At 44.6% G+C, this 243,793-nt stretch overlaps 1 protein-coding gene and 2 long non-coding RNA genes across 5 annotated transcripts; all 3 read left to right on the top strand.

The window, feature by feature from the left end:
- The first annotated feature begins 1,396 nt into the window (after window positions 1-1,396).
- LOC307189416 (uncharacterized protein) lies at window positions 1,397-53,319 on the top strand. Of its 3 annotated transcripts, none has more exons than XR_013829183.1 (8): window positions 1,397-1,858; window positions 23,675-23,837; window positions 24,610-24,719; window positions 31,768-31,956; window positions 36,767-36,941; window positions 38,080-38,239; window positions 43,689-43,787; window positions 53,138-53,319. XR_013829183.1 is itself a non-coding variant. In XM_079927465.1 (6 exons), exons 3-6 carry the CDS (start codon window positions 24,704-24,706, stop codon window positions 53,191-53,193), a joined length of 360 nt encoding a protein of 119 aa, XP_079783591.1. In that variant the 5' UTR covers window positions 1,397-1,858; window positions 23,675-23,837; window positions 24,610-24,703; the 3' UTR covers window positions 53,194-53,319. The 3 variants fall into 3 exon arrangements, 1 of the variants encoding a protein (XP_079783591.1); XR_013829184.1 differs by lacking the exon at window positions 1,397-1,858 and adding an exon at window positions 10,604-10,890; XM_079927465.1 differs by lacking the exons at window positions 36,767-36,941; window positions 38,080-38,239.
- A 1,180-nt stretch (window positions 53,320-54,499) lies between these two features.
- Window positions 54,500-173,899, top strand: LOC307189332. The gene is made up of 10 exons (XR_013829150.1): window positions 54,500-54,593; window positions 82,068-82,735; window positions 105,691-106,710; window positions 107,584-107,721; window positions 113,710-113,800; window positions 122,661-122,860; window positions 132,151-132,357; window positions 133,410-133,479; window positions 134,586-134,654; window positions 173,744-173,899. It is a non-coding gene; the product is annotated as an uncharacterized lncRNA (long non-coding RNA).
- Window positions 173,900-231,798: 57,899 nt separating this feature from the next.
- Window positions 231,799-233,040, top strand: LOC307189414. The gene is made up of 3 exons (XR_013829181.1): window positions 231,799-231,897; window positions 231,983-232,091; window positions 232,899-233,040. It is a non-coding gene; the product is annotated as an uncharacterized lncRNA (long non-coding RNA).
- The last annotated feature ends 10,753 nt before the right edge of the window (window positions 233,041-243,793 follow it).

Genomic DNA, 243,793 nt, shown 5'->3' with positions numbered 1-243,793 from the left:
AGAAATAATTAGCAGTTTTAAAAGAGGACAAATTAAAAAAAAATTTTCCTGACTAGTTAGGGATAATTTTTTTTTTTTTTTTGCGGTACGCGGGCCTCTCACTGTTATGGCCTCTCCCGTTGCGGAGCACAGGCTCCGGACGCGCAGGCTCATGCGGCCATGGTTCACGGGCCCAGCCACTCCGCGGCATGTGGGATCTTCCTGGACCGGGGCACGAACCTGTGTCCCCTGCATTGGCAGGCGGACTCTCAGCCACTGCGCCACCAGGGAAGCCCAGGGATAATTTTTTTTTTTCAGTATTACAGGTGATTTTTATTTTCTTCATTTTTTGCAATCTATAGCTTTCACATTTTCTTCAACGGACACATATTTTAATAATGAAAGAAAATAAACTTTTAAAACCTTACATCTTTGCAGCACCGATTCGTGTTAAGCTAATCCTCCCAGGTAACACATAAGGTTTTTTTTTTTTTTTAATAGATCTTTATTGGAGTATCATTGCTTCACAATACTGTGTTAGTTTCTGTTGCACAACAAAGTGAGTCAGCCATATGCATACATATGTCCCCATATCCCCTCCCTCTTGAGCCTCCCACCCTCCCTCCCTATCCCACCCCTCTAGGTCGTCGCAAAGCACCGAGCTGATCTCCCTGTGCTACGCAGCTGCTTCCCACTAGCTATTTTACATTTGGCAGTGAATATATGTCGATGCTACTCTCACTTCGCTCCAGCTTCCACCTCCCCACCCCCTGTGTCCTCAAGTCTCTCTATATCTATGTCTTTATTCCTGCCCTGCCACTAGGTTCATCAGTACCTTTTTTTTTTTTTTAGATTCCATATATATGCATTAGCGTATGGTATTTGTTTTTCTCTTTCTGACTTACTTCACTCTGTATGACAGACTCTAGGTCCATCCACCTCACTACAAATAACACCATACACAAAAATAAAGTCCAGATGGATTAAAGACCTAAATGTAAGGCCAGACACTATAAAACTCTTAGAGGAAAAACACTCTTTGACATAAACCACAGCAAGATCTTTTTTGACCCACCTCCTAGAGTAATGAAAATAAAAATAAAGATAAATGGGACATAATTAAACTTAAAAGCTGTTGGACAGCAAAGGAATAATTTTCAGAAGTGTGTTTTAGTTTGAAATCTAGATCACTTATCCAGTGATTAGACAAAAAAAAATAAAACACATCCGTCTATCTGTATGACTAGTAATGGGAAGAATCGTGATGTATGTCCCTACCTTTCAAAGGAACCAGCCCCCTTTATTATGTTGCCCAGTGTCTCTAGCTTGGGCTGAGAGACCAAATGGATGCTCTTAGGACAGACCCTCAGTTGCAAGATATTGATGGTAAGCCAGCCTGACCAAGCTGTAACTTCCCAATGGAAAATAATGACATATGCTAAGTAAAGCTGATCTAGAAAGCATTAACTTGTATAACTCCCAGGATGGAGATTGGGATTTTAAAATATATTTTTTGGACTGTTGTGGCAGACTGAATAATGAACCCAAAGATATCCCCATCCGAATCCCTGGAACCTGTGTCTGTTACCTTAAATGGCAACAGGGACTTTACGAGTGTGATTAAGTTCAGGATCTTGAGATGGGGAGATTATCCTGGATAATCTGGGTGGGCCCTAAATGCAGTCACAGTTGTCCTATTAGGGGTGGGAGGCAGAGGCTGACTTGACTATGGAGAGGGAAAGGCAATGTGATAATGGAAGCAGAGATTCGGGCAATGCGCTTTGAAGATGGAGGACGGGGCCATGAGCTGAGGATACAGGCGCTGCTAGAAGCCTAACAAAGACCAAGAAACAGGTTCTCCTCTCAAGGGTCCGGAAAGGTAAGAGAACAAAGTTGTGTTGTTTTAAGTCACAGTTTGTAGTAATTTTTTGCAGCAGCCATGGGAAACTAATTCAACCAGTAAACTTTTAGTGTTCTTTGGAAAGATCAATACATTGATCTTTTAATATTTTCTAACAGAAAAATCATTTCTTCTTTTAAATTATCCTGATCAGTTGCTTTCATAACTTGAAATTCTCATTTTTGTAGGTTTCCCTTTTATATTCCTAGCTTCTGAATATAATAAACAGTGATTGTCTAATTAGGACATTTAGTTACATTCTATTGCCATCATTTTTGATGATTTTTAAATTAACTTGTGATTTCAGTATGCATTTTAATGTCTACAACTTTAAAAAGGTATCATGCTTTAAATGTGTAAATTTATCTTAAAGGTCTATTGTTTTAATTTAGTTCCCCTTTTATTGGCATATTTTTATAGCTTTCTTACAAAAGAAATTCAAACTTGAAAGAATTTATGTTAATCATAGCTTAAAATAATGATTCAGAATTTATAAATCATATCTTAAGTGTGCCAGAGCATTTTTCTTTGCTATTTACCCGTGAGTTCAACATATGTCATTTATCCATGCTTTTTGTTACCATTGAAGTGAAAGAATTTTAATAATTTTCGCAAACAGTGAAATCTTCAAAAAATTTTGTTATATAGTATTTGAATATATTTTATCTTCACTTTGGTGAAATCATATAGTTTTTTTTGTTTGTTTGTTTTTTTCTGTACGCGGGCCTCTCACTGCTGTGGCCTCTCCCATTGCGGAGCACAGGCTCCGGACGCGCAGGCTCAGCGGCCATGGCTCACGGGCCCAGCCGCTCCGCGGCATGTGGGATCTTGCCGGACCGGCGCACGAACCCGTGTCCCCTGCATCGGCAGGCAAACTCTCAACCACTGCGCCACCAGAGAAGCCCCATATAGTTTTTTTAAAATGGTGCAGTTCAATGAGAGCAACTTGAACTGAAATGATTGTGTTCAATATAATGAAACCTAAAATATTGAAGGCTTAAACCTAAGGTGTTAAATATTTCAAGTACAACAAAAAGAAAATGAAGAAAAAAACCTCTGGGTCTGTAAGGAACACATCCATCCCTCCTGGTTACGTGAGATATAAGCATGTACATTTACATATCATAGAAGAGTGCCATCTTTTCTCTTGAACCTTGGCGATTGTAGTATGTCTCTTTTCTGGCTATGGAATGTGTCGATTGGCATACCCAGGTATCAGATGTCCTGTGAGTTCATACCTGGGTGCTTTCATATTTCCTCTGAACCACTCCCTGCATAAGCCTTTTTTGTTTGTTTGTTTTAAATCCAGCTGACTCCCAAACATGTCTCCCAAACTGTATCTTCTGTGCAAATTAAATTTCCATTGACATCTCAAATGGAAAATTTGTTCTAAATCTTTGCAGCAGTGAGATCTAATTGATATTGTATGCTATAAATTGTAAAATATCTGGATACAGTATGAGAAGGAGATAAATCAAAACAGAGTTTTGCTCTTTCCTCTAAATCCTCTTGTGTTCGGGTTTGTTAGATGCTTGGGCACAGGTTTTCAAAGTACTGACCTTAATGCTAGTCATGCAGCAGAAACCCCACATAGGTTTTGAAAACTACTGGGTTAATGTTATCTGAAGACAGACTTTTTTTTTTTTTTTTTTTGCTGTTTAATTGAGTCATGCTTCATTGTCTTTTACTGCATGTTAATGCCAGTGAAATGCTGATTGTTGACAGAGTCCTCCCAGTGAAGCGGCTCCAGAAATGTTGTGCTGCTGTAGGAAACTATGTAAAATAAAAAAGTCTTATTTAGATCTGTAGAAGGCTCAGCTGACAGGTTAAGAGCTATCAGATATTCATAAATATTCACTAATGACAAGAATATAAGGGGAGCTACCTCTTCTCAATAGATCCCTTCTATGTTTTGGTGTATTTATATAAGGGAAAAATCTTAAATGCAGTCCAGAGTGAATGGAATCATATTGAATGCCTCGTAGAGAGCACCAAACAAGAAATAAATCTAGAATATAGAATAGGATATCTAATTTTGCCTTTTTTCTTCCAGCAATAAGCAAAATATATTTTTCTTTACTTTTTCTAAGCTCACTTCTGGTCTGAGAGTAAGAGGCTGTCACAGTAAAACTGTGCATGGAAAGCTATGGCACTTGAACACTCCATGAGAATCATTTAGGACCTGAGGCATAAAGGCAGCAGTTCATTCTAGTGACCTTGATGTACAGCTGACTACTGAACTCACTGTGAGTCCTTTTATGCTTCCAGAAGCATCACCTGTGATTACACTTAAGTTTTCCTCTGGGCTGCGGAGAAATCATTCTAAATATAAACTGTGAAGACTAGAGAGAGATTCCTATGAAGCAGAGTTCATATTCAGAGTGAGAATTAAAATTATGCTTTCAGGTAATTAATGGTGGTGATGTTCTTACTGAAGTGTGCCTGGGTCCAAGACTCCTTGAAGGACACAGCAGGGCTGCCAGCACAGCTTCAGAGGGCACCAACTACAACATCATCTGTATGACTAGTGCACAACCCATAGGGCTGCACATAGCAGTCCTGGCACGTGGGTGCCACTTTCAACTTCAAAGTCACTTAATAATCTGTAGGGCTTCTTACTCTCTTCAATCTGTAGGGAGGCAGAATCCTGTTCTCCGTAAGAGAAAGTCCCGAGGAAGTCTGACACAGTCTTCCCTGAATATCAAGTTAATCAGAGTAGAAACCCTGTGTCCCTTTATCACTAAACAACTTTGCAATTTACAGTCACACATTGACTAAGTTTATCTACTTCATAACAATTCAAATAAGAGTTCACACACTTACAGCACATGCTTATCTTTAAAAAGGTAAACAGCTCTATCGTGATATAATTCACATATCATGTAATTCATTCCATAGTTTTTAGTATATTTCAAGGATGTGCAACAATTACCACTTTCTAATTACAGAACATTTTCATTACCCCAGAGAAAAGCTCTGTACCCATTGGCAGTCACTCTCTATTCCTCATTACTCCCAGCCCCTGACAACTATAATCTACTTCCTGTCTCTATGGATTTGCCCATTCTGGACCTTTCATGTAAATAGAATCATATGTATTGACTTTTTTACCTGTCTTCTTTCATTTAACATGATGTTTTCAAGTTTTATTTATATTGGAGCAATGTATCAGTATTTCATTCCTTTAAAGTGGAATAATATTCCATTGTATGGATATACCACATTTTCTTCTTTTTTTTTTTTTGACATCTTTATTGGGGTATAATTGCTTTACAATGGTGTATTGGTTTCTGCTTTATAACAAAGTGAATCAGTTATACATATACATATGTTCCCATATCTCTTCCCTCTTGCGTCTCCCTCCCTCCCACCCTCCCTATCCCACCCCTCTAGGTGGTCACAAAGCACCGAGCTGATCTCCCTGTGCTATGTGGCTGCTTCCCACTAGCTATCTACCTTACGTTTGGTAGTGTATATATGTCCATGCCTCTCTCTCGCTTTGTCATAGCTCACCCTTCCCCCTCCCCATATCCTCAAGTCCTTTCCCTAGTAGGTCTGTGTCTTTATTCCTGTCTTACCCCTAGGTTCTTCATGACATTTTTTTTTCTTAGCATACGGTTAGCATACGGTATTTGTCTTGCTCTTTCTGACTTACTTCACTCTGTATGACAGACTCTAGGTCTATCCACCTCATTACAAATAGCTCAATTTTGTTTCTTTTTATGGTTGAGTAATATTCCATTGTATATATGTGCCACATCTTCTTTATCCATTCATCTGATTATGGGCACTTAGGTTGTTTCCATCTTCGGGCTATTGTAAATAGAGCTGCAATGAACATTTTGGTACATGACTATTTTTGAATTATGGTTTTCTCAGGGTATATGCCCAGTAGTGGGATTGCTGGGTCATATGGTAGTTCTATTTGTAGTTTTTTAAGGAACCTCCATACTGTTCTCCATAGTGGCTGTACCAATTCACATTCCCACCAGCAGTGCAAGAGGGTTCCCTTTTCTCCACACCCTCTCCAGCATTTATTGTTTGTAGATTTTTTGATGATGGCCATTCTGACTGGTGTGACATGATATCTCATTGTAGTTTTGATTTGCATTTCTCTAATGATTAATGATGTTGAGCATTCTTTCATGTGTTTGTGGGCAGTCTGTATATCTTCTTTGGAGAAATGTCTATTTAGGTCTTCTGACCATTTTTGGATTGGGTTGTTTGTTTTTTTTTATTGAGCTGCATGAGCTGCTTGTAAATTTTGGAGATTAATCCTTTGTCAGTTGCTTCATTTGCAAATATTTTCTCCCATTCTGAGGGTTGTCTTTTGGTCTTGTTTATGGTTTCCTTTGCTGTGCAAGAGCTTTGAAGTTTCTTTAGGTCCCATTTTTTTTTTTTATTTTTATTTCCATTTCTCTAGGAGGTGGGTCCAAAAGGATCTTGCTGTGATTTATGTCATAGAGTGTTCTGCCTATGTTTTCCTCTAAGAGTTTGATAGTTTCTGGCCTTACATTTAGGTCTTTAATCCATTTTGAGTTTATTTTTGTGTATGGTGTTAGGGAGTGATCTAATCTCATACTTTTACATGTACCTGTCCAGTTTTCCCAGCACCACTTATTGAAGAGGCTGTCCTTTCTCCACTGTACATTCCTGCCTCCTTTATCAAAGATAAGGTGACCATATGTGCGTGGGTTTATCTCTGGGCTTTCTATCCTGTTCCATTGATCTATCTTTCTGTTTTTGTGCCAGTACCATACTGTCTTGATTACTGTAGCTTTGTAGTATAGTCTGAAGTCAGGGAGCCTGATTCCTCCAGCTCCGTTTTTCGTTCTCAAGATTGCTTTGGCTATTCGGGGTCTTTTGTGTTTCCATACAAATTGTGAGATTTTTTGTTCTAGTTCTGTGAAAAATGCCAGTGGTAGTTTGATAGGAATTGCATTGAATCTGTAGATTGCTTTGGGTAGTAGAGTTATTTTCACAATGTTGGTTCTTCCAATCCAAGAACATGGTATATCTCTCCATCTATTTGTATCATCTTTAATTTCTTTCATCAGTGTCTTATAGTTTTCTGCATACAGGTCTTTTGTCTCCTTAGGTAGGTTTATTCCTAGATATTTTATTCTTTTTGTTGCAGTGGTAAATGGGAGTGTTTTCTTGATTTCAGTTTCAGATTTTTCATCATTAGTGTATAGGAATGCCAGAGATTTCTGTGCATTAATTTTGTATCCTGCAACTTTACCAAATTCATTGATTAGCTCTAGTAGTTTTCTGGTAGCATCTTTAGGATTCTCTATGTATAGTATCATGTCATCTGCAAACAGTGACAGCTTTACTTCTTCTTTTCCGATTTGGATTACTTTTATTTCCTTTTCTTCTCTGATTGCTGTGGCTAAAACTTCCAAAACTATGTTGAATAAGAGCAGTGAGAGTGGGCAACCTTGTCTTGTTCCTGATCTTAGTGGAAATGCTTTCAGTTTTTCACCATTGAGGACAATGTTGGCTGTGGATTTGTCATATATGGCCTTTATTATGTTGAGGAAAGTTCCCTCTATGCCTACTTTCTGCAGGGTTTTTATCATAAATGGGTGTTGAATTTTGTCAGAAGCTTTCTCTGCTTCTATTGAGATGATCATATGGTTTTTCTCCTTCAGTTTGTTAATATGGTGTTCACATTGATTGATTTGCGTATATTGAAGAATCCTTGCATTCCTGGAATAAACCCCACTTGATCATGGTGTATGATCCTTTTAATGTGCTGTTGGATTCTGTTTGCTAGTATTTTGTTGAGGATTTTTGCATCTATGTTCATCAGTGATATTGGCCTGTAGTTTTCTTTCTTTGTGACATCCTTGTCTGGTTTTCGTATCAAGGTGATGGTGGCCTCGTAGAATGAATTTGGGAGTGTTCCTCCCTCTGCTGTATTTTAGAAGAGTTTGAGAAGGATAGGTGATAACTCTTCTCTAAATGTTTGATAGAATTTGCCTGTGAAGCCATCTGGTCCTGGGCTTTTGTTTGTTGGAAGATTTTTAATCACAGTTTCAATTTCAGTGTTTGTAATTGGTCTCTTCATATTTTCTATTTCTTCCTGATTCAGTCTCCGCGGCATGTGGGATCCTTCCGGACCAGGGCACGAACCCATGTCCCCTGCACCGGCAGGTGGACTCTCAACCACTGTGCCACCAGGGAAGCCCTAAGTAGTGTATTGTTTAGCCTCCATTTGTTTGTATGTTTTACAGATCTTTTCATGTAATTGATATCTAGTCTCATAGCGTTGTGGTCGGAAAAGATACTTGATACAATTTCAATTTTCTTAAATTTACCAAGACTTGATTTGTGACCCAAGATATGATCTATCCTGGAGAATGTTCCATGAGCACTTGAGAAAAATGTGTATTCTGTTGTTTTTGGATGGAGTGTCCTATAAATATCAATTAAGTCCATCTTGTTTAATGTATCATTTAAAGCTTGTGTTTCCTTATTTATTTTCATTTTGGATGATCTGTCCATTGGTGAAAGTGGGATGTTAAAGTCCCCTAGTATGAATGTGTTACTGTCGATTTCCCCTTTTATGGCTGTTAGTATTTGCCTTATGTATTGAGGTGCTCCTATGTTGGGTGCATAAATATTTACAATTGTTACATCTTCTTCTTGGATCGATCCCTTGATCATTATGTAGTGTCCTTCTTTGTCTCTTGTAATCGTCTTTATTTTAAAGTCTATTTTGTCTGATACGAGAATTGCTACTCCAGCTTTCTTTTGGTTTCCATTTGCATGAAATATCTTTTTCCATCCCCTTACTTTCAGTCTGTATGTGTCTCTAGGTCTGAAGTGGGTCTCTTGTAGACAGCATATATATGGGTCTTGTTTTTGTATCCATTCAGCCAATCTGTGTCTTTTGGTGGGAGCATTTAGTCCATTTACATTTAAGGTAGTTATTGATATGTATGTTCCTATTCCCATTTTCTTAATTGTTTTGGGTTCGTTATTGTAGGTCTTTTCCTTCTCTTGTGTTTCTTGCCTAGAGAAGTTCCTTTAGCATTTGTTGTAAAGCTGGTTTGGTGGTGCTGAACTCTCTCAACTTTTGCTTGTCTGTAAAGGTTTTAATTTCTCCATCAAATCTGAATGAGATCCTTGCTGGATAGAGTAATCTTGGTTGTAAGTTTTTCTCCTTCATCACTTTAAATATGTCCTGCCACTCACTTCTGGCTTGCAGAGTTTCTGCTGAAAGATCAGCTGTTAACCTTATGGGGATTCCCTTGTGTGTTATTTGTTGTTTTTCCCTTGCTGCTTTTAATATGCTTTCTTTGTATTTAATTTTTGACAGTTTGATTATTATGTGTCTTGGCGTATTTCTCCTTGGATTTATCGTGTGTGGGACTCTCTGTGCTTCCTGGACTTGATTTACTATATCCTTTCCCATATTAGGGAAGTTTTCAACTCTAATCTCTTCAAATATTTTCTCAGTCCCTTTCTTTTTCTTTTCTTCTTCTGGAACCCCTATAATTCGAATGTTGGTGCGTTTAATGTTGTCCCAGAGGTCTCTGAGACTGTCCTCAGTTCTTTTCATTCTTTTTTCTTTATTCTGCTCTGCAGTAGTTATTTCCACTATTTTATCTTTCAGGTCATTTATCCGTTCTTCTATCTCAGTTATTCTGCTATTGATCCCATCTAGAGTATTTTTCATTTCATTAATTGTGTTGTTCATCGTTGTTTGTTTCATCTTTAGTTCTTCTAGGTCCTTGTTAAATGTTTCTTGCATTTTGTCTATTCTATTTCCAAGATTTTGGATCATCTTTACTATCATTATTCTGGATTCTTTTTCAGGTAGACTGCCTATTTCCTCTTCATTTGTTAGGTCTGGTGGGTTTTTATCTTGCTTCTTCATCTGCGGTGTGTTTTTCTCTCTTCTCATTTTGCTTATCTTACTGTGTTTGGGGACTCCTTTTTGCAGGCTGCAGGTTCATAGTTCCCATTGTTTTTGGTGTCTGTCCCCCGTGGCTAAGGTTGGTTCAGTGGGTTGTGTAGGCTTCCTGGTGGAGGGGACTACAGCCTGGGTTCTGGTGGATGAGGCTGGATCTTGTCTCTCTGGTGGGCAGGTCCACATCTGGTGGTGTGTTTTGGGGTGTCTGTGAACTTATTATGATTTTAGGCAGCCTCTCTGCTAATGCGTGGGGTTGTGTTCCTGTTTTGCTAGTTGTTTGGCATAGGGTGTCCAGCACTGTAGCTTGCTGGTCGTTTAGTGAAGTTGGGTGCTGGCATTGAGATGGAGATCTCTGAGAGATTTTCGCCATTTGATATTATGTGGAGCTGGGAGGTGTCTTGTTGACCAGTGTCCTGAAGTTGACTCTCCCACCTCAGAGGCACAGCACTGACTCCTGGCTGCAGCACCAAGAGCCTTTCATCCACAGGGCTCCTCAATTTGGGATGACTCGTCTATTCATGTATTCCACAGATGCAGGGTACATCAAGTTGATTGTGGAGCTTTAATCCGCTGCTTCTAAGGCTGCTGGGAGAGATTTCCCTTTCCCTTCTTTTTTCTCACAGCTCCCAGGGGCTCAGCTTTGGATTTGGCCCCGCCTCTGCGTGTAGGTCGGCGGAGGGCGTCTGTTTTTCCGCTCAGACAGGACGGGGTTAAAGGAGCCGCTCATTCGGGGGCTCCGCCTAACTGAGGCCACGGGGGAGGGAGGGGCACGGAGTGCGGGGCGGGCCTGCGGCAGCAGAGGCCAGCATGACGTTGCACCAGGCTGAGGCGCGCCGTGCGTTCTCCTGGGGAAGTTGTCCCTGGATCCCGGGAACCCGGCAGTGGCGGGCTGCACAGGCTCCCCGGAAAGGAGGTGTGGATAGCGACCTGTGCTCGCACACAGGCCCCTTGGTGGCGGCAGCAGCAGCCTTAGCGTCTCCTGCCTGTCTCTGGGGTCCGCACTTTTAGCCGCGGCTCGCGGCCGTCTCTGGAGCTCCTTTAAGCAGCGCTCTTAATCCCCTCTCCTCGCGCACCGGGAAACAAAGAGGTAAGAAAAAGTCTCCTGCCTCTTCGGCAGGTCCAGACCTTTCCCGGACTCCCGGCCCGCCGTGGTGCACTAACCCCTTCAGGCTGTGTTCACGCCGCCAACCCCAGTCCTCTCCCTGCGCTCCGACCAAAGCCCGAGGCTCAGCTCGCAGCCCCGCCCGCCCCGGCGGGTGAGTAGACAAACCTCTCGGGCTGGTGAGTGCCGGTCGGCACCAAGCCTCTGTGCGGGGAAATGTCCCCGCTTTGCCCTCCGCACCCCTGTTGCTGTGCTCTCCTCTGCGGCTGCGAAGCTCCCTCCCTCCACCACCCACAGTCTCCGCCCGCGAAGGGGCTTCCTAGTGTGTGGAAACTTTTCCTCCTTCACAGCTCCCTCCCACTGGTGCAGGTCCTGTCCCTGTTCTTTTGTCTCTGTTTTTTCTTTTTTTCTTTTGCCCTACCCAGGTACGTGGGGGGTTTCTTGCCTTTTGGGAGGTCTGAGGCCTTCTGCCAGCGTTCAGTAGGTGTTCTGTAGGAGTTGTTCCACGTGTAGATGTATTTCTGGTGTATCTGTGGGGAGGAAGGTGATCTCCGCGTCTTACTCTTCCGCCATCTTCCCCTCGTCCCCCACCACATTTTCTTTATCCACTCATCAGTTAATTGCCATTTGGTTTGTTTCTACTTTGGGATGATTATGAAGACTACTGCTGTGAACATTCATGTAGAAGTTTTTGTGTGGGCATATGTTTTCATTTTCTTGTGTAAATACCTAGGAGTGGGATGGCTGGGTTATATGATAACTCCAAGCTTAAGCTTTTGAGGAATTTTCAGCCTGTTTTACAAGGTGACTACACTGTCTTACATTTCTACCAGCAATGTATGAGCTTTCCAATTTCTCCACATCTTTGCCAGAACTTGTTATTGTCCATCTTTTTGATAATAGACATACTGGTGGATATGAAGTGGTATCTCACTGTGGTTTTTATTTGCATTTTGCTAATGACTAATGGTTTTGAGCATCTTTGCATGTGTTTATTGGCCATTTGTATATCTTTTTTGGAGAAATGCCTGTTCAAGTCCTTTGCCTGTTTTTCAATTGGTCTGTTCATCTTCTTTTCTTTAATTAAAGTACAATTGACATACAGTATTGTAACAGTTTCAAGTGTACCTCATAGTGACTCAACATTTATACACATTTTTTAAATGACCACCAAGGTAAGTCTAGTTATCATCTGTCACCATACGAAGTTATTGCAATATTACTGACTATATTTCCTATACTGTAAACTACACCCCCGTGACTTATTTATTTTATAACTGGAATTTTGTACCTCTTAATCCTCTTCATCTATTTCACCCCCAACTCCTTTCCCTTCTGGCAACTACGTTTGTTTTCTGTATCTCTGAGTCTGTTTCTGTTTTGCTTTGTTTGTTTTGTCTTTTAGACTCAACATGTAAGTGAAGTCATAAGGTAACTGTCTTTCTCTGTCTGACTTATTTCACTTAGCATAATACCCTGTAGGTCCATCCATGTTGTTGCAAATGGTAAGATTTCATTCTCTGTTATGTCTGAATAATATTTTGTTGTATATATATGTATATAATCACATCCTTTTTATTCATTCATCTATCAATGGACACTTAAATTGTTTCCATATCTTGACTACTGTAAATAATGGTGCAATGAACATAAGTGTGCATATATCTTCCAGAAGTGAAATTATTGGATCATACAGTAGTTCTATTTTTAATTTTTTGAGGAACCTCCAGACTGTTTTCCATAGTGGCTGCACCAACTTATATTCCCACGAACAGTGCATAAGGGTTCCTTTTTCTCTACATCCTTGCCAACACTTATTATTTTTCATCTTTTTGATAATCACAGACATATATAAATCAATGGAATAAAATAGAGAGCCCAATAAACCCATATAAGGGTTAAGTAATCTATGACAAGGGAGGCAAGAAGAGACAATTGAGAATAGTCTCTTCAACAAATGGTGTTGAGAAAACTGGACCACCGTCTTCCACCATATACAAAAATAAATTCAAAATGGATTAGACTGGAATGTAAGACATGAAACCATGAAACTCCTAGAAGAAAACAGACACAGTACACTCTTTGACATCGGTCTTAGCAATGTTTTTTGGACCTGTCTCCTCATGCAAGCGCAACAAAAGCAAAAATAAACAAATGGAACTACAGCAAACTAAAAAAACTTTTTGCACAGTGAAGAAAACTATCAACAAATGAAAAGCCAATGTACTGAATGGGAGAAGATATTTGCAAATTATACATCTGATAAAGGTTAATATTCAAGATGTAAAAAGAACCTATACAACTTAATATCAAAAAGCCAAACAACCCAATTAAAAAAAAATGGGCAGAGGAGCTGAACAGACATTTTCCAGAGGAGGACCTACAGACACATGAAAAGATTCTCAACATCGCTAATCATCAGGGAAATGCAGATTGTCTTTTTATTCTTGAGTTGTAACAGTTCATTATATAATCTGGATACAAGTTCCTTGTATATGGTTTGCAAATATTTTCTCCTATTCTGTGGGTTGTCTTTTCACTTATTTAATAGTCCTTTGAAGCACAAACGTTTTTGATTTGCGTTAAGTCCAATTTACCTATTTTTTTCTTTTGTCACATGCTTTTGATGTTATAGCTAAGAAATCATTGCCTAACCCAAGTTCACAAAGATTTACTTCATGTTTTCCTCTAAGTGTTTTATAGTTTGGGCTCTTACATTTAGGTGAGTGATCCATTTTGAGTTAATTTCTGTATATAGTGTGAGGTCGGGGTCCAACTTTATTATTTTTCATATGAAATTCAGTTGTCCCAGCACCATTTGTTAAAAGACTGTTCTTTCTCCATTAAGTTGTCTTGGCACTCTTTTCAAAAATTATGTGACTAAGTATAAGGGCTTATTTCTGGACTCTCTATTCTGTTCCATTGATCTATATATATCTATTCTTAGCCAGAATCACACTGTCTTGATAACCATAGCTTTGAAATTAACTTTTGAAACATGTGAGTCCTCCAACTTTAATTTTCTTTTAACGAATGTTTTGGCTATTCTCTATCCCTTGCATTTCCATCTGAATTTTAGGATCAGCTTTTTGTCAAATGATTTGTCTTCATCTTTTGAGATGATCATGTGGTTTTGGCCCTTATTCTATTAGTGTGATGTGTTCCATTGATTAAATTTCACATATTAAACCAACCTTGTGTACCTGGGATAAAGCTCAGCTGGTAATGCTGCTGGATTCCATGTGCCAGGATTTGTTGAAGATCTTGCATCTCTGTTTATAAAGGATATTGGTCTGAAGGGGTTTTTTTTTTTTTGGTTTGGTATTAGGTTAATACTGGACTCACAGGAAATGAATTGGGAAATTCTCCCTCCTCTTCTGTTTTTTGGAAGAGCTTGGGAAGGATTGATGTTAATTTTTCTTTATACATTCAGTAGAATTCACTAGTGAACCTATCTGGGCCTGGGCTTTTCTTTGTGGGATAAAACTGTGGCAATATCTACATAACATAAAATTTACTATTTTAATAATTTTTTTACTATTAATTTAATCTCTTTACTAAGACCAAGCTATAATATTTAGCAAAACTTTAATGAAGGTGTGAGAATAATTGAAGGGAATTTTATCAGAGAAGAGAAAAATCTTAAAATGGTAATAAATATGAAGACTCCCAATGTTCTTAGGAAAAGCCCTGCCACAGAGTGACTCTCCTGGTCTGTTGCCGTGTCCCAGAAGCCACCTTACTTCTTGACAATGGGTGTGCTCTGCTGTGTGTCTCCTTTACTTGGAGTCCACATACTCTACCCGTACAGTGAGTCCTAGAAAGGGTGAGGAAAGTAATCTCAGCTTTCCTTCCAGCCTACTTCTTAGCCACAGTCTGCTGACAGACAACTGCACACATAATAAAGAGAGTTTTAGATAGAATTATACAAAGCAATTAATGTTTTCTGGAAATTTTTTATTTCAAATTAGGATCTTGGCTTTACTTTTGTAGAACCAAAAGGTCTAATGGAAGAGGTTTTCCAAAAACAACAACAATTATCCCCCCAAACTGAATTCAAGCCACAACTGAATTTCTGAAATTACATGTTGTATTCAGGATTTCAAAGGTTACAGGATCGATTTTTAAACTGGTTTCAAGTCAGAGTTTTTGAACTTCCCTCAGTCCCAGGGGTCTCCTTAGCACATGGCCCAGAGAGAGGATGTAGCAGCTGACCTTCCTCCTCTCAGCATCCTCAGCATCTGGATTCTGTTCCTGGGACTGTGGCCTACATGTAAGGCCTCTGCTCCCCCCGCTCATGCCCATGTTTTCCAATTTGATCTTCTCTCAATGAAGATCTACTAAAACTCTTTGCTTAAACATCATTTCTCATGGTTTAAGATGCCTAAAACCATCTTCAAAGATCTTTTCTCCAAACTTCCTAAAATATAGAAGTTCCTTGGTGTTTGTTTAAAGGTTCTCATTCTACTTGGGTAGATATTTGTATCCTGTTGTAATATCATGGCTGATATTCTGGGGTGTTGCTCACATATTTTTTTTCTTTTAATAGTTGAGTAGTTTCTTTTAATAGTTCAAAGTTTTGCTACAGACTGAATTGTATCCCCTCAAAATTCATATGTTGAAACCATAGACCCCAGTGTGATCTTTTGGAGATGGGCCTTTGGGAAGTAATTAGGGTTAGATGAGTTCATGAGGGTAGGGCCCCCATGATTGGATTAGTGGCTTTATAAGAAAAAGAAGAGAGAGAGAGATCACTTTTTTTCCGTCATGTAAGGACACAATGTTCTCTCTCAAGTCAGGAAGAGGGTCCTCACTAAGAACTGAATTGGCTGGTACCTTGATCTTGGTCTTCTCAGCCTCCAGAACTGTGATACATAAATGTTGTTTAAGCCACCCAATCTATAGTGTTTTGTTATAGCAGCCTGAGCTAAGACAGCATCCTAACTTTCAGTGAAAGTGTCTAGTTAATGTAAGTGGTCCTGATTTATGTGTGATGGGGATGACAGATAGGTGGAGAGATCTGTCTGGAGTGGACAACTTCTTGTTTCAGTTGTAGCTACCTAAACAATGTTAGGTGTTCTCTGTGGATAGAAATAGCCAGCTCATTTTAAAGTAGGCCAGAACAACTGGGAGATTCTTACTACTTCGGAAACAATGTCTTACCTTTTCTTCTTCCTTCTTTCTCCTTCCCCACCCCCCTTTTTTGACTCTGTCTGTCTCTTTTCCATATACTCTCAGCATGACTTCCTAAAGGTACATTTTAAATGGTTGGGGTTATTTGAAAAAGTGTCTGAAGTTGTCCTCCCAGCTAAAGGAATTGTACTATAAAGTAGAATAATTTGAAAGGGAGGAGTTTGTCTTTTTCATGCACCATAAAAAGCTTTCAATCCTTTTAATAACTGAAAAGGCTTATACTTCTGTTAAGAGTCTCTAAGAACTTCTGATAAATTTCATATTGTAGTTGTAGTGTATTTCATGAACCAGGAGAATACCGACTTCTTTTTCCGAGCCTCCGTCTCTCTCCGACACACTTCCTCTCTCATACAGCATACTGAATGCTAATGCATAAGTAATGCAAATTAAGGTGTTCTGTTTATAACTCAATATAAAGGAAGAGATTAGAGCACAGACATAGCCTTTCTGCACTTCTGAGGACTCCTTCTCAATCAGCAGTAATTGAGCTTGTGTCATGTTTATGGTCCAGCGTGGTAGTATGAGAATTTAGAACCAAAGTCACTCAGCAGCTGTGTGACCTTAGGCGCATCATTTAACCTCATGGACTTCAGATTCCTCTCAGGGAAAAGGGAGATACTGACACCTATTTTTCTGGGCTCTTGTGAGCATTCTGTGAGAGAATACTTAGCACACAGCTCAATGGCACAGAGTAGTCACTGTCTCCATTACGGGTAATTTGATTATGAGGCACCAAATCCCACTTAAAATCATTGGAAGGAAAGGGGGGTAATTCATGGAACTCCAGGGCAAGGAGTGCAGCCCAGCCTCCAGAGGAAGCAGAGTCTTTCTCTCTCATCTGTTGCTGAGGCTCCCTGTTCTCTCATCACTGTTGCTCTCTGCACATCTGCTTCTTCTCCTCTCCCTTGGTGACTGGCTATCTCAGCTGTTTCCATGTGGCCCAGGCCTGACCACCTTGGCTTCGCGTCACATAATTTTCCAGTTTAGGAACCAAAATGATCTTAGCTTGAGACTCTTGATTCTTGTGGTCCACTTCCCTATAGTCATTGGTGTCCAGAGAGGGGCCCCTCTGGGCTGTTAACCTGCTCAGCAGAGGCAACGGGAAGAGATGGAGATGGAAGGGAACACGGTAGATTCTATGAGAAAGTGGTGTGGGGTGAAGAGGAAATCATGGGCATCTCCAGAAAAGTCACTCAAGAAACATGAACTTTCATCCTCCCTTGAAGGTCACCTCCTACCCATATATCCCACCTAATTCTGTCAGGTTTTGTCCTTGACTTCTTATGCAGTGCTTAACTATGGACTTGTTCCTGCTTGCTTGCTTGCTTTTTTTTTTTTCTTTTTAATGTCTTTATTGGAGTATAATTGCTTTACAATGGTGTGTTAGTTTCTGCTGTATAACAAAGTGAATCAGCTATACATATACATACATCCCCATGCTAACACATATATATGTTCCTGCTTTCTTGAAGCTCCTTTTTCAACTTCCACGTAAATATGCGATCTTGGTTACCCTCCTACTTTTTCTTGATAGATTCTTTTTCTTGTCTGGCTCCTCTTCCTCTTTTCCCATAAACAATGAATACTTTGTGAGATTGTGTCATCATGTCTGCTCTCTTTTCCCCAGTCGTCTGTCCCTTGGTGAACTCAACCACAGAGTACTTGGAACACATTACTTGCCAGGCAAATGGGAGTCCTCTTCCTTTCTTTTTTTCTTATGTCTTTAATTTCTAAGTTCTTTCTTAAGAGCTGAAATTTTTACTGTTTTCTTATTTTCGACACTCTCTTATTAATGCTTGAAACCTGGTAATATGCAATATTTTTTATATTTTATGCAGTTTGTATTATGGATTTTGTAATGTGTGCGTGTGTGTGTGTATCTCTGAAGTATGTAGAGAATATCTAGGAAAGCAGCAATTAGGAATTTAGCACCTTTTAAGGCATCCTCAGTTCTTGTTCCCAAAGTCCCACAGGCAGTTGTTCCTGGATAAACCGTCATGTTGAATACTGTTTGGGAAATCTCTTTGACTGGTGCTGGATAATTGTGTAAGGAGTTATAATAATCAGCTCATTGAGATGGATGTGATTGCCTGTGATCAGAGCAGTCTATAGTAATCACTTCACTTCACACACATCACTTCACTTATGTTTATTCACCCCTAGGTAGGAAGACACGAACTGAAATTGTGTGTGTGTGTGTGTGTGTGTGTGTGTGTGTGTGTGTTGGACTTTGGAAACTAAGCACTACTGTGACAACTTCACCTCTGCTGCAACATAAGGAGGGAATTTGAAGTAGGGAAACCAGAAACTCAGCTCAGAAACAATCCTCCCATCCAGAACCATTGAGGAAACATAAGTAGCCCTTTCCAGTCTGTGGCAGAGTAGAAACGAGGCGAATTTGTAGTCCTTGGTGTCAGAAGAAACAGCTGTGTAGTCTCACATCAAGCAAAACTGGTCAGTACGGCTTTGGAATGGTCGAGCCCAGGTGGGCAACAAGACAAGAAAGAAGGTAATGCCAGTGGAGCCATGGCCCTGACACAAATGTGAGCTACTACAGATCATTTGGAGTCCTACGACCTATAATGGTTAGAGAAAGAGTAGACATCCAGGGCTCCGAAAGCATACCACAATGGAAGGAAGGGAATACATCGTCATGCCTGTCTAACCAGAGAGGATTTTTAAAACGATGATAACTTTGTGCCAGTAATAGTGCCACTGTGAGTAGTGTGTAGAAAAGTACAATCATGCTGGAAAGCATTTGGCCTTATATATCATAATTCTTAAATGATTTCTTTATCCTTGCTCCAACTTCTAGGACTCTTTCCTAAGGAAATGACCCGTGATATACACTAAGGTTTCTCTGTGTGATGTGTGTCACATGGTTATTTATAAAAGCAAAATAAGGGATTGTCGAATAAATTTTGTATTCATAGAACAATGTATTCTGCAATATTGAGAATCACAGTTTCATAGAATACTTATTGCATTGTTCTCATGCAAATTTCACATGCAAAATTCTCATGATTTGGTATTTGATCAAAAAGATAGGACGTAAAACTGTATATAGAAGCTGCTCTTTTTATAGACTTTCCACTCACAGTCTTTTATAGATGTGAACTAAGCCACACAACAGAACAAAATGGGCTGATTTTACCCAACAACAACACATGTTGTGATAAGTTTAAAGTCACTATGGACTTTTGCACAAATGGATTTACATTTGAGAACCAAGCCTATTTTTAAGTAGAATTACTTCTGTATGCAAAATGATTTTGATTTGTTTCTACACATATACATAATCTATATAGCTGCATTGGTATATAATTGAGAGAAAATACACCAAAATACTACCAGAGGTGGAATTATGAATAATTTTGATTTTCTTTATAAGTGTTGTTTTCTTTATCATACTTTTCTGTATTTCTATATTTTCTACAATGAACATGTATAATTTTATGTTTAGAATAAAATAAACTATAAAAATAGCAAAGGAATTTGTATACAAAGAGCAGTATAAGAAGGGAGGTTCTATAATGTGGCAAATGGAAATATTCTTGCTTGAAATAATGCAGTACACCAGCTAAAAAGACTATTTGATGCATTACGTAAATTCATTTTCTTCCTTAGTCGAGTGAGAGATGCATTCGCAGCTGGGAATGCAGCTGACCATTTAGTAAGAGTACTCCTACATTCAGTTAGTACCCTTTATTTAGTCGACAAGACGCCAGTGATAACAATACTTTTAACAGGGACAATTCCTTATTAGGATATGTCCTGGCAGCTAGGCTCTGTGAAAAATACTCTATTCATATTATCTCATAATATCCAAAATTTTGCTATTGTGATTCCCTTTTACATATGAGGATGTTTAGATCCACAGAGCTTGTGACTTGCCCGAATTAGGCAGTGAGGGCATGGCAGATTCTCCTGCTGTCCCAACCTTTGATATACTGGAAAATACTGACAGTTTGGGAAGAAAGAAGTTATATTGTGATATGTAGAATAATTGGCCGCCAAAAGGTGATAATTCAGTAATTAGTTAAAAGAGAGATAACGAAATGAGTCCTGTTGGGCAGACCCACCTGGAGCCTTGGAAGTACTTGATAACATCCATCTAGAAGTGGCCAGACTACTTTTTCAGTTTTGTGTGCAGCTGTTGAGATAGACTGTTTAATCAATGGAGAATTTCAGGCCATTCTTTTTCTTCCCATTATTGGCTAGTTGTAAACTCTGTACTTGGTTGAAAGACACCACAGAACCAAGTGATGAACAAGAAGGGATAACTCAGTAGAGGAATGAAAGCAGAATTTTAAGAAACTGCTGATGTTTAGGAAATGAAAGGGGCTGATAATAGCAATTAATGATTGTGAAATCTGGGCCTCTGCCGTGAGCCTTAAAACCAGTTCTAAAACAGAAGAAGATTAAAATACGTATTGATCTGCTGATGGGCCAAAGGTAAAGTTTAAAAGCAAAGCATTGACCAATAAGTATTACATTAATTAAACCCTTCTCTGCGAAGTGAATAAACACAGGCTGATAACTAGTATCTGTGAGTTCCTGAATTGATTCTGCATTGAGCATACTTCAAAGATGCAGGGCCATGTCCATCTGCAATCACCTTCAGAAAGGCTGTCTTGCGGCAGAGGGAGGCCATAAGACACTCAAAGTTCTCGTGTGCAACTGATCCCCCTACTTACTATACTAATGCAGCGGCTGTAATAGCAACATGCTTTGAAGTGAAAGCTTTGCTGGGGTTATGCACTCATTAAAAACTACCACGCTTTAATACAATCCAAGAACTCTAATGGGAAGGATTTCACATTAAGAGAGCAACAAGAACCCAGATTGCCCCTGTCTGTGCCCTCTTGCTTGCTTGCTCGGCACCCACTGAAGATGTGGACCATCTCTTTCAACTTTAGACAGAACACTCTGTAAAAGTGTTGAGGACCTCAGAGAACTTGCCTATTGACTTACATTTAGGTCAATGTTTCCATTCTGCTGTTTATCTCATTTGTTTTTTTCACATATGACCGATTAACACAGGTTCTGCAAGGATCCTGAGGGGCTGGGGAGCATAGTAATTAAGAAATACTATGGGAATTTAGAGTGTGGTAAAGGTGGTATTTCGAATCACTGGAGAAAGATAGATCGTTTAATACATGGCATTAGAATTACTAGCAGCCACTTGGGAAAAAATAAAACTAGATCACTTATGTGGAAATAAATGCCAGAAAAAAATTTTAATACTTAAAACTATGAATGTACTAGAAAAATACATAGATGATTTGTCTTTCATAATATTGGCATGGAAAAGGTCATTCTTAAAAAAAAAAAAGGAGAAAAGAAAAGGTCATTCTAGGCACAACTCCAAACCTAAAATCTATAACAGAAAATACTCATAAATTTGACTATGTACACATTTTAAATTTTATAGAGAAAAACATACCACAAGCAATGTCAAAAGATAAACAACAGGGCTTCCCTGGTGGCACAGTGGTTGAGAGTCTGCCTGCCGATGCAGGGGACACGGGTTCGTGCCCCGGTCCAGGAAGATCCCACATCCCGCGGAGTGGCTGGGCCCATGAGCCATGGCCGCTGAGCCTGCGCGTCCGGAGCCTGTGCTCCGCAATGGGAGAGGCCACAGCAGTGACAGGCCTGCGTACCGCAAAAAAAAAAAAAAAAGATAAACAACAAACCTGAGAAAAATGTTTGTAACACATATCAGAAAATGAGCTAATTTCTTTAACATTTAAAGAACTCTTAGAAATCAGTATGAAGAAGATAAACACTCCAATAAAATATGGGTAGACATGGAACATCAATTCCCAGAAACTAAATACAAGGAGATTCACTGCAGCCTTGTTTATAATAGCCAAATCCTAGAAATAAAAGTTCTTCAATGACATGACTTATTAACTAAATATGATAACAGCTGTTAAAAAGAATGAAGTAGAGATACATATATTGATATGGAAAGATGTTCACATGTCCAAAATAATAGTTTTAAGTTAAAGATACCCAGCAGGTTGCATAACAGTGTTTACTATAATCCCATTTGTATATATATATCAATCTGGAAGGATATACAAGTTAATGGTTAACTCTGGGGATTAGGACTGGAATTTAAAAGGATAATTTTAGTTCTGTGTTGTTTGAATTTACATTATATTATTTTTAAAATAATCTTAAACATGACTTAAATAAATAAATATGAAGGCAAATTTTGGTAAAGCCTCAAACTGTGTAATGAAAATGGAACAGAAGAACAGATACATCACGCATTGAGAAAGAATAATCCACAAGGCTTAGTCCTGAATTGGTATAGGGTGACGGAATTGTATCCTTGCGTCCTGGGTCTCATATTCTTTAACCATCTGTGTCAATCTGGGAAGCAAGCACTGAGCCAGAGTTGGGTGTGCAAGAAGTGTATTGAGGAGTAAGGCCTGTGAAAGGTCGATGGGGAGGGAGCCTTCAGACTGTGGTGCTATTCTGACACCTAGAGAAGGCAAAGAAGTGAAAAAGGACTAGGCAGGGAGAGACTCCAAACTCATGCAGGTCAGACAGAGCCAATCCAACGTGAGCTCTAGAGCAGATACGCCTATTACAGGAGACTTGTTTTAGGCAGAGGTGGCCAGACCCTCTGACCCCAACCATGCTCAGCAGTTGGCTGGGGGCTGCCAGAGGAGCATGGCCTCGCCTTCTGCACTGTTGAAGATCTCAAAGGTCCAGCAGCTGGGGGCTCTTAGTTCCAGGACTCCTTGCATCAGAACAGCAAGTTCTTTCTTAAAGGGAGAGCAGGTCAACACTTCCTTAGCTGCCAGAGTCCAGATCCACTTCATATATGTTCAAAGAGTATCTCTTCCGGGTTGCCAGTGGGCCTCTCTTTGGGAGAGGAAATTTAGAAGAATGAGGTTAGAAGGACACACTACAGCCCCTGTTGCTGCATTTGGTCTCAGGGCTGCAGGTGATACTCACACTCTCCCTCCTCTCCTATCTGTCCCAAATTCCCCTTGCCCTCAGCTCTCACCTCTACTGGTCTCAATGACTTATCTGGTGACGTTACCCAAATCCTCATTCCTGAGGTATCTGAGCCTCTGATAACCATCCCTTTCTCAGGCCCTTGTCTGTTCACTATCAAAACTGGGCAGGGAAGTACCAGAATGGGGATGCTATTGGCCGCAGGGGTAGGATAATTTCTCATTGTGCGGGAGTCACATAGCACACACCCCGCCTCCCTCTCACCCCGCAACCGCCACCATTGTGAAATCCAAAACATGCACACACGTTTCCATATGTCTCTGGCCAAGATCTGTAAAACTCAAAAAGTTTGTAAACTTACAAGCCCAAAGCCTTTTCTCTCCAGATCGTTGTCTATAAAATACCTTTGAAAAACAAAAAATCAACTTTACTGCCTGCAGCCACCCTCCTTCAGGCAATGTGCATCTCCCAAATTGCCTAAATGAGATGTGTATCTGTGACAAGGAGATGTGGGTGAAAAACAAACTGTTTAATACTTGAAAAGGTTTGAAGTGAAAAAAATTTTTTTAAATCATCTTTAATGCTCTCCATTTTCCAGTAAAGCTGAGGTCAGGCCATCCGCCAACTGAAGGTGGGGAAGGAACTGTGGAGACTGGAGGAGAGGAAAGAAGATGTGAAATACTCACCTCAGAGTGGGGAAGAACGCTTCTTAGGTGGAGCCCGTCAGCTCAGCTGTGTGATTTTCTCCAGCGGTTGTTCAGGTGAAGGCATGAAGATTGTCGGGTTCATTCTGGAATGGGGTTTGCTCCAGACACAAGGGGAGACAGGAAAGGAAGTGGAGGGCACTTGTGAGGAGGTGCTTATAGTGAGGAGCCGTAGCGCCTGGTCGGGACAAGGATTGACACTCCTTCCCACCTTTATGTATTTAACATCTCCTTGTCATCTGGCTCCTCTTAAGACTGGTTCAAGTCCCCGCAATCTTAGAAATGTCCTTTCTTGGCCCCATTCACGTCCCTGTCCAGCCTCCACTCTGTCTTTGGCTTCTCCTTCACAGCCAGATTTCTCAAAAGGTTTGTCTATACCGTGATCTCCATTTCCTTGCCTGTCATCACTCAACCCACTCCAATGGGTTTCCGTCTCAGTCACGAACCTGTACAGTCTCATAAAAGTCACCCATGACTTCTAGGCCACTAAGTCCAATGGATATTTAGGAACATATTTTAGTGTTACCTTATTTGCTCTCTCAGGAGGATTTGGCACTTTTGAGCATTCACTGCTTCTTGGAATACTTTTGTCCCCCTAGCTTCTGTGACATTCTCTTTGTTTTCTCTCCTTCCTCAATGACTGCTCCTTCATTTTCTTTATTCTTGACTCATCCAGTTCTGCCTTACTTTTCCAGTCAGGATCGAGTTTGGACGTACCTAACAGAAAAAAAAATAGTAGCTTAAATAAGATAGAAGAGTCATTCTTTTACAAACAAGGAAGCCCAAAGATAGACCGTACAGGAATTCAATATCTATCTTTCTGTTTCAGCATCCTAGCATCCTCAAGGTCACCCCATGGTCCAGGATGGCCGCCATCACGTCCATGTGCCAGGAGGCATCTGAAGGCAGGGAGAAAAGGCAAAATGTTGTACCTTCTAGGTGAGTCATTAGAGAGGCTTCTTGTAAGCCACACACCCCCCTTGGTCCACATTCTGTTAACCTCCCAGCTATAACAGATGCTGGGAAATAGTGTCTTTTAACTGAATAATGAGGGCCCTGTTACTAAGGAAGAAGGGGAGGATGGATACTGGGAAGCTGATCAGCAGTTAGATTTGGATATTCCTGGGGGCCTTATCCTGAAACCCTGTCTTTCTCATCCTATACTGTTTTTAGACACACTCACCACGTCCATGGCTTTCAATACCATGTTACACCATTGATTACAAGCCCATCTTTTTTCAGTGCTTCACGCTCCCTTGAGCAGAGCTTTTTTGGTAGACCGTTGGCCTTAAGATCCTGCATGAACACTATATTGTGAGCTTGCACTTGCACCCAGGTATACCCACAACCTAGTACAGAGCCAAGGTTCAGGAAACATCACTTGAATGCAAATAATGTCAGGACTGGGGAAACCAAAGGAGCCCAGAAAGGAAAGGGCCATGGGAGCCATCTCTCTATGATGCAGCTGTCATGTTGGGGATCTCTGGGGTCACTAAGGAGGAGTGAGAGGGGAAACTGCCCCGCTTCCATCTCTGCTGATTCCAGGGAGAGACCCTTTGCTGCCTGCACAGACTTTGCTTCCTGCTTGTTCATTCCTCAGTGACACATCTGCACGGATATCCCTGCAAAAGCCTAGCTAGCCTGGAGTATCTTGTAAGCAATCTGGCTATTAAAACTATTCAGCCCAAGAAGGTTTTATTTTATCAAACATTATAGAATTATTATATAAAGTTTGGGTAATGAGGACCATTCACATCAAATTCACCCACAGGAAGTAGGTGAAGGCCTAATTTGTAGAGGAGCTGGGCTGCCTCACCTCCACCAAGCACACACACAGAGGCATACTTGAGAACATTCCCATTTCCACTCTATTTAAATCAACAATTTCTTGTTTAGGTTTCTACCCTATGCTAGATACTCTCTTAAAGGCATTTGGGATGTAAGGATATAAATTACTCAGAATAGGAAGTGTTCTATTTTTTTCTGAATTTTAATAATGAAGAATTGAGGTGGATCAATCCTTGTTTTGGAGCAAAAAGAACATTATTTATTTTTAACAGAGTTGCCAGCATTCAATTTGCCTGTAAAGCAGTTTTTAGATCTAGGAGATAATTGCTGTTAACTGTCTACTTTCAAGATTTTTTTTTTCCTCATTTATTTTTATAGCAGCCCAAGTAAAATATATTTTGTTAAAAATTAGTTCCAAAAAAAAAAAATTAGTTCCACTTCCCTTCCAAATAATATTGGACTAAATAACTCAGAAGTTTATCTGGATTAAAAAACACAGACACAGGGCTTCCCTGGTGGCGCAGTGGTTGAGAGTCCGCCTGCCGATGCAGGGGACACGGGTTCGTGCCCCGGTCTGGGAAGATCCCACATCCCGCGGAGCGGCTGGGCCCGTGAGCCATGGCCACTCAGCCTGCGCGTCCGGAGCCTGTGCTCCACAACGGGAGAGGCCACAACAGTGAGAGGCCCACATACCGCAAAAAAAAAAAGACATTTCTGCATTCATGAAATGTAGGAACTTTGGCTATACTAAATGGTATTAAAGGGAGGGATGACTTCTGAAGGTTAAGAATGTGGGGACATCTATGTCACAGACTTAGATCTTAAAAGAAACTTAGTAAGGGTGACAAGACCATTCAATGGGGAAAGAATAGTCTTTTCAACAGATGATGCGGGGACAACTGGATAGCCACATGCAGAAGAGTGAAGTTGGACCCTTATATACTCTTAAAAATTAACTCGAAGTAGATCAGAAACCTATATTTCAGAGCTATAAACTATAAAACTCTTAGAAACCATGGAGTAAATCTTTGTGCCCTCAGATTTGGCAATGGAACATCAAATATGACACCAAAACATGAGCAACAAAAGAAAAAATAGATAAATTGGATGTCTTCAAAATTAAAAACTTTGTGTATCAAAGGATACGACCAAGGATGTGAAAAGATAATCCCAGAATGGAAAAAATACTTGCAAATTATACTTGCAATAAGGAGCTTGGATCCAAAATATATAAGAACTCTTACAACTCAATAATAAGAAGCAAATAACTCATTAAAAAATGAACACAGGATCGGCAGGGACATTTCTCCAAAGAAAATATCCAAAGAGCCAATAAACGCATGAAAAGATGCTCAACCTCTTGCAAATCAGAGCCTCAACGAGACCACTTCAAACCCAGTTGTATGGGTATAATAAAAATAGTCTGATAATAACAAGTGTTGGTGAGGATGAGGGGCAATCGGAATTGCTGGTGGGAATGTAAAATGGTGCAACCACTTTTGAAAGCAGTCTAGCAGTTTCTCAAATGGTTAAACACAGAGTTGTCATGTGACCCAGCAACTCCACTCCTCAATACATACTTAAATGACAACATAGGTCCACATAAAATCTTATACAGGAGTGTTTATAGTAGCATTATTCATAATAGTAAAAAATGGAAACAACCCAAATGTCCACTAACTGATGAATGGGTAAATAAAATCCAGCATATTCACAAAATGGGATATTATCTGGCCATAAAAAGAATGAAGTTCTGACTCATGCTATGACATCGAAGAACTTTGAAAACAGTACGCTAAGTGAAAGAAGCCAGCCACAAAACATCACATGTTACGTGATTCTATTTATATGAAATGTCCAGAATAGGCCAATCTACAGAGACAGAGTGTACATTAATTATTGCCTGGGGTGGGCAGAGGGAGAGTGAGCGCTAGAACATACAGGGTGTCTTTTTTAGTTGATGAGAAAGGTCTAAAATTGACTATGATAATGGTTGCACATATCTGTAAATATACTAAAAACCATTGAATTGTAGGCCCTAAATAAGTAAATTGTGTGATTTCTGAATTGTATCTCAGTAAAACTATATATATCGTATATATATAAAAGAATACATCTAGTTTGGCTTCCACTTTAGATGCAGTTGGACAACTCATCCTTCCAAGGCCAAACTCTTCCATAATGTGAAGGGCTCCCAGGGAAAGGACATCTACCACCTCCTGCAAACAGCCCTCAAGGGCAGAACACTGTCATTCTCTAGTCCATAGACTCTTTCCTACCTTTACTGAGAAATCTTGATGTTCTACATCTTGGTGTCAAATTTAGACAATGTAGACACCTGTAGGGACAAGCCAGGTAGCAGAAATGTCGCTGAGGGTCAGGGGGCCCTGGGGCATTTGGTGAATGGGGGGAGCAGTTGGGAACTGCCACACTGTGACGGGCACAAACGTGCAGCCCTGAACTGACCAGAGACTTTCGAAATTGGAACAGAATGAAACACAACACAGAGCCAGTACTATGTCAAGCAAGGAAAGCACAGCACTGGGCAAGATCTCTCCCGTGGGTCATGGGTTCTTGATTTTTGATCTACGAAAGATGAGCAGTAACTGTAAGTAATGTCACTTTTTCCTTTTCCTGGCTGAATTTTTTTCAGTGTTCTCAAGGCCAGGTAGTCTTAGAAAATCATCTTTCTTTCCCTTATTTGCCATCTCTGGTGCTGGTTATGCCCAGTGCTGATGAATTAGTTAATACCTCCATTTCAACCAGGAAAGCAGCCTGTATCTAAACCTCTGCTTTAGGCCTTCACTACTGGCTTGTATTACCCATCTTAGAGTTGGCAGTGTCCAAAGGTGAGGTGGACAGACACAGTGGTCACCATTTCTTGTGCTTCTGTCGTGTCTGCAGTGAGCCTAGCTACCTGCAAAGCCCCACTGACTCCTCTCTGTTCCCAGCTGCAGCCCTCATTAGTGCTGAATTGATCTCTGGGGCTGCAGCACCTGGTCAATGGCAGACACCCCCCCCCCCCCAGCCTTCCTCCCCCTGGTGAGAGGTAAAAGGCTGCAGTCCCAGTGGGATGCTTGCGCTTACTGTAAACCCATCCAGACTCCCCACCGCGTGTTTGCACACAGCCCTCGCCTCTTCAGCTCCCTTCTATAAGAGCCCCACTCCACAGTAAACATTTTAGCAAAGTGCATTTTATATGGGGGTGTGAACTGTGAGCTCCAAAGGGACACTTTGTAGTTAAGCGGAAAGAGGACACACTGATTCTCATTCATGTAACACTTACTAATGGTCAAGGGTGAGTACTTGGATTTTATCTGAGCATGGAATTCTATTTCTAAATTCCCCTGTTATCTAGAGATCAGCAGAATTAGTTTCACTGGCAAATAATGAGACAGAAAAGGCCCAATTAGAGTATTTAGTCCTTATATAGTACCTTTCATCCAATTGTTTCGAAGCCTTTTTTGTTAGTTATAAAAAAGTCCTCGACCCCCAACAGCTTGTCATGTAGGTAATACTTGTCAGCTTGGAACCTGAGACAGACCTTCAGTCGAGCCCAGGATCTTGTCCTCTCAGAAGGTTCTTGACACTTATGCATCATCTCATTGCTCTTTTTCTAATTTCTGCAATCAATTTCAGTGCAAATTTTCATTTGCTGTGTACCCAGGACCTATGAGGGAGCCATTGTGTTATGTAATCATCTGATTTTTAAAGAGAGGGACACTGATCTCAGGCATAAAATTCTTGAATTATAGAGCTGGAAGGGACCTTAGAAATCACTTGGTCCCCTCTCTCTCGGTAGATATTATACAGGAGACACAGAGAGGGTGTGCAACTTGCTCAAGGTCACACAGCAAGGCAATGGCTGAGACAGGACTAGAACTCTGGATGTGGAAATTGGGAGGTTGTTTTTTGTTTTTCACAACCACTGACAGAGATGCAGAGATTATGTCAGTGGTTCTAAATATGGCGAATATGCAGTATGAACATTATAGTGGTGAAATACAAAGATACCAGCCAACCTTTGAATTTAGGTGATTGAATGGAAGACCACCCTCAATCCCTCCACCTCCCACCACATATATATAAAAGAGAAAAACAGGGCTTCCCTGGTGGTTCAGTGGTTAAGAATCCACCTGCCAGTGCAGGGCACACAGGTTCGAACCCTGGTCTGGGAAGATCCCACATGCCGTGGAGCAACTAAGCCCATGCACCACAACTACTGAGCCTGCGTTCTAGAACCCACGTGCCACAACTACTGAAGCCCACACGCTTAGAGCCCGTGCTCCACAACAAGAGAAGCCACCGCAATGAGAAGCCTGCGCGCCACAGCAAAGAGTAGCCCTCACCTGCCGCAACTAGAGAAAGCCCGCATGCAGCAACGAAGACCCAACACAGCCAAAAATAAATAAAATAAAATGAATAAAATCTATCTTTAAAGAAAAAAAAAAAGGAAAACATCCGTCTAAGAATTCATTTGGTAAGTTAATCACAATGGTGCTAAGATAGGCAGAGTGTGCAGAAAACTGAGCTGGGCAGCCCGAGTTGAGGGTGCAGTCTAGTTTTCTTCAAGGGAGAAAGGCTCTGTGTTTAGTGGACTCGCGTCATCTGGCCATTGATCAGATAAACTTTTTTTAGAAGAGCAGGGCTAATACATCAGGCCTTTCAGAAACTGAACGAAATATTGCATAAGACTGTACCACTGCTTTCACCCTGATCACGTACTCTTCTATCAACTATCTGACTCCTACCTTGGTACCCTAGGCAACAGGGTCCTGGAAAGGTGGGTCCCTCAAGAGTAGATACGACCTTCGATAGGCAGATAGAAAGTTCTATCTGCCATTATAAATTAACGCACTGGCTTTCTGATTTATACATCAATCTCTTATAAGTTTGATTACTGTGAACCATCCAGTCATTTCTGGATGAGCCAGTCATCTTCGGACTGTGCAGAACTAAGGACCAGAGATAGGACTGTGATGATGCTCCTTCTCCATTTCCTCCCCACCTCCCTCACCAAACGCTGTAACTCTGACACCCAGCTGGAGACAGCCTCCTTGTCTCATTATATATTGCTAAATCATACCTAAGAATAGGTGGATTTTAACAAGGAAGAGCAACAGGAGAATATAACATGTAGTGTAACAGAGACTGTGCTTGTGACAAGTTCATGCACGTAGTAGATGAAGCAAAGAGAGAGTCCCTTCTTACTACTGACGAGGGGACCTTAAGCAGCACCCCAGGGAGCATGGGCATTGGGGGTGCACGTGAGGAACAGCAGCTGTGGTCTGAAATACCTCAATCTGGATCCACGTGTAAGGAAAGGGGAGGTGAAAAGAGGAGACTTGAGCTCCTGCCAGAGGCCAGTAATGTGTGTGAATCAGGAGAGAGAAATATTTGCCTGTGGGTTGAAGGGCACTGGACTTCTATGTATAGGATGTCCTTTAGGGGAAGGTTCAGAGACAGCATTTAGGCTTTAAATGAGGATGATGAGTGGGATTGTGGGATCCTTGGGAAACAATGGTGGAAATGAGTTAGTCAGAGGAGTCCCTACATGGGGCTTCAAAGGGATACAGATTGGGCATCTGAGCAGAAACCCTTCGCAGTGAGTGTCAGTGTATTTTTTTTTTTTTTTTTTTTTTTTGGCTGTGTTGGGTCTTCGTTGCTGCGCGTGGGCTTTCTCTAGTTGCGGCGAGAGGGAGCTACTCTTCTTTGCGGTGCGCGGGCTTCTCACTGTGGTGGCTTCTCTTGTTGCGGAGCACGGGCTCTAGGTGCGTGGGCTTCAGTAGTTGTGGCTCACGGGCTCTAGAATGCAGGCTTAGTAATTGTGGCACACGGCCTTAGTTGCTCCACGGCATGTGGGATCTTCCCAGACCAGGGCTCGAACCCATGTCCCCCTGCATTGGCAGGCGTCTTCTTAACCACTGCATCATCAGGGAAGCCCCAGTGTCAGTGTATTTTAAAGCCACAGGCAAAAAAGACAATGTCAACAAAGACGCTGAGGAACAGCCACAGAAAGACAGTCCTGGAAGCAGGAATGAAAGACGCCATTTGAGGGAGAGAGCGGTATGGAAAATGCTGTGTGTTAAATATTTTGCAGTGTAATTCTCTTAGAGGTGAAGTTTTAATAATCTATATGAACTTATTATTCACAATTTTTCTGAATAATGACAGGCAAAATGGTCTTCTCTGTTGTTAGGAGTGACAACGGAGCCCAATTATGCAGAGTTTCTTTTAATAATGGAGCAGAATGTGACTACTTCCTTCAGAGGCACAGCCAGCCAGCAGCCACTGTCACCTTTTCTGTCCAACAAAAGGAGAAATTCATCCACTCCTGCATCTGTCCAGACAGCCGCTCAGCATCTACTGAACTATGTACCAGGACTTGGTAAGTGCAGGATAAAAAATGCTAAATAAGACACAGGCCTTGCTCTCCCAAAGCTTATGGTGAATGGAGAAGACAGAAGAACTGGAAATTAGAGTAGTGTGAGAAGCTCAGCTGAAACACAGGTGTTTCCCTTCTCAGAGGGGGTTCTCACCTCCCCACGCCTCAGTCAGAAGTTTGTCTTGGTTCCTTCTCAAGGGTTGCTGGCTTTGTCACAGACGCTGAGACACCCTAGTGACTCAGAGCCTCGTCCCCACTGAGCCCGTGTCCGTCCCTTCTCTGTTGAGCCTGGGGAAATGATGAGAGGAGAGACTCTCCTTTCATTCCCTGATCACTCCGACCTGCTGATAGCATCAGACCCTCATGGACTGCTCTGCAAATAGGAAGTTCTCTCCTGGAAGTTAGGGCAAACACGGGAGGGAATTGAATTCTGGCTCACTGGGACTGTCTGTGCTGCCCAAGGCAGGCCTTCTAAACGGAAGCCTTCACAGGGACAGTGTCTCACGTGTGGCCTCCACTGTCTTCTTTGCTCCCGTGCCCACGGCATCCGTGAAGGTGGCCTATCTTTTGAACTCTGGAAGACTTCAGGATCTCTGTTGTTGGTGTGGAGGTTTTACAAGGGCGTATCTAGGTGTGGTTCTTTTCATTCCTCATGCTGGGAACTCAATGGACTGCTTTGACACGTAGACTCATGAGCTTTTGTGTCTTTGATTGCTCAGAAGTTGGTCCTTCTGGACTGGTAATCTGGGTCTCTCTTCTTACTGAGTCTTAGGTCTTGTTAACTACTTGGTCAGCTTTCTGGGCTATTTCCCCGACTCCAAATTTTCTGTGGAAATATTGTTACTATGACACTGGTCGTTTCTATTTCAAAGAATTCTTTATGGATTGCTGGTTTCTCTTCTATCGTAGCAGCATGATCTCATTTCATGGATGCAGTCTTGTCTCAAATCTCTTGCAGAATACCAGTGAAAGTGATTTTGGTTCACTGAATTATCTCCAGTTTCTCCGGGGTCATTTGTATTTGTTCATCTCGGTCTTTCTTACTCGTGTTTGTGATTTCCTCGTGTCTGATATTCCTTGGTTATCACTTAATGGGTGATTGATGGGGCTGGTGTGCGGGGGGCGGGGGTGTGAGCGGGCAGGGAGCCAGCCAGCATCTTGAGAACTCCCAAATGCTTGAATCCAGGGGAAGTTTCAGCTGTGTGGTCCCAGCCTTCACACCAGCTGCCATGGTTTTCCTGCCTGAGTGCTTGAGCTTCTGAAACTAACATCAGACACCTTCATTTTCTAACAGTCTGAGGAACATCTCCACCAATCAGATCTCCTAGCATTTTCAACTCCTCACGCCCCCAGTATGCTCTCTTCCTTCCCAGTCCTGTTTTCTTCCCTGGGCTTCCTATTTTTGATAGCTACACTATCTTCCCAGTGTTAAAAACCACAGAATAATATCAGACTGATCTTATCCTCCACACTTAGTCTGTTCCCAAGCCCTTGAAGATATCTCCTGTCTCTGTCCATCCTCTTCTTCCCATCTTAGCCTCTCCAGTCAGATTGTCATTATTTATTCATTGGAAAAATTCCAAGTTTCCCTTTAGCCTCCTATCTCTCACTGCCAGATTGATATTCCCTGAATGAAGTTCTCTTTACATAATTCTGCTGTTCAGAATTCTTTCCTGTATCCCTTCTGTTTACTCATGATGGCCCAACTCCTTAATCTGGTGTTCAAGGGTCCAACCCACTTCTCCCACATTGCTGGCAGGAGGCAACAACATGCAGGGTGGGTTCTGGGGAGAGATAGGCACAGTCAGGTCTTGGCTCTGATGCTTACGGGGCAAATTATTTGCCCTCTCTTAGCCACAGGTTTCTCAGCTCTAACTCTGGGATAATGAAAGTACCTACTTTATGGATCATTGAGAAGACTTAATGAGATAATACTAGCAAAAGAAGTAGTACAGGGCCCAGGGCATGATAATAAACAGTATTTGAAAGTTATACTTATGGCTACCACTATTGTTACTGTTGTTGTTGAATCTAATATCTTTCAGGCAAATTGCCCTCCTCCCTGTTTCCTGAGTGAAGCCCATCCCTCCCACTCCTGTGCTCTGGCTCAAGTGCCCTTCCTCTTCTCAACACTTTAAAAAATTGTGGTAAAATAGATGTAACATTAAATCGACCATTTGAACCGTTTTTAAGTGTACAGTTTAGTGACACTAAGTACATTTTCATCATTGTGCAACCTTCACCACCATCCATGCCCAGAACTTTTTCATCTTGCCTGACTGAAACGAGAATTCTGCACTTCCTCTCCCCGCCCAGCTCTTGCCAGCCACCATTCTACTTTCTGTCTCTATGAATTGTACTCTTCCAGATACCCCAAATAAATGGAACCATCCAATATTTTATCCTTTTGTATCTGACTCATTTCAGTTAGTGTAATGTCTTTAAGGTTCATGCATGTTGTAGCATGTATCAGAATTTCACTTCTTTTTAAAGCTGAATAATATTCTGTCATATGGATCTATCACATTCTTTATCCATTCATCCATCATTGGGCACTTGGGTTGTTTCCACCTTTTGGTTATTGTGAATAATCTTCTGTGAACATGGTTGTGCAAATATCTGTTTGTGTCCCCACTTTCCCTTCTTTTGGGGATGTACCCAGAAGTGGGATTGCTGGATCATATAGTAATTCTATGGTTAACTTGTCGATGAACTGCCATGCAGTTTTCCAGAGCAGCTACATACACTGTCAATTTTAATCATCCTTTAAGGTCCAGTTCCGTTGCTACCTCCTCCCTGAAGCTCTTCAGTTCCCTTTCTAGACAGAACTCAGGTAGCGTTGGAATTGGGCCACGATTGTGCCCCTTGGGAGGCAGTCTACCACCTTGGGTTATGGTGTTTACTTGTAGATCGCCTTCCCTCAGCCCCCTTCAGGAGCAGCTTGTTTCCCACACCGCCTCACTCAGAGCAGGTGCTTGATACGGATTTTGTGAATGAAAGAGTTAATGAATGAATGAAGTAATCAACAGCCTTGCTCTGAATTACCAGGAGATGCTGACACCTCTCAGGGGAGAACGCAGGGGATTAGTGGAAACTCTCCATCCCAGAAGAAGTCAGCTCCCCAAATGCTTTTGTACCTGAATGGTGGTGAGCTGCTCGCGCTGCATCCTCGCAAAGCCAGCATCACGCTCTAAGTGTTGCTTCCTTGGCTCAGTCTGCTCTGTCACATTAAGAAGCAGCATGTGTTGCCAGTGTCTGTCGGATTTGCCTAATAAGGAAAGCAGGTTGCCACCTGGGTCTGTGGAGACATTATTGGATGCATTGTATTTAAATTTTGTTTTCATGGAAAATTTATAGCCACCCCCTTCTACTCTAATGTATGAATAATTAGAAGCAATTACAAGGAAATTTAGCAAATTACTAAGCCATCTAGGAGTAAAAATTAGTGTTTATGGTGTTTTTCCTTTGCTGTCTGGCAATCCAAAGTGATATATGATGTGCATGCAGACACCAGGCACAGATATCATTCTATGCACCTAGCAGTTTTCCAGTAAGATCATAAAAATCAATGCATGGCAGCAGAGTCTTGTGACATTAAAGGGCCTGCGTAATAAATATTGGATGATGGGGGAGGGGAATGATGAATTTGAGCAGTAGAAAGTTAACTACAAAAGGTTTTATGCTGGTGTATTAGAGATAACTTTTTTAAAGGTTTTTTTTTTTTCTATTTAAAAATGTACATTTTAATTAAAGAAGTTAAGGGGAAAAAAACAGAAAAGTGAAAGAAATTTCAAAAAAGCTGCCTGGACTCTCCACCCTGAGAAGATTATTTTTCCATTTTGGCATATTGACTTTATATTTTCTATGCATGTTTGCATGTTTTATTGTGATAGTTTTTTATCATACTGCACAAAAAATTTACTGTTTTGATTTTAAAATTTAATAGAGTCAATTAAACATACCCTCATGTTGCTATGGGCAAGCCACATGGATAACACATGATTATTTTACCTTCCCTATGATTGATCGTAGTTTTAGTTTGTTTCCTTTTTTTTTTTTTTGACTGCATTGGGAGTTCATTGCTGCGTGTGGGCTTTCTCTAGTTGTGGCGAGCGGGGGCTAATATTCATTGCGGTGCGCAGGCTTCTCATTGCGGTGGCTTCTCTTGTTGCAGAGCACAGGCTTTAGGCGCATGGACTTCAGTAGTTGTGGCACGCGGTCTCTAGGGCACACAGGCTTCAGTAGTTGCAGCACGCGGGCTCAGTAGTTGTGGCTCGTGGGCTCTAGAGCACAGACTCAGTAGTTGTGGCGCACGGGCTTATTGCTCCATGGCATGTGGGATCTTCCTGGATCAGGGATTGAACCTGTGTCCCCTGCGTTGGCAGGTGGATTCTTAACTACTGGACCACCAGGAAAGTCCCTTGTTCCCACTTTTAAAGCATTATAAATAATACTGCAGTGGACCTCATAGTACATACAACTTTTTTCTATATTTTAAAATTAGGATTCTAAGAAGAAGGATTCCTGGGATATAGACTTTTAGAAGTTCTCAATTCTTATTACCTAATTGCTTTCCTAAGGGCTTATACTTATTTGCTCCTTAACCTACGATGTTGAGAATACCTGTCTTGGGGCACCAACACAAGCATTAAGTAGCACTGTGAAAGTATTTTGCTACTTTAAGAGGCAGTTTTTATTTCTTTGGTTGTAACTGAGGTTGGGTGAACTTGGAATCAGTCAGGTTCCATAGCTGGGAATAGAATTCACCTGATTGGGTTTATGGAGAAGACTTATTTCATTACATGCTTTGCAGAAGAAACAGGCCTGCATTGGGCTCTGAGATATGACTTCGAGAGCTGCATCGCGGAGATCACAGAAAGAACTGCTTCTGCCCTGTGAAGCCACCGCAGCTGGCGGTGGAGAGGGGTGCGGGGGAGTAGTCTCTACAGGAAAACCACAGCCCACCACAGTGTTTGCCAGCGGAAATGGTAGGAGGAGCACAAAACACAGCCTTGACTCAGTTTTGCCTTCCAATTTAAATCACACCTGGAACTCTAGGTGCAAGGGAGTCCTGTAAGTGTAGATATGAGATTTCCAGCTTCAGGAAAGACCCATGAGGAGGAGGGCAGGACGGATGTTAGGAGCTGATCTCCGTATCCCCACAACATTGTTTAGTATGTCTGGGATGTTTGTTAACCCGTTTTATTGCCTCTTAAATGAATTGTCATTTTCTAACCCTTTGTAGGCTATCTTGTAAAAGAAGCTGCTAGCAGCCAGAAAGACATGATGTCATTATTTCTAAGAAGCTTATAGTCTTGCCCTTAGTAAAACTGAAGGCCAGGAGAAAGTGAGAAAGGGCAGGAGATGGTTCCGTTGGCTCCCAAACTATAGGGGTGTCCAAAGGTTGAAAGTGGATTTCTTTGCACATGTATCAATACTTAAGCAAATTAAGTAATATTTAGCCAAAGAGATAAATTTTTATCTGTATTAACAACAGCATCGTCATTTAAATATTATTATGTTCTCTTCCTGATAATACTTGGACCTTATACATTCATTAGCTTCTTAAGCAACTTGTTTCCTCATTGAATAAACTATGACCATTTAGGCTTAATCAGTAATAAATCAGACTCCATCATACCTTCAGCTTACTTCCTAGGGCTGCAGAGCCCCAGAGATCACTATTCACACAGAAAGTAATTTGAATGACACCCTGTAGAGTTGTACTTCGATGGCGATGCCGGGACCCTGTCAACTGCTCAATTCATTAGAGGGTTGGTTCTACTTTTTCTCCTTACTATGCTTTTCAGAAAGATGCTGATACCCTGGGCAGCTACAGAGGGTTATGGGGAACTGGGCCCTTAGAAGCCTAAAATAGCCTTTTTTTTAGAGATAGTGTGAACTCAGGAGACATCACCTAGGGCCACCAATGTTACTCTCCAGAGAAATCCCTTTCTAGTCAGGCCTTTTTGTCATTTGAATTAACAGCCAAGATTGAACAATTTTGCCCATGGATAATAGGCCTTTATTTTTAGGGCTGTTCGGAAGACTGACTAAATCTAAAGAAGTAGTGGATTAATTTAAGAAAGTGGGAACAAATCTGTTGCTTTCAAAATCCTTCTCCAGAGCCTTTGATTTGGGAATTAACTCCTCACCCGTGACTTTTTCGAGTTGCACCATATTGCCCTGCATACCTAGAGGGAGAATTCTGAGCTCTGACCTCTTCTCTCCAGCGGTTCCTGAGAACCAGAATCAAGTCCCTAGAATGAACATCTTTCATATGTTGGTGAGTTGATTTCCATCCAATGCCTGCTAAAAATAAATTGGGTGACCTCTATGGATGGACGGATGAAGGGCCGTCCCTAATAAAGCCTAATTCCTTATGGAAGGGACTTCAGATTCTGTTGTAAGGAGACAGAAGGCTACCAGGTTTTTCAGTCATTATTTCCAGTTTTCCCATAGGCAAGAGTTAAGCTGTAAGGACAATCTGGGTTTAGGTAAGGGTTGGTAGTGGTAAGAGAAAGAGAGAGAGAGGGAAGTGGCGGGGGGGAAGACAAGACATGGTTAGAGAAATTTCCCTTGTGGGAAGAGGAATAACCCTCTACCTGGGCAATGCTAAGTCAGTTGATTAGTTGATTTATACCAAGAAGATATAAATACCAGGAGGAGAAAATTCCTTTTTTTTTTTTCCTAGCACTGTTGGTGGTTTTGGAATGGCTACAATCTGTAATTACCATATATTCTCTGTTTTCCAAAACAGTCTGGATTTTAAATACTTGTCTTTTTTATCTCTATAAAACGTCAAAAATATTCTGGAAATGCAAATATTTTGACAAGTGGTTAACTGAATGAATCAAGTCACTAAGTATTACAAATATGTGAATTCATTCTGTTGGTTCTGAGCATGAATTCAAGGACCTCAAATGGAAGCGCAGTGTCACTGATTAAGAGCTTCTGGGCAGCAGAGAAGTCATCAATGGACTGTGGCACTGAAAAGTCTCTTAAAATGTAAATTAATTATTCAGAGACTTGTCAAGAGATATTTGGGGTCAGAAAAGGAAAATAGTTACTGAACAAATGAAGTTCTTCTTACAAGTGTGAGCGGGGAAACATGCTACTAACTCCACCAGCAGATGGATAGCAAAGATGAATGTAAATACTATACTAATTGTTATGTGCTTTTTGCTATATTATATATTTTTCACTTAAATTTTCCCCTTTCAATAAGACAATTTCTTTAATATATAACTGTGATTTAATTGTTATATTTTTGTAAGCTTTTTTCACATAAATAAGTAGTGAGAAATAAATGTAAGAAATAAATATAAGTAAATAAATAAGAAATCAGAGAAACTTCTCTAGTGAGGAAGGCAGGTCAGTTATAGCGGGAATTTGGGAGCGAGTTGGACTAGGGATCAAAGCCAGTTTCTGCCACTTCTAGATGTGCAGTAAATTACTTAATCTCTTTAAGATTTTAGTCTCTTACTTTTAAAATGGAGGAAATAAACATGTCCTAAGTTTATTGTGCTTGGGATTAAATGGTTTTAAAGTGTTTGACCCAGAGTAAGTGTTCAGTAAATGATAGCTGCTATGAAAAATACTAATAATGGAATGTGAGCAAAAGTCTCTGAGAGTCAGTACGTTTACCATTTCCCTCCCTCCCTCCCATTTGGCTAGCTGTGCTCTAGATCAGCAGTCCCCAACCTTTTTGGCACCAGGGACTGGTTTCGTGGAAGACAACTTTTCCACGGACGAGGGGATGGTTCAGGTGGTAATGCGAGTGATGGGGGGCGGCAGAGGAAGCTTCGCCCGCTCACTGGCCCACCACTCACCTCCTGCTGTGCGGCCTGGTTCCTAACAGGCTTTGGACGGGGGGTTGGGGACCCCTGCTCTAGATGGTGCAGGATCTGTTACCCTGAGCCCCTGAGTGAGGCCACTGTGGAGGGGACCCCCCATGCTGATGAGGGGTGAACGTGTGGGATGAGTGAGAAACACACTTTTGCTTTAAGCCACTGAAACATGGGGTTGTTTGTTACTGTAGCCTAAGCAACCTCTCCTGACTGATGCAGGAAGGAACCCAGAGGCTTCCACTGCTAGCCTGTCTAGAACGCAGGGAGAGACAGATGATGAGGACAGCACACTGGACCGGGGCAATAGGCAGAGTGGCTGTGACTGGAGCGAGGCCATGGGCATTTCAGCTGTGAGCAGTAGAGTACGTATGGAACCTCGTATCCTAAAGACATTGAAACAAGGAAAATACTACTCACTGGACATGATACTGAATTTACTGGCTTGGTTCCAGGAAAGTCTCAAGGGAGGTTAAAGGGGTCTAGAGACCTCCCACATGGTTTAATAGCCACCATCTCTTTTACCTGTCAAAACCAACAGGATGGAAAGGTCATGTTAATGTCTGCAGAGGGAGGATCACAAGTTGGGTGACTGTGGCTGTGAGGCCCCCTGCCCAGCAGTGGGATGCACCACCGTTGCCTGCTAGGTCTATGGAGAGGCGAGTGACCAGTGGAACCTGCCTCACCCCTTTACCATATCTGTCCGTCAGATTCACCCAGGGGTCCTCCAGAGGGAGTCTGATGTCTATGTCTGGGTTCCTGGAAAAATATTTTGTCTACCAGGATGTATTTTCAAACACGGAAAGTAATTGCTCTGTATTCCCACCAGGTGGGTAGACTTCATTGCTGAGCTTGAAATTGACATCATTTGCAAACAAAAAGGCATGAATTTATGGGAAAGCTTCTTCAGGCCCTGTTTTGTCTCTTTCTAGGCTCCTGCATTGTCTGTAAAGAAGAAAAATGCCAGCATCCCAAGGTGTTCTGCCTCTGATAGAATACAATGTCCTCCTTTGTCTCACCAGCTGAGTCAGTTGCCTCCTCCTGCAACATAGACCTTTGTAGCTGGAAACCCTGGGGTGCTGGCATTTCACCCACATCCAAGAAGTAGATGAATAATAAACAACCTTCCATACACTGAATTACCAGTCTCCTGGTCGAACCCTGGACAGAACACCATCATCTAAATAGTTAATATTCTGATCCATTATTTCCCCAGTTCTGTTCCATAGAACCCAAGTTCTAGAAGACATGAATAGGTACCCTGCTACTAAGGGGTTTCAAGGTCAAAGCCTTTTGGAGTATGTTATATTCATTCCCCTTTAGTGGGCTCAACTGCTTGTTAGCATATTAAAGGCTCTACCAGCTCCTCAAATAAAAAGAATCTCTTTGACTCAAACAGATGTAATTAGGTTGGAACGTTTTTTCTCAAATTTGTTTTAATTTGACCACGAACCCTATTTAGTACAACAAAATGATTAACATCCTGAGAAACAATGAACCTTGACACACTGACTTAAGAGTTACTGCGCTAATTTATTCCTCATGACTTGGGGCAACACAACCTCTGGTCTTATTCAAAGACATAAATTTGTGAGGCTAGAGATGAAATTCATGGACCATGTTCAGTCCAGCCGGGCTGTTTACATGAAGTCCCCCAAGGAGTCAGCCCTTTCCAGAATAGGCAAAGATGTTTGTGAATTTCCAGGGTTCATTGGGCATTACCAACTGCTGCTTCAACATCTAAAAAAATATTTCACTCTGTATGTTCCAGTAACTGATCATCTCAAGATCAGTAAGGAATTCACCTGATCAGTCCCAACCAAGTGTATTAGTCCCAGCAAGGCTTCCTGGTGTTCAAATACACTTGCGGTAGACAGAATAATGCTCTCCCTACCCCCCTCTGCCATGATGTCCACATTCTAATCCCTGGAACCTATGAATATGTTACCTTACATGGCAAAAGGGACTTTGCTGATGTGGTTAAGAATCTTGAGATGGGGGGCTTCCCTGGTGGTGCAGTGGTTAAGAATCCACCTACCAATGCAGGAGACAGGGGTTCGAGCCCTGGTCCGGGAAGGTCCTACATGGCGCGGAGCAACTAAGCCCGTGCACCACTACTACTGAAACCCACGCGCCACAACTACTGAAGGCTGCGCGCCTAGAGCCCATGCTCTGCAACAAGAGAAGCCACCGCAATGAGAAGCCGTCGCACCACAACAAAGAGTAGCCCCTGCTGGCAGCAACTAGAGAAAGCCTGCGCACAGCAACAAAGACCCAACACAGCCAAAAAAATCAATAAATAAAATAAATCTAAAAAAATTTAAAAAAAAAGAATCTTGAGATGGGGAGATGTCCTGGGTGTGCCCATTGTAATCATAAGCGTCCTTATAAGAGGGAGACAAGAGGGTCAAAGATAGAAAAAGGAGATGTAACAACGGAAGCAGAGGTTGGGGTGATACATTTTGAAGAAAGAGGAAGGGGCCATTAGCCAAGATGTGCAGACAGCCTCTAGAAATTTGAAAAGACAAGAAAAAAATCCTTCCCTAAAGCTTCCAGAAGGAATACAACCCTGCCTAAGCCTTGATTTTAGTTTGATAAGACTCATTTTGGACTTCTGACCCACAGAACTATAAATTTGTATTGTTTGAAGCTACTAAGTTTGTGGTAATTTGTTACAGCAACAATAGGAAACTAATACAACGCCTTGATCCTGTACTATCTCAAACTGGCCCAGACCCACATAATCAAACCTAGAGCACCCACTCTAAAAGGAGATTATTTTGAACTAAGAAGAGCCATGCCCTAACATCACACCCTTTCTGCCTAACTCCTGGAAGCTGGAGGCCCTACGAGAGGCATTATACCATAGGGGCGTAAGAGTTATCGGTTGCTGTCATGGCTGCCTCCAAGCATAGAGGGACTGCCTCAAAGGGCATGCTCAGACCCCCAGAAGCAAGGGCAGTTGGGAGACTAAGGAGCATAGGTCCAGAACAGGAACTGTGTGCAGAACAGGGACCATTGGACACCATCTTTTCATGAGTGTGATATTATCTTCTGCTGTACACCATGTAGCCAGTACCCTGAACAATTCCTGCATCCTGGAAAGTAGAGCACATGTCAAGAGGTTGTTCCATTTCTGGAAGTCACATGACCAAAGGAAGTTCTGGCCACGCATCTTGGACACAACAAACAGAAACAATAAGCAAGAGCATATACAGAGAAAGGCTATCTACACATATGGCACCTGAGATCTAGGACCACTCAGAGGTAGCCCTTGGAGGCCCAGCATGTTGGGATGCCTTGTCCTTTAGAATCTGGCACTCTATAGATAACCTCATGAAAATGATCATTTCCATGCCCTGCACAGGATCTCCATCTGCATCAGCTATACTCTTTTTAAAAAAAGATCTTCTACCTTCATGGATTCCCAAGTCACTTCTTGTGTTCTTCCTGTTTGTTTGTTTGGGGTGGGAGGAGTGGAACACATTGTTCACTTTTTCATTTCATCCCTTGGTGGGCATCCTGATTTTAGAAGATGCTTTCAAAGACTTTCATCATAATGCTTGCCCTAGCCACCCTCTTCTTCCCACAGATTATGGCCAGATGGAGATTATCAGCCAGGTCCCAGAGTCACAGCTTTCCTGCAGTGGCTCCTAAGACAGTGTGGTTCATTCACTCAGAAGAATGGGTGTGGTAACCCATCTCTCCCCTCACAGGGGAACCTATGGTTTTAGAGTCCTCTTCTAGGTAGATCTGAGGACGCCCAAACCCTGGCGCACCAGAACCCAGGTCTCAGCAGATGAATGTGGTATTGGATGCACAGAGAGAATCAACCAGTTGTTAGCAATTCCTTAAACATTTTTGCTCATTTGATCACATCTAATTCAGGTTCTCTGGCTGAGAATCCAGACTCTTCCTCCCTGAGGCCTCCAGGATTGCCAAGGAGAGATTCACAGGAGGCTGCTCCAGGCACCTGGATTCCAGCCGGTGAGTTCTCTAGCCCTTGCTCCTTCCCTGCCCTGGGTCTCCTTCCATTTGACCTCCTGGGCCTAAGTTTCACTTTCTGTTTAACCCACTCTTGGACCTTGATTCTCTCGAATACGCAGCTTTTGGTTTTTTGCTCATCAACTGACAAGGGGAGAAACACTTACTTTTCCCCATTCCTGGACTCCCACGAAACTGGGCAGAGATAGTCTCTGGCCCCAACTGCCAGGATACGGATATAAGACAGGGATGACAATTCAGGGATTCGTGGTATTAGGAAAATCATTGAAACTGGAGACCTAACTGGGTTCTATGGTCTGAATATGTGTCCCCCTGCCAAATTCATATGTTGAAATCCTAATCTCTAAGGTTGTGGTATTAGGAAGTGAGGCCTTCGGGAGGTGATCAGTTTATGAGGGCAGAACCTTCATGAATGGGATTAGTGCTCCCATGAAAGAGGCTCCAGAGACATCTCTTGCCCTCTTCCGCCATGTGAGGACACAGCAGGAAGTTGGCAGTCTGCAACCCAGAGGAGGACCCTCACGTGACCGTGCTGGCACCCTGATCTTGGATTTCCATTCTCCAGAACAGTAGATCTCTGTTGTTTATAAGCTACCCAGTCAGTGGTATTTTATCATAACAGCCCAAACAGACTAAGACACTGGGTGAGAAGGAGAAAAAAGCTAGAAATGTGGTTTCACTGCATAAAAGACAGTAACAATTGAAGCATTCGTGAAAATGTTTATCAACTATATTTAATAGCGTAAAATGATTATGTATATTGGTAAATATGTATTATATTAACATATTGTCACTTTTGATTTCCCCAGTTAACCCTCTAGGAGTTTACTCAGCCTTCATAATGTATTGCTCACGTAGTGTTGTCACATGTTTCCAACCTAGAAAATTAGCGAGTATATTCCTCAGCCTTTTGAGCTATCAGTCCTATGGCTTGACGTTGTGCCTGGAGATGCAGGGCAGAGGTAGTTTGGTGGTTTCTCAACCCAAGGCTGAGTAAACAGATGTCCCGGAGTTGATCTTCCCCAGAATAATTGCATACAATGAGCACAAATGTTTAATTAATCAGGAATCTTGTGCTTATTATCTTTTCACTGGGTTTCCAGTGATAATGACCCAGAGGAAAATTCTTTTCCTTTGTCTGAATGATATTTTATTTAAAGGTTTTCATTTCATCATCTGATTTCCTCCCCTTTTCTAGTGAGGGAGACAGAAAGACACTGAAGGAATGAATACGTGTGCCATGGACGAAAGGCCAGGCACACCCAAGCTCAGGCCTGCGAAGCGGCCGCGGAGCGGCCGCAGTGCGGCTAGGTGGAGGGTATTCTCACTGCTCGAGTCAATCTCAAAACTATGTTGAAGTCAGAATAATTTAATATTTTATATATTCAGTTGATATAAACTTCCTTCCCCCAAATCAAAGTTGGGAGGAAGAAAAGGGAGTTAAGGAAAGGTTTGACACACAAGAAAATGGAAAGATAGTTGTGTATGAAAGGAGGTTTGAGTTTTCAGGACTAAACGTTTGCAGTCTAGGCTGGCTCACTAATGAAGGACCTGCTCCCCTAACCTGGTGCACAGCACAAAACATTAATCAGGACATTGTTTGCATTAAAGGGCTGAGTTTTCCGGTGGGTAATCACCAGGGAAACCCAATCGAGGGCGAACAAGGACGGCGGCCCTGACTAATTAAACATCTGCACCGGGGCTAAAAGCGAAACTTACCCTGTTGGTTGTACAAGAGCTATTGCTATTAATGCCACCCGTGGAACTGGGAAATGTTGTTTGCTAAAATCCACTCCATACGGAAAGCTCGGTGTTCCGGACATATCAGGTTACGTTCCTTCTATGTTATTTTGGCTTCTTCCTGTGCCACTAGGTGGAAGGGATTCGGGGCAGGGCGATGGTGTACATAGCTTATCTCTTCAAGGAGAAAGCAGCACTTGAGCTAGCCCTGAAGCACAGGTCAAAGTTGGAAATGTGGAGATTTGGGGCAAGGTACCTCTGGGAAGGGCATTCCAGGGTGGGGGACTAACGTGAGCAAAGGCAGGATGTCTGGAATTATATAGAGTGTGTCTTGATAACTACAAGGTCTGGTCTGATTAGAGCCCAGGGGCCATCAGCGTTGGGAATCAGCGTTGCAAAATGAGGCCAAATGGCAGCCTGAGGAGTTTGAGGTTCATTCTGAAAGTCATGGGAGCTATTGGAAGTTCCTTGGGTGGGGGCTGGCATGACCAGAATAGTGTTTCCAGGAGATGATCTAGAGTAGTGGGGAGGGGAGGATGGATGACTGGGTAGGAGAGAGACCAACAGGGGAGGGAGCTGTTGGGATTGTACCAAATTACAGATGCAGTTCCGAAGATAAGGGGTGTCAGGGATACAGCCTAAGGCAAGCCAGATACCAGACACCCGTATTTGGCGCACTCTTAGACTAAAAATTATTTGTTATTTACCTGAAATCCACATCCAACCTGGTGTCCTGTATTTTTTTCCCAGCTTTATTGAGATATAATTGACACATAACCTTGTATAATTTTAAGGTGTATGACCGTTGATTTGACACATTTATAACAAAATGGTTTTACCACCATAGTATTAGCTTCCACCTCCATCTGGTCACATAGTTATCATTGCTTTTTTGTAATGAGAACACTTAAGGTCCACTCTCAGCACCATTCAAGTATATGATACAGTATATTTTATTATCTATAATCATCACGCTGTACATTAGATCCCCCAATTTGTTAATCTTATAACTGGAAGTTTATACCTTTGGACCAATATCTCCCTATTCCTCCCACTCCCCCGGCCCCTGGTGATCTGCATCCCATATATTTATTTGTTAAATCCAGTGGTCCCAGCCGCTGTCAGTGACGTGGTGTAGCAGCTCTGAGAATACACCTCTCAGATGTGCAATTGCAAGGAGTCACTAATTGGCTGAATGCTCGGCTACTGCACTCTGAAGCTGCTGCATTTGTGCCGAAGCCATGCTTCCCATGGTCTGCTCCCGACTAATGACTCAGCATGCCAGGGATGCCAAAACACCAGATTCCTCTGATGGGTGACTTTGGCTCCAGGACCTCCTAAAGGCCTTGCTGAACTCACGTTAGTACTTCACTGCAGTCCAAGATGTTTGCACCCAACCTTCCTTCCATCTCCCTCTCCTTTTCAAGGGGTCAGACCCCTCCCTGGTCAACTCTCCCAGCCCCTTCTGGCTCCTTCCACATTTTCTCTCATAGGTCTTTGCTCTAGTAAAGCTTTGCACATCTAATCCCATCCTGACATCTGCTCCTTGTAGGGTATACCTGTCTTGGTATTAGTCTTGGACTAATGTGCCTGGTGTCCACACAGAAGCTGTCAGGAGCTGGCTAGGAAAAGTTCAGGGTTCGTAGTTGCGGAACAGGAACCAGTGAAGGTTGTAAGGCAGTAGGTGGCAAAGGAGAGGAGAAAGAGGATTTGAAGGGGGCAAAACTTTCCGGTTTGGGTTAGTTTTACTTAGTCCTTAATGAAGACTGCACATCAGAAATCATGCAGGTTGCATTTTACAATGCCCGTATTCATGCCCACAGATTCTGTTTTCAATCTTAGGTCCTGTTCAGGCACCTGTGATGCTGATGCTCAGTCCTGGTTGAAGAATCTTGTTTTAAAGGACCTGGATCAGGGGTGGTAAATAGATTCTGTTTCCAAGAGAACTCTGGTGAATTGGTAGTGACCTTGGAGGGGTGTGCTATGAGGGGCTGTGCAGTCACGTCTGGGCTCAGAGGAAAGAGCACTGGGACTGATGAGTGTGGTCTGTTGTGGTTGAGGGAGTTGGGGTGGCAGGATGAGTGCTATGCCTTTGTCAGCCCTGCCCACACTGGTGGGCTCTTACAGGCGACATCCTGTGCTTGAAAGGAGGCTATTGGGGTTGTCTGGGAAAGAAGCAAGAGGGCCTGAAATAGATTTGAGGCAGCCTGGGTTGGAGAGGAAAATATAGGAAGGTTAGTACAAAATTTATGAAGCTAGAATGAGAAAGACTTGGGAAGCAAGTTGGTGCACAAGGTAAAGGAGAGGGAAGAATCAGGTAAGATTCTGAGTTTTTAGGGACTGGATAGTGTGTGTGTGTGTGTGTGTGTGTGTGTGTTTAATCAGGCAGTAAGCTCCTTGACAGCTGGGGCTGGTCATTTGAGTTACTCTCTGGAAGCCTCGCAGTGGTAGTGCTGGTAGTACCGTCATTGTCATCAGCATGACTTTGTAAAGCCATTGTACTGTGTGTGCTTTTATATGGATGGAATATTTGGATAAATAGACCCATTCAATCCAATTCAATTTATTCAATTGCATTCATCCAAATGCACAGATTCTTATTAAGGTATATAAATTTTTTAAAAACGTACATATATCTAGAGTAATTTCATCTGTTCTGAAGTCACTTCAGAAAAACCGAGTTTAGAGTCCACTGTAGACATGTATTATTCACGTTCTCCTTACTGGAAATGGCATGTATTTTGAAAGTGAGCCTAGATTAAGAATATGAAAAACACTTGATATTCAAGAGCAGCAGTTTGCATGGTTAAGGGCAAAAGAGCAACTGTCTGGCCCTGCCTCACGCTGGGAGACCCCACGCTTGGTCAGGCCTGCGCCCACAGGGAGGGGAGAGGGTGACAGAGGCTCTGGGTTCGTTACCACAGAATTCAGAAGACTGACTCACTTCCTTTCCTGAGATGCTGGCCGTGGTCTGTGGTGGTGGCTCACCGCACTGGCCAGGCCCTCGCCTTTCCTGTTCCATGTGATCTCGTCCCCAGGTGCCAACTCCTGGCTTTCCATCTTGGGGACGCATACATTTTTTTCAAGAGGGTGGAGGGAAAATCAACATGAAGATGAATGGCCTTCAATGCAGGGAAGGAATGAAAATGCTGGAAACTCCTGCCCATGATTCAACTTTCAGGGGCACAAGAGTGCACTGGAGACAAGGACAGAAGCAAGCTAGTTTTGAGGCCAGAACCTTGAGTTGAAGAGATCATTTAGAGAACTCGTCTAATGAAACACGGCCATGAAAGTAGTTGTTGAAATCTGCCCACCTTCTCCCTCTCTCTTTCTCTCTCTATTTTTTTTTATGGTGGTAGGGGCTTAGCTTTAAAATGAATTTTGAATTTAAGAGAATTCATTTAAAAACAGGTTCTTCAGCCTGCACTTACAGAAGTAATTTCTCCCAACTGGAACACACACATACACGTTCCACATATGTGGTCATTCCATTGTACAACATGCTCCTTCTGATTTCCACACAAAAGTAAATTACTAATCTGATTTTAAGTTGCATGGGAAGTTTCTAGTGAATAGCAAATTCAATAGTTCACACCAGAAAAACTTTTACAAAGGTCTAGGACGAATCTAATAATAGGTATCAGGTTGTACATACACGGACTGGCATACCCACACTTCACTGTATGTGTCGGCGAAAATCTAGCCTAGCTCCGGTCACGGTGTTTATTGTGATATGCTGAATTACTTGAATCTGTTATACTTTGATTTCTCTCTAAAAAACTCAAGTTGTTCATTGCCAGAGAGCTGCTCTCTCACCTGGATCTGTTCAGGGCTTTAGGGAAATGGGATGGCCAGTTAAGTTAATCACAGGTGTGAATTCCTTATGGGCCCCCGGAGGACACCCTGTAGAATGTATTTCCCAGCTGCAGGAGGTACCCTGAATTCTAATATGTAACGACTTCCTGAGGGGTGGGTACGATCCCCGGCTGCCAAACAGGGCCATTTTTGGAGAGGCTCGATTCGGTGAAACATGTTCAGGTGGAATAGGTACCACGACTGTGACCATGCCCTCAACCCCTGGGTTGGGGGAGGATGTGACAACTCACAGGGCTGGGTTGCAGAGGCAGCCCAGAGACCTGGGCGGGGACTGAGCATGCCCTTGGTCAGCTCCCACCGCTCGCCCTCCAGCCGGGGGAGCTTGGCCAAGGCCGCTCAGTTTGCAAGATGGCGCCAAATGGGCCCCCAGAGGAACATTACCAAAGGCTTTTTTGTCTCAGAATGCATCAGTGCCGAGGAAGGGAATGTTATGCGTGGCACGCATGGATGGGCTTTCAACCCACCCAAGTCCAAACCTCACTTTCTCTCTGGGAGAGAGGAAGGTGGCAGGAGAGGAAGCCAAAAGGCCAGGACATTGCCAACATTCAAATGGGAAGGGCCTTCCTCTGGAATGAGCACGTTGGCAGAGGAATGAACTTCAGAAATGTTGTGACAAATGAGATACCGAGATTTATTTTAAAATGAAATGTTTATGAAAATGGCCTGGTACCAGCAGAAAAAGAGCCTTGAGAGTTGAAAGAGATGCTGGTTTGTGAGCGGGGATGACGTGGAACACGAGAGAGTGATGTGGCAGCAGGGGGAAGGCAGGAGGCCCAGGAGGGCAGTCTCTGGAAGGAGGCTGGGAAGGGGACACAGGCTGCCAGTCTGGAGGCTGGCTTCTCATCCCCCTTCCACGTTAGTTCCTGGGACCTGGGGATTGCTTTCTTCATCTGTGCAGGGCAGGGAGTACTGAGACACTTTGTTGTAGGGTGTGGAAGTCCGCACTGCCTCCAAGAAGTGGACCGGGAATCTATTGTAAGGGTAGGGAGTAGCCCCCAGAGCCCGAGGGAGCAGTGAGGATCAGGGCAGTGGCGAAACAGGGACCGATGGACAGGCTCTTAAGGCCTGATCCCAGCTTTAAGTAGCTCTGAAAGTTTTCTGTCCAGATGCCATCCTGCCCCAGATCCACATTCCCAGAAGGGCCATTCCAGTTGGTCTGGTGTGGGTCACGTTCTCAGCCGTTGGCCAGAGGAGGGCACCCAAACCATGGGCAGTGGCACAGGGGTTCTCCAGGAGAAAACTGACATGCTGTTATCAGAGCAAGAGGGAACAGGAGCTGGGCAAGCGAGAACACAAGTGCCCACCCACTGCACAGGCTAGGGCAAATCCACCGCAAGGTGATGTCTCGGGTACCAGGGCATCATGGAATGGAAGGGGTTAGTACGCGTCTGATGTTGTTCCCTCATTTATTTCTCACAAGTACCCTGAGAGAGAGGAAACCAGGTGAGGACTCAGGAAGTGTCCTGGGACTCACAACACCCTGGGCTGGCATCCAGTCAGGGGTCCCACAGCAAGAGCGCTTTCTGGTTCTCTGTGGTGCCCACAGAGGGAGCTCCGGTGGGGAGGGGAGTGCAATGGTATTTTCCAGCCCGAAGCTGCCCAGAGTTCTGAATGCTCCGTCTACGCACAATAGAGTCTTTTCACCTGACCTTCTTAATATAAGTTTGAAGTCTGAGTGCTTATCCCGTATCATAAATCTTTGCAGGAATGCTGGAAGAGAGGGAACTGCCACCCAGCAGCGTTTTTGGAGAGAATTACCTGGGGAAAGGAAGGTGAAATGTGCAAGGCTCAGGCACCCCCTTGGGCCATGGCAGAGCACCTTGTTTCTGCAGTGAGATGCATGGTTCCAGCTGTTATGTTGCTGGGTTCCCACCGCCGGCCCGTCTGTGAGCCCCCGCGATGAAGAGATGTAAAGATTTAACGGTTTCAAGAGGGAGGCCACCTAATTTGACACACATTTGACACACACATTTGACCCATTCCACACATTCTGGCGCTTGAAAAACACCAACACCACCTGTAAACTGGTGAGATGGTGTTTTCCATGGATGGTAACCCAGGAAGCTGCCCTTTTCACTCCATTGTGGGAAAGGAGGTCTCACACATTTTTTCCACAGAAATTTGATTTCATCTGGGAACAACTGCAGGAGCTACTGTTGGGAATGCAACCCTAGGTTTAGTGTGGAGGTCATCATTAGTATTAGATGTTCCAAGTCTGTGACAGAGTTAAGTTCTATAAGTTCTATTGAATTCATCCAGGAAACTCCCCGTCGTGAGTTCTGTGCCTCAGAACAGGCAGGGGGCCAGCATGTCACCGTCAAGATGGAGGTTACCACCAGCCTGGGGGACAGGTGGTTTGAGTATTTTGAAAAGCCAACACTTTGCCTAACAAAGCTTCCCTGGGCCCTGGGTTGGCAATACAATCTTTTTCATGCTATGGGTTTTATTCTCCAGAGTTTTTACCTGTGGAGTCCTCCATTCGGTTTCAAGTTTCTGAGGGACCAAAGGTTAGCTTGGGGAATGAGGTCTAATCTCCCTCCCCCACAAGTCAACCTTAATAAACACACAATTTGAGTAGAAGCATAGCATACTTGGTATGCAAATACAGTTTCAGATTAAGTCTGCTAGCCCCATCTCTCAACCAGATGGCCACCCCTAAGACTTTGTAAAGAAACTTTGGACACTCCATTAGTAGACTGAATCTAATAAGTAGTACACTTAGAAAAAAGAAATCCTGGGTAAGGCGTTCTGTAAGGGGTACTGATTTCTTTGCTCCCCAACTTTGACCGCAGCTCTCAGCTAATCCCAATATCTAGTTATAATAGCGATTGGTGAGATCCTTTAACTTGGATATTAAAAATAAAAACCAAAAAGAACATACTAAGAAGGAACCCACAAGATGATTTGAACTACATATATTTTAACACATAATTAACATGGGTATTGTATATATAAAACTACTAACACAGTGTGTCCCTTTAAACATTTTTCAGTTCCTTCCCCCTAAATTCCTTATGCAGATGTGCCTAAGAGAACTGCCTTTGCTTTATCTTAATGTAATACCCAAGTTCACAGTGACCCCTGCTGGGAGGGTCTGTGTGGGATGTCACCACCTGTGATGGAGCCCTTATTTATGAACTGGAAAGCATTCTCCATCTTGGACTAGGGGCTAATTCAAAGTCCATTCCAAGTTCTGAGCCTTTAAAGAGGTTACTTTCCTCCAGCATTCTTTGCTAACTGCCTGCCTTGATTTACTTAATTCTCTGGGGAAGATTTATCTTTCTCTTGGCCATGGCCTTGTAGCTTTCTGTCTCTCTTTGAATGCTTTCTGCCTGCTGCCTCTGTGCATTGCATTATCTCCTTACTGAAGGGTGGAGGAAATGTTTGATATTTTACTCCAGCAAATACTGAATGTCTACTCTGTCAGGCATTGGGCTAGGTGCTGTGTGGAAGAGCAACTTCCAAATTTAGTCTGAGTTGAAAATAAATTCCACTCCACTGCAGAACATGCTCACCTTGCTCTTTACTGAGAGGCACTATCAACGCCCTCCCTGGTTACAACCGCTCAGACTCTCACACTTAACAATTTTATGCCCACAGTGGAGGCTACACAATCAATGACCGCAGAGCTTACACAAGAGGAGTTTTGGAGAAAAGTTATTGGTTATGGAGAGGCTAATTATTTCCTCCAATGATTATTTCCTTCTTTCCTCTAGGCCTTCTTACTAGAGAAGTTCTCTCTCCAAAAACAGTCCCAAAGGGAGTTCCTTAAGTGCTATGAGACCCTGTCCCTGTCTACAGCTGATTGCATTGGATGTGGATTCCTGACCCAAGATAAGCCAGCCACATTTAACCTAAAGACAGAGAGACCACATTAATTGTCTTGGGAAGTTGAACTGGAAAGGCAAGTAATTATGAATGCTGAGACCTACATTTTGCAGCCTCCATGATGGGTCAAATGCAGGCATTGACAAGGAAGCCATCAGCACAGGGAGACAAGGGAATTTGTCTGTCTTAACCAGAGATCTGGGTACAAAGAAGTGTGTCTAATTTGTGAATCAAGAATTCTGAACCAAGAACCTAATGCCTTACTTGGGTTTGAGGGTTGAATCTATGCTATCTATGTGGCCCATGAATATCTGAGATGAGATAGTAACACCAAAATGTGATTCTAGACCATGTTATTATACAATTGTGAACCAAACACAAAACTCTCCATTGAGTCATACCCTCAGTGGAGCCCACACAGGATTCCCATAAAGAAAGTGACCCAGAAGACAAGTTTCCCCTCCAAAATTACAAAACATATTAGGAAACAATACCCATGAAAGAGAATCAACAGGTAGAACATACTTCAGATCAGATTCCCAGTAACTTCAGATAGCAGATCTGTTGTATTGAGAGTATAAGTGTGTTTAAAATGATTAGGACATTAAAATAAGGAATTGAAAACATAATAAATATACAAGGTACAGTAACACATAAAAAGAAAATACAGATTTGAAAAAGAAACAGATATTTCAGAAAGAACAACTATAGTCATTAATTTTAATGGATTAGATATGGCTAAAGAGAAATTTAATATGCTGGAAGAGAGATCTGATTCCAATTCAGAATACATCACAAAGATGTAAGCATATTAAATAATAATTAAAGATATGGGTGATAGAATGAGAAATAATAAGAATTTCAAGGGAACAGAATAGAGAATGAGGAAAAGAAATATTCAAAGACAAAAAAGGCTGAGGATTTTCTATAATAGTTAAAAGATAAGGATCATAAGATTCAGAAAGCTACATCAAGCCATGAGATGAATAAATAAGAGTAAATCCAAACCTTAAGTCCACTATCATGAAAATGCAGAGCACCAAAGCCAAAAAGTTCTCAGAGCAACCACAGAGAAAACTCGGATTTCCTACAAAGGAAATATGATTACATAGGCAGCATACTTCTCAACCATAACAACAGAAACCAAAAGTCAATAAGATAATATACTCAAAATGCTAAGAGAAAATAACGGTCACTTCTTCATCCACTTAAATTATTATTCAACAACAATGATGGTTTTTTTTTTTTTTACTTACCAGAGACTCTCACGAAGAAGCTTCTAAAGGATTTATTTCAAGTAGAAGAAAATTAAACCAAAAGAGAATGAATGAGATCAAAGAAGAGGTACTAAATTTAAACAAGCATCATCTGTAGAAAATAACAATAATATTGACAAATTTTAAGAGTACCAAGTAATGTGTAACTGTAATATTGGACAATAATATGAAAGAAGGTGGGAAATGTTTGGATCTCTGAAGATTGGTAGGTAAGTAGAGATGCTGACTTATTTTATACTTTTTTTTTTTTTGCGGTACACGGGCCTCTCACTGTTGTGGCCTCTCCCGTTGCGGAGCACAGGCTCCGGACGCGCAGGCTCAGTGGCCATGGCTCACGGGCCTAGCCACTCCGTGGCATGTGGGATCTTCCTGGACCGGGGCACGAACCTGTATCCCTTGCATCAGCAGGCGGACTCTCAACCACTGCGCCACCAGGGAAGCCCTATTTTATACTTTTTAAAGTCAAGTCTATGTGATAAAAATGTAAGGATCGTATCTAAAAGGGTTGTATATATATACAAACATAAAAATGAGATGAATAAGTACTGAAGCAGTAGAATAGGCAAAGAAGGAACAAAGAAAACTTGATCAATCCATTAAAAGACAGGAAAAAAGAAAGCAAAGATCATATATAGCAAGGTAAATACAAAGCCCAAACTAAGATGGCAGAAATAAATCCTAAATAAATGTAAATGGACTAAATATGTCAGTTAAAACACAGAGATTGTTAACTTGGATGAAAAAGATCTATGTGGTTTATAAAAGACTCTAAAATATAAGGGCAGAAGAAAAAACAAAGGCAAAGAATGGAAAAGGAACCATCAGGTGAAAAAAAAGGCATTAGTAGAATTACATGTATACCAGACTTTAGGGCAAAATTCATGATTAGGAATAAAGATTGTTATAAAAATAGAACAATTCTAATATATACCTAATGAATAAAGATTACTATAAAAATAGAACAATTCTAATATATACCTAATAACCTCAAATAAAAGGCAAAGATTCAATTCCCAGTACTAGTTCTCAAACATGCAGTCATAATAGGAGGAGATGTTTTAACACATCTCTTGAGATAGGTAAAACAAATTTTTTAAATTTTTAAGGAAGATTTGAATAAGTCATTTTTGGAATGACAGTGACAATTGACTAAATATTCCTTCTGATTCCAGCTCAAAAATGTTTAGGACCCTTCTGTCTGAAATTCATTTAGGCAGGCAAACTTTCCTCAGGACACTCTTTTATGGGAAGGAGGGAACTGGATTCTCTGACCTTTACTCTAACCTGTGCAGGGCTCCCTGGTGTGGATGAGGCCCTTTCCAGCCTTGCCTCAGGGAGGGGTGATTTTGGCACATGAATACTGCTGACTTTTATGTAACTTGGCTATGATTTTTTTTTCCTTCTGCTTTTTAAATTAGCGCAAGCTGGTATGGCCTCAAGATTCTTTGCACGCAGCTGAGGCAGCAGAAAGTCACATGCATTAGTTAAGGTGCAGGCTAAACTGCTGTCACAAAGACACTGAAAAATACAGTGGCTCAGATGAGATTGTTTATTTCTCTCTCGCGGAACAGTCAAGATGCAGGCGAGCAGCACTGGGCGGATAGATGGCACTGCCCTGTAACGTCGTCCGCCCAGGGGCAGGGCCAGCAGCTCCTTTTTAAAGATGTGCCCCCAGAGTTTGCCCACATCACTTCCACTCCCCTTCCTCTCTCTGGAGCCTGGTCACATTGACCACTCGGAGCTGCATGGGAGCTGGGCACCGTCGTCCCCAGCTGGACAGCCATCTTCCTTGGTCCTCAGTAACTCTGTGTGTGTGTGTGTGTGTGTGTGTGTGGTGGGGGGGCGGGAGTCATTCTATTGCTGGAAGGAAGGAGATTAGACGCGAGAGCAGAAAATAACGAGCAGTGTCAGCCTCAGCATCAGACTTTATTTCTAATCGTAGCCCTGCTCTTTACCTGTGAGGGATGTTGGAACCATGCAGAACCTCAGTGTTACCTTCTAGAAAACCGTATCTCACAGAGTTGTTCTTAATAGCAGTCAAGATGAAGAGAGTGAAAGTGAGGGCTCTCAGGGCTCTCTGTGGGTCCCGGCTCTGTAATCCCTCCTCTGTCCAGAGCAGAGGCCCCGCAAGACCACGGGCGCTGTGTGGGGCGTGTGTCACAGGTGACCTGCTCCTGCCTCTGGCTGCTCTTCCTGGAGCCCCTCTTTCCTTTCCCTGGTCCCCTGTCTCCCTCCCCACCTCCCCAGTGAAGGATTCTGCAGATTGATGGACTGTCACCTGGAAGGCGGAGGCAGACCCCAGATCCCTGTGTTCTTGGAGGAAAGAAGGATTAATGAGCCCCTCAGAGTTGTCTTTGGGCTGGAGCTCATCTCAGTTCCTGCTCCACTGCTCCGGCTGGGACAGCCCACTGCAGAGAGAAAGGCAGGTGGCTACAAAGCTTTGGTCGTGCTGCCCCGTATGTATGACCCGTCAGGTTTTGTTTGCGATCCTTTGTGCCCAGTGGTGCAGGTCACACGCTGAGCTCCTCCCAGGAATCTGATGGTTTGCAGTTGTAAAGCGCAGGGGCTCGGATCTATCCGAACAGAGGGTTAAATCATAGAGTGTTTTACAAGGGCAGCTATAGGGAATGTCTTGTTTTCTCCTTATATGGCTATTTTTCTCAGTCCAGAATCCCAGGGTGTATTTTACGTGGCTGAAATACACAAATGGAGTCATAGTCTTAGCCAAACATGCTATGTGGCTTTAAAATTAACAAGCCCCGCTGTACTTCTGAACCCCAAACACACATCCACATGCGCGGTTTCCATTGGGACTGTGGAAAGATGCTCCTTCCTTTTTAGCCCAAAATATTTGATGGGGTGGATTTCTACAATTCCGTTACTTCATGCATGAGAAATATTTCTTTTGATCAGAGTAGTTTGCAAGCATATGGGTCAAATTTAAGCATCAGGTTTTTAATGAGTGGCTACTGTATGTGAAGTGCTACACGAGTTAGCTCTTGGGTAGACAGGCAGAACGGGGCACCAAACGTTAAAATGTGAAAGGGAAAGATGTTTAATGATAGCTCAGGATGACACTTAGGAGAAGCATCAGAAGGCAGCACATAGCAAGTAAGAGGATGAGCTTGCCACAGGTGCTCGGGAAGGAGAAGTCTGTTCAGGCTAACGTGGTGAGGGCAGGTTTCGTGGAAGAAGTCCAGGTTTGAACTAGATGGACTGGGTTAGGTCAAGGGGCATCAGGGAGATATTCTGGGTCGGGGGAGGCCTGAAGGAAAATGCAGAGGAAGGAAAATGAAGGAGCTTTTAAAAGAAGAGCAAATAATGCAGCAAATGGTTCACGTAGGAGAAAAGGAACTTCAGGTGGGAACGGCAGATTGACGCTGGAAGTGGATTGGGAAGTCAGGCTGAGGAGCTGGAATTTTTACTGCATGGTAAAGAGGCTGCATTGAAGGCTTTGGGATATTTATTTTGATCTGAACCAGTCTGGGCACCAGGATTCTCAACAATTTATACTTCCAAAACTTGTTTTTTTTTTTTATTTGGCTACCTCAGTGAAACTGACTTAATCTAGAGACTTAAGATTGGATTAATTAAATATGACTTGAGGGTATTAAAAATAAGACTCCTTATTGAAGTTTCCTTATCAGTGATTTCACAAATGAGAAATGCAGAGTTTATTACTGAGTAAAATTCTTGGCCACGCCTTCTGGAGCACAGACTATGAACTCACGTTTGGCAGGGAAAAGTGGACTGACCAACTGTCACTCTTTGGGGGCAGAGGGGCAAATTTTGGCTGGAAAAAACTGGCATTGGATTCAGATCCAGAAGCACCACATTTTGAGCAAATTTGCATGAAAATTTGCATTTCTGGTCCGTTTTGGAGACAAAATCTAGCATGGAAATTATGGCCCCCAAAAGGACTCTTTCTGAGTCTCGTTCGATCTTCAGTTGAGTTTTCTTCCAGAGATATAGCTGGGATTATGATGTCTATTATAAATGTGAGGAAACTGTCAAAAAGTTTTAATGACTTTCCCAGATTCACACAGCTAGTTCTTGGTGAAGCCAGACTCTTGGGAGCTTGGAGGGGTCCAAGCAGTATCCTTGGAATGGTGAGTTGTCAGTGCATGGGCTCCAGGGTATCAGAGGTGCAGATATATAGTCAGGAAGGCAACCCAATTAGCCAGATAGGCTGTCCCAGACAGGCAGGTGGGAGGTGATGACAAGATGACTGGGGATGAGGTAAGAAAATGACAACATGAGGATTCTGACCTGAGGGAAGAGTGACACCACCAACCCAAATGACAGTCCCCAGAGGCCAGGTGGCATCGCACTGGCAGGGAAGGTCTGCAGGGCAGAGCCAGCTTGAGCAAAGATGCTGAGGGGTTGACGGCAATTGGCTCCCAGGGACCTTGGGCAAGTTACTTGATTTTTCTGAGCCTCAACTTCTCCTGTGCAAAATGAACTGAATTATAATCCCCGATGGCAAGGGGTCAGGATGGTTAGATGAGAAGATGGGGGCAAAGCATCTGGCCCAGTCCCTGGAACATGGCTGTATTCAATACAGATTTTTTAAAATGTATGCAAGCTGGTGAGCTAGAAGCGATACGGAGACATGCAGTTTGTCTAGGCACGAGGATGGTGTTGGGGGTTACATCTAAGAACAATAAAGAGCCTCTAAGGGGAAGGAGCTCTCTTTTTGTTATTGTTTTTAATAGGTCATTGAAGATCAGGCAGAAGAAACATACACACACACACACACACACACACACACACACACATACACACATGCACGTACAAACACACACGCAAATTGGGTAAAACCGAGTGGCTGCCTCCTGCTGAGGACATGTTGTAGGTGAGCAAAGTGGACCGTGGCAAAGACTTGCACTGGTTCATGCCCATTTGGGGGTTTATCAAGCAACATTTGATAATATTGCCGTTTTCCAGTTTTGAAATCTCTTTCTAAAATATTTAGTGCTTGCAGGGAAGAATGCCAGGCTTCCAGGTTATTCGCACAGGTATTGGCTGGATGTTAAGTCAGGGAAGTGTGATAATCCCAAGTCATCTCTCACATAAGATCAGCGTTGAAATACACGAGGTCACAGGATGGTGAAGCCAGAGAAGTGAGGGAGAAAAATCAGGATATGTATGGGTTCTGTATAATTATTCCATTTGAGGAACCATTATTATATGTTGCCATGTTGTTATTAATGCCATCAATATACCCTTCTGTTTTTATATCTTCGATGATTCTGTTGTTTATTTGTTATGACTGTATGATCCATATTGGTAGGCTGCATTACCAACATTTATTTAGTGTATTGAAGAGCAATAGATGCATTGGTTTGCAAGACCACAGGATCATGGGGGCGAGTACTGAAGTGTGTAGAACCTGGCCATTTACAAAGATGCTAGCAGATCTAAAAAAATTGTTCTTGATTTCCCCCTTTGCCTGAGCTCTTCTAGAATCACATTCCTGCTAACTTTTTCCTCCATGTATTCTTTTTTTTTGGATTATGAATTTTTTAATTGATGTATAGTTGATTTATAATGTATTAATTTCTGCTGTACAGGAAAGTGATTCAGTTATACATACATACACATTCTTTTGTTTATATGTTCTTTCCTGTTACGGTTTATCATAGGATATTGAATATAGTTCTCTGTGCTGTACAGTAGGACCTTGTTGTTTATCCATTCTATATATAAAAGCTTACATCTGCTGACCCCAACCTCCCACTCCATCCCTTCCCCAACCCCCTCCCCCTTGGCAACAGCCTGTTCTCTATGTCCGTGATTCTGTTTCTGTTTCATAGATAAACTAATTTGAGTCATATTTTAGATTCCACATATAAGTGATATCATGGTATTTGTCTTTCTTTTTCTGACTTACTTCACTTAGTATGATAATCTCTAGTTGCATCCACGTTGCTACAAATGGCATTATTTCATTCTTTTTTATGCCTGAGTAGTATTCCATTGTATGTATTGCATATACCACATCTGAGGAACCTCTATACCGTTTTCTGCAGTGGCTGCACCAAGTTACATTCCTACCAACAGTGTAGGAGGGTTCCCTTTTCTCCATGAATTATTGAACTATGTTCCTAATAGGAAGGACCTGGTGTCAGAAAGTCCCAACGCATTATTTGTTTGGCATTGTTCTTTTAAATGAGTATCAAGTGAGCTTAGCACCAAGAGGAACACATTTACTTGGGCCACTTCAAAAGTGGAATCATTTTGAGGAGAGACTGGAAGATACAGTGGAAGAGGGGATCTTTGAAGGTTAGATGTGGCTCTGTTCCTTACTTCTCCTTTCTTGGATCTTTTTCTTCAATAGAACCTAAGCTATCTATCCATCTCTTGTGGTGCATTTGAGGGACATTTCAAGAAATCACAATACTGAATCTAAATACAAGGGTTGTTCTACAAGTTCCCCATTAGGAAGGGAACTTGGGTCTTGCTTAGCTCTTGCTTTCAAGGAACAGTGCGACGCCTTGGTATCACTCAGATATGTCCATCTTAGTTGTGCTTACCCTTGTTCCCGGAGCTGGGATGCAGGGCTAGCCTAGCCAAACCCAGCTTCGGGGAGAGCACTCCCTGCTCACCAGGGAAAACCGTGCCGTTTATTCTGAGAATGTGCAGAAACAGCATTTGATTGGGAAGAGGCCTTAGGTCATTTATCTCCCACTTTTAAATAGATGAGATCGATGTGTCTCCCCAGTGGGCTGTCCCCCTTCTATTCAGCAACAATACACTACTTCTTTTCAAAGAGAAATATGCTTCCAATAAGGGGGAAGGGAGGCAGGGGGTGGTAGCAAAGGGGATCAAGAAACTTTCATTGAAGGATTCATTTTTGATTTAAATATTTTGTTCTAATCTCCAACTTCCTTTTTAACTTGGCAGAATGACCAAAAGAAAAACAATGTCCCTCCCTAGCCCAGTTTACAGGCTGCCAGAGCAGAGGATCTGGTTACTTCTTCCAAATCGTATACGTTGGGTTGTTCGATATATTAGTTTTTTTTTCTTTCTTTCTAAATCTATTGCTCATACACATAGGGTTTTCTTTTAATGGCATGTCAAAGTGGACTTTGGTGAAAAACCACAAGAGGAAAAAAAAAAATGAATGAAAAATATAGATCAAATTTAGCCAGCCATTTAATACTTTTTTTTTGGTTTTTTGAGTATGTTGTGGAAGGAATTCTCTGCAAGTGATATATCCTGTAACTGTAGGCAGATGTAATCCCCTGGCCGTGACACCAGCAAAGATTTCCCTTCTTGCTGGAGACATTTGCAGCCGTCTTGTTCCCTCCCACAGAGAGGAAGTGCATGGAAAGGAGAGGTCCTGGGCCGTGTGCACTCCCTGTAATATTCCATGGTCGTGCTTCCAATTCCCCAGACACCCTATGAACCTGGCCTTGAAAGGGGGCTGCAACCTGGAGTTAGAGTCTGGGGAGCAGCACAGGCCACTTTGTCTCCTCAGAAAGCCCGTTCTCCTTCTTGCTCCCAGTTTGCCCTACTCATTGCTTTGAATTTCCCTTAAACTCACCTCCTAAGGACACACGCTGGGGTGGACTCTGCCCACATCCAGTCTCTGCTCTTTTTAGCTCTCTCTAGGGTGTGTCCTAAGAGGTCACCATTTGAGTTCTATTCATTTGGTCTTTTCCCTTTTCTCCATAAATATGCTAAAACATTTTTTCTTGGTGGTGGAAAGTGCTTTTTTCTAGCAGGGATTAGGAGATAGATTCCACCTGCTTAACCAGACTCGAAACAGTAGAGGCCTGGCCTGTTTGGGGACCCCCAGAAGCAGACCTGAGACAGTGATTTGAGTGCAAATGGCTCACTGGGAGAGGATCCCAGGAGATCCCAGTAAAGTAGTGGGGAAGGAGGTCATTGTAGGCACCTCATCAAGCTAGGGGCCACTACAGGCAGTGGGGTCTTGATCCTGCTGGGAGTTTCTCAACCTCCTGAGGATTGTAGGAGGTTTAGCAGCATCCCTGGCCTCTTCCCACTGGATGCCAGTAGCAACCCTCCAGCTGTCGGGTGTGACAATAAAACATGCCTCCAGGCAGTGCCAGATACCACCTGGGCGGGGGCTGAGGGCTTGTGGTTTAGAACTACAGAGGCACGGGGAACCCCGGGTAAGGTGAGGTGTGGCCATTGGAAGTTTGGCTGAGATGATAAAGCCCAGTGGTGGGCACTGGGGTGCCTGCTGCACATTTGGAGGCCGTGGAGTGAGGGGAGCGGTGGCCACTCAGAGCTGCTGGCTGAGTGCACGCAGCTCCGGGGAGGGGGCAGCCCTGAGATAAAACCACAGAACCACCGATCACCTGGATGTCCTTTCACCCTTCACCCCCATACACTCTTCTCTGACAAAAGATGAAATAAACCCAGGCTCTTCTTCCCCGGGCTGCCGACACTCCCAGGGCCTGGAGAGCCTTGAGCTGAAGGAAGACACTGTTTCTTGAGCCTGAGGAGTGAGGCACTTTCCCAGGGGCTATCACATTTCTTCCTCAAATCAGCCCTGCACCAAAGGTCTCATTAACCTGTGTTACGCAGTGGTGAGGTCACCACCCACTGACGCACGGCTATTGAGGGCAAAGGACACATTTGAACTCAGCTCTCTCTGTATCTAAAGTGCATGGATTTCCTATTTAACCAGTAGTTTGGGGCAGGTGGGTAGAGGCAGAATATGTTATAAAGAGGAACATTTTTCAGGAGACTCTAACACGTGGATGAATGCTGAAAAAACAAAGCGAGAAAAGAAATGGGGTCCTGAGTGTGGGGAGTTGAGGGTTTAAAGGAGTGTGGCCGCTTGCCCTCTACCAAGGCCTCTGCAGGGAGGCCACCTTCATGACCTCAGCTAATTCTAATTGCCTCCCAAAGTCCCCATCTCCTAATACCATCACACTGGGGGGTAAGGTTTTAACATACAAATTTTGGAAGGATACAAACATTCAATCCCTAGCAGGACGCATTTCTGTCTGCATATCCTATGGGTAACTTGAACTCAACAAGCCCCAAACAGAGCCCACTAATCCCCCTCCAATTACCCTTAAATCTGCCTGGTCCTGTAGTCTCCTTTCACCTGGTGACTACTTATCTTTGAAGCTTCTCGAGGCAGAAATCTGGGAGGGTCCTAAACTTCTCCCTTTCACCCTGTACCCTCCATCCATCTCCCACCCTGCGAGTCTCATTCTACTCCAGTATCTCCTAGACCTGTTTCCTCTTCACTACCTGCCACTGCTTTAATGCCGGAGCCTTTGTTATCCATCCCTGCGATGTCATGGCAGCCTCCACGCTGACCTCCCTGTCTCCACGAAAGGCAAATACGACCATCACCACGTTCTCTAATTCCCACCACTTTCCAAACGAACATCGAATATTGATAGTTTATGCAGGCATATCAAGTGTTTTGTTACCTGAGGAGGGAGAAGAATATCAGAGTGATTTAGAGTCACTACTCCGTGGATTCAGATCCTGCTGTCTCAGGTAAATTACCTGTCCTTTCTCAATCTCAGTTTCCTCAAATGTAAAACAGGGATCAACAGTACCTGTGTAAGTAATCCATAAAAAGCACTTTTATCAGAACCTGGCCCCTTTTAAGAGATCAGTAAATGTACTCTATCATCATTAACATGTAATGTAGCATCTTATTGCTGCATCCTGTTCCTCATCTGTGACGCAGAATCCTTGGCTCTGGGCTGGGTAGGCAGTGGGGATGAAGAAGGATTAACATGTCGCCAGCACCGGCACATCACTCAGGAGGCAAGGCCCCAGTGGAAAAGGGCACGTGGAGGGTGCCTGGGTGAGGAACAGAGTTTTGAGTCTGTGCTGTGTCCAGCGATGAGCTCTTATGATTCGGCCACGCACCAACTGGCTCATCAAATTTTGACACTGGCGGCCAAGCTTGAGCTGCCTCCTGTCCAAGAATTCATCACTCTGTCCCGTGAGCCTCCTGGGGAGCACAATTAAGGGGCCTAGAGTGTGCCCAGGACACACTGCCTGACCAGTTGAACTGGTGGAGACCGTGTGGAGCCCTTATTTTATACAGATGGCACTCTGCGTGGCAGCTAGGCTGGCCAGAGAAGGTACAGGCTGGCATGGGTCCTCATGTGTGCTTCAGGCCCCCCACCAGAAATCTCTAGGAGAGCTGGCTGGGGGAGAGAGAGGATGGGAGGGCCCTTAAGGGGCCCGCCTTGCAGAGTGAGTTGGAGGCACTGGGCACCCCATTCTAGCAATAAGTGGTGACCTCGAGTCCTGCTACCTCAGTACCAGTGACAGTCCTCTCGGTTTCTTCAAGGGTCCCCCTCTGACAGTTCTCTGTTAGAGGCTATCCATTAGATCACAGATCTGGGCGGAAGCTCTCAGGGTTCAAACCTCAGTTCTGCCACTGACTGGCCAGTGTGACCTTAGGTAAATGGCTTTACCTCTCTAAGCCTCAGTTTCCTCTGTAAAGTTGGGATAATAATAGAATCCACCTAATCGAGTTGCTGTCAGGATTTAAGTGAGTTATTACACGCAAGATACTTAGAACCGTGCCTGGCACGTGATAAGTGCTGTGGACGGGAGTATTAGCAACGATGGAGGCGTTTAGGCCACAACCCCAGACCGAGGGGTAGAAGTACTGGGTTCTGGTTTCATCTGTGTGTCTGACTATCCACATCACCTCTCCCCTCTGACCTCCGTTTCCTTTATCTACAGATGGTTTGGGGACAATGTATGTCCGCAGCCAGCAGGCCCCAGGAGGCCTCGGTTTGTACCCTGTCCCAGGAGGGTCCCAGGCTGTACTCTCTCCCTGCCGTCCACACTCATCCTCTGTTCTCGGTGGCCTGGGTGGGCTTGCTCTGTTTTCCCCATCTCTAGGGAGCTGTCTCTCAGGGTTCTACCGGACAGCTCCTCCTTGACTTTTGGGGCTCTTTTGGTAAGAGTTCTCTGCTATGTCCAGCTGTCAGGTACCACCTACCTCATCCTTTGTTGTTTTCCCTAAACCCAGCCCACACTACTGTTAAAAAAAAAAAAAAAAATCTCTTTATCAAACTCTCCTTGTTACCCATCTTGTGTGCGCTGCGACGGATCTGAAATCCACCCCCAGCAATCCAAACCCAGAGTTCTCGACCACTTACACTACTCTCCTCATCTCAGGGTACAAGTGATGTCACATCTCTTTCATCTTCTAACTGAACCTGACTTGAGCCGCCTCCGTCTTGGGGTAGCGGAAAGCCCTGTGTTCTCTTGGGGCCTCTCCATCCCTCTGAATTGCCTGTCTCCATCCAAAGGGGCCAACAAACAGAGGAAGAGACGCTCTGAGGAGACCACCCTTAGTCTCAGTCCCAGTTTCCTGCTGCAGTCTCTCCAGCATGTGGCCATAGGGCTGTCACTGGGGAAGCTGACCTTGCAGGATCTGGCCATCCTCATCTGCCGCTGCCATGAGGCTGTTGCTCCTTGAAGCTGTTTCTTTCACTGAATGAGCGACAGCACTTGCAGGTTAAAGGCACTGCTGGGTGACATGTGCGCCGCCTCATTTTACGTTCACAAAATCCTCATGAGGTACAAACTTTTCCTCCCGCCGGAAATAAGGAAACTGAGGCCCAAAGATGTTAACTAACTGACCTGCCTTATATACATTAGAGCTTTTCAATTTTTAAAATGAAATGTTTGCTTTTCAAACCTGGTGTTAAAATATTCTTGAGAGCCACCTGTATGCCTCCCTCCCCAGGGGCCAGCTCATTTGTAGAGCCTGCCCTCTGCTTGATGGGTTGAATTTGTTTTTATCACTTTCTCTTTCTTCCTCTCTGTTCACACCACAAACCCTTAATTCTCCTCCGCCCCCAGTCACACTCTGAGAGGTCCTTAAAATCCAGAGTGAGTGAGCACGTCCCATTAAAACCCTTTTTCTTTTCAAACAGACCATAAGCCTTTCCAGATTCCCTCCTCCCATCACCCCCCTCGCCATTCAGCCCATTTAAGCCCTCTGCTGACAGATGGACTTCCACTCTTCCCAAATATCCCTCCCCGGCCAAGATTATTCTATGCACACATTGTTACTGCAGCGGTAACATTTGCAAAGCCTTAACAATCCGAGTCTTGTATCTGCGGGAATAATTTTTCTCAGAGTTGTAGCTGGACAAATTCTCACCCATGGGTGTAAGTTCTGAAGATCATAGAATTTTAGAGTTGGGAGGCCTCTCGGGGATCTCCAGGTGGGTCCACTGGAGACAGATGAGGAATCTGAGACTGTAGAGCCCAGGGGGCCTGCCCAAAGTCACCCGCTAACTGAGCCTGAACCAGCGCCCGGGTGAGCTGAGCCTCGGGCAGCACCTGGCATCTTTCCGCCCATTTCGCACCTTCTTCCACCTCCTGCTTCATGAGATTGCTTTCGGTGAGGGAGAGTGTAACGGACAGACAGGGAGGGGTCTGGGGGAGTGGGGACAAGTAAGGACCCCCATCTCAGCTCTGCCAACGACACCATGCCCTTGGGCGAGTTACTACGCCCATCCAAGCCTTGGTCTCCTGTCCTTGGAGACTTGTTTTGAGGATGTGAGGATGTAAATAACTTAGCAGGATGCAAGGCGCAGATTCAGGTCAAAGAACGCCTGCCTCTCTTCTCTCCCCCTCACGCTCCTTTGCCTCTCCAGAAAGCAGTCTGCCGGTCAGCCTGCCTCCTGAGTATGGTCCCTCCCCATCAATGGTGACAGCAGCTGCTATTTGTCATGAAGGCTGAATCCCCAAATGCTGCACTGTTGGGCCAGGGAGCGCTCCTGACGTGAATCTGGCACCTGCTGCGGCCTTCAAGATGCTGGCTGCCTTACCGTGGCTGCACTTCTTCATTTTATGAGCTTTTTACAGTGTTGAGTTTTAAGGCACAGTTTCAAAGTTATTCCACCAGAAGATTTTTGAGTCCACAGATGAGTGTAAATCTGGACATCCTTCTCCCTGGGCGTGTTGCCTCTCGTGTAATTGATGCGTTCACTCCTTGCCCCTGTTAGTGCTCTCATTTTAGTTCCAGGGCTGAGCTGGCCTTTGTCAAGGGGGGAGGGGGCTGGCATTAGTTCCCAGCACCTGTAGCCTCGCCTGACGATGCCCTCTCTGGCCTGCTGCACGACATGCCTGTCTTTTTCTGCTGTTTTTCAAAGTGTGCTCATGAGGCCTTCGTGTCTTTGAGTGCAGGGAGGGACGTGGTCCTTCTCCAGATCCACGCTCTGAACCCTGGGTCCTGCCTGGATATTGGAGGTTGATCCTGATACGGCTTCATATACAACAGCCAGACCGTGGCCAGAAAGGGCAAAGGGCTCCTGGAACCACACCCAGGGAACCCATTGTGCTGCCTCCCTGAGAAAGAAAGCAAAGGGGATGGACACCAGGGGACTGCTGGGGCTGGGGTCTATTAGAGACATCAATGGCAGAAAGGCCTTCAAGGTGACATTTGAGCAGAAGCCTGAGTGCAGGAGGGAGGGGGCCAGGTGGAGGCCCCCAGGCAGCCAGAGCTGCCAGTGTGAAGGCCCAGATCAGTGAGCACCAGAGGCCACGTGGGGGAGGGGACTAGAGTCAGGGGAGTGGGAGGCTGAGAGGTGAGGGTGGATCGGGGAGTTGGGGAGGCCTCCTAGGTCATGGCAAGAAACTGGGTTTTATTCTGGATGGGATGGGGACCCACGGGAGGTTTTAAACAGGGCCAAACAGAATCTGACTTTGGTTTAAAAAGGATCACTGTAGTTCCCAGCTTCTCAGTGGTAGGTTCTTGGCATTTGGGGAGGGATAATACTTAGCTGTGAGGGACTGGTCTAACTAGGGATACTAGTCCCTAGGCACTAAAGTTGACAAGCATTATTGTGATAACCCCAGATGTTCCTGTGTTTTTACAAACACCCCAGAGAGGTGAGGGTAGGTGGAGAAGTCATGCCCTGAGGGGCAAGTGTGGAAGCAGAGACCAGTTAGGAGGACAGCCGCTAGGCCAGGGAGGTGGAGGTGGGAAGGTTGAACTAGTGGGATTTAATGATGAACAAGGCGGTAGAGAAAGGTGAGAGCAAGGAGGACCCTTTTGAAAATTTGTAACCTGTTCCCTAGGTTTATTCATTTGTTGGGGAGAATGGGGTAAAATTACATTTTACTTTTGAGATGCTTATAGGAGGTGTTCAGGGGGTCTATGAGACTGGAGCTCCAAAAGAGGTCAGGAGGCAGAGAGAAATTTGGGGGTCGTTATGGTTGTTAAAGCCACGAGGCTGGCTGAGATCACCCAAGAGAGAGTTTAAGTAGAGCGAAGTTCAGAGGCAGAACCCGGGGCCCTGGACACTCAGAGTTCAGGAAGCAGAGAGGATCCTGCCAAGGGGATGGAGAAGGAACAGCCAGTGCACGAGGAGAAGAGCCAGCAGAGGGAGGCTTCTGGAAGCTTGCTGCAGAGTGTGCCAGGGACTGTGGAGGGCCCTTTCAGGTACCTCACCTCTTAGCCCCGTGAGGCTCATGGGGTACTGCAGAGAGACTGCTCTGCTGGAGTGTAATCCTTCTGCCTTAGCTTTTGGCAAATGAAACGTATAATTTGGTGATCATTATCCTCATTCTGCAGCATGTTGCCCTTACTTAGCATCTGCTGAGCACGGCCTTCAAGTAGTGGGAGATGAGTGTTCTGAGGCACGACGGCCTGCATGCAGCCTCAACCGTTTTCAGGAGCTCAAGCAGGGAGAGGAAGCCCCCACTGGTTCAGGTGGATTATTCCTGGATATCAGTCAGCTGTTCCTGGATTGTGTGCATGTTTCTAGTAAAATACAATTGATGACAAACTACCGTAGAATGAAGCAATTTCTCTGCCCCCTTTAAGCTAGCAAATGGTATCGAGTTTTTAAAGTTTACTTTTATTTTAAAAAATTCAAACATGTGCCCTCTCTATGCCTAACAATAGGCTAATGGCACCGCTACTTGATGCAGTATTCTGCAGCCATTGACAATGTTTCTGAAAAGTAGACAATAACGCGGAAGAATATTTGTATTTTAATATTAAAAAGGCAAGCTATAACATTGTATATTCAATAGATCACAGCCATGCAATGTAAACAAAACAAAAGAAACAGATGTGCAGAAAAAGGAAAACATTGTAAAGAATCTAATAGTGGTTTTCATTGGGTGGTAAGAAAATAAGAAATATATTTATCTTTTTCATGATTTTAGGTATTTTCCAAATTTCTGTGATGAGTATACAGGCATACCTTGCTTTTTGCGCTTCGCAGATATTGTGGTTTTTACAAATTGAAGGTTTGTGGCAATCCTGCATTGTCAGATGATGGTTAGCTTTTTTTCACAGTAAAATGTTTTAATTAAAGAATGTACTTTTTTTAGACATTATACTATTGCAGACTTAATATACTGACTATAGTACAGTATAAACATAAATTTTACATGCACCAGGAAAACACAAAATTTGGGTAACTCGCCTTATTGTGATATTCTCTTTATTGTGGCGGTTTGGACCCTAACCCACAGTATCTCTGAGGTATGCCTGACATTATTTTAGAACAATGTTTCTAAACTAGAACTTTCTGCAGTGATGGAAACAGTGCATGTTTTTTACTGTCTAATCCATAGCCGCTAGCCTCATTTGGCTACTGAGCAATTGAAGGGTGATTAGTGTGACTGAGGAACTGGATTTTTAATTGTACCAAATTATTAAGTTAAATTTAAATTTTAGTAGCCATTTGAGGCCAGTGACTACTATATTTGACATTAAAGCTTTAAAGTGCAAAATAATACAGGTATCCTCTGCTATTCAAAAGTTCACTTTTCGCCACTTCACTTTTACGAAAGACCTGTGTTAGTACTCATTTCGCTAACCAAAAGAAATCCAAAGACGATTTCACTTCTACAGAAAAAGACAAAGTGAAAATAACGTTCAGAGATGGGTTTTGCAGCGACCTGTTTTCGGGGCTGGAAGAGTGGCCCTCCCAAGCTCCTTCCAGGGAACTACACTCAGCATCTCAGCATCAAGCCACCATAGCCTTGAACTGTGTCTGTGAGCATCTGTGTTTCATCTTGATTTATTTTATGCGTTAGTTAGAAAGATGCATCCTAAGGTAACTGCTTCTTCCCTTTACGCCGTTTTGGCTTATGGAAGGTTTCATGGGAACCTTGTCCTTTCGGATAGTGGAACCTGTATCATATCTCAATAAGCTATTATTTATTTATTTATTTATTTATTTACTTATTTATTTATTTTTGGCTGCATTGGGTCTTCGTTGCTGTGCGCAGGCTTTCTCCAGTTGTGGCGAGCGTGGGCTACTCTCTTCGTTGCTGTGCACGGGCTTCTCATTGTGGTGGCTTCTTTTGTTGCAGAGCATGGGCTCTAGGCGTGCAGGCTTCAGTAGTTGTGGCTCGTGGGCTCTAGAGTGCAGGCTCAGTAGTTGTGGTGCACGGGCTTAGTTGCTCCGCGGCATGTGGGATCTTCCTGGACCAGGGCTCCAACCTGTGTCCCCTGCATTGGCAGGTGGATTCTGAACCACTGTGCCACCAGGGAAGCCCTCAATAAGCTATTAAAAATAATATAAGTATTTCAAATATGCTCACTATACCAAGGTTTGAAATTTATTGCAATGTGGAGTGAGTTTGGATTTCATAATAGGGAATGTGGACAGAGCACAGGAAAACACTGGGGCTTTTATTTAAATAGTTTATTTTCTAGCTCAATAAAAAATGATCCAGCATTAAGGTTGGTCATGCCCAAGTTCAGTTTTAGACTAGGAAGAAACAAATGATAACCTGGATGTTATTTGATATTGTTCTGCAGAAAGTTCTGCTATTATGAATAATATTCTTCTGTGAACATGTCCAGATCTTTATGTAAATTCAAAACCTGTAATATCTTTTGAGGTGGGGACAAAGCTTGTTATCCCCATTTTATAGATGAGAAAAATGAGGCTTATGAAGGTTCAGTTCCCAGAGTCATAAAACAAGAAGCAAAAGCAATGCCTCTTAGCTCTTGAAGCCCAGAAGATTTATTATCTTTCACAATATGGACAAAACAATTTCTGATAAACTGTCTGGGGAAAGGGACTTCCCCAAGGAGCGGGAACGATTTGCTGTTTTTAAGTCCTTCAGATGAAGTTTTTTTTGTTCTTTGTTTTGGCTTTTAAAACTGTCCTGACTAGTTCGCAGAAGGCAGGGCGCTGTGCATCTATCAAAGGTTGCCCTTTGTTTGGTTGCATCTGTGTCTTAAGGCTTTCCATGGGAATGCCAGCAAAAAACCCTTATCCTTTCATGTGAGTGTACCCCCCTCACCCCCGCCCTGCACCTCCGTCCCTCTCCCCTCCCTCCACTACGCACTGCCCCTCTTGCCGGGTGGAAAGCTAGCCCATCGTAATTCCACATCCAGCAAATTAGAAAGATGCCGAGCTCTCCCGGGATCATGTTCCCTAGACAGGGAGACGCAGTGGACATAGTATTCGAGAGGTGACCTCAGTTGGATAGGCCACCCCCGTCCCCGTGCTCCCTTCCTCTGGGTGGCCCTGAGTGTTTGCTAAGAGCAGCAGGCAGCAGCGCAACTGAACACAAATGAATACACTGAACGTTTTCAAACTGAAAGTCTTAATCCTTTTTGGTTCAAGTTCTAGGGGAAGGTTGGAGCCAGTTGTGATTTAAAAAAATAATAATAATAAAAAATTCATTCACCCGTCTGTCAGTACCGCCAAGAAATATTCACATGAGTCGGACTATCCAAAAAAATGAAGAGTAGCTCTTTTCCAAGACAGATCTCTGGAACTCTCCCCCTCCCTTGCTCAGAACCACTTCCTCTCCTCAAATCTCACTTTAAAACCTTCCTGTTTGCTTTAGCCTATGACTGACTCAGGCCCCATTCATCTTTCTTTCCTCTCTCCCCATGACCACATCCTTCCCCTCTCCCCTCACCGGCCACCGTGAGAACACTCGCCTGCCTCTTCCTCCCTCCACTTCTCAGCCCCTTGCCTGTTACCCTGCAGTGGCAGCCTGGCATGTGGGAGTTCCTTGCTGGCCTGCACAAGTCACCCTCACCCGGTCCAGACGTGTTTGCAAGGGTGAGGGCCTCCTCCATGTGGATGCCTGCTCCCTGGTCCTCAGAGGAGGAGGAGGTCATGAATTTCAAGGGTGCTTCTGCCTAAAGAGGCACATTGCAAATTGTATTTCACAAGTTACAGACTCAGAAACTTGGGACGTTTATTACAAAAAGACGTTGTAATAGGCCCACAAAGATACGAACTCCCAGGCCTGTTTCCCTTAGGAGACTTCAGGTAAAGCCCGAAGGCAAGGTGTGGGTGAAACACAGGCCAGACCAGAATTGTCGTTTCACCTCCAGAATAGTCATAATTGTCTCAACTGCATTTCTTCTTTCCCTCAAGTAATGAGGAAAGTAAATTCCTCAGCAAAGTTCTAAGGCAGGATTAGCCCTGGGAAAACCATCTCAGAGTAAGCCCAAGGGTTGGAATCCTTTTTGTCAGGGAGTACACGCAATTCTTTCTAAACAGCATGGTTTCCAGAAACAGACTCAGACTTACAGAACGAACTTATGGTTTCCAGCGGGGAAGGGTGGGGAGAAGGGATAGATTGGGAGTTTGGGACTGACATGTACACACTGCTGTATTTAAAATAGATAACCAACAAGGACCTACTGTAGAGCACAGGGAACTCTGCTTAATACTCTGTAATGGCCTATATGGGAAAAGAATTTGAAAAAAAATAGATACATGTATATGTATAGCTGAATCACTTTGCTGTACACCTGAAACGAACACAACATCGTTAATCAACTATGCTCCAATATAATATAACAATTTAAAAGAAAGAAAGAAAGAATGTGGCTTCAGTTTGGCCGTCTGGGCAACGGGCAAGCTGTGGGCTTTCCCAGAATGCATGGGCTCTGCTCCATCCCGAGTTGGAGCCTCTCTCACAGACACCGCAGGTCAGGCTGTGCTGTCTCCATGGTGGCCTTGCCGCCAGCTCCAAAAGAAGTGCTTCCAGGACCCGGCGCCCCAGGTTTTATCTAATGAAACACATGCTCAGCTCACTTTTGATCTTATCACAATAACAACAGCTGCCATTTTTAAAAACCACATCATTGTTTACAGAGCACATTCATGTTTGCTATGTGAAGGACGTCAGGCAGCTATTAATATTCCCATTTTACACTTAAAGGACTAAGGTCGATGGGACTTGACTAAGGTCACAGAGGTGGTGAGTGGTAGAGCTGTAATCCACATCAATCTTTTGTGGGAACCATGGCCCAACTACAGACATTCCCAGCTGAACACGTCAGCGTCCAGAGAGGGACAATCAGAGAGGCCTTCCACACAGTGGATGTTGCAGACGGGCCCCTAGAGTTGGCTTTCCAGTGGATTGTGGGGGTTTTGTTTCATTTTTGGTAACAGATCTTTTTGATTGTGCTTGCCTCATTTAAAAACTCAAGAGTGAGTCAGTATTACACACGCTCACCCAGCAGGTGGCAGCATGATGGGGCTCCGAATTATGCTTGTGGTTGAGCCAACCTGGGATTAATTCTGGAGCAGTTAATTCTGCTGTGTGAAAAACGAACCATAAGAAACATATTTTTTAAAACGGTAAAAAATAATAATTAAAAAAACAAAGTGCCTGATCTCACTTTGAAAGAAATATATAATAGAATTTGTATTTAATTGTGTATTGGTGTTTCTCCTCCCAGGACCTTTTTCTTTTTTTTTTAACATCTTTATTGGAGTATAATTGCTTTACAATGGTGTGTTAGTTTCTGCTTTATAACAAAGTGAATCAGCTATATATATACATATATCCCCATATCTCCTCCCTCTTGCTTCTCCCTCCCATCCTCCCTATCCCACTCCTCTAGGTGGTCACAAAGCACTGAGGTGATCTCCCTATGCTATGTGGCTGCTTCCCACTAGCTATCTATTTTACGTTTGGTAGTGTATATATGTCCATGCCACTGTCTCACTTTGTCCCAGCTTACCATTCCCCCTCCCCGTATCCTCAAGTCCATTCTCTAGTAGGTCTGCATCTTTATTCCCATCATGCCCCTGAGTTCTTCTGACTTTTTTTTTTTTTAGATTCAATATATGTGTGTTACCATGCGATACTTTTTTTTTCTCTTTCTGACTTACTTCACTCTGTATGACAGTCTCTAGGTCCATCCACCTCACTACAAATAACTCAATTTCGTTCCCTTTTATGGCTGAGTAATATTCCATTGTATATATGTGCCACATCTTCTTTATCCATTTATCTGTTGATGGGCATTTAGGTTGCTTCCATGTCCCAGCTTTGTAAATAGAGCTGCAATGAACATTTTGGTACATGACTCTTTTTGAATTATGGTTTTCTCAGGGTATATGCCCAGTAGTGGGATTGCTGGGTCGTATGGTAGTTCTATTTTTAGTATTTTAAGGAACCACCATACTGTTCTCCATAGTGGCTGTATCAATTTACACTCCCACCAACAGTGCAAGAGGGTTCCCTTTTCTCCACACCCTCTCCAGCATTTATAGTTTGTAGATTTTTTTGATGATGGCCATTCTGACTGGTGTGAGGTGATACCTCATAGTGTTTTTGATTTGCATTTCTATAATGATTAGTAATTTTGAGCATTCTTTCATGTGTTTCTTGGCAATGTGTATATTTTCTTTGGAGAAATGTCTATTTAGGTGTTCTACCCATTTTTAGATTGGGTTTTTTTGTTTTTTGGATATTGAGTTGCATGAGCTGCTTGTAAATTTTGGAGATCAATCCTTTATCAGGTGTTTCATTTGCAAATATTTTCTCCCATTCTGAGGGTTGTCTTTTCGTCTTGTTTATGGTTTCCTTTGCTGTGCAAAAGCTTTGAAGTTTCATTAGGTCCCATTTGTTTATTTTTGTTTTTATTTCCATTTCTCTAGGAGGTGGGTCAAAAAGGATCTTGCTGTGATTTATGTCATAGAGTGTTCTGCCTATGTTTTCCTCTAAGAGTTTTGTAGTGTCTGGCCTTACATTTAGGTCTTTAATCCATTTTGAGTTTATTTTTGTGTATGGTGTTAGGGAGTGTTCTAATTTCATTCTTTTACATGTAGCTGTCCAGTTTTCCCAGCACCACTTATTGAAGAGGCTGTCTTTTCTCCACTGTATGTTCTTGCCTCCTTTATCAATAATAAGGTGACCATATATGCATGTGTTTATCTCTCGACTTTCTTTCCTGTTTCATTGATCTATATTTCTGTTTTTGTGCCAGTACCATACTGTCTTGATTACTGTAACTTTGTAGTGTAGTCTGAAGTTTGGGAGCCTGATTCCTTCAGCTCTGTTTTTCTTTCTCAAGACTGCTTTGGCTATTCAGGGTCTTTTGTGTTTCCATACAAATTGTGAAATTTTTTGTTCTACTTCTGTGAAAAATGCCATTGGTAGTTTGATAGGGATTGCATTGAATCTGTAGATAGCTTTCGGTAGTATAGTCATTTTTACAATGTTGATTCTTCCAATCCAAGGACACGGTATATCTCTCCATCTTTTTTTATCATCTTTAATTTCTTTCATCAGTGTCTTATAGTTTTCTGCATTCAGGTCTTTTGTCTCCTTAGGTAGGTTTATTCCCAGGTATTTTATTCTTTTTGTTGCAGTGGTGAATGGGAGTGTTTCCTTAATTTTTCTTTCAGATTTTTCATCATTAGTGTATAGGCATGCAAGAGATTTCTGTGCATTAATTTTGTATCCTGTTACTTTACCAAATTCATTGATTAGCTCTAGTAGTTTTCTGGTAGCATCTTTAGGATTCTCTATGTATAGTATCATGTCATCTGCAAACAGTGACAGCTTTACTTCTTTTCTGATTTGAATTCCTTTTATTTCATTTTCTTCGTTGATTGCTGTGGCTAAAACTCCAAAACTATATTGAATAATATTGGTGAGAGTGGGCAACCTTGTCTTGTTCCTGATCTTAGTGGAAATGCTTTCAGTTTTTCACCATTGAGAATGATGTTGGCTGTGGGTTTGTCATATATGGCCTTTATTACGTTGAGGTAAGTTCCCTCTATGCCTACTTTCTGCAGGGTTTTTATCATAAATGGGTGTTAAATTTTGTCAAAAGCTTTCTCTGCATCTATTGAGATGATCATATGGTTTTTCTCCTTCAATTTGTTAATGTGGTGTATCACATTGATTGATTTGCATATATTGAGGAATTCTTGCATTCCTGGGATAAACCCCACTTCATCATGGTGTATGATCCTTTTAATGTGCTGTTGGATTCTGTTTGCTCGTATTTTGTTGAAGAGTTTTGCATCTATGTTCATCAGAGATATTGGACTGTAGTTTTCTTTCTTTGTGACATCTTTGGTTTTGGTATCAGGGTGATGGTGGCCTCATAGAATGAGTTTGGGAGTGCTCCTCCCTCTGCTATATTTTGGAAGAGTTTGAGAAGGATAGGTGTTAGCTCGTCTCTAAATGTTTGATAGAATTACCCTGTGAAGCCATCTGGTCCTGGGCTTTTGGAAGGAAGATTTTAAATCACAGTTTCAATTTCAGTGCTTGCAATTGGTCTCTTCATATTTTCTATTTCTTCCTGGTTCAGTCTCGGAAGATTGTGCATTTCTAAGAATTTGTCCATTTCTTCCAGGTTTTCCACTTTATTGGCATAGAGTTGCTTGTAGTAATGTCTCATGATCCTTTGTATTTCTGCAGTGTCAGTTGTTACTTCCCCTTTTTCATTTATAATTCTATTGATCTGAGTCTTCTCCCTTTTTTTCTTGATGAGTCTGGCTAATGGTTTATCAATTTTGTTTATCTTCTCAAAGAACCAGCTTTTAGTTTTATTGATCTTTGCTATAGTTTCCTTCATTTATTTTTCATTTATTTCTGATCTGATCTTTATGATTTCTTTCCTTATGTTAACTTTGGGGTTTTCTTGTTCTTCTTTCTCTAATTGCTTTAGGTGTAAGGTTAGGTTGTTTATTTGAGATGTTTCTTGTTTCTTGAGGTAGGATTGTATTGCTATAAACTTCCCTCTTAGAACTGCTTTTGTTGCATCCCATAGGTTTTGGGTTGTCGTGTTTTCATTGTCATTTGTTTCTAGGTATTTTTTAATTTCCTCTTTGATTTCTTCAGTGATTTCTTGGTTATTAAGTAGTGTATTGTTTAGCCTCCATGTGTTTGTATTTTTTACAGATTTTTTCCTGTAATTGATATCTAGTTTCATTTCAATTTTCTTAAATTTACCAAGGCTTGATTTGTGACCCAAGATATGATCTATCCTGGAGAATGTTCCATGAGCACTTGAGAAGAGAGTGCCTTCTGTTGTTTTGGGATGGAATGTCCTATAAATATCAATTAAGTCCATCTTGTTTAATGTATCAGTTAAAGCTTGTGTTTCCTTATTTTCATTTTGGATGATCTGTCCATTGGTGAAAGTGGGGTGTTAATGTCCCCTACTATGATTGTGTTACTGTCAGTTTCTCCTTTTATGGCTGTTAGCATTTGCCTTATGTATTGAGGTGCTCCTATTTTGGGTGCATAAATATTTACAATTGTTATATCTTCTTCTTGGATTGATCCCTTGATCATTCTGTAGTGTCCTTCTTTGTCTCTTGTAATAGTCTTTATTTTAAAGTCTGTTTTGTCTGATGTGAGAATTGCTACTCCAGCTTTCTTTTGATTTCCATTTTCATGGAATATCTTTTTCCCTCCCCTCACTTTCAGTCTGTATGTGTCCCTAGGTCTGAAGTGGGTCTCTTGTAGACAGCATATATATGGGTCTTGTTTTTGTATCCATTCAGCCAATCTATGTCTTTTGGTTGGAGCATTTAAGCCATTTACATTTAAGGTAATTATCGATATGTATGTTCCTATTACCATTTTATTAATTGTTTTGGGTTTGTTATTGTAAGTCTTTTCCTTCTCTTGTTTTTCCTGCCTAGAGAAATTCCTTTAGCATTTGTTGTAAAGCTGGTTTGGTGGTGCTGAATCCTCTTAGCTTTTGCTTGTGTATTATGGTTTTAATTTCTCCGTCCAATCTGAATGAGATCCTTGCTGGGTAGAGTAATCTTGGTTGTAGGATTTTCCCTTTCATCACTTTAAATATGTCCTGCCACTCCCTTCTGGCTTGCAGAGTTTTTGCTGAAAGATCAGCTGTTAACCTTATGGGGATTCCCTTGTGTGTTATTTGTTGTTTTTCCCTTGCTGCTTTTAATATTTTTTCTTTGTATTTAATTTTTGATAGTTTGATTAATATGTATCTTGGCGTGTTTCTCCTTGGATTTATCCTGTATGGGACTCTCTGCGCTTCATGGACTTGATTGACTATTTCCTTTCCCATATTAGGGAAGTTTTCAACTATAATCTCTTCAAATATTTTCTCCGTCCCTTTTTCTCTTCGTCTTTTGGGACCCCTATCATTCAAATGTTGGTGTGTTTAATGTTGTCCCAGAGGTCTCTGAGACTGTCCTCAATTCTTTTCATTCTCTTTTCTTTATTCTGCTCTGTGGTAATTATTTCCACTATTTTATCTTTCAGGTCACTTATCCGTTCTTCTGCCTCAGTTATTCTGCTGCTGGGTCCTTCTAGAGAATTTTTTATTTTGTTTATTTTGTTGTTCATCATTGTTTGTTTGCTCTTTAGTTCTTCTAGGTCCTTGTTAAACGTTTCTTGTATTTTCTCCATTCTATTCCCAAGATTTTGAATCATCTTTACTATCATTACTCTGAATTCTTTTCCAGGTAGACTGCCTATTTCCTCTTCATTTGTTTGGTCTAGTGGGTTTTTACTTTGCTCCTTCATCTGCTGAGTATTTCTCTGTCTTCTCGTTTTGCTTAATTTACTGTGTTTGGGATCTCCTTTTCACAGGCTGCCGGTTCATAATTCCCGTTGTTTTTGGTGTCTGCCCCCAGTGACTAAGGTTGATTCAGTGGGTTCTGTAGGCTTCCTGGTGGAGGGGACTAGTGCCTGTGTTCTGGTTGATGAGGCTGGATCTTGTCTTTCTGGTAGGCAGGACTGCGTCTGGTGGTGTGTTTGTGGGTGTCTGTGACCTTATTATGATTTTAGGCAGCCTCTCTGCTAATGGGTGGGGTTGTGTTCCTGCCTTGCTAGTTGTTTGGCATAGGGTGTCCAGCACTGTAGCTTGCTGGTCGTTGAGTGGAGCTGGGTCTTAGCGTTGAGATGGTGATCTCTGGGAGAGCTTTCACTGATTTGATATTATGTGGAGCTGGGAGGTCTCTGGTGGACCAATGTCCTGAACTCAGCTCTCACACCTCAGAGGCTCAGGCCTGACATCCAGCCAGAGCAGCAAGACCTTGTCAGCCACACGGCTCAGAAGAAAAGGGAGAAAAAAAGAAAGGAGGAAATAAAGAAAAAAATAAAATAATTAAAATAACAAATAATTATTTAAAAAATTTAAAAGTAATTAAAAAAAGAAAAGAAAGTAAGAAAGAAGAGAGCAACCAAACCAGAAACCAAATCCACCAATGATAACAAGCACTAAAAACTATACTAAAAAAAAACCAGACAGAACTCTAGGACAAATGGTAAAAGCAAAGCTATACAGACAAAATCACACACAGAAGCATGCACATACACACTCACAAAAAGAGAAGAAGGGGAAAAAATATATATATATTTGCCTCCAAAGTCCACATTCTCAGTTTGGGATGATTCGTTGTCTATTCAGTTATTCCACAGATGCAGGGTATATCAAGTTGATTGTGGAGCTTTAATCCGCTGCTTCTGAGGCTGCTGGGAGAGATTTCCCTTTCTCTTCTTTGCTCGCACAGCTCCAGCGGTTCAGCTTTGGATTTGGCCCCGCCTCTGCATGTAGGTCGCCTGAGGGCGTCTGTTCTTTGCTCAGACAGGACGGTGTTAAAGGAGCAGCTGATTCGGGGGCTCTGGCGCACTCAGGCCGGCGGGGAGGGAGGGGCACGGAGTGTGGGGCGAGCCTGCGGCGGCAGAGGCCGGCATGACGTTGCACCAGCGTGAGGCGCGCCGTGCGTCCTCCCGGGGAAGTTGTACCTGGATCACGGGACCCTGGCAGTGGACGGCTGCACAGGCTCCTGGGAGGGGAGGTGTGGAGAGTGACCTGTGATGGCACACAGGCTTCTTGGTGGCGGCAGCAGCAGCCTTAGCGTCTCATGTCCATTCCTGGGGTCCGTGCTTTTAGCCGCGACTCGCGCCCGTCTCTGGAGCTCCTTTAAGCAGCGCTCTTAATCTCCTTTCCCCACGCACCAGGAAACAAAGAGGAAAGAAAAAGTCTCTTGCCTCTTCAGCAGCTCCAGACTTTTTCCAGGACTCCGTCCCGGCTAGCCGTGGCGCACTAGCCCCCTTCAGGCTGTGTTCACGCCGCCAACCCCAGTCCTCTCCCTGGGATCCGATCTCCGAAGCCCGAGCCTCAGCTCCCAGCCCCGGCCGCCCCGGTGGGTGAACAGAAAAGCCTCTCAGGCTGGTGAGTGCTGGTCGGCACCAATCCTCTGTGCGGGAATCTCTCCGCTTTGCCCTCCACACCCCTGTTGCTGTGCTCTCCTACGTGGCCCCGAAGCTCCCTGCCTCCGCCACCCGCAGTCTCCGCCCGCAGGGGGACTTCCTAGTGTGTGAAAGCTTTTCCTCCTTCACAGCTCCTTCCCGCTGTTGCAGGTCCCGTCCCTATTCTTTTGTCTCTGTTTTTCCTTTTTTCTTTTGCCCTACCCAGGTACATGGGGATTTTCCTGCCTTTTGGGAGGTCTGAGGTCTTCTGCCAGCGTTCAGTAGTGTTCTGTAGGAGTTGTTCCACATGTAGATGTGTTTCTGATGTATTTGCGGGGAGGAAGGTGATCTCCGCCTCTTACTCTTCCGCCATGTTGAAGGTCTCCAGGAACTTCTTTGATATCCAGAAGTTTCTCTAAAGGCAAGTGGCTTGCCCTGCACTCAGATGGCAATACATGTCCGGTTAGTGAGATCTGGGACAGATGTGACAGATGATTTGGGGAACAGGACAAGGAAAGAGAGGAAAAGGGATGTTAGCATGAACGCCAGAACTTCGAGAGCCATTTCTGAGTGGAGGCAGGGAGAAAGGGAGCGGCAGCCATCAGGGTCCTTGCACAGTGCCTCCATGCCACACCTGGGAACAGGGACTTGAGAAGTGGCTGACGTGTTTATTTGGTGTGAGGTCAGCTACAGCTCTGAGGGCAATAACACAATTCTCATAAAACAGAACTCTCGGGCTTCCCTGGTGGCGCAGTGGTTGAGAGTCCGCCTGCCGATGTAGGGGACGGGGGTTCGTTCCCCGGTCCGGGAAGATTCCTTATGCCGCGGAGCAGCTGGGCCCGTGAGCCATGGCCGCTGAGCCTGCGCGTCCGGCGCCTCTGCTCCGCAACGGGAGAGACCACAGCAGTGAGAGGCCCGCGTACCGCAAAACAACAACAACAACAAAAAACCCAGAACTCTCAGGCTGGGCCACCGGCCTGCTTGCTGCCAAAGAAGGGTGGTGGCCTAACAAATGAGACATTGCTGTCAACTCATTCACTTTGTGAATTATGCAGGCTCTTCCTTGCCCTCCCATGTCCATCCCATCTATTGCTTTAACCCCTTTCTTGTTTGGTGCTGCTTCTTTCAGATGAAGAAGAAGGGAAAAGAGATTTGATTTCTGTGCCTATTAACCACTCCAACAGAAGGTCGTGTGAAGAATGATGTTGAAGCTGTTAGTAGAAGTTAGAAAAAAAATCTAGTTATAAGATCAGCAGAAAAAGACCTGAACTTCAGAGGGGGCCACAAATGAATGAATTAAGAACACAGCTGTCTTTTCAAAAGCCAACACAAAATGAGGATGGGTTTTATACAAAAGCAGCTATTCCTGCCAATGGGCATATGCATGTCCTTCTTTCATATGTCACAAGCAGACCTCGGAAATTCCCTGGGAAGTCCCCTCCACCACAGTGCCTGCAGTTTCTCCATTTGACTATGATTCTGTTGGATCTTGAGAGACTTTTTGATCTTCAGGAAGCTCTTATCACAATACGGCTCTTCCTGGAGTGAGGAGACAACATGGTACCTGGAAAGATGAGGGGAGTGGACTGGGAAATGGGGATCTGTGTCCCATTTCAGTTCTACCACTACCGACCTAGTGGCTTTGGGAGGGGCCTGCAATTTCCCTGGCCTCAGTGGTTTCATCTGTAAAATGGAACGGCATGGAGATGATGAAAGTGAAAGTATCTGCCATCATGCCTGGAGGTGCTCAAGAAATGATTCCTTCCTGTCTGCCGACCTCAGTTTTCCATCTGTAAGGTAAGGAATTGAACAAGAAGATCTCTGAGGCCCTGTCAACTCTTAACACTTTGTGACTCTGTTGGTGACAACTTAAGAAATCTCCAGCTAACACTCTAGTGAGCCTTAGTCTGTTAGATTCCATCAAATGATAGCGTTGTGATTTTGACTTTGTAGAATGATTTTTATTTTCCCTTATTCTGATTTTTGAATTTGTATTTTCTACTTTATGGCTTTTGCTTTATTAAGTTGTCACAAATCCTTTGAGGTATGAGAAAGAAAAAGTATGACAAACTGGATGAAAGAATGCATTAACTGAAAGCCAGAGAATAATGCTAATACTAAAACTAATACATTATTGGCTACTTACTATGTATGAGGAACCGTGCTAAGCACTTTATAAACATTAGGACACTTAAGTCGCACAATAACCCTGTGAAGCCATAATGATCATCCCCATTTTATAGATGAAGCAACTTTGTCCTAGAGATACCAGGCAAGTTGTCCAAGGTCACGTAAGTAGTGAGGGGCAACGCTGAGCCACAAATCCAAGTCTGGCTAAATCAGAGCAGTGGTGTGCTGACAAACAGGCTCCCAAAACACAAAAGCAAAACAAAACCCTAAATGCCTGATACGGAGTATTTACTGATTTCCATCACATAAATATTTCCACCACAGCCAATTTCAAGTTTCTAACAGTTTAAATCAGCTCAAAAAAAATTCCCAAATATTTAACAGTCTGCTCATGCAAGCCAATAGGAACCAACCCCAAAACACTACAGAAAAAGCCAGAGTTGCCACCACTGAGATGCACTGCCTCCCTGGATCATAGGCTGGGGTTGGGGATAGTAAAGAAGAAAGGGAAGATGGTCATGAACAGGAAACTCAAGAGATAAATCCATCCATTCATTCATTCATTCCACAAAGGCTTACTGAGTACCCACTAAGGACCAAGCCTTGTGAAATGTGCTTTGGATTCAGGTATGAGTAAGATAAGCAGGGTGCCCAAGCCAAAAAGCCCAGAGTGTGTTTGGGAGAGAGAGACACACACACTTAAACAAATAATTGAACACGTTATATAATAGAAGTATGTGTGCCTTTAAGGGAGCCCAGGTAAGGGAGGAATGAATTCTGTCGGATGGGCCTGAAGGATGGAGTTAGCAACATATACATGGAGGCTCCTGGGTAACACAAATTTTGCTTCCTTTCCAATTTATTGAGAGGTTTGCCTCACTAGAGAGGTGTGCAAAGCTTAGAACTCTGCATTTCTGACTAAATAGAGAAACCAAAGATGGGGTTAAGAAAGGGACAGTGATTCAGAAAGTAAGCTCCTTGAGTTAGGGATGTTGTCTATATACCCTTATATTCCTGACACCTAGCCCCATGCAGGGCACATAGTAAGCACTCAATAAATAGTTGTTGCCTGGATGAACCATTGTTGAATAATGATTTATGAGCTTCAAAGAAGGTTGCTTGAGGAAAGAGGACTAATAATAGGTAAGAAGTAAGCAATGTATAAGTAGTGATCCCTAAGCACATAAAGGGTACTGTACAAGAATAAAGGGCAGAACATGGGCAGGGGCTCCAGGTGCCCAGGGTGAAGGTAAAGGACCCAGAAGGATGTGTATCATGCAATGCTGTCACCTGTCGTGCTAGCTGACTTCTCTGAGGATGATCTGAAGATGGGGCAAATCTCTGGCTTCCCCTTTGAGAAGCAAGATGTCCTAACACAGCCTTCAGATGTATTTGGTGAGCTTGGGAATGCCAGGAATGATACCATTCATTGTTTGGCTTCAAAGTTCAATGTGGGAGAAGCAAGCATGTAATTGGTACAGTGAAGTTTGGGGATTTCAGTGGATTTCCTTCACATTTGTTTGTTCTTCTCTTCCTCTGATTATCTGAGAGGAGGCTGCTGTTATTGAAAGCCAGGTAGTTTGAATATTCTTTCTTGGGACCTAGCACTGGTTTTGTAAGAAGTGGGTCTGCATGTGTATTTCGTAGATTATTTTCATAATAACAATGCCTTATATGTGTAGGTGGTTCCTAGTTTCAAAGACCTTTCCCGTAATTACTTTTGATGCTTCCTCAAGACAATCCAGTGAGGACATTAGAAAAGATGCAAATGTCTCCATTTTACTAAAGGAGAAAGTACGACTCAAGAAGTCAAGCAACTCACTCAAAGTCACACGGCTGAATTCTAGCAGAGCAAGGGCCCAAGGTCTGTCATTCCAGACACAGAGACATTCGTGTCCTCCCAGTTTCTCTTATGATAATGCCTGCCTCCTGAGCAAGCAAGTCCCGGCTGGAACCCACCAGCAGCTAGAAATGGTCCTTCTTGGTATTCGAGAACTTTTCTCTGCAGTGAAAAATGGCACCTGCCTGCCTCAGTTTCCCAGCCCCCTCTTGATTCGACAAGCAATTGCTTTAACTCTGACAAAATTAGGCCACCTCCAACCAAATGGAGCCCGTTTTCAGACTAAGACCCTGCGTGGAGACAGCTCTTTCCTGGAAGGATAACAAAAGCATGCTTTTGTGTGTATTTCAGTTGATGGAAAGGAATCCCCAGTGAGGCCATTTTTTCCCCCTGAATTCTCCCAAGTCCAGAATGTATCCAAGTTTCCAAGATAATCTCAGAAGAGCTATTCATCTATGAAGATGGCCAAATTGTCTTCCAGCTCAGTAGACAGGGTCTGTTTTAGAGAGAAGGTGAGGGGGTGAGAATAGGGGTGTGGGAAGAGGGTGAGGGAGACGGAGAGCAAAAGAGTAAGACATACGAGGAGAAAATGTGTGCCGACGAATGTTGACAGGAAAAGGAAAGAAACCAAAGGGCCAGCCCTGACTCTGGGGTCCTGTCTGCCAGGGACATTTTCAGCTGATTCTTTTTAGGACCTGTCACAGTCTGCCTGGCGAGCTGTCACTTCTCATCACTTGGCTCTCACTGCGGATCTTTGTGTCATCACTGTCACGAAGAGTCCTGGCAACTGGCGAAGAATTTCCTGGGGCGCTACCTGATACACCGTTATTACCTCTTATCATCTTAGCAGAGTAGTTATGCCACTGTCAGAGGTAATGGAGACCATGCCGCTAAGAAAATTGGCTGTAATTTATCAATTGTTCCTGCATACCACAAAAGCGGCCTTCTACTCTACGGCTGGGTGTAAGGTATTTGAGAGCCCCCGAAGTTCATGGTTTTCCGGTATTCTAAGTTCTACTTATGGCCTTTCCTGTATATGACACACAACACCACCCTTGTGGCTTGCAGGCCGTTTTCTTCTTTGCTTTCTTTAGTCACAAATCATCCTGAGGCATCCCTTAAGTGCATTTGTATTGTTAAGTGCACCGGCTTGATTTGGTGTTAATTCAATTTGAGTGCCCTTAATATCTTGTGGGGGTGATGCAATGCAGGCTGCCTGTACCTTGTAAAATCGGGTCCCAGGTCTGCCTGGGAGCAAAGCACCTTTCGCATAGCCATTTACCAAAGTTGCTGATAAAATTTTCATAAGGGAACCTTTTTAGTCTGACCCTATTGTGTTATTCTACCATTAAGTCTCGGAAAACTGAGCTGGCTTCTAGTGACAGCTTATCACATTCTCCATTATTGCTGGCTGCCCTAAGAGCTAACAGGCTGGGTGTAGTGCAAGCTCCCTCCTTCCTCCCACTTCTGGTCCATTCTGGGAAAAGCTTATGGCCCAGCACCGAGGGGCTAATGTGTGATTGTCTCTCTGTGGGTGCCAGAGAGCTGAGCTCTCTTTCTGATGAACCTGGGAAAGCTTGAGAGACCCTGAAGGACTTTGTGAAGCCTGCATGACAAGAAGGGGAGAAGGATGGGCTGAAATAGAGTGAGAGTTACAAAAGCTCTTTGCTTAAAAATCAATCCCCAAAGCAGTAAGGATAATGTTGACACCACTTTGACACATAGCTGGAGCTAGTGGATTGGGCCAGGGATTTGTGTTTGGAATGTTAGCATTAGAATTCTGACAATGTGATTAACTCAAAAAGAACTCCAAAATCTGGGGCTTGGTTGTACCTAGGTTTGCATCCAAGTTCATTGGCTTACCTGCTTTGTGACCTTGATCAAGTTATTTAGTCTTGGAGCTTCAGGGTTCCCATCTGTGAAATGGGAATATCAAGATCAACTCCCTGGGCTTTTTGTGGTGATGAAGTGAGATAGTACATGTAAAGAGCATGGAGAGTGGCTGGCGCTCACACGGCATCTCTTAGGGTTATCTTAGAATCCAGGAGGCCCTCAGAGGACACAAGGTGAGAAAGCTGGTTCAGATGGTAAAGAAATTAGCTGGCTACCACAAGTGAAAATAGAAAGAGAGAAGTCTAGAAACCTGGTCTCCAGACACCCATCCAGGTCTCTTTCCATCCTTCCCACTGTTTCCCTGATGCTGTCCACAGACATCAGAGCATGGGTGGATTTGGGGTGCAAGAAGCCACGTTCCACTTCCCTAATGATGGTATTTCTTGACAGCAGACTAAACTACTTCTTGATCATTCTGTCTTGGTGGCTGTATCTGAGGAATGGTTTGAGCCTGCCGAACCGTGTGAGCCTAGGCCCTCCTTGTCTCTGCTGCTCTGGCTGGAAAAACTCAGTGGTCTGAGAAACAGGAATGGGAGATGCTCTCTCAAAAGAACATTTAAAAATTATTCTTATAAAATCAATACATGTTCACTGTAGAAATGAGAAAATCTAGGTGAGATATAGAAGCTATAGTGAAAGGGAAAAAAATCATCTGTAATCCTACTGCCTGAAACTCTAGGGTACTGTACTGTGTTTTCTGCCAGGTTCCTTTCCACACCCACACCCATGCTCACTTGTTCAGGCCCTAGCTTGCTGCAGTATATTGTAGGCATTAAAAGTGCAGTCTAGGGCTTCCCTGGTGGCGCAGTGGTAGAGAGTCCGCCTGCCGATGCAGGGGACATGGGTTCATGCCCCGGTTCGGGAAGATCCCGCATGCCGCGGAGCGGCTGGGCCCGTGAGCCATGGCCGCTGAGCCTGCGCGTCCGGAGCCTGTGCTCCGCAACAGGAGAGGCCACAACAGTGAGAGGCCCGCATACCGCAAAAAAAGTGCAGTCTGTCTCCACCACTTGGGCAAATTATTTAACTTTTCCACTATTGTTTCCTCATCTATAAACTAGGGCTTCATGGTAGAACCTTCCTCAGAGGGTAGTTCAGAGAAGCAAATGAGCTAATCCACGTGACACACAGTGCAGGGCACGCAGGAAGCCCTGCAGAGGCTTTCTTTTAGGATTATTATTATGTTCAGTAGAAATCTGTGATGGCAGTATATTCTGCTGGAAATGCGGTTCCTAAGGGGGCTATTTCTCCTTTTTGCACCCAGCTGCTAGACTATGATGCTTTCTTTTTATTTTATTTTATTTTATTTTATTTATTTATTTATTTATTTGGCTGTGTTGGGTCTTCGTTGCAGTGCGTGGGCTTCTCATTGCGGTGGCTTCTCTTGTTGTGGAGCATGGGCTCTAGGCACACGGGCTTCAGTAGTTGTGGCATGTGGGCTCAGTAGTTGTGGCTCGTGGGCTCTAGAGCGCAGGCTCAGTAGTTGTGGCACACGGGCCTAGTTGCTCCGTGGCATGTGGGATCCTCCTGGACCAGGGCTCGAACCTGTGTCCCCTGCATTAGCAGGCAGATTCTCAACCACTGCGCCACCAGGGAAGCCCCCTGATGCTTTCTTAAACTGGTCACCCAGACAGAGTCTCAGGGTCAGAATGACCCCGCCCTCCGCCTGGCTGAATGGTGATAATCATGTGTTCATCTTCCAAAGGGTTAACACACGAATTCCCTCAGCCTGACTCCTAGTGGCGTTTGTTAGACCCACTTTGTAAGAGGGAGAGTTAAGACTGAGCAGGTATTGAAGTGGCGCTATGAGGGTCTCCAAGCTGATGAGGTGGACTTCCTGCTTGCCAAGAAATGGACAGGGCTGCCCATAGGCGTGGCCGGGCTACTGCTGGGCCTGGGATTTGCTTTCATTACCCTGGAGATCAGGCCTAGATGGAACAAGGAGTAATGCTGAACTCACAAGAAGACAAGTTCTCAGAAATGAATATCTTGTGGAAACACTCTGAGAGTCTCCTTGATGTGTGTTTGTGTACGTGTGTGTGTTCACTTTTTGGTGTTTTTAAGCATCATTTTGTGGCATTCAAACATTCTGAGAGTGAAAAATGATCATTTTAAGCCAGACTGGGCAAGGTAGGGTCATAAATCAGGAAGGATCATCAGGGTCTGGCTTTGTGTGTGTTTGTGTTTGTCCATGAACATGTGTGCTTGTGTGTGTGTGTGTGTGTGTGTGTAGCACATGCACCTGGAAGGCGCATGCGTGCGAGCCTCTTGGGGTGAGTGGGAAGAGCAGACACGGGCGTGCAGAAGGGAGCTGGTTTTGATGAAACGTTGGCTAACGCTCGAGGCACCGAAGGAGAAGAGGCTCTGGTCAGGGAACTGTGTTGCATTAGAATTTATAATAGATTATTAACTTATCTGCCCCTTGATCTTCAAGAGTATTTGGGGAACTGAGGATGAGGCATCTCTGCCTTGATTTTCACAGCAAGAGGAAACCTCTGGAGCGGTATTCCCAGCCTCTCCCTCTGCACAGCCCAAAGCGGTGAGAGCTCGCTATTCACACCCCCGCTCAGGTCACTTGGAGGAGGCTGATAGTCCCCAGGAATGCTGACATGCTTCAGAACATCACACCAGAAAGAACCCACTCAGATTCCTCAGGGGAAGCTGTTGGTCCATCCCAAGCTAGAGTGCAACCTTGGGTGGGATTGCCGCTCCCCATCCTGCTGCAGAAGCTTGAAATCCGTATTTATCCTTACCGTCCGCAGGACTCCTGTCTCCCTGTCCATCTGTCTGTCTGTCTGCCTGCCTCTCTGTTCCTCTTTCTCTGAGGTAAAGGGTGCCTGTTCTCATGAAAGAGGAGCATGCCAGGATGTTCCAGATGAGCTGCTGCCAGCCATGTTGCTTTAAACGCCAATGAGCTAAAGCGGCCAGGAAAGAAAGAGCGAGGGGTGAAGTGTGGTTTGACGTCTTGGTGCTCTGGAGAGATGATTCATACAACGTGAGCCCCTCGGAGTCCTTGGTTAGATCCCAGCCTAGCACCCCCGGCTGAACTGAAACGCTGAAGTCCAGCCAAGGAGCGTTGCTGGTCCTGCCTTGGCCAACAAGCGGTGGATCAGAGGCACAGGACAGGGGAGGGGTGATTCTTTCCCTGGAAAAATTACCTGCTGGGAAAGAAGGAATTGTATGATGTGTGTGGTGAGAAGTCCAGCCAGGAAGGACCTGGCTCTCACATTACGAGGCCGCTTTCTGAAGCCAGAGGGACTTTTTATTGCCTGAGAGGCCTGCAGGCTCCCGCCACAGTGGCCGTGGCGTGTCTCTGGAAGGGCATGGTGGTGAGGGGCTGCGTGCCAGGGCTCTGGATGCCAGGTTGGGAATGAGGGGGGAGGAAGGCTGAGGATGGGGCTTCACTGTCCTCACACTCACTCTCCTGAGGCAGGAAGGAGACGTAGAGGAAAGAGGAGCTGCCTGCTTCCTGTCTAGCCAGGTGCACTGCAGCCTCCATTGTCCCCCTTTAGTCTTTGTTTGACATTGCCCATGTTTGGCCACCCTCTCTCCACCCCCCTTACCCCCTCCCCTCTCTCACTGGACCCTCTCTCTCTTTCACTCTTTTTATGGAAGTTGCATAACCATCTTTCATTTAAGGCAGCCCCCTTCCCCAATAGGTTTGGGTGCAGAGATTTGGGGGCACCTGACCCCGGTCTGGCCAGGGTGTTTGGTCTTGTGAGCCAAGATGGTCCAATCAGAACCAAACCTGGAACTTCTACTGGAAACTTCTGTTGGAACTTTGGGGATGGAGAAGTTCTCTTTCACCTTGGTTGATGACATGAGAGGATAAGAGCCTGGTGCTTCCAGGGGCCATCAGGATATAAAAATCTGTCTGAAAGTGAAGCTACTGGAAAGGGGAGAGGAGTAAAGAGGTGGACAGAGATGGGTTTCTAATGGCATCATTTGAGCACTGGGACCTGATCATACCTGAGATCAGAGTCTACACCTGGACTCTTCAAGCTTACCATCCAATAAATTTCCCCCCTTTTTTCCTTCATTGTTTGAATTTTTTCCTGCTACTTGTGATTGAAAGTGTTACACCTGTATGTTAGGTGGATACACCTTTCTGTCTTTCCTGCCCCTTTCCACTCCTCGTCCATGCATATCACCCAAAGTTGGGTCCTCAGCTTGCTGTGCTTTCTTCTTTCTCCATACTCACTCGGGCTTTCCACTCACTCTTGTGGTGTCAACTGTTACCTTTGTGAGAATGATCCCCACTCCCACGTTTGTGTTTCTACCTTAGATCTTGTTGCCCGCGTCCAGCCACCTATAATACATTTCCACACGTGCAGCACGCACATGGGCACGCACAGCTGGCTGAAGTCAACGTGTTACTCCTGATCCTTGGGAAGGATGAGGGCCCCCCTTCTCAGCTTCCTCCTCTTTAGCCTTGGCATCTGGTCCCTCTAGTTCAAAGTCAGGATTATCTTTGATTACTTCTTCTCCTCCTTCCTGCCCTATATTGCATTATCAAGTCTTCAAACATTTCTCTTGTCTATGTCATTTTCCTTCATCTACCACCATCTTCTGGTCTAAGATCTCATCATGATTATCTCAAAAGCCTCTTACCTGGCTTTCTAACATCCATTTCAAACTGTCCCATCTGTGCAGCACCCTCCAGCGTATTTAACTTCCTCAAATACCTCTTTCACCTCACGGCTTACCTGAAGAAACTGGATTTCTCACCGTTGGGCATCTCCGTGCCTCTCAGATATTGGCATTCATGAGGCATGAGAAGTCACAGAAGCATCTTTCTGGAACACTAATTTCATCTGAAATCTTTCTTGGGGTGTGGGAAGTTAAGTGTTTTAATTAAAAAGTAATTAAAAACATTTTTATATTAAAACAGACCTCATGTAAAGAAGAATGCAAAACTCATATGAATTTTAAAGATTAAGCATAGATTTCAAAGAAGTTCTGAGATTGTAGAAGTCCACTTCTGGCCACCACTCAAGAGTTCTAGGATTCCCTTTCCTCTGCCACTGGGAAGGAAGTTTGGAGAAGCACCAACATGTTGAGTCATGTCTAACCTCCTCAGTTTGGTGTCTACCTCAACTGACCCTATATTTCCTACCCTCCTCCTTGTCTCTCATTATTTGCTGGAGGTAGAGGGCTTTTCTAGTTGTTCTTTGAACTCAGTGCTCTCATTCCCAACTTTGTTTCATGCCACTGTCTCCTTTTCCAAGTGATCTCCCCTCTCTTTTTCATCAGCCTAAATCTTCTGCCTCTTTCAGGCTTAATCACCAGCTCATAACAATCTCTAATCACCAGCTCATAACAGTCTCTTCCTTCTCATACCCTGGTAGCTTTTGGAATCCCGATCAATAAATGGATTATATACCGGGCAAGAGTCACCCGCCTGATCAAAACCCTTAAAAGTCTCCCTATTATCTGGCTGTTTGATGAAGTCCAGCCTCGTTGGCATGGCGCACTGGCTCATGGCTGATCTGGTCCCCTGCCCGATACATCAGTCTCCTCTCTCCTTGTGACTACTTTTGATCTTTGCCGTCCAGACTTCAGGAACCACTATAGTGCCCCCAAAGCACAGTGGTCACTCTCACCTCTGTCTTGGTCCTCTCCATCATCTTCTCCTTCTCTTGTCTTTATCCATTAGGACCCAGCTCAAGCATGATACCCTCCTCGGCCATCCTTCCTGAGCTATCATAGCCCACTTACCAGAGCTCCATCTTAGCATCACTGGGAACAGACTTGCTTACCTCTTTCTCTGCTCAGCAGATTGTGAGCTCCTTAATTGCAGGAACTAATTATCTTTGTTATCCCTGCTATAATGTTTCTTGAATGAATGAATTAATGAACAAATAGAAGGTATCAGGAAATTTAGGATTTAGTGTCTCTGTCCCTTATCTGTGTGATCTTGGGCAAGTCACTTTATCTCTTTAAGCCTGTGTATCATCTTCTAGTCTAGTCTGTCTTGTGCACACAAATCTTTTTTTTTTTTTTTTTACAGTATGCGGGCCTCTCACTGTTGTGGCCTCTCCCGTTGCGGAGTGCAGGCTCTGGGTGCGCAGGCTCAGCGGCCATGGCCCAGGGGCCCAGCCGCTCCGCGGCATGTGGGATCTTCCCGGACCGGGGCATGAACCCGTGTCCCCTGCATTGGCAGGTGGACTCTCAACCACTGCGCCACCAGGGAAGCCCCACACAAATCTTTTGATCTCTATTTTCCGGAGGGCCCCAGGGACGATCAGTGGTTACGCAGATTGGAGCTGAAGACTGGACCTGGGGCTAAGACCATAAATGAGGAACTGGGGGTTGATGGATGAGCTGGATCGAGGTTGTTTCCTCCTCGGGCACACCTTGCGTAGAAAAGCATCCACATACTCAGGTTTGGTTTAGGAGCTCTGGGTAAAGATCAGCAGAGAGATAATTTGGGCTGAGACACGGCATATTTTTACATATTTTTTTCTGTCCCAGCTCTCAGAAAAGCTGTCAATTGTATTTTTAAATTCCAAGAGCCCTTACTTATTGGCTAAAAATCCTGTTTTCAGGCATTCTGTTCTTGTTTCATGGATGTCGGATCTTCTCTTATCTCTCTTAGAATATTCATTATGTTGATTTAAAAATATGCATTTATTCTAGTGAAAGATAGAAGCCCTGTAAGGAAGGTATGCAAGTCAGAATGAACAAAATAGGGTTGGCAAGATAATAATAATAATAAAAATAATAATGATGATGATGGTTATTATTGCTAGGAAAGGAGATCTGGACATTAAAAAATATTATAGCAAGAAGATATTTAAATATATTTGTTCTGTTTCCTACTTGTCTCTATTTCCTGTGAATTCCTTTTTGGTCTCTACCTTTTAGGTTAGTAGTTTTCCTCTTTTCTTTTGCTTGGCTATAAGGTAGTTTCCTGGTATCACTGGGCTCGATGAGGGGATGGGGGGTGGGTGTCTACATTTTCCATAAAGACTTTCAATCAATCTCCTTATTTTCAGCCATATATTCTACCCCCCATCTTCTGAAACACCCAGTACATTAAGTTACTGAGCCTTTCCAGTTCTTTTCTCTTTGATCTGGCTTCTTGTTGGTTTCCATGTCCACCAACCCCACCCAGTTAGGCTTCATCTTAATTGATTTTCATAAGCTATCTGCAATAACTTTCTCTTTGTTCTGGAGGATTTATGCGTTTAAAAAATCATTTTACTGGCATTTTAATGAACTTTTATTGGGGGACAGAAGTAGAGATAAATGCACATGTTAATTCTGCCATGCTGAACCAGAAGTTGGGATGATTTCCTTTTTAAAAAATTTTTATTACTATGCAAATACTCTGTTCAGTTCCTTCCTGTGCCAGTCAGAGTCCTGGGCACTAGAACTACGTTGGTGATCAACACAGACACTGCCTTTTCCTCACAGCACTTACAGTCTAGTGGGGGAGATAGACAGTCAAACAGAAAATTTACAAGTGAGAGAAATACTGTGAAAGTACAAAAATATTTAAGGCTTGTGGAAGAAGTAATATCTAATCTAAGGTGATTTAGATAAGTAAGAGCTAGCCAGGTGAAAGAGGTGGGAAAGACCTTCCAGGTAGAAGAACCACAAATATTAAGGTTTGGAAATAAGGGAGAAAGGCACATATGAAGAAGAAAAATCAATTTTAAAAATATGGAATGTATTGAAGAGAGTGAGGTATGAAGAGTGGGGCTGGAGAGGTAAGAGGGACCACATTATGTGGAGCCTCACACGCCCTGATGTTGATTCTGAGGACGGTAGGAAGCCATCAGATGCTCTAAGTACGAATGTGACTATATGATTTATGCTTTTTGGGGGGGGGAGGGTGTTGCCTTGTTTTCGATTTCTCCCAGTTTTATCATTGTTACTTTATATATGTTGAATCTATATTGTGAGGTTCATATATCCCGATGATGGTTTTATGGTTCTTGCTTTACTGTTCTTCATATTATTTTTTGTCTTGAATTCCATTGTCAGATGTTGAAATTGATGCTCTTACCGTCTTTGATTCATATGTGCCCTGAATATTTTTTAATCCTTTCACCTTTCTGTTTTCTTTTAATTTTTTTCACAGACCACATATTGTTGATATATATGCAAAATAATTTTAGCTAATGTGAGAGGCTCTGTCTGTCCTATACTTAAATTTACTTATCCCTATAAGTATCTCATATCTATCTGTAGTCCATCCATCTATCATCTATCTATTATTTATCATCTATCATCCACCTATAATCTTATCCTGAACCAGTTGGATGTGTTAGCACATTCTCATATCTCTTTGCTGTCCATGCCTTTCTCCCATTCCTCTGTTAATATTGTTTGAAACTTTTGTTCTGGGTTATTATGGATACACTTATTTATTTTCCTTTGTTGCTAAATTTTTTAGACAACAAAAATTCTACTAATTATTTAAATCCCTTTATTTCCCGTATTTCTTCTAGTAATCTCCTGGATTTATTTCTTACCTGAGTTGTCTAAATAGTTCATTGTGTAGCAGGCCTGCTAAATAAAGCCTTGTATGCTTCAGAATATATCTATTGAGCTCCCAGATTTAAATCACAATTTGCCTGAATATAACATTCTATATAAAAATTGTTTTTTCCTATAGTAATGGACCTCCTAGAAGAGGGGCAGAGGTGAGCTCCAAGACAGAGTGCCCCAAGTCCCTGAGAACTATAGCCCATCACCCCAATTTTTTTGCCCCTTCATTAGGCCACAGCTTTGGTCAGGATCCTCTCTTAAATGTTCTGAGAGAGCAACCTGGGATGGAAATGATCGCAATGGATAAGTTTTTCAAACTCGTTAATGGGTCATGAACAATTTAGTGAGTCAGCCAGTATGGGTGTCAGGGAGGAGGAGAGGAAACAAGAAGAAGAAGAAAAGAAGAAGAGAGGGAAAGGGGAGGGGGAAGAGAATAGAATAGGTTGGAAAATGTAGAGGGCATCCTAACAGTAAGCCCGTTCTGTTTTGAAACTTTCATTTGTACAAGGCCAGCTGGCCAGTCTACATTTTTCCATCAGTTTGTCACCCCACAGGGTGTTGCACTGTCCTTGTCCCACCTACCACCGGGCTGATGGCACTGCCTTCTTTTCCACAGTGAGGCAGGCGATTATCCTCCAAAGGGAATGGCAAGAGCAGAACTTGGGAGCTTCCTCCATCCCTTCACTCACATCCGCTGCGTCAAGTTGGTCCTCACCCATATTCAGTCTACCAAGGGCTTCCCCACAGTTTTGTATTAGTTCCCCAAATCCAGTCTTGCTTCTTCTTTCTGTGGTTCTTCCAGGTTGGCTGTGTAGGAAGGAGCCAGGGTCTTAGGCTTGTGTCTGTGCTGTCAGGAAGCAGAAACCTTACTTGCAGTCTAACGCAGAGCCGCCATGGTCCCATGCCCTGCCCTTTGGCATCCTTTCTTCTGGCAGCCTTCACCCTCTATCCACGCTACCCCAGGCCCTCCCACTTCAGTAAATCCTCATGCCTCCCTTCACCCATGCACTGTCTATTTTGACTTCTGCCTTTGCCTGTGATTATTGGAAACCTCAGGCCCCAGCCGGCAGGGAAATTTATAGCTAAACAGTTACATTGTTGAAACCCTGACAAGTCCAGCCTGGTTAATGGCTCTGAAAATATGGGAGAGGTGTGAACAACTAAATCTATGAGGCTCCATGTTGTGGGCCCGCAAAGATAGACTTGTAGGACCTATTTACTTTAATGGGAATTTTTCATTTTCTTTTCCTCTTACATTATTGTTCCAAATGCTAGTCTCCCGCAATATGGATTCATTACCTGGAGAGTGGCTTGGATATTTGGATAATCATCTTTTAAATAGTTTCTATTTTCCCTTTCCTATTATGATTTTTGGAACTTGGCCAAAAACAATGCAACAGGCAAGCAACAGACTGAGGGAAAAAGCAAACAGTGCTGGGTTACATTAGTAAATTATTGTCTATTAGATGCAGGTGGGATTCCTCAGCTTCCCAGGCTGGCAGAAAGCTTTTAATAAAGCAGCATGAGAAATGAGGAGCTGCTTTTGAGGTGGTGTCATGGAATCTGGGGAGGAAAGGAGAAGGCAGGATAGGTCAAAGGTCAAAGACAAAACTCTGTGCTGCTGGAAGGGCAGGTACCTAGGGGGTGAGGCATTGTGGGCAACCTGAAGAACTGGGCCTTTGCCTTACCAGGGCAAGCAAATGACTGGTCTGATCCGCCATTCCCTTGGAGTAGTGTTACACCTGCCCATCTTTTACATTGCTTCGTGGTGGATGGGGGGTACTTCCCCACCCTTTGACTTTAGAGTTGGCCAAGTGATTTGCTTTGGCGAATGGTAGGTGTGTGGGTGTGATGTGGACATGGGTTTGAGATACACTTGTGGGATTGGACTTGCCCTCTTGTGCTCCTGCTTTTTGCCATGAAAAGGACATGCCTCAGGAAAGTGCTCTTCCAAGGAAGATGAGAGACATGTGGGGGAGCTTGAAACCCAACCACAGGTTGGACCCAAGCCCAGCCAAGCTCAGCCTCCATCACTAGCCAAACCTCTGTCAACTCATAGACGTGTGAGCAAAACATAAGAGACTTTTGCTGATCTCCGCTGAGATTTTTATGGTTGTTTGTTATGCAGTGCGCCTCACAGATGCACTTACTTAGCAGGGTTGCCCTTGGACACTGGAGGGAGGCACACTCTGCTCTTTGCTCAGTTGGTTTGAGAAGTTTAAGAAGTGGAGGTGGTTGTAGAGCCCTGGAAACTTCTAAGCCATTGCTTTCTGTGGCAAGATGACCAATCAAAATGGCAGTGCTATTTTCTCCAAGGCATGGGTCAGAGACACGGTCTCCAGAACTTCCTGAGGTGTGGGAAGAATTGAGAGAGCAGCTCTAGCAAGGAGCAGGAAAACAGTGTTTCAGAACATTGCCTGTAGTGGGAGGTTGAAATGAAGTCCTCCGGATGATCTGCAGGGCGTTGTGCCAAGACAAAAAAAAATGTCCCGAGAACTTTTGTGGTCATGGCTTAGTTAAGAGTGAGCAGGGATCCTCATTGCCTCCACTGATACGGCTTCTACTTCAGCACTAGAAGTTTCACAGCTTTGATTTGTCTGATAACCTGTCTCAATCTTCAATATTTATTACAGTACTAAACAAATAGGAAATGCTCAATAGATCGACTCGTAATTGATAGATTACCACAGCACTAATCACAGCAGTGCCATTCATTACTTACATGACCCCAGACTAAAAGCTTAACCTCTCAGTTCCCACATGTGGAAATGAGCATGAAGCTATTTGATGTCCATAGTCTCTGTCATCATTGGGTGGATGAAATGAGATGAAGATGGAAAAAGTCTGCAGTGCTCCAGAAGAGATAGAATATTATTTTCCCGTAGGCACCACTGTATTGGTTGCTTGTTACTTGTGGAGCAAAAAGAATGCTCAAGCAAGAATTCGGCCTTAAAGGGGTCATAAGGAGATATTTCCCCCTGCTGTCTCTACAGGAACACGAATAAAGGAAGTAACAGTAACATTGCCCGGTCTTTTTACTACTGTAATTTGTGAGGCCAGGGCAGGTCTCTGGGTTGAGAAATCAAGCTTTTTATTGCACCTTAAATTGCATACTGCAAGTCCTGATTTGACCTATAACTGTTTTGTAAAAACATGTCCTAAATCATCTGCACTGGAGAATTAAGCCAGCAACATCTCTGATTATAGGCCCTCTGGCCTCTTTTTAAAGCTCCCCAGCCACGTGGCTATGGCTTGAACTGTGTCCCTCCAAATTCATATGTTGAAGTCTTAACCCCCAGTACCTTATGATGTGACCATATTTGGATATAGGGTCTTTACAGAGATAAACAAGTTAAAAGGAGGTCATTACTGTGAGCCCTAGTCTAATATGACTGGTGTCCTGATGAAAAGAGAAAATACTGGAGTTAGACATTCACACAGGCAGAACTCCATGTGAAGGTGAAGGCAGAGATCAGGTCAATTCTTCTAAAAGCCAAGGAACACCAAAGATTGCCGGCAAACTACCGGAAGCTAGGAGAGAGGCATGGAACTGATTCTTACAGCCCTAAGAAGGAATCAACCTTGCCAACACCTTGATTTCAGACTTGTAGCCTCCAGAATTGTGAGGCAATGGATTTCTGTTGTTCAAGCCACCCAGTTTGCGGTATTTTGTTAGTGTAGCCTTAGCAAACCAATACACATGGAATCTCTGTTCGTGAAAAAGCCGGTTCTTTGTATTAATAGCAAAGATGTTTACAGTTTTTACAATTCACCAGACCCAGTTCCAAGCACTTTACTTATAATTCAGGTATTCCTCATCAGAATCCTCTGAGGCAGGGACTCCTAGTATCCTCATTTTGCTGTTGAGGAAACTGAGGTATGGGGGTTTCCATCAACCTGCTCAGGGTTACAGAGTCAATATGTGGCAGATCCAGGTTATGAACCCAGGCTGACTGGCTCCAGGGTCTGTCCTTTTGCTTTCCAGGCATGTGACATAGGACATTTAATGGTGTCCACTTGTTCGTGCAGAGAGCTCAAATCTGCTGGCTCGGTCTTTGCTCTCTAGAGTAACAGAACACCTTTATTTTCAACTCTGAATGATGCTGTTTCTGCTACATTTATGATATGGTTTCCTGAGGCTTTCCCCTTTGCCTTCTCCTCTGAATAAGCCCTACTTTGTCAACATCGTCATTAATTTACCAGTTATCCAGAACCTCAAATGCAGTCTGATCCAGTTGGAAAATGGTAGAGTTATCACTTGCCGTGATCTAAATATTATATTGATTTTTTAGAAGTTACATTACTCTAATGATCACATATTAAACTTGTGGTCAACTAACAGACCTAGTCAAAACTCATAGCTGTTAAACCAGTATCATCTTGTCTGGACCGTGGATTCTTTCAGCCAAAGTAATGAACTTTGCATTTGTCACTGATCATTTTTTTTCCCCAACATTTAGACTGTCAAAATTACCTGAATCTTGATTCTATAACTCATGGCCATTTATCACTGTATAGTGGATTTCTTCATTGGGGTATGTTACGGATAGCTAGTCTTCTGGGAAGTTCTGTCAGTTTTCTTCAATTCAAGATGACTTAGCCAAGCAGTTACTTTGGTCTTAATGATATGAAAATTTCAGGCAATTGTGTGTGTGTGTGTGTGTGTGTGTGTGTGTTTATGTTGGTATGTACTATATTTCTGTTTTTTAAAATTTAGTTTGCCCACAGTTATCTTTGATTTTTTTAAGTTCCTTAAGTGTTTCCTACCTTTTTTTCCCTAGCTTCAAAACAGAAATATTGAAGCACATTCAGATGAAAAGGACATGCCTTGTTCTAGGCTTGATCCATCCAAGATGAGCACTATTAAGTCTCTTTTTCTGTGACCTTCCTGTGGTAACACAGCAAGTCAGGAAATCCAGTCTACTCACCTTTGGGGAGTTCTTGAAAGATCCTCTTTTATGAGAAACAATTCTTTTCCAGCCTGGGAGAGAGAGAAGTGCTAAGCAAGTATTCTTAGCAGTTAACCAAGGACTCTGGAATTATCTTCACATTTTCAGCTTCGAACCCTGATCTAATAGAAATACTGATCCCCAAAGCCACCCCCATCTCCTTCTTCTCAATGGTGGGGTGACTTTTGTCTTCTTGAAGGCATTTGGGCTTTTCTGCTGCTACCTTGCTGTGCTTCTCCATTCTGCCGCTTGCTATCCTAAATCAGTAGCTGCTATTTCTATTCTTGCTGATATGGGGATGTCTTTGTTTCTACTGATTTTATGGCTCTTATAACAGGCTCTGATAAAGTTTCATCAGTCTATTTAAATATCTTTGCAGCCCTCTCTCTTAAGGAACCTGGAATCTATTTTCCTGAGGCTCCGTATAAGCATGTGGTTTTACAATTTGAAACACCCCTTCTTACTGCCAGAAGACCACTATTCCACATAAATTCCAGACACACCATCAGAGGCAAAATTCTCACCACTTCTGGTAAGCCCATTGGATTCTAAGATGGACATTGTCAGTTGTTTACTAGCATCCATTCTCCCTTTCTTCTTTCCGGACAAAACCCTGATTTTCTCCTTGGTGTTCGACCTCTGACCCAGTGCAGCCCAATAACTCAAGAGAGGTTCATTCAATCTCTCGTTTCAGGGATTGGTCTTGATTGGTCCAAGCCAGTCATTGCCACCCCATCTCCTTTGCTGGTCATTACCTCTGGAACCAGTGATTAGGACAGCTCATACTTGATGGTCCCCTGGCAACTACTGGTCCATTAGGTGGTCATGGGACTCAAGTTGGCCAAATAAGACTGAAGGGAAGGATTTTCATTCCACAATCAGGAGAGAGTTTTGGTCTCTTGCTCACTGAATATGAATAAAGAAAAAGGTAGCCCTAGATGCTGTTGAGAGCTAATTTGCAATCATGAAGGAAGACAGCTTGAAGACAAAGCCAACGAGTACAAAAGGGCCAAACTGAGGGCTTCCCTGGTGGCGCAGTGGTTGAGAGTCCGCCTGCCGATGCAGGGGACGCGGGTTTGTGCCCCGGTCCGGGAAGATCCCACATGCCGCGGAGTGGCTGGGCCCGTGAGCCATGGCCGCTGAGCCTGCGCGTCCAGAGCCTGTGCTCTGCAACGGGAGAGGCCACAACATTGAGAGGCCCGCATACCGCAAAAAAAAAAAAAAAAAAAAGGGGCCAAACTGAGAGAATTTCAGAGTATCAGAGTCTGGGCCATGATGTGCCCAGCCTTCCTGATATGTGAGGTAATACATTCCCTCATTGTTGATACCTGTTTTAGTCAAACACATTCAAATTGATGCAGCTTCTTAAGGAAATGGGGATCTTGTGTCCTTGCCAGGTATGGTAGAGGTCCTGAGGTGGGCTTGCATGGGCGGGGGAAACCCAGGTTTTTAATGATGAACTGTCAGCTTTGTTTGTATAGTGCAACTGAAATATTTGTTTCTTATTGATTGGCTTTTTTAACACAAGACAGAGATGCCACTGGGCCCTCAAATAAATTCTTCTTCACCAATCCAGTATTTTATCCCAATTACTCTGTTTATCTTAATTATAGAGTAGTAATGATCATGTCATATCTGGTCATGTCTTATAAATGATACCTAACTATAAGAGCCTTAAAAACCCTTAAAAATCTGATGTTGATTTTGTACAGCTGTCTAAATTATGTTGGAAAAGGGAGACGTTTAGTTCATGTATGACTAAAAAAAAAAATTCATTATGACCGTTCATTCCAAGATGGCTGCTCTTTGGAAAGGTACTTGGTATCTTCCTAACAAAAATGTAAATATTCTTCACAGTGTGTCATATCTCCGGTGGCTTGGAGAACTTGGAGAATGAAGGGTTTTATGCTATAAAATGATTATTTCCAGCATTTCTAATCAAATACCTTATAAGGAAGTGAATTATATATGGTCCAAACCAGTTTGAAGCAGAATAAATTCATTCACATCTTCATGCTAGGTGTGATGGGTTTTTAAGTTTTAGACATTCAGTCTCTTTTCTTTTGTGACAGCCTCACTTTAATGCCTCGAGTTTCCTGAATACCAAGCTCTCTTTGGCTGATGTAAACTTTCATCAGTGTTTCTGACCTGAAGGCGGGGTAATTTGCTTTTTTAGGGCAAAGGTGTACCTAGTTTCATTTCAAGTAACCGATGACTTCTAGTTTTTCTTTCAGTTGAACTTATATATCGGTGTGTGTATGTGTGTGTGTGTGTACTTGTGTGTGTGTGTGTGTTTATGTACACACATGCCTGAGCTTTTTATAAACCAGTAGCAAACAGCTTAAGAGATGTGGTCACATAGAATGGACTATGCATCCTTTTCTTGAGTGAGAGATAATAAATCATTCTTCTCAGGTGGAATCTTTTATTTATGCTTTGGGATTCCATTTTATCGAGAAAGCTTTGGTTTTCCTTTTTGGCTTTGTCTAAGCTCTACTTTAGTAAGTAATTCAAATCAAGCTGACATTTATTAGTGAGGACATGGTCCACTCCAGTCTCACACTCACAGTCCAGCTGTTGCCATAACAACTTTGCTATGGACTTTCCTATTTGTAAGTATGTCTGTGTAATGGCTATGCTGTGTGGTTGCAGATTTACTGTTTTGTAAGTCAGTGGAATAAAATCGCTATCCACTCCCATGCCATAGGAATCGGTTATCAAGGGTTTTTATTTTGTCATTAAAAGAGTGATAACTTAAAATTGAAGCAATTAGATTGTGTTATCATAATCAGGAATACAAGCTTTTAGTAGCTGAAGATATTACTGTTTTCTAAGACATTTCACACTTATCGTTTTATCCTCACAATAATCACGGGGGCTAGGAAGGTACATGCGTACATGCCATCATCACTGTTTTATAGTTGAAGAAAATCAAATCAAAGCAAAGTGATTTTTCCCGAGGCCACTCAGTTAAAAAGTGGCCAGTCGTGGGGTTCAAAATCAGAGCTGCTAAATTCCACTCTCTTTTGGCCAGAGGAAGAAACAAAGGTTGAAACAGTACTCTGAGATCATTCCAAATTATTGCCTGTGTTGTTCTTGACATTAATTTTTTGAGATATTTCAAGGGGATTTTAAGTAACTCCCTTTGTTGGAAAATGGAACTGTTTATTTGGGTACTCTGGCTGGCATGCCAGTTAAATCATTTCTGTGTTGTTACATACTTCTTAGGGCAAGGGTGGAGGTGGTTCTAGAAGGACATAACTTCACATTCCTTACTTTCTTAGAGACCCAGAAATTCAGATTCTCTGGGGATGGAACCTCTTTAGGTTTAGGTTTTGAAAGGATCTTTTGAGTTGTTAGCTCCCGCATGGAAGAGTTAGAAAGTTTCAGTGCTCTTTCTGCATCTTAAAGATACCATTTTGTCCTGATTGCCACATCTCTTGGAATTCTCTCTGTGCTTTCAAGAACTCATTCAGTGAATTTTTTGAGTGTCTGTATATGCTGGCAATGCTCAGCCCCTCCCTTTGGGGATCTCACCATGTTTTCTGGTTTACAGGGACTATGTTCAGAAGCAAGCAGTTGATTTTGCTGAGATTAGTGATAAACTAAAGAGACTGAAACACTGTTTTACTACTTGAGATACTGTGCTCAAGTAGTAGAATATTCCATTGAGTCAATGTTGGACACAGGTTGCTCCTTTTAAACCTGAGTCAATGTGTTCTAGAAGTTGTGCTATTAACATTTGAAATCTGTAAAGCCGGATGATTAAAATAAGGGCGGTTTCTTTAAAACGGGGAAGGAGTATCTTTGGGGCCTGGGCGCCATTTTTGTTTAGCGCTGAGGAGCATCAGAGGTGGTCCTGGATGCTGGAAATGAGCCCACTGAGCTGGAGGGCAGCCTGTCAGACAGTGCGAGGCAGGGGAAGGAAGGAAGTAGCTCATGTGCTTCCTTGTCCTCTACTCGATCTGCACTCCCTCCCAAAGTGATTTTGTCCCATCCCAACGGCTTGCTGCATTTTTCAGAGCTTGCTCAGGAAAATAGAAGCCACTCTAAGTATTATAAGCAGTCATGACTTCAGTTCAGAGAATTAGAGGCTTGCAAAACTGTTGGAAGGTCTGGGAGCTAAGGTCATCTCCTACTGCAGATCTCAGCTGCCTGCATCTCTGGAGCGGGTAGTGCTCAAAAGCTTGCCCGGAAGTCACGACGAATTTCAAGTCTCTAGGAAGCCGACACAGCTGGCCTACAGCTCCAGAGCAGGTGATTCTCTAGAGCTTGCCTGGAAACCCCCGTATCTGCTGACGTGTATGCCTGGAAATCTTGCCGGCGAACTCTGGCTTCCAAACTTTGTGCAAGGGCCTCTGAGAGGCAGAGTCTAACTCCCAACCGTACAGGGGAAGACTTCTGAGAAATGTGTTTCCAGGCTTCTCCCCTGTGATGCAGAGGAGAATGTAGCAGGAGGTGGTGTTGATGCTGAGTTAGCTGACGACCAAGGACATTGCCTGTATCCATTTTAAAGACCTTTTCTTCAGTCCTCACCACGTGCAAAACACTGTCACCACGTGAGAATGCGCGAGTCCAAGGCCTCATGACGATCACAAATATGAATGAGTTTAGTAGTCTTTATCCTCTTAAAAAATTGCTCTTTTAGCAAAAAAGTAGGGAAATAAAAAAGAAGTGAGCAGGAAACCAACGATAGCTTCACTTTGACCTACATTTCTGTCCCCAAAGCAAACAACTTCACTCGCCAGTGGAGGTAATTTAAAAAAAATTCATATGGGTCATTCCAGTTACTCCCTGAGTCTTTACCAAGTCTGAGTGAATTTCAGATATTGACTGAGAGTTGTCTATTCTATCCTAAGGAGAGAGACTCCTAAATCAGCAGTTCTCAAAATGTCTGATGCAATGAAGTACTTCTAGAGTCTTAATACAGTGAAGAAAAACACCTTTCCTTTTAAAAGTGAAAGGGGATGATCAGGGAAATAGAAATACTAATTCTTGTAAAGTAGGAAATCATCTTCTGGCTCTTCCCTCCAGCTGTTTCTTTTTCTTAATCCCCATTTCATCATGTACTTTTTCTCTAATCCCTCTTTCTCTCCTCACACCAATTGTGCCATTAACTCTTCCTTTTCTGTGTTTTTCCAAGGAGACTTGGCCGTAGCCAGTAATGGTCATCTCCCACCTCAGGAACACTGACTGTGTTAATATAAATCCTTTGTGGAGAGCACACGATAGCCGACCGCTCCGGCCAGTAGGTCTTGGAATGTGTTCTCCTGCCAAAGCCCCTCCTCCCTCCCACAGACATTTTCATCACTGGATTGCAAAGACAGATAATGCACACGAAGCAGGAAGAGCCATTTTTTTCCAGCCTACCTTCCTCCCACCAAAACTCACCCTGATACCCAATGGGAAAGAAATGAGATAATTAGGATTTTTGTTTTCCTTAGAAAATTTGCAAGACGAAGCCCAAGAGACAGAGCCTGCCAGATGTTGTGGAGAGCATGACCACTCGGTCCCTTTGGCCACACATGCTGAAGTCATGAAGTCAGGAAACCTGACTCAGGAGTCGCCATCCAGTGTGAGGGCTGACGAAGCACCACGTGGTCTGGGACAACTGGTAACCCCGCCCGTCCCTGGAGCCCAAGCCTGATCTGAGGGCTTTCTTGGGCAGGGGGTCAGTGGGACGGAGACTGGGGGCTTGGGACTACTTGAGGACGTTCTGGGAAACCCCAAAAGACTAGGATAAACTGGGGCCTTGGTGTCCCTGCAGTTGCAGGGGAAGTCCCATCCATGCCACTGATTGATGCCAAGCGCCTGGAGTCTACCCTGGGTCATAGTACAGGGTCTTGGGTGCATATGCCCACAGCGAACGAGATAGGATGTCCTATAGGTTTAAATGAGAGAAAGTGAGAAAGCACATACTTCCATGTCTTTCTATTACAGGTTTATGTTTATTAAAATTAAAAGGTGAGACAGTCCTACAAAAATGAACACAAACATAAGAGTGAACAAAGTCTTAAATACAGGCTCTACGCTCCACTTGCTCCTCCCTGAGCCCAGAGACAGTCAGTTCCCACTCCATCATATGCTGCTGTTCCTGGTCGAGGTGGCATATTTATACCAGGCTTTTATGGATTCAGAAGGCTTGAGTGCCAAGCTCCTTTTCTCCAGCCTTGACACAACCAGGCAAAGCAAACGGGATCCTCCTCTTTGACCCTGCTGATCAGCTCTGAGACCAGCCCCAGCTGCCTCTGACTCCCCGGGCACCAGAGCACCTTCTGGGCTCACTCGGAGAAACATTCCCCAGATATGGAGTCGTATAATCAATATGGCCCTGTGCTCTGGTTCTCAAATGAATTCGAAGAACGTTCACCAGGGAGACTTGTTACAAATGCCGATTCCAGGCTGTCAGCCCCAAAGGTCTAGGTGGGCTGCTGCAGACCAGGACCTCTTTCATAAGTTCCCAGGTGAGTCTGATGGAGTTGCTGAGCACTGCCGACCTGCCTGGGACCACTGCACTAGAAACTTCCTGCAGCGATGCCTCTGCGTGCCTCCTTTGTGCCCCTACCCTCCCCGCCCAGACAGGTGCAGACATTTGCTCTTTGCTGTACGTCAGAGCGTTTTACAACTAGCTTTCTGCAGAACAGTAAAAAACAAAAGAGTGCAACTTAAACATAGCCAAATGGCTTTTCACGGAGCAGTAAAGTGATTTTCTACCCGGCTCTGCTCTGAAGGGGATCTGAGAAGCTCTGTTCACTCTGGGTCTTTTTGCACGTTTACCCTGAGCCCACTTCAGATTCACCCCGCAACAGACCTGGACCGCTGGGTCCAGGGTCCATCACACTGGTTTATTTCAGGCCTGCGTCCCTAGGGGTGGGTGGGAGCTGGCTGAAGCCTCGGGCCAGCTGGGTAGCAGAGCCTCGTGCCCGCGCTGCCTGGTGGCCTTCTGAGCTCTGCAAGGTGGGTGGTCCAGGCGCTGGCAGAGCTCAAGGCTGCAGGAGTTCACAGCCCCCTCTGGGGGACATGACGAATGGCCGCGCTGACAAACCGTGGTCTGCTTTCCATCTCAGAGCCATGCACGGTTTCGCTTTCAAAGCAGGAAAACAAACCACGGGAACCAGACACAGCACATGCAGGCCACAAATGATACAGCCATTTTCTCCTCTCAAGCAACGGACCTGCAAAGGTGAAAGAAAAACAGCTCTGTTAGAATTCTTTGATGAATACAGAAAACTCCACTGGGGCTTGGCCTGAGAGTTCCCTTGTCTGCCCTTCTTCTGACCAGGTTGAGATTCAGTCGTCTCTGGTGGGCAGATCGACCTGATATTGGTCTTTTCTAGGGCCTTCCAGTCGTGCTCCAGCCCTACTGCTTCCCAGACCACTGTGGAGGGGCCACACAGCACACCAACCGGCTCCATGTCTATCGGATGCATCCGTGTAGTGCCGCTAAAATATCCTTTGAGGAAAAGCCTCTGCAGGTAAAGGACATTCAGAATATTCTAATCTGCTCTGATCTCACCTTCATTTTAATGGGTGGGTCCAGTGAAGAAAGGAGGAGAAAAGAACAGTTTCACAAGAAGTGCATTGATTTCTGTGACCCGCCTCTCTCTGATGTTGCCCCTCCCCCCCATTTCCCTCTTTCACCCTCTGTTCCTTCCTTTAGGGTTTGCGTGGTAATTTAAGGTTGAGTTATCAAGAGCCAGAAAGAACTAGTAAAGAATTATGTCTCTGTAGATTGTGAATGACAAGAAAAGCGTGTTAGCTAACCAGTATAATAAGTGGTTCCCCTGCCTCAGCCTCTCTTAGTTGACAAACAGGTCTCTGGGACGCCTTGGTCCTATCTGCCACACTAGTTCATGGACACCGAGCCTGTCCTCCTCTCTGTGTTCCTACGGCAACATAGGAAATATAATAGATAGCTTGGGGTGGCTGCCTGTTAATAATGGCTCACCCTGCCATGCCCACTCCCCACAAATGAGTGCCCCCCCAGCCACGTGTATAATAAGTGGCTTTGTTCCCCTAGCCATAGCTAACTGAGCCAGTCTGGCCAATGAATTCCTTCTCTTCATAGTGTAGTCGTTAAGAGCATGGATTCACGCTCATGCGAGAGGTCCCGTAAGAAGTAGGGCCATAAGTGTTGTAGGTAGACAGGACACTATGAGCAAAGCAGGGAGGATTAAATGAATAAAGAGTGCAGGGTAGGCCGGAGGGAGCACCAGGAAAGAAGGGTGGGGACCCTGTTGTATCAGGTTAAAGGATGTGGAATATTCTCTTAGGCAATTGGCAGACGTTAGGAGGTACCTTAAGCAAGTGAAATGATCAAATCTAAGTATTACCAAGTTAACTCTAGCGGCTCAGTGGAACATGGATCGGGAATGGAGAGGCGGTTAGGAGAATCTCTCTCTAATAGCCCTTTTGTTCAGTTATTTAGAAAAATCCTATAGGGAGTGCTCATTGGATGTCAAAAGAGAGTGGATAAGAGCTTCAACTGTGGAGGTCACTGTGAAAAAGAAGGAGAAAGGGCTTCATGACGCAGATCCAACAAGACTTGATGACTGATTTGCTGGGGTATGAGGGAGGGGCAGGACTCAAGGGTTACTGAGACCACAAAGGGACTGACAAGGGCCGCTATTCCGAAAGGGACATGCAGAAAGAGGAACTCTTTGGGGTAGGGGCAGGGGAGTGGGGAGCATGTATATGGAAATGAGTTTCCTCCTTAAGTAATGAGGCTATCCTGACATTAGAGACAGTCCACAGGTTTAGCATCAATCCACGCCATCTACAAAACTAATGTGAGGGGGCTTCCCTGGTGGTCCAATGGTTAAGGCTCTTTGCTTCCACCGTGGGGGGCACGGGTTCGATCCCTGGTTGGGGGACTGAGATCACACATACCATGTGGCCAAAAAACAAACAAACAAACAAAAACAAAAAACAACTAATGTGAAAGCAAAGAAGTATATTTTATGATGATATGAAATAATCAGAACATGCTAACAGAAAAGTCATGAAGGAAACCAGTTTTTGAAGAGTGTGACCCCAATACTGATTTGAAAGCCCTTTCAGGAGCAGTTGTGCCTCTTACAGATCCACAGCAAGGCCAGGACACAATCACCTTCAGTGAGGGTGGGCTTCTTTGGAGAACTGAGGTAAACATTTGGGCCCGTGGATGAACACTGCCCAAACTTCTTTTGGGAAAGGATGCTCAGGCAAATTAAGTAGAGCAGAAGATCCTATTTTCTGCCAGTTTTCTCCCCTTCTCCCAAGTTTCTGAACTTCACACTTGGCTTGCGCGCTCTCTCTCTCTCTCTCTCTCTCTCTCTCTCTCTCTCTATATATATATATATATCTCTCTCTCTCTCTCTCTCTCTCTCTGTCCCTCTCTCTCCCCCCTCTCCCCCCTTCCCCCTCCTCCCCCTCCCTCTCTTTCTCTCTCTCTCTCTCTTTATTTTTTTTTAACACGCACCACGTGTACCTGTGTGTTGAAATATGGACAACTCTGACTTACTAGGATATTTTTTCTGTATCACCTACTTCCCCACAGAAGTGTAAGGAAGATGGAGTTGGGGGGAATAGTAGAAAGAGCCAGGCTTTGGTGCCAGACGGGACTAATGTCGAATTCTACTCGATGTGGCCCTGGGCAAGACACTGAGCTTCTCTGGGCCTCAGTTTCTTTAAAACTTCATTGGCCTATTTCAGTGTTGGAGGTGATGTCTACAAAATATTGAGCGTTTAGTAAGCATTTTGATAACAGTGAGAATGAACTTGGGTCACTTTGTGACCCTTGGTACACTTTGTGACTACACTTTGTGACTTGGTTACTTTGTGACTTTGTATACTCTGAGATTTCCTTGTTGCATTGTTCATCGTAGTAAATAATCGTCCCAGCGTATGAGCCAACAGGTAAAAATTCTCTAGAAACAAAACTTTAGCAAATATCAATGTGGAATTTATTCATGTTTTATTTAATTACTTGGGGCATTTAATGAAAGCATGAATTATTAAGTGAGAACATTGATTGTTCCCTGTGTATGGCAAGAAGATCTCCTGTGTAGGCTTAAAATAGCTCCATAAAATGTGGAGCAGGCCGTAGTAAATTAAAGAAAGGAAGGGAAATGGCATGAGGATGGAAAACACGATTTAGCCTGTAAGTCTGCATAAAATGGCAGCCACACCCCAATTATCCCACAGCCCTCCCCTACCCAGGACTGTGGGCTCTCCGGAATGCTGGTGAGCACTGGATTCATGAGCCAGAGCAAGCCAAGCTCTCTTTGGTGTCTGTGTCCCTCCAGACCCTCTACCCTTCTTCACCCCGCTCTGGGCCCTGGAAGCCTTTCTCTCCAACTTCGTGTTGGGTTTGTCCAATGGGAAACCCTTGTAGGATATGGGAGGGAGGGAGGAGAGAAGGTTTGAGGTACTTATGCCCCTGATTCTCTCTACTGAGGTTCTTGTCTCTCTCCAATGGGTCTCTCTTCTCTGACACTCTCCTTCTAGGTTCTAGAAGTTACGTTCCAGGTTCCCTCCCGTGACCCCTTTGGGCCTAGAGGCGGTAACATCTCCCTTGTCTTTAGACGCGGGGTACTGTACCATCCCTCGTGTGGTACACTCTGCCCACACTGCAAATACGCCTTTAATTAAACCTTTTTAGAGTTCTTTGGATTTGAGTGTGCCATCTGTTTCCTGCTGGGCAGTTAGCAGTGATACCAGCCAAGTCTCACTGGTACTAAAGACTGAGAAAACTGGAGGAAAGGAGGCAAAAGGAGAAAATAGAAAATCAGAAAGGAGGGAGGGTATGGGGGTGATGGAGAGTATCACTGGAGGACAGAGGAGTAGAGAAGGTGAGAAATAAATTGTGGGTCATACCAACGGAGCAGAAAAGTGATGTGTGGGGCAAAGAGATGAAACACCAGCCTAGCAGTCTGGGACCACCTGTCACACTTGGACTCAGCAGCCCTTGAGAACCTCCCAGGTGTCAAGCCACACAAGGTGGTCCACCCAGGTGGGCTAGAGTGCATAGTGCAAGGGTAAATTGAGTTGTACTCAAGGCAGTAACCTCTGAGCGCTTCACTGTGTTAAGACACAGTCTAGGAGTTGATGGTTAAAATGTATATAATCTAGCATCTTGAGATGAACCTGCATTATATTCCATGTATTCCAAAAGGGAAAACGATATTTGTTGAGGGCCTACTCCTTGCCAGAACAGGTGTTTTTTAATCCTCATAGCAGCTGAAAGTAGAATAGCATTATCCCCATTTCATAGGTGAGGAAATACCTTCAGTGAAATTGAGTAACTGGCCTGAAGCTACACAGCTAGTGTGTTTCAGAGGTGGGAGCTGAACACAGATTTTCTGATTTAACTGAGCAACCACACTAACTCAAAAATGATGCGTCCTTATCCAGAGTGATCCATGAACACTTCCAGTAGTTGAGGCATGACTGTACACTTCTGTGCTCTGCTAGAGACTCATGGAAGTATATAAGTGGATTTCTCTTAAAGGCCCTGATCTATGTTATTAGTGAGAAGCCAGAAGTAGCACAATGTTGAGCCTCAAATGTAGCTGTTGAGACAGAGACAGAGACAGAGAGGCTTACATTTTGCCCTCCTTTGTACCCCGTGCCTTGTGCTCCAGACGGTCAGCCCTGGGTTGGTATCAGTGAGTTGCACACTAGGACGTATTCTCTGGGGCTGGCGGCTGGAATTGCCTACTGTGAGAAATGAGGAGAAAGAAAGTCTGAGCTTTAGAGGGAAATAGACATGAACATAATCACCCTGGGCTTTCTAAGCAAGCACTCTTCAGTGCAATCCAGCAGTTACTGAGAGCGCACAGAGAGCCCAGTCCAAATCGGAGCGTGCCTCTCTTTTAGCTGTGTGACTTTGGATTAGTTAATCAACATCTCTGAGCCATTTCTTTCCTAATTAATAAAATGGTGCTAATGTTATTATCATAACTTAGAGGGTCATTTTGAAGATTAAATTACATGTAAGTATAATACAGTGCTTGAAATGTGATGGATTAAAATAAATGATCACCATCGTCATCATCACCATCATCAAGGACTTCACAGCCTGGTTGGAAGGATATGCAACTAAGAGTTGCTGTTTAGAAAAAAAATGTGTTCATTCTGAATAGTGTTTTTCAAAAGGAGAACAAGAGAGCCAGCTTTGGTTCATACCCTTTCGTCTTGGGGCAAGCCACCTGGTTTCCCCGAACCTCAATTTTGGCATATGTAAAATGGGGCTAATAACGTGTCAGCTCCCCAGAATATTGAGTTAGTGATATACATAGATGAAATGGGACGTAGCACCTTAGAACAGGGGTCCCCAACACTGGGGCTGCGGACCAGTAGCCGTTGCGGCCCTGTTAGGAACGGGGCCGCACAGCAGGAGGTGAGTGGTGAGCGAGTGATGGAAACTTCATCTAGCGCTCCCCATCGCTCCCGTTATCGCCTGAACCGTCAACCCCTGCTTCCCCGCGGTCCACGAAAAAATTGTCTTCCACGAAACCAGTCCCTGGTGCCAGAAAGGTTGGGGACCGTTGCCACAGAACATGGAATTAAGGGAGTAAGAGCTCCTCACTTGTAACAGCACTTGTTGAGTTTTTGCCACCTTTGATTTCCATCTCAGTGGTGTGCGTTCCAGAACCAACATTTTAAAGGTCTCTTTCAGTTTCCAGAAGCAATTTCTTCTTTTTTTTTTTTTTTTTTTTTGCGGTAACAGGGCCTCTCACTGTTGTGGCCTCTCCCGTTGCGGAGCACAGGCTCCAGACGCGCAGGCTCAGCGGCCATGGCTCACGGGCCCAGCTGCTCCGCGGCATGTGGGATCTTCCTGAACTGGGGCATGAACCTGTGTCCCCTGCAAAGGCAGGCGGACTCTCAACCACTGCGCCACCAGGGAAGCCCCAGAAGCAATTTCTTGATTCATTTTCCTTTCTAATGTCCTCCCCTTAGAAGAAATAGACTTGGCATATGTTGGCCAGAGACGGTGTGTGAACTGGGATGGGGGATGATGGTGGTATAATGTGCTGTGCTCACATGTGCGCATGTTATGTTTCCAGGAAAACTGAGGCTGCTCTGCAGATTCCCAGCACCAAGTACTAGGGCAGGTGGCTCATTTTGTAGCTCTGACAGGGGATTGTCACTAAGGATATAATGAGAAGCCCTTATTTGGGAAAGCTTTCACTTGTGGAAGGTTTGTTTTGTTTTCTAATAATTTCTCTTAAAACAGAAAAACACTAATCAATATCAAATCTAGTTGATTCCGCAACTGTTTAGTGAGTGACTGTTATGTAAGACCCTGGGTTTGGAAGCCCCACCTCTTTAAGACTTATTTAAACATTAATTTCTGCTAGAGTTAATAAAGCAAAGCACGACCAGCCTTTTGGCCACCCAAACGCCTCTGAGGAGCACCTGCATGTGCCAGTGGGACTGCACCCTGTTCTCCTAAGTTTATTCTCCTGTTTCCTTTTCAGAGAAAAGAGGAAAAGAGGCACAGGAATCCCCAGGCAAGAAGTATAGATAGCAAAAGCCATTGCATGGAGCTCTGCAGAGGCTGACAAGCAGGTGGGTAATGATGTAAGGGTGAAGAAGTGGTGGGTGAACAAGAGGAAGGGCGAAGTGAGTGTGACTGCACTTGAAGCTGAGTCAGCTCTTTCTGATTTCCTGTTGCAGACTAATTTCTAAACATTTCTGACATTGTCCTTATCATAAGAAAAATACCTTAGGTTTCCCTAGTGACTTCTTCTGCAACAGACTTCTGAGAAGTAGGTAGTGGAGGGAACGTTTATATGAGGTGCATGAAGAGGTTAATTAAAGAGAGCATCTAAACCCTAATGATTATGCCCCAGATACCCATATTCCTGGGCTTCTGACAGGAGTCTCCAGCCTGCACTGGCTTGGCAAAGGGGATAGCATCGACAAGAAAGACAGATTGCACAACCAACATATTTTATAAGTGTGATGATGAAGGAAAAGACTCAAACAGATACTCTTCTGCCGGCAGTTAGGAAACTCAGAGCAGACATGAGACAAGTTAGTGTGTGCTGGCCAAATAGGAAGATGGAAAGAGAGAATGATTATAAAAACACCTACCCACCATTTCAGTGGCCATGACATGGCTATGGAAAAGGCAGCTTACAACAAACCAGAGACTTTAAGAAACCAGCACTGTAGGGAGATGGCTTTCAGGTCAGAAAAATTCTCACTAATCCCTGCTTTGCAAAACATCAACGAGTACATGTAATACGTACAAAACCTGAGCTTTCAGCAAATCAGAAAACAATGGAGGCATTGTCTGAACTCGCCCAATAGTCCTTTGCGTCCACCACGCAGAACACTCCGGTCTGTGTGCAGCCAAAACTCAGCCCAATCTTATCGAACTAAATTGATTTATGAGAGGAAAAACCTAAAAAGGGAAGCAGTGAAATAATGATATTAATTCTAATAATGCATCGACTAGTGCTCATATAAATCACTCTCCCCACTCAGATTGATTTCATGAGTAAGAACTCCATGCATAAACTCATCTCCAGCCTCCCAGGCAGCCACCCAGGGCCTGCTCCTGCAGATAGAGCTCAGGAAAAAGGGTGGGGGGTCTGCTGGAAGTTCATAGAAGTTTTGCCTGAGAAAAGCCTGTGGGATCAGCCCCAGAGGTACCGATGTAATTGGCCACACACACAAATGTTGCCGCATCCGAACATTTTTGGCAACTCATGAAAGCCTCGTTCCTAGAGGCCACTTGAGTGTCCAAATAAAAGGGGATTTTTGTTAGTGAAAACTGGAAAGAATAACCCATCCTAGGATCAGGCTAATAGGGCCTGGCCTGTTAAAATGTAACACTGGGCCGGCCAGAGTTTGAAGTGTTGCTGGCAAGGGTTTGGAGCAGCCGTGAGGAGAGCCAAGCGTCTCTCACAAGGAAAACTCTGCTGGTGAGGGGAGCTTTCCACTGCCCCAAGAGCCTGTAGGGCCCACTTCGAGGGGGAGAGCTTCTTCTGGGGCAGGAGTCTTCCATACAGGGCTGAAGGGAGAGAGCCTAGGGTTGCTTCTGCCTCCCCCTGCACCTCAGGCTCCCCTCCCCGATCCCCTACCCCACCCACCAGGCTGTGATTCTAGGCAAGTGAGACTCCGTGGCCGACCTCTGGGGTCGCTTCTGCACATGGCCTGGGAACAGCAATTTCTCTCCTTGTGTTTGCAGGGCGTTGACAGCCCTGGGCTGAGGGAGCTGGGGGAGGGAAGCAGAAACAGTGATGCTGTAGAAAGAAGGCCACAGAGGCCTTCTTTTATCACCAAAGGCCCCCAGCTGAAGAAAGTTCTACTGCTGCCTGCTTCACAAAGGAAATGCCTTCTTCTACTGCAGTCCAGTCTTGGCCTGCATGTGGAGCAGAGGCCCTGAGGCTCTGCATCTAGCGTTGCCAGATGAAATACAGGATGCCCAGTGAAATTTGAGTTTCAGATAAACAATGAATAATATTTCAGTATAAGTATGTCCCAAATGTTGTATGGGACATAATTTAACTAAAAAATTTTTCATTGTTTATCTGAAATTCACATTTAACTGGGTGTCCTGTATTTTTATTTGTTGTGTTAGGTATGATTCTTAGACACCACTGATGACCCTCACCTTTGAATAATCTCCTCCCCTGGAGTGTGGGTGACACTGGTGACTAAATGAGACATCACTTCTGTGATTGTCTCACATTATATGGCAGAAAGGATTTTTGCAAATGTAATTAAGGTTACTAATCAGTTGATTTTGAGTTAATCAAAAGGAGATTATCTGTATGGGCTGGACCTAACCATCTGAACCCTTTCAATGTGGATCTAGAAGCCAGAGACAGAAGAAGTCCAAGATTTTAAGCAGTAGAGAATTCTCTGTTGGCTTTGAAGGAGAACACTCTTGTGTTGCAGAGAAGGCCTCATGGCAGGGCACAGCAGTCAGCCTCTAGGAGCTGAGAACAGTCCCCATTTAACAGCCAACAAGAAAACAGGGACATCAGTCCTATACCACAATGAACTGGATTCTGACAACACCCTGAAAGAGCTTGGAGGAGGACTCAGCCTCAGGAGAGATGGCAGGCTGGCTGACCCTGATTTGAGCTGTGGGAGACCCTAAGCAGAGAACCCATCCACGATGTGCCAGACTCTGGACTCCTGCAAACTGTGAGAGAAAAATTTTGTTGTTTTCAGTTGCTAAGTTTGTGGTAGTGTGTTAGGCAGCAATAACAAATAAATACGTTTGCTAAATCTGGCAGCCCTATCTGTATCCTGTGGTCTCTAAGACACACTTGTAGGGCTTCCTGGTGTAGGTAGCAAGGATAGAAGATGGATGAAGGGGCAAGGGAGAGCTGGATATACTGGTCATCCTCTTGTTAGCAACCTCAATAGAAAAAGAGCAAAGGCAGGAAGGCAAACCACAGTATTGACTGATCTGGTGCTCGTGTCCTGGCAGACAGAGGTGGTCTGGCCTCCTGGACCCCACGGCCCCCAAGTCTTAGTTTAGACCTGTAGACAGACAGACACACACACACACACACACACACACACACCCCTATACACCTTCTTTCCCAGGGAGGAATGTGGAAGACAAGCTTGTCACTTGTCTCGGAGACAGATACAGTTACTAGTTCTGCGCTTAAACATGTGGTGTCAGCCAGAGCCCATTACTTATCCAAAGCTATAGAAACACATGTGTTTCATGTAAGGATAAAATCTGTGTGTGTGTGTATGTGTGTGTGTTGGAGCGTGGGTGCGAATATAAACAAAGAAGGGGAGGGCTGTGCCAGTCTAGACCTTCCTTGGGCATCAATTCAGCTTCCATTCAGATCATGTAAACAAGCCCTCAGAGTCTCAAAGAAACTTGGATATCATTTTTAAAAGGGTCAGAAGGCTTGGTTTTGTGTTTCAATTCTCCAAAAAAAGTTCTTTTGCTTATGGATTCCCCTAAGTTCTCTTTCCAACAGCTTCTTCTGTCCCTCTGGCCTCACACTACCCTTAAAAGTGGCCAGAGGAAACTTTTAGGTGTCAGCTAGTCAGCATGGAGAGATTCTCTTTCATCCCCTGAGTGTCTGGAGGTGTGAGTTTAATGAGAGGCATCGACCTTTGAATTATACAAATGGACCTCTTTAGCAATCACTTCCCTCCCCAGTCCATACCCACCCTCGGCTTTTAATCTTCTCAATTATATTTCCTTTTCATTGATTACTACTTTGCTAACTTTCAGATTGAACAGGCAGTAAAACCTTAGCCATACAGGTAACGCAATTGCTTTTTGAGCCTGACGCCTGCATCTCACCTCCTGAGGGGGCTTTCAGGCCCCCCTCCCACCCTGCTGGCTCTCGGCAAGTCCATGGGCCTTCATTTGATTTTGTAAGATGGCCCCTTCCATCCAAAGATCTGTGCAGTTCTGGTTAGGAAGATGGGGTTTCAGTTCTGAACTTTAGTAGCAAAGATGGGAAGGTGGCATGCTGCCACTGGGAGTGTGGGAAGGGCCCTCTTAGAGGCTGGCTGTTCCCATCTAGGCATGGGAGTGGCAGGTGATAGGCCTGGGAGCAGGGAGCTCTGAGTTCAGTTCCCACCTCTGCTCTGACTTTTCGAGTGACCTTCGTTGAACCACTTAACTCTCTGTGCTTTCCTCTCTGTGCCATCTGTAAGGGGGAGGCAATGACACTTGTCTGTGAAAATGCTTTGAGGGATACTGGCATAAAAGATGCAATGTAAAAGCAAGTGATGGGCAATGCTTCCCATAAAGAGCCCCTTGTGTGCATCTGCAAGAGGCCACATTGGAGGGCTAAGAAGAAAAATGGAGAAATTTCCTTGATATCGAGGCCAGGCGGAGGACGTGGCTCAGGACCAGTTAGAACTCCCTTCTGTGGCTGGGGGCTCCTGAGCTGCTGCCTGGATGTGAGCTCAGCAAGGGGCATGCTGGGACCTGGCCGGCAGAACAAACAGATCCGAGGTCTCTGCCCCAAGCAGGACCCAGTGCCATGTCAGGATTAGCCCGGGGACCTGACGAGCAGCAAGGGGGGCCTGCCTCCCGTGATTTATGGGCATTGACGCAGGGACCCGGCGGGGGAGGCGGGAGTCAGAGAACTTTGGGGACATTTTCAAAACTGGAGGTCGTTCAGAGGAAATTACTCAATAAAAACCAGGTTTCTCTAACTGAATAGATCAATTTACAGCTCATAAGGTGGAAAAAGTCTGAGACTTCGGGACTCTGGTTGGGCGGGTCTCCTAAGTTTTCCTCCCTTGGCAGGATGGCTGTGGCTTTGGCTGTCTCAGGCCGGGCACCCCTTCTGTAGCTTTCAGGGCCAGCATTTTTCTCTTGTCTTGTTTCTGTCTTTCTCTGCTACTTACATTTTTCTGGTTAAGATTCCTCTCCTCTCTTACAAGGCTCCCACTTTCACCTCCCTACAGTCCTATTAGAGAAGCCCCTGTTGTTTTTGTTTTCCTGATAATACAAATTATTTTTCCATGGCTCGCTCCTCTCAGCTGCATCTCTCTCCCCATGGCTAGTCTCAGTGCCTTTCTTCCCTCTGTTTTTCCTTCAGGTCCCTAAAGCTTCCGCCTTTCTCCTCCAGCTGCCCGTGGTCTGTTTTTCTGTGCACCTCTCAACTTATTTCCCCCTCTCTGCCTTTTATCTTCCCAGCCCTCCTCTTTGGTTGCTCTCTTGGCCTTTCTCAGTTGCTACTACAGTAATTCATCATGAGCGTCCAGTAACACTCTCACCTATTGACTGGATTTCTTTAAGCTTGCATGAAAGCAAGGGAGTTCTCAGGGAGACAGGATCATAGGAAGACGGACAGGACCCAGATGGAGCTGTACTGGAATTCCATCATCCATCAGTCATCATTCATCTATGCACCCATCCATGTATCCACTCATCCACCCATCTATGCATCCATCCCTCCATCCACACCTTCATTTAATCATTCGTGGATTTATTCATTCAACAAATATTTGTTGAAATGTGTTATATGCCAGGCACTGGGCTAGGCACTTGAGAGAGAATGGTGATCCAGCTAGACATGAGTCTTAACTTCAGTAAGGACTAAGGAGAGGTTTATGGTACCAAGAGACCATCTCATCAGGAAAAGACCTACTTAGGAATGGGGAATCAAGCTGAGATCTGAAGGCTGAGAGGGAAGAACACGTAGGCAGTGGGCACAGCTTTTGAGAAAGCCTGCCACTCCTCACCCTACCAAATCCTCTCCCAATTTGCAGATCAAGGACCCTAGTTCTTCTAGCAGAAGTCACAGCCGTTGGGCCATAGGCTTCAAGGGCAACATATCCTGTGACCTGGTAACAGTGACTTAAGTATAATCAGTCTAACTAGTAAATAGTGGTCATCAGTCCTTCCCTGGGATCAGACTTTATGAGGGGGTAGAAGGGGCATTTGACACCTGAAGGTAGGAGATTGTGGGGAAGAGTCATCTCTAGTCTGTGGATGTGCCCCTGGGATGATGTGCTCATCTACGCGGTGCTAGGGGTGGACTCTGAGGGTCTGAGGGGACAGCATATGCTTCCTCCCCAGCCTGCCCTTCCAGGTGTCAGTTGGCTGGCCTGGCAAGCAGCTCCTTCCTTCTTTGGGGCCTCAGTCCTTCCATAAACTTTGGGGCCTCTAGGCCTTCTAGAAGCCCAGCACCTCCCTCCTCCCTCTCACCGGGACTGGTCACAAATTCAAAGCGGCCCTTGAGTTTCATGGCTCGATTGCCTTGTAATTGTTATTGGAACTCGCCTTGGATGGATTTACGGTAATGAACTCACCTAATAGCTAAACCCATCACGGGCCTCTTTGCAGACAGGATCTTTCCTGAGTGAAGATATTAGAAAACCATTCTGCAAAGGAAAAGCAATACTGACTGGTGACTTCGAGTTTAGGAAAAACACCACTGTTTGGGTTTTTCTGTTGGCCTCTAACTTTAAACGCTTCATTGGCCAGTTGCTAACCAACACGGGTTTTGGCCAAGATCCTGTTTATGTTGGCACCAAATGTATGTATCACAAGCAGTTTGTGTGTTTCTGGGCATGTGTGTACGTGTGTATGAGTCTGTATATGTTACAAACTCCAAAACCTTTGAGCACAAGGTTTTGGGCTCTTTTTACAGATTGTTCTGGCCAAGAAAACAGGCAACTAGCAGGCAGGGCATCCATATGCATTAATGACTTGCTTTCAGGTCACCCTTCCCCATCACAGCCACCCTCCGGCTTGGCCTGACCTGGCATTGAGATCTCTGCCTCCCGGGTCTCCTGTCCTACTGAGTTATGAACGAGTGAGGTGGCCTCTGCCCAGTGAAAGGGGCTCTGGGGACAGTGGGTGCTTTCTTTGTCACCTCAGTCTGCAGCACCAGAAGGCGAATCATCAGGAATGCCTAGGACAAGGAATTTTCTCCTGGCTGGAGCCAGAAAGGCTCCGTGTTTTTGTGGCTTGGCATTAAGCAAACAGCTGCTTTTTTGTTCTCTCCTCAAATTATTTGTCCAAACAAAAGGCAACTGTCATGGGGAGAAAAGTACAACTTTTCCAGCATTTGCCCCTTTCTGTGCCTCTTCTCACAGCATGATTTCTGACTCTGTGCATTTCCACAGCTCAGTGTCAGATTTCCAGCTGACAGCAAGGCAGGGTTTGCTGCTCTGGAATGTAAAAGCCACCCTCTGCCTCTCTTAAGCCTCCTGACCCAATGCAACATCAGAGCTGAAGGCAAATTTCACAGGATGGTACATTCCCTGTCCAAAACCCCAAAGGGTTTCCTAAGTCCGTAAATTATGAATTGAGAAACATTCCCTCGGAGACTGAAAGTTTGGGAAAAGAGTGAATCCTAGAGGAAAGAAGGTTTTCCCTCAAACTCCCATTTCTTTAAAAAGTTTAGTAGTTGGAGCTTCTGCCTAACAAAGGATTGTTATTTAATTGTGAGTCATCCTTTAGAAAGGACTTGCCTTATCAATTTGTGTTTCATTAAAATATGGTAAAAGATGCTAAACAATACAACTAAATAATATAGAATTTAATCTTCCTCTGAGGTTTGTTGGGATTAGGCCCTGTCCTTATCTACCCAGCACACTCACGATTCTCCTTCAAGACTTGGGGCAAATGTCACCTTTCTGATGGGGACTTCCCTTGTCACCTGACCCAGAACTGCCCTCACCTGCCCTGCAGAATTGGGGCAGCCTCATCTGAGCTCTCATAACTCTCCCAGCACTGGCACGTGGCAATGTTTACACTTTTTGTTCTGAAATAATTTCAGACTTACAGAAAAATTGTAAAAAGTGGATAAAGATTTCCTGTATTCCAATGTTTCTCAACCCTTTTCTCATTATTGCCCCCCATCTCCCCAGCCCTTTCTAGATTTTTTTTCCTGATTGGCTTCTGCTGTGAAATTTTAATACCACAGATTTACTGTAAATATACTTGTGAACTCTGTATATATGAGCTTTACACGGAAAAAGAGTGAGTTTCTTTGCCCCCAAGAACAATTTCCATTTCACTGAGTACAGTATTGCCTCATGGAGAATGCATGCTATATATTTAATTTCATCAAAGTTCAAAGCTTCTACTCTTCAAGAAACTCTATTAAGAAAATGAGAAGGTAAGTCACAGATTAGGAGAAAGTATTCACAGTACATATATCTGACAAATGACTTGTTTACAGAACACAGAGAACTTCTACAACTCGACAATAAGAAAATCAATTCAAAAGGGGCAAATTTGAACAGGCACTTCACAAAAGATATAAAAATAGCTAATAAGCCCATCAAAAGATGCTTGACATCATTAGACACCAGGGAATGAAAATTCAAACCGTAATGAAATACTGCTATACCCCTATTAGAATACCTAAAATTTAAAACATTGACAATACCAAATATTGGTGAGGCTGTACAGCAACTGGCACTCTCCTGTATTTCTGATGAGATTGTAAGATGGTACAATCACTTTGAAAAACAGTTTGTTGGTAAGGTTAAATACGCACTAACCATATGCCCCCCAAATTCCACTCCTTAGGTATCTACCCAAGAGAAACAAGTATGTCCGCATGGACACTCTGTAAGAATATTTATAGCAGCTTTATTCATAAGAATCAAAACCTGGAAATAACTCAAATGTTTATTAATGGATAAAGAAATTGTGGTATGCGCATACAAATGTGTAACTTCTCATTAATAAAAAGAAACAAACGACTGATACTACTGACACGTGTGACAGAATGGAACAATCTCAAAAATATTACACTGAATGAAAAAAATTCTGATACAAAAGAGTTCATGCTGCCTGATTCCATTTATGTAAGACTCCGGAAAAGATAAATCAAATCTATAACGACAGAATTAGTGGTTGCCAGGAGTTGGGATGGGGATTGGTGTGAAGGGGCATAAGGAAGCATTCTGGTGATTCTATCAGGGCTTGAACTCTCCATTGTGAATCTTCTTTCAGGGATCGACATGGGTTCCAATGAGCATCCTGAACAGCCACCAACACTTCAAGCTCCATTAGATTCATTAGTCAGAAGACCTATTGGCAGAATAGCTTGTGTTGTGGCCTGAATCAGCTTCTCCTGCTTTGGACTCCACTCAAAGGAAGAGCAACCTTATGCATTCCTCAGCAACAGGGTCAGAGGAGGACATCCATATGTGGTATGTATTGGCCCCCAAAGAGAGCCAGTAAAGGTATTGCTCGTTCTTAGTGGTGATATATGCATGATGCAGCAATTTTTCTTTCACCTTGGAGGAAATATTGTAATATTATGGAGACATGAGCTTCTAGAAATATCTCTGAGATCCCTGAATTTCCAATGGTATCTCCCAGACTGTGACACACATGTGTTTTACTGGGATATATTCTTCTGCCTGCTTACCTGGTTGATTAACCTGATGTCATCTAGACTTTGATCCAACATAATGTTCTGTAGGGTAACAAGAGGATCAAAAATCACCTTGATCTAAATTATGGCACAAAGCAAAAGAATGAACATAGTCCCTAGGCCAGGGTGGTGAATATGTACTGTTATTCCTGTCAGGTAAAAGCAAACTTCTTCTAATAGAGAAAATGCATTCACCAGATCAATAGCCATATAGCAGACCCATAGGGAAAAGGAACAACATCTAGAACAGCAGCTTCAATTGTAGCCATAACCTAGTAACACTTAAAATAATACAGTATCATTTTCCAAGACCTGTTTGTCTTTTTCAGAGGCCAAATAGGCAAGTTGAATAGAGATGTGATAGAGATCATTACCTTTATAGCTTTAGAGTTTTTGTTGGTTTACAAACCTGTGCTAGTCCCCCAGGCCTGTGCTATTATGCTTAGTTCATTATCTTGGTAGAGAGGGGAATGCTGCCGGTGCTTCTGCTTTGGCTATCCTATTATAAAACCTCTCACTCTGTCAGTCAAGGAGCCAATGTGGTGATTCCACCCATTGCTGAGTATATATCTACTCAAACTACATTTTCAGGAACTATGGAAATAACAACAGAGTATGTTTGTGGGTGTAGTGGGCTCACTGAGAGATGGAAGTAGCCCCAAATTCCATTTATCAATGGAATCTGATAAACATCTATTTTTCTCTATGGGTGATGGTGGTTTTCTGGAACACTACTGATGAGTATTGGTTCTGAATCAATGTCCAGTAATTCCTGAAAGGTCCAGATATTTCTCTTTCTCTAGTGTGAAATTATCCATAACTTGCTTTCTAGTCTGCCACAGTGCTTACCACTGTTATTTGTTTCTCAGATCTGTTATGCTCCGTTTGGCTATCCCCTGGAGGCCTTCGAGTTCATGATCCTCTGCTCTAATCCCGTGCTCAATCCTTGTTAGGACCAAGGTAGCTTGTAGCTTGAGTAGATATACTCAGCAACTGGTAGAATCCCCACAATGACTTCCTGACTTATAGAGTGAGGGTTTTTATAATAGGGTAGGCAAAGCAGAAAGAAAATAGGACTAACAGACAGAAAGAGAACACATGCCTTTTACAGAAGATTTCGCCTCCATCCCCCAAACCAGCCAAATCTACCAGAAGTGATTCTACAAGCTTCCCTGCCAATAGGAAGAACAAGCCATTCAACAAGAAGAGAGAGCAAGACTAACTGCTCTGGGATAAAAACCTCCGGTCAGCCTTTAGCCAAGACCAGGGCAACTTCTCTCCCAGGGAATGTTCCACTGTCATGAATGTCTCCCCCTAACTACTTTGTGACCTGGTAGCCCAGAGCCATAAGAGTTACTGTGGCTTCCTGCTTGCTCTTTCTTTTGGACTGCTCACTCTGGGGGAAGCCAGGTACCATGTCTGAGGATATGCAGGTAGCTCATGCAGAAGCTCATATGAGGTGGTACTGAGGCCTCCTACCAACAGCCAGCAACATGTGAGTGAACTACCTTGAACGTTAATCCTTCAGCGCCAAATAAAGCCTTCAGATGACCTCAGCCCCAGCCAAAATCTGAACTGCACAAATCTCGAGAACCCTGGAGCAAAGCCGTTTCAAATTCCTGACCCACACAAACTATGTGAGGTGATACGTGTTTATTGTGGTTAAACCACCTAATTTGGGGCTAATTTCTTATGCAGCATTAGATAGCTAATATGGTAACTTGGCCACAACCTCTTTTGCTGTCCAAGCTATTATTCGTGCCAGTCATGGGAGTTATGAGTTAGATGAGAGGGAACAATTTATAATAGATCAATGGGGGAAATGTGGCTTTTCCTCTTACCCTACCTCTTCATAAACTGCGGCGGCCCCACTGTGTGATCCGGATGTTGATGTTACAACAGCTGAGATTTGCAGGAAACTTTAGATTTGTAGGGAACTTTAGAACTTACAAAGGAATAGCTTACAAATATATCTCTTCACATTCCTTCACAATAGCCCTATGGAACAGATAGGGCAGATATTATTTTCAAATTTCAAGTGACTAACATATGACAATGTCAGGATTTGCATGAAGGTCTCTCTGATTCCACAACTGAGTTACCTGAAAGCAATGCCATTCCTACTACGTGTGTTAGTTAAATTCAATTCAGCATACTTAATGGTGAGAAATGATATCTACATAGCACTTAGTACAAGGTAAAGGACTCACTAAGTGGTAGCTACTACTATGATTTACAGACATACATTTATGATATGCCATGGGGCGGGGAATACAAAGGTGAATATGACCAGGCCCTTCCCTTAAGGAGCTTGTTCTGGGAGGATAAAGCAGAACTTGCTGAGGCCTATGCTCCCAGCATTGCCTTGAAAAGCCAGCAGCCCTGATTTTAAAAAGAAAAAAAAAAAAAAAGATTCCTGTTTGAAGTACGTATAGGCCAGGCAGGTTAGGGCTGGGGGTGGAATGCCCAGGGCTCTTTGTGCATCGGGGTTCTGTCCCTTCTCAGATGTAGGGGTGGAGCCCTCCCACCCCAGCCGACATGCCCCAAAAGTGGCACCCACAGAGCAGGTTGCTTGGGGGAGAGGAACACAGTGATCATTGGTAACACCCCACTCTTCAATTTAGCCAATAATTATTACCTTGTTTTCTTGGATCGAATGTAGCTTATTGAGGTATAAGAATCAGCTGGGACATCCTAGGGCCAAACACCCTGGAATGAGCTTCCTACCTCTGTGGGGTCACCCAGGAAATGTCCACAGTAAAATCACTTCCCAGGGTTCACAGGACAGAGGAATAGGATCGGTTGGGGGTAGCAGAGGAGGCCTGTGGGAGAGGTGGAATGAAATCACTCATGTGGTCCATGGAGGGAAGATGAGGACCTGGGCATTAGAGGAAGGTTTCTGTGACACCAAATGCATCCAGAGGTTCCCTGGTGCCACCAAAGGCTTTTCCTGAGGGAGGACAAGAACTGTTCCAAGTGGCTTCTCAGGGTCTGTACAGCACTGAGAATGGCCTGGTTTTGCTTGATTTCTCTTATTTTTGTTTTTCTGTTTTTCAAAAATGATCACCAAATTCCCATCATTCTTTGTATGCAACACCCATTAAACCTAAGCGATTCTCCAAGACAAAGAAAACACCATGTCTGGGGACATGTGCCAAGAAGAAGTCCATGACCTTCTCGTGCTGGGGCACGGGTATTTTTAAAGCAACAAATGCATGATATTGAATATCCCATCAAGGCTCCCTTCTGAGCAGATCCAACAATTGTCCCGGGGAAGAAACAATCTGGGAAATGCCCCCAAACCATTACAGGGTGCCCACAAAAACAGCTCATCAAATTCCTCTCCCTAATCAGGAAGGCAGGGGGTAGGGGGTGTGTGTGTGTGCGTGAGAGAGAGAGAGAGAGAAGGCTGCTTGTCATGGCGCTTGGGACCCACCGTTGTCCCCTTATCAGCATAGCTGAGGACGTGAGACCTTTTGCTCACCCCTGTAAAAACACAAGACACAGCACAACTTCTCTCCAAGAACATTTTCCACCCAGAGGCCTCTGCCTCAAGGCAAAAAACGTCAACTCTTCTGGCCTCTGCACAGGCCTTTTGGAAGCCAAGTGCCCTCTTTTGGCTAAGTAAATAACTAAGTGCCTGGGCTTACGAGCAGGTGGAGATGAGCCTGGTCGGGCCAGAGCCCCAGCCATAGCCTTTCTGATCGTTTGTTTTTCAGCAGCAAGTGGAGGCAAAGGCAAAGGTGGAGGAAAGGGAAACGTGATCTCCAGCGAATTGCAGTATTTTGCTTTCTCTAATCCTATTCAGGTGGTGACTGTAGCAAAAAGGAAAAACAGGCCAATATGTAGGATGGATTAAAAAAACAAAACAAAACCCTGATTATTACCCCGATGAATGTGCATTGGCTGAATTGAATTCAAGTCCCAGTGATTCATTGTTAATGGGCCCCAAGTTCTGACCCGGGTTGGAGGTGGGGCTTATGTGACGGCGAGACGGCGGCTGTGGGAGAGTCTCCGCCCTGGAGAGAAGCTGGCCCCGGAGCAGGCAGCCTCTGCGCCTGGCCCAGGGCCGGCGCCTCCTCCAGGACTGCCTACTGCACACCTGCGACTCGGCTTCTCTTCTCTGAGCTGTGCTGCGGCGATTTATTCCCCCCTAGAGCCTCCCCGAGGCCAGGCTTGGGGAGACAGTGTGCAGAGGGGGTGCGGGAGGACCGCGCTGCAACTCCTCCCTCCCCCAGCGAGGGCTCCCCAATGAGGAGAGTGGAAAACACTGTCTTGCATGAATAATACGCTTTCTCCTTTGCCCTTTTGGAAGAGCTCAGAGCACTTAGCAGACAGGATGCTCTTCACCGTCAACCACTCCCTGAAGCTAAATCAGGTTTTGATTCCCCCCAACACCGACTTTTCTTTTTTTTTTTTTTTTTAATAGATGACGAAATGACAGCCCAGAGCAATTGTTTTCTGGGAGTGAGCTTGTTGGGGTAACAAGAAGCAGGCAGGGAAGAGCTGATTTGGTAAGAGTCCTTTATGGAGGCAGAAAATCTCTCGGCTAACCCCATGCTCAATCAGCATAGACATACGGAAGGGAGCACAGTCATTTAAAAAGTCCTGGTAGAGGGCTTCCCTGGTGGCGCAGTGGTTGAGAGTCCGCCTGCCAATGCAGGGAACACGGGTTCGTGCCCGGGTCCAGGAAGATCCCACGTGCCGCGGAGCGGCTGGGCCCGTGAGCCATGGCCGCTGAGCCTGTGCGTCCGGAGCAACGGGAGAGGCCATAACAGTGAGAGGCCCGCGTACCGCAAAAAAAAAAAAAAAAAAAAGTCCCGGTCTATATAATAACTTGCCCCAGACGCTGGTCAACGAACAGACTTTTTTTTTGTCTGTTTTAACTAGCAGGAGGGTTCTCCTCTAAGAGGATACTTCTAGGTCATGTAGAAATAGAATTGAAACTACACCTAAGTAATTGCAAAGGCCACAAGGAAGACTGTTTATTCAAACTTCAGTCTTGTTGAGCTCAGGAAATGAAGGCAGAAATTCCCTGTCTGCAGATGTTTCTGCCAAATGGATGGAACGAGAAGGGAGATCCAGGAGCTTCTGTGTGGTAGACTCACAGTTAGGTGGTAGTGACTAGTCTCTAATCATCTCTGGCCTTTATTATTGTGCAGATTCTTGCTAGCCATTCTAGCTGCCCCCAGTCTTTCCTTCACCATACTACAGCAAAAATGATCTTTTACAAAAGCAAACTTTGGTCATGCCATTCCTGTACTTAAAACATTCAGTGGCTTCCCATGGTCTTCAAAATAAAATTCAAACTCCTTAGCACAGCATGAAAGACCCCTACCTATCCCACCAGATGACTGAAACTGCCTTCTACATTTTACACTCTGAGTTCATTAATTCACTCATTTAAGACATCAGACTGTCATTGATTTTCCAGCAGGTTCCCCAAACACTAGAAATATACCACATCCGGTAGTGCCTAGAACATGATGTGACCAACACTCATGGAATCCACCTCTAGCCCCAGAACTTACTTCTCTCTCTGCCCATAACTCCCTCCTCTTCCACCAGGTAGCTTTACTGCTCTGTGAATTTTCTCCTTCTTCATCTCTCCCAAATGCCTCTCTTAAATTTTTCTGATAGCACATGGTCCTGTAATTCAGTTATTCATCTGTTTTCCCCCTTTGTGAATGAGATTTTTTTTTTTTTTTTGCGGTACGCGGGCTTCTCCCTGTTGTGGCCCCTCCCGTTGCGGAGCACAGGCTCTGGACGCGCAGGCTCAGCGGCTATGGCTCACGGGCCCAGCCGCTCCGCAGCACGTGGGATCTTCCTGGACCAGGGCACGAACCCCTGTCCCCTGCACCGGTAGGCGGACTCTCAACCACTGCGCCACCAGGGAAGCCCTGTGAATGAGATTTTTCAGGATAGAAACTTCATCTTGTTCATAGCACCTCACGCAGGGCCCGGCTCATGGTAGATGACTCTAGTGGCCATGGTTCCACAGCCACACTGGTTTTGGCCACTGCAGGGGAGCGTGGAGGCTCTGGAAGAAAAACCTCTAAACACACTGTCCCTTGTTTTCTCCTTGGTGTCATATCTGGAAGTGATGCCTGGAGTTGCTGCAGCCATCCTTTTGTCCACGTGGCACTAGCTTTAGGCAGAAGCCAGTAAGGAGGACACCTGGGTAGAGAGTTGAGAGTAACCTCAGCCTGGGATCCTCCTACATCTGGACTTGAAGTTATGTGAATAGCAAATTTCTCACGGTTTAAGCCATCTGATTCAAGGTCTTTCCTTCCCTTCTCTTTTTTCTTTTCTCTGCTTCTTCTTGTCTTCCTCTTTCTTGTTCTTTTCCTTGTATTTTTTACTTTTTGCTGCCAAAATCTTTCTAACTGATTTGTAACTCAGTACCAGTCTTTGATTGGACTGACAGTATAGGGCCCAGAAACTGAGTCCAATTGGTGGCGTCTGGAACTAATTGTATTATATTTATATGTCTTGTCTTGCCTATTAAACTATAGGTTCTTCTGGGGGAGGAAGTCATTTTGTCCCAAGTTGTCCTATTATTCTCATCTCCAAAGGGTCTACCTAATGCCTGTTACATAATAAGGAGTTCCCAAAATGTTGAATTGAAGTGAATTGAATTGAATTGACATCTTCAACTACTTTTTTAACCCTCAATTTATCACTTATCTTTGTACCACATAATTTAGTATTTTATGCTATACTGTGGTTCTTATATTGATTCCCATTAAAAGTCTTACACTCCGCAAGGAGGTGTTAAGGTTCTGAAGAACAGCATCTGAGTCTTATATTTCTTTGGTATCCCGTGTGATTCCCAGCATTTGTAGAGCTCTTAGAGGGCTCATAATAACTTCCTGATGAACTAATCCTCTGAAACCTTGCATAACATTACATCCTACCAAACTTCATCATTATGCACTCTTCCATGTTTGTCTCAGTTCCTTGATGGCAGAATTTCTCACCTTCTTCTTCTTTGCCCTACATCCTACAGATATAGAGTACCTTCTCTTCTCTCCTATAGGCATAGAGTTGGCATCAATAAAGCCTTTATGACTAATGGATAAGAATATTAAAGTATTGTCTCCCCACAGATCACAATTCCACAAGGCGATGTTGGTGAACTTAAATCTCTCAAGGACTAGTGTGGTGGAGGTAGAGCTAACATTTAAAAGTATCTTTTGGGGGGCTTCCCTAGTGGTGCAGTGGTTAAGAATCCGCCTGCCAATGCAGGGGACACAGGTTCGAGCCCTGGTCCAGGAAGATCCCACATGCCACGGAGCAACTAAGCCCATGCGCCACAACGACTGAGCCTGCGCTCTAGAGCCCCCGAGCCACAACAACTAAAGCTCTTGTGCCTAGAGCCCATGCTCTGCAACAAGAGAAGCCACCGCAATGAGAAGCCTGCACACCGCAACAAAGAGTAGCCCCCACTCGCCACAACTAGAGAAAGCCCGCGCCAGCAACCCAATACAAACGTGAAAACAAATAATTAATTAGAAAAAATAATAAATAAAAAAAAAGTATCTTTTGGGGGTGGGGCACTGATTTTGGAAGTGACACCACACACTGATATCCTCGTTTAGCCATTGAGACTACTTTGCTATTATCTGTGGGTAGTTACGGAGCCTAGTTTTCTTTCTCAATATACCAGATATTTTTGTTTTTGAAGGTCTACTTCTTAAGTATGTCCCTCTGGGTCTCTAAAGAAGCCTACAGTCACAACTACTGTTTGCTGAAAGGGTACTTGGCACCCTGTTTCCTGTCCCATAGAAGGTCCTCTGGCGAGATGCTCCGGCTGCCGGTGCTTCATACCTTTCCACATGACTGAGATTCAAAAACACAACTCAGCAGTTTAAATTATTTACACAAGCTCCCAACAAACAAACAACCAGGGAGAGGTAAATATAAGGACCTACACATTCTCATTTTTCAGTGCCACTTTGAACATAGTTTCCCCTATCTTGGTGTTAGATTTTGACTCTGGTTATAATTCGGTATTTCCCAGAGAAAACATTTTAAAACCTTAAAACCAAGAGAAAGCAGGGATTGAGTAAGAATCAATCAAATTTGTCCTCATTTTTCTCCCTCCTTGTTTTATATATCTGAGTGTTCCAGCTCTTCTCTCCAAATCTGATGAAAAGGTTTTCCCTTTGAAGGATGGTTATGCATTCTTTGCCTTATTTAGTTTCCACCCAGGTATGTAAAGGTGGTGGTGAATTATGTGTGTGTTTAGGTGTCAGGAGCATCCATGATACAATCGAGGGAATGCCAGAGAGCAGGGCTTTTAAATTTAATCTCCTGTGTCAAGTGTTGTACAACCAATGAAAATATCCCAACTTAAGGAAACTTGACATGTGAGACAGTGTGCTACATGCCATAGGGAATAAAAGATATGTAAGACATATTCAGACCCTCCAGGTACACTATGGGCTATAAGTAATTCAAAAAAGGAAAAAAAGAGAAACAAAAACCTTTTTTTCCAAAATGGAAAAAAATTTATTACAAAAGTAATTCACTGCCATAAAAATTCATTTAACCTAGAAATGTATTTAGTGGAGAGAGTGAAATTTCTAATTCTCCATCTCTCATCCCAGAGATAGACACTATTAAGAGTTTTGTTGAGTCTTTCAGAATTTTTATATATATAGAAACACGTATTTTTATGTAGGAGGAACATATTATACATTATTGTTCTTTAACCTCTATCAGTACCTAGAGTTATACCTTATTTTTGTCTTACTTTTCACTGGCTGTGTACTATTCCATTGTATGTGTGTATCACACTGTCTCCTATTGACACCAGGACTCAGTTCTCTGAGTTATTTTCTATTGAAATAGAGTTGATTTACAATATTATATTAGTTTTAGGTGTATAACATAGTGATTCAATATATTTATAGATTATACTAGATTTAAAGTTATTATAAAATAATGGCTGTATTCTGCTGTGCTGTACAATGTATCCTTGTTGCTTTCTCTGAGATTTTTTTACTCCACTGGAAACAATGTTGCAGTAAACATCCTTGTCCATGTATTTTTCTGCAGTTGTTAAACCAACTTCTTGGGAAGATCAGGGAAGATTTCAGAGAAATGGTGGAATTTTAATAGAGCCTGGAGGGTGGAATGGCATGAACAAGGATGGAAACTACGAGGTGTACTCGGGGGTCTGTGAATAGACATCTTTGGGTGAAGTGTAACTTTTGTGGTCTCCACCTTGAGCAGTTGGCTCACAATAAAAAGTTAAGATGAAGGGTGAGTTTGCAAGAGAACATTAAGTTCTGGCGGTTTAGACATTTGGGGTTTGCAGTGATGCCATGACACCTCAGAAGAAATATCCCACATCTTTCTGGGAATGGAGGGTGTTGGGTGGATGGGAACTACCAGAGAGGAGAAGGCATCAGAGTTTCCAGGAAGCACAGGGAAAGCTGTGATGCGCCAAAGAGCCGTCGTGAAGAATGATTCAGCAGGGCTGAGTGACTGACTGGTTGTGAAGCAAGTCAGGAGGCACTGTGTTCTTATCTAAAAATGGGGACAATTCCCATCCCTCAGGGTTAGTATGAGCACTAAGCGAAATAATGGGCAAACTTTTCTTAAGTAACAGTTACTCCTGTAATATCATTTCATTGGGTTATGAACTTTCTCTGTAGTCTCCCAAACAATGGTCATCCCAACAGGGCTCTAGCAGTTGTTCGTTTATGGAATGAAGAGGGTGGATTACAATGACCTTTTCAGAGAGAAACTGTGAAGTCACCGAAGGGGGTTAGCTCTGTTTTCTCAGTGATTCAGTGGAAATTTAAGAGTTACCTCCAAAGATGTGAATCCTGTCTAAATACTTCGGGGCACTTTCACATCTGTGGTTACTGAGTTAAATTTTGCCTTTTATCTATTTCAACACCCTGCCTCCCCACCCCCCACCAAATTACAGAGACTTGTTTTTGCTTTTAGAGCAGAAAGGAAGGATGGGAAGACACACTCCAAATATTTAGTTAGTTTCAAAAGTATGTGTTATTCAAAGCACCTTCAAGTACTAGGTTTCTTGAAATAAGAAACTCTATCATCTCGCTCTGCTGTGTTCCCTTTGGCAGGAACAATAACCATCTACTTCAAGTGCAAAACACTCAGCTCTTTAGGGGGAAAGAATAATAGCCTAAGAGTTGGGAGAGAAGGAAATTCCAGGCTCAGCTCTCCCCACCTAAGTGGGAAGACTTCTCTGAGCCTCATAATCCTGATCAGTAAAATGAGAGGGCTGAGCAGGGAGCCTTTATGTTCCTTATTGGTAAGATATCACAACCTCTTGTTCACAGATCCCTTGTGAGGTTGATGGGACAGCAGCACGAGGCTTGTTGTGCAGATTTGGAAATGGAAACCCAAGAGGTGAGTGACTTGGCTAAACAGAACGTGGTTTCCCCCCTCAGAGATGAGACCAGGGACAGTGTCTTCCAGCTGATTTCTAGCATGGAACACTGCCTTCTGAAAGACGCTGCATCCGGTTGGGGTGGAGACTTCCATAAGGTCAGGTGTCTGCTTCCTTCATGTGGAAACTGCCTGCCACCCCTTGGCAGCTCCCATTATTTCTTCCCTTCCCACTCCCACTTGACCCTCTTGTTGTAGCCACACTAAACTACTCTGAGTTCTTCATATGGCCCCACTCCCTCTCACCTCCTGCTCTTTGCATAAACTCGGTGTATTTTTTTTGGCTTGGAAAACTCTCTTCCCCATTAACCCTTTTCCCTAGTTAACTCCCCCTCCTCCCTCAGGCTTTCATTCAGTCCTTGCCTCTTTCAGAGGCCCTCCTCCAGGCTATGTCAGAGATACGTTCTCTGAACTTTCCTAATTGTTGTGATAGTATTTACCACCCTACATGGTAAGTGCCTGTTAACTCATGAGACACATGAAAAAATGTACTTGATGTTTGTCCCCAAACGGAATGGCTTAAACCAGATAAAAGCTTTTCTTTCATGTAACAAAAAGTATAGAGATATGCTCTCCAGAGTCAATGTGGTAGCTTTACGGTCAACAGGGACCCAGATCCTTAAAGCTTTGAGTTCTAGTATCCTGAATGTTGCCTCCTGATTCCAAGATGGCTGTTGGAATACAAGCCACCACATCTATGAAAGGGGCAGGAACCAAAGGAAATGTCTACCAGATGAGTCAGACCCCTTTATGAAACTTTCCTATAAGCTCTACCAAAAGACATCTACTTGCCTATCCTTAGCTGGTAAATGTAGTTTCTTAGCATCCTGAAAAACACTGGATGCCCTTGGTAAGGTAGGAGCAGAGAGGAACTGTTTGGTAGGCAGTCGGCATCTCTGTCATCTAAACTACTCAAGATGTGGTAGGCAGGCCATGTCCGTCTGTGAGCAGATAAGTATGGAAATGTAAGAGCTTACAGACTTTTGTAGCAACTTGACATTGACATGATGTGGTATCTATCCACAACGGGTAGTCAGTAAAACAGTAGCATTTGGTCTTTCCCACAGAGTCTGAGAAGCCCTGCCTGCCACAAGTCCTCTATGTTCCCCATGAGACTGCACGCATCATGAGGGCAGGTAAGCTTTGCTCTCTGTTGTATTCATGGGTCCTGCTACAAGGCCTAATGAAGACGTGCTTCGTGAACTTTTGAGTCATGATGAGGCTGGAAACTCAGCCTCTGCGCACCAGTGCTGAATCGAATCTTGGAAGCAGAGTTTGGGATGAAGTAGAAAAGAACAGGTCTATTGCTTTGCCAGGCAAAGGGGGACACAGCAGGCTCCTGCCCCAGAAACTCTGTGTCCCAACCGGGGAGGATACGATGAGGAGTTTTATAGCAGTGGTTCAAGGGTGGGGTTGCTGATAAGATTAGGGCCTGCACTGCTCTAATCTGGTCTCAAGTAATCTTGATGAGTTTCTCTGGTTCCTTTAATCTGGCCTCAGCTGGTCTTCTCTGGAAGGAAGAATGCTAACATCTTCCGTTTGTTGGGGGTTTTAGTTCTGTAAAGAGCTTAAGGGTACTGTTGTGTGTATCCCTTGAGGTGAAACCAGGACCTGCCCCAAGGCTGCACTATTGTTTCTTGGCTGCTCCTGCCTTGTCTCTGCAGCCCCTCCCTTCCTGGATTAGCAGCTGTTTGAATCTGCCCTTTGAAACTCAGGGAAGGTCATGGAGGCTGGAGTCTGTTCCCTACAAGAAACGGGGGACGCAGAAAGGCTTCCGTGCACAGGAGCCCCATAGGGTCCTGCTGGGTCTCAAGGATAAGCACTGAATGCATTTGTCATCATCTGGTTCTTACTCAGCTCACCTGCTCAGGTGTGTCTGAATTTTTCTCCTCTCCTGTGTCCCTTCATGATCTCCTTTTCTTGCTTCTCTCTGGCCCTGCTGTCAGCATCTCCAAGATCTGTCTTTCTCTCTCCCAACCCTTAAATATGGCAACTTCTGAAGCTTCAGCCCTGAGCCCTGTGCTTCTCTCTCTCCACACCCTGTCCCTCTGGGCTTCCCTACTTCGTAGCTTTCATGCTCCTGCGGAAGAAAGATTCCCAGGTCCTGGCCCCAGGCTGAACTCTCTCTTGGCCCCTGGTATCTTCCAGGTGCTAGCTGGAGTGGGTCCAAAACTGAAGTCTCTCTCCTCCTAAGTCGGGCTGACTTCCAGACTCTTTCCCCAGAAACCAGTGGGATTCAACATAGACCGAAGAGAGGCCAAGCCTTGAGCATGGATAAATCTGAACAGTTGGGGGAAATAGGATGTGCTTCTGTACGACATTCCTGTGAGGAAAGAGGTTCCCCACCCACAGACCGGGCCAAGAGGGCCCCATCCTGTAGCGCTCCGGGGTGGTGGAGGCAGGCCCTGTCTGCGAAACCAGAATGTTGTTTGCACTGGGGAGGGAGGTGTGATTGAAGATGCTTCCTCCCTCAAGGATGACCCTTCATCACTGTGAGCAATTGCTCTTCTCTGATTAAGTGCAAGGCCCACCCACTGTGAGCTCACTCCCCAGGTCTGTTCAGGACTGCCCAGGCCTTCTCAGCTCGCTTGGCAATCAGCGATCACAATCGATAGCTCCAGAAAAGGCAGCTTTATTCACTGAAATCACAGATCAATGGGACAAGATTTGCATGTGAGCTGAGTGTATAAATCCTGGGGCGAGGAAATAATTTTTTCCCTGCTATCTCCTGATTTTCCCTCCCTTTCTGTTTCCTCAGTTCATTCTCCCTTCTGCTCTTTCGTCCTTCTCTTCACTGACAATGTCCTTTCTTTAAAGACTCCTCCTTTCCCCACATCCTCAGCTCTGGGGCAGGGGATGCGCCCCTCCTCTGCACTCCCCCAGGCCCCGCGTGGTGATTATCTGTGAATTTGTCTCCCTCCAGCCGACCCAGGATCCTGCGAGCAACTTGAGGGTAGAGATGTGTTTCCCTCTGGGCCTCCAGAGTGAGCTGCGCGTGGGAGTGGGGGGAGGCCACCTCATGGCCTACACTCAGCACTGTTTACCGAACCCGTGAATTGTTGACAACCTCCCCTCCTCCTCTCTTTCTGCCTTCTTTCCTCCTCTCTCTCCCAGCCTCCTCTCCTTCCATTCACCTTTCTTAAGTGGAAGACGCCTACAGGTGCTAGTGTGTATCACCACGGTTGGGACTTCCCTGTCCCAGAGGCCAAGGGGCCACCTAGGGCAATTAGGAATCTTTTCCTTGCGTGGCAATATGACCTGCTATCATGTTCCCCAATAGTCTCCCTCACTCGCAGGGGACTTGAAAGACCTGAAAAATATTGGTGCCTTTCTCTTGATCGAAGGCTTTGAAAGCTTCTCTTGGAGGTCGAGGCACCACTTGAGTAAAATGGTGTGGAGGAAACCCCACGAACTTGGCTGCAGTGGGTCTCCCCTGGAGACAGCGCCCGGCTTCTTCGGTTTCTATTTGCTATCTTGACCAAGAAGTTGTAATGCGTGCACTGTTTCAAAACAGATACAGCTTTTGGTTTTATTTTTGGCAGCTCTGTCATGTTTCCCACTGTTATACCTTTCTTTTATTTCCTCTGGGATATTGAAAAGTAGCATTGGCACATTTGAGGGTCCTCTTCTCAATTTGACACTTATATTCAGAAATAAGTAATCTTTTGAATAAAAAGTGGCATGGGTAACTGCCAAGACAACTTCCTACAGCCTTAGAGATGGGTCGAGATTGGAAAGGAACCTCAGGTCCCATCTTGTATGCTGTCCGGTTGAGATCAGAGGCTCCGCAACTTTGTCCTTGTGACTTGCAAGAGTGGTAGCTGCTGACATTCCTCTACTTACAACGTACCTCCACGTAGAATCTTATTTGAATCTTGCGTCAGTGCTCCTGAGGTCAGTTGCTGTAATCACGTACATCGTGGGTGAGTGAGTTGAGGACCAGATGTTATGTAACTTGTCCACAGTTCCATAGCCAGGAAGCACCTCCTAAAGCTCAAACCCACTTTCTGTTGCTAAATTCCTTGTTCTTCCCGTTGAGCCACATGGTCCAGGTAGGAGCAGCTCTCCAGAGTGATGAGCATGGATGCTTCGCTGCCACTGACCTAGCTGACAATGCAGGGATCATCCCCTGATGAAGCCCACTTTTCCTGGGGCAGAAAGAAGGTGAAGGACATACAAATAGCTCAACTTCCCTGCTCCAGCTTCCAAAAAATGCTGCCAGGGCCCATGGATAGGACCACTTTAAAATCATCCCAGTCTCTCCTCTTCCTGTGCTTGCGTTCTCTTCTGTGGAGCCTCTCAGCACCACCCTCCTTCTCCCTCAGGCCATCCCAAAGCCCCTTAATACCCATTGTTGTGGTCAGAAATATTGTGCAGTTACTCTCCTGTCCCAAGCTTTGCTGAAAAAGAATCTGGTTAATTAACATTGATTACAATCCACCAACTGCAAGTAAAAATCGATTGCTAGGGTCCCTAATTTGAATGCGCTTCTCTCTCCTTATCTCTGGTGAGAAGGAAAGAGGCAGAGGGTAGAAAAGAGAAGGGGTGAGAGGACAGAGGGTATTTCTTAAGCAGTCCAATTTCCAGGGTCCCTGGTGAGGGACATTAGTGATGCTGCTGGTCTTTAGACCTCACCCACTCTCCTTCAGCGTGACCATTTCTCAGCGTGACGTCTAATTGCCACAGATAGTCACTGTGCCCATTTGGGCCTTGTTCATAGCTCCCTACTTTATTGAGAGAGGAGCTATGGTATTGATTCTGGATGGTCGGGGAAGAACGCCAGAGAATATTAGTAAGGAGCAGAGAGAACACAGTACATAAACTTTTATGACACGATGTCAAACTGGATTGTGAAGACGTAAATGAAAAGGACAGCATGGTCTGTAATTACCACAAGCGCACATCTTCCATCTGCTGGAGAAGGCGGCCTTGGGCTGGTCGGGGCAAACTGCAGAGGGGGATGAATTGTCCCATTCATAGGGATGGTGACCCGTAGTGGTTGCTCCTCATTGTTGAGAAAGGATATATGGGATGTAAAAAAAAAAAAAACAAAAAAAAACCTTGTTGCTGTTGTGTGTGGTAGTGTGGTCCTGAGGAAAGCGTGTGGATTCTAATGTCAGGTCTGTGTCACTTACTGTTAGCCATGTGACAATGGGCTAGTCACTTAACCTCTCTGAACCCCAATTCCCTCCCGGGTAAATAGAGGTAGTAATAACTACTTTGCAGGGATGGTGTAAGGATTAAATGAGATAATGCAAGCAAACTTTTCCCATGGTACCTGGAAAATAACGGGCTGCCAGCAGATAGTAGATATAATCATCGTTATTCATTTTTTTGATTCAATAAATATTTATAGAGTGTTTGCTCTGAGCAAGCACTGTGCTTGATGCCGGGGAAAGAGCGGAACCCCAGGCTCATGGATCTCACAGTTCTCTGGGTGAGACAGACGTTAATTAATTATCGACCCGTTATGTTAGAAGCTGGGAAGAAGGCCATGATGCTATATGAGGGGATGTCTCCTGTTCATGCCTTTTCAACAATCACATTATTTGTTTATTATCTGTCTCTCTCATTGAGAACTGGGACTTTGTCTGTTTCATTCACTGCTCATCTCTGTTGCCTACAAGTGAGTGATATAGTGGACACTCAGTAAATATCTACTAAATGAATGAATAGCTATATACCCAGGATATAGAGCAAGAATTAGTACCTGGCTTTTAAGAGCTTGTAGTCGAATGAGGTACAGAAGAAATGCATACCATTTAAGACTCAGTGGAATCATTGTCGAGTTTAGCTACAAAATCAAAAAAATTGAACATGTACCTTGAAAACTCTCTTTACCTGAACATGGGCATCACGTACCAGCACGGGCCCGGTGGCACACAGTCGGCACTTAGTGGCGAGTAAGGAAAGGTGATGGAAAGACGAGGTAAGCCATTGTCCCTCCTGGGTGTAGTGGCTGGGCTCCCACACTGTGAGTGGTTAGTTAGTGTAGGCTGACTTATCTAGCAAACAGTACCCAGTCTCAGCAGTGAGGTCAGCAGAGGGACTCTGCTCCACCAAGTGTTCCGGGCACAGGCTCTGCTTGTCAGGTCTTGGGTGCTTCACTGGCGCCTCCTCATCCAGCTGGCAGAATATCAGGAGGCATGCCCACTTCTCACTGCATCAGCTTGGAGGCTGCCATGGAGCTGTGGCTCACGTTGCATTGTCCAGAAGAGTCACATGGCCTCAGCTCCATGCAGGGGAATTGGGGAGTGCAGACAAGTGGTGTGTCCAGAGGAGGAGTTGGTGGGCAGCCTGTGTCTCCACCACAGTGAGTTCAGCAAACACTTAGGGAGATCCCACTGTGGGCGGAGCACCGGGGTCCAACATGGCCAGACCTCAGAGGCCTCCAAGAGGACGCCATCTAGTGGGCAAAGCATGGAAATAAATCATGAAAGGCAGATCTTAACAAGTGCTGTTGTAGAGGGACAGCAAGTACAACAGGAGTATAGAGAAGGGAAGGATTTATTCCACACAGATTATGGGACAGTTTCAATGGGCACAGTCAGACTAGAAAGGAGGGTAAGACTTTAACCCCTGGGGTAGTGGAGATGGCTAACCCTACATCGAAGACTGGCATTTCCCTCCCATGGTACAGACTCGTGGCAGGTGAGCAGCTGTCCAGCTGGGGTCTCCATTTCACAGCTCTCTTGGTGAGGGTGGAGACTAGCTCTCAACAGTGAAATGTCAACCAAAAGGATAACACTTACCTCTGGGCGGAGTCAGCAAAGAAAGGAGTGTTCTTTCTCCATCCTCTCATTCTCCATCCACTGGCCAAACACTGTTGCTCAGGGTTATCTCGTAAGCCTCATTTGGGGATGGCAGGGCTTCCAGTAGCCTGGCTTCTAAGTGACTGTGCAAGAACCTCCTCCCAGCGCCCTGCTACCACGGAACTACCTTGAACGCTATGTGAATAAGAAGGAGACATTATTGACTTTAAAACGTTCTATATTTGGGGTATAACCACTCCGGAAAACAGTGTGATAGTTCCTTTATTTTTTAAAAAATATTTATTTATTTATTTATTTGGTTGTGCTGGGTCTTAGTTGTGGCTTGCTTGCTCCTTAGTTGCAGCACATGGGCTCCTTATTGCAGCTGGTGGGCTCCTTACTTGTGGCTCAAGGACTCCTTAGTTGTGGCACGTGGGCTCCTTAGTTGTGGCACTCGGGCTCCTTAGTTGTGGCATGCGAACTCTTAATTGCGGGAACATGTGGGATCTAGTTCCCTGACCAGGGATCGAACCTGGGCCCCCTGCATTGGGAGCACAGAGTCTTAACCACCGTGCCACCAGGGAAGTCCCTGTGATAGTTTCTTACAAACTTAAAAATGCACCAATCCTATGTTCTGGCAATTCCACTCCTAGGGATTTATCTAAGAGAAATGAAAACATATGTCCACAGAAGACTTGTGCTGGAGTGTAATAGCCAAACACTGCAAACAGTCCAAGTATCTGCCAGCAAGTGAATGGATAAAAACATTGTGGCATATTCATATATGGAATACTATTTGGCAATAATTAGTAGGTAAAGAATGAATTATCAATACATGCAGCAAAGTGTATACATATCAAAACCATTACGTCATGTGAGAGGAGCGGGGCCCAAAAGAGTACATGCTGTGTGATTCCTCTGCATAAAGTTCAAAACAGGAAAACTAATCTATGGTGACATAAATCAGGATAGTGGTTGCCTCTGGGGGGAGAGAATTGACTAGAAGGGGACATGAGGGAACTTTCTGAGATATGGAAATATTGAGTGGTTACATGGTTGCGTACGTCTATCCAAAGTCATCAAATGGTACCCTGAAGATTTTCTCTGTATATAAATTTTACTTTAATGTTAACTAAGGAAAAAAAAAAAAAAGAACATGTTCTGGCAAAATGAATGGGTAATTTTGATTAAAGCCTGGGTTCTAGATGAGGGAATAGGGGTAGAATACAGTAGCATGTAAGGCTGGTATACAGTTTGGACATTTAATGCCAAAGGAGTTGGAGTTGGATTTTATTACCTAAACAATGGGGCAGCACCCAAGGCTTTTGAGTAGGGGAGAAACAATCTCACGTGCAAGTTTTTGGAACATAAATGGTGGCAGTGTGGAGGAGGGAAGGGTAAGATGAGTAAGATGATAGTCATGTTAGGGGCCAGGGCCCCTGTGATTACACGCAGACTGGAATTTCCCACTGCACGTAAGCAATGGCTAGCCCAGGGAGCCGGCCGGGGATCTAGTAGCTGTGTTGGCCAAAGGTCGAATTGTGAAACAAACAGTTTCTTTCATGCAGAGAATATTTTAATCCCTGTGACTCTTTAGTAAGATCAGGCCTTGTGTTTTGATTGGAAATGATTTCTATTATTAGTTACTATTACTACTCTTGGACCGTTGAATGCCAAGGCTTGCGAGGAGCTGGGCAGGACCCAGAGTCTGTGAAGTCTGCATTTTCCAGCGCTCAGCAGACGGGCCCTCAGCCTTGCAGCTAGTCATTTGACGCTCATTCACCCCTACCTCAATCTGTGTTCTTCAGTTTGCATCAGAGGCACCAAGAACCTGGAAGTGGTGATGGTAGAAACACAGGGCACAGGCTCAGAAGGTGAACGGCTACTTAGACCCATGCTCAGCAGCTCATGTGTTTCTCAAAACTCCTAGGAAAGACTATGGCAGAAATGCCCCTATGCCATCCTGAGTTAGCATCTAGGTGAACCTCACGGATCTCTTGAGGGCCCAGAAAAGATGAAAGAACTACCAAGACTGCTCAAAAAATCTCTTGTTTAATAAGCCAAACACTTCATAAGTATTTTCTGAGTGTTGACTCTACATTGGCGCTGGGACATAGAAGCAGATGAGACAGATGAGGCTCTTACCCTCTTCCGATCCCTTCCTATCACCCAACAGCATTTCCATGTCAACTATTTTCCAAGACAGTCCTGAATTTATGCATTTTGATCCTTTTCATCAGAGATGATTCATGATATGTCAAACCAAATGTGACCTTATTTTAGTACCATTGTCAGATTTTTCTCTTAAACATCTCCAGAAATCAGAACCACAAATCCTTCGTCAGTCTTTGAAGCAAGGTCTCAGAAGTAACCACTGTAGTTGTAATGGACACACCAGGTGCTCAATAAGTGCTTAAACTGTGTCTAACCTGAGTCGCATGGGACCCTCTGGAAGGTAAAGTCAAGCAGCTGCTTCCCAGGGTCCCTGTCATCCTGGCTGTGACGCCCTAGGAGCCCCCATCCAACGCTGACTGCGGGTGTCCAGCAATTTCGTGGTGTGAGTTCCTACTGAATTGTTGCAGTGTTTGCAATCCCATGGTGACGGGGGTCTCTCAGTGGTCGTGGGGGGCCCTCACGTAGTCCGCCAGCTGTCCTGAATGCACAATGCTCATCAGGTTAAGAGTTCTTCAGGGGGTCCTTGCCTTGCTCTGAACAGCAGAGGCTTGGACATGAGGAATCAATCTTCCTGGAAGCCACAGATGGTCAGACTTCCTTCCAGACTCCCCTGGAGGCAGGACTGATTACCAAAGAAAACTGGCTTTCTCTGGCAGGGAGACCTGTTTCCCACTCTGGGCAAATCTGTGGACCTCAGAACCTCTGCCACACATGGGCCTTTGTCATGAAGAGTCAGCAAAGCAGAAAAAAAAGCTTCGGAGGCAGACAGGCCTAGGTTTGAGTCCTGGCTCTGCCATTTACTGGTAATGAGACTTAGTCCATTATCTCCAGTCCTCAGTTTTCTCATCAATAAATGGAGATAATAATAGTGACGACTTGTATTAGAATAAGTAGTACTAGGTACCATAACCAACAACCTTAAATACCAATGTCGTTCCATGAGAAAGGTTTATTTCTCGCTCATGCAGAGTCTAACATTGATGGTTTGGATAGATGGCTCTCCTGGGTGGCTCCTCCCTGAGAATGGATTCAGAGGTCAGGACTCTTTCCATTGCCTATGTCTCATATTCTAGGGACATGAAGTCCCATGTTTCCAGCACTGGAGGAAGACAGAGAGAGAGAGAGAGAAAGAAAGAAAGGAAGCAAGAGAATACACACAAGAACAAAAGCTGTCAGTACCTCTGCTCACAAGATGTGCAGAAATACAAGAGACCAATGAATTGTCTCCCAAAAGTTGGTAGCTTGAAATTGGCCACAATGGTAGTATTTACATCTCAGAAATCAGTAATTGCTACAAATCAGGACTATTTCCCCCAGACAACCGGCTGTTAAACATTTCCAAGAACATCCCTGGTCCCCTTCAGCTCTGAGTTAGATGGGCATCCCTGGGGCTGAGCTCTCTCCTCAAGCACTTTGTGTCAAATGATGTTTGGGAAAGAAGTGACCCTATTCAGGAGTCTGTGCAGAAGAGCAGGCCCTGAGGAGCAAAGAGGAACAAAGAGCGGCCTTTGCCAGGAATCACATTCAGTTCACAGCCTCTGGGGGCTGCGTGCTTGTCACGAAGCCACACTTTGTCCCAGTGACAAAGTCCAGAGTTGTGCCCATGGTGCCCACAACATCTCACCTTCTCGACCTGGAAGCAACATTTGCTAAGGTCAGAGGCACTCTCCGCCTGCGCTAAGTTGCCTCACAGCATTCCCTGTCTTGACCGCTGCCCTAGCTGGTCTCCACGCCAGCAGAATTGAGAGCTTTTGAGCAGTTAGCAAGCTCGGCGAAAAGGCTCTCCTTTACAACGTGCCCCATATAGCAGAGCTGTCTCCTAAAAATGATTCTTAATCCTGCAGCGCATGCACCTACGCACATGCCCTGTTTCCTAACATTCACATTTCCTACTTTTGCCATTTTCTTTTCTGAGACCTCTGGGAACCATTAACAGGGTTTTCCTGCTGCCCAGGATTTGCAGGAGAATGCAGATGGGCCCAGTGCAGCCTGAGTGACATCTGGAAGGATGTGATAGAATTTGCTACTGGAACCCCTTTTCTTACCTGTGGCGAACATTTGTCATCACTCCCGAAAATAGCGCAGACAGAACAAAAGCTTCTGGGTCTCTGGGCTAGCCTTGGCCTGGGCCTGTTTGCCCTGGGGGAGTGTGCTGGGCAGAGGGGCTTGGAGTTCGTTTCACTCATGGTTCCAGTGGAGGAAAGGCAAGGTTCAGTGCATTTCTGTTTGTTTTTACAAACTCAGTGTGACCACCTTCATCCCCACCACCACCCAGTTTGCAGTCAGACCCTCCCCAGACCCTGGAACACAGCCCCACGCAGCCACAAGCTCCAAACAGCAGTGGATGAATGGCAAAGCCTGCAGTGATGTCAACGGCCTGTGCCGAGGCCAAGGAAAATATGCGGGGGCCCTGGATGGCTTCATCCCTGTGCTTGTTGTAACGCAGCTGCGAGTCGTAAGTTTTCCTTCTGAGCAAACAGAGTACAGTATATATGAATTAGATTCTGAACCTAGCATGCCCTTTCCAGGACCCTTGCAGCCCCCCTTACTCCTCACTCTCCTTGAAGAACCAAAGTTCTCCAAGCAAGTGAAGCTTGAAGGGGCAAGAGATGGAATGTAGGGTGGCTAGAACCAGTGGCAATTTGGAATTATTTTGGGGGGGAAGCTTGAAGTCCGCAAGTCGTGGCGGTAGGGGTCGGGGTGGGGGAGAATGAGCAGGCAGGGCCAGGGGGCAGGGGATGTAAGAAACGGAATTCCAGAATCCTGTAGCCAATGTGATGCTGAGAGTAGAGACAGCTGTTTTGGTCAGTCAAACTCGTATACCTACTTCCTCCTGATTTATACAAGTTTTTGCAAGTTTTGGTTCATGCTTTGAAGGGGCAGAGGCTTGAGTTGCCTAAAATCATTGTTCCAGTCTTCCACTTGCTGCTACCCATGAAGACACAGCCAGAGGGTCTCTGAGAACCCTGCTCATCCTTCAGGCTACTGATGGTGGAGCCATCTACACGGTCAGTAATTCTGCTTTTGAATCTGAATCACACAGATGCAGGCCCAGGGGACCATCTTAAGTACCCAAACAATGCATTTTATGGGTCAAATGACAAGCGGAAACTGGATTATTTTTGAGTCCAGCAAAGCCTTGGAGCCTGGGAGCGGTTTAGCATAACTCCCTGGCTGCCTCTTCCGCCTCTTCTCCCAGCTGCCTTCTCCTCCCCTAAGCCTCTCTAAAGTGCTCCAGCCAAGTGGAGTTTGAAGAGGGTAGGGTTTGTGCAGCCTGACAACATGATGGGATGCAGGACCTCTCCTCCCCCACTGGCCGGGGCTGGCTGGGTGCGGCTGGCCATCGCCGACACTTGGCTCTCCTTTTACGATTGTGTTTATACAGCAAACATACTTCGGAAAAAGAAGGACTCTCCAGTGGCTGCCGGCCATACCACCTTGTGGTTGCAGAAGCAAAGCAGGGCTGGGCCTGATCTCTGGGTGCTACAGAGGCCTCCCCAGGGGACCAGGGTGCTTTGAGACAAAGGGGCCTGTGACTCATGTCTTGGCATCCCCTCTTCTGAGTCACCTGCCGCCACGAGAAGATGATGGGGCTTCAAGTCTACTAGGGAAGTTAGAAAGCTGAGTCACAAAGTCACAGACCCAGTAAATGTTTGTACCTGTAACATCCATTTTCTTCCACCAAGAGGAATAACCTAATAGCTACCAGCCCCTGACAACATAATAAGTGCTCCCCAGACTTTAAGCATAATCATCATTATCAAGGTACTGTTGGGTATCATCTCGGTGCTTTGCATGTTTTTTCCAATCCTTTCACCAGCCTAGCAGGAAAGGCACCATTATCTCCATTTTAGAGATTCGGCACAGAGAAGCTAAGTAACTTGCCCAAGCAGAGCTAGGCGGTGTTAGAAGCAGTCTAAGTCTAAGCTTGTCCTAAGAAAACCCATAGCTTCCTAATACTTCTTCTCTGTCCTCTTTTTTCTCTGTCTCGATGGGCTGCACAGGGACTGACCACAAGCAGCTCTAAATCTTCAGGGTCCACGAGGCCCTCGGCCTCTCCTTGGGGAGAAGCTGACTCCTTGTTTCTGCTTCCCTTCAGCTTGTGCACTTGCTTCGGGAGCTTTTTAAAGAACCCCTACCAGGTTTCTGAGCAGCAGAGCTGTGAAGAGCAGTGGTCTGCTGGCCAAATGTCCTTTCCAATGCTCCTCATGGGACTGTTGAAAATACCACTCAGTCAGGGCGGGGTTGGCTTGGGCCTCAGAGTGTTGCCTCCGAGGAGAGGCCTTCCCACTGAGCTGACTGCATCTCCATGTCCTTCCCACCTACACTGGACAGCGAGACCCAGATGACTCAGGGAGACTTGGTAGGCCAAGCTCCAGTAGCTGTGGGAGCCAGTGAAAATGGCCAGGGATGGAGGGGGCAGAGGTCACACAATCGGGCCCTGAGGAGTGGGTCTGAGAAGTGAGGCAGCATGGAGGGCTAGGACCCACCCACATAGTCCAGCTAGGACCCCAGAAGCCACGGCCCCTACAGCCACTGGGGTTCCAGGTTAGTGGTCCTCTAAGAAGCAGAGAAAGAGAGCAGTCTGTGACTCCAGGATCAGTGGGAAGAAGGAGACGCCCCATACCCTTCAATACCAACATTGTCTCTTTCATGGGACGGGCTTCCGTTTGGCCAAAGCTGTGCGTGTCTGTGTCGGTGTCTTATATGTCTGTGTGTGTGTCTGTGCGAAGGCCATTATATGCCCAGAGCTCAAACCTTCTGTGCCTGGAGTATGGCTAGGAATTCTCCAAGGGAGAACCTGTGGCATTGTTTGGTGGGGGCTAGCCAGGGCACCCCGTAGATCCATAGTGGAATAAAAGCATGACTCTGTGAATGAATCAGGAATGACTCAGTGAACAGATGAGATGGGAGATCCGTGCTGGGCTGTTCTGCTCTTCCCTCTCCTTTATCTCTGTATACAAATTCCACAAGCTACACAGAAGTCCTCTCTCCTACTTCCTGAATGAGCAAAATTTGGATCAACCTATCAACAACCCTCAGATACAGCATCCAGGGTCATTACCAAGGTGAATACCATCTCCAGGGCCTATTCCAGGCAGTCTATAGTGAGCACTCTGCTGGAATCAGGAGATCCACTCTTTTTTTTTTTTTTAAACATCTTTATTGGAGTATAATTGCTTTACAATAGTGTGTTAGTTTCTGCTTTATAACAAAGTGAATCAGTTATCCATATACATATGTTCCCATATCTCTTCCCTCTTGCATCTCCCTCCCTCCCACCCTCCCTATCCCACCCTTCTAGGTGGTCACAAAGCACCGAGTTGATCTCCCTGTGCTGTGTGGCTGCTTCCCACTAGCTATCTATTTTACGTTTGGTAGTGTATATATGTCCATGCCACTCTCTCGCTTTGTCACAGCTTACCCTTCCCCCTCCCCATATCCTCAAGTCCATTCTCTAGTAGGAGGAGACCCACTCTTGAGCTCCAGTTTGGTTTCCAGTTAACTGTGTGGCCTTAAGTAGGACTCCTACTTTCTCCAGGCATTAGCTGCTGCCTCTGTCAAAGGAGGGTGTGGCCTAGGCGTTCTACTGGAGCCCATGAAAATATGGTTCTCTGCAAGTGGCCTTTGAAGGTCCACAGCCATCACACCCTTGGCCTTTGGTGCAGGAACCACAGTCACCGAAAGCCACAGACTCTTTTGAGGCTTCAGCTGAATTATCAAGTATCTGAAGCTTGAACCTTGTCTTCCAGCTCATGGAAAAGAGGCAATGAGGGAGCCCAGCAGAGTGGCTTCAAGCCAGCAGAGAGATCTGTCCTTGGAGCGGTAACCAGAGAGCAAGGGAAGAAGGTTGGAGATTTGAGATGGAGAGGGCCCAGGCTGGAGGGCAGTTACAGGGTAGGGCTCCTCTCAGAAAGGCAAGGAGAGCCCAAAGCAGGCGGGGCCACTGAGGAAGGGCAGGCAGGGGGGAAAATGTGGCTCTTCTGGGCTCGGGGACAGAGAACAACAGGCTTTTTAGTGCTGCAGTGTCTGCCCTCTCCTACTCTCCTCCTATAAATGCCACCCCGGGGAGGAAGGGCGGAGAAGGGTGAGCTGGGGGTCTCTGTCCTGTGTCAGTGGCTCCATACTGAGCTGATGATTCAGATGATTGAGTGATGATAAAAGAGTCAGAGAGACTCTGGAACAAAAGCACAGCTTACCAAAAAGCCTTGCCGGGAGTTTGGGTCAGTTAGGGAACAGCGTCTAAAAGTAGAAAGGCCACGAGAAACCATCTGCAGGCTGGGCTTCGGGGATGGGCAGCGAGAGGCCGGCATCCACGGGCGCAGCGGCCAAGGAGCCTGAATCACAAATCATCTCCCTGGTGAGGGCTGAGGAGCTGTGAGGGGGGCAGGAGAGGCAGGCCTAGAGGGACTGGGGGCTGAAGGGCCCAGCCTTTTGCCCCTCAGAACAGCAGGTGTCCAGCCGATGCCTCTCCCAGAGTGGGTGCTGCCTAAATGACATGCTTCAGGGCTGATGAGCAGATCTTCTGTTCTCCCTAATCCCCAGCCCCTTAGTAACCCTCCTACAGGCACCTGGAATTCTGTCCAGATGTGGAAAGCTTTATCGCTTAGGCAATTAGTCATAATAAGAGAAAACTCTTATTGAGCACATACTGTGCCAGGAACTGTGCTCAGTACTTTGTACATACTGTGTTAATCAGGGTTCTCCAGAGGAACAGAACCAGTAGGAGATCTATCCAGGCATGCAACCATGCATCCGCCCATCCACTCGTCCACCCATCCATCTAAAGATAAAGGGGGAGAGAGATTTATTTTAAGGAACAGGCTCACATGATTGCAGTGTCTGCAAGTCAGAAATCTGCAGGGCAGGTTGGCAGGCTGGAGACCCAAGGAAGAGTTGATGTCGCAGTCTCTAGCCCAGGGACACTCTGCAGGCACAATTCTTTCCTCTTCCGGGGACCTCAGTCTATTCTTGTAAGGCCTTCAGCTGATTGGATGAGACCCAATCACATTCTGGAGGGTAATCTGCTTGACTCAAGACCTACTAATTTAAATGTTAATCACATCTAAAAAATATCTTCAGAGCAACAGGTAGATTGGTGCTTGACCAAGCCACTGGGCGTTATAGCCTAGCCAAGTTGCCACATAAAATGAACCATCACCCGTACTTTACTTCTTTTATCCTCACAACTCTGGAAGCAGCCACTAGTGTGATCCTCATTTATAGGCCTAAATGATATTAAAGGAAGTTAAGAAGTTGCCAGAGGGCTTCCCTGGTGGCGCAGTGGTTGAGAATCTGCCTGCTAATGCAGGGGACACGGGTTCGAGCCCTGGTCTGGGAAGATCCCACATGCCACGGAGCAACTAGGCCCGTGAGCCATGGCCGCTGAGCCTGCGCGTCTGGAGCCTGTGCTCCGCAACAAGAGAGGTCGCGATAGTGAGAGGCCCGCGCACTGCGATGAAGAGTGGCCCCCGCTTGCCACAACTAGAGAAAGCCCTCGCACAGAAACGAAGACCCAACATAGCCAAAAAATAAAATTAATTAATTAATTAATTTTAAAAAAAAGAGAGAAAAAGTTGCCAGAAATAACACAACTAGCAGGTGACAGAGCCGGGCCTCTTAATCGGGATCGTTTGATTCTGGAGGCCACCCTCAGCCAGTGCACCGCACTGCCTCCCTGCTTTCGTTCCCAGAGACCCTGTTTAAAACCACATGTGCTTGGGAAGGGTATCTTGTTAAAGAATGATCAGTGACTCTCTTGCTCATTCCACCTTTCAAGTATTTGGGATTATCTGTGATGAGCCGGACACGCTAGTGAGTCAGTCTGGTTGACCATCTTTCACCCACAGGGTCAGCAGTTTTCAACCTTTCCCATCAGGAGCACCGACACCTGACTGGCATTAAGGGGGACGCCCAGCGCTGGGGGCAATGCCTGCACATTTGTGGTTTCTCTTCTCTTTTATATTACACTCCATAAGCACATTCATTCTCAGGTCGTTGCCTCTCTGAGACCCTTCCCAGAAGTTCACTTACTTGTGGATTCCCAAAAGGCTTCCGGTTAGATTGGGGGCTTCTACTTTCCTAAACCAATCACAGTGGTTGTCTGAGTGGCTGGTTCCCAGGGGTTGGAAACTGGGGTGCCCATCAACATCCAGAGGCCCAGGCCATCTACCTCCTGCCTTCCCTGCTGGGGGTCAAGGCCCCATTACTCTCCTGCCTGTGCTTGGAAAACCAGGCATCCTTCTTCTAACTCTTAGCCAAAGGTAAGGAGAGAAAAGAAGAAATTTAAAGTCCCATGAAGAGCTTGAGAAACGATGAGTTTGAATTGGGAAGCAAAATTTCTTTTCCAGCTCCAGGCCCTCTAGAGAAGGATGCAGAACCCAAGAAAATGAGGCAAGAAAGAACTCGTCCGCTCTGTGCTCCGTCTGCCAGCCACCCCCTTACGCGGCTCTTTCTCCCGTTGGTCTCTGGGCCTCTTCCCCCTCAGCCTCCACCTTCTGTGTTGAGCTGGACGAAGAGGGTCAGCAAAATGACCACCCTAACTCCTATCAGCCGATGTCCCCCAGCCCATACATAAGCACAAGACAAATGGCTCTAGCCGCTACAAATCATGATCCTGACAAGTTGCTCACCCCAAGTCAAGTAGGCAGCAACTGTTGAGACTCCCACACTCTCTTCGTTGTGGAGGAATTTGCCTAATAAATTTCCTTTCCATTGTGTGAGGGGGAAAGGAAAGAGAGAAGCCGGCCAGCTTGGACAGGAAGCCCCACATGCTGACGGTGCTGTGTTTACCGCTTTGTTGGGTCCCTCCTGGTCAGTACCAGCCACTGGCCCTTATTCAGCATCTACTCCCTGGTAGTGCCACGGACTGGTTGATGGAAGAGGAGAAAGGCAGACAGATGTTGCTTCTCAGGTTTCAGAGTTTTAGGAGCCACTGGCTCCCTGAGATTCTAATACCACAGGTGTTTCTCACCTTGAGCCAAGATGGCCAAGTTACAACGGGAGACAGAACCTCATTATGGGCAGAGATGTGAAATCCGAGGTGGTGGCGTGTGGGCCTCTCGAAGTTGCTACTTAGGTCTGAATAAGTCAATTGATTGGTCTCATCTTCTGCATAGAAACCTGAGTTTCCTTTCCATTTTCTTTATCAGAGAACTTATTAGATAGCATTTTATCCCAATAATGTTGTCTCCAGGAGGATCCCTCTCATCATGAGATCTGCTCTTCTGGGAGCACTAGTTGAGGGCAAGACAAACATCGAACCATTAGAGGGTTCTCCTGGTGGCCAGCTGTCTCTCTCTTTTTTTTTTTTAAGATTTATTTATTTTATTTTTTTGGCTGTGTTGGGTCTTCATTGCTGTGCGTGGGCTTTCTCTAGTTGCGGTGAGTGGGGGCTACTCTTCGTTGCGGTGCGTGGGCTTCTCATTGCAGTGGCTTCTCGTTGCAGAGCACGGGCTGTAGGCACGCAGGCTTCAGTAGTTGTGGCACGCAGGCTCAGAAGTTGTGGCTCATGGGCTCTAGAGCACAGGTTCAGTAGTTGTGGTGCACGGGCTTAGGTGCTCCGTGGCACGTGAGATCTTCCTGGACCAGGGATCGAACCTGTGTCCCCTGCACTGGCAGGTGGATTCTTAATCACTGGGCCACCAGGGAAGTCCCCAGCTGTCTCTTATTGCAGTGAGCTGGTTAGAGCACAAAAGAGTATCTTGCCCTGTGAAGACCTACCACAGAAGGTAGTCACATGTACTCTCTCCGCTTGGATCAGAGGAAAATGCAAAAGAAGAAGAAAATGTCTTTCAAAACAACTATTTGCTCAAGAAAATGGTGTGAGCAGGAAGGTTGACACATGAGCCAGTGCTACCAAATTTTCCAGCCCTGCAACACATGGGTTACACTGGAGGATAGCAGGAAGCTCATACTTCCACTGATATTTGGAAAAGAAGGCTATTCTCTATCTAGTGGATATCAATTGCATATTTTTTAGGTCTCTCCCTTCTCCCCTCCCTCCCTCTCTCCCTCCCTCCCTCCCTCCCTTTCTTACTTTCTTCCTTCCGTTTTCATTTCCTTGATGAAAATAGAACAGTATTGCAATGAAATAGAACAATAGAACAATGCAGAAAATAGAACAAATAGAAAATAGAACAATGCAATGAAATAAATAAGAGTAAGCAAAACCACTTAGAGTAGGTCTGGAATTTATGCTTGAATCATCGTATTATAGGAGTAGGTCACTGGTCTTGGAATATGTTGATTTGGATTATCTTTGTGTGTGCTTCTGAGAAACAGAATTTTAAAGCTAAATGCATCACATATAAACCATCTAGTCCAATTCCCTTTTCTTCTAACAAATGAGGAAACCAAGGCCAGAGAAGTTAAGATTCTTGAAAATTATCACACAGATGAGACAAGTCCTAAATTCTGAGTTTGGAGAAATAGAGCCAGTCGCAACTTCAGACTGAGGAAGAGGGCTTCTTCTTCCTCGTGGAACATGAAAACCTTTCAGGGGCCACTACCAGCTCCATGAACTCATCTCCTTTCATGGGCTGCTACCTTTTCTCTTCACCTTTCCATCTCTCTGACTCCAGTCTCGTTCTCTAAAAACAAAGGATCTGGAGGTCTTTTGTCTTTTGCAAATGTCTCCAAGGGCATGCCTACGTTAGGGAAACTATCTTGTGAGGTTCTTTTTTTTTTTTTTTGCTGTACGCGGGCACCTCACTGTTGTGGCCTCTCCCGTTGCGGAGCACAGGCTCCGGACACGCAGGCTCAGCGGCCATGGCTCACGGGCCCAGCGGCTCCACGGCAGGTGGGATCCTCCCGGACCGGGGCACGAACCCGTGTCCCCTGCATCGGCAGGTGGACTCTCAACCACTGCACCACCAGGGAAGCCCTCTTGTGAGGTTCTTAAGTGGCAGAAGAAAACTTGAACTTGGAGAACCTCTGACATACTTTATCCTTCCTTTGAAAATGTCTTGAAGCCAACTCAAACTGATAAGGAGCCAGACGTCAGAGAAGACTCACCCTTGGTTAGTACCCCAAACCAGAGATGCTCTAAATGTGGGTGTTATTCTGTGTCATCGTTTTTCAGAGCCGAGAATTATTAGATAGAGCATTTAGGGTAGATAGGCTAAAAGGGTGACATAGATTCTACTTTTATCCCTCCCCCTTCTCCTGGGAGTCCAGAAATTTCGCCTGTGCTCTCAAATCCATATGGAATGATCTTTGGTATCCTGGTTCTATGATCTTATTGCAATGTTCCCATAGTGAGATTCTGAGAGAAAAGGGTGGTCGCACAAAGGCAGGAATTCATTGAAAATCAAACAAGCAGGACTCTGGTGATCATCCTGCCTTGAAATGGAAGTCCAATTGTAATCTTAATCACAATAATGGGACTCAATATAACCAGATTTAAGCAGCTCTTGTAACCTGCATTCTCTTTTTGGCCCTGCAGTAGCAGAAATTTTTTCCAAAACTTAAATCCGATCATGTCATTCTCTTGCTCAAAATCTTCCAGTAGCTGCCCTTCATTTTCAGAATAAAATTCAAAGTTCTCAACATGGCATAAAAGGCCCTACATGATCTGGCCCTTGCAACCTCCATGGCTTCACTTCCTACCATTCTCTGTCCTTCACTCTGTTCTAACCACATGGGCACATTTGTTTCTCTAATACACAAAACAGGGCCTGCCTCAGGACCTTTGAACTTGTTTTATCATCCTAGAATGTTTCCTGGGCAAATCGCCGTATATCTAACTCATGATTCATTCATATTTCTATTCAGAGAACCTTGACCACCACCCTGTAATACCCCATCCATCATTTTCCATTATCTCATCTTTTCTGTATAAAACTAATATTTTTGATATTTATTTCCAGTCTCCTTCATAGTAGGTAGGTATTCAATAAATATTTGTAGAAGAATGGAATGAATGCCTTGTATTTAGTGTTCACATATCTTTATATCACTCTCTATATTTTTTTACAAGCACACACACGTACATCACACACCACATATCAAACATACACAAAGCACAAAACGCTTAGGCATGAGGTCATTTCAAATTCATTAAGCATTAATTGAACGCTGTCTTAGGGCAAAGTCCTCTACCAGGTGCAGGGATAAGAGGAACGTCCTAGAAAAAGGAACAAAAATGGTCTTCTCTCTCCAGCAAAACCCCTTTCCATTGACTCAACTAAATCTGTTTTACTTATTGCAATTATGACACAAAATTTACGTGAGAAATTTGTTTACACTCAAGTAATGTTCTGAAATTTCACTTGGTTCTTAAGCTTGTCACTCCTTTATATTTTTCCTTGTTATATCATCCTGTCTTTGGGATTATAATTACTCTTTTACACTGAGTTGCAATTTTAGAATTCTTTATGAGGAATAATCCCAGTGCTGAGGTCACACAATTAATTCTTCAAAATAAGATTAAGAAACTCTGCATTCTGGATGGAAGGCCCTGTCTGGTGATTAGTTTGCCTGGAAGAGCTTGTTACAAGCCAAATAGAAGGAGCTGTCATCCTGTTGATGGTTTCCAGGGACAGAGGCTCCAGGACCTGCAGTAATTTCATTTGTCATCATTGCAAAACCAGAGAGTCACGTGAACTGCCAAAGGCTGCAGCAGAGGAAGTTCACTTGCCAACTGTCCTTAGGAATTGGAACACAAGGTAGACAGGGCAACTGCTGGGAATGAATTATTTCTAGCAGTTATATTATCATTGTCATGAAAAATAGAGGCAGCAAGGTTGGATCTACTTGTAATAATTTCCCAACTCTAGGCAAAAACTTTTAGTGATGAAGATATCTCTAGAAAGCATGATATTAGCTCCTTTCCTTGTCATTGTGAAAACAGGCTCTGAAAAGCTTTGATCAGCAGCAACTCTGGACAGGAGGAAAGAGAGAAGAGTCCACCTACCAGCGTGCTGTGTGAAAGGGGGAAATGTCCCTGGTTGGAGAGTCATCAGTATCCCAAGGGTATAAAGGTACAGGTGATACTGAGTCAGGCAGCGGAGTTAGTGAACGGTAGAGAGAATCATGACCCCAGTGGCAAGCAGGGCTGCACTCTTATTCTGGTCAATCTATCTGTCGATTCATGGAAATGTCTCAGTTGATAGTTGGGGTTAAAAGGAAAGGACTCAGGTGCCCAGGAAAGGGATGAGCAAGAGCTGAAAACCCACAAAGACCTTTCATAGCCAGGACAAGCTGAGTTACGTCGTGGGAACAAATAATCCCTAAGCTCAGTGACTTAAGACCATGAAGGGTTGTTTCTTGCTCATACTGTTAGTGTTATTTCATATCAGTAAGAGGCTTAGCTGGTCGTAGTCATTCAGGGGCCACGGCTGGTGGAGCATTCACCATCTCAAATGTTGCCAGTCACCCTGACGGAGAGAAAAGAAGGCTCTGGGGGGTCTTGTGCTGGTAATGAAATGCTCTATCACAGAAGTGACCCACAGACATTCTGCTTACAGCTCACTGGCCAGAACTAGTTTCACAGCACCTACACAGGGGAAAGTACAATCCTGCTGATTGGGTAGGTTGAGGGCTGAAAACTGGAAACAATTGGTGAATAACATCAATGACTCATGCAACCTCTTGCAGGTCCTGTGGGGTGCTCAGGAAATAATGAGCAGAGGGTTGTCTCAGTCAGGGCTGGAGATCCAGGGGAGTTTGGGAGAATGAGGGTGACAATATGGAGAATGGGGAATGGAGAGGCCAAGGCAGAAGCCCAGGATTTGAGACTGAGCCTGAAAAGTGGAGGTGGGAAGCCCGAGGTTGCAGAGAGGCGTGCTGCGTCTCAGTAGCCTTGCCTACCCCAGGGCTGTCCCTGGGGATTGGGTCTGGATGATGGACAACTCAGTTCCAGATCCATCTTCTCCCACTGTGGGGGATTGAGGCTACAGCATATTCTTTCCTGCAATCCTGATTGGTTGCAGGTCCAACAGGACTTGCAGGAGGAGCCCACCAGAAGATGTACCTGGGAGGAAATAGGGATGGGAAGAGCTGGGGAAGGGAGGCAGGGGCTGACATCTGGCTCTTATCTCCCTCCGGCTTAGAGAAATGCCTTTATTTTATTTTCAAGGACTGTCATTCTGAGTCCTAACACCCATGGGAATAGGTACAAGGAAGACTTTTTTGAAGGTTTTGAAATTCCCAAATGAGTTCTGAAGGGAGGGAGAAGGCTTTTGTTTGCTTAAGATTCTACAGCAATGTTTTGCAGTATGTAGTTCAAGGCCACCTGCATCTGAATCACAGGGGAGCTTATCAAACACGCGGTTCCCTGGGCTTCTCCCCAGACTCAGTGAATCACAACTTCTGGGGTTGGAGCCCAGAAAGTTGTGTTTTTGAAAAGTTCCCCGATGCAAATTAAAGTTGGAAAACCATTGCTTTAAAAAAGAAATCAATTGCCATTGGAGTGGCACAGGTTGGTCCTCCCTAGAAACAGAAAAGGAAACCTCTCTAGTCCATTGGTAGTATATTCCAGGGCAGCGGTTTAAAGATTCCAATGGATTTCACTAATTAGTCCTGTCTTCTGGTTCATAACTATATTCTGGCTTCAACCTCTAAAACGATTTCAACTTTCCCCGGCGTTTGTTGGAGTCTGAGCTCCCAGTTGCTGCGATGGGAAAGACAGGTGGCTGGATCTATGGGGTAGGGGGTCTGCTCTCTGCAGGAGACAATTACATGCTCTGAATAGGAAAACCATGGCTTGTCCTAGGCAACAGAGGGGCACTCTTGTCAGCATTTTGAAAAGCTGGCGCCATGCTTGCAAGGGGCTGACGGGAGCCACTGATGGGTCTGGCTGCAAAACAATTGCTTATGAGGAGGATCAATGTCAACTTTGAAGTGAACCATGCTCGAATTAGCACCATCGTGGTAACAAGCAGAATGAGCGGGGCTGAAATGACATATTTAGTCAGGAAAGAGGCCTGTGTTTAAGGGAAGGGCTCTTTCGAAGGAAACAATGCACGAGACTTGGATGAGAAGCTTCTAGCTCCTTGTTTGTCTGGCTTTAAAAAGCCTCAGGAAAGTTCAGACTTAGTTGAGTGGCTCATTCCCTGAACTGAGTTACCTGTGTAGCTTTCATATTTCCATGGCGGATGGATCCTGCCCTTTCAGGATTGTGGTGTGTTTTCCATCATTCATGCCCTGCATGTCCTTTGGAGTCCTGGAGCTTCTGTTTGCTCCAGAGTTTCCAAAGGTGGGATTCCATGCCTTCCCCACTGACTGAGGTGTCTCTACACAACTCCATGGAGAAAACAAGCCATGGTTGCTGCACCTGAGGCACTTGGGTCCATTGTCCCCTCCTCCTTGGGGATTGTCTCCCTCAAATGTATTTGCAGAGAGTGATGGTGGTTTTCTTTTGGAGGTGATGGTGGAGGGAGAGGAATAAGGGGTGGTGTCACCCTCTTCCCAACAACCTCTGCTCTCCTTCCTGCCCCCGTGGCTTTTTGCTCTGCAATGAGCCCGCACTCACAAACGCCTCTAAACTCCTGGATTCTTTCATGGGAGGTCATGCCCTTCTCTTCAGAGTCTCCTATGCAAAGCTGGTCATGGCCAAACTAGGTTCTTGGACCAGGTCTTTTCCTCACTAGCTCCGGGTGGGAGGTGGGAAATGGAGCAGGAAGTAATAAGGTGTTCTGTCAACTACACCTTCATAAGCCTTTACTTTCTTAACTTCCCTACGTATAAAATTTGGGAATAATACCTCCCCTTAAGGATAAAATACAATCTCTAAAAAGCCTAGTCCAATATCTGGCAAAAAGTCAGCATGTGATATGTACTTCTTGCCTTTTATTGGACTATTTTGATTAATATTACAAATTATATTATTACGATAATGACTTCCTATTTGGGAGCAGCATTGATTCAGGCTCCTACATCAGTCACATTACAGATGTCACAAAAAGCAGGATTTTTTTTTTTTTAAGAAGATGTTGCAGGTAGGAGTTTATTAATTAATTTATTTTTGCTGTGTTGCGTCTTCGTTTCTGTGCGAGGGCTTTCTCTAGTTGTGGCAAGCGGAGGCCACTCTTCATCGCGGTGCGCGGGCCTCTCACTATGGCGGCCTCTCTTGTTGCGGAGCACAGGCTCCAGACGCGCAGGCTCAGTAGTTGTGGCTCACGGGCCCAGTTGCTCCACGCCATGTGGGATCCTCCCAGACCAGGGCTCGAACCCATGTCCCCTGCATTAGCAGGCAGACTCTCAACCACTGCACCACCAGGGAAGCCCAAAAAGCAGGATTTTTATTCTGTCTGTGACATAGAAAACAAACAGCTCTACTTGTCTTAATTTAGGGGTGAAGTCTTTTTGCCTCTTTTTGCTTAAAAGCATTCTTTAACAGAGCCCAAAGTGCAGCTGGAATACCTTGTTCAGTTTGTAATTGAAATCAAGAGTCCATTATTAGCTTTCTGGACTTGTAGAGACTAGTTCCTTAACACTTCTTCACTGGGTTTTCTCCATCTGGAAGTTGGGGACAGTGTTCATTTTCCTGATGGTCATTTGTCAGCTGCGTTGTAAAGATGAATAAAAAGAAAATCCTTCAAACACTTTCAATTCCTAAAAAAAAAAAAAAAAAGTTGCCATAGCAACCCAAAGCATTAGTCGAGGTTTCAGTTCATTGTTGGAAAATCTCTCAAAAACTAGTTTTTGTGTGTGGGAAAAAAAGAGAGACATCATATTAAAATCACTCATTCAGGTAGCACTTGGCCACTTATGTACAGATCAGGAAGCACTTCTGGAAGGTTATGGAGTGCGTGCGTTAAGAGTAACTTGCAGCAGAGAAAAAGCTTAGCACAGCTCCTCGCAGCTCAGCCATCTGGCCGCCCTACTCCCCACCACCCTTCTATCGCTCACCTGGTGGAGCGCCTGCCCAGGGATGGGGGGTGGGCAGGTTTACAGCTCCAAGGCCAGGCTGGTCAGCAGCAGCAAACACAGCAATCCAGCCACGAGACAGGAGAGCCCATTAATTGGCTAATTTTGCTTATAATGTTTGGTCATCGCTTGGCAGGCCTGCTGTCTCTTGGGTGGTATTGGGCTCATTCGGAGAACCGGCCTGGCTCGGAATAGTGTTTGGAATGGCTTGATGGCATCTTCTAATGGCGCCCATCTCAGAATGCCTGTCTTTCCCTTTGCCCCACTCCCTAGTCTAGATCAGGTCTTCTGGCCCTAGAACATCTGGCAAAGCCTGGTTTGAAGGTGAATCTCAGTCAGTCTGTCAGAGTTTCTGCTCCTTCCTAACCGAAGATTCTCTCGTTTGGGGTGAAGGAGAATGGCTGCGAGCTCTAAGCTGCCTTGCGAATCCCTTCAGGATAGACCCTTTAATCCAATATATCACTATCCCAGGGGAGTCTCAGGTTTCTAAAGTCATCCTAGATCTCCGGCAGCAAAGGAAATGAAGTCCCCAAATGTTTACTGCCATCAGGACTTCAGGATTTTTCTCCTGAGTTTTGTGTGTGTGTCTGTGTTCCTAATGCATTTTTGGTTCATCGTGAAATTTCCTAAGAAATGGCTGAACAAGGATGAGCCCATCACTCCTTTATTTGATGTTTTACTTCAATGCCGGTTAACCCTAGACATTTTTCTGTTTCTTTAGGATTTTGTCTTTCAAATTTCTTACAGGCATTGGAAACATGTTCTTCTCAACACAACTTCATCCCCAAACTCGACCCTTAGATTCTTCCTCCTTTAGTCTTAGAGAGAGACCAAGTCCCCTATTATCAACTTCAAAGTCCTTAAGGACTCCATAGCCCTATTCTCTTTCCTCTTCTTTTTCTCCTAAGAAAAGGGCACCACCACTTTCTCTTTCTGGTCCTGAGACGGAAATGCCGTTTTATTCCTTACTGTGTGCCCAGCTTCTGCTTTCACTTATCAAAGGTTTTCTGAAACCCCACTTCCTTCCCAGTGACCGTTCTGCCCATTGGAGGGATGCTGGTTATGTACCTCAACACACAGTGCACGCGCGTCTTTTCATCTTTTCATCCTTCCAGCTCCCTCAGCTTTTGCATAATGAAAATCCCTTAATTTTCCTGCTTGCCCAATGCCTGCCCCTCAGGGTGTGTGACTTCCCAGCGTCCTGGGGTTTTCGCTGTGCCCGAGTCCTCACTGTCAGATGTTGTCTTTACCTAATGTCGCTCCCTGGCTCCTGTGGCTCCAGGTACTTGGGGTAATTGAATTTTCTTGCACAGTGATGAGGAGATTTGGTTTACAAATGGCAAAATGAGATGCAGATAGATTCCTCAGAACAAATGAGTGACTTGATTAGACGTGCAGTTAATCTTCCAGTGCATGAGTCATTTGGCCCCATTCCCTAGAGCTCCGGGTTTCTTTTCGATCCCACTGTGTGTGCAGAAGAGAGGAGCCATTTTTTTAAGTCTCTGTTCTGCTCCATTTCCCCTACCAGTTGGTGGACATTTTATAAATGCTATCTGATGAAAATGAAAACCTCACATTTCAAAGAGCCTTTATCTAATTTTTAAACTTCTAATAAGCTCTCAGAATGTGACTTGTTTTTCTGAGGGACATAATTTAGTTAACAGTCTGTTACGGTTCTTCTCAAGGGTAAGATAGTTTCATTGAAACCCAATTCCTTTTGAAGTTATCCTTTTTAGTGAAATTGTAACTCTGGAGCTGGTGTGTGTGTGGGGTGGGGGGGCGTGATGTGTTTGTGCTTATAAGGTGTCTGTGTGTGTGATGTGTGTGTGTATTGCGATGTGTTTGTGCTGTGGAGGGTGTGTGTGTGATATTGTATATGTGTGATGTGTTTGTGCTGCATGTATATGTGTATGACGTGTGTATGTATGTATATATGCTGTGTTTGTGCTCTGTATGTAAATGTGATACGTGTGTACATGTGATGTGCTTGTGCTGTGTGTGTTTGTGTGTACGTGTGATATGTTTGTGCTGTAGGCATGTGTGTGTTGCAGGGTTCTGGTGAGAAGAGCACAGCTCCAAGCATCTTGGAGGGAATGTTTGTAACTGAATTTGAAGTTAAGAGCTCTTCCCGGAGCTCAAGTTTCACTGAAAACCCAAAGCATGGGCCAAATTCAGCAAAAGCCTGATTTGCGGTTGTGACCCTTGAGGACTGGGCAAATTTGATAGTTCATCAGGATTGGTTTCTGGGGGACCCCGGGTCAGTTTGTGGGAGAGAGTCTGTGTCCAATTATGACTTGATGGGCGAGGAGGGTTTACTTGTGATCTGAAGAACAATTTAGGGTTCCTCTCAAGGGAAGCCACACAGGCCTGCACACACACAGACAGACAAACACTGTACCTGGGTTTTATAAGATTTGCGTGTGAGGGGCTGTTCCAACTACATTTCACTTAGGTATTTTCAGGCTTAAAGAACTGTACTGAAAAATAAAAGGGGACATTTTCTGTGGTAAGAAATTCAGAAACTGGAAACAAAGGAGAGAGTGTGCTGCACCCCGCCATGGGCTACGGCAGCCCCTGTTTTCCTCCTCTGACTAGACCCCTCCGGGAGGAAGAGTGCTAATCACTAGTGCTAACTTCGGAACTCCAACTTTAAGGAAACGTTTCTGACACATAAATAATTTGCAAACACCGGATTGGTGTGGCTTCCCAATTATCGAGCACAGACAAACACTCATGCCTGCTTTGCTCCCAAGGTTCTTTTTACAGAAAACGATTATACCTGCCTGTGTGTCTTGTCACCAGTCAAATCACTGGTTGGTGTTAAAGCAAGACAAATGTATTCCTTACATGCGGAAAAAGCATAGGTGAGTTATTTTGAAAATTTGATTGTGAGATATGTCTGGAGAGAGAGAGAGAGAATATGAAAGAAAGAGTTGAATATCCATCCATGCCCTGTAAACCCCAGCTTACTGAACTAAGCTTCTCATATGTGCTGATAAATAATGGTCGACAAGAATTAGGCAATTGCTACTTTTTTGAAAGACTGTGAAAAGTAACACAAAAACCAAAAAAAAAAAAAAAAAAAAGCCAGTAGGGGAAGGGAATGTAAAATCGTTGCCAGGTAGTAGTTGGATAAGGAATACGAAGGGCAGCATCTTTCTCCCTCGTGCCCATCCATGTTTCTCTCTCTGTTTTGACTCTGACCTCTGTTCTCCACATCTAGTGTGATAGATAGCAAGAAGGCTGAATTCTTCAATGTGGTTGATGTCTTACAGGAAGTTTCAGTTCCATGGTAGAAGTTTAGAAGAGCTTTTTTTCTATACTAGAGGGAAGATAAGGGGGAAAAAGTGTCTGTGTCTGTGCATCTGCTCAGGCAGAATTTGTATTCAAAAACAAAAATCCTGTGTGTCTGGAAATAATTGAGACCCCACATAATATACAAATCAATGAGGGAAAACGCATAAACCATCTTGATAGCAACTGAGAAACAGATTAACATAACATAAAATAATATAATTCGGTGACACGTTGGCTTCTGCCTTCTTCGTAGGTCATGAAAACACATGTTTGTGTAGTCTGGTTTCCAGGACATTCCCTTTAAAGTATCTTCAAAAACATTATCTTATCTCTGGCTCACTCCCCGCTTAACCTTGGTCCGATGTCTGGGAGAAGGATGAGGATGCTCCCAAGATCCAGAAAGCAGTATATTAACCATACAGTGCTCAGAACTGCTCATCGAATGGAGACACCGGCGTGTGCATATCCTGTGGTACAGAGCAGAAAGGCTGGACGGAGGGCCTTTATGTTGTCTGATAATGCAGCTCTTTGAAACACTGCTGGCAGACTTTCTTCACATCATGTCACACAAGACAAGAAACGGGACAGGCCCTCTCTGCTTCTTGATTCATCGACCTGCCGTACAATACAACAAACCAGCTTTTTCAAGGCCCTCTGAATGAAGGCCTGTGCCTGCAAGGGAAATTTAATTGGATTTCTTTATGGGTTGCAACAATCCAATGAAAAATTATGTAAGAATGGCATGATTCAGTTTCAACATGCACTTGAATAATAATAATTTTTTTTATTTATAACAAGATTTCTTTAAAAAATAAGAAGGAGAATTTTTAAATGAAAACTCCCTGCACAGCACTTTTCAGCTCAATGAGACCAGGCAGCCCAACTTTATCCGAGGCAACTTGTGTTGTGTGGATGTTTGTGTCATTGTCCCAGCTCAGAAAATGATTTTAAATGCATAGATTATGTTCAGAATGGAGTCGGAGGCTTTCAAAAGCACTTGGTTTGGCTTTCTGGAAGAATAATGTCGTCTCTAACAATGTCCCCTGCTTTGAACCAAAGTGCATTTGTGAATCCTGGAGAGGAGGAAAATGGCCATCCCCCCATGCATTCTTTGGAACATCTGTGTGACATTTGAAGATTAAGTCCTCTGTAGCGTTTTGACATCTTTAGATTGGTTGAAACCACATTGAGGATTATTTCTTTTCTTCCTCCTGGAAGTGGGCAAGTGGCTAGTATCTGCCTAAAACTCCTTCCTTGATATCCCCCCTATTTTCATGGCTCCAGGTGCCCTTTTTGGCTACTTGGACAGCATATGGAGTAAAAAGGAGCTCACCTCCATCCACAAAGAGCCATGCAATTGGAATACAAAGTGGCAGATCATTTAGGCTTATTTCCTTTGTGACCTCAGCTATCCCTCCATTTATTCATCTTTTTTTTAATTCATCAAATCATATGCACTACCCACTGCCTGAAATACTGCTTCTTTACCTAATTTACCTGGGAAACCCATACTCATCCTTCAAGGCTGGGTTCAGATGTCTCCTCTGAAAGGGTCCTTACAGTCCTTCCCCCATTCCAAAATCAACACTATCCCCCTATGTACCCACCACTCCTTGTATCTCTCCAGTGTAGCTCATACCACATTGTCGTAACTGCGTATACAGATTGGGCTCCCCCAGTAGACAGTGAGCTGAATACAAGGGCCATTGGCCATATTTATCATTGTCTCCTCAATATTTGATACAATACCCAGCACAAAACAGAAATTTAATAAATAGTTCTTCCGTTTATGAATGAATTGATGAGTGGGTAAATAAAGGTAAAATATGGGTAGCCCACATATACCTGCCCAGTCAAAAAGAAAATCTATTTTTCCAAAGACACCAGATTAAAATGCATGATTTTATACTCCTGAATCAGGGCCCTTGGCTGAATTTCTTTAGAAATGACTGAAAACATCATACTCATTTATGTAGAAATGATATGCCTAAAAACTGTACAGTGGAAAGCTTTTAAAATACATATATAAATTGGTTGAACAGGGCAACCCCGTAACCAATCACTCAGTATTTGCATGATGTCTCACAATAGTAATTGTATCTGACATTAGCATGTGCTTTGCAGTTTTCAAAGTACTTTAACATTCTTGTTCTTGTATTTATTCAGCAAATACTTACTGAAGCCTGCTTTGTTCTAATCGCTCTGCTACAGTGTGCTACTCAGAGCAAACTAGGCCTCAGGGTGCTTACAGTCTAGTGGAGGAAGCAGATTTTAAATGGATCATTGCACAGATGATTTATTTTTTCAATTTATTTTTTAATTTATTTTATTTTTGGCTGCGTTGGGTCTTCGTTGTTGCGCGCAGGCTTTCTCTAGTTGTGGCAAGCAGGGGCTACTCTTCGTTGCGGTGCGCGGGCTTCTCATTGCAGTGGCTTCTCTTGTTGTGGAGCACAGGCTCTAGGCACGTGGGCTTCAGTAGTTGTGGTGCGCAGGCTCAGTAGTTATGGCACGCGGGCTCAGTAGTTGTGGCACACGGGCTTAGCTGCTCCACGGCATGTGGGATCTTCCCAGACCAGGGCTCAAACCCGTGTCCCCTGCATTGGCAGGTGGATTCTTAACCACTGCGCCACCAGGGAAACCCTGCACAGATGATTTTAACCACAAATAGTGTTACGCATAAAAGGAACAGAATATCAGGACGGTATCATTCCATCTTATTTTACTTGAGTTTTACACTTTTGTGAAGATTGCAGACAAGTATCCATCAGCATGTGTCATGTTAAAGCCAGAACGGACAGGGTTTACAACGGCTAGCAAGAGTGGAAGCAAGACCAGAATCCAGTTGTACTTCCAAGTGGGAGTAGGCACTGAGAATGGCTGGAGGCTGAACTGCGTAAGCTACTAGGGGACCCTCCAGAAACTTCTCCATTGAGGTAGAGGGAAGAGGTCCCAGTTTTGTGAATGAGAAAGACTTGGAGACCAGAAATCAGCTCTTACAAGAGTGTAGCACACCTTGGGAGGCTTGGCTGGTCAATTAAGTGTGTGTGTGTGCATATTTGTGTGTGTTTGAGATGGTGTTGGAGGGGGCCGTGTTCATGAAGTCTTCTAGCTCCTGTTATGGAATGATAATGGCCTCCATTTGAGCTTATTACCATGAGCCATTTACATATATATCTCCATTTTACAGACCAAAAGGCAGGAGTGCATGAGAGTTAGAGCTTAGAAAAATTGAGGAACCTGCCCAGGACCACAGAGGTAGTAGGTGATGGGACTGGGATTTGAACACAGGTCTGTGGCCTCAGAATCTGTGTATGTTGCTGTCAGCTACTCTGTGTCTGCCTCCTGACCTGCAGATCTCATGGCTTTGTAAATTTGGCAGTTGCTCTCAAAAGAACTTTTCCATCATCTTTGCTGTTACACTGGAGCATAAATGTTAGATGATTCCCAGGACAATCAGGTTGGTTGTTTTTAAACTATAAAGATTCAGGGACTTCCCTGGCCATCCAGTGGTTAACACTTTGTGCTTCCAACGCAGACGGCACGGTTTCAATCCCTGGTCAGAGAACTAGGATCCCACAGGCTGGTGCAGCCAAAAAAAATAAATAAGTAAACTATAAAGATTCAAAAATGGGTTTCAGACCTTGGTAAGAACCCTCCACCCATTCATGCACGTACACACACACACACACACTCCCGCTCTAGAGATTGTCTTTACAGCTCCACTTTCTTGTCACCAAGAGGAGACTTCAAACGTGTTTGGGGCCTCTCTGACTTCGGTGGGATGCACACGTGTGCATCAGGAGACAGCGTTTGGCTGGTGGGGAAGAAATGAATTGTTGCTATTAGTGACCGTAGAGGGAAAACTTGATCCAAGATCCTCTTTTTACCATGGGAAGTAGCTTTGTTGGTAACAGTCCTAATCGTTTTCAGCAGGTGAGTAGGGAAATGATGCTTCTGGCCGAGGGTCATGGGGAAGTGTGGCACGTGGGGGAATAGTCAAGTGTACATGGGAAGAAATGCAGTCGCAGGAGCTGTAAAACCACGGCCATGCAACCCCACTCCAGCAGCCCCAGCCCCTCACATTTCAACCACTCATAACTTTATGACAAATTCTCCTTTTGGGATAAAACTTTCCAAGTTCAATCTCTGCTCCCTGGGGGTCAGCTTTTTATGGGAAATTTGTGCTAAATCAGCATAACTGTTCAAATTGGAGAAATACAGGACGTGATACACTTTCCCTCCACCAGCTTGAATGAGACGATCAGCAGGAAGCATCCCGTGAGGTTGCCGTCTCAGGGATGTCTCTTGTTTCTGAAAGTTCCAGGCTTGGGTATGACCATAGTGATGACAAGAAACAGCATCCCCAATTTTCAGAGATGTCTGGATCAATGACAGAGCCAACAAATGGATATTGCCAGGGAACAGGGGCAAATGTGAGAGAAATTGGGAGACAGTAATGGATGAACAGACAGATATTATAACACAGAAAATATTAATTGAAAGGGACGTCTCTGATTGAAAATAAAACTTCTAGTTTAAATAGGAAAACATCCTGTGAGAACACACCCATTTGTGCACCAGAGCTAGTCTCTCAAATTGGGTAGCTAATGTCTCCTGAGGATGCAGCAAGTGTCAGAAACCACTTGAAGCCGTTGGCATTATGTCCCCGTATTCTCACAACAAGCCCATATGGCAGAAATTACTGTCCCCATTTTACAGATGAGGAAACATTGTTCGTTTATTTAGCCAATAAATATTTTGGATAGTATAGCATAGTTAAAGCAGCAAACAAAACCACAAAGGTCTCATTCTCATGGGCAGGGCAGAGAGTGACGACAATTACATGTCCAGTCGTGATAAGAGCAAAAGAACAGTAAAGCAGGGTGTGAGGTGCCACTGTGGGCCAGGACAAGGCTCCCTGATGACATGTAAGCAGAGCCCTGAGGGCGAGTATCCTTGGTGGCTGGAGCACAGAGAACAAGGGTGAGGGGGATAAGAAATGAAGGTAGAGAGCTAGTCAAGTGCAAGATTACACAAGGGCTTTGTGAGTTTGGGGAAGATTTTAGATTTTATTCTAATTGCAAAAGCAAGGCACTGGCGGGTGTGTAGCTAGGGCACACGTTCAGCTGCCATAATAATGTGATGAGACGGAAGTCTAGTTCTCTCTCGTGTGATACCCAGAGGTAGGAAACCCAGACTTGTTAGGGTGGCCATGTGAGGGTGGACATCAGTGCACCAGCCGGAAGGGGGAAAGAAGCAGAGGTGCATCCCCTTCTTTCCGTGCTTCGTCTGGACACTGTACTTGCTGCATCTGCTCATGGCACGTAGGGTCCAACCTAGTCACATGACTCCAACCTAGTCGCAAGGGCACACCAACTGCAATGCAGGTGGAAAATAGAGTCTTCAGTCATTATTCAGGTACATTTTGGTGGGTCTGTTATCAAAGGAAGAAAGGGAGAATGGATGTTGGGGGACTGCTAGGAGTCTGTCACAGAAGGTTTTGAGTGGACAAGTAATATGATCTGACTTATGTTTTTAAAAGACTGCTCTAAGCATTGTCTTGAAAAATCATCTGGAGGGGCAGGGATGGAAGTAAAGAGACTAGTCAGGAAGCGACTTTAATAATCCAGGTAAAGAATAATGATGGCACAGGCTAGGGTGACAGAAGTGAAGATGGTGAAAAGCATACAGATTCTGGGTATATTTAAAAGTAAAGCTAAAAAGATTTATTTTTTAATTAAAAAAATTTTATTGAAGTATAGTTGATGTACAATATTATGTAAGTTACAGGTGTACAATATAGTGATTCCCAATTTTTAAAGGTTATGCTCCATTTATAGTTATTATAAAATATTGGCTATATTCCCAGTGTTGTACAATGTAATCTTGTAGCTTATTTTATACATAGTAGTTTGTACCCCCCTAGAAAGATTTCTTGGTGGATAAAAATGCAAGGTGTCAGAGAAAGAAAAAGGAGTCAAAGATGACTCTGAAAATTTTTGATGTAAGCACTAAAAGGATGGACTTACCATTTACCAAGACAGGAAAGACTGGGTAACGGGTAGGTTTTGGTGTGAAATTAAGAGTTTGGTTTTATACATATTGAGCTTGAGATGACTATCAGACACCAAGTAGAAATGTCTAGAAGGAAGTTGGAATTTTGACCTCCAATTTGGGAGGAAGATTAAGGATGGAGATACAAATTGAGGAGTTGTCAGTGTTTAGATGATGTTTAAAGCCACACTCAGAGATATAGTGACCTTATTCCAGTTACTGGTGTCGTTAACATCCCCAAACACGAGTCTGTTTATGACAAAACCTATGCTTTCCCTACTAGGCAACACTAGTGATCCAATATTCCATCTCCTAGGAACTGCTGATCTGTCTTTTCAGACCTATTGTGGATCGATCCTCCCCCTTTTCTGCCCACCCCCACCCTGTTTAATTTGTGCCTTCACCATTTCACTAGAGAAAGGAAACAAAATGTGTCCCAGTAGAGGAGAGAGACTGCATAGAAAGGGATGTCCTAAAGGCCAGAAGCCCCCACAAGTAAATCAAATGGCTTGAGATGAAAACAGAACTGAAATGAGAAGCTGGTGGAATGTGGTTGCCTGGGATAGGGCATCGTGAGTCTCTAGAGGCACAAGGCATAGATAGAATAGCAGGGTGAGGTGGTGGCTGGGGTAGGTGGTGGACCTTGTCAGGACAATAGAATGAGGAATAATGCAGAGCTCAGGAAGTCAGATGACCATCTTCTGGGACTTTGAATGCTGTGCAAGGGGTGGGACTGTCCTTTATTCCAGAGTCCTGTTTACCTGGTCAGGGCCACTGCTGGAAGGGGCCGTTCATCGTGCAGCTGTTAAGAACAGCTTTTATAAAGATATCATGGGGGTTGGGGAAACACTGGAACAGGGTTTGGGGACTTACAATAAATTTCCTTTAATTTTTAGCATCTCTTTGTTTCCACCTTGTCTATATTAGCTGAAAAAAACGAGCAAGACTCTAGAACAATGGAGAAAGTTGCGAGTGCCATCATTAAGCTTTGCTTCTGTGGTCTTTCTTCATTAATTCACTTTCCCAATGACCTGCTTTCAGCTGGCTCATGGTGACAAGGGATTTTTTTTGTCCTCCTACACCAGAGGCCTCATTATAGGTTGAACTGTGTCCCCCTTCCCCCCCGCCCCCGCCAATTTCAGCGTTGAAGACCTAACTCCCAGTACCTCAGAATGTGACCTTATTTGGAAATCGGGTCATCGTACTTGTAATTAGTTAGATTAAGATGAGGTCATTAAAGTGGGCCCTAATCCAATAGCACTAATGTCCTTATTGAAAGGGGAAATTTGGACACAGAGACATGCATAGAGGGAAGATGATGTAAGTAGACAGAAGGAGAAGACAGTCGTCCATAAGCCACAGAGAGAGGCTTAGAACAGATCCTTCTCTCACATCCCTCAGAAGGAAGCAACCCTGCCAACACCTTTTTTTTTAATTGAAGTCTCGTTGATTACAATGTTGTGTTAATTTCTGCTGTACAGCAAAGTGACTCAGTTATACATATATATATATATATATATATATATATATATATATATATTCTTTTTTAAAAATTCTTTTCCATTATGGTTTATCCCAGGACATTGAATATAGTTCCCTGTGTTATGCAGTAGGACCTTGTTGTTTATCCATTCTATATGTAATAGCTTACATCTGCTAATCCCAAACCCCCCCGTCCATTGCCCCCCCCACCCCCTCCCCCTTGGCAACCACAAATCTGTTCTTGATATCTGTCTGTTTCTGCTTCATAGATAGGTTCATTTGTGTCATATTTTAGATTCCACATATAACTGATATCATATGATATTTGTCTTTGTCTTTCTGACTTACTTCACTTAGTATGATAATCTCTAGTGGCATCCATGTTGCTACAAATGGCATTATTTCATTCTTTTCTTTGGTCAAGTAGTATTCCATTGTATATATGTACCACATCTTTATCCATTCTTCTGTCAGTGGAGATTTAGGTTGTTTCCATGTCTTGGCTGTTATAAATAGTGCTGCTGTGAACATTGGGGTGAATGTATCTTTTTGAATTATAGTTTTGTCTGGATATATGCCCAGGAGTGGGATTGCTGAATTATGTGGTAATTCTATTTTTACTTTTCAGAGGAACCTCCATACAGTTTTCAGTAGTGGCTGCACCAACTTACATTCCCACCAGCAGTGTAGGAGGGTTCCCTTTTCTCCATACTGTCTCCAGCACTTGTTATTTGTAGACTTTTTAATGATGGCCATTCTGACTGGCTTTAGGTGGTACCTCATTGTAGTTTTGATTTGCATTTCTCTAATTAGTGATGTTGAACATCTTTTCATGTGCCTGTTGGCCATCTGTATGTCTTCTCTGGAGATATGTCTAGTTAGGTCTTCTGCCCATTTTTCGACTGGGCTGTTTTTTGTTGTTGAGTTTTATGCCAACACCTTGATTTAAGACTTCTAGCCTCCAGAATTAAGAGACAATAAATTTCTGTTATTTAAGCCACCCAGTTTGTAGTACTTTGTTACAGCAGCCCTAGCAAACTTTTGCAGGCCTCCACATACATCACTTCAACAGGTATACACAACAGGATACCAGGCTTCGCCTGAGGACAAGGTATTTATGCAAAAACTATTTCCTCCCCTCTAATTTGTTGTGAAGTCCTGTGCTAAGCCCCCAAGAATTTGTCTTTACTGATGCTTTTTAGAATCTGAGAATCATTTTCCCAGCTGCACCAGTGGCCCTAGTCCAAGAGATTCATGGCATACACATGTACCTTAAAAAAACTTGACTACACCAGTGCAGGGGAGAAAGAGAAAGAGAGCAGTTTAAATGATGCTGGCAAGTTTGCCCACCATCCCACTCAATAGGTTTATGCTTCAGAATGAGTAGGAGCTAAGAGGCAGGAGTTGCTACCCCAACCTGCTGTTTCCACCTGCTCTCGAATCTGGCCTGCCTTCATGTGACAGCATCTTCCCAGGCCTGGGTGATTCCTCTGTAGAAAGATGCCTAGTTTTCAGTATTTGGGGTTTAAATTACCTTGCCTTATAAGATGACTCTAGCACCCATCCCTACATAGGCGGTGACCCCACAAAAATGCTGGCATGGGGCACTTCCAGTGGGCACAGTGGCATGCGGGCTGACCCCCATGTAAGTGCTGTGCTCCATGGCGTGGATTAGAACAGGCTCAACAGGCCAATTAGAAGATGCCATGCAGAGAGTGTTTATGAAATTATTTCTTTTCTCATGCAAGTCAAATACAACAATGAGTGGGTAGTTCTTGTGTGAAAGAGCGGGAAGATCATCTAAGTTTAATTTTCTTTTTAAACATCTCTTTTATATGTAGCAAACCTATGTGGAACCCAATGTAGAAATCAGATAAAGGTGGAACTTCCTTAGGCCAGAGTCACGCCAGTCAAATATCTCAAGGTAGGTCATGTAGCCGAGAGAATTGGGCTGGGTGCATCTCTGTTGAACTGGAGAGAACGTCCCTGGTCTAAAGAGGCAGCCACTAGGTGGCTTCAGCCCTGCAGGAATGGGTCCCAGCGTTACCAGATCTTCTACTTCCGAGGGAAGCCAGGAGGCTAGAATATGTGAAAACTCCTGATTTCTAAAACTTCTGCTCTGTGAAAGACACTGTTAAAAGAATGAAAAGACAAGCCATAGACTGGGAGAAAATATTTGTAAAACACATATCCAATAAAGGACTTTATCCAAAATATACAAAGAAGTCGACAGTAAGAAAACAAACAACCCAATTTAAATGGGCAAAAGATCCGAACGGGGGCTTCCCTGGTGGCGCAGTGGTTGAGAGTCCGCCTTCCGATGCAGGGGACACGGGTTCGTGCCCCGGTCCAGGAAGATCCCACATGCCGCGGAGCGGCTGGGCGCGTGAGCCATGGCCGCTGAGCCTGCGCGTCCAGAGCCTGTGCTCCGCAACAGGAGAGGCCACAGCAGTGAGAGGCCCGCGTACCGCAAAAAAAAAAAAAAAGAAAGAACTGAACAGATACATCACTCAAGAAGATATACAGATGACAGATAAGCAAATAAAAATATGCTTGACATCATATACTATGACCCGTGGGAATTGCCAGTAAAAACAGTGAGATGCCATTACACACCTCTTAGAATGGCCCAAATCCCCAAAACTGATAACACCAAATGCTGATAAAGATGTAGAGCAACAGGAGTTCTCATTCATGGCTGGTGGGAATGCAAAATGGTACAGCCGCTTTGGAAGACAGTCTGGCAGTTTCTTCCAAAACTACGCATAGTCTTACCATATGCTCCAGCAGTGATGTTCCTTGTTATTTACCCAAATGATTTGAAATCCTTGTGTCCACACAAAACCCTGCACGTGAACGTTTACAGCAGCTTTATTCATAATTACCCAAACTTATAAGCAACCAAGATGTCCTTCAGTAGGTGAATGGGTAAATAAACTGTGATATACCCATAGTGCTAAAAAGAAATGAGCTATCGAGCCATGAAAAGACATGGAGGCGTCGTAAGTGCATATTACTCGGTGAAAGAAGCCAATCTGAAAACACTACATACTGTGATTCCAACCATATAACATTCTGGAAAAGGCAAAACTATAGAGGCAGTAAAAAGATCAGTGGTTGCCAAGGGTTGGGAGGGTGGAGGGATGAACAGGCAGAGCACAGGGGATTTTTAGGGCAGAGAAACTATTCAGTGTGATACTGTAATGCTGGATACATGGCATGGTGCATTTGCAAAATCCATAAAATGTACAACACAAAGAGTGAACCCTAATGTAAACCATGGACTTTAGTTAATAATCATGTATCGATTCTGATTCATCAATTGCAATAAGTGTATTGCGCTAATGCAAGATGCTAATAATAAAGGAAACTGGGGGCCAGAGAGAGGTGAGAGGGAAGAGTTAGTATCTAGGAACTCTGATTTCTGGATCAATTTTTCTGTAAACCTAAAAATGTCTATTAATTTAAAAACTCCTGATTTTGAAAGCTTAGCCACTAACTCAATAGGTAAGGAAAACAAAGCCACTGTACAGGTCAAGAAAAACTCATCTGTAAGCTGACCATGAGCTCCTTGATTTTGACTTCTGCCTCAGGCCCCTACGGCAGCCCCGAGGGCACTCCCACGGGACGCCAGGCTCCATGGGACACAGCGTGAAGACCATGTTACTTCTCCAATCTCCCATCTTCAGAGAGGAGGGAACTGAGGCCCTGAAAGGTGAGGGGACTGGCCCAGGGTGACCTGGATGATTAGAGACAGATTTAAGACTGAGACCCCAGCCTTCTGCTTTCAGTTTCTTCCCCCAGGGAGTCTTTCCCAAGGCCTCATGCCCTCAGCCTCCTTCTCCTCCATCGCTTAATCGAAGAGAAAGGGCTGCTAGGCTCATTTTTATAGAGGCAAATGCTGAATCCTTGAGGCTTGGACTTGGAAAAGGGAAGACAAAAACGGGGTGGAGAGATTAGCCAAACAGAGAAAGATAAATTCTTCCAGCAGGGAGGTTCCTGCAAATCACGATGGCACTTAATGTTTCAGCCACAAGTCATAGGTTGAGATTGACTATATGTTGAAAACAATTGGGCAACACTAAGGATGTAAGGGAAGGGAAGCCTAGCATTTATGGAGTACCAATGAATAGTAATGACAACTACCATTAGTGAGCACTAACTCTGTGTCAGGCACTCTGTATGACACAGGCTATTTTATCCTAAACAACACCATAGAAGGTGTCATTGCTATCCCCGCCATTTTACGAGGCAACTAAAGCCCATAGGGGCTAGTGGTTGGCCCAAGGTCATATAGGCACTGAACAGTAAGGTTGGGATTTGAACTCTGGTGTTATGACTCCCTACCCCCTGTCATAATACCTCCTTAACACCCACCAAGTGCCCAAATAGGTGGTGTGGTGTTTTGACTGTGTTATTGAATCCCCACACAGTCCTTTGAGGCAGGTGCAGTTGGTGATGAACATTTGCAGTCAGATATTCTGGCTTCGTCACATACCAGCTGTGTTGTTTTGGGGCAAGTTACCTAGCCTTTCTGTGCCTCGGTTTCCCACCTGGAAAATGGGGCTGATAACAGTGTCAATCTCTTGGGGCAACCGTGAGGGTTAAAAGAGGTAAGATGCCTGAGAACCCTAGCACTTTTTTTTCCATTTAGTAAATGAGAAGAATGAGTTTCCGAGAGATTAAGTCACTTGCCAAAGATCACACAGCTGGTCAGTATATTGCCTTCTTGGACAGGAGGGAGAAGGGAGTTGGGGGCTGCTTCTGAAATGAATGTAATTCACTCTAAAATGAATGTAATTTGGACACCAAATGCAGTGGAGAGCATCGGCCTCTAATAGAGAAAATATGATTTAGTGGTTGGTTTTTAAACTAAACAAATTTACTGTGGTCTCTAAATGAGTCTCATGACAAGACCAAAACATTTCTTTTGCCCCAGATTACCAATATCGTATGTTAAGGAGAGAAAACCAGATGGCTCTTAAGCGGGTGTCGGTAGAAATATATATAGGTGGGTTGTTTTTTATAGCTGTTGGCATAGAAAATAAGTCATTATTCTAAATAGAAAAATATTGATGATATCATCGAGGCCATTGAAAGAACATCAGCCTGATCTGATGAACTGGGAAATCAATAGGTACTTTCCAAACAAGATGACATGCCTTTTTAATTGGCTGTGTGAGGGTGATATCCTCTACTCCAAAGTTAATTCTCACTGATTTGAGGTTGTGATTGTTGTGTCTGTATGCAGGCACTTCCGGATCCACTAAGTGTATTATTAACAGCAATAATAGTACCTGCTGTGTGTGTATTCATTCCAACGGGGGCAAAGTCATTGGTATGTTTTTCAGCATCATAATTAGAAGATTGGCATTTCTGCCTACTTCCTAGGACATCAAGGGATGACTGGTGTGGGTTTGGCCTACATCGAACACATGGGACACCAGCTGGGGAACATCCTATTTCCCATAGGTTGTTGATTCAGAGGCAGGTGACTTAGTAGATAAACTCAATCGATTCTGGTTGTGGGATCTCTGCGCTATTACCTTGGCCTCAAATAAAGCCCAACTGAACTGTGGAAACACACCCTTGTCACTGAAGGGTTGAAAAGGTCTTGGGGTCAGCGTGAGAGAGTTTAAGGGTCAGGGAGGGGGTGTCTTGCTGCCGTGCAGCACGGCTTCTGTTCGATACCCTGTGCAGTATTTTTCTGATGCACCTTCCTAAGAAGCAGGCCCTGATAAACATGAAAAGGGTTTGTCCCAAAAGGACTTGCCATCCCTTTCTGTATTTCTTGGTGCCTTTCCCTGCTTCCACATTGTTTGGGGTACATTTCCTTTTGGAAAGTGACTGCACATCCAGAGAGATCCACATTAAGGAAGAGGAGTGAGTGGATTCTGAAAATTTCCTGGGAAATCGGTGCTGGAAGGAACTTGAGAAATCATATCGTCAGTCTCGCTCTTTATTTTTTTTTATTTATTTTTTTTGCATTTTGAGTGTTTTATTTATATCAAATTGGATAAAATGTGTGTATTTCTCAGACAGAAAAGACATGTCGAGGTAGAAATGTACCTTTCAGCTATTCATGAGTCCCCCTCTTTATTGACAAGGAGTTTCAGCTTACAGAGCAGCCTAAAAACATGGGCTGTATATCAAGCTACTTAAAAGAATTTTCATGTTTGCTTATGTAATGATGTATATAATTATACAATGTAATTTGAGTGACAGTAGAAAACAAAGTAAAATAACTTGATCTCTGTGAAACCCTTTCTGGAATACTCACATTTTGGAGAAAATGATACATGAAGGAAAGGGAGGAAAAGTCAGAGAGAGGATTGGGAGAGAAGAAGAAGAGGACGGGGCGATGAGAGAGAGAGAAGAGAGTGACGAGAATAACAAGGAAGCTCTCACACCAGTATCTTAGTCCTCACAACACCTGCCTCCCCAATAGCCCAGTGCTTTGTCCTGGCCACCAGGAATGGGTCCCATGAACCACTGTGAAAGCCCTCAGTCCACAGGCAAAGAAACGCTGACGTTTCCCTCTGCATCTCCTCGGCATCTCTGGGTGATGCCTGACTGTTCTCCCTCAGGAAGCAAAAGCGATAGACCCCCAGTTGTTATGAGAGGAGAGCCGGCGGGAGTCTGCTTGTAGGGGGCCGAGCAGAGCAGTATATGGAGCTTGGAAAGGTGAGAGGTCGAAGACTGTGGCCAAGTGGGTGGGCTGGGAAGTAGGCCTGGACACTCCTATGCTCTCTTGAGAAAGTTCTCCGGCCCCTGCAGAGGGTCCCTGCACATGGAGTACTCACATTAGAAGATAAAGCAGCTGTCATGCTCCAGACCAGCCCCATATTTATAATGACCAACCCTGCCTGAGATTTACAGGCCCGGCCCTTAGGAAGGAAGCGCCTAAGAACACACACCAACCCTGAAATGAAGTGGGTCCATCACTCCACACCTTATCACCTCTTCATCCATCAGAATGACATTTTTTATGGCTGTCTTCCCAGCCCAAGGGCAGCCAGAGGGCAGTTGGGCTTCTCTTGTTTTCCCTCATTCTGAGAATGTTCAGTGACCCCGCTGCACTCTTTCCCACCACGCCTCATGGAGGATTTTTCCTGTCTACTCTTAGCTGCTGATTATTGATGTCCAGTCCTCGCTGTGAAGGCGGCGACCCATCCTGGGGGCTCTTGTGGCTGGTTTTAGTTCAACCAATTACAGTTTCCAGTCAGGTCTTTCTCCCTTGAGGGCACCGTCAATGCCACCTTGGGTGACGCCCTGCCAGAATGTGCCAGGATGAAGCACCCCATCACGTTACAGAAAGGGGCTTTAATGCAACAGCTCATCATACTTTCTCTCTGGAATTGTGACATTGACTAAGCCTCTGAAGTCCCCTGGAACTGAGTTTCCTCATGTTAGACAACAATAACAACAATACTAATCATAGGAAGAAGTGCTAACGTTTATGCTGTTCTTCTTATGTGTCCGGGATTATTACCCCCTAAGTGTTTTGTGTGGGTCAAATCTCTCAAGAACCCTGCCAGGCAGATATTATTATTATTATCCCCATTTCACAGTTGAGGAAACTGAGGCCCAGGGTGTTTAAATGACTCATCTATAGTTACTCAGCAGGTCAATTAGTATGGCTGGACTTGGGGCCCAGGCAGCACGACTTTTGTTTGGAGACCTTAGAGAGTTTGCAAAGCTATTTCACTCATTCCTTAATATAGCTTCAGGAAGGAAGCAGGATAAGAATGATCGTTCCCATTTTGCAAACAAGAAAACTGACTCTCAGAATTTAAGAGATGTCCAGGGATATTTGACTGGGGCAGAGTGGAGTCTGGAACCTGTTCTTTTTTGGTAGGTCTAGACCGCTTAGCTCTGAGGCTCTGCAGAGTGTAGCTCTCAGCCCGGCGATTCCTGAAGGTCCTTCTGGCGGCTCCTCCGAGCCTACAAATTGGAGAGTCACCTCTCTTGGCCATTAGAACAAATGCTCCTTCTATTTTTCTTTAACGGTGATTTGATTATAGGAAGGAATTTCTTCTCACTGAAGCTAAACAAGTTGTTTTATGTAGAAAAATCTTGCTAATACCTCCTTAACGACAATGAATAAAACCCCAAAACATTTGGTTGGATATTTTGTTTTTTAACAGAACTCTTTAAAGGAGGCCTAATATTTACTGAGGATTGCCCTATCTACAGAATATTCATTAGGAAATGATTAAAGGATATTGGATCGCCATCCATTCATTGCCTCAATTATTTATGAAGAATGCATATTTATGGAAATGCTCATTCTGTAATCTTTGAATCTATTAGCTTTCATACTGAGTTTCATTTTGTCAGGTTGCCCCCAAATCCAGTGGCTAAATAGGACCTAAATCTATTAAATATTGACTCCAGTTCTTCCAGGCAGAAACGTTATTCTGTTAATAATGCAAGTCTACCAAGCATCACTGATACTCCAAGTGAGACAACTTCTCAGTCTGAGTGGCTGAGCTTATATTCTCAGGCAAGAGAGCAGAGAGGGGTTTTCCAATTTGATGTCAGCCAGTTTCTTCTACCATGGGATGCTTGTGAAAGAAAAAACTGACCGAATTAAAACTAGCCTGTGGGCTTTATTTTTTAATTTCCTGTAGCTAAAAGTGTATAAATTGAACTGCACTAAATAAAGCACAATAATTTGTTCTTGAAATTAGCAAGCACACGTTTCAACCATAAAACCGTTGCTCTGTGATGTGAGACTGGATTTCATTTCAGTGGTCTTGATTTATTGTTTGCTTTGTTTTATTTTGAGGGGGTGGGGATAAGACCACTGCAGGACAAATCTATTAAAATGGTTGACAAGAAGAGATTTGCGAAGGTTTATTAATCTTTAAAAATCTGAGTCAGTGAGTTGAAAATGTTTAAATGTTAGGAAGACTTTTAAAAGACCTTAAAGACGTATATATGAAGCTTAAACCAAAATATTTGATGTTAACTTGGAGAGATATTCTCGTCTCTATTTCATTCTTCTTTTTAAGGTCATTTTCTATGCCCTTGCTTTTTTTGCTTAAGAGACAGATTTCTTGTCATGCAGGTTGAGAATGTGGTGAATTAGGACACCTTGGCTGGCTTTGAGAGAGCCTAGATGCTACCTTTGTAAACAATCCCCCAGCTCTGCTCCTCCCCTGCTCCCCACATCTATATGCATTCTCTGATAGGAGCTAGTGTACATGGGAAGAAAAGGGAAGCATTTTGGTTGGAAGTGCAAACCGAGGGGCTATATGAAGAGAGGGGATAGAATTGCAGCCATTTCCTTGGGCTGGTTGTAAGTTTCTCTGGAAAGACAGGTAAAAAATCAAAATCATCAGAACAGCTCAAAAGAGACTTGGCGAATTGCTAGACCCAAGCGTAGCTGCTTTGGGCCATAGATAATACTTAGTATTACTCTGCCAGACAAATTATTCGGTTAGGATTCTTGGCTCCAATGACAACTCTACTCAACTCACTCAACTGGCTTTATGGAATAGAGAAAAAGAACATATTTGTTCATGTGACTGAAAAGTTCAGGAATAGTCTAGTTTCCGCTATAGGGTAGTCCCAGGGGCCCAAATGATGTCACCATCGTCCTTCTCTTGGCTCTGTTCTTTCCCAGATAGTTTCATGATGAGACTCCAAGGCGTGGCAACATGGCTGCCAGCAATTGGAGTCCAGTGGAAAGAATGTGAGCCCGTCTCCCAGGATGCCCAGCAAAAATGCCATTGTATCTTTTTTTTTTTAAGTATTCTTTTTTTTTTAAGTATCCTTTTTTTTTTTTTAATAAACTTATTTATTTATTTATTTATTTATTTTTAGCTGTGTTGGGTCTTTGTTGCCCTGTGTGTACTTTCTCTAGTTGCGGTGAGCGGGGGCTACTCTTTGTTGCGGTGCATGGGCTTCTCATTGCAGTGGCTTCTCTTGTTGCGGAGCACGGGCTCTAGGTGCGCAGGCTTCAGTAGTTGTGGCGTGTGGGCTCAGTAGTTGTGGTTCGCAGGCTCTAGAGCACAGGCTCAGTAGTTGTGGCACACGGGCTTAGTTGCTCCGCGGCATGTGGGATCTTCGCGGACCAGGGCTGGAACCCGGCACCCCTGTGTTGGCAGGTGATTCTCAACCACTGTGTCACCAGGGGAGCCCCGCCATTGTATCTCGTTGCCTCTGGTTGGGCCACCTGACCATTCTTGAACCCATCGCCAAGTCTAGGGAATGAATGCTCTGATTGGTCAGGCCTACTCATAGGCCCACCCTTGGAACCAGGAGAAACAAAATCCACCCAAGTACATGAACTGAGGGAGGAGGATCAGGTGGTTCCCCAGAGGAAAAAAAGATGGTTGAAAAACCAGATTGCAGGACCAGCAGAAAGCATGGTGTTCTCTAAGAAGCAGGTAACAGAGAGACAGAGCAGGGCCAACACCAGGTGGTAGCTGCTGTCACAGGTTGGGACATGCAAGCCATCCCTTTAGGGACACCAAGAGATAACTGAGAAACACTTCAAGGGGGCTCTGTTTCCAGCAAGTAACTAGATGGGATTTGAGTATAAAAATAACAGGTTGATATTCTTTCCAAAGCAAGGCCTAGGGCATTTGATTACACTTGGAACTCTAGAGAAGACAGATGTCACTTAAAACAGAGTTGTATGAGCATATGCAATAAAATCCCCACAACACTCTATTTAAACTCTAGTTATGGTTTGTTTTAGTGCAGTTTTTAAATGGTTCGTTCTGGTAGAAATACAAATCCATTTATAGACCGCTTCTGAGGAGCTGGAGACAAAGAAGTCTTTATCCAAGGCAGTTATTAAGTTGAAATTTTCCAAGGCAACCTCAGCAGCTCAGAGATATGATTGCTTTTGTCTCTTGAAATGAATTTAGTCCTTTTGGTGTCTGTAATTGTGCCTTTTCTTTCTCATTCCTCATGTTGTATATTTTTGTTTCCTATCTTTCTTAGGCTTGCTAGGCGTTGGTAAATTTTATTTGTCTTTTCAAAGAATCCACTTTGATTTTACTAGTCATTTATGTTTTGTATTTAAACTTCTAAAATTAATCAATTCCAGCTTTTTTTTTCCCTACAATTCCTCTTCCAGCATCCTTTTAGTTTATTTCTTGCTGTTTTATTTTCCTATTCCATTAAGTTGCATGTTTAGTTTACTTATCTTCTTGATTAATAAAGCTATATGTTTTCTTTTGAATACAAATTTAGCCACAGCTCATAAATTTTTTGTATAGAGTGTCATTTTTCTGCTAATTTCTGGGTAATTTATCATTCAATTTGATTTCTTCTTTGATATAGGAATTGTTTAGAGTTCTTTTAATTAGCAATGAGTGAGATTCAGTGTTGTTAATTCTGGTTTCTAGCTTTCTTTCATCATGATAAGGGAATATGACCAACATTTTGGAATTTTACAGTTTTATTTCTGGCCAAGAACACTGTCAATTTTTTTGAGTGTGTATTAGACATAAGAGGAAAAAGTAATTCTTTGTAACATGTTTTATATCTGTGCATATATATGTACATGTGAACACACATGCACAAAAACACTTATACACACATATACTAGACACAAGACACACATATACTGGATAGACTCTATTGATTGTTATTCTAAACATTTATATCCTTTTTTTACCCCAAAACTTATCCATTAGAATCTGAGAAAGCCAAAGTCCCTCACTATGATTATGGTTTTATCAAATTATTCTTATATGGTTAAAAGTTTTTGTATAATACATTTTACTGATTTCAACAATTCAGACTTTTCCTCTTTACCTAATTTCATGTTTTGGCCTTAAGTTTCACTTTATCTGACATTAATTTGCCATTCTTTCTTTCATTTGGTTTGTATTTGTATAATATAGCTGCAGTTATTCTTTATTTCTAAACTTTGTTTTTCATTTTATTTAAGGTACATACCTTACAAACCTAGCTCAATTTTGTTTTAGTGCTGGTTGGTTTGGTTTTTTTTTTAACCTCATCTGCGAGTCTTTGTCTGCCAATAAGGAAAGTAAAGCCATTTGCATTAATTGTGATATCTGACATTTTTGTTCAGATGCCATCATCTATCTTATTTTAGATTTTCTTTTATTTACTTATTTATTTCTTACTTATTGTTTCTTTTTTTTTCTGGTTTCATATTTTTTACATCCTTTTTCTGTTCTTTAATATGAAGTTCAGTTATGTATCTTACTTTGTTCCTAAGTAACTTCATATTTCTAGCAGTCATATTTAAACATAATTCTACTCCTGCCCCCGCCCCAAAAGCACAAGATTTTTAGCAGGTTTTTGCTTCCCCACTCTTTACTCCTATGTCTTTACCCCATTTCTGGGTATTGTTTAATTAATATGGCATTTTATTTCCAACCAATTATTAAATTTTTTTTCCAGTTATCTCATTCTTTTCAAATACTCTTTATTAACACTGGCATTATAATTTATGCCTGCACTATTGTGAGGCTATATATGGAGGTCTTATAGTGTAGAGGGTAAGTGTGCCGTCTCTAGAATCAATCTGTCTGCATTCAAATCCTGGCTCCATGACCTTGGGTAAGTTAACCCCCAGCCCCCAAAAAAAGTAATAGTAAAATGTGATGTTTTTTTCCTATAATGTGAGGAAAGTAATAGTAATACATATAACATACTTAGAAAAATACCTGAGACACAGTAAGCAGGCAAAAACTGTAAGACAATATTATTTTCATTCAATTAGATTGAATTGGAAATTGCTGCATTATGGCATTGGGTCTCCCCCAATTCTTGTACTCCATTATCTGCTACCTTGAGATCTGTATTCTAATTTTATTTTTATTTGACTTGCACATTTCATTAAGTAATTCCTTTAGAAAAAGTACAAAAGTCTTTTCATGTGTGGAAATGCCTTTTTTTTTTTTTTTTTTTTTGCTTCCCAATGTCTTGGTCAGGTGGATAGTTTTGAAATTATCGTCCTTTACTTACCAGACAGGAAGATCAATGCCAGTCTCATTCTGTTCTCTGTGTAAGTAGATGGTTCTCTCTTTATCCTCTAATTTCAGAAACTTTACCAACATATAGCTAGAGTTTTTGGTCTGTTTTTCTCTTTTTAATTTTGCCTGGCTTTTAGTAAGCCCTGTTTTTCATATGAAAATGCAAGTCATTTTTTAGGTCAGGAAAATTTTCTTCTGTAATGTATTTGATTATTCCCTTCAACCTGTTCCTTTCTCTCTTTCTGGACTCCTATTATTTCACGGTAGGTTTCCTGGATATGTCCTGTGTATCACTATCTTTTCACTCATTATTACTGTTTCTTTGTGTTTTTGCTCCGTGTTGTGAGACACTTTGTCCATTTACTCTTCTAAATTACTAGTTGAATATTCATCATGGTCCAGTCTATTGTTCAATTTCCTTGCTCTATTTTAACATTTAGAGGTTATTATTTTTTTCAGAAACTTTTATGCTCTTGGGTTGTTTTATTGCAACATCATTTTATATCCCTTTAAGAGTTTTCATTTTAGTTTTCCATTTTGTTTTTGTATCACATTGTATCTTGTTTCTATCATTAAATCATCCTTAATGTGTGCCACCTCTCTGGTTTCACCTTGGTCTCCTCTATTTTGGAGGCTACTGATTTCATTTGCAATCTTTCTTTGCTTACTTACATTAGCATATGTGAGTTATTTTGGCACCTCTGTAGATAAGGCTACCAGTGTCTCCTGGCCATACACGTATGGTGGAGGATTGGCAGGTAACCAAAGGAGAAGCAAAATATTTTCCCCACCAGTTACCAACAGAATAGCGAACTGAGTTCTGTTGCCTGGGCTATGGGGGCAGCCCTCTAGGATCTTATGAGTCTCCATTAGTGACAAGGATGTGCTGTCCCCAAGCTATAGAAGGGAAGCTGTTCATTCCAGGATTGGTGCTGCCCTTGAAGGCAGCCAAGGTAAGTGGGATGAGAGGCCTTCCCAGGGCTGTACACCCAGCAGATGGTGCGGTTCCATTGTCTGTGCTAAGTGCATCCATGGCTCAGGTGCCTGGCCCAACTCAGGTAGCCCTGGGAGAGGTAGTCTTTGCCCCAGAGCCCTTCAGAGGCGGCTCACACCTGCAGTTCCCTTTCCCATCAACCCCCTAGGGCTGAAAACATGGCTCACCCCTCTTAGCCCCTCAACTGCCCCTCTTCTCAAGAACCCTTCACTTCCCAACCAAACCCTGCAGATTCCCTCCAGGCTCAGCAGTAGACCTCCCTTAAGCTGAAGGATGCATCCCTAAAGCAGAGAGTCTTCTCCGGGAATTGTATTTGAAATGAACTCCTAAGACACCATTAGTGCTAGAAAATCCTACTGGGAAGGAAAATGTTTTTCTTTTTTCTTTTTAAAGAAAAAGGAAGGCATCATCTCTTTCTGATTCAGAGAGAGAGAGAGATTGAGATGTATAGATTTATAAGGCGAAGCTAGGCAATTTCTTTCTTCTTGGATACCTGAAGAGAGAGGACTCAGAGGAGGCAGGAAAAGCAAAACTTCCTACCTCTGTGTTTTCTAAACTGAATGTGGCAGATGCCGTTATTTGCCTCTTCAGTGGACATTGCCACCTCCTTATTCCCAGTTAGCCATACCGGGAGGAGGAGTTAGTATTAGTCTGAGCCAGTCATGGAAGCTCCATTCCCCTTTGCCAGAACTTGCTCTCCTGCCTTCCTTGTAGCTAAGGAGGGGTCATGATGAGTTCTGGCCAAAGACACTTTAAGATATGTGTTTTAGAGGACTCCTTTTCCTCCCTTGCATTCTTGGGATGATAGTGCGAGAAGTGGTGCCTGGAGCTTGGCAGTCACTTTGTGATAAGAAAATAAAAACAAAAACAGGGCAGTCATAAGAAGCCAACACATTTAAGAGGGTGGATTAACCTGTGTTGGAATGAATCAGGTCCTTGATAATAGAAGTGCATCTCTAGGCATGTGAAGTAATCATATAGGTACTTACGGCTTAGTCCACTTTATTTGAATATTCTGTTATTTGTAATTGAAAGCATTGTTCACTGATACACTGACATTTGGGTTAATGTGTTGGGATTATGCAAAGACAGAAAATAAATATTATTTTGTTTTAAAACTGAAACAAATATATTATAAAGTGGAATTCAACACTCATGTGAATTTTTAAAATAAAATTTCATTAAGTCCTTGCAAGAATTCCAGAGCAATTCACACACAGGGAAAGCAGGAGTTAGAAGAGTTACATAATTGGCAGAAGATTTTCGTCTGCTGAGCCCAATTCTTAATGCAAAACTATGCCCTCTTCCAAAAGGCAATTTAATGCCACTCCTACCCGTCAAACTTATATTTTAACACAGTGCTCTGTGTCTTTTAACCAGTGTACCTGTTGATGGTGACATATTTGAACATTTTACACCTTTTTAAAAATTACTTTCTACTTCTTTGAAATTGAATTGGCAAAATTAAACTAATCAGTTATCAACAGAATGGCATGGCTTATTTCTTCATTATCAACCAGTGGGGTGTTTATTAAATAGTCACATGCATACTTTCATTGTATTAGATTCTTAAAATATCAAATTAAACACAATGCTGATGGTCCTTGAGCCATAGGTTAAGTGAGAAAAAAAATCAAATGTGTTGTGGGGTATGTCACAGATAATTTGGACATCGTAGAGTCGTTCTCTTCATAAGACAGTGCATATCATCTCCAACTTTTTTTCTATATTGACAAAAAATAATTCCAATTTTCACACTGTCACGGTACAAATAGAAGTGTGACTTACGTCTCACAATTTGCATAGCTGATTTCATGTCCCTGTGACCATTCCATCATGTGCCTGACAGTTACAAAATTGTTTTTCTTTGGGACATCATTGGTATATGCTTATGCTTCAAGGAGTTTCCAGATTAAACCATGGGTTCATTATATGACACACAGGGAACCTGATCCCACGTATATGATAATCGGGTTTAGCAAATAAGTAAATCAGGCCTCACGGAGCCTCAGATCTGTAGCTGCATTCTCAGGGAGCTTGTGGATCTTCTGTGAGTGCCAAGGTACTCAGGTGCCCAGTTGTGAATGGTGAATAGACTCAGCACTCCTAAGGCCTGGGGTTAAGCAGCCCAGAATCCTGTTCTCCTGTGTGCAGTCCCAAATATACTTTTAACTAGAACACTATAAACCTGCAAGTGGTGCCTGATGAAAAGCTGAGTTTGGGATAGCTTAAAGGCCTTTACTTTCTAACACTGGGATAATGAAGGAAACTTGAATGGCTCTGGCTTAAGGCCAGTCCCTCTGCCTTAGTCACCTGCCTCACCATGAGTACCTTGGTACAGCACTAAGACCACCTCCACGCCCCCATCCCTCTTCTTAGCGGTGCTTCTATGCCTATAGCTCCTGATGGAAGACAGCCCTGGGCAGCCGTATTTTATATCATGTGACTTATCCCAGGCACAGCAGAGTGGAACAGGGGTAGGCACTGACCCAAGGAAGCCAAGCTAAAGCTTGCCAAAGACGCAAGACATAGCCTGCCCCCCAAAAGATGAGCTGAGTCAACCAAGATCTCTATTTCAGCTGAGAGGAGAGAATGAAGTGTCATTGATGGAGGCAAAGCAGAAAGGATATTATGCGGTAGAGTAGGCCTAGACAAGATGCTGGGGAAACAAATTCTGACAAGGAAGCAGGAGCTGTGAGGCAGAGAAAAGGTATGGTGTCCAAGGTGAAAACTGGTCATTGAAAGGATAGAAGAGAAAGATGCCTGGGGAGAAATAGAGAAGGAGGGAGGGAGGGAGGGAGAGAGAAAGGCTAGTCCCTAAAACTGTCTAAGGCTAACAGTTTTCCAATTCCTGTACATGATCCTGTGTATCTTCCCATTAAACCCTCATTTTCCTAAGAGTTGGTCTCTTCCCTGCAATCCAAGGGGTCTGAATCACACGACAGACAAATGAGGAGGGGAGGCTGGTAAGTCCAGATGCATCATGATGATGAATCCGGGTAAACACAAACCCCAGGACCTGTCTTCGTGTCCTTTCCTCTACCATCCAAGGCTCTCTGGCCCACTCTTGCCCTAGAAGCTGCCAAACCCTAGAATCTCAGCCCTGGTAGGGTCTGGGATGCCAAATGTTTCACCCTATGAGGACATATTCAGAGGCAGAGACCTTGAAAGTCTCTCTCTGCAGTGTGTCTCAGAAGCCTGGAAATTGAAGTTGGCCTCCCTTGGCGTGACCTTGGCTGTGGTCTGAAAACTGTTATTACTAAGAACAAACTGTCCTGAGAAGGGGTACATCCCGTGACCTTAAATGAAGAGTCTAATTCAGAAAAGCAGTCTTTGGGTTTTCAGGTCTTTAAGGAGAAACTCAAAGTTTGCTTGGTTGGGAATCATCTTCTGAATTGCCTGTGACCTAATTCTATGAACAAAACCCTGGAGACCAGCCACTGTTTGTAGCTGAGGGAGGTATCTGTTCACTTAAATAGGGCCCGTCATGCTTGTAGCCAAATGCTTTGACAAGTGGGAAAGGACAAGTGAAATTATCTAAATGGCCCAGGCTATTTATCTATCTATTGTAAGTGCTATATTTCCTGGAAAGAAGCCGTGAGTTAAGAAAATAGTTTTAACTTGTTCTCTCAACTTCCTGGCTGCTTTGATACTCAAACCACATTTCAATATTTCTGGGTTTTGTCTGACAAAGTAGAAATGCATGGAGATAGACGTGGGGAGGGGAGGAAAGGAAAGGATGTAGTGAAGACAAAACCATGAAACAGGAAGAATTTCAAGGGGTCAGAGGCTACAGTCTCTGTTTGCTGGCAGGGCTGCCTTGAAACCGAGGTAGATGTGCCTTTTGTTTCAAATTTGCAGTGAATATATCTATATATCTATATCTCCACTCATTTTTCCTCATCCATCTCAAGTCACCAAAAGCCACTTAAACCAAGACGAGTTGATCTTACATGGTGTCTATGTAATGGAGTACCAGGTATTTGCCCTTCTTTTGACTCTCTCATCCATTGTGGCCTAAAATTTTGTAGATTGAAAGTCATTTCTTTGGGTTACACATCTCCAAGCATCTTCTTTTGATCTTTATATAAACATATCAAATAACTTTTTCTCTAGAGAAGTGGAGAGTTACTGGTGAATTTGAGATTACTGGGCATCTTTGTGAGCTATGGAGAAAAACAAAACACAACTCTAATATTTCTGTAGTACCTTAAATCTGTGGTTGGCTAAATGCTTCATATACCATCTCATTTCATCTCCCCAACAACTCAAAAGATAGATAAGATAGATGTTCTTATTATTCCCAATTCTCAGATGAGAACATTGAGGCTTTGGGAGATTCTATGACTTTTTTGAAGTCTGTATATAAGAAGCGGAGTCTAGATATGACTCACGTCCTTGGGTTGAGTGCTTTTATTTTTTCTACTCTAGGCGGACTCTCCAGGGAACTGAAGATACAAACTGTTCTAGGTCAGCTTTTTAGCCAGTGACCAGCAGCCAGGAGGGTTCAGGGCAGTAGCAGGCAATGGGCCCTCCCATCCCCATGGACAGGCTAGCTCCACTCCTTGAGGATGGCCTCCAGAAGCCCATGGTGCCCCCAGGTGAGTGGCAGCTTGGCCACCCCTAGTGGGTAACGTGAGCTGTCTCTGTCCCCAAGACAGAAAGCTTTACAGGAAATTACCGCTATTCTCTGCCTTTACAGGAAATTACCCTCTTCTCCTCCTTCTCATTTTCTACTCGAAGGTATATCACTTTGAAACAGAAATCTCACCCAAAGTGTATTGCTGATATAGTCACCGTCTGTATTTGTTACCTATTGGTGCATAATAAATTAAACCCAAAACTTAGCAGTTTAAAGCAGTAAACGTTAATTATCTTCCTTTCTGTGGATCAGAAGTTTAGAGCAGCTCATCTTGGTTCTTCTGGCTCAGGGTCTCTTAGAGGCTTCAGCATCTGAGGTTTGCCTGGGGCTAGAGGATTCACTTCTGAGATGGTTCACTCACACAGCTGTTGGCAGGAGGCCCCACTGCCTCACCACATGCACCCTCCATGGGGCTGCTTGAGCATCCTCACAACAGGGCCGCTGGCTCCCTCCAGAGCAGGGGACCCAGGAGAAAGCACAAGGAGATAGCCCCAAGGCCCTTCATGTCCTAGTCTTGGAAGTCACACCATCACTTCTGTCATGCTCCATTTGTTACGCCTGTTGCTGAGTACAGCTCACATTTAAGGGAGGGGATCAGGGTCTACTGCCCTAAGGAGGGAGTATCAAGGTATCTGTGGTCGTATTTTACACCCACCGCCCAGGCCCACTAGAGTACCGAGGAATCTTAATGACATTCAAGAAATGCCTGAGTCTTAACAACACTCAGGTAATGGAAGCAGAAGGATGAGGATTTCTTTTAGCAATGCACCTAGTCAGAGGTGGGTTATAGGATTATTCTGATGGAGTGCTGAAAAAGATGCGGTCATTCTTCTAATAAGCACACAGTCACAAATACAGCAGGCAGATAATTACAATACATTGCATCCGGTGTGCTAACAACCATGACTAAGATTTATTGAGCACTTACTGTAACCCCACCATTATCAGAAGGGCTCTGTGTGTATTAAGTCACCTAACGCTCACAACAACCCCCTGAGGTCGGTACTGATTTGACCCCCATTGAGTTACGAGCTCAGTTAGTAACTGGTGGAGCTGAGATGAAAGGTACGTGAGCCAAGGGAGCCCAGAGAGGAGGAGCCTCCTTTTGCCTGGGTGGTGGGTGGTAAGAGTCATAAAAGTCATCCTGAAAGAGGAAATATTTGAGTTGGGCTGTAAAGAGTAGGCGTTCTTTAAGAAGACAAGGTAAAAGAGATATAAGAATACAGTCTGGATAGTGAATTGTGGACACTGAGTCTAGGGTGTAGAGAGCTGCTGGAATTTTCCCACAGTCCTCTCATATGTTCTGGTGGCTGTGAGCAAACTTTTTGTAGAATTCACATCTGAGTTTTACACAGCTCACGCCCACGGTCTGGTTTTGGTCCATCCCCAAACAGAAACTCCTGCACCAAATAGATCCTTAAGGGGACAGTTGTGGGTGTGTAAGAAAGAGAAAAATGTCTACGTCTTACCTGTGTCTAGTTAGCATGTTGCTCAGAGCAGGCAGGGAATGAGGTTGCCCTCTTAAGTCCATTTCCTACGTGGTCTAGTTTGCTCTTCTTTGATCCATGCCACAGACAGTGACCACGGCCAGCTCTGACTTGACCAGCCATCCCACTGGTATGTCTGGCTGGTCACACTCAGTGGTTAAACCTCATGCACTTTATTAGGGGTGAATGCGGAGCACATCTTAACACACATCTTAATGACAGGAACCATCCTTCTGCGTGAAGGAAACTTCATGATGAAGCACATTATTGCCACAGCAAACTACTGTCTGGCCCAACTAAGTAAGGTTGTGGTGGTTAGTTGAATATTTTGGTTAACAAAGGATTACTACAGAAATCATCCATACATTACCAGTTTTCAAAGAATTAGAATCCAGCAAGGCACCACTTTTTTCTAAAATAAGTCTGTGCATGATTTAATATTTCTGTGAAGACTCAAAGGCACTACAGATGTTGTGGGTTCTTAAAGTCCACATTATGAGGGTAAGGTTAGGTAGATGATGTTGGAAAGGAAAGAGAGGGCAAAGAATATTTTCCTGTGGAAGCCACCAAGCTTGCTCTGGCCTTTGAGTGTGGAGGTCAACTTAGGAAATCATGCATCTTCCAGGTTGTTCCTGGAATGAGCAGACCTTCAAAGAGGAACGCAGGGCCACGCTAGAGGAAAGATGCCACCGCAGATAGAGTCTTGGAGCTTCCTGACCCATAATTAGAAAGACGTCTGTTGAAAACTGCCCTGCTAATCAAAGCCAGCTTTGAAGGTGGGTGAGAGTGCAATTTCTAGAGGTGCTGCTTCCTAAGAGCACTAGAGCATCGCTGGGGCGCTAGATCTTGCTGGAAATATAACAAGATGGAGAAAGTTGTATTTATCAGAAGTATTTGTGCAGTTGAAATATTTAAAAGAAATATTGTTTGAAGGGGTTGAGGTTTCATAATAGTCGTGTGATAATGTCTTCAAAAGAGGGCAGGTCTGGTTTGCTGTCGAGCTTTTCTTTATCTGAGTGGGGTCTGAAAATTTGGGACCGAACAGAATTGTTCCGAGGACAGAGGAGGTGCCTAAGGCTGTCGTCAGTTATCCTCTGCCTCTCCTCCCACCCCTCCACATAATATTGAACAGATATTTAAAGAAATTATTTTGGAGGAACACTGAACTATGAGGCTTCCCAGGAAGGTTGTCATGTCTCTGTCTGGCTTTGCTCCTAATGCATTGATTGTCTAAAGCTCACTGGGTTACTTATCCCATGACCCCAGTCACCCCACTTTCTGCTGTTTCACTGTTGATTATGCTTTCATCAGAAAGTGGGAATGATTTAAAAAAATAAGAAAAGGGATCAAAAGTAGTCAAGTATTCTACTTTTTAAAAGCTCTAACTTTTTTAAGAAGGGGGAAAATGAATGGAAGAGGTTGCAACTGGTGTTTAAAATGAACTTTGAAAATGCCTGTATCTGGTTTTAAAATAAATCTGTACTAAAAAGGATCTTAAAAATGATCTAAGAGCCTTTGCAGATGAGGAGACTGCTGTCCAAAGTGACTTGCTGCAGGTTACAGTGCCATTACAACGTATACTGGGTTGGCCAAAAAGATGTTATAGAAAAACCCGAATGAAATTTTTGGCCAACCCAATAATTAAGAGATCATCAATGATATCCAGGAAAAGGATCCCCAAGATAGAAAGAGTCTGAAGGATGTGTCCATCTGGTCATCACCTTTGTTTGTGTTCTTTCTCTTCTTTGACCTGGTAAGAAATAGGGAAGAGGAATTACTCATGATTACTTGTGATTACCCAGGATTACTCTTGAGAATAGCACAACCAGCCTGGATTATACACCTTTGTCTGACAAACATTTATATAGCAGTTATTACATGAAAGGCACTGTTCCAGGCAGATTCTGAATATGGACCCATTTCATGATGGTAGCAGCCCCCTGGGGCAGGTACTATTGGTATCTCCATTTTGCAACTGGGGAAACTGAGACACGCAGCTTAGCAACATGACAGAGCTGGGGTGCACCCAGACTGTCTGGCTCAGACTCTGTGCTGGTAACCACTAAATCAGCCTGACTACAGAGCTCTGCCCCTAGTTTTTCCAGAAGCCTTTATTGTAATCCCCTGTGATCCACCTAAAGTAATGAAAACGGGGTGAAATGGTGCTGGTGAGAGCATAGAGCCTTCACTGGCTGGGAAGGGGTCCCTGAAGGGTCCGCAGGATAGAACAATAGAGCAACACAAGACACCCAGATGAGATTTTTTCCCACAGAAATGTCAGGTTTTTTGGGGATCAGAGGGAGGAATGTGGGTGAGGGCGAGGCTGAGGATGTTAAGACGCAGTCCATATGGGATTACATGAAGACATGTGTATATATGTTTTTGGAAGTCTGCACACAGGGTTCTGGTTGTGTGTGAAAGTGTTTACGCATTCATGTTTTTATACCCACTGTGTGCATGTGTACGTGTGTGTGTGTGTGTGTGTGTGTGTGTGTATGCACCCGTGGGCTTGCTAATGCCCACGGAAGGTGCTAGAATAACCTCCTAAAGGGACTTGGTTTCTGCCTGCTTAGTTAGTTCGTATCCACATCTGGGTTCATTCTGCCTCAGGAGTGCCTGGTTCTCCCTGTCATGACTCTCATCACCCTTCTCCTTGAGCCAAAGGAAAGTGAAGCTGAGAGGAGAAGTAAAGAGAGAATTTTTAAATTAAAACTTTTTTTTTTCCTGAAAGGGCCATTATTTGCTCAGAAGTCCATAGCATGAGCAGTACAGTTGGCTATTTTTGCACCCCTTTAAAGAAGCTGAGGCCCAGTTGCAGAGGACCACAGAGTCCGTGCTGGCCCCTCAAACCCACAGCCCATCCTGTGGGCAGCCAGGACTTGACCCCCTTGGCTCATGGGGACCAACCATCTGGCCAGGAACTAGGAACTTCAAAGAGCCCTCCAGGTCCTATTTCCCCAAACCCTTAAAACGTGAAGATCCCGTTCCAGACCAGCCCTGCTGTCCCCAGAAACACTATGTGTACGAGGCTTTTCAAGTTGCTGCTGCCTACAAGCAGACAAGCAGACAGGGGAAAGGAAACAGAGAACGCTGTTGCTGCTGCCTTTTAGCACACACTGCGGGCATTTGTCTGTCTGCAGAAGTGTCAGTCCAGGCTTCTCTCCCTGGAAGGGGCGACCAGATCTCTAGGCAGCTGGGATGATAAGCATGACCAGCAGAGGGCGCCACCGCGCTGACTCTCATCTCACTGCGCGGTACAGGCGAATGGCGGGGGGGATGCTCGGGAAGGCCAAAGATGGATCGGTTCAATACCGTACCCCCTCCTCTGTCTCCCTCCCCCTCCCGTCTCTTCTCTTCTCGCTGCCCTCTCCTGTGTTTCCTCCTTCCCTCTCCTCTCTCAGTCTTTCTTTCTTCCCACCTCTAGCCCCCGCCCCCTCCCCAAGTTGAGCAGTTCACCCCAGGGAACCTCAAGTCTAGTAACTGAGTGTTAATTATGTCTGAGTGGATTCTAGAGAAAAAGAAAACCATATACTGTATCAGCAGAGAAATGGTTTCACTATGAGGAAGCTAATGATGCTTTTATCAGGAACAATATAAAGATTGCTTTTTTACTAGTGTGTATCCCATAGGGTCCAGGGCTATGAGATATTTCTGTATCTGGCTTTAGGTTCCTCTGAGCTTCTACATAATCAAATCAATACAGCCATGATTCACCCTCTGGCAACAACTGCTCCCTGCAAGTTTGCTGTTGTTTCTTCAGCGGCTGAAGAGAAAATAAATAAATATATGGAAAGGAACTTATTATGAATCTGTAAACATTGATTTGTTCGGTCTTTGGGCTTCCTTTTTAATTGCTCCGTCTACACAAGCACACATACTCACACAAAGCGAGGGTGTGAGTTCATGGTCAGAAAACAAGGTGGAGAGTGGTGCCCAAGGGTCTACTGCTGTCTGTTTTTCAGAGTCAAGAGATGTCTTGCTTGCTGGTCTACCAGCATCCTTTTCATACATTTTCTTTTCATACATCTTCTTTCCCATCCCCGTGAATTCCCTACATTCCGGGCGTGATTTTGGTTCTTGCCTTTCACTTTGAGTCATATTGTTTTTATCAGGAATTTCCCTCCCCTCTGCCTGGCAGAAATGATCCCCCTCGGACCTCTATCTGGTCCCAGGGCCATCAGAAGGAGAGAGAGCCCACGGCAACCTGAAAACAGACTCACCGTTTCCTTAGGAAACACACCTTCCCATCTCGTGTCTCTGAGTCTCAGCCCAACCTTTACAGTTCACAGAAGCCCAGCTCAGGAAAAGTTTGACAACCTTCACGGGGCGTGTGACGTGCCCGCCTTTGCTTTCCCTCCCTTTCTCTAAGTAAATAAACGCAGCCGTCTTTCTTTCACACTAAAGCATGGGGGAGGGTCCTAGCCCTCTGTCATCCACTCTTCATAGATAAATCGGGATGACAGGGGCCTCTAAATACGGCTTTTTCAATGTCACTTGCTGCTTTGGATCCACAGGAAGTCAACTGAGAAAACTGGTGTGTTCAGCTGGGTTTGGAGAATAAAGGTGGAGCCTCACAGGCCTCTGGTCCCAGGGACAGGCGAGGATTGTTTAGTCATTTCTGTTCTGGTCCTGAGCCTTCGACGCCTTGTTCATGATGCGCTTCCTTCTTCCCGTCCCTCTGAAGAAGAAAAAACATTAGAAGTAATAACAGAGACAAGGCAGGAGAGAAGACCCACTTAATGTGATCAGGTGTGCCGAGCCCTGGGGCTGATGGTGGCCACAAAAATAAAATGGTTCCCTAATTACGAGGGAGTCTGATCACCGAAGCCATGTTTCCGTGACAGGGATGCCATACTCCTCTGGGAGGACAGGGAGAGCAAGGTTCTTCAAAGCTCTTCCTTCTTTGAGTAAATATTTGCCGCTGAAGTGCTATCAGTGGTGCTGTACTCCAGGACTTCCAGGCCTCCAGGCAGAGGTGGTCTAGCCTGTAGTCAGGGAAGGGAGGGGATATTCAAACCGTACTGGGTGTGGTGATGCTGGCAGCACAGCCCGTTAGCCTGTGAGAGTCCCAGTGGCTGCCATTTATTGAACATCTCACTAGGTACCAAAGACTTGCTTTCTGTGCGTTATTGCGTTAAATTAATTCTAATCCTCTGGACAGTGTGGCAAAGAAAGTCATTTTTCCCATTTTATGAAAAAGGAAATTGAGACTCAACAAGTTAAATATTTGCCCAAGGTTGCACGGGCTCCGGACGCACAGGCCCAGCAGCCATGGCTCACAGGCCCAGCCGCTCCGTGGCATGTGGGGGTCCTCCCGGACCGGGGCACGAACCCTTGTCCCTTGCATCGGCAGGCGGACTCTCAACCACTGCGCCACCAGGGAAGCCCTTACATGCTTCTTTTTAACCAATATTAAAAATTATACTGCTACCACATTAAATCCCCTATTTCATGAATATTATTCTTAGAGAAGGGCTATTTTTTGGTTAAAAAGAAAGGGAGGGCTTCCCTGGTGGCGCAGTGGTTAAGAGTCCGCCTGCAAAGGCAGGGGACATGGGTTCGTGCCTGGTCCAGGAAGATCCCACATGCTGTGGAGCGGCTGGGCCCGTGAGCCATGGCCGCTGAGCCTGCGAGTCCGGAGCCTGTGTTCCGCAATGGGAGAGGCCACAACAGTGAGAGGCCCGATTACGGCAAAAAAAAAAAAAAAAAAAAAAAGAAAGGGAAGCAATGTAAAGCAATTAAGTAAACTATATCGAGATGGTGGAGAGTGCAGACATGGCAAACATCACAAAGGAGGCCAACCTAATGACTGGAGGTTGGCGAACACTGCTGTCAGCCACACAGCCTCACAGAGCAGGAAAGCAGGGAGATTGTTACTAGCTGCCTCGAATTTTGTGTTGAGAAGGATTCTGAGGCCTCATGTGTTATCTATTAGTGATGCCTGCCTTGGGGCACCAGGCAGGCTTGGGGGAAACTAAGAGTGACTTGTGAGGTCTCTTTGATCAAGCCCACCTGCTCCTTTCCCAAAGGAAGATGAAGCCCAGAGAAGTTAACTGAACCATTCAAATGTTTTAAGTCCGTGATTCTACCACGAGCAGCTTTTTTCTAACAGGTCCAGACATTTGCTCATCAATATCTTTCGTCTTTGGGGAAGGGACGGGGGTCATGATATATGCATAATTTCTCCCAGTTAAGTTATTTCCAGTGGACAGACAGGACTGGAATCGAATCCTGCCCTATTCCACATGTGATTAGAAGAAGTGACCTTTTATTTTTTTTTAACGTATAGTTGCTTCACAATGGTGTGTTAGTTTCTGCTGTATAACAAAGTGAATCAGCTATACATATACACATATTCCCATATCCCCTCCCTTGCATCCCCCTCCCATAGGAAGTGACCTTTGAAGTTTACTCCTCCACAGAGTTGAGATGACCATCCTTATGGTGCTGTCGCAAGGGTTGGATGAGATAAACTACGTAAAGCGTCAATTATGATAAGCAGAGTAAAAGTTCAAGAAACAGTACCTAGTATTCAATTATTCCCTTATCCAGACAATGGATACTTGTTCAGTGCCTACTGTGTGCATTGATCTTTAACCAGTAGGTTTGCACAACAGTGAAAAGAACAAGGCAATTCATTTTTCGGTGCACACTTCGAAGGCTCAGCTAACACTTCCCCAGGCCTTTATGGACATCATCTCTTTGGCACCCAGCCCTCCATCCTCACCAACACACGAATGCACAGATCCGGACCACATGCTCTCACACCAGGAGAATCAGAAAATACACTAAGAAAAATCCAATAATACTGACTTGAGGTTTTTAAACTCCTTGGGGGTAGATAGATACAAGGCAGTAAACCAGCATAGGGAAAGAAAAACAGTTAAAAAAAAAAAAGCTAATAAAAAAATCCCATAGGAAGGAAATGGAAACCCCCCACCCCCCAAATGGAGCTAAATTGTGTGGTTGCTGGAGTTCCTTTCCTGGAAAGGGGGCCAGAAGCTGGGAGCATGCAGCACTTACACTGGAGTTGTTTTCTAAACAGATTTTTTTTTTTTTAGCGTTTATTTTTCACATATTTTAACCTTTCTCAGAACGCCCTGGCCGAAAGCAGTAAAAATGCTGTACTGTTAAACTTAAATTAGGGACCTGTGTTTGTTGAGGCATCCAGCTGGGTTTTTTTCTGGCAATGGGAGAAGGGCCCAGGGGGGAAGGCACACGGCAGCCTGTCACCCTCAGGTGCTCACTGGTGCAGAGGTGCGCTCGGCTCGGCGGCCCCGGGTGTATGGCAGTGAAAGCAGGGGCTGGGGGAAGCGTAAGGGAAACTTAAGAAAATAATGAAGGGACATGTGTATGTTGAGAAGTTTAAAAAAAAGAAAAAGAGTTAAATCGGCCTGTTGTCAGAACCAGCAAGAGAGGGTATGACTACAGTTTCATTCTGGATTCCTAGTTACAAGAAGTGTGTGTGGGGATGGGAGTTAGGACTTGGCAGGAGGTGCCTAGAGGTAGCATATTAAAGGGGTGGAGAGTGGCCCAAGTTTTATTCAAAACAGTAGGTTTTAGCTAAAGCCAAGTTGGGCAAAAGAGACATGTTCACAAGTCATCACCAGTTGTGTCCAAAGAAAAGTCACTTTCCATCTTATGATTTTCCACGGTCCTTGGGGACCAAATGGAAAGCTTAAGGACCTTTTTCTTCAGGAAAGCACACCCTGGGTGAAGTATAAGTCTTGGGTGACACATTGGGTCACCTTAGCATCATAAGAGTTCAGCACAGCCCGACTTGGTCAGAAGGTACCTGAAGATGTACTTTGAAGAAAGTTCTATAATCAGGGATGAGTGGGTTTATTGATCTTATTGGAACATGGGCACTTCAGCTTCTTTCCAGGGAATCAGCCGGGACGTGTCAGCAAAGAGTCCCTTTGGACACATCGACCCAAACTGAAAAATGTGCTTAAAACATTTCATGTCTCCTGGTGCTGGTGCTACTGGCTGAATCGTCTGATGTGCTACGCGGGAAGAAAGCCGGGGTGGGAGTGGTGGGGGGAGGCTGGCATCGCCTCTCTCTGCAGACTGCTCTAGCACCGGCGCCTCACAGCAGGCCTCGGGGCAGTTCAGGGACCCACTAAGCCTCGGCACAAACATCCTTGCAGTCGGGAAGGGCCTTCAGCTCACAGGTGTTCTGCAGGAGGGTAGACCGTGCGAAGTGTCTGCTGGTGCCACCAGGCCTTGTAGTTGGGATCGGCACTCAGGCTGCTAGGACATGACCAAAGGAAACAAATATTTGACCAGACAGCTGAGAACATCTGTTTGGTTTTGCTTGTGCGGATGCAGCCTGCTTGGCCTGAGGTGTCTGCTTCTGGCTGAGATGCAAAATGGACACCCGTTTGCGAACATGGGCAGTGCCAAGTATGGGCAAAGTCAACATAGGTGACTGCATTTTCCCCTGTTTAAATCCCTCAATAAGTTTCTTCCTGGTTTATTCCAAATGTAAACATTCGGTGTTTGAAGGGAGAAGACACAAACGGACCTGGGTGTCTTGGGCACCAGCTGTTCTCTAGGCTTGGAATGCCTTTTTTCTTTCCTTTTCCCAACTGGGGAATGCTAATGGGCTTCAAGTCACTGCTGCTTGGACTGCCCCACAAACCCCCCTTCTTCCCTGGCCAGGACAGGAAAGGTGATGCTGAGGGAGAGGGTGTGTAAAGGAGCTGTCCTGGGAGGAAGCACTGAAAAAAAAAGAAAAAGGAAAAAAAGAGAAGGAGCGGTGACATCCTGGTCATGCTTCCATGGGCTTTTTAAGAACGCCCAGGCTGCCAGCCAGTGGTGGCTGCCGCCGACCGGTGGCAGAATGATGCCTGGTTTATTCTTAGTAAAGTGCTCGGGGAGCGTGAGCCCGGGGGGCTCAGGAATGGAAGAGCAACCACCAAACAAAACAGAACGAGGGGGCCTCCCTGGTGGCGCAGTGGTTGAGAGTCCGCCTGCCGATGCAGGGGACACGGGTTTGTGCCCTGGCCCGGGAGGATCCCACATGCTGCGGAGCGGCTGGGCCCGTGAGCCATGGCCGCTGAGCCTGTGCGTCCGGAGCCTGTGCTCCGCGGCTGGAGAGGCCACAACGGGGAGAGGCCCGCGTACCGCAAAAAAAAAAAAAAAAAACAGAACGAGGCTCGCTCTGCCTGCCTTCCGGAGCCATTCAGAGCTGGGGAGGGAAGTAGGTGGAGGCGAAGACCCAGACATTGTTGCATTTTGAGTGCCCCCGGCCCCCGCCTCCTACCCCCCAAATCATGATTGTTTTATGTGGTTCTTTTTCCCTTTGGTGAGGAAAATGGGATGTGGTGTCAATTACTGGGAAAAATATACAAAGTCCTAATGGCTAATCTATTCTTCTAAGTATGAGGAGGGCTACTACACCTAAGAGAGTTGATCTAATTGTGTAATAAAACTCGAATCATTTCAGGCTGGATCGGACCTGCCGGGTCTGTTCAAGAAAGCTGCCCGGGGCAGGAGAGTGGTGAGCTGACCCTGGAAATTGCTTGTGGGTAAAATCCGACAGGGGACTGAAGGGAGTCGGGAATATGGCAGCAGGGAGCAATGAGGGAGGGTAAAGATGGTGGACCGTAAACAGCATCTTCTTGTTTTATGTGTCTCCATGGTGGCAGTTGTTTTCTCAGCTCGAGTGTCTATGTCAAGAGTCTAACCTTGGAGCAGAATCCACATGCTACCCCACGATGTTCTCTCCTTCTTTCCCCCTTCCCGGCTCTGGCTCTCATCTTTTGTAGATTGTTGTTTAGAAAACTCACTGTGCCGGGCCTTTTCACATAATTTACTTGTTTAATGTAATCCTCCTGACACTTCTCGTTGGAAAATCCAATTATCATTTTACTGATGAAAAAAGCCAAGAAAGACAAAGTTGTGCAAAGTTACATTGCTAAAAAGTGATAGTGCTGGGGCTCAAACTTGGACTTTCTAGCTCATTTCTAGACTTTGCCATGTCCCTGTTTTGGGGCAGCGCACTCTCTTTGCAAAGCCCACTAAGTGATTTGGGTGTCAGGGCACAGCGGGGAGTTTGGGAAGGGGACGTGTACACGGGAAGCTAGTGACAACACAGATCCTAAAATTAGCTTTTCTCCTTTCGACTCTCTCTGATCCGATCTAAAAACATGAAAAGCCTTGCAATTCCCTTGCATGTAAGTCCAATGACAGCTTCTACCACCACCACAAAAGGCAAAGCCTCTGTTTATTTAAGCATTGGGATTTTTTTTTTTTTTAAAGAAAAATACATCTGGGAGTAGAAGTCACTGGGTTATAAATGAGCTCTCACACCACCAAAGAAAAAAAATAATAATTACAATAAAAATAATGGCACCATATTCTCTGATAAACCAGTGCCAGAAAAGCTCTTGGGGATCAAGTTTTGTCAGTCCCCAGCTTTTACCAATTTAAATTCTTGGCAGAATATTAAAAAAAAAAGTATAAGGTATTTGAAACTCCAGTCCCTCAGGTACTAAATCTAGTGTTTCCTGGCACTAGATGAATGTTACTGAAGTGAAAACCTAGCACCACAGGACCATATCTCCATGGCTGTTCATATTTATACTTAACAGACAAATATGTCATTCTTTCGGGATCTCTTTACAGGGCCAATTTTTTTTTTCTCATATGTTACCCACCCTTTTCTGATAAAAATGAAGGCAGACCAAGGCCAGGACACAGACTTTGAGTTGTGAGATGCTCTTTTAGTATCAGAAACCATGTTTCCCCAAAGCTGCCTAATTTCCTAAGCCACAGATCAAATTAAGGAATAGGACAGGTGGGACTCCATGGAGATGGTGAAGGGGAGCAGGTTGGATGTAGCCTGGTGGCATTTACTCCTTGGTCACTTCACTTGTCCTTTTTATTTATAGTGTGACTGTGATCCACAGGGAGAGTTGGAACTCTGTGGTCCCTCAGATGTTTTTGCCAGAAATTTGGCTTGGCAAAAGATGTGCAACTCTCTCTGCACAATTAGCAAAAGGATCCTTTTTTAGTATCAATGTCTACTCCACTCCATTCATGAACTAGGGGTCATCTTTTCTATCCTGGACTCCTCTACTCCATTCATGAACTAGGGGTCATCTTTCCTATCCTGGACTCCTGCAATTTGACCCCATCACAGAGTCCTCTAGTTACCTTTTAGAATTTGTTTTCTACTCTACTGCTACTAATCAAGTTTCTTCTCTCTCCTCTCCCCTAACTCCAGCTAATGAAAGTTTAGTCTAGAAATAGCTGGAAATATCTCAAATGACTCACCTCCCCAAGTCCGTAGACTACATTTTAACCTTCATCATATAAGAAGGGAAGAGGACATGTTTTTATTGAACACCTACTATGTTTGAGGCATTTAGTCCTTACTCAATGTTAAACTTGTATGACAAATCTTATAAACCTCATGAATAAAGGAAGGGTATTAATATTTTAAGTACCCTGAAACCCTGAGAAGCCCTGCATAAAATATTGCAATGTGCCACTTCCGTTACTTTGTCTAATCTAGAGGTTCATATTTTTGCAAGTGAAAAATACGTCCTTTAACTTTCAGAAAAACAAGTTTTTAGTCAAAGTGTTAAGATATCTCAAGTCTCTGTACTTTGTAAAATATTTATATCCTAACCTGAGGGACACAGGGATGTCTCTGCAGGAATGGAAAATAACTGGCGTGAGGATTTTCAGCAAGGAGTTGCCACAGGAACTTTCCACGTGTGCCGTGGGTACCACTTAAGCTTTAGCCCACACGGCAGGCTTGCCTTGGCCCGGGCTGATGAGATGCTACTCAACTGTCTAAAGCAGCTGAGAACCACAGCATCAACTGGTAATGGCAATGAGGTCGACTTTTTCTTTTCATTCTCCTGCTCCCAAAGTAAGGCAGCTGCCCACGGCAGCCCCCTGCTCTCCGCCCTTTCTTTCTATTCTCCCTTTGGTGTTGCTCATCAACTCTAAATTCAGTCATGATTTCTCTCCTAATCTCTATGCCCCATGCTGACTTCTCCGTAGGGCATCCGTCCTGTGTGCCCAGCTGCCTGTGGGACATTTAAACCTGATGGCCGCATCTCAAACTCAGCATGGCCCCAGATGAACTCTTTCTCTCCCAGTGTTCCCTGCTTTAGCCCATTTTCCCAGTTACCCATATCTGAAGTACTAGACCATTCTGACTCTCCAGGCTTTAGTCTTTTTAAGTATAGACAGTAGCCATGTGCTTTGCCTTTTTTGGCTTCATCGTCTCATTGAGTCTTTATCACAATTCTATGAAGTAGATATTATTGTTATTTTCACTTTATGAATGAGGACTAAACTCAGAGGTGGGAAGTGATTGGCCCAAGGTTACACTACTGAGTGAAACTACAAGTAGTGAGTTTCCATTCAGATCTTGGTCTGTCTTTCTCCAGAGCCCACACCTAACACTCTATATTATATGGCGGTCAGGTAGAGTCTGACCAGAATTCCTAGGAAATGCCTCTTGAAGTCATCAGTCCTGGTCTAGTCCCAGTCTACCTAGCTTCTCACCCTCTTTCTCCTACACTGATTTCCTAAAACCATGATTTCCCTGGATTCAGGCTTTTCCCATAAGAAACGTTATTGAGTGCTCACCTCATGAAGATATGTGTTTACTATTTTGAGCAAGAACCAACCTCTAGTGGTTCCCCATGAGAGCAGCCTTACCCAAGATGTGCTCTGGGACATTCCACATATATCTCCTCATTGGAGGGGCAAGAGTCTCTGCTCTGGTCCAGGATGGGGGCAAGACAGCTGTCAGTCTAATAAAAAAGGTAGACATTAAATAAAAGTTACAGAGGTGATGAATGTTTTGAGGAAAAGCACAGAATGCTTATGGGAACCCCTAAAAAGTGAACTAATCTCATCTAGTCTGCTGGTCAGGGAGGCTCCTTTTAGGAAGATCCATAGGGTGTTTATAGGTGTACATAGGGTTAAAGGAAACTAAATACACTTCTTTATTCCAGGTCTTCTCAAAGCCTGACAAGGTGCTAAGTGTAGCCGGTGGTCAGCTTCAAGATGACCAGGCCTGCCTTGTCCACCTGTATCTCAGGGCTGGACAGGACCTGGAACAGAGTAGCCTCTCAATAAACGTTTGTTCAAAGAACACATGAATGAACAACGAAATGCTTTTGGATGAAATTAATGTAGAGATCATGCCATTTACAATATTTATTAAAATTTTCATCATGCCTACACTTTTGCATCTCCTGAAAGGTAAATTCCATCAAAACCGTATTTCCTTTAGGCTCTTTACTCCAGGTTAAGAGTTTCAAGGGATCAAGGATGGAAGTCAGGTAGACCTGGATTTGAATCTTCCTCCATTTATTAGCTGTGTGAACTTGGGAGACTTACCTAACCTCTCTGTTCCAGTTTCGTTATCTGTAAAATGAGAATTATAATCCTGACCTTCCAGGGTGACTGGGAGGAATAAGTACAATAATGCATGTAAAATCCTTGGCACAGAGCCTGGCACAGAGTAATCCAATAAATGGTAGATGTCACTGTCGCTGCTGCAGTTGCGATGGGTGGCTTGTCTCCAGCCTCAAAGGGCTGGCAGTCTAGAGGGGAGACACAGAGCACCTACTCACACGCATCATCAGATGGGCCCTCACTCGCCTCGTGCTCAAGTGTGACCAACCCACCAGCCTGAACTTTATTCGGACCCTTCTAGGGTCGTGTTCACTGTCTACCATGGAAAAGAACTGACCTTACTCCATTCGCCATGCACCTTTTAGACCCCAGTTGGAATTCTACCTCCCCAGTTGCAAAGCAGTTGCAAAGCCAAGTGATCCTAGTAAAGCTACTTTACCTGTTCTCCTTTCTGGTTTCTGTTTCCGTGGCGCCAGCAATGCACATCTTATTGGGAGGTGGTGAAGATCCACTCAAAGAAGGTAGCATTCATGAACAGGCCGTCTGCAGAGTAGGTGCATAATAGCGGTTAGCTGCCTGCCCTTCTTAACACTCCTTCTCCCCCCCGCACCCCCCTTCCCCTATGGGCAGGAAGCAGTCCTGCAGAGAGGCCCCAGTCCTCCTCCTGGGGCTGGGATTTCACTCTCGCCCTGTACAAAATTGCCATGCACTATGCAAACGTCCTTATGAGTTTCTGAATCCCATGAGAGGTAAAAGGACTCTTCTTATGAGCACTTGCTTAGCTTTCTGGACCATCAGCATAGGGGCCAAAAGCAGACCCCTCCTCCCCCAAGTCCTGACTTCCTGTCTTCTCCTGTTAAGTCTGTGTGGTGGTCCCAGCTCCTAGAGCCTGCAGCCAGAAGGGACCAGCACGGCCTGTTCTCCCTGCCCGCCACCAGGCTCCTTTCTGGCTCTCAGAGCCAACAGTGCGCCTCTCTAAAGATCCAGAAAACCCTACTGGAAACAGCCCCACTGGTGCCTGTTCTCCAGGCTTTCTGAATCCACACTCTTGTTTCTCTGTGCCCAGCCAGCCCGCGCAAGTTCTCCTCACCCGCTGAGAAGGGAGAGGAGAGAAGTGTTGTCTTCCTTCCCCAGCCTCTTACTTCTGATTTCTTCGGTGGCCCCTCCGCATTTCTTACTGTACATCCTTGGGACTCTCAAGGTCCTGAAGAAGCAGCTGGGAAGAGCTTTAGGAGGGTACAGACACTAACTGTAATGTGACAACATTCGGTTCTCTTAGAAGTGTGCATGGCAGTGCCTCTGGAGGAGGGGTGTGATGTTGTGGAAGCAGTAGGGTGACAGCTTGAGAACAGAAGCAAGAAGCTGAAGAATGTCTTCCGTGGGCGGAGGCTGCACGGGGGCAGTGGGGAGAGGAAAACCAGAGGTGGCACTGAGGAGGGACAACAGAGACCAGAAATATGGATGGAGATTTTCACTGTCTGCCGGAGAGTCCCTGTGGACCCTTACCAAATTTTCAGTACGATCTGCACTGCTCACCAAAGCACTGTGCCGATGGATTCTTTCTTGGGAACTCCCATAGGAGCTGAATTCTGCACGGGGTTGGTGCAGGACAACAGTAGAGCTTAAGCAGAGGCAGGAGCTGGAGGATACCTGGCTTCCAAGGTGTCCACAGCTACAATAATGAGGACAGGAGTCAGAGCCATGGCGGTTTCCTTACAGCCTGCTCATTAAGAAATTCAACACGCTCTGAGAGCTACCCACCTTCCTGGCAGTCATGAAAAACTTTACGATGTCTGTTCTCATGGAGCAGGTGATCTAATGGAGAAAACAAAGAAGCAGACACCCAGCTTGAATCCACACACAATGACCTCAAACCAGTCATGGCGGGGCTATTAACTTCTGACCAGGGAAGTCAGAGAAGGCTTCAGGAGCCTTAAGAAATGACGTAGGTGGAGATGATCAAGGCTTTACACATGGGGGGTGCAAAGGAGCATGTTGGTGTTGGGGCACGGTTGAGTACTATCACAAGACTCATATCGAGAATGGGGGCCTCCACCAGGGGGAGTCTTGAAAACACTCCCTGGACCTGGGATGTTATTACCCAGACATACGCTGAAGGTATTTGACGACACAGGTGACATAATCCAACAGAAGCGGACAGCCAGTGTAGGATAGATTGGAGGAGGAGTAGAAGAGGAACTCAGAGACCAGCTAAGAAGTGACTGTAGCCATCCAGGTGAGAGGATCAAGGCCTGAATGAGGGGTCCTAGCAGGGCCCCCTTCTCAGCTAGACATGCTGGGTTTAATTGTCCCCTTGGATGTGCCTGTGGAAGAATTCTCGCCACTGAATAGTCAATCCTAAGAGCACAGCTTGGGTATCCAAAGACCAAATCTGGCTTTGGTTGTTCCCCTCACCCCTGCTTTCTCCATTCCCAACGCATCCGTCAAGGAAACGAATCAAAGCAAGTCCAGTAAAGCAGATAATTGGCAGGTTGGAGATGATGCTGGGAGAGGGCGTGGTTGGCCTGCCAGTGTGGGAACCGGGTGCTGGGGGCGGAGGACTCATGTGAATCCACGTGTGAGATCCAACTGCATATTGATCCAGCCCATTTGCACGTGAACCTCATCATCATCCCCTGCTTAAGCCCTCGCTTCCCCGGTAATTGACTCTCGCATATTGATTAAGATGTTGAAGTGTCCCAGGATTTCTCGGTGGTGATGCCGTCTCGCCTCCCGGCAGGCAGGGCTGGCAAAGCTCTCACTGTATGCCTGTCACCGCGTGCTCCTTAATGGATAAAGCTGTCATCTGAGAGCTGGAATGTCTTACAGGCACAAAGACGAAATTAACTGTTCAATAATGTATGGGACATGGAAAAAACTTTACCCAACAACTTGAATTGATTGCTCTAAGTGTTTTGACTGCGCTTGCCTGCTTTGCATAAAGTCAGCGACTTTCGCTAGCCTGATTTTCACGCACAGCCACTTCTCGGCCTCTTTCAGAAGAAGAATTGAGAGACTTCTGCTGCTGCCAGGAATGGGCTGTCTGGAGCGGAGCGGGTGGGCGGGGTGGGAAGCAGGTGGGCACAGCCGACACTCACCCCTTGGGACTCTTGAGTGATCCCAGGTCTTTAAAGCGATGGGTTCTGGCAGTTCTGCGGAACCTCGCTGGAACTGGTCATCACGCGTGAGGTGGCTGAATCGCTGGGTATGGAATTCCTGGAGTTCGGTGACCTCACTTGGCCCGTGGCTCACGTCCTGGACTCCAGCGTAAGGCTGAGGCCTCCTGCAGAGAGAGGATGTGTGTCGGACCCATGGGTGGGGAGAGGGCAGCTGGGTCACACTTCTAACACTAGTTTGATAAACAATTTCCGTATCCCTTAAATTGGACTTTGCTTATGGTTTGGGATTCAGTTAAACACAGGCTCTCGAACTATGCTGCAGGTACGAGAACCCACCCTGAGTTTCTCCCCAGTCTGCTCCCTTTCTAACCTGGAAAAGGGGGGAAATAGCGAGGTAGCAAACCTATACTCTACATCTTTTCTGCCAAGCTCAGCCTTTTAAAAACATAACAAGATCCTTTGAACATAGCTCTGTTTTATCACAGGATCTTTATTGAAGTTTTAATCAACATAAGCAGCTGACAAAATAGGAGATTGCAGAGTCGGCTGTAGTTATGTATCCTCCTCGTGAGTCTGAAAAAAAAAACCATAACATTAAAAGAAGAGAAAATAAACAGCCTCGTTTAAAAAACAAATGAATCCCACCAAACCAAGGAAATCCTCTCGCACCCAGAGGAAGACCTGCCGTGTGGCGTGCCGACGGCAGCCCCGGAGTTTGGAGCCTCATGGAGATCATTACCATAAAACAAATAACCATCTCGTCTTTGTCACCCACTATGAGTGAACTCAAAACCTTAGGCCCACGTCCAAAGATTCCTTCTCCACAAGCCCAGCCAACTATGGATCAGGCTGACACTACTATAGAAGGCAAGGAGGGCACAGCCCCTGTGTCCAAATCCAGACTCTTTTCTTGGTCCAGCCACTGTGCCTTGGCCCGTGGCCTCATCTCATCACCACTGCCTTCAACTTCCTTACTTGTTTCCTTTCTTTCCTTGCCCAAGGATGGGACAGACACCCCAGTCTGAGCTTCTCCACTTAGTGTGTAAGGGAGAAATCACTAGGTGAGAAGGGATGAACGCTTCTCTTTTTCTATCCCCATCTAGATCTCTTTTTGGAGCTGGGCTGCTGTCTTGCACTCCAAGAAGGGCATCCCCTGGGCCTGCATGGCGATTTCGTTTCAAAAGTGGTGCACGGTAACTATTGAAGAGAGGGACCCTGGGGACTGTAAGACTCCTACCTTTATGGCCAATGCTACCTCTCTTTTCACTGAGACAGGAAGTAACTGCCGGAGCAAGGGGAACAGGGCCCATTGTCTCAGGCAGGGCAAAGTGGTGTTGCGATGGAGAGCTGGGCTCCCCAGTTGTTTAGACCTGGATTTGAATCTCAGTTCTGCCACTTAAAATGTGTGGGCCCAGCGGCCATTGGGGCTCACTAAATATGCACCGACAGAAGGAATGAATGAGGAAGAAGCAGATGGTGAGGATATGGTGCCGATGGGGCAGCAAGGAAGGAGGGGATGCAAAGTAGCAGGGAGGTCCAGCTGGATTATGGTCCCTTAGGAAGGTTTCCTGAAAGAATACTCTAACTGGGTTATGAAGTAACAGATAAATACTCACTGGCAGAGAAGACTCAAGTGGGACCAAGCAAGATGTGATAAGAGGATCGGCCTGAGGGGCCTCAGGGAGTCTGGAGAGTTGGATGGGGCCACTAGCAACGTCGGAGAGCCTTGAATGCCAGATGCAGCCCAGGAGTGAGCATTGGGTTCTATGAGTAGGAGACTGGCAGGATCTGTCCTTTGGGAATGATTCCTTGGCCACAATGGAATGGTGATGAATGAGCCACAGGGAGTCAGGACAAGTGATCTGTCTGGGGCAGCCACCCTGGTGTGGAGTAACAAGGACCAGAGCTAAGGCTCTGGGGGTCAAGACAAGGAAATTACACAATATTGGCAGATCTCCGGGGAGGCTGCCCAGCCGTCCCGACCCTCCCCGTATCGGGGTGGCATTCATATCAGAGTTTCTGAGTTGGAAGAGAGACTTTTCAGGCAGCTTTCCTGGAAGTTCTATTTCTGTGCATGTTGTCACTTTGCAACCGGATCACTAAGCCGAGACTTTTTCCCATCGTCCTTCCCTTGTTCCTGCTTCCTCAGATACCCATCCCATGCACGCTCCGGCAGGTAGTGGGCACACAAAGATGCAAGGCACCGGGTCCCTCTTGCCTGCTGTTCTCAGACCACAGCAGACAGGCCAGCTGATACACAGACATGGCTAAGGTGCTGAAGAGGCCAAGGGGACAATGTCACTAACTCAAGTGAGAGGTACAGCTCACGGAAGCTCATACCTCTGGACTGGTCAAGTGCACACAGGAACTTGGCCTCTGCAAAAAAGGAAAAGAGAGGTTCCAAACCTGATTCCTTGCAATGGCATGAGAGAAAGCTTGGGAGAAAGTGGGGTTAATACACAGAAGCGCATGGTTGGGTCAGACCAGGCACCTGGTTTGGTAGAAAAACCAGGCTGGCGCAGCCACGGTACCGCAAGCACGGGCTCGGGCTTTCAGGAATCAGCACCGCTGCCTGGGGGCGGGGGATTCTTGGAGAGACGTCACAGTCATTCTGGTCACCTTTAGCTTCTAGACTTCCTGAAGTACAGAGAATACTTGCCCCTTCGCCATGGGGAAGAGCAGTAAATTAGGTCAGAATTGCAATTTATCTCCATAGGTAACTAGGGGGAATTGTCCCAGAGCCTGAGTGACCAATAGCCAACTCCCCAAATCTGTCTCAAGGCCATCACAGTAAGTGATTTGCAGTGGTGGGAATGGAAATGATTTATTCTGAGAACCCTGTCGGTATTGCTGTTAAATCATTTGTATTTCGTTATGGGACATTGAGTGGGCTAGCCGTTCCCCAAACGACATTCCTTTGCTTGGGGCCCCATGCCATTTCCACAACTGGTTATTTCAGGTGACAATTAACAGGAAATGATGATAACCACCCCCAGGGTGGTCACTTTTCCAAGGGAGGCTGCGTATTAAGTTTCAATTACTTATAGTCTCTGATCTAGGTCTCCAAAAGGAAATGAGCTACTTCTATAGTTGTCAGAGAAAATCAGTTTCTTTTTTTCTCCTTCCCATTCTCTGTTTTGTCAATTTTCAGGAAGTTAAACTAAGAGTTAAATTAAACGTTCTCTGGGGCCTCATCTGTAAGAAACACATCTATTTCTCTCACAGTCCAAACTCTAAAAGGCAAAGTAGGAAACCGAAAGAATGAGAAGCAAATAGTCAAGCCAAACGAAATAACGTTTATTTGCCCATTTCCCTTCAAGAGGTGAATCCTGTGTTATTGAGAATGCTCCAGACAGGGTCCCCAGGTGGCAGCCTGACATCCCGGCATCCCCTGCCCTGATGGATGCCAGGCTCATTCATTCTCCTCTGAGGAACTGTGCTTTGGGTCCATGGAATAGTTTGTGCTGGTTTCCAGGCGAGGTAGCAAACCAGGGTTCAGCCCAGACAGGCCGAATGTGCAGGGCTTCTGCTGACTGCTGCCGCCGTGGCTGGCATGGTGCTTTTCTGCTGCCTCTGCTAAGGCGGCGAGCAGTGTCTGTTTGAAGTCTGGTCTCTGGGAAGGAGACCCAAGAGAACATGAGCTGGGCTTGTCTGGATATCAAAGTCCAAATTAAAAATTTATTCCAGTGTTTGAAAAATTCCCGACCCAAACCTTCATATGGATTAAAAAAATACACACTCCCTTGTTTCTGCAGTGTCTCCAGTTGAGGACTAAAGGATTTATTCTGAAAAAGAAAAAATAAAAGCGAGGTCAAATAGTTCCATAAATGGACTCTGGTCAGACAGCTTCTTAGCTAAATCTGTAAGGAAAGTAATCTGTTTCACCATTTTGGGCGGCTGGGAAGCACTTGTTTTAGTTATCATTTTTGAATCTTCTTTTTTTTTCTCGCTCTCTTTTCCTATTACATGTCAGATCGCCTGGTTCCTCAGTGCCGGAGCTGGAGGGTAAAGAATGAGAAAGAGCTTCTCCTATTCAAACCTCCCTCCCCACTTCACCCCATTGGACAAAAAAAGTAGAGATGAAGGCTTTTTTTCACAGTTGTGGATTTGAGGAGGAAAATGATGGCCAAGCAAATAATCTAATAGTAATTAGGAAATTATAGATAGCAAGAATATAAAAAATCGTTATCAGAAACAGGAAAACATTAAATAAAGGAGTAAAGATTTAAACAAGGCCTTAACAAAAATTTATAAAAGAAGTAGAACTAACCTGAAACGGGGAATTATTAGTCAAGTATTGAAACAGAAGTTGAGAATGAGAAATCAGCTCCAAGGGCAAAACACCTAGAGGGGCCCCAGGGTCAGTATATCAAATTCCGGTTGAAAGCAAAGGGCAGAATAGAGGAAAGTGCTAGAACCATGTCAACAGACAGAAGCAATGGAAACCATGAACGGAGACAGTGTCAGAGCTACAAAGACATAAAGCAGCCTGCAAAAGATGCACGCTAGGACGTAATGCATTTACCCAGTTCCTCCGGGCCAGGGTTTTTGCTGTTGTTGTTTTGATAAACTTCGGTAAAGTGAAGTGTAACTGATATACCTATCATTAGTGTACGGTTTGAAGATTTTCAGAGTGAGCGCCCCCTTTCGGATGTGGCCATGGAGCGTCACCGTTACCCCTAAAACTACTGTCTGTACTCCTGCTCTCCAGGTGTGACCTCTCATCAGATATCCATCATCGATTAGCCTGCTTGTTTGTGAAAGTCACATAGAGTCTTACAATATTTATTTCTTTTTTATTTCTTCTTCTTTCATTCCATTTTATAAGACCAGTTTGGTAATCTTTTGTTTTAGGGCTAGTGAATTTCGTGTCTTGTTCAAATTTACCTTCACCAAAATGATGGCGATATCCTCATGCATTACACTCTAGAAGCTTTATTGTTTAACTTTTTACACTAAAGTCTATGATCTATATTTTATCTACATTTTCAACTATAAAATTAGTTCTAATATCCACTTAATATTTTTTTACTGTCTGTACAGTGTGTCTTGGTAATTTATGCCAACTCTCTTTTTATCTAGTTCAGTCTTTCCAGAGATTTATTTATTAGTCTTCCTCTAAAGGATACAGACAAATACACAGAAACCCATTATACAATAAAGAGTTAAGAGAACACCAACTGAAATGTATATAGTGGGTTGGTAGTTTAAAGCAGAAGAAATTATAATTGCCTGGAAAGCTCAAGAGAGACTTATAAAGTGGGAAGTATTTGAGATAATCCTTGAAGGAAAGGTAGGATTTCGACAGTGTAAATAGAAGCATTTGGGCGTCGTTGGCAAAAGGGAAACTTGGAAGTAGTCATTTGGATAAAGTGTAACAGAGAACTGGGGAAAGCGGGAAGTCTGAAAGATGGGAAGGTCCAGACTATCAAGGGACTTGAGTCATAGACAATGAGAAAACAATATTTTCAGTATTTTGTTATCTTGACTATTTGTAAACATGAGGAATGATGTTGAGAAAAGACTCCAAGTCTTTCTTCCAGCCTGGTGATTGGGAGGATGGTGACATTTCTAAAAAAAAAAAAGCAGGCAGGAGAAAGAGCATTTCAGTGTTTAGAAATGTAGATTCATGGGTACCAGCATAAAGCAGAAGGCTGGAGGCAAGACTGAATGAGTTATCAAGGGAGGGAGTAGCTCAAGGAGATGATCAGGCTGAGTCCAGAGTCACTGACTAGCTCCCTTGTTTTTTGTTTTTTAACATCTTTATTGGAGTATAATTGCTTTACAATGGTGTGTTAGTTTCTGCTTTATAACAAAGTGAATCCACTATACATATACATATGTTCCCATATCTCTTCCCTCTTGCGTCTCCCTCCCTCCCACCCTCCCTATCCCACCCCTCTAGGTGGTCACAAAGCACCGAGCTGATCTCCCTGTGCCATGCGGCTGCTTCCCACTAGCTATCTATTTTTTCTAGCTCCCTTTAAGAAGTAAAAAGAGAATGGAGTCAGGGAGCTGGGGAGAGAGAGGGGAGTATGAGCCCTGGAAGCCAAGAGAGCAGGGCTTCCAGTTGGGGAGAGTTCATTGTATCAGCCTCCACAGAGGGGCTGAGTGACGAGGAATGAGAAAGCTACTGGGCTTGGCGTGTGGGAAATCACTGCTGACCTTCGTGGTATTTAAGGAGATTGCAAATGTTTGGTGTCAACGGGAAGAGAAGAGAGAGCTTCATTTGAACGGGCCTGCTCTTCCTAGCTGTGCAACTCCCTCTTTCTTACATTCAGCAATTCTTCACTGGCTCCTTCCAATTGTCAGGCCCCATGCCAGGTACTCATTGTATGGTGGTGAACAAGAGAGACATGATTCTTCCCCTACTGAGCTCACATCTATAAGAGGAGCTAAACATCCCACAAAAATAAAGAAATGATTTAAAAAACCATGATTAGTGGTCAGGGCAAAAGAAGAAAGGATTATGGGAGAGAATGAAAGGAGCTTGATTTAGAAAGCAGGGAGGGGTCAGGGAATGTTCACCATGGATGGCATGCAGGGGCGTAAATGGATTGTGACAGTATGGAAGTGACCTTGAGGACCTCATTCAGGGGCCATGTAGATTATGAAGGTCTAGAACTTACAGAACGTCGCAACTCCCCATCATATGCCTATCTTGAAGAGATAGAGATCAATAGGGAAATTTTATAGTTTGAGACAAATTTTTCTTCAAAAACACATGAGGTATATGAATCTATCAGTGTGAAGTTATAATGTTGGGAGACTACGAGAGCTAATATGATTCATTGTAATTATCATTTATAATGTATACTCCTAATCACATTGCTCTTAGAACATCTACATTATCTTTCACTTTTGAAATGCTTGTGTTTCCCAGCAGACTTGGGAAGGGGCTTTTATCAGGTCCATCAGTCCAAACCTTTTAATGTAAGGGTGTTGCCACCTTAGAAGCCAAAGAAGCGTTTGCTAACCTCGAAAGAGAGCACTGAATAGTCATTAGCTTCTTCAGTCTGTTTACCAGCCTGCCTGTCATTGAGGTGAGACTGGCCTCCGGATTAACACTCCGCTCTGTCCATGGGCATCGTTGTCTCACAGAACGCGTTCTGTGGTAGCTGCACACGAGCAGGCCAGAGCTAAGGTCCCAGGGAAAAAATGTCTAAAGGAAATTTAGTTTGAAATGAAATCTGTGTTTAAAAGAAAGCTCCACTCAACCCTTTTTAAAGCAAGTGTCCATCATTTGCACTAATTGGTCTCAGAAATACTGATTTGGAAGGGGGTCACACCCTTCTTTTATCACCATGGTAACTTCATACTCAGAATGTTTTCTTCACACCTCCCGTGCTCCCTTCACAGGAGCAAGGGTGCTCCAAGGAGCCCTGCCCTCCCCACCGCCTGCATCGAGCCGCCTCTCTCTGCCATCTCCGGCCATCCTCTTCCTGTCTCAGCCTTGTGTCACTCGTCCTCTAGGCTTTTGGGTCTTGTCTCCCTCAGGAACCTCTCTGTGGAAGCCCTTGTCCCTGAGTATGGCGCTGGCCCATGCACCTCGACCTGTCAGTGTCAAGACCCTTTGGAACCCACGGGGACAACTCACCAGTGACCAGGGGCAGAGCAGCTGTATCAACTCAGCTTGGGGAAGCTCAGGTATCCAGTGATCTTGGCTGTGTGGAGTTTGAAATTAAGCCCAATATATTACTCACTGCAAAACCAGGGGCCGGCCAAGTTAAATAGAGCTCTCCCCAAAACGTTCATGGACTGAGTGGAGAAGGAAGCTCTGATGTGAAGCGAGGCTGTTTTGTGCTTGCTTTTATTTTTTTGAGCAACACGCTTTCCACAAGTGAGATGAGAAAAGTAGGAACCTCAAAGAACAATATTTATTACTTTAAAAAGCTTGGGCCTATGACCATATGCCACGTCCCTCTAATTTTATAAGCTTTGCCACAACTGTAGGGAGGTCTTCTTTTGTCCAGAGACTGTGCTAAGGCACATTACAGACATCATTTAGCCTTCCTGATAGTTCTGTGATGTGGGTACCGTTGCTATACCCCTTTGCAGATGGGCAGGCTACAGCCCTGCGGGAGTACGTGCATGCTACTCTTAAGTGACGGAGCTGGAATCTGAACCGTGGCACTCTGCCTCCATATTGGTACCTGTCTGCAGGTCCCAGTGCAAGCAAGTGCAAGTCCCCAGGAGCTTTCACGAAGAGAACACTGCAGGAGAGAGCCGTGACGCCACCACTTGGGTCTGTGAATAGAAGCTGTGTTTGAGAGGAATTGGAAGTTCAGAAAAGTTGGGCATGCCCCGTTGAACTAAGCAAGGCTTGAGTCTGCAGAGTCTTTTCTAACCGGAGGGAGTTCATTAAGCTGGTGGAAAAAAGAGGATCATTTAATGGACATAGAAGATACTTTTATTTACACCTAATTTTTCCCCTAGCAGAACAGTCTAATCTTCCCAAGTCACGGTTCGTGCCTTCTGCCGGCCTTCCTACCTGGGGTTATTTCGAGAGGCCTGAAGCAGAGGCCTGGGTCCCCCACCGGCCAGGCCTGCCCCTTCGCTGGATCGGGGCAACTGCACCGCACTTTGTAGCTGCTCGTCCACATAGACGTGTTTATTTGAGCACTGAGGATCTCGCTTCTCAAAAAGCCTCGGGAATTAGACTGTTTTCCACACTGAAAGTTTTCATTTGGAAAATAACCCTCTTTGTTTAACTAATGAAAAGGAGGGGCTGCTTGCTTCTCAGGCTGGGTAAGAATTCCATGGGCAGTAATTCTGTTTCTCGGTGGAAAATGTTTCAGTTTCTTAATGTTGTTTTGCAGACAGGCCCCTACCCGGCCCTCGCTCCAGGGACCACACATACACACATGTACGCACTCTTCCCACCCTTCCCTGTTGGCTGGGGATGGCTGCGTCCTCTTTCCAACACCTGCAGAACAAAAATAAGGTGGGTCCGCGGCTGACACCCAGCCAGAGGCATCCCTGCCTGTTTGGGAACAGAACGCTTTCCCCGGGCCACGCTCTCAACCCCAGAGGCTGGGTGGGCCACAGAGGAAGGAAATTGGACTCCAAGCATCTTCTTGTTTCTGTGCATCTCCGTGTCAAGCAATTCTCTCACACCATGGAGGGGGTGGTCTGTAACATTCCCTCCTCATTAGGTTAGTATGAGATGGCGATAAACACAGTGCTGTCGTCGTTGGCCTTACGACGTGTCCGGCATGGTACTGAGTGGTCTGGATTTTGCAAAACCTATCAAAACATGGCCCCAGAGGCAACCTAGTGGAGGGAGAGAAAGCATGGATGCTCAGATCACTTAGCACCTCAGTCCACGGGCAAGAGGCAGCTGAGCCACTATGAACCTGTGTCCGCGACTGTGGACGAGGAAAGTTATCTCACAGGGATGTGCAGTGCCGGGGACGGGGTTCATCACGTTGTAAATGTCCAAGGAACCGTCGATCTGGTTCGCTCCTTTGTTCTTTGAAAACCGCCCATCTCTAGTCTAGCTGAGGAGACAAACCCCATTCCTGTGGAATAAGCTACAATAATTGAGTGCTGTCCCAGCAGAGGTGAGCACAGAGCAGCGCGTCCTTGCCGGGGTCCACAGCACAGTTAGTGGGTGCTGCCGAGGGGGTGCTGTGTGCACTAGGGACTTGAGGATCTGTCACCGGTGGGAACTGTTACATCTGTTATCCAGGGAATTTGAAGAATTCCCTCTGTCTATGGGAAAGATCCATCTGCCCTGAGAGGCGTGGCTGAAACACTGTTCTGCTTCAGGCAGAGCAAAAGAGATGGGCAAGATGACGGCTCAGTGAAAGTGGACATTGAGAAGATCCACATGCATAAGACGTAGAGAGAGAGTCAGCTGTTAGCACGGAGTAAATGAATGGCTTTGAAAGGAGATATAATACGAAACGAGTGTATCAGTCAGACCACTTCGGGTTTTAAGTGATAGAAACCCTCTTCTAATATGACGTTAAGCAAATAACTAACTTAGGGCATTCATATAACTGAGACATTCTGGTTAGATCTTCAGCTGGGGCTAAATAAACAGTCATATTATGTTGTTAGGACTAACTCATTTGCTCATTCTCTCTCTCCCTCTCTCCCTCCCTCCCCCTCTCTCCCCCTCTGTCCCCCTGTCTCTCCCTCTCTCTCACTCACCATCTCTTCATTTTGTCTGATAGCCTCATCCTCTCCTCTCTGTAATTAACTTCCTACTCTCACCTTAGCAGTTCGGCAGAGAGAGAAATTCTGTCTCTCAACCTCTGTCTATCACAGCCAGGGAAGACTAATTGACCCAGCCCCGAACTTATCACTGGCTAGAGGATAAGGTACTATATTTTGCCAAAGTCAACCAAAATGTTGGTGGAGCACCAGCTCTGTGCTAAGCACTGTTCTAGCCACTGGGGACCCACCGGTGAGCACGAGAGCTCCCTGCCCCCAGGTAGCTTACAGTCTTGTGAGGCCAGCGTGTTAGTGGAACCCTGATGCCTCCTGCTATGCTCTGTCAGGAACGGCACAGAAAGAGGGTCCTTTCTCTTCACCAAAGAAGCCAATTCCTTGGCAAAACTAACAGAAAGTCACCAAGTAGCATTCTGTGTGCTAAAGGTTCCCACACATAAGGCACGTGTGCTGTGGCCTCTCCACACTCCGACCAGCAGAGCAGCCTCAGTGTGAAGGGTAGAGGGGAGCGGCAGCCAGCACCGCCAGCCAGAACGGCTTAGGTTCTGAGCAGACGTCACGGCTTTGGGGCTTCTTGCAGAAAATTCGGACAAGGAATGCAGATGGTTTCCATCCTTGGTGGGGGCAAGCAGGACGACCCTGCCGCTCGTGGCACCTGCCCTGCTTATCCAGCTGCAGGAGGTTTCCAGAGATAAGAGTCATGCAGCTTCTGCTGAATTGTCAGTTTCTCCTGAGGAGCTCATGAAGACCTTAAAAACCAACTATTCTTTTTAAGGGGGAGGGCAGAATATATATATATATATATATATATATATATATATATATATATATATAAAGGGGGAATATATATACACACATATATGTATGTATATATATAATTATTTGATCTCTGGTCAGAAGAAGGTGGCATGCTGTATAATCAGCAGCAGAAATGGACTCAACCCTGTGCCCTGGTGGACTGTTCTGTAATGGGCATTGTGGTTTTAGGTTAGGGGAGAAAAAATGGCTTCTCAGAATGTTTGTATGTGGAGAGACCAGTAGATTTGTGTTTCTTAGTGGCTTGGATGTGTGATAGGGTGGGAGGGAGGACTCCCCTCATATAAGTGATTCAGTATTTATTGAGTAGCTACTACGTGCCGATCCCTTGGTAGATAAAATCCAGCATCTCTGCCTCGTGATAGAGTAATAAGCACAAGGACCACACTACGGTGGGATCGTGTCTAGCGGAAGCAGCAAGCAAATGACGCTCTCTCGTGTGTCCGAGACTCACGGTGGGTGTTAGGGCTTATGGTGGAAACAAATGGTTTTCCCCTCACCTCAGAATGGCTGCCTGAAGCCCCAGCAAGGAGGCTTGACTGGAAACCAGGAGGTATGGGAGAAAGGTGAAGGCGGGCGTCCGTGTCAGTCCTCGGAGCCATCTGAGGCCACCGCTCACTAAGCACGCTTAACCTCTGCAGGCCCCAGGTGCTGTGCGACAAGGCTCCCCAGGGCCTGTGGACAATCATTACTTTTATTATGCTTCCTACTGTCAGGTCCTCCGAAATCCACATGGACTGCTCTTACGATTTCAGGTTGTCCCAAAAGAGAAACTCAAGAATCGGTGATGAGCACAGCGGGAGAGGGAGCCGGCTGCCTATCTCAAAAGGGCACATCACCATAATCATGGGTACGCGGTGAGCATATGCAGAAGGAATGAATGGGGGAGCGTGTGTCAGGAGTAGCCAAGACGATACATAAACCAGGTGTCCCCACCCTGCACGCCTCCCCTCTCCACCACCAAACGGTGCCTTTACAGTATGTTGTGGGTGCCCGCGTCTTCTCCCTGACCCTGCAGGGCCCCCTCCCCCAGTAGCCACCTTTGCTGCTATTCCACTGAATTCACCCTGGGTCTCCCCTGGGCTGGCTGTTGCCTTCATATTTCATGCGGAATGTGCAGCTTCCCAGGAGCCCGAGGCGTGCCCTGCATTCTGATGCGTCGGCCAGCTCTGACACCCGCCGGCTACGGAGCATGCCTAATGAGGCGGCTGACACCGAGGCAGAAGAGTCAGCCGGGCTGCTGCGAGGGCCTGCCTGGGAATGGGGTGGCAGGAAGGCAGTGAGGGCGGCCTAGGAGGGGGACCACTATTCCATCGCCAGATACTACAAACACGGGCCCGTTTAAACGACACCAGGAATGGATCGGAGCCTCAAAAGAGGAGCAGTTCAGATCAGGAAACGTGCTGGGGAAAAGCTGCGAAGACTAAGAGGGGGGCAATGCTCCTAATCGCGCACGTTTCAGTAGGCAGGGCTACTGCCTTTTCGGGGTTTCTTCCAGTGTAGGGCTTCTTCAGGCTTCCTTAGAGACCACTTCATTATCTAAAAGATCCTGCTGAACAGAAGTTTCCCCTTTCTTTAAAGCTTCATCTACCTTGATTTCATGCATTACTCCTCCTTTTGACTGGCTCTGTCAGGATAACTAGGCCCTGGCTTCCTCTGGGATTTAGGGCGTTTACACGGGGGGCAGAGTGAGCGCCTACAGTCACCATCCCAAAGCTACACGGATGCAATGCTGACCCCGCCCCCTCCCTAATACTGCAACCCCGCCTGCCTCCATCTGGTCACCCCACGCTGAGCAAGTAGGTGAGGCTGGTTCCAGTTTACAGACAAGAAAACCAGGAGTAAGAGAAGGCCACACGCCAGACCGAGGTCTCGACCATGGGCCAGCCTTCAGTGTGTACTTTCAAATGAGCTGGTCACCCCTAAAATCTTGTCTACCATCCTACTTGAAATGTATGTGGAAGGAGGTAGCAAAGTGTGATTCCCAATAATTTAACTTAGATATATTATCAGTAAGAGTGAGACATTCACATTCAATTGGAAAGATCACTTTTTAAGTCATGGATGTAGCAAAAAATTTCCTTTAAAGCTTTGATTTTTGTCATCCCTGTTTCCCTGTGTGTGTGTGTGTGTAATCAGCTTTCTCTTTTGGTGCTGGGCACAATAATTTCATAACAAAAATAGTAATCCCTATTGAATTCTTACTCTGTGCCCCACACTTTTCATTGATTATCTCAAGTCATTCTTCTGACACTGGGAGTCAGGTGATATTGTCCCACTCTGCAGGTGAGGAAACTTGCTCAGAAGAGTTAAGCAGGTAGGCCAAGGCCACAAAGCTCTTGAGCGGCAGGAGAGGAACCTGTCTGACTTGCAACTCCATGCTTTTAACCCCTACGGCTCGTGCCCAGATGAAGTCACCCTGGTTTGCAGCCACATCCCATAAATACATTTTTAATGTCATTCAGTGCCCCTTTACTTTCAGCATCACTGTTCTTCGTGTACTTCCTGCCTATTGTGTTCTTAAAATATCTCCCTTGTTAATACCTGTACTTCTTCTCGTGTGGAATACTGGTTCTGATTTTAAGATCCTTTAGATTCTGTCCTTTCTAAGAAGAGAACAATTTCCAATTTTAAATTTTAAGTTAATTTTTTGTCGTCATTGAATACTTTTAGAATTAGAGCCATAGAATTTTTGCAACTGGAGGAAACCTCAGAGGTGATCCATCCCCACGCTGCTGCCAAGGCAGGAATTGCTCCTACGGTATCCCAAGCAGGTGGTCACCTCTGCTTAAGCACCCTCAAAGCTAGAAAGCACACTGCACCAAAGGCAGCTCAGCCTGCTCTTGGGCAGCCTGAATTGCTAGAAAGGTCTTCTTTCCACTGCCTCGTGTTGAGTGCCTGCCTACCACACCCATCAAGATTCACATCTACCACCAAAGGACCTCAGCCCCGGTGTTAGCTTCTTGGGGCTGCCATAACAAAGTACCACAACCTGGGTGATATCTCACAGTTCTGGAGTCTGGAGGTCAGAAATCAAAGGGTTGTCAGGGTTGGTTCCTTCTGAGGGCTGTGAGGCAGAATTTCCTCCATCCCGCTCTCCTAGCTTCTGGTGGTTGGTTGGCAATCGTTGGCGTTCCTTGGCTGATAGATCTTTGCCTTCACTTCATCTGGCATCCCACCTGTGTGCGTGTCTGTCTCCAAAATTCCTCTTCTTATCAAGTCACCAGTCATATTGGGTTGGGTACCCTCCTTACTCCAGTATGACCTCATTTTAACTAATTACATCTGCAACAACTCTGTTTCCAAATAAGGTCATATTCTGAGGTAAAGGCGTGGGTGGGGAGGTTAGGGCTTCAACATGTGAATGGAGCAGAAGGGGGCCACAATTCAACCCATAACAGTCCCTCTTCTGCACATCAGCCTTTCAGACGTAAGAAGAAGGCCCCTGTGTTTCCCTGAGGCTTCTCCTCCTTGTTTAAAAACCTCCAGCTTTTTGCCAGACTCTTCTGTCCTGGGAGTCTCTTCCGAACACACCCCTCTCTTTGTCAGTGGCTGAGAGGGTGGCAGTCTGCCAGCTGGGCTCTGAGGACCCGCTCCCTCGGCCCAAGACTCTACTTCATGTCAGCTCGGTGAGTCCACGCTCCCGGCTGCCTGGGTATGCAGAGCTTGACTCGTGTTAACCACAGACTGTACGAATCCTCCCCAGTCTCTATCACACAGATTGCTCTTAAGCCTGGACTCCTCCACCCAGTAAGATGCTGATTCCCTTTCCAGAACATCAGTGAAACAACCCTGGCCAAAGAGACATCCTTCTGGCACTTTGCTGGAAACTTCCTGTCCAGGTCTGAGGCAGTGCCACCTGTTTGTGAGTCATTTAGTCACTTTCCAATTCCCGTTACTGCAAACCCTTTTCTAGTCTTCATATCAAATCCATCACAAAAGCAAAGACCTGGGACTTCCCTGGTGGTACAGTGGTTGGGAATCCGCCTGCCAATGCAGGAGACACAGGTTCGATCCCTGGTCTGGGAAGATCCCACATGCCACAGAGCAACTAAGCCCGTGAGCCACAACTACTGAGTCCGTGAGCCATAACTACTGAGCTCGCATGCTGCAAGTACTGAAGCCTGCGCACCTAGAGCCCATGCTCCACACGAGAAGCCACCTCGATGAGAAGCCCGTGCACCGCAATGAAGAGTAGCGCCTGCTTGCGGCAACTAGAGAAAGCCCACGTGCAACAATGAAGACCCGGTGCAGCCCCCAAAAATAAATTAAAAAAATAATTAAAATAAAATATAATCAAAAATAATTTATAACAAACAAACAAAAAAAACGAAGATCTGCTTCGAAGCCACCTCATTTGCTAACCCTGAAGCTGAAATGTTAGAAGATATCCAGTTTGTTTGGCAAGCTCGGTTTTTCATAAACACTCTGTGTTAACTTCTCATTGCCCTGTTGTCTTGCTCACTGAGCCTTTCTCTCTTAAGATTTGTTCCATTTTCTTGCAAAATAGTGAAATTCCCAGTTCTCTGTTTTCCCTGGATTATTTCCAGGGAGATAATGCTTTCCTATTTTGGAAATCGGTCCCACATGTCTTCTTTTAATACTTCTGATAAATCCCCTCATCATGATTCATAGTTTTCAGTCCTTTAATAAGTAGGCTTCTTAAGCAATCGTTTTGATCAGTTTTCTAATTTGGGCTTGGGGAGGGCAGTTACTTCAAATCTACTGATCTGTACTCTTTCCAAGGGCACCCTTTCCTGGGTAGGCTTCCTTTGTAGATATCAAAGAACTAAGGCAGGGCCAAAAGAAATCTGGGAGTGGAAGTAGAGTAAACCAAGTGGCAGGCTTCAGAGGAAAAAAAATAGCCAACTCTGTTTTCCTAAATTCTTTTGGGGAGAATATGAGATAGGGGAACTAGAAGGGGTTCAGAGTGGAAAATACTGGGGAACAAGAAGGAGAAAAGTGGAGAAGACATGGGATAAGGGAAGCTGAATTGCCTTGGTGTATGAAAATGAGAGAACCCCACCAACGCAAGTGGCATCCAGGCGGTGAGTCCAGGCCCTATCCTTCCAGGACAAGTTTTGGAATCTCTGGAGAGCCGTGGTGTCCCTTGTGTATTTGACACGAAGAGCAGGGCATTATTTATCACCCTCTCCTCTATGCTACAACATCAATGTTTAGGAATCAGCGTGTAGTATTCAACAGTAATTATTTCTATTTCTCATTTAGTTTTAAAACTAGCAATTAGCAATGTAAAAAGGGAAATCTCAATTTTAAAGATATGATTCAAAGTCAGCAAAATACTTCATGTGTGCACTAAAGTGTACGTGTATTAAAGAAAATATTACACCTCACAGTTTGCACTCTGTTTCATGGCCTTGAATTTTTAAAACAAGAACTCTAAGAGGTCACGTAAAATAACAGAATTTTGTTGTTTCATCTTTGTCATCTTGTACTATTGCTGTTTTTTTCTTCTATTGTTTAAATGCAGGGATATGTTCTCTCACAGGAGTTGAACACATAAACAGCACCCAGTATGAATTCAAAGGCTCCCTAACCAAGAATTTACTCCCAAAAGGAACATGAATGTGTGTCTGCCTGTATTAGAGACTGCATGGATGAAAATTACTTCCATGAAAAATATATTTATTAAGTGATAAGCAATAAAAATGTGCATATATATGTGTACATATGTGTGTGTGTGTGTGTATATATATATATATATATATATATATATATATATATATATATATATAACTAAAACTCAACAGTAACTGCAACAATTATTTAACTTAGACCAACAAAAGACTTTTGGGGGGTGGGAGGAGGAATATTTTGTCATTGGCACTCTTTAGAATCACTGGCACATGGTGAAAATAAAAGTTGACCAACATCACACCTGTAGTTGTGCCGTTCTGCTCTTGCTACCCTCGGGGGCCACTGCTGGCCCACCATGGGGGTGGTAAGCAGGAGAGCGTACTCAGATATGCCCAGAGGACTGTTGCAGGCAAGGAAGAATTAGGGCCTGAAATAAGGGTCTGTGTTGTTTGAAGGGTACAATTACGCATTGTTATTTCGTTCCACATATTTCCACTTTGTCTCTTTAGCTCTACAGATATCTTCAGGGCACTGCCATCTAGAGACGTTTGGAGGGCCCAGACCCTGTTTGTGCTTCTCTGTATTACCCGCCTCCTCTGCCTGCCCCCTGGGTGTAGCACAGGGCTTGGTTCACTTTACTGCTCTGTAAATGTCCACTGATAATATTTCTCTAATCAGTATTTTCCACAGTTTAAAAGCAACTCGTCCTCTCTGTGCTGTGTGAAATGAATCGCACCCTCTCCTCTTGCGTTTATTACCTACACCAGTGGGCTTGCTCTTCCCTAACACCTTTATGTAAGAGTCTTCATTCTCTGCAACCCTATTAGCTCACTTTCACTGCGTCAGCTTCCACTGCCTTGGAAGACCGATGCAGGGGAAGGAGGAAAGAAGGCAGGAAGTGGAAAGAAGACCCCCAAAGATTTCACTGAGTTGACTCCACCTATGATCATTTAGATACAGGTTCTTAGACCCCCAGGCCTGGCGAGGTTCCCATTATCTTTACAAAATGGAAGTGGCATATCCATAGAGGTATCGCGGGGCCCACGTGGGAGTGCTTGAGGGAGCTGGAAGCTGCAGCCTTTGGGAAACTTTGCAGGCCCTTGTCTGCCTTCCTTGAGGGAGGAGATTCAGCTCTGTTGGAGCATTTCCTCCTGCCCACCTCCAGACCCTGCAGTTTAGTTCTTCATTAAAGGAAGGTCCAGAGAGGGGCTTAAACACAAAACTCCCCGTAATGGTGAATACTCAGAATTACTCTCCACCTGATACTGCTTCATTTAATTGGACTAAAGCAGGCTCCCCCGGCTCCGGGCTCCCTTGAAATCCTGGCCAAATTTGTGGGGCTCCTGCGTGGGCCTGGGTAAATATGAGGCAGGTGTGCCAAGGGGCTGCGAGCTGGGCTCCCGTGAACTGTAATGGTTGCTGCATGACTGACTCCCCAGCTCCTCCACCCCCCGCTAAATCCCAGGACCCTCCCTACTTATGCAAAGAGCAGGCTCCCCAGTGCCGCCTTATGAAGAAGTGGTAGAGCAATTTCATTTAATATTGCTGGTGCTTCCATTAACCTGACTATATTGCTCTCCATCCTCAATTTAAGACTCCCTCTTTCTCTTGATTATCGCTGTATTTCAGAGCATCTGAATGTCCTCCCCAGACCTCTAAGCCAGCCTGGAATAAGTTGCTGATTGAAAGCTCCAGTTCCTTGAGGTTTTCTGGCTTTAGAGTAATGCGACCTTCACGTGCCCCACCCCCAGGCCTTGGAAACCAGCCTGGGTCTCCATTTTGCTCTGAATGGGGCTCCCTCTCATGTGCTCTGATGTTCTCTGTATTCACTCTCACCTCTATTTCTCTTCCTGCCTCCCTCCCTTCCTCCCTTCCTTCCTTCCTTCCTTCCTTCCTTCCTTCCTTCCCTTTTTTCTTTCATCATTCTTTTTGTCATTAAGGTTTGCCGGATAAGGAGGTGTTTTAGAGTTTTGTTGGAGGTGGGTAGACAGAAGTGTGTTATGAACTATTTTTACTCTATATGATTGGTTGATTCAATTGTTAATTCAGTAAGTGTGTATTAAATGCCTGCTATGTGTCAGGCACTCTTGTAGGTGCTGTAGGTGAATCAGGAGCCAACCTGGTAAAGGCAATGCTTTCATGAAGCTTAAATTCTAGCAGCAGATGATGATAAATGATGTGAAGAAAAATAATGCAGGGTAAGGGGCTGGAGCGTGATGGCGAGCCCCCCATGCGTGCCCTTTTGTCCATACATGGTCCTTTGAATGACAGAGGCCTCTCTACATTTAAATTCTATAATAAGGGTGATGGTGGGAGTGAGCTAAGAATACTCTTTCTGGGGAGAGTGCAACTGGCAGTGTACCTGAGCCAACAGCCCCCTCCCCATAGCTTCCCTGCCATGGCTTGCAGGAAGCTGAGGCAGGGCCCCCAGGAGCACAACCCCAAGCTTTCCTGTGGAGTGCAGCCCTGGGAGGATGAGGCATTGATATGACTACAGAAGACAAAATGGTGAGGCATCCTGCCCCATCCTGTCACTGCATCAGAACCCTCATTCCATCACCACTCCCTTGCCAAGCTCTGGGAAAAGGCCACTGCCCCCATCCCTTGCATCCTGTGGGCAGCCTAGGATTGAATGAAAGTTGACGTTTCAAACCTATGATAATTGGGGTGAAGGCTGCAGCTAGATTCCTCCTGGCCCCTGATGTCTTCAGGGAGTGGTCCACTGCAGCCTGGCCAAAGGAGAGCACAGTTCTCTGACCTCAGCAAAGAATGGGAAACATGGGGTCAAATGCTCAGAGGAGGGGGTGATTCTCTAAGAATAAGAGGCCAAGATAAAGATATGGCTCAGAGAGGGAGAAGAATTATATGCCTTCCATGACGATGGGTCTTTAGGCCTCTGTATACAGCTAAGGAGGTATAGACGGAAAGCTATGGAGCTGGTCAGCCTTGAGGTTGGGTCCTGGATCCACAAGTCTCTAGCTCTCTGGTTGTGGACGGCTTACTAACCCTCTCCGAGCTGTAGTGTCCTCACTGGTAGAATGGGCCAGTCACACCTTATTCATTTCCTAGGATTTTACTTAAATAGGAATACACCCTTATTTTTTGAAGCCTGAAGATTTTAGGGGTGAAATAACATGTCTATAATTTACTTTTAAAATCCAAAAAAACATATTGTGAAGTAAATATGGTATCTTTTTCTCTTCTCCGGAGAACCTCGAGCCAGCACATTTACCCACTTTTATTCAAAATCTAGGTAACGTCATTCATTGTCTTGGTTTAAAAACCATCTATGAGCCAACAATGCTGCATTTTTATCTCCAAGCCAGACCTCTCTTAGGAACTTCAGACTCAGATATTCAACTGCCAATTTGACGTGTAAAAGCTAGCATGTCCCAAGCAGAATGCTTGATTCCCATCCCAGACCTCCCCCAACAAAAAAAATTCCACTGCCCTTTACAGACGTAGAGAACAAACATATGGACACCAAGGGGGGAATGTGGCGGGGGTGGTGGTGGGATGAATTGGGAGACTGGGGTTGACATATATATACTAATATGTCTAAAATAGATAACTAATAAGAACCTGCTGTACAAAAAATAAATAAAATTAAAAAAAAAAAATTCCACTGCCCTTATTCCAAATCTCCATCTCTGGGCCCCCTGGTACCTTGCTTCTCAGTCGTAGGTACCAGGCCATTCCTTTTGCCAACCCCTCTGTGGCCGCTTTGTGAGGCCCTCATGCTTCCATCTCTGCCCATCACTGCCCCAGCCTCCCCGTTGCTCCACCAGCATCCCAGTGCCCTTGAAAGGCAGATCGGCTGACCTGGGCATGAAGGGTACCTATGCTCCAACACAGTGTTCTGCACACGTGTGCATGTGTTAATCACATGTTTCATGCTCAGTCTTTTATTTCTCTTGCAACAAATGCTGCCTCTAGTTTGCCCATCCAACAACTCCTGCAAAATGGGATGGTGCCAACCTTGACAGCAGACCATAGACCATTGCTTGCTGTGTTGGGCCCCATTAGAAGCCTTCTCCTTGCACTTTTTGAGGTGGTTTCTTGCTGTTGTTGAGGTCAGCATTTGGACCAGCTTTGAACATGGAAGCCTCGCCCATTCCAAGGCGATTCTGGCTTTCTTATCAGACTCTGCCCTAATGGGAAGTGAATGCTGCAATCACAGGGCGCACTCCGAGGTCACAGTTACGTAAGGATTATTAATGAAGCAACAATGTCAAAATTGTGTGAAATCAAACTCAGATTTAAGTACTTAAAATAAACAGATATAAAGTAACAGATGTCCTGTTTTGTTCTCAGATGATTTCATCCCTTGTTAAAAATAAATGTCTGGCTTGAAAGGAGAAAAAAAATTAAAGGGAACTTTACTTCCATGTTAAAAATTAATTGAATCCAGAGGTTGGTAAAGTTGGTAAGTGGTGTGGGTTTTTCTTTTTTTTTTCTTAAGGCAAAGACATATTTGTGTTGATTTTTATTTCAGCGAGTAATAAATTCATTGCACAGCCCCAAATTTGATAGACCAAACTCACGTCCTTTGAAACCCAAAGGGAAAATTTCTCCGTAGTTATTATGTAGATAAGAATGGGGCCCAGTATATCCATCTGAGGAGAATTTAGTTCCATGCTAAACCCCAAAGGATGCAACAGCAGAGGCTTCAAAAATCACAGGTCCTGATTGCCATGCTCGCAGCCCTCAGAATCCCATTGAGGTGATCTTGCCTTGGAATTTCAGTGTGGAATTCCCAGAGAAGACTCCTACTGAAATTAGTAATGGGAAAGGCAAATTAGGTCATCTTGTCCGTCCCCCTGCCAGCTTCCTACACTGTGGTTAATTTTCTCCTCCTTTGATCAGATACATTTTAAATGTTTCAAGAGATGGAAATTGCACCAGTTGGCTCCCTCTAGAGTTCCACGGTCTACTGAAGTTACGGGACTCGATTTTCTGCCTGTGAGACTCGGTGGGAATTTTTCCAAGAGTGGAAGATCGTTTGTGAGCTGGGGGCTGCCTTTACCTGCCCCAAATGTCTCCTCATTGTTCTGGTGATGGCCCAATTTGGAGGGTTTAGAAATCCAGAGAAATGTTCATCCGTCCAAAATCACAAAATGGCCCTGGGAACATTCAAAGGAAATAATTTATTTGTAGATTCTGAGTAAAAACACAGGGGGATTGATACTGATGCCCTTGAATAAAAGATGGAGCAGCTCACAGCCCTGATGCTGGCTCTCTGTGCAAGAGAATTACATGTACCAACATCTATTGGAGGGGATAAATAATCCAGATAAGAAATCGTATGTTTCCAGGCAGAAAGTACATGTGTTACTAAACTGTTAGCCACTTTGAAAAGTAAAAATACTTTGTATTTTTCCATCAGTTAAAATTACATTGCCTTTATTTCCAATCCCCATCTCTGAACCCCCATGCCGGAACAAGCCAACGTTAGATTAGCAATGAAAAGTAAAGGGTGGAGTAGTGATGGTTGCACAACATTGTCAATGTACTTAATGACACTGACTGGTACACTTAAAAATGGTTGAAATGGTTAAGAAAAGCGGGGGGCTGGTAAAAAAATGAAGCCATTGTAACTCTGTCAGAGGTAAGCATTGGACACTTGATGCAATGGGTAGAGTGAGTGGAAGGGGAGGGGTCTAGTTTTGCTCAGACTCGCTTCACTTCTCTCCACTTGACTCTGCAGCTTCTCCACAGACCGTGGGTGAGCCAAGATGTCCCCTAAGTCTCCCGAGCTTCAGCACGTGCCTCCTTTGTGGCAGACACTTCTATTGCCAACTCCCCATTTGTTCTCCTTTCCGACTGACTAACAGAACCTGAATTGGGGTTTTCAGTGTCACTTCACTCAACCATTATAAATAATTAAAAACCGAAAGCTCACTTGCCGCCTCCCCTGCAGCTGGTGGCTGGCTGTGTGACTCACTTCTGACCAGTGAGATGCAGGCAGCGTCCCTGGGGAGGGCAGCCGCCTCTGTCCCGCTCTGTGTCCCTTTGCCTTCCGCCTTCTTCCTTTTGCTCCTGTGTGGGTGTTGATGCCTGAAGGAGCAGCAGCTTCCTGCAACTATAGGGATGACACAGAAAGAGAGAAGGCAGGTGGTGACATTACAGAGTTGCCATACTCTGCCACTTGTAGGGGCAGAAAATGCTCCCTTCTTCCCTTCTGGGTTCTTTGGCTGGTCTCATAATTAAATTGACGTAAAATGGATTAACAGGAGAAAAACAAATTTAATTTCATATGTACAGAATTCCCAAAGATGTGAGACTCAAGGACAAATCAGGTAATTGAGCTTATGTGCCACCCTAAGCTAAGGAATGGGATAGGGGTCTGTGGCTTCAAAGGTGGGGAGAGGGCGATTCACAGGACAATAAGAAGAGCAGATGTTTGGTAATTAGAAATTTGCTGTGCCATGCAAACAGGCCTTTCAGATAAAGACGTTATCACTGGTAATAGCTTTTTTTTTTTTTTTTGGTATAGACCCCTATCTAAATTCTTTTAGGTAGTTAAGGGAGAGGTAAAAGTTTTCCCTGAGTCTGCTACGTCTTGATTGCCTTCAGCTCAAAATAATCCACATGCCAAAGTGGCATATTTTGGGGCGGCATGTTCTGCTCCCCTTCACCCTGGACAAATCAACGCTCTGTGCGCGCGCGTGTGTCTGTGTGTGTGCGCGTGTGTGTGTGTGTGTGTGTGTGTTTCTGGAGCAAGTAAACACCTTTACTTGTTTAAGCCAGGGCAGTATGGCTTTCTGTTATAGCCCAATGCATTCTTAATTGATGCAAGTTCGATATTTTATGTTATATTAAATTGCACGTTACTCCTTTGAATGAAGTGCTAAAGGACAGTGTTAAAATACAAATGCTCTTTGAGAGAAGAGCATTTTAAGTTGTAACAAGCCACTGACATCTTATTGCAAGTGAGTTCATCGAAATAGCTCTCCGGTCCAATAGCAGGGGGCTAAAGAATAGCCAAGGGGACAGATGGGCTTTGATGGAAGGGAGGGGATTTCTGTCCCCACTGGGTCACTATAGTGATGGAGTCCTGGGGTCTGGGGGTTGGGGGTCTTGGTGGAGGTGGGCAGTGCTTGAGGAAAGATGAATGATTAGAAAGGATGTGGGAAAGGCCAATTTTGTCCTTGAATTCATCTCCTGAAGAGGACACTTCAACTCCGAGCGGTACCTGATGGCACTGTGGGTCCACAGAAGCTGCCCTCAGACATTGAGAAGGGAGATGGGAGAACTCTGCATAAATACTGCCTTGAAAGTTGAGACGTTAACAGGGGGTACCTCTGATTACAGTTTCTTTTCCTAAGGAAAAGGTACTTCCCTCCCCCGTTGTTACTTCTTCATACCTCCCCTGCTTTAAGAGCCTGTGCACACCCCTTCCCTTCCCCGAGACCCTGACAGCATGCCTGTGCTGGCTTCACAGCCCTTTGCTCCCTCGTGTCTCAGCCTCTCCTGGTTGAACGTCCCCTAGGGCTGGCCTGGCTTTTTAATTTGTCTTAGTATCTCTTGCAGCGCCTTATGCCTGGTGGCCTTTTTTAAGTTAACATTTGTTGAGTGCTCACGGTAAGCCAGGCACCGTTCTAAGCCATTTACAAGAACCCCTCCTTCAATCCTCAGTCCTCGGTTCATCTCTATCCCCAGCCAGGGACGAGGCCCTCAGTGTTGGCCTGTCAGAGCAGGGCCTGTCTGCTGTGTAATCACCCTGGGCCTGTTCATCCTACTCCCTTCCTCTTCTCTCAAACTCTCACTCAACTTAATCTCCCTGCTCTCCCAATGACAGCGCCATGCCCTTAGCTACTCTGCTGCTAAAAGATATACCATCCCTACAAAGCTTTTAATGGAGGAAATGACTTCATCAGGCTCAAGTTAAGAGGTAAGAAAGCAAGGGTCCTGGAGAAAGAGCATTCTAAAGAAGAGGGCCCACCGCAATCAATCCTGCACAGCACAGGGGAGGAAGACCCCACCACTGAGCCCCTAAACAACCTCAGTAAAATAGTTTGCCGGGGGAAGCAGGGTTGCTCTTGATGGTGCAGAGTTAAAAACATGGGTTTAGGCATCAGATAGCCCTGGTTTAGGTCCCACCACGCTCCCATGGGACCGTGGGCCCGTCACTTAGTGTCTCTTAGCTTCAGTTTCCTCCTCTGTAAAACAGGAGTATAGTCCTAAGAGCTCACATCTCCTATGTTTCTATGAGAATTCAATGAGAGAATCCAAATGAAGCACTTGGGGTTGTTCATCAGGGGGGGACTGAATACCAGAGATTACGGAGGTCGGGACGGGCTGTTGGAGCAAAAGCAGGAAGGCGGTGTTACCCAGAGAGGTTAGGAACTGCAGGAAGACCCTACCCTTTGAGACAGGAGGCGCGAAAGAGCAGGTGGGGTTACCCATGCCTGCAGGCGCTGTCTCACGAGGCCACTGCTGCCCTACCGCTGGAGCCTCCACCGCTGCCGCAGTGAGGAAGCAGGAGGCTGAGCCCTTGCAGAGGCCGCGGGAGCCCAACAAACCCGCCAGTGCTGCCACTCGCCAACCAGGTACGGCGGCCGGGGGTCACCTGGACCAGACAGTTAATTAGTTAACATGGATGTAACGGCTTCTCCCTTGTCCCCACTTCCCAAGGTGCTGTGAGTGCTTCCCCATGACAGAACCTAACCCAAGCCGGCAAGGAAGTCTGGGAAATGTAGTTTTCAGGCTTCCAAATCCTGGATGCAGAGGAGAAAATAAAGGAGTGAGTACAAAGCGAAGAGCCAACCAAGAAATCACCAACACCAGCAGTTACACAATTCAAGCACTTGATTATGTTAATTACCATCATCCTCCTCATTCCTGTTATTACTGTTCCTGCAACCAACAAGCAGTGGGACCTCAGTCAAGTTATTTCACCTCTCCTGGCTTTCATTTCTTTATCTTTAAAGTCCCTCCCAACAAAGAATTTTCTTCTTTCCCTCATTTATCCAATCAACAAACATTTGCTGAGGACCCAAGTGTGAGCTGGGCCCCAAGGTAAAATCAGCAAGATCAGGTTTGTACTAAAGGTCACTGTCTAGTGACAGAGACAAACAAATGAGTAATCATGAGCTCTTCCAGCTAGTTAAGAGCAAAACAAACTGACTCCCAGGCCAGTGCTCTTCTCTGTTTATTTTCTAGCAAATTCCACAATCAGGGAGAATTTCTTCTTCTGGCTCTGGGTGTGCACATAACAGATAGCCCCTTTCTCCAATAAGCTCTATTTCCCACTGTCCATCATCTACCCCCTCGCCCAACCTGGGCCCCAATATCAACTTGTCAAGGATGTAGCAGGGAGGTGAGCTGCAGAGTGGGTCGTCTGCCTGGGGCCCTGGTCAGCACCTGCAGAGCACTCAGGGTAATAAGGGATGTAAAAATATGAATGCTCTGGGCCTCCATGATTTCCCTGTTTGCCCAGTCTGTCATTGTGCTACCCACAGATTTCCCACTATTGCTCATGACCCTAATGTGGGGTGGGAGACCCTGTGTATTCCATCTCTTACTCCTGCTCACTCTGAATGCATTTCAGATATTGCCGTGGAAACGTCAATTCCCCAAGCCAAGAAGACCCCTGTTTCCCAGAAGCTACTTCTACAAACTCTAGAATATAGATGAGCCTGGCCCAATCACGCGCTACATCTCGACCCAGTGGATTTGCAGCACACCTGCATTGGAGGTAAATCGATCGGTGTTTCTTAATCCTGCATACTACCAGGCAGGTTCTCCCCTACTCATTGAAGCTTAGTAGCAACATGCCCTTCACTGTAAAGAGAATTTTTGTCCTCTCACTTGGGACTAAAGGTCAAAGTTTAAATCTATATTTAATGCCATTTTCTGAAAACTGGATTTGTGATTCCCTTTATGTTGGTATTACATATCTTAAGGGATTTCAAGGGGAGAAATCTGGGAAGCCCAGTTTCTGAGAATGACCTTTACTTTAAATGTGTAAATAGGATGGAGCTTGTGTTTTTGCTTTTTAAACCTTTTAATTGTGCTTCCAAAGACAGTTCTGGAAAGCATGGGCTGTGCTGAGCGGCTACTCAGAAGCCACTTTGAAAAGAAGAGACTTTGATTTTTGTCTTATACAGATGAAAGGCCGAAGGTTAATGGCTGCTGCTCTGTTGGCCTGCTAGCGACAGTTTCTTCTGAAGCTTTGTACCTTGAGCTACAGTGATCCCACATTAGAATATGCAAATAGTACGGCCTTTAACTGCCTCGGAAAAGGGAAAGTTCAAATTTACTTAATTCTATTTTTCCTCTGAATTTTATAAGACATTATTGAAGTGGTATCAGAATATCATTCAGAATGTCAGTTTTAGAATATTTCAAATATTTACCTACAGGTTTTTTAAATGGCTGCTTTCACAGTCTGAATGTGGCACTTAAGGCAGTTATAAAATTGACTTTCCTTGCACTTCATAAGCTCAAACTTGCATGTTTAAAAGGTAGCAATTGGGATTTCTCAGTTTGCAAACAGTCTCCAGGCATGGCTAGCTAGCTAGATAGGTAGACAGATAGAATTCCAATAATTAATAAATATACCATGATAAGCTTATTTTTTAAAAAACAGATTGTCATGTTATTATCACATAATCTCCAACTCTCAGACTCCTAAAATTTGGCACTTGTTATTTTGAAACTAGATGTGATTTCTCCTTCATGGTTGTTGTATGACCAGGCCACCCAAGATGGCTGTCCTCTTGCTCTCTGTACGTCCCCTGATGGACCAGCACCTGCTTCACCTACACCCTACTCACAGGACGGACCTTCCTACATACTTGCACTGGCCCCAGCTAGTGATTGTTCTCACTGTTGGAGCAGAACATCTCCACCTGTTAGCTTATCGAAGTGGTGGTAAGGGGCGTGCCCCTCTGCTGGTTTCCCTGGTAACTGATGAGCCAACCTGACATCAGTTCCCCCTATAGCCTTCCCTCCCCTCTGGGAGCGAAGGCTGCTGTCCTGTCCTGTCCCTTATCTGCGGCACACGGTGAGGTGCGGCTCCAGGACCTCGCTTCAGACATGTAAGTCCCTCATCCATTAAATCATTGATGGCTCTGTCGCCGACTCCGGGACCTTTCTTTGGTCTCTAGGCTGGGCGAGTACAGGGCTTGTAGGCCTGTGGGGTGCAGCCCAACAATTGGCGGAGCAGCCAGGAGACCGAGGGAACTCCCGTGAGGGCCAAGATGTCGGGAGATGAGGACGGGGGATGGGAAGTTGGCGGGGGGGTGGGGGCATCCACGAACATATGAGGCCTGAAAGTTGCAGGGGGTGATCCTGGGGTGGCCGTCCACTTGCACGTGGGACCCAAAAGATCCAACGGTGATCCCAGAAGTTGTGGGGAGATCCCACCGTGGCTGTCCGCTAGTCCGTGAGGCCCTGGGTTGGGGGCCGCCAAGAGAGGGCAGAGGACTCCTAGAAACCCTTAAGGCTGTTGCAGAGATAGTGGCCACAGCTGTGGACTGGCTGTTGCTTTTTGTATTAAGAAAGACCACGGAGGCTGAGCTGACTGCCGAGGTAAAGGTTAACTTGAGTGCTGATTCTTGTTCCTCTGAAAGTAGGGCCTGTGAATGTGAGTGAATATGTACTACTGTCCATCACTGTCATTTGTTTAAACTGAATTGGCTATTTAGAAATGGAAAAAAAACCTCTGAAAATGTCCAAGATGGAACTCTTTTGATATTCTTAAACTGGTTTTTCTACACATAGGAGAGGTTAACTTTCGAGAAGGAATTGGTATTTCTCTTCTTGTGCTTTTGAGATGTAAATGATCTACCTGGGCTCTCAGGAATTTTAACCTAATCCCTACCAGTGAAGGAAAAAAAGGAGGCCTCTTAAACTCTAGCAGGAAAACTGTGGGATCTCTGTGTCTATATAGATACATATATGTCTCTGCGTACCTTATAAATACGAGGTGTCTCTGCCTGCGAATGGCATTGCCAAGATTGGTTCGTGGATGAGCTCTGTTTCATTGGCTTAAGAAGAAAATTAAGTATGATGCCAAAAACTTGGCCTCTGTGCACCAGTGCCAAATCGAAGTTCAAAGACAGAATTTTGAGTGAAGTAGAAAAGAATAGCTTATTGCTTTGTCAGGCAAAGGGGGCCACGGTGGGCTCATGCCCTCAAAACTGTGTGTCCCAACCTGGGGGGATTTGGTGAGGAGTTTTATAGCAATGGTTCAAGGGCGGAGTTGCTGATAAGGATCAGGGTGTGTGCAGGGCCTGGCGCCTTAGTCTGGCCTCAGGTGGTCACCTGATGAGCTCCTGTGGTTCTCCAGGTTATCAAACTGTGACCTTCTCTCTGGAATGAAGAATGCTTCATCAAGTAGTTAACAGCTTCCACCTGTTGGGGTTTTAGTTCTGCAGAAGAGCTCAAAGATATTGTTATGGGCATCCCTGGAGGAGGCACCAGGACCCTGCCCCAAGGCTGCACTATTGTTTCTTGACTGCTCCTCCCTTGTCTCTGCAGCTCCTCCCTTGTCTCTGCAGCCCTTCCCTTCCCTGATTAGCAACTGTTTGAACCTGCCCTTTGGGACTCAGGGAAGCTCATGGAGGCTGACGGCCTATTCCCTACGTACAAGAAACAGGGGACACAGAAAGGTTTCTGTGCCCAGGAGCCCCACAGGGCCCTGCTCAGTTTCAGGTGCTTACATAAGTTCTCAGAATTCAGTCTTGAAGCTGGGTGAGTATAGGGCTTTCGGCCTGTTAGGTGCAGCCCAACAGTCATATTGATAGAAGGGTGGCTCTGGAATTAGATTTCTCATTACTCAGCAATGTAACAAAATCTGGCCCTAGGAAGTTCCCTGTCTGGATCCTTCCAGACTGTTCTGCCCCCATGCCCTCCTGTCACTCCCCTACAGCTGACTGGCCAGCCCATCTCCGGATGCTTTCTCTCTTCACAGCATCTATCCATGATGCCCTCTCAGCGGTTGCTTTTCTACAGATGAGGCCCAGGAAAGGGCACACCTTGCCCAGATTCAATTCAAAAGTGACAGGACCAGGTTTCAACCCTTGGCCTGTCTGACCCAGAACACACACCCTCCCCTTGATTCCACTGTGCTCTGAAATGAAGTTCACTGGGCTCTCTCCTATGAAAAAAAAAGACACTCTTCCCCCCTGCCCCCCCTGCCCCCAGGTACGCAGGCCTCTCACTGTGTGGCCTCTCCCGTTGCGGAGCACAGGCTCCGGACGCGCAGGCTCGGCCATGGCTCACGGGCCCAGCCGCTCCGCAGCAGGCGGGATCCTCCTGGACCAGGGCACGAACTCGTGTCCCCTGCATCGGTAGGCGGACTCTCAACCACTGCGCCACCAGGGAAGCCCCCCCCCCTTTCTTTTGAGAGCCATTTCTTGCAGCATTTATTTTTTTACTTTCATCCACACCTGTCCTTCGGGTGCCTCCTCCCAGCCCCCTGCTTCCTCCCTCAGAAAGCAAACTCACAGACAGGTCCTGGCAGAACTGGGCTGGTGTTTCAGCCTTTAACGACCAGATCAGGTGTCTCTGTGGTCAGCACTAAGCTAGCCAGATGCAACAAAGCGGTACATGCCTGGGGCAAGTTTGTTCAATTTATAGCCATGGTGAACTTCAGTTTTCCGAGACACATCTAAATATTCACTTTATGATTGCCCCAAACTTTCCCGTGCCTCTCGTGGTCATTTATGCCTTTACCCGTCCCCCTCCCGCCAGCAGCCAGCAACCTGCAGCCCCTGAATACCCCTTCGGGATATGGCAGCTCTCCTGCCTCTGTCCCTTCATCATTTTCCTGGTTGGTCTTTGTTACTTCATTCTTGCAACTGGGCTCCTCCCATTGTCTCCCCACCTTTGTCCCTTTGCCCCCAAATAGCTGTCGCTGAAACCACTGTTGACCCTCGCCTTTCCAGCACTGCCGCTCTCCTCCGCCCTGCATCCTTTGTTTAACTGCGGCTGCCTTAGGCGAAGCTGATTAAACTCGCCTCCACTGCCACGCTTCTTCCCTGGGGCTTTGTGCTACCTCTGGCTTTCTTCTTACCTATCCTGTGATCTTTTACCTTCTGTTCTCCCAGCTCCCTTCAATTCTCCCTCTGCACTTTGTTTCTATCTGACCCCCTCTATCCCTTCACTTTTAACTGTAGCAGACTTGAGGGAATGTCTTAAAAAAAACAAAAAAAACCCTGAAACACTGTCTTCCCTCTATTCCCTTCCATCTCTCTCCCAGCTCCTCCTTTCTCTTTTAAGTCATGTTGCCTCCATGTCAAACTAAAATCGAGTTTTATTGTTTTTGCCTGAGGCCCTTCCCTCTCTCATTCCTAACTCCTAATCTCCAAGCCTAAAGTACTCGTATGGTTTCTCGGATTGAGACCCTCTTTTCCTTTTTTCCAAAGGATCTCCAGAGGTCATTCTTCTACTCCATTCTCAGCAGGAATGTCTTCATTTAGGGTCTGTGTCTCATACACCCGGGTTAATGAGATTCTTGACTTTTCATCATGTAGCCCAAGACGAAAACCAAGACTGCCACCTTTGAGGCCCTCTTGGATGGCTCGTGTAGTTGTAAACACGTGAGAAGTGTCTTGTTCGTGGCAGCCATGTAATAAATACTGATGCAGCGTAGAACTAGGTAGGAGTGTGGTTTCTGGAGTCCGGCAGAGGAAGGTTCAAATCCTGCTAGATTCCTTAAAATCTCCCAATTCCTTCCTCTGTGAAGGATACATTATAATAAGAGTACCTATCTCATGTGCTTATTGTAAGGAGTAAGTGACATAATGTGTACAGAAGTTTAGCCAGTAGTCTGGTACAAAATACTGCTCAAGAACACTAGTTGTTATTAAATACTATTTAATAGACAAGGCACAAATACCATGGGATAGAATTGTACCTTCTTAAAGCTTAACTTCTGACTCTAATTTTAAAAAATAAATCTTTGCTTATTTCTGGGTTTAGTTGACTGAAAGTGGTTCCCGTTGTTTCTTAGGCCCAATTTCTAGTTCTTGCCTATGATGCACATTTTGGGTCCGAACAGTTCAACGTGAAACAGGCAGCCTCCCAGCTTTGTCTAAAAATCCCTAAATTCCCCTCTTCACCCTCTATTTGTGGCCACTGTCAGAGAGCTTTGAGGTGCCCAGGGGTCACTTGAGGGGACAAGTTTATACCTTAGGAAAGAATTATTTTTAACTTGCTTGACCTCCAACCCAGCTGCATGTGTTATGTACATGTCACTTAAGGGCAGTCACAGGAAAGGCATGGGCACAATTCTTCCACAGGAGAAACTGTACTCTTTTAACGCTTTTAATGAAGTTGGCCAGTAAATTCAATAAGCATTTTAAAGAAGGGTCAATTCAATCAAAGAAACAAGGCATTCAGTATAGCCACAGGTTTTGTCGTTTTTTGGTTGTTTGTAGATGAACCATCATTGCAACTGAGACAAAAATGCATCTGGATTCTATCAACTTTTTAAATTTTAATTTTATTGGAGTATAGCTGATTTACAGTGTGTTAGTTTCGGTATACAGCAAAGTGATTCAGTTATACACATGCATATATTCTTTCTTTTTTAGTTTTTTTTCTCATATAGGTTATCACAGAGTATTGAGTAGAGTTCCCTGTTCTAGAGAGTAGGTCCTTACTGGTTGTCTTATATAGTGTGTGTATGTTCATCCCAAGCTCCTGATTTATCCCTCCCCCCCTTGCATGTTTCTCCTTTGGTAACCATAAGTTTGTTTTTGATATCTGTAAGTCTGCTTCTGTTTTGTTAATAAGTTCACGTGTATCTTCTTTTTAAATTAGATTCTACATGTGAGTGATGTCGTATGATATTTATCTTTCTCTGTCTGACTTACTTCATTAAGTATGATAATCTCTAGGTCCATCCATGTTGCTGCAGATGGTATTATTTCCTTGTTTTTTATGGCTGAATAATATTCCATTGTATATACGTACCACATCTTCTTTATCCATTCCTCTGTCGATGGACATTTAGGTTGCTTCGATGTCTTGGCTATTGTAAACAGCGCGGCAATGAACATTGGAGTGCATGTATCTTTTGTGAATTATGGTTTTCTCCAGATATATGCCCAGTAGTGGGATTGCTGGGTGGTATGGTAGCTCTAGTTTTAGTTTTTTAAGGAACTTCCATACTGTTCTCCATGGTGGTTATACCAATTTACATTCCCACCAGCAGTGTAGGGGCCATCAACTTACTTTAAAGCACTTTCAAGGAAGTTCCCTTGACCAAAGGGCTAAGAAGTCAGCATTTCACTACCTTCTCAACAAATGGTAATGTTTGTCATCATCCCTGTAAAGGCAAAGTCTGAAAGCCAAAGCGTTAGCCGTTATTCCTACAAGAAGAAAAGGGAGCCCAGTGCCGCTGTCTGAGCCAAGCACCAGCAGCCAGAACACTCAGAGCTTCTGGTTCTGGTGCACGATTAGTTCTCTGTGAAGATGCTTCGTTTCCTCTCCCTCAGCTTCTGCGTGTATGAAATAGGAATGAGTGGTGTCTAGAGTGGCCAGAGACTCATAGGCAGGAACAGGTGTCAGCGAGGCCGTACATGAAATATTCTTGGATCAAGAATTACCAGGGGTCACTTATGTGCCTTCCCACTTCCACATTTTACCAAATCTGTTATGTTAATGCATAGTAAAAAGAAAAAGGATAGCAAGAAGACCAAATTTTATTTGAAGAAATTTTATTTCAAGTGCAGCCAGCTGGGAAATGTTCCTCTGAGCTCCCAGCCGCATCCTCCTTGCTCTTCTAACTCAGGCACGAGCCTGCAGTCTCAGGGTCACCCACTCCATGCTTCCCCCCTCCTCCCCCAGCTTTGCGTTGTAGCCTCCAATCTTATCACAATAAAAGATCACAAGGCTGCTTTTTTGCTGCTGAGTCTCAAATATGCCCTGACATTAACCCTTAGAGGCTACAAAATAGTGTCATTTTTTTTCAGCGCTGTTCTGCTCTTCATATCAGTGGGTCACCTAAGGTGCAGGAATACACACACATACACTGGACCCCATCCCCACCACTGGCTTCCATAAAGCCTTTGAATGAGGGAGTAAGATGCTTCCAAAAATATGTTTGTTTTTTCCCTTAATTGACATTTTTGTGAAGGAAGTTATGTAGTATTTGCTCGGCTCTCAGACTGTCTCATGCAGTGAGCCATCTTGTAGAGACAGCCCTTCCCAAACACCCTCTCACATCTCACCCCGTCCCCTCTGAAACACGAAGGTGCGTGTTCTAGACTTTGGGGAATGGAAAAGGTCCGAACGGGCCCCTTCACTCAGAAGGCACCTGGTCTTCAGACTCCCCAAACCTCATCCTTACCCTCCTTTATGTTTTTCTTTGTCCTGTTTCTTAAAGGAGCCAATTCGGAGCATGTGTGGAGCTGGTCTCCAGGGAGTAGCATGCTCTCACTAGTGAACCCAACTAGGGGGGAAGCCAGACAGGGTCACGTCCCCCTGATCCCCTTGGTGGAACCAAGCCAGCAGTCAACTTGGAATGTCTGAGGAGGACGACTCTGGCAGCCAATCTGATTGCAAAACGCCACAACTCCTCCGGGCCATGAGTCACCCTCCCCCCCGTGAGCCCACAGCGCTTTGATGCAGCCCTTCTCAGATCCCTGGTCCCACTGCTGACATGTCTGTCTAGCCCATTTCCCTCTCAGTCCAGGCAGGCAGCATTACACTTTTCTGTGTGTCCCCCTGTGCCTAGCACTGTGCCTGATGCTTTGGAAGCCCTCACTAATTGTCTGTCAGATGAATGAACACAGATAAAATATCGGTTGACAATTAACCCGCTTCAAAGGATGGAGAACTCTATTTCTGGAAACTGTATTGAAGTAATTGGTTCACAGATTAAATTATTAAACTGCTTACTGGACAAATGAGTGAGTGACTTTCTTGGCACACTTTATAACAAGTGACACATCTTTGACCAGTCACCAGAAATGTGAGTTTACCTCTCAAGTGTTTATGGAGACCCATCTGCGTGCCCAGGACTGTTCAGCATGTGGAAAAGGGGAACAGGGAAAGGGAGACATAATAGAGTGAGACCCCAGCCCCGTCCTCAAGAGCATCTTAATCCTGACGAAGAGGGGCAGGTTCAGAAAACTCTCTTCAGAACCCTTTTGACATCTCAAGCTGGCCCCCACATCCCAGGACAAACTTGCTGGGATTTAGACATTGCTCAGCCAGCCAGATTGGTTCCGGTCACAACATCTCAAGAGCACGTCGTGTCACAATGTACTATGGTCACATCACTAAAACATCCAGACAGGCGTTCAACCATTATGAAGCCAAACCAGAGTCTGTGGGGAGATGAGTGGTTCCAGTATAATCCCAAGTCTGAAAGCAGAAAAGGCAAATGGAGAACTTCACTGGATGCACCAACTGAAAAAGAAAAGGAGGTGTGCCAGCTCCTTCCGTCAGAGTTGTTGTCTCTTCCTCCTGTCTGTTTAGGTTTCCTACCTCCTCCTAAAAGGAGAGTGTGGCTAACTTTTTTTTTTTTTTTTTGGATAACTCAACACCTATTTCCAATTCCCTTTTTTTTTTTTTTTCACATTCCTCCACTCTAGCAGCTGGAAAAACTATGACTTTTCTCAGCCTGCCTTGTGAGGAAGGGTGGTCATTTGATCTCTGTGGCCAAGAGATGGAAGTGTGCCAGAGGCCTCTGAGAATGCTTCTGCTTTCCTGACACCTCCCCTGTGTAATCCCCCTTTCTGTCTTGAACACAGACATGATGCTTCATGTTGGACGATCTTTTTATGAACATGAGAGATAGATCTAGACAAACATCAGTCCCGATACTCTTGAACCACCAAAGCAACCTTCAGACTTATTATGTGAGGGAAAAAATCCAGTTTTGTGTAAGCCACCGTTAGGTGTTCTATTACTTGCAGCTAAATACATTCCTAACTGGATTAGAAATTTAAATTTGTGCTTTCAGCTTTCCGTGAGGAAGAATCAACAAAACGTCCACAGTGAACAATAACTAGGAAAGAGAAAAATGGTAGCAGAGGGGCTGGTATCTCTGGGACCCATAAAGGCATTTGTGAAAGAAGAGCCCATTGTGGCTGGCTGTGGTTATGCAAGGGGACCCTTTTCTTTTTTCCCAAATAACACACCATGGAAACTTTTATTTTCAGTTTTAATACTTTTTTTATTGAAGTATAGTTGATTTACAATGTTGTGTATTTCTGCTGTACAGCAAAGTGATTCAATTATACATATATATATACATTCTTTTTTTTATATTCTTTTCCATTATGGTTTATCATAGGATACTGAATATAGTTCTCTGTGCTATATAGTAGGACTTTGTTGTTTATCCATTCCATATATAATAGCTTACATCTGCTAACCCCAACCTCCTACTCCATCCCTCCCCCAACCCCCTCCCCCTTGGTAACCACTAGTCTGTCCTCTATGTCCATGATTCTGTTTCTGTTTCATAGATAGGTTCGTTTGTGTCATATTTTAATTCCACACGTAAGTGATATTGTACGGTATTTGTCTTTCTCTGTCTGACTTCACTTAGTATGATAATCTCTAATTGCATCCATGTTGCTGCAAATGGCATTATTTTGTTCCTTTTTATGGCTGAGTAGTACTCCATTGTGTGTGTGTATATATATATATATATATATATATATATATATATATATATATATACACACACCGCATCTTCTTTATCCATTCATCTGTCGATGGACATTTAGGTTGTTTCCATGTCTTGGTTATTGTAAATTGTGCTGCTCTGAACATAGCAGTATGTGTATATTCTCAAATTGTAGTTTTCTCTGGATATATGCCCAGGGGTGGGATTGCTGGATCATATGGTAATTCTATTTTTAGTTTCTGAGGAACTTCCATACTGTTTTCCACAGTGGCTGCACCAACTTACATTCCCACCAACAGTGTAGAAGGGATTCCCTTTTCTCCGTACCCTCCCCAGCATTTGTTATTTGTAGACTTTTTAATGATGGCCATTCTGACCACCATTTGTGTGAGGTGAGGTGGTACCTCATTGTACTTTTGATTTGCATTTCTCTAATAATTAGCAATGTTGAACATCTTTTCTTGTGCCTACTGGCCGTCTGTATTTCTTCTTTGGAGAAATGTCTATTTAGGTTTTCTCCCCATTTTTCAATTGGGTTGTTTGTTTTTTTGTTGTTGAGTTGTATAAGCTATTTGTATATTTGGGAATTTAAGCCCTGTCAGTCACATCATTTGCAAATATTTTCTCCCATTCTGCATGTTGCCGTTTCAGTTTGTTTATGGTTTCCTTTGCTGTGCAAAAACTTGTAAGTTTGATTAGGTTCCATTTGTTTATTTTTGTTTTTATTTCTGTTTTCTTGGGAGAGTGACCTAAGAAAACATTGGTACAAGTTATGTCAGAGAATGTTTTGCCTACGATCTCTTCTAGGAGTTTTATGGTATCATGTCTTATGTTTAAGTCTTTAAGCC

The sequence above is a fragment of the Stenella coeruleoalba genome (genome assembly GCF_951394435.1).
Source record: "Stenella coeruleoalba genome assembly, chromosome: 7".
Taxonomy (NCBI): domain Eukaryota; kingdom Metazoa; phylum Chordata; class Mammalia; order Artiodactyla; family Delphinidae; genus Stenella; species Stenella coeruleoalba.
The sequence above is the reverse complement of the archived record's forward strand: the minus strand, read 5'-3'. Positions and strand labels throughout refer to the sequence as shown.

Coding starts and splice junctions, on each gene's coding strand:
- LOC307189416 (XM_079927465.1), top strand. Junction 31,957..43,688: donor GAACTATGTACCAGGACTTG/GTAAGTGCAGGA, acceptor CATCTAATTCAG/GTTCTCTGGCTGAGAATCCA. Junction 43,788..53,137: donor AGGCACCTGGATTCCAGCCG/GTGAGTTCTCTA, acceptor TCTTTCCTCTAG/GCCTTCTTACTAGAGAAGTT.